This window comes from Amphiprion ocellaris, chromosome 10, assembly GCF_022539595.1.
Source record: "Amphiprion ocellaris isolate individual 3 ecotype Okinawa chromosome 10, ASM2253959v1, whole genome shotgun sequence".
Taxonomy (NCBI): domain Eukaryota; kingdom Metazoa; phylum Chordata; class Actinopteri; family Pomacentridae; genus Amphiprion; species Amphiprion ocellaris.
In genome coordinates, this window is record NC_072775.1 from 23868006 (window position 1) to 24123284 (window position 255279).

At 39.1% G+C, this 255279-nt stretch overlaps 4 protein-coding genes and 3 long non-coding RNA genes across 8 annotated transcripts; 2 read left to right on the forward strand and 5 right to left on the reverse strand.

Moving 5' to 3' along the window:
* The first annotated feature begins 28978 nt into the window (after positions 1–28978).
* On the forward strand, positions 28979–45910 carry cnpy1 (canopy FGF signaling regulator 1). Its single transcript, XM_023267582.3, has 6 exons — positions 28979–29137; positions 30727–30829; positions 31430–31545; positions 41212–41424; positions 44238–44334; positions 45725–45910. The coding sequence occupies exons 2-6, from the start codon at positions 30736–30738 to the stop codon at positions 45763–45765; spliced, it is 561 nt and encodes a 186-aa protein (XP_023123350.1). The 5' UTR covers positions 28979–29137; positions 30727–30735; the 3' UTR covers positions 45766–45910.
* An 18016-nt stretch (positions 45911–63926) lies between these two features.
* On the reverse strand, positions 63927–68073 carry en2b (engrailed homeobox 2b). Its single transcript, XM_023267580.3, has 2 exons — positions 67177–68073; positions 63927–64247 (listed from the first exon to the last, which is right to left on the reverse strand). Exons 1-2 carry the CDS (start codon positions 67670–67672, stop codon positions 63931–63933), a joined length of 813 nt encoding a protein of 270 aa, XP_023123348.1. The 5' UTR covers positions 67673–68073; the 3' UTR covers positions 63927–63930.
* Positions 68074–86663: 18590 nt separating this feature from the next.
* On the forward strand, positions 86664–111590 carry paxip1 (PAX interacting (with transcription-activation domain) protein 1). The gene is made up of 23 exons (XM_055014645.1): positions 86664–86842; positions 89811–89945; positions 90352–90395; positions 90548–90611; positions 91048–91158; positions 91356–91431; positions 92356–92883; positions 94185–94297; positions 95643–96453; positions 97746–97840; positions 97994–98089; positions 98640–98777; positions 101077–101198; positions 102220–102404; positions 103136–103179; positions 104332–104399; positions 104532–104634; positions 106065–106233; positions 106350–106450; positions 106831–106965; positions 107238–107313; positions 109072–109131; positions 111292–111590. The coding sequence occupies exons 1-23, from the start codon at positions 86762–86764 to the stop codon at positions 111306–111308; spliced, it is 3372 nt and encodes a 1123-aa protein (XP_054870620.1). The 5' UTR covers positions 86664–86761; the 3' UTR covers positions 111309–111590.
* A 2076-nt stretch (positions 111591–113666) lies between these two features.
* Positions 113667–120310, reverse strand: LOC129349881 (uncharacterized). Its single transcript, XR_008603062.1, has 4 exons — positions 120179–120310; positions 119391–119548; positions 118232–118536; positions 113667–113765 (listed from the first exon to the last, which is right to left on the reverse strand). It is a non-coding gene; the product is annotated as an uncharacterized LOC129349881 (long non-coding RNA).
* Positions 120311–128665: 8355 nt separating this feature from the next.
* On the reverse strand, positions 128666–132610 carry LOC111566819 (uncharacterized). Its single transcript, XR_002746020.2, has 4 exons — positions 132460–132610; positions 131376–131476; positions 130662–130711; positions 128666–129555 (listed from the first exon to the last, which is right to left on the reverse strand). It is a non-coding gene; the product is annotated as an uncharacterized LOC111566819 (long non-coding RNA).
* Positions 132611–139305: 6695 nt separating this feature from the next.
* LOC111566812 (sickle tail protein-like) lies at positions 139306–241673 on the reverse strand. 2 transcript variants are annotated; one of them, XM_035946948.2, is made up of 25 exons: positions 240818–241673; positions 207028–207227; positions 197256–197454; positions 195665–195863; positions 191998–192091; positions 178020–178284; positions 174993–175266; positions 173160–173477; positions 171794–171898; positions 171598–171635; positions 171332–171501; positions 170783–170958; positions 164480–164613; positions 163928–164075; positions 163511–163829; positions 162222–162338; positions 160199–160493; positions 158663–158758; positions 157491–157689; positions 155817–155910; positions 155125–155325; positions 154379–154471; positions 148915–150957; positions 148229–148357; positions 139306–143156 (listed from the first exon to the last, which is right to left on the reverse strand). In XM_035946948.2, exons 1-25 carry the CDS (start codon positions 241095–241097, stop codon positions 143130–143132), a joined length of 6213 nt encoding a protein of 2070 aa, XP_035802841.2. In that variant the 5' UTR covers positions 241098–241673; the 3' UTR covers positions 139306–143129. The 2 variants fall into 2 exon arrangements, with proteins under 2 accessions (XP_035802841.2, XP_054870619.1); XM_055014644.1 differs by lacking the exon at positions 148915–150957.
* A 10164-nt stretch (positions 241674–251837) lies between these two features.
* LOC111587617 (uncharacterized) lies at positions 251838–254846 on the reverse strand. The gene is made up of 5 exons (XR_008603063.1): positions 253761–254846; positions 253472–253577; positions 253200–253344; positions 252948–253073; positions 251838–252484 (listed from the first exon to the last, which is right to left on the reverse strand). It is a non-coding gene; the product is annotated as an uncharacterized LOC111587617 (long non-coding RNA).
* Positions 254847–255279: the final 433 nt, after the last annotated feature.

Sequence of the window (255279 nt, forward strand, 5' to 3'; positions counted from 1 at the left end):
TGCTCCACACTCAGCTGCAAACCGAAGGTCCTGGTTTGTTGAAGCCATCGGAAGTATAATTGTCCTTTTAATATCTGGCATGTATTTTCCTCATTGTCTCCAAATCCACTGCCTCTCCTGTCATGTCTTTCCAATCGCTGACCAGTTAAAAGCTTTTCGACACCCCCATGCCCCAAGAGAAGTTTGTGGTGTAGGGGACTGTAGAGTCAGGTTCATACAGTACTACTCAGTCATGTCAGAGTCTGGCTTTATGCCTCATTTTAGAGATTTTTTACTGTTTGCATTCCTTCATCGTGATATTGTGATTGACATTATGAATGAATTCTCACGTATCCAAGAATATATGATCCCTCCCCCAGGATGCCTTGTATGCAGGAGCTGCTACAGGCTGGACAGGTGGCCAGCTTACTGAGAGGCTCACACAGATGGATGGGTTCACATCACAGCCATAATCATATACCGCTGAGCTCTTTAGAGTCTCTAAACCATATGAGCTGCATGTCCTTGGACTGGAGGAGAAATATGGTGTCTGTAAAACTGTAAAGAGGGTCAGTTATTACTGCCCATGTTGTTTTAATGACAAGACCATTTTGAAGGCACAGAGATTTCATTTGTCTGTCAGGAACAGTGTTCATGGAGAGCAAAGAGAACTGCAAATTAACCAGTCGGCCTAAAAGACTAATTTTCCTTTTTTGCAGCCTGCACTGATGTCATACTCAGTCCTGACAGTGAATATAATCCAGCTAGTGTGTTAACATGACCATTTTTCAGGTGGATTATTAATTCAGAAGGCTGGAGTGAAAGATTTGATGCAGACCAAAGGAGTTTATTTCACAAGCAGCAAACAGATACAGAAATGTACAACATTGCCACCATGAAATGCACACCATGGACACATTGTGGACCACAGGCAGCCTGACAGCAGCAGAGCCTGATGGAAGCTGGCAGCCTTTAAAACCTGCCACTGGTATTGACCTTAACCACTACCACAGGGAAGAAAAGTCTCACCTTCACATTACAACAAAACTACAAAACAATAACATGACATGCATAGAATAATAAACAATAACACTTCAAAATAAGTACCAATTATATGATATGAAGTTACTTCATTGTTTACCACATAGAAATGACCAGTCTGAACTGACAGCAGGTGAAGGTGAAGTTAAACAAAGGCAGTACTCCTTATCATGAATATTGTACATACTAACAACATTTCAACTTTAAACCTCGGAAAACAATGAAACAAATGACATCCTTACAATGACAAATAAAATGGACACAGCTCAGTCAGCAAAAATGCACATTTAAACTCAGTATTCTCCCACATCATATGGGTGCAGCTAGACTGAAATTCCCACCAATAAACTAGGTAGAGTAAATATTATTTTTTGACCTTTTTCTTCAGTGATTTTAGCCTAAGGCTAACAATGCTGAAAATGTGATGTTATATTTGGTAAACAAACAAGTCAAACTAAAATGTGACAGAGTTTCAGTCAGTTTAACTGGTAGACAGCGTTCTGCTAACAATGTAAATACTCATCAAATACTAAATGAATAATGCATCTAGCCTAGTTGTGTACACTTATTTCAGTTTGTTTCTACAAGCATAGATTTGCATTAGTATGTATTTAAACCCCTTTTTACACTGTAGATTAAATTTCACTTGGAAATAATTTACATTACAACTTATTAGTCTACAACCAATAACTCAAAAGTAATTTGTATGTTTGTGTGCATATTTATGTTTAGTGGAAGAACAGACAACTACTGTACAGACTGTCTCAGTCCTTAGTGCTGGAGCTAGCCAAGCTCGTTAACCAGGTTACTTTCAAAAACATATGAACTAGTAAGGGCTGCACAGTGACTTGGTGGTTAGCACTTGTGCCTTGCAGCTTGAAGACCCACAGTGTGTATCCTGGCCTTCCTGCGATCTTTCTGCATGGAGTTTGCATGTTCTCCCTGCACATGCGTGAGCTTTCTTTGGGTACTCCGGCTTCCTCCTCCAGAAACATGCTGAAGTTAATTTGTATCTACTGTACATAGTGCTTAACTGAACTGGAGAGGCCTGTATGTCTGGACATGGGCTCTGGCGGGTCTTCTGTTCTTTTCTTTCCTAATCTTCCCATGAATGTGGAAATGCAAAGACTGCAGTACTTGTGTTTTACAAAGATCTGAGCTTCTTAAACATTTTAACCTTGAACACAGGCATTATGGATGCCACTATTCCTATTCTTGCATCCATTTCAGCTGTCCATGTACCTGCAAGACTTGGAAGGCACTTTTGACCCACTTGTCAAGATTTCATCAGCCATCCTTACAAACTGAACCGACCACATTTGAATATCTCTTATGTAATTGTAATCAAAGTTTGACTTTAAAAGACTATTTTGAACATATATCACAGCATCTGCAAAACAGTGGAACAGTAGTTTGTACGTTTCAGAGGTGTTTATACGAAACAAATACTTGTGTTTTGTTTGGAACACACAAAGCAGAAATCATAAGGACTGTTCAGTGAACAACTTAAAACCTAAAATGCTTGAAAAACAGGGTTCATCTACAGGTCCTTCTGTTCAAAGAAATGATTGTGATAGTATCCACATTGATAGCATTCATCCTGAGCCATCACATGATTTCAGTACAGAGGACTTGGGTGACACCTGTTTTGATGGTCAGGTTTTAAAAGACTTGCCATGTAGTGCTATACCTGACATTCCAACTGAAGAGACTCCAGAAAAACTGGAAAATGAGAGACTGTCATTTTTAACAGAAGTAAAGATGGCCTGCACTGTTCACAAAGGATGAGGCTTGTAACCTTCTAAATAAAATATGTTAGTTGTGGCCTGTAAAGTAAAAGATATAAAGCCCCTATCATAAGAAATCTACTAAAAACTGAGCCAAGTTTATTCAATGTGCATGTTTTGGCCATTGGTAACATAACAATCTGACATACATGGTTGTAATGCAATCTTATTTCTGTGTTGTTATTTTTGTTGTTATCATTGCTGAATTTCTCAGGATTGCAACTGTTCCACTTCAGATAAGATTCCTGGCTTCCTTGGACATGCACCACAACAACCTGATTGAGCTCATCAGAAGCAAGGGAGGATTGTCAGAGAGAAGACCCAGAAGATAATCAAAGTTATTGATCAGGTATGCACTTGTGTATGTTCAATATACATTCCCCTCCAAAAGTACTGTGACAGTGAGGCCAATCATTTATTTTTGTGCAGATTGAAAACATTTGGGTTTGACATCAAACGATGAATATGAGACAAGAGATCAATATTTCAGCTATTATTTCTGGGTATCCAATCCCCTAACTGAGAAAACTATTTGGGGATATACACTGTCCATCCAAAAAAAAGTTGCACACCCTAATATTGTGTTGAACCATCTTTAGCTTTGAGAACAACACGCATTCGTCTGGCATTGCTTCGATAAGCTTCTGCAATGTCACAGCATTTATTTCTGTCCAGAGTTGCAGTAATTTTCTGCCAAGATCTTGCATTGATGGTGGTAGAGTTGGCTCACTGGGCAAAGTCTTCTCCAGCACATCCCAGTGATTCTCAGTGGGGCTGACGTCTGGACTCTGTGGAGGCCAATCCATGTGTGAAAATGATGTCTCATGCTCCCAGAACCAATCATTCTCAATGTGAGCCCCATGAATCCTGGCATCGTCATCTTGGAACATGTCCATGCCATCAGGGAAGAAAAACTCTATTCACGGAAAGACGTGGTATTTTTTACTATACTTAGGTAGTCATTCTTTGGAACATAACATTGCTGGACCTGACCAACAGCAGCAACCCCAGATCAAAACCCTAACCACCACTAGGGCTGGACCCAAATATCCAAATATTTGGTCATTGTGGTGGTATCCGAATATTAATTTTGAGATCCGAATATAGTTCGTGTTAGTAAACAGAAGACAAAAGCCGAAGACAGATGTATCCATGCTAATGCTATGCTAATGCTGTTGGACACCAAATACTAAACACAGCAAGTCACTCCCCATCATCCCAACATAGACTGTATGCATCCTGAGCACACGCACGCACACACACACACACACACACACACACACACACACACACACACACACACAATGTGGCAATCACTGGCAATGAAAATTTAATTTGCACTCATCTGCTGTCTGTCACAATTGGCACCTCCAAAGCGACCTCCCCCTGGTAATCTGAGGGGCTTTCATTATTTTCTGCCATGAAGTACACACTCACACACAGCGTACATAAAAGATTAATCAGCCATATGCATTGTTTACCTGAAGGATCCAAATCAGGCGAAGCCAGAAATCTCACAAAGTTAGAAATTGATATGGGGGATGGTAGCAACAGAGCAGTATGAAGAGATAAAAAAAGCAGACAGAGGTAAAGGGAGATAGAGAGATGAAGATAACATTGTTCAAGGTTCAGTTCTGACACAGAGCAGGCAGCCAGTGGACGTCCCAGGGCAATAAGGCATCATCCTGTATGAGCATGTCAAAGGAAAACACATTGATTCTGTTTTCGACTATGTTTAATCCTTACACAGGCCACTAGCATACACAGCAGCATTTCATAAACAAGATTATTTTTCCTTTGTGGGAGCAGAAAGACTGAAGTCAAAACAACTGGACACCAAAGCTCTGGAAGCAATCAGAAAAAGCAATGATGGTGCTCTGCTCTACACCTTTGCTGATCAGTATTTGAACTGAAACTGAATGGAACCTAAAAAAGTATCTGATTAACCCTCAAATGAATACCTGAAGTTATTAGTGACCCAGGACAACCCCTGTTTCATTCATTCATTTTATTTACAGTTACACATTCAACACCATGGTATTCCTCAAACTATTTGTTTTTAAAATGTGCTGCTGTCAAGGTTGTTTTAACGAAAGAGCCTGTGATCCTGAGTTCGGGGAACAGAAACCTTGATGTTTCAGATGCGAATCTCTCTCACGGCAGAAATGTAGCAAAAGTCATTTTCACATATTCTCCATCATATTCATCTTGTTCTGTATCTTCAGCAAGTCTTAAAAATTCTTTCATCAAATTTGCCCCCGCCATGTTTCTCCTCGGCCGGGATTCCTTCTGCGCCTGCACACGACATTCCTACTGCACACATTTTTCTGCACATATTTCCTTTGCTTTTTTAAAAAATTTATTTATCTTCATATTTCTACTTTTATTAGCCTTTTCTTTTAAGGATTCATTTTTTGATTAATATTGCTTTATATTGTCACATTATTTTTTTAAATTTTATTTTATTTATAAGCACATTTCTTCTTATTTTTTTAAGTATTTTATTTATTTGTCTTTATATTTCCACTTTTATGTTATTATTCTTTCAGAGATTTATTTTTGTAATTTGGCACTCTCACTACTCCATACAGGAGTAGCTCAATGTGCTTCACATCGAAACAAACAAAAAAAATCCCAAGAATTACAACATGCAATTTAAAATAAAATAAAACTTGATTATAAATACAATTAAAAAACTAGAAAATATGAATGCAGCAAAAAGAATAATTTGCATTCAAATTATTAACAGTACAAACAATGCAGATAAAAGATTAATATGTCAGTGTTTTAAAAGAGCTCACTCACGAGTTATGAAAAGAGGAAAGTTTTTAACCTGGATTTGTAAATATGAATATTTGCTGACCTAAGTTCCCCTAGTAAAAGCTAAATGCTGCTTCACCATGTTTGATTTGAAATCTGGGCTCTACTATCTGACCTGAGTCTGTAGAGCTCAGTGCCCTACTGGGTTTAAATTCCATTAACATATCATTAATGTATTCTGGACTTAAACCATTCAGTGACTTAAAGACTAGTAGTGGAACTTCAAAATCTATTCTATGGCTGACTGGAAGCCAGTGTAAAGACTGTAGAACTGGACTGATGTGTTCTGATGTCTTTGTTCTGGTCAACACTCCGGCTACAGCTGTTTAATGCTCCTTTGGAAGAGTCCAGTCACAAGTCTATTGGAAATGAAAGCATGAATAAGCTTCTACTGGTCTTTTGTGGACATGATTCCCTCAGCTCTGGATATGTTCTTCAGCTGGTAGAAGATTGACTTGATACGACTACTGAAAGTCAGATCCGAGTCTATCAGCACACCAAGGTTTCAGACCTGGTCTTTGGTTTCTAGGGATAGTGACTCAAGGTATTTACTAACAACAGTCCTTTTCTCTTTGTTGCCAAGAACAATTTTGTTAGCTAAGATTTTACCAAGTAAAAAGCACTACTCTCCACATCTGGTCTTCAGTCAGACACAAGCACAGCAGACAGGACGCGCTGAGCTCATGTTGAGTCTGACAGTTACTATTGATTGAGGGAGCAGCCAGTGAAAGAAGCCTGGCCAGGTGTATCGATCTGTCTCTGAGCCATTGTCAGAGCTCATCTTCTGGTCTAATGATAACGCTCTGAATTGAAATGCTTCCTGACCTTGAGCAGTCACAGCTAATGATACAAACATTAGAACGATACGCTGAGACAATAGTTCTTCATGAGATAAATGTCACATCTTTATCACATCTGAGGTTTCTTTTTACAACATTGGCCTTCATTTACAGCTAATTGTCCTGCAAGGCTAAACAGAGGAGACAAGCCATCAAACCAGGTAAACATCATGTTTGAAATTTCAAATACGTCTTTTCATGTTACTCTGTAGAACAGGGTGCAGTCACTTTGCTTTGTTATGTTACATTACTAATTCTGTTCAAATGTATTGCCTGTAGTGCTGCACAGTGGCGCGGTGGTTAGCACTGTTGTCTTGCATCTAGAAGATCCCCGGTTGGCGTGTCGGTCTGGGCCTGGGCTCTTTCTGTGTGGAGTTTGCTCTGTGCATGTGTGGGTTTTCTCCAGGTACTACAGCTGAAGTGTGAATGTGAGTGTGATTGTTTGTCTCTCTGTGTAGCCCTGTGATAGACTGGTGACCTGTCCATGTGTCCCCTGCCTTCACTCTAAGTCAGCTGGGATAGACTCCAGCCCCCCGGTGACCCCAATGAGGATTAAGCGATGTATAGATCATGGATGAATTAATAGATGTATTGCCTGTTGCTAGCAGATATTCAACACTAGAGGGAAGCACAACTCTGAGATAGTGACAATTTGAAGGTTGTAAACCACACTATTGGTAAATATATGTGTGTGTGTGTGTGTGTGTGTGTGTGTGTGTGTGTGTGTGTGTGTGTGTGTGTGTGTGTGTGTGTGTGTGTGTGTGTGTGTGCGCGCGCACGTGCATGGTTGTGCACGTGGTGTGGCAAAAAGTGTCTTCTCTTGCACTTTTAACCATTACTGATGTTGATGTCACTGTGCAGACACATCTCAATACACCTCAGCATCACACAGGATTTTCAAATGCTCCTAAGTTTCTTTTTAAATTACACAAAAGGATTGTCTCACAGCATGAGTAGCTTTTTTTCCAGCTGTAAATGTCTCTTATGTTTCCTTTGTTCAGTGCATTATGACAATGTGCACTAAAGAGCATGAAGTGTTACATCACATTCCTTTCTTTCCTTCCCTCCATTTCCTTTTGAAAGATAACCCATTTTGATACTTTCAACAAATTAATATTTTTTTCAGTCTGAATGTGCTCTGACCCAATCCTAGCCTGGAATAAGTGCCTAGTATTCTTCTGTAGTGGTCTTCACAGGTCAACTCGATTCTGAGGAACCAACCAAAAGATGACCCAGGTAGGATGAGTAGAATTTGGCCAGACAGAGGTCCTGGTTCAGGTTCCACAGAACTGAGGTGTCTCATTGAGACCAAATTAACTATTAATTCTAAGCAAATTTGAATGTATAATTCTTCTACTTCTTCTGTTCTTATTATTATAATATGTATTAATGCTAGTAGTAATAGTACTAGTATTTTTTTTAATATACACTTTTTCAGGTCGACCATATTTTGGATTGAGTTTGTTATTTTCCAGTCTTCTAGGGCCATAGAGGTGCAGTGAAGCCCAGGTCTGGAAGGGAGGGGAGGGGCCCACTATTTGCAGTTTAGGAGATCAGATTCGATCACATTTTGGAGTGCTGCCTTGTTCTGAGAAGGTAATGAGAAAGTGAGAGAAAATAGAAATGTGTCACCAAAAGGAACGTGTATTTTGTGCATGTGTGTGTGTGTGTGCGTGTGTGTGTGTGTGTGTGCGTGTGTGTGTAGGCCTTTGTCTGATGGTTTCATTGGTCTCTCATTGAAGTGTCCTTCATATGCCTTTCCAAACAAACATACACAAATGCACATGCACACACACACCCACACAACAAACATTCAGAGACCTGCTGTGGTCCTAGGAGACACCCATAGAGTAGCAGCTGCTCTGTCGGCACACACACACACACACACACACACACACACACACACACACACACACACACACACACACACACACACACACACACACACACACACACACACACACACACACACACACACACACACACACGCACACACACACACACGCCTACCATGCTTGTTTGCTATTTGTAAAGGTTGATAAACATTGATACGCATCCCTTCACACAACTGGTATTGTGTGATATGAGCCTCGAGGATTTGATTTTTGTGTGTGTGTGGTTTTTTTTAATCAGGGCTGGTATATGTGGGATGATGTGATAAATGGATGGGTAGTTGTACGGCTCATTCTGCAAGGGACAATGCAACTACTAGGGACATAAAGATAAAGAGACATGAAAAAATGACCCACATGCAGTGAAAATCTCATATTGATAATAAATATTTTGACATAGTTTCTGCTTCTTGGCTCAGTGTTGTTACTATGAGTTTATGTTTGTCAGTCTCAAACTAAACCATTAGACCTTGTCACTGATATGTTGAGGTAATCGTCACTACAAACTCTTAAATTTGGAAAATAATTTTTTACCTTCACACCGACTATGACATGATTTAACGTTTCAGGAGTGTTAAAGCCAACATCCAGCACCCATCTGGAAGGTTCTGGCTCCAAATGGAAAAGCTTCGGACTTCATTGACTTGACTCTATCGTAGCCTAAAGAATGACATCACACCTGGCAATGGCCCACAGTTTATCCTCACACTAAGACCAGTATTGCCCTTTTAACGTCCATGAATGAGCAAAAGTCTGACTCCTCAGGACTACAAAAGTAGTGCAATAACAACAACTATGCATCTATGTGTGCACCCACATTGGAGTATAACCAAGGGTTACTAATGCACACAGTAAACAGAATGATAGTCGTGATGAGATTAAAAATCTACCTACCAACATGGCTCCATTTTTCTGTGCAACCTCATCTCTGCTGTTTTACTTATAAGACTTAAAATAGAAAGTTTAAGTATATTTTCATAATTATTTTTCACTGGGGGACACAGAGGGGCTTGGTGGTTAGCAGTTTTGCCTTGCAGCTAGATGATGCCCGGTTTGCTTCCTGGCTTTTCCAGGATCTTTCTGCAAGGACTTTGCCTGTTCTCCCTGTGTTTCTCCAGGGTACTCCAGCTTCCTCCCACAGTTGAAAAACATGCTCAGATTAATTGGTAACTCTAAATTGTCCATAGGTGTGAATGTGAGTGTGTTTGTCTTTGTGTGTAGTCCTACGATAGACTGGTGACCTGTCCAGGGTGTCCCCTGTCTTCACCCCAAGTCAACTGGGATAGACTCCAGCCCTCCGTGACCCTACTGAGGATTTAGTGGTGTATAGATAATGGATGGATGGATGTTTTCATTGGAGTATAATCACCTGAAAATAAGAATCGTTGTGTTTTGTTACCTTTAAATAGACCTTTTATGTCTGCATTGTTGGAAATCCCACGTTAGATGCAATGAGAATGAGTCTAATGTGTCGGTTGTCTTTTTTGTCAAAGTTCGAAGTAACAGCAGAACGAAGATGATGGAAATAAGACAAAATTTATTTTAATTGAAATCAAGGTAACTAGTCTGTTTATCTGAAAATAGTACTCACCATTTGGCCTAGAAGATTGCAGACACACACACACACACACACACACACACACACATTAGTTTTTCTTCCTTTGTGATGACCCTGATTAACATAATTTATTACCTAGCCCTTTACCCTGATATAAACCTAATACTAATCTGAACCCTGAAACAGCCGTTTCACAGACTGTCCCAAAGTGAGGACATGCTAGATTGTCCTTACTTTCCAAAAATGTCCACATTCCCAAGGTCTCAAATCCAAATTAGCCCTTACAAAGATGGACGGACACACACACACACACACACTCACACACACACACACACACACACACACACACACTCACACACACACACACACACACACACACACCTCGACAGATGTTTAGTATGGTATAGCAGTTCATGAAAAGATTAGCAGAAGTGTTGAGCACCTGCAGTATTGAAAGCAGACTGATGACCGTGACAGGATACTGTCCCCAGGCCATATGCAGCACACTACATCCTCACACACGCACACACACACACACACACACACACACAGGCCTCAGTACAAGGTTCCGGTGTTGAAATGAAGGAGTGTGTCGGATTGTTGCGACAGGCAGTGAATGAAGATGTTGGGCCGCTCAGCCATGGTACAGCTTCTGCCGCTGACAGACACACACACACACACACACACACACACACGCGCATGCACACACACACCAGACACACTGCAGATTGCAGAATTCTGACTGGAATGCCTTGCACAGCGTATGTAGAATGTACAGGCGGAATGTGAACAAACCGTGGTATGTACAGCAATTGCATTTATCTGTAGGTAGTTTATTGAGTGGAAAATTCGTCTTTGAGCTTTGACACTGATGGCAAGACTTGCATGATTTGGTCTGGCCAAGAGTTTTTATTCTCACTGAGAGGCAGCGGATCCTGAGCCCCTCATCAGCTTTCTACACATTTCATTTCTGGTCTTTGTATTTCTGTTCACTTCCATTCTGTACTACATTTTAATTTTATATGATTTTCTTACATGGGTTGATCATTTCTTTTTGATAGTTAAGTCCCTCTACATTGGCTATGAATGTTGGTTATGTTCCTCACAGATATATAGACATTGGATATGATTGCCAAGAAACAACGGATGCCTGGTTGACTTGCTTTAAATCACCACTCAGTTGCATGTCCTCATTCAGACCACAAAATGCAGACTGACGATATGTTGAATAATCAGTATCCTGTGTATGTGTTGTAGTTTTTAAGGGAATCTAGTGGTTGTTGTGGTTGTCAACATCTTGGCAGAGCCTGACTCCTCCCAGCTCTCAGTAATCCAAAAATTAGCAAAGAAGTAGAGCATAAGTGGAGCTGAGACAGGCCATGTAAACGTCTATGGGCCATGGACTGATGGCTCCCACCGATCATTGCAAGTGGCCAGAAATATGCAGAACTTTGAGCACTAATACAACTTAAATGTATGAGATCCATGAAAGCCCCACTTAGCATTCATCATGAACATTGAAAGTAGATGCACCACCGTTCAAAAGTTTGGGATCACAAATATCCTTAATTTTTGAAACAAAAGCATTTTTTTTCAATGAAGATAGCATTAAATGAATCAGACACACAGTCTAGATGTTGTTATTGTGGTAAATGACTATTCTAGCTGGAAATGGCTGATTTTTTAATGGTATCTCTACATAGGGGTACAGAGTCCCATTTCCAGCAACCATCACTCCTGTGATCTAATGCTACATTGTGTTAGCTAATTATGTCAGCACATGAATAAAAATGTGAGTTTTTATGGAAAACATGAAATTGCTGGGTGACCCCAAACTTTTGAATAGTAGTGTGCAAGTATACAATAAACAGTGACATAGACATACTGTATCTGAGCAATTTGCTTTAAGGCTGCTGACTTGTGGGTGGTGGTAAAAGGTTACAAATTCTTTGAAATGAACTCAAACATCAAACATTACACGTAACAAGTTATGTATTGGAAAGAAAAATGTTAAATGTAAAATATGAAGAATCGCCACAAAATATAACAAGTAATGCGTTCAACGGCCTTTCAGCCTTGTCTGATGTAAATGCTTTGGAAACAACATTTAAACACCAAATGTAATTTGCCAGCATGTAAACATGAAGCAGTATAAGTTTTCAGTGGAGCCAGGAACATTCATGAGAAATGCATACTGATCAGGGCTTTGTAGCATGTTGCATTCAGTGCTGTAATCCATTATATTCTATTCCAGTCAGGAGAAGCAAAACCAGATTAATATCACTGGGGCAGATTTAAAATGTCTTGTTGTAGAGTTTGACAACAGGAACAGTGCCAAGTCATCTAGTGTGTAATCCCATATACCAACAAAGAGGAGGCAGGCTGAGGGTTCAGTTAATTGGCATTTTGTGTAAAGCAAACGCTAGCAGCATCCCCAAGGACACACTGTAAACAGTAAATTATGTGCACATTAAAAACCAACAACTCTGTGCATACAGTAAATAACACATGGTTGTATGCCACGTTACTGTAATAAGATCAAGGTGAAGTAGTTTCCTACAGCATTAGAGTACTTGGTAAACTATAGAAAACTGTTTAAAACGCAGGGTGTGGTGTATCAGAAGATTTTATAGTTGAACAGGTTTTCAGAAACAACAGACCACACCCAGAGCACTGCACTACAAGTAAACACATCCGCCACAAACTTTACTGATTCCATGAGGAATTTGACCTAGAGGTCCAATAGATGCTTTAGTTAGAAACATATAGACTGGGAGAAGATTAATATAACACTGAACAGAGAGGAATAAGCTTTTAGACAGTGTATATAGTAATACTGAATACATTTTACAGCAGTAACCTATTGCCAGTCCCCCTTTTATTTACAGAATTCAATTAATTGTAAATTAATGGCATAGGCATAATACTATATACACTACCGTTCAAACGTTTGGGGTCATATAGAAATGTCCTTATTTTTGAAAGGAAAGCATTTTTTTTCAATGAAGATAACATTAAATGAATCAGAAATACAGTCTCGACATTGTTATTGTGGTAAATGTTTATTCTAGCTGGAAACAGCTGATTTTTATTGGAATATCTACATAGGAGTACAGAGGAACATTTCCAGCAACCATCACTCCTGTGTTCTAATGCTACATTGTGTTAGCTAATGGTGTTGAAAGGCTAATTGATGATTAGAAAACCCTTGTACAGTTATGTTAGTACATGAATAAAAGTGTGAGTTTTTATGGAAAACATTAAATTGTATATATATATATATATATATATATATATATATATATATATATATATATATATATATATATATATATATATATATGTATGTATGTATGTATGAGACGCCAAACCTTTGAACAGTAGTTTATGTTATTACTCCGCCAAGGACCGTGGCACAGTTATGTAATGACTGGTGTACGTTTGTCTGTCTGTTATTCTGTTAATCTGTCTTTCTCTGTGCAACATTACTCAAAAAGGGAACAACATATGTGGACGAAATTTTCAGGGAAGGTCAGAAATGACACAAGGACCAACTGATTAGATTTTGGCAGTGATGCAGCTTATAGTCTGGTGCAGCTAATTTGTAGTGTGTAATTCAACATATCACAAGCTAGCACGTAAGAGTCCTGTGCATGTAAAAACAGAGAAGGAGGGGGCCCAGTACATGGCAGTGTAGCATCCTACATGGAAAAGCTCAGTAAGGCATCCACCACACTTCAATGTGCAGTCTGTCCTTTACAGTAAAACTATAACCATGTATCACTGGAACAAGATTTGATAAAACCAGCAAATAAAAGAGAGCACGTCTGCCAGTGAGTCTAATATTCTCTGAAAAGACAGGAACACTTAATGGTAGGCAGACACCCTTAAGTATGTGTAGTAAAAAGCTGGCTCTGGATCAAGAATGACAGGCAATCTTCTTTAACGCTATGAATCCTAAATTACAGCCTTGCTACTGAACGTCAAGGTTAATTCCCTCACCCAGTGTAATGAAATGATTCCACATGACACCTCCAATTGGTGCCTTTGGAGGCATGCCCACCAGAGGAGCTCCCTGTCACACAGGCTTTAAAACAGACATGAAATGGAAGCGAAAATGGCAAGAAGACATTCACCAGGAAAATGACGTTTTTGTTGTAAAAATCTCTGAAGCTCTTGTGTTTGATTGACTGAAAAACAAACATTCCACAAAAAAGAAGCGTGAAATACAAATCTCTACTTTAAATGTATTTCATATATTTTTATCAGAGCACTGTAAAGGTGCACATAGCGTGCACAACAGAATTGTAACATTTAGAGGGAGTGACACAAGAAATCTGGTAGCAAGCCAGCTGTCAAGTGGCAACCAGTTTGCCATTTCCCAGCTCCCCCTCTCTCCATGCTCCACCAGATCAAATACCCTCCTTACCCCACCCAACCCTCACCATCCTCCAGACACAATCTAAATACTCTCCCTTCCCCTGACACCGCCTCTCCCTTCAGTCCCACCACCATCAATCCCACCCCTTCCACCTTCCACCCATCACCCCGCATCTTTTGTGTTTAAAGCCATCAGACAGATAATGTCACAGGAAGCCAGCCTCAGTGAGAGAGTTCACATATTTACTCGTGACCAGGCTAAGGCACGACACATCTTATCCTTGTTTTATGAAACCTCGATAAGAAATCAGAAAACAAAGATCATGTAAAAGTCTGTTTCTTTTTAGTTTGTACGGAACATAGTGGCTGAGACAGTGAAGAATGACACACCTGCTCACAGATGATCTGAAATCATGATGTGCTTGCATCATCCATTTGCATGGATATAAATAACCAGGACGTTTCCATTTTTAATTCATTCAGTTTATTTCAAATTTTATAAATTGAGGCTACTACAAACAAACATAAAAATAATTAACCTATTTAAATAACGGAACTATTGTAGAAGAAAAACAAAAAACGCAATATCAATTTAGGAAAATAATGACTTTTAATTACATTATTAGAGAATACAGAGAATACAGAAATGTAGTACTAATTGATATTTTATAATAATAAGGCCTATTTCTTTAGGATATATATCCTAAAGAAATTATATTTATATATATATATATATATATATATATATATATATATATATATATATATATATATATAAATAAAAATAATTTCATGTTTTCCATGAAAACACATTTTTTTTGTGTGTGTACTAACATAATTGCACAAGGGTTTTCTAATCATCAGTTAGCCTTTCAACACCATTAGCTAACACAATGTAGCATTAGAACACAGGAGTGATGGTTGCTGGAAATGTTCCTCTGTACCCCTATGGAGATATTCTATTAAAAATCAGCCATTTCCAGCTAGAATAGTCATTTATCACATTAACATTATCTAGACTGTATTTCTGAAGATGAACACTTTTTTGTTTACAACATAATTCTGTATGTATTCTTTTTTTTATTTTGATGTCTTAATTAATCTACAGTGTAGTCTAATGTAATGTAAATTCTGCAAAGAATCTCCCACTCTAAAATAAGAACATTCTGGAGCCATTTAAAAAATTTACTCTGACGCACTTCTATTTCTAAGAGTTTAGGCATTGAGTTATAAAACTAAATTATTTAGAATAATCACCACACATTTTTAGAATGTTTTCAGAGAACATTAGCCAACCTACAGAAAAAAAACTTTCTGGGGAAAAAAAAAAACTTCAAGCTGGAAACAATACTAGAACTTTGCATGGTAATATTTTCAACATATTTTAAGAATGAAAACAATTGTAGCTGGGGTGCTGATATCTGTCTCTTCACTAAACATAGTGAGGTGAAACTGACACGAGTCCTTGTTCCAGTTCAGAGTGGTCTGCAAAGGTAGCACAGAATGTAACTTGTTTAGCTATATGTCTCGCAAAATCTTATTCCAGATGTGTGGCTTCATGTGTGTGTGCAGGTGGTTGCAGCTGTCAGTCTTCTGTCTTACTTGTATCTAACAGAAAAGGAATGTTTCAGGTCTGATCATTGCAAATGCCATGTGGCCATCCAAAGCCTTGATTAGACGTTCATGTGGATGCACACAAAGACAACACGGACCCATAGTTGTTTTGACCGTGCTACTTTTCAAGTTTGCTAGAATTTGCTTGGAAGACACCGTTCCCTATATTATTATTATAATTATTATTATTATTATATACATAGTAGGTCAGCATGTGCGTATTCCAAGCATGCAGGCTACTGGTCTGGTAGTGTAGTGGTCCATGTGGGCAGATAATAAAGTTTACATTAATTGGATCATAATGAATCCTCAGGTATCTCTGGATGTGAAAAGTATTACACTAGTCTAACAGGGCATAACATGCTCTAACCCATAATGTAAGTAAATTCTAATTGTCTGTCTTCATTTTCTTTTTATCTTTAAGTTCATTTAAAAAACAAAAGACAAAACTCATACATTGCCTCTCATGGCTCCCCCTGGTGGTGATGACAGAGTGAAGAAACGACAGTGTCAGTTTCCAGTTATCTACTGAGCACAGTGCTCACTCTGAAACTGATAGGTTTGTAATTGATGCTTTGTAATATCCCTGGCAAAATAAATACAAATCAGTAATCTGTTAACATCTGCCACTAGACAAACTGAGTGTCCTCTCTGTCATAGAGGGTAGAAACAATTATCTTGTCACCCTGGAACCTGACAATACACCACTGAAGAGGTCAATAATCCATTCAGGAAGGCAGAGTTTATCAGAGCCGCCTTTAGTTAGACTGATGAGCTTTGATATTAGCTGTCACAGCAGATCACAGATACACAAGGAACATGCTGCTGTCAAGGTCACACTCCTGCAGTGGGTGTTCATGGGATACTAACATTAATTATCAGTTCAAAAACAGCTTAACAAGTCAAACATTTATCTTTTTGAGTTCAGTATTAAGATGCTAACACACAACCAGCAGTAGAATCTTATAATGGATACTGGCTTACTGCTTACAGGTTCAGTATCAGTATATTTGCACATTTCCAGACATGTTAATTAACTATGTCTACTTTATATGTTGACAGAAAATATAATCTAGTTGCCAGTTTGTTTCTTACAAAAAGTGCAGTATTATTTTACTGAAATAGGAATCTAATTTCTCAGAGACTGGTGCTAGAGAAGAGGTCATTGCATCAACACTATCAATATCATTCATCCCCTGGGGAGAATTACTGATCAGTAAAGACTCTAATATTCTCCAAAAAGGGCAAAGGACACAAACGTGTTGAGTATACACTACTGTTCAAAAGTTTGGGGTCATTTCGAAATGTCCTGATTTTTGAAAGAAAAGCATTTTTTTTCCAATGAAGACAACATTAAATTAATCAGAAATACAATCTAGACATTGTTAATGTGGTAAATGACTATTCTAGCTGGAAACGGCTGATTTTTAATGGAATATCTCCATAGAGGTACAGAGGCTCATTTCCAGCAACCATCACTCCTGTGTTCTAATGCTACATTGTGTTAGCTAATGGTGTTGAAAGGCTAATTGATGATTAGAAAACCCTTGTGCAATTATGCTAGCACATGAATAAAAGTGTGAGTTTTCATGGAAGACAAGAAATTGTCTGGGTGGCTTCAAACCTTTGAATGGTGGTGTATATACACTGTAATTCTGCACAGCTCAGTCCCCACACAGCTGCAGTCAGGACACATGTAGACCAGATCATAAACTTTGAGGGTGGATGTGGAACCTTGTGTAGATGCACATTCATGAGCAGATAAGGTTTGATTCAGTTTCAAGTTGGATATTTCACGTATGCAAGAGATAAACTCAGACGTTCAACTCAAACACTTGTGGTCAGTACACATGAAGCTTAAATGTGGAATATACACCGATCAGCCACAACGTTGTGATCGCAGTCAGGTGAAGTGAATAACGTATAATACGTATAATACGTATATACGAATAATGTTTGACATGTACCACCCACCTAAACATTGCAGGTCAACAACCCCACAGCCCCCTATGATAACAGGAGTCCTTGGTGCCAGTTGCCACCTTCTGCAAGACAATGCACCCTGACACACCACAAAGACTGCTCAGATGTGGCCCGGGCTCTTATCCAGGTTGTTTTCTCCTGACTAGGACCCTTGCTTGTGTTTTATCTAGTCTTAGATGTACGTCGCTTTGGATAGAAGTGTCTGCTGAATGAAATTGTAACATTTAGTCACTGACAGCTCTTGGATAGTTTTTCTTTTGCTCCTCCAGTGTTTGCTGCAAAGTCATTTGAAGGTGTCTCCTATTGCTGGGAAAGTTAACGAACGCTGCTTGCAATAAACAGGCTGTTTGCCACACTCCCTCCTGACAGGTGTGCATTCTGCTTTACCTTTTGAAGCATCAATACCTGATACTGATAGAGGTGCATCACTGATTAGTGGACCACATATTTTCGTTGCACCTTCCCAAAGTGTTACACATTACTGATGTGTCTGTATTTTGGTTAATAACTTAATAATTACTGTCACTTGAATGTAAACATATGTTTGTGCACTCCCAGAAGCAACTGATTTGTCCATTTTTATGGTGTAACAATTAATGGCATTGCACTAATAACTAAAAATGTTGTATAATTATATTAATGAAACATTAATGTTTACAGGTGGAATGACAGTTGCAGTGGAAAAAAACAATTCTTCAGTCAGTCAACACTGGACCAGAGCTGGACTGTACTGACCCAGCTCCTCTGACTTTGTGCATTCAGTGTGTGGAAGTCATCTCTGCAATACATTTCAGAGTATACATGTCTGCATCTACCGTGTGGCATTTGTGCTTAGCACAGAGAAGAACATAGCCAAGCGGCAGACTGAACATGTCTAAATATACTGTCAGTTTAAATTCTGCTATTTCAAATAGACTCCCTGCAGGACACGATGAAGTCAATCCAATCCAGAGCTCCTTCCTCTCTTCACCTCTGCCTCTGCCTCCCTCTCTCCTTTGGGATAAGGCCATTTACACTAACAGATGAATGATAAATATGCTGAAGAGAAGCAGACCATCTCTATATTCATCGACACACTTATTGATCAAGGTGTCATAGAGCCACAGACACTTACTGCTTTTTCTGTTTTTGTTGTTTTTTTATTTTGTTTGTTTGGATTTGTATGTGTGTGTGTGCGTGTATGCATACGTGCACCCACAAGCATATGTTCATGTTTCTTCCTGAGTGTTAAAGGCTTCTTACAATATCAAAACATGGATACCTGGATTATTTTCTTTTACCTCTGAATTCATCTTTTACACGTTTCTGTATATGGTAGAGGCTGCAACTCACCCATGCTGTAACTCAGCTGGTCTCGAATAATTGAGGCACTGTAAATATTTAGGTGAGGTAAGTAACAACCCAAAAATAGAAATATTTTCTAATATATTATCCACTTTAAGTTGGCTGTATACATAGACAGCCTTAGAGCAAGCCAAGATATTCTGTGGGGAAGTCATGATGTGATGCAGTCCAGTCCTTTGTTAGTTAAAAAGAGATTTCATCATAAATGATGACATTTTTAATGTGTCTTGAAAGCAGACTATCTAAAGCAGGGGTGTCAAACTCATTTTAGTTAAAGGGCCACATACAGCCCAGTTTGATCTCAAGTGGGCAGTAAAATCATAACATACTAACTTATAAATAACGACAACTCCAAATTTTCCTCTTTGATTTAGTGCAAAAAAGTACAATTCTGAAAATGTTCACATTGAATGAATTATCTTTTTTAGAAAACATTATGAACAACCTGAAATTTCTTAAGAAAAATAAGTGCAATTTCAACAATATTATGCCTCAGTTTAACATTTACACATTAGAACATACAGATCACAGTGTGTCTACAAAGGCACAAAACATTTAGTCTCAGGTATCTGGAACTGAACAATAAGGTAGATGTAGAAAGTATGTTAAATTTACAGTTTTACAGATTTACAATTTGCAGTTAATGTCTTCTCTGTGATTTTTACACTTTGCAAAGTCATCCCATGGACCAGACTGGACCCTCTGGCAGGTAGCTTTTGGCCAGCGGACCATATGTTTGACACATCCGATCTAAAGCCATGCTACTAGTTCTGTGAATGGACCTTTGAGCTAAATGGTACATTTCAAGTCAAGTGTTTACTGTACATTATCAATATCGACATACAAATCCTTGAGTGGAACATAAAATTATAGACAGTGTTTTTGAGATGGAAAAGTTGGTGTATGAATAATGTAAAATGTGTCAATGTGCCATGAATAACTGATGATATTTCATGAAGCATGATTCATGACTATAAGTCCATTGAAGTTTTATGCTCAACTGGAGGAACAAAAAAAACCTCCAATCTGTGGAGAGGGATGAAACTGTAGCATTCATCACATTACAGAAACATCATTATTCCCTCAAATTTGTTGTATTTCACTTCAGCTTTGATTGAAATTTCTTCTACTACATCATCTGATTGTAGATTTTTTTTCTGTAGTGATTTAATTATATCTCACTTATAAATTTCCACCCCAGCTAATCTCCATGATCCAATTACTAATATTTACATGAGGGGCATGGCGAGAAATGTGTAATAATTTGTAATTTAATTTTCTTTTGCTGATTTTTCTTGAAATTCTGTTGAAATTGAAGCTACACTTGGATGGAAAGCCAGCTGAGTCCACAACAAAAGAAAGCAACTGGTAGGGCATTTGATTTTTTTATGGGTGGGACCTAAAAATTTGTCATTTTTTAATGCTATTTAATGTGACAACATTTTAATATGGAAAAGTTAAATATTTATATGTGAATGACCATTTAATGACATGCTTGTTTAGTTTATGTTTTATAGAGAACGCTTAAAATTTGGTTCAGCTGGTATAAATTATTTGTGATCTAACAGTATAGCCTGTTGCTAACAAGAATAACAAAGTATGCGAAGTCATTTGGTCTTACCCCATTACTAAACCTTACAGTTTATACACAAAGGTCTTAGTCAACTCGTACTTCAAAACAAAACAATGACATATTGACAGTTGCATCAGGACCATGGACAGCACTACACAGCTAACAAACAAGACTACAACAGCATGCAGCTCAGGGGACATTTTATTCTTCTTCCTAGTGCACCCTATTTTCAACCTTTACACTGGAGCTCGAAAACTATTCAGGAAACTATTCAGCAAAGCAGCCAAAGTAAAAATTATACAATACATATGATTGTAGTTTACTTACTACAGAAAGTAATGAGAGATCCAAAGAGCTGAACGGAAAACTATCCAGGAAAGTCTGCCTGGCTTCATATACGTCGAGGTCATGTGTAATCAAATTGTTCTTCAACATGGGTGCTGGAAGAAGGACTGTTAACTAGAAATGTCTGATACTGGCTTTTTTGCCAAAAACCGATATGTCGATATTGTCCAACTCTCAATTTCCGATTCCGATATCAACCGATACCGATATATGTGGGCTTGGAAATACTTCCAAACCACAGACATATTGTTAGTCAGGCACAGCAAGCTTGTTACTGCAGCCACACTTGCAGGGCTTAAAGTGAAAAATAATACTAAACCTGAACTTTTTTCCTTTTGGGTGGGGGTCGGGGTACAATCTAGCTAATTAATAAGAAATGAAGATAACTGCATTCAGAAACTCAGAATGCAGATTATAGAAATACTAAAAAGGTCAGTAGGTGGTGGTCGGTACTCCATCTGACTACAACATGGTGCAAATATATTGTGTAGCATCCCATCAGTAATAGACATGGAAAAGGACATTGATTTACCTTTTAACAATATGTGCACCATTTGCACTACTTACTCTGAAATATAGCTATGCAAACAATTACAGAGCAAAAAATAAATAAAAATATAGTTTATTACAGCAAGCTATAATTCAGTTCAAATAATAAAAACATTAAAGTGCTCATTTCTTAAATGCTGCTGCTATGTTGTGTATTTATGGGACCAGCATGCTCATCTGACACAGATAGTTTTGACAAAACATTTTTATCTTCAATTAATTTTTTACACAGATTAACGAGTGGCTAAGATCTGGTGAAAGACAAGTCGTGTTCTGCAATTAATGAGCACACACGTGTTTATAAATCACAAACCCGGTCAGTCTGATGTCGGTACCTCAGCGGTGGATGCTGCTCCCGGTAAACGAGTTGTGAGTTTCAGAGGACAGCAGCTCTGTGGGTCTGACTCGTGGCATGGCAGCACTTTTTGCCATTAGTTGCGTACACGAGTTTTTTGAGCACATGGTACAGAAGCAAGCACCAGGCTCCTTCATTTTTTTGCACCAGCAACCGAAGGGCTTGGCGTCTCTATTAAACTCTTCCAACCACGCAAGGCGCCATTTATTTTTATTTACTCTGCCAAGGAATGCGATGGATGTGACGATCAGCGTACGTTTGTTTTTCCATCTATTTGTCTGTGCACAACATTACTCAAAAAAGCAGAATAACGGATTTGTATGAAATTTTCAGGGAAGGTCAGAAATGACACAAGGACTAAGTGATTAGATTTTGGCAGTGATGCAGCTTATAATCTGAATCCATGGATTTGTTAAAGATTTCTGTATCACTGCGTCACTATAACCATGACAACAATGGACTCACCCGCAGCTGGATTGCAACTTCATTCTAAGACCCGCCCCCACTCTACTTCCCATTGGCTAATGATTTTAGTTTGGTTGAGCGCAAAAGCTGCGTTCTTCTCATTCCATTGCTAGACGAACTCGACTGGCAATGTAGTCCTATCTTGTTTTCTTTGAGCCAAATGCTGGCGCAGCACATCGGAAACCCGGCACAGTTGTTTACACGCTTCAGGACGCAGTTTGATGACATGATCATTTGTGCGCCTGTAAATGCCGGCAATATCCAGGCATTATTTTATCGGTTTTCATGATAGGCAAAAAAACCGATAACGATATTGACCGATAATGCATTTTTATGCCAATATCGGGCCGATCATATCGGTGGGCCGATATTATTGGACGTCCCTACTGTTAACCAATGCACAACTGGCATCTGATCCTGAAGTAGCTGCTGATGGCAAAAATGGTACTCTAGGTTGGGGGTGGATGAGACAGGAAAAGATGGTTGTTGTTGTGGTGGCAGCACTTATCCACACTGCAGATGCTACCTAGGTGTTAATTTCTTCATGCTGTTCCACTACTGGAATCTACAAAACTGCTGGTTGTGGCATATTCTGAGGTGAGCAGATCTCCTGTGGCCTTCATTTTACTTTCTGACCTAAAGTAAAATGGAGAAAATGATGATGATAAGCAGTTATAATGGTTGCTCTGTTCACTATCTTCCCTTAAGCACAAAGTTAAGCTCAGGGTGATGGAAATGTCATAAACCAATGTATCTGACAATCTGAATTAGTGACCTGATGATTACAGCACTAAAGGGAAAGTCACAGGATCACCAAGGTGACTATAATTCATCCTGATGTCCCTCCACACCCAAACACCTCCTAACCTGCCTCCAGCTCCAGCAAGATGGCAACCTTCTCTCTCCCCCTCCTTTCCTGTTCCTCTGTGGGTGTAAGTGTGGTAGCATATATGGAATGTGTACAGGTGCAGGCCATTGGTTAATTACCTAAGTGTGCACACCTGCAGCATGGAGTGGTCTACCTATCAACTCTTCACTCTGCTCCATAAAAAGCTTGGCGTAGACCAAAACACTACAGCAGACCATTGAAAAACACTCAGTTAGTCTAACCCAGTATTCTTTGAATTCCTGTTTTTGCTCAGTGGATGACATTTGGTCTAGGAGCATTTCCAAGACCGTCTCTGTAACCCTTGTCCTTACCAGGAATCATCAGGAAACCATCACATTCCTCCTCATTGATCACTCCAGTCCTCCCCTCGTCCTGGGATACTCTTGGCTACAAATCCATAACCCTCACATCGACTGGGTGAAGAATGAAGTGGTCTCCTGGAGTTTGGACTACCACCCTTGTTACCTCTGTTGTGCCTTAATTCCTGCTGCACCCACGTCGGCATCATCGGTACCTAACCCTAAACCTGAGAAGTGAGAGTTCCACACCTCTATGGCAACCTTCCTTGGATACATCATCTCCGTGGAGCAGAACGGATCAATCCCGCAAAGCTTTCCTCAGTTAAGGACTGTCCCATACCCTAAAACCATAAGCAGCTGCAACACTTTGCAAATTTCTGCTGCCGGTTCATCCGTAACTACAGTAAGGTAGTTATTCCCCTGACAGCACTGATCTCCACCTCCAGTACTTTTCAGTGGAGTCCTGAGGTTGGTTTGTTTCTGTACCCATCCTCACTCAACCAGATCCTCACCATCAATTCATTTTGGAAGTGGATGCTTCTGACACCGGACCGGGTGCTGTTCTGTCACAGCAATCTCGCCAAGCTGTCAAACTAGCGTTGGAGGAATGGTAGAATTGGCTGGAGGAAGCAGAGCAACCTTTCAATGTCTGGACAGATCACAAAAACCAAGAGTACATCCAGACTTTGAAACGGTCGAACACCCGCCAAGCGTGCCAGACTGTATTTTATGGATGGGTCCATTTCTCACTCATATACTGGCCTGGATCATGGAACATCAAGCCAGACACCCTTTCCCATCAATTCTCTTTAGAGGATTCCCAATCTGAATGAATAACACGCAGTTAGTCAAACTCAGCCAATTTGAATTATTGTTTTTTGTTGTTTGTGCCACAAACTGTGATTTCCCGCTGTACAGTCCATGACCACCCCTGCTTGTTCCACTTGCCTGCTCTGCTTGCCAGTCCTGCCTGCCCACTCTGAATCCCAATACCCCAGGATTCATACCACCACCATCTACCTTGGTTCTGCCGGATCGTTGTGCCATTACTACAAATGGCCTGCACCGATCACTGAAGCCATCCCAGCTGTGACCCCACGTCTACCACGCCACACGCCACTCTTCTTCCACATTCCTTTGGCTCCTCTTACCTGGTTGCTAGCTAAGTAGCGCTTTTTCTCTCTTTCTTCTTTTCTCTCATCCTCGCTTCTCTTGTTGCTTTTCCCCAGCTTTGACTAGTCTTGCTTTTGGTTATACCAAGCTACTTTTCACACCACTGCATGGCATGCTGTACTGAGATCTTTTTTTTTTTAATCTACCTGTGAAATCAAGGTCTTGATGTTATAGTTGACATTCAATTAGTAGCAGGAAAACCAGGTCAGATCTCCCTGTGAAGACACCACCTGGCTCACTGTCTCACACACATATACACACACAGGTGGGAAAGAGTTACAACGTGGTGCTTGATTAAGCTCAGCTTGGAGCTGAGCTGTTATATTTGGAGGTGTGGACAGAGTTCTTCAGTAAGATCCATCCATGATATTCCAATAAAATACAATCCACTTACAGTATATAATGCTCTACATGTCCATGGTGGTGAATTATTATCATGTCTGGGTAGATTCTCAGTCATCCAGGTTATGATAATTCAAAGAGCTTCAGCAGAAAGCAACTGGATTTTTCTTTCGGTTACTTAAGACATTTCACCTCTCATATCCAAGACGCTTCTTCAGTTCTAACTGACTTATGGAGAGTTTCAGACATTTATTGTCATTCCAGCTCACATGGCTAATGGCCCATAGATGACCCAGGACCCACATGCCTTAAGGCGTGAATCTTGTGAAACCTTGTGGTCCAACAGTAATAACAGTCGTGCAACTGACAGTGTACAGAACAAAGATATGAATCTGCCATGTCAGGAGTGACTCAAGATGTTAACAATGGCAAAACCTTCTGGGGAGAGACCTTATCACTGTGTTATAGGTGTCTGATAAGTGATGTTGTAGACCCCCTACTCTGTTTAGAGATGGCTGTTCCAGTTAAACATAAGTGGCTTCCTTCACTGTTCACTCTCAAACCATCTGCCCTCTCCATCCAAAACGTGGACATTGCGGTCCTCATGGAACGTCCTTCATCCTTCAGATGCAGGTGAACTGCTGAGGAGCTGCTCTCCTGCATTGAATCATGTACTTGTAAAGCTGTTGTTTCGTCTCCCCTATATACGTCTGTGCACTCTTTGCTGCATTGGACTGCATATACAATTTTAGTCCGCTTGAGGTGAATCAGTTTTTATCTTAGAGTGTTTGGTTTCTGGTACAGCAACGTAAAAGCTAACCAGTAGTAAAAACAAACAAAAAGGATTAGCTACTAACGAATTGCTACATTAGCCTACTGTAGTGCTAGCTATCATGAATTCTTTGCTACTGTAGGCTAAGCAACAGTGATGCTTCATGATTTGACAATATTCTTACCTCAGGAATGCAAACATCAGTGACAAAAAAGTTATAAGAAATTTGCAACTTTTGTATTATGCCCATAGATTTGACATTAATTGGCAACAATCAACCTCTTTTTTAAAAATCCAAAATATTTTATGTATGTGTTATCTAACATTTATGTTGTAGTTAAATTCGGAGTAATATCAAAATTTTAAAATAAAGTTAAAGTAATGCAGTAGTAACAAGTTTGTATTCACCAAAATTACACAAGAACCAATTGATTAGATTTTGGCAGTGATGCAGGTTATAGTCTCTATCCACGGATTTGTTAAAGATTTCTGTATCATTGCGAGATAGCATCACTGTAACTATGACTACAAATGAACACTATGTCAGCTGCCTGCTGACCATCACATGATCGTGATCCTACTACAAATTGACCGCTGTGGACCACAAATGTTTTTTAAAGATTTCATTGATCAGAAATCATACAACGACTGAGCAGCCTTGGCGGAGTACTGTGATCTCTGAGTGCTCTTCTTTGACCTATTGTGGACATTTAGGGATAATTATTTTTTGTATTAATTTGCAACTGTTTTGTCATGTAGGCCCAATTAAAATACACGTTAGATTTGCACATTCAGCAAAGCTGTTCCGGAAGTCACTCGCGTCGTTTGCGATGACTCAGACCTGCGCAGATTCGATCACCAGCAATCGACACACAATGCAGCTGATTAGATTTCTGCCCAACTTGATCCTGACTTGATCTGATGTCATGCAACCATAACATTGTGAGATCAAGATGACTACAGGTTTTGGAGCCAGATGCCACAATTGCTCTCCAGTGACTGCACAGCCTCAGGGGATGATGGGAAATGTCTGGCTCTCACCTGATCCAACAGATGATCGATTTAGATGATGAACAGTGTGACTTTTGATAGAACATTTTCAGTTTAGTTGATTTACAGAGATTTTAATTTCATTTGTCTGATTTAGAAGTTTTATTGTACATGTGTGGTTGATGTTTATCAGAAAGAGAGGCAGAATACATCCAGATTACACATCAGAAACTGCACACAGTAGGTGGTTTGAGTATATGAACAATGAGTTGATTTCATTCTTTTTAGTATTTAGCAACACCAACATTTCTAGTAAGGGATTTTAGGATTGCACAGACATTTTAGTTCTGACAATATGAATATCTGACAGATCAGAAAGAAAAACTGTTGTCCTTGAATTCTTACTATTGTATTTGCCTTCATATCAGTGTTTTCTTTGTTTGGTCTTCTGATTTATGGGTCATTCCAGAATTGGAGGAAATTTGGGCTTTTGAAAAATAAGCCCTGTCTTTCACAATTTTCTGCTACATATTCATCAATAATAGATAAAAACTATCAAAGACTTGATTTGCTCAGCTTACACATCAGTGGTACATTTTTCATTCCATGCTTTATTTGTTGTTTGCTAACCCTACTCTAATCACAGTAACAGGGTTGCTAATCCATGCTAATGTTAGCTTTTTCCCAGGACTAGAAGCTAGATATTTAGCTGATTGTTACTGCTGACCAAGAGGACAAACTCACTGATGGAAAAAAGTAAAGAAAAAAGTCAAAAGAATTTGTCTTTTCCTGATAATATGCATAACAGGGCTGCATGAGGTAGAGTGAGACATTCAGTCAAGGCTGACAATGTTAATAAAATATGAAAAATAGAAGAGAGGACATAGCTTTGCTCTACCCATTCTTTTGGAAAACTGATGATGTTAATTCCAGGGTATCATGGGATTCACTGTTCTCTTCTTCTACCAGCTAAAAAGGTTATGCTAACATGTTGTGAGGCACACGTTCCATGCAGAATAATTATTATTTAAAATATTATGTTGATTAAATTTCCCCCCGCAATCACAAGAGACATCAATGAAAAAAAAATACCAAAAAAAGATTTAAATTTTAACTGTTCTATTTGAGATTCAATTTGGTTATTAAGGGGACAAGAGAAAAATGACATTTTAGGGTGAGCTCCAGACATATTTGGTATTTTAAAAAATATTTTCAAACCTTTTCTTCTAGTTTATTATTATTTATGATTTATTATTATTTATGATTAGTATTTTTATTATTTTTTATTTGGCCTCAGGACAAGTAAATTTACACAACTGCTTGTTTTAGTAATTTGTTCATGGATTATTTGAAATCTGATGCATGGGACATGAAATGTCCTCCAGTTCTGGAATGGCCCTTATGTACAACGACAAACTAATCTGATGCTGATTTACAGGAGAATTAATGTAATAATTAACAAAACTGAACCATGAAAAATATTAGAGACTGTGCATAAACTCATACTCTTGTCGGAGAACATTTTTTATAAATCAGTTTGTTTCTGAGCTCCAGGCTGAAGGCAGCTGGGAACTGTTCCTCTTGACAGCAGGCTTTAACTCCTCTCCCTGCTGCTGCAGCTATCTGCTCTCACCTAGAACCAGTCCTACGTCTGCAGACAGCGTAGCTCTGTGATTGGTCTGTGCACTCCGACTCTGCAACCTGATTGGCTGTCTCGCTAAACGTGGCTGCAGCACAGCCGGGCACGTAAAGATCCAGAAAGGAGCTGGCTGTCCCTTCAATGTTAAAGCAGAAGTAATATTTTACGTTGATGTAATGAAGCAGTGCACTAATATTGTAGAAGAACAATTCAAACTCACTGTGGATTACTTTCTACATGTACGCTGTTCTACCAGTTTCTGTGTTATGTTCAAATATAGCAAGATATTAGCCGATATATATTTTACTTTGACATTTACGACCGGAACTTCCCTGTAGTGAGTGAAAGCTGCCACTTGATAGATCAGGTGAGAGAGTTGAGCAGCGATAAGCATGTACAGTCAAAATAGTTGATGACAGCTCACCATTTTAGTCAGAACAGCGCTGTCATTTGAGGCCGAACGTCTCCACATCCGTTGTTAGCCGGCTTTAGCTTGCTATCCTCCGCAGGTAAGTAAAGCTGTCTGCGAGCCGATCAGCTGTTCCTCGCTAGTGCTCGTTTGGACCGTACCCCGCTGCGAAATGTGGGAATTTAATTTATTACTAGTGTTATGACCAGCCATCACAGCGGCATAGACATGATGAAACAACTGACACAATTTAACTTGACTCAAACTACTATTCGGCATGTACCCAGTCCATCAAGCTGCTCAGGTTTAAGTACAACTCAGTCTAATTCATACCTGTCATTCGTAACTGAACGAATGAAGCGACTCGGTGAGAGGAAGAGGTAATATGTAAAAACTGACATTTTATGAAAATAATGCGCTTTTTATTTCCCACTAGTAGTTTAGTAGGGAAAGTGTCCTTGACAACCTGAAACCGTTTCCACAGGTGCTGGGCTCTCCACCCTCATCAATGGCACCTCCAAAAACATTTCATTGCAGTGGCCAGATGGGCAACTGAGAACTTGAAAGTGGCAACAACAGCTAGAAGCCATGACACAATTACAGGAATTCTGTTATGCTGTTGCACTCTAGAGGCTCGTTGAAAACTATGTTACACACTTTGTTTTCTTATTCTACCGTTAATGCTAGTAGTACTACATAATTCAAATTGGCCTAGAACATGTGTGTCAAGCATATGGCCCGTGGGCCAAAAGCGGCCTGCCAGAGGGTCCAGTCTGGCCCCTGGGATGGTTTGTAAAGTGTAAAAATCACTAAGAAGACATTAACTGCAAATTGTTAATTTGTAAAACTTTAAAATACTTTCTAGAATTACTATATACACAGCACTTTGCCAGAAATGTAGCACTGAAAATAAGGATTTTTTTCAAAATAATTATCTTTTTTTTTTTTTTTTAAAGGGATCATGTACAATATTAAACATAAATGTTTCCATTTGATGTATTGCACCAGAGTCAGCTTTAAACTAATTTCCATGTGCAGTATCTTGGCAGGTCATAATAAAGACATCACAACATTAAAATTTCACAAGAAAGTACATGACACAGTGAAACAAAACATTACACACACACACACACACACACACACACACACACACACACACACACACACACACACACACACACACTCTTAAAAGCACACACATACACACACTCACACACAAATGCCAATTTAAAAGACATTAATGGTTGCAGTTCTGAGTGTCCTTAAGCAGGTTTTTCAGTTTGTTTTTAAAACTGCCGGTAGAAGTACAGTTCTTAATGTCATCAGGCAGGGCATTCCACTGAGTTGTAGCTTTTACAGAAAAAGCTGACTGCCCAAAGGTGTTGCGTTGAAAAGGCATTCAACAGTCAGTGGTGGAAGATATCCTTGTGGATTTTATGGATTGGATAATGCTATGAATAATTATCTAAATAAACATCTAAATGAAATCAATGTTTTGCCGTGATCACCCTTTGTTTTTCACGCAGCTCTAATTCTCCTTGGTACGCCTGCATATAGTTTCTCAAGGTACATGGCAGGTAGATTCTTCAGCATCTTGGAGAATCTGCCACAGATCTTAGACTTTAGATTCCTGAGAATAAGCACCTGTCTCATCAGACTGTCAGCATAATTGTCTCTCTGTCCTGTTAGGTTATCAACATGACCTCATGGATTATTCAGACGACTATGATGGTGCTGTCTGTCTTCATTGGCAGCAGCCAGGGGAAAAGGGATCAGGTGCTTTACTGTTCTGGTAGGTCACAGAGCTCTCACTGAAGCTCTTTATTTGATGAAATACTGCTGATGCTTTTGCTGTAATAAACAAACAATTCAACTACAATGCCTTCTGCTGCATAGTAACAAAGCATCCAGCCCGATCATGTTACCTAGAGGAGAAAAAGAAAGATGAAACCTGCCAAACAGAACCGTTGGAAAGTTGAAACAGGTCGACGCTGTTTGTAGTTCTTTGCAGATCTTTACAGTTTTCTGGAAAAGAAAGTCATTGTTGACCTTTAAAATCTGCAAACCTGTACGTTTTTCATTCTGTGTATTAAAAAGTACATCCAGTTGTGGCATCTCCATGGCCAAGTGGTTAGGGGCATGCCACATGGATGAAAATTAGTACAGCAACCGAGTGCATGTTACTCCACCCTTCTGTTTCTCCATATTTTCAATCTGTATCTATAGTAAAAAAAAAATGGTGTCCGTCAGTGTCATCTGATAGTGTATTGTAGATGTCTGCAGCCTTTTGGATGACTTATCAAATCATATATTTACTGATGTTTAGTAAATTGCTAACCGTGAGCTGCAGCTTTTCTTATTGCCATCACTGAGGTTTAACTTTGTTTTCCAGCTTGCAAGGCGATTGTGGATGAGTTGAATTACTCAATCAGTCTGGTCGACCCAAAGAAAACCATTAATGTCGGCAGCTTTAGACTCAACCCTGATGGGACCGTTAAAGACAAAAAGGTAAAGTACACTCATTTAAGATGCTATTGCCTTACCGTTGACCTGTCTTACTTAGTTTTAGTCCACATGAACTCACGAGTGACAATGATTTGCTACAGCCATGCAGAGGCTGGCTAGCTCAAAGAGTACACTCAGCCTGTGCAACACCAATTTTGAATATTGTGTTTTTTATCATCTGTTTTTATCGAGTTTTACAGTGTTATGGAAGTCTTGTGGAAATGTACATTATGCAAGTACCTATGTGGAGTAAGAGTCTCAATCAATTAAATTTTATTTATATAGTGCGAATTCACGACCTATGTCATCTCATAGTGCTTGGCGTAGTAAGATACAGACCCTACGAATTATACACAGAGAACCCAACAATCCAACGTTGCCTTTGGATTCACTATGAGCAAACAGTCAGCGACGGTGGGAAGGAACAAAAATAGATAAATAAATAAAACAGAGAGAGGAAAAAAAAAGTTCAAACAGAACCAGGCTCAGGGAAGGTGACCATCTGCCTCACTGGTTGGGGTGAGAGTGGAGATGAGCGGGGAGGGGCATACATAGCAGGAGGGGTTGGGGTGGTGATAGCAGGATAGCAGATGGAGAACAGACAAGCAATACAAACAGAACAGTGAACATTTTGGAGGTCGATGAGGCCAGCCTCTGCAGATCAGAGACGTGTAGCTCCAGATCCAGAGACACCTGCAGAGAGAACAAACACAGGACCTCAGGGGAACACAGACTTAGTGACATGAAATGGTGACATATAACTGTATGGAGGAGAGAGAGAGTGGAGAGGAGCCCAGTGCATCATGGGAATACCCCAGCAGTATAAACCTATAGCAGCATAACTAAGGGACGGGTCAGGTGATACCGAGCAGCCCTGACTATAAGCTTTATCAGAGAGAAACGTTTTAAGCCTAATCTTATAAATAGAGAGGATGTCTGCCTCCTGAACCCAAACTGGGAGCTGATTCCACAGCAGAGGAGCTGATAACTGAACTCTCTCTGGAATAATGTTCTTTGGACAGATGAGTCTAAAACTGAATTAATTGGACACCACAACAGAGGAAATGTTTGGCGTAAACCAAATACAGCATTCCAGGAATAAAACCGCATACCAACTGTGAAGCATGGAGGTGGAAGTGTCATGGTTTGGGGATGCTTTGTAGCAGGACCTGGCCAACTCACCATCATAGAATCCATGAATTCTGCTGTGTATCAGAGGGTGCTTGAGGAACGTGAGACCATCGGTAAAAAAAAATTAAAGCTGAAGCGGAAATGGATCCTGCAGCATGAATATGACCCAAAACATACCAGTAAATTACACCAAGAAATAGATGAAAACTAAGAAATGGAGAGTCCTGGAATGGCTGAATCAATGCTCAGATCCGAATCTTATTGAGATTCTGCAGGGTGACTGTACATGCAAGAAACCCCTCAAACATGTCACAGCTGAAAGAATTCTGCGTTGAGGAGTGGGACAAACTGTCCTCAGACCGATGTCAGAGCCTGGTAGGTGCCATCTAGAGTAACTATCTGGTTAGATAATGTGGTTCTGAGGTGTTTAGGGCCAAATACAACAATCTCAGTTTTATCCAAATTTAAATGAAGAAAATGGCAGGTCATCGAGGTCCTGTATGTCCTTCAGACATGCCTGGAGTTTGACCAACTGATTGGTTTCATTTGGCTATATGGATAAATATAACTGGGTGTCATCTGCAGAACAATGAAAATTTATGCAGTGTTTTCTAATAGCATTGCCTATGAAGCATGTCCAAGGTTCACTTAATTCTAATAACATGTTCCAGTCTCTGGGACCAAGATGGGGAGATGAAGCTGAGGGAAAAAGTGTATCACCTGACATCCTAAACTAGCTGGAGGACCTAGCGTGGAACTAGCTGAAGGACCAGATTCCAGAAATTGACGATGCCATTAAGAGAATATAAGCATTCATTTCAGTGTTATCTGTTGAACTAATAGAACATGTTGGCTAATTAGTGTTGTAACAAATTGGTTGACATTAGTTTACTGTATCAAATGCCGCACTGAGATCCAGCAGAACAAGTATAGAAACCAGTCCACTGTCTGAAGTTGGAAGATCATTGGTGACCTTCACTATTGCTGTCTCTGCACTATGATGCATTCTAAATCCTTACTGCAACTCGTCGAAGCAAGGTTCTATAACATTTTCCCATGTCATTTATTACTTAATTTCAGATGCAAGCAGCTCTTTTGAAATGGGCGTTTATTCTTCACAATCTTTGGAGCAACTTCATCCTTAAACACCTGCCAGACTCATGCCATGACAACTGCAATGTGCATGACCAGCAGGAGTATTTTCAGAACAGAATTTACAACGATTACTGTTCAGATGTGAAAGAAAAAATATACACAAATAAGCAATACCTTGTTGCACTGCCTGTCATGAAAGAATTTCCTTCTTAAAGTCCTTTGAAGTCCATGAAAAGTCTCTCAAACATGTTCAGTTTGGCTCAGGAAGCGAGCCTGTTCTTCCGTATATGATGTCCGTCGCTCAAATCTGTAGCAGAACCAAAAACATGCAACTTTAGTTCCTACATGGAAACCTAACCCTTTTTCAGTGTTTTGAACTTATTGTACAATTCCATAAATTATTTAGTAACTTATTTAACTTGTTGAATTATAACCATATGAAATTATTTATTACATTAACTTAAACCTTAAATAACATTTACAAAGCTAATGTTATGTTAAGCTAGTTACAGCATACAACAGAAGTTGACTAGTAGTAGTGTATTTCCTCTTACAAACAATCAAAAACAAATTCAGATCACATTGAAAATACGGGCAACAAAGTAGAAACTTAAAGCAACAAAAGTGAATGTACCTGTGATCAGTGACAGAAAAGTTATAAACCTGGTAATCTAAAAGCATGTTAGACGAACTAGTATGCACTAGAGAAACCAGATCTCTCTTTAGCTACCTAACTAAGAACCAGTTTGTGCTTCACATTTATTATATTTCCATATACCACCACTCAAAAGTTTGGGGTCACCCAGACAATTTCATGTTTTCTATGAAAACTCACTTTTATTCATGTGTGAATATAATTGCACAAGGGTTTTCTAATGCTCAATTAGCCAACACAATTAGCACAATTATCACCATTAGCTAACACAATGTAGCACTAGAACACAGGAGTGATGGTTGCTGGATATGGACCTCTGCACCACTATGTAGATATTCCATTAAAAATCCGCCATTTCCAGCTAGAATAGTCATTTACCACATTAACAATGTCTACACTGTATTTCTGATTCATTTAATGTTATCTTCATTTTGAAAAACTGCTTTTCTTTCAAAAATAAGGACATTTCTAATTGGCCCCAAACTTTTGAACAGTAGTGTATTTTGGAGTAGAAGCTATATGAAATTGAAATACTCAAGTAAAAAAACTACAGAAGAGCAGCATAGCTCAGGATAAGCAATGTGGGCCTAATGTGCAGCATTAGTATAGTGCCCCTTGACAAAACAGAGCTATATGTTTTAGTAAACTAGAAGTTACATTTATATTGACCTGTGGTGATCAGTATTCCAGGGAGTACCCCTCCATCTGTGCTGTACAAAATTCTGAAGGAAACTAATGTCAAATGTACAGCATTGAATATTAATTCATAAAGAACTTATGTTCTTTATGCCTCTGTAAAAGTATCCATATCAATATTGTTCTTTAACACAAGGATGGCCCATGGTTGTGCAGTTTTGGAAATTGAAACCTTACTCCTTGATTTTTCCCTAAAATGTGTTAAAAATGTTTCACAAACAGCCTGATTTTTTGTTTGTTTTTTTTTTTTTTTTTTTTTTTTTACATGATAGTCCATCATTTTATTTGAAAACTTATTGCCTGACTACACCCAAGATCAGTGTGTTTGGTGAAAACAGTTTGGGGTTGTTATCATTCTTCTCACCAAACCAGGATGGCATGGTTCCTCCAGAGATGAGCTCCTCCTCTGCCCCCGGCTGACACTAACCTCCACCTGTTGCTTTGTTTGGTCAATCAAATGTTACTGAGCCACAGAAGAAGCCAAACCTTGATCCCATGCCCTCGCGGCTCCCTCCTTTTCAGCAGCTTTTGACCTAGTGTGAATCGAAGAGGGAGGGATGTCACAGCTTAGATGCCATCAGTGAGAAGGATTTGCAGGTTTTAAGTCTCTGCTCTTTGGCCTCCTCACAGTAGGACTTCCTGGGGGCATGGGGCTGCTCTGTGGCACAAAAGTTAAACCTGCCTGCTGCAACAATGACACATTTAAGGCCTCCAAAGACATTGAACTTAGTTGGAGTGGTGAGTTGATCTCATAGTGACCAGTGGGAAGTCATGCATTGAGAATGAGAGGATGCACAATGGCATGCTCAAACAGTGACACATAATATCATGGCCCAGAAATGTGAGTGAGGTGACATGGAGTCTTTTTTTTTAACCCAGACATTTTGCATTTTCTTTCTCTCTGGGTTCTTAAAGGAATAGTTGAACATCCTAACAACTGCCTGTTTGAGTTTGACATAAGAAGCTTTGTGTGAAATACCAAATGAAAACATATGTTGCCTAGCTTCATATAAAGATGGGAAGAATGAGGAAATGATTCAGTTACCAGCATGCTTCTTTAATCTACATACTGAAGCATAACTACAATAAAGACAGATTTTGAGGTAAAGCATGTCCTGACATTGTTACTCAATGGGAAGCCCATCAGGGAACCTTTCCTCATAACTGTGGTTTGGAATCTAAATTAAAAGTATGAACCTGTGTACACCCTCCAGTGTTCAAAAATACACCACAGGGTAGCACACATGTTGTTTGTGATTGATGTAAAGAAATAAAATTAAGCAGAGTGTTGATTTGCTCTGTAGCAGAATGATAATGAGGTGCAGCCAAACATCTCCTCTCCAGATCTGACACAGTACGGTGGAGATAGGTTGGGCTATGTGAAACTAGTGCTGCTCAACCTAACAAAAATACCTCACTCTGATAACAAACCTTCAAAAAAATTGCACACTGTTGTTCATCAGGGAAAAAAGTTCTACCACTTGATCTAAATCCATAAATTTCTATTTATAGTTCTGTTTGTGATCAGATTAAAAAAAAACAAAAAAAAACAAGACAACTTGTTAATCAGTGACCTTTAGAGAAGTTGGTAGTTGCATTTTTGAACATCCAATTTTAGAGAGGATCACATTTGAGATCCTGAGGCCCAGCAACAGGGGTGTGATCTGTCATTTGCCTCCCACTCAGAATAGTTCCTGAATGTGACTCCCCTGAATCTTCATTTTGATGGAGCCAACCCAGCAGATTACCTCTGCTTCAAGTCTTGCTAAACTAAACTGACCGTGTCCGGTTTCTAAGTTAATCTAGAGAGCCATGACTACGGCCAGACTAGCCTCTGTTCCACCAGCTTGAAATCTTACATTTAGCATTTCTTTCATCAGTCAGAAAACAATGTGTTTTTTGGGGGGTTACTTTCTATATTCTATAATACCCAGTATGCATGGACATCCAGTGCTTATGGGAAATATTGTTCATCAAAAGAATAAAAACCTAAATCCTGAATCAACAACAAAGTTAGATAAAATATAAGCATAATTTAAAAAGGTAATGACATTGTGAATGAGTTTTCTTTCTTTCTTGCTCTATACGACCTCGTGGAAAAGGAAAGCTCACTCACGAAAAAATATTTTTCACAAGATGTTGCACGATTGATTTTAAGCACTGTGCCAGGCCTCAACTGTTCTCCATCTTCCCCACATTGTAAACATTAAGGCTGTCATTTGTTGGTGGTCTATGGTAGCAGCTGGTTGCATCTTTCATACTCAAAATTGCCGGCTAGTTGCACACGGCTTCAGTATTTCTCTCTTGTCACATTGAAGTGATATTATTACCATCAAACGTTACTTGGGCTGACCTTTCAAACTGGAATAGTATTTATACTGGCTGACCCAGGACTAAGACAGCACCATCATCAGAGACATGCACTACTGTTCAAAAGTTTGAGGTCACCCAGACAATTTCATATTTTCCTTTAAAGCTCACACTTTTATTCAAGTGCTAACATAATTGCACAAGGGCTTTCTAATCATCAATGAGTCTTTCAACACCATTAGCTAACACAATGTAGCATTAGAACACAGGAGTGATGGTTGCTGGAAATGTTCCTCTGTATCCCCATGTAGATATTCTATTAAAAATCAGCTGTTTCCAGCTAGAATAGTCATTTACCACATTAATAATGTCTAGACTGTATTTCAGATTAATTTAATGTTATCTTCATTGCAAAAAACTTTTTTTCTTTCAAAAATAAGGACATTTCTAAGGGACCCAAACTTTTGAATGTTAGTGTAATACACCCAGACCATTGTCTGTTTGACTGACGATCAACAATGAAGTACAGGGCAATCAGATCACAAGCAAACAGACTAAGAAACAGCTTTATTCATAGAGCTCTCTGGACTGAGCACCCTCCCTTCTACCCGCAACTTCAACAAAACTGCAGAACACCTGCAAGGACCGATATTTTTACCACACACACTCTACCTCCACTTTTACCACAGACATCTTATCATCAGGCACACATACCTTGCCACTTTAATCAGTGTATAAATTACCATTATAGAATTTTGTAATCTGTATTTAAAGTCACTTTTGTATGTAGCAAAACATGCTGCTCTTTCCCTTACCTGCTCTTCATTTTTTTTTATTACCTGTGCTATCAAGTACTATTCTTGATGTCACCACAAAGTATATGACAATAAAGCTTTACAATCACTAGTATAATCTCTCAACACATACATTCTTATTCAGTAATCTATGTTTACAATGTCAAAATGATATTTTAGCTCCTCATTCTGTTTGCCACTTTGATGACAATATTATTATTAATTTATGGGTCTTTATCGTGCTATATCACCATTGGGCAATGAAACTGAAAGGCTTCTGTCCACAGTGGTGCAATAATGGCTCCCTGTCCAATGGGAATTGAATGGAGTATAGCATCCCTGAGAAGCCTATTCTTTGGCCCAACCGGTAGCACCCCACCACCAACACAACCCCCACCCCCCCACCCCATTCTTCAGACAACACTGTGATTGACAGCTCCCTTTCACGATGCTCCGACTGGCAAGGAAGGGGTTTAATTCCAAACCATTTTGTAGCATGACATGATAATGACTCAGACCCAAGCCCATGGGTGGAGATAGACCAACATGTCGAGCAGGGGGAGATGAGTCCATTTCTTAATTTTTTTGGCCTTTTAGTGGGGTTTGGATGAGACTGAGCATTTAGTTTGAGATTAAATTTTAAACTTCTATAATAATGTATCACAAGAAAAGACATGACTGCTTGATGACAATGAGAATATGGCTAGGGCAAACAATCACAATTTTTATTACTGGTTAATCTCCTTTGTATTTTTCATAATGAATCTATTAATTTGGCCAATAAGGCCTCTAAAAATGCAAAAAAAAAGAAAAAAAAAAACACGCTATACAATACCCCAGATTCCAAGGTGACGTCCTCAAATGTCCTATATTGTCTGAGCAAAAATCCCAAATATCCCATTTTTGTGTTTACTGTCAGAGTATTTTACTGGGCAACCAAAGTGCTGCCATCATTAGAGGTTTATAAATGCCCAGCATGGTATGACGTATTTAAAATTAGCTTCAGCTCAGCTAGTAGCAACATGTAAATGCTACTTTATATATGCTAAAAATAATAACACTATCTGTAATATATAATGCTAATCCTGAACAAAGTCATTTTTTATTTGAGGAATGTTTATATTTAATTCTTATTTTCCATTATGCAGGACCTTTATTTATAGTTAAATATTTTTTCGGGAAGGGAAATATTATATATCAAGAACTGGGAGTTTGTGTGTTTGTGTGTGGGAGATCCAGTTCTTGATATATATATATATATATATATATATATATATATATATATATATATATATATATATATATATATATATATATATATATATATATATATATATATATATATATATATATATATATATATATATATATATATGACAAACAATTATTTGAACAAAAAACTAATTCCTAAATAATTGGATCTAACAATGTCCTAGACCAGACAAAATCACTTATTTTACTAATTCAGTGGATGAAATGCCCACTGGTGTCAAAGCCATCACAAGCAAAATTTGATTGATAAGTGAACCTCATCGTCATTGGCCGACATGACCTACATCCCCTTTTGCTTGGCCCCTCCAACCTTTGGCCCTGTGTTGTAACACGTCCTGTTGACTGGCCAACTTCCTTCCCTTCTCCTCAGTGTTGTCAAGCTCAAGAAGTCTTCTGCTGAGTGAGTCCAAAGTTACACAGGTGGGTTCACCTTTAACGGCAGAGGTATTAGTAATTGGTTTGATTCATTGTTACTACCAAGAAGCAGAGGACGAGGCAGAAAAACGGGGCGCAGAGGAAGGATTTGCTGGAAAACAGATGGCAGAGAGGCCCTTTGTCATTTTGTGACATCTCAAAGTGTGTGTGTGTGGGTGTGTGTGTGTGTACATTTAATGTAATCAGTAGGTTTGGCCCAGAAGAAAACACAGCCAGTTCTGAAAAGAAACAAAAGAGGTCAGGGAATATTCTATCTACATTGTCACAAAATTCAGTTGATCCACTCCCCCCTCTTCCTCTTTAAGCCGTACACTGTCCCAACACCCCCCACCCCCAAACTCTCTCCCTAACCCCAACCTCCAGCCTGCCACCTTTTGACCAAAGAAGACAAGGAAGATTTCCTCCTTTGATCATTGGAGGATAGAGGGGGATGAATGGGCCAAAAGACGGAGCGGAGGCAGCGCAGGGGGATACTAAGGAGATGAGCTGTTTACCCTGCACTTGGCTTCTGTTGAGGCCTCCTGCTCCTGCCATCTCCTCCACCTACCCCACCCTTTTCAGGAAACCAACCCCTCCTTTTGGTTGTTTGAGGTGGAAAGAGCACCGACCCACCTCCTCCACTTCACCCTTTTCACTTGCCCCGTTCTCGCCCCCTCACCCCTTGGGCATCACCCCTGTCACCCAATATCCTTCTGGGGACGGTGGGAGCAGAGTGCTGCACCTGTTTTGACCCGTCTAGACACCACCACATCGCAGTAGGATGGGATGGGGGGTGGTGAGGAGGCAGCGTTGGAGCCACGGATGTTGGATGGAGAGGTGGGGAGGGTATTCATGCGGGCTAAAAGTCAGAGTTCGGAGGGTGAGGTTTATTAGTGCGGATGGAGAAAACCCAGCGGAAACAAGAGGTCAGCGTGCTGACCCACACAGATTCCTGTGGTGTAACACAGCTGACACCGGGCCGACCCAGACACTGAGGAGGTCTGACACCGCCGACGGGTTCTTTAGGGTTTTGTTTTCCTCACTGTAACCTGTGTAGCGTTGTTGGGTCCATCCAGGTGCCATCTTTGGAAGAATATTTTAGGTCTTTGTTTTTTTACTCCATATTTTCAATTTCCGCTGCATGTTTCCCCAAGTTATAGCAATGTGCATATCAAGATAGTATAGGAAACGTAAGAGTAATGTCACATGACACCAGAGCCGAGGACGGCTTTACGCTAAGCCACCAAACAGCTCAACTTGTGCGCTCCATGTTTTCCTCCTCTCTCTGGATTGTGTGGCCAGGTCCCGTTCGCTCGCTCAGAGACTCACCTCAGTGAGCTCTTGGATGGGGTGTGCAACAGCATGAGTGACTACGCCCTCCATGTGGACCCAGACACCCAGCACAAACAGTACATAAGGTTTGCTCCCAGAAGCAGCACAGACACCAGCAGTTTCCCGGACTTTAAAAACTTCCAGTTTGACGGGCCCGAGGCATCCAACGTCCTGAAATTCGCAGTGAGTACAAAACTGCATCACTAAAATACCAAATGTTATCTGTAATTAATACCGTGGACTAGTTTAGGGACATACACAGGTTGCAGGAATTTACAGACTACTTTAAAATACCGACATGCTTGTGTGAAAAGTTCTTCTCAGCTTCTGGCTGTGTTCCATTAAGTTCTTACTAAATTGGTTTGCAGCTTTACAACAGGAAGAATTTCTAGAATGACTTCCAAATATTACAGTCTGGTAAGGGCAAACTATTTGTCCCCTGTCAATCCTTTGTAGGTAGGTTTTTTATATAGTATTTTTACAGACATTTTATACACATTGTATATACATGCAGTGAATGTAACCTCACATAACTTGTTATATATATAGTTAATTGTCACTAACAATGTTTTTCAGTTTAAGGTACATTGTGGTCACTTTTCCCATTTTTCCTCATCAATATTCACCTTCTGAGACCCAGGCCTTGATAAGGCTGTCTGAGCATTTCTTTTCTTTTTCTTACTGTAAAATCGTGATACTTGCTGTCTATATAGTCTATATTGTTCTAACAGCAAGTGCTACATACATATAAAATTTTTCGACTGCTTTTTTCTTCTAGTCACTAAACTTAATTATAGAACATAATTATTACAATTATGAATGGCTAAATTTATTATTAATAATAACTGTCCACATGTTCACTGATAAAGCGTTGTAACAACAGAAAGTTGGACAAATACTACAATCCTATTTTTTACTTTCAAGTCTCTTTATGGTCTGTAGGTTTAGTGCCCTCTTTATTTACCAGCACCATGTCTCAGCACTTTTTGGAGAATTTTTTTGAGAGTTTCAAATCATTTAAAAGTACTTACTTAATCTATAAGTCTATGAATGGGATGGCCCCACCGCCCCTTTTATCAAAAAGAGAAATGGCATTACTAATACAAGATCAGCCACCAGGGGTGACTATGAAGTAAAATTTAAAAGTCCTCCTGTGCACTGATGCCTTATCTATTAAAGGTTGCACAAACTGGAATACTTTACCTCTAGCTATCAGAGAAAAACCTTTGTCAGATTTAAGAGACAGTATGAGGCATGGCTGTTTTACAATCAAACTTGTTAGCATTGAGAAAATCAGACACTTTACAAACAGGCACTTCAACGATAAGCACTTTATGACAGGCTCTGCCTAGAAAGCACTTTACTAAAACAATAGCACCTTAGGGTAGGTTTAACCCAGCCAGAATTAATTTATCTTCATTGTATTTGTTTTACTATATTGTTTTAATACGTCTGTAACCCTGTATGTTTTTCTTTCACGTGTGGGACAACAGATGGAAATTAGCCTTGTGCTAAATCCGGCTTATTTACAGCAACCTTGTGTAAATTTATGAGATCGTGCATTCATTAATATGCACTACCTCATCCAATTAAATAGAGAAATTAAATGAAATGCACAATGTAGCAGTACCCATCCTGAAATTCCCATCAAATTTCAGGTCAGATGTGCAACCATGTCACCTCTTTTACTCTTCAGTTGAAACGTCATGTATTGGTGAGTTAGTTTGTCAGTGGGTTGAATCAACAGTTCCACCTGCAGTCAGTAGGCGTAAATATTTTGTACTGCAGAAGGACCGGTTTGTGCAACCACTCTGAATTTAGTGATGTGTGAATTCACAATTAGCAAACGCTTTATTGTAAGTAGGCTACATATGAACTTGTAGTAGCTGCTAGCATTAGCACATCACTCAAAGTTGCATCATGTGACTAAAGCGTCGGCAGGGATTTTTATGAATGGAACAAACATCAGAATTTCTTGAATGCAACTTCAATTTTTGCAGCTTCAAATTGATATTGTTGGCCATGTGAAGTTAACAACAGAGAACAGTTTTACTTATTGTGTATTGGTTATGTATGATCAAAAAACAATAACGTTAGTAGAACACAATTTCTTTCTGGATCCAGGATCCCTTGCAAAAGAGTTATTAGACTTGACTTTTTTAGATGAAAGTAAAATAGATAAATAAAAATCCTGCTTGGATTAGGATAGAATAGTAAATTTGATAAAGCTTTTCTATGCAGGATGAAAGTGAGATAAGTGAACTAGATTATTGTTTAACCTCGCACTCCTTAAAAATTCGAATGATTTGTTATTCTACAAACAGACAACACGGAAAATTGCATATCCCAAGGAAAATGAAATCATCATGTGCTACATGCACAATGGCCACTCCCTGTGCTTTGTTTAACATCCAGAATTCAAAATCCTTTAGCTGCTGCTGCACCCAAAGGTGACAGTTAAATTTATGGTTTTACGTTTTGCTTGTCAGGATGCAGATTATATGAGGAGGTCCATGTCAGAAATGGAAATCTGAATTCTCTCATGAAGTAGAAATAAACTGGTATTGCGGGTTTCCATTAAGCTCCCACTGAATCTGAAGAGCTGTGGCTTCACCGTGTGACCACAGAGTTGTCAAAATGGCTGAAGGGATACATGACGACTGACCTACAAATGGTGTACCCTCCACTGTGCCGAAAGACGTGACAAACACAGCTTTTGTTTGTGTGTGTGTGTGTGTGTGTGTGTGTGTGTGTGTGTGTGTGTGTGTGTGTGTGTGTGTGTGTGTGTGTGTGTGTGTGTGTGTGTGTGTGTGTGTGTGTGTGTGTGTGTGTGTGTGTGTTGTGTGTGTGTGTGTGTGTGTGTGTGTGTGTGTGTGTGTGTGTGTGTGTGTGTGTGTGTGTGTGTGTGTGTGTGTGTTGTGTATGCATGGTTGAGCCGCCTCAGCACCAGTCCCCCCATACCAAGCCTTTCTTCTGCACTTGTGTTTTTGTGTCAGTGTGAAACTGTGGTGGAGGAGCTGGAGGATGACATCATCTCCATGTTCAGCCAGGACATGGAGAATGTGCACGAGGAGTTATGCAACAGAATCTCAGGTAGCAGTACTTTCTGACATGTTCCATAGCAGACGCACACACGCACACACACACACACACACACACACACACACACACACACACACACACACACACACACACACACACACACACACACACACACACACACACAACAGAACTAGAAAAGTCCAGAAAGAAATTAGCTGAATGAATGAATCCAGACATTGTTTGGCAATAGTAGCCCCTCTAAACACCAAAATCCAGCCGTGGGTTTTAAAAATATTGTTTTTTTGGTATAAATTGCCAATATGATACAATTTACCAGCCAGAAACAATGAAAACAGAAAGAATCGCCAGATTTTCAACTGTCCGACACTGTCAGCTACTCGTCTGTGACTTGCTGTTCTGTTGAAAATCTAAACTCAGAATTGTGAATCAAATTATTCTGTATACACTACCGTTCAAAACTTTGTGGTCATTTAGAAATGTCCTAATTTTTGAAAGAAAAGCATTTTTATTTAATGAAGATGACATTAAATTAATCAGAAATACAATTAAGACATTGTTAATGTGATAAATGACTATTCTAGCTGGAAACAGTTGAGTTTTAATGGAATATCTACATAGAGGTACAGAGGAACATTTCCAGCAACCATCACTCCTGTGTTCTAATGCTACATTGTGTTAGCTAATGGTGTGGAAAGACTAATTGATGATTAGAAAAGCCTTGTGCAATTATGTTAGCACAAGAATAAAATTGTGAGTTTTTATAGAAAATATGAAATTGCCTGGGTGCCATAGTTTTGAATGGTAGTGCAAATAGTAGACATAATAGTAGAATATAATAATATTAGTCATCATTTTATTCAGTGTTGGTAACACCTGTGGGCACATGCAAATATTTAGTAAATACGGACCACAGGTTTTTATATTTTTGTAAAACTTCTGCTTTAGCTTTTGTCTTTTCTGAGAAATAAAATGGTAACTGTGTCATACTGCAGAAAAAAAACCATATCTGCATTGTTTGTACTTCTAGTCATGGTTGTTGTTTCCATAGCGGTGCAGAACTTTATATTGCAGTGCAGTATAAATAAATGAGCCCACATTGAGGACGAGTGTGACAGGAGTAAATAGTTCTAAGCGTTAACAACAATAGTTAAATATTTCATTTTCTGATTTAAAAGGAAAAATGTTAAAAAGCTAACGTATCCCATCAGTAACCTGCAGCATACAAGGTGCTCCAGGGTCAGTTAGTGACATTTTACTCACAGTCTGTCCCATTTTCACACATGCTGAAGACGAACTGTTTAAACAACAAACTAAATGGTAATTTTTTTTTGTCATAGATGATTAAATGTGGTGCTACATTTTCATTTATCTGCAAGTCAGTAACCTTAACACTGATGTTTTGTTCTGTTTTTCATTTCAGACTACTGTAAAGACGGCAATCGCATCAGCCAAGAGTTATAGTGTTGTTTCATACTTTCAGCGGATGAAGGTGGGACCAGCTTTGTTGCAGAGATTATGAAAAATGGGACTTAAATAAAAATATTTTTTGATAAATAATTTAGAATTGTTTTAAATAAAGAAAAGAAGAAATCTTGGAAAACTAAAATGCGCTTATTCGTTTTTGTTTCAGCCTCAGATCATTGGACTGTTGTCAGCTGCTGCTTTCTACTGGTTTTCTGAATGCTGACAGTTCTTGCTTAGTCTGACTGACAGTTTTAACTTCATTTTATTTATCCTTTACTTAGAAAGGAAGTTCCCATTGAGACACAACATCCAGGGAGTCTTGGTTAGAGATCAAAAACAAAGCACAATAAAGAAGCAATGATTGTGTTTGTCAGTAGACAGTGGGATTTGAGCTACAGAGAAAAATAGAAACACACAGTACTACAACACCTGGGCAGTTTATCAAGCAAAAATCTCCAAACATTTAGTTTTTCACAGTAATCTAAATATCTTTGAGGCAGAAGCTGTTGGTTTAACCTTTTTTTCTTGGGCTGTGGGAAATTGTATTTTCACTTTCTGATATTTTACACACAGCTGCATTGGAACAAATCCACGCATTAGGTGATGATAGAACTGATCATTTTCAGAATGTTCTTGATGATGTTTGTTTTGCTTACATTGGTTTGTCTTCTTGTATTTTTCTGTAGTGACGTAGGCCTTGGTTATGCAAGGTCAGAGCATCATTTTTAGATCACAAATTGGAATTTCTTTGTCACTCTAGATACATACAGACACGAAATGGGAAGAAAGCTAAAAGTTGAGTGGCTTCAGAATTGTGCCGTGCTATTGTCTGGATGGGAACATGCAGCACTCCAATAGGCAAGTGTCTTCTCATACAAACCAGCAGGTGTATGGGCCTGTGCAAACACTAAAGCCTCCGTCGTCTGATTGGACCAGACCTAGCAGCAGCTGGTTGATGATTGGTCAGAACACTGTGTATTGATATGCTAAAGGATGCATGTCCGCAGGGGAAGCATGTTGGGTTGCAGAGAGTGCATTGTACTGAAGCTCCTCTATGTAGACTCAAATATCACTTAAAATGTTTCTGCTTCACTGAGTTTAATAAGTTGGAAGGCTGTAGCAAGAAAATTGACATTAGGTCAAGCATGTTTTTGTATTTTGACACTCGTAAAGCCTACTTAGCAAAGAAATTAGGCTTATGGGATGCTGGACAACTGGATCTGACCTTTTGTAACTCTTTCATCTCCAGAATGAAAATCTGATGACAAGAAGGCTGTTACACAGGCAGCAGTTGAAAGGAAGCTGCAATAATGACCAACAAGACTGTATTTACCACATAACTGGAACAAACCCGCTCATCTATCCTTTTGTCTTCAGTCTGTAAAAACTTTTTTCTGACTCCCTTTCACACTTTTATTCATGTACCAACATAATTGCACAAGGGTTTTTAATCATCAATTAGCCTTTCAACACGATTAGCTAACACAATGTAGCATTAGAACACAGGAGTGATGGTTGCTGGGAATGTTCCTCTGTACTCCTATGTAGGTATTCCATTAAAAATCAGCCATTTCCAGTTAGAATAGTCATTGATCACATTAACAGTGTCTGCACTGAATTTCTGATTCGTTTAACCCTTTTAAAACCGCAGGGATCACCGGTGACACCGCGGCACATGTGTATTTCAAATTACTGTAACTCCTCGCTACTTCTTGTGAAACGGGGCTTTCTGGTGCTATTACATGCATTACGGTAATGACTGAGTGCCGTGTGGGGAGAGGGGGGAAATGAGGAAATGAGTATTATAGTTCTAAAAGGATTAATGTTATCTTCATTTGAAAAAATGCTTCTGTTTCAAAAAAAAGGATATTTCTAAATCACCCCAAACTTTTGGACAGTAGTGCAGATGAAGATTTTCACACACTTTCTGCTGCTGCTGCTTCTTTTCTGCCAAAGTGAGAACCAAGGCAGACATATCCTTTCAGTGCCAGTTGGTTGGTTCTAACTACCAGGCCAAATGTCATGAAACTTTGTGGAACATGGCCAGAAAGAAGGAGCCACTTCAATTTTGGTTTGGATCAAGATCTTGAAGGTTAAGCCTGTACAGCACAGTCTCTGTCCTTAGACCACTGACTCAGATAAGGAAGATCCAACCAACCTTTTACATAAGAAAAAGTTTAAAAAAAAAACCTCAAGAGAAAAAAAATGAGCCTTTTCTAGCATACAGTTCAGCAAAGATAAAGATAAATCCAAAATTCATTAAAAAACATTTCTGATAATCAGTGCACATATTTAACTAGAAAAGCACTGTGAGAGCACAGTACTCCGCCAAGGCTCTTCATTCCCTCATATGACATTATCAGAAATGTAGCATGTTTTTTTTTTAGAAATGCAGCATTTGTTTTTAGTTATTGATGATCACAAATCACAGCGACATAGAATGTGGCCATGTAATATAGATGTACCCAAAAACAAAATGACCTTGCACTGAGCACAGGTGTATGTTACGTATGGCTACGTCATGTACGGATACCGAATCGCGTGAACTAAATATGTAGCGGGCGGCGGAAATTGATCTGACTTGGAAACACCCCCACAATTTAATCAGTTGTTCCTTGTATCATTTCTGACAGATAAGTCCCGATAAGTCCGCAGCGCTTGATCTGGATTGCAATCATGTGATCGTCAGTAGGTAGCTGACGTCGTGTTCACTTGTTTTCATAGTTACAGTGATGCTGCGCCGCTGTCTCACAATGATACAGAGATCTTTAAAAATCTGTGGATCCAGACTAGAAGCTACATCACTGCCAACTCTAATCACTTGGTCCTTGTGTCATTTCTGACCTTCCCTGAAAATTTCATCCAAATCCATTTGTCTGTTGCCAACAGACAAACCAACAGCGATCATCACATAATTTAATATGTATGAGTAACAAGTCATCCAGATAGCTCAACTGGTTGAGTGGGCGACCCATGAACATGAGCTATAGTCCCTGACGCAGTAGCCTGGGTTTGATTCCAGCACACGACCCTTTGCTGCAGGTCTTCCCCCACCATTCTTCTCCTCGACTTTCCTGTCTGTCTCTTAACCTATCAAATACATTTTTAAAAATATATTTGAGTAATTAGAAGGGCACTGAGAGAATGCAGATGGCCACCAAGGCTAATAGTCCACTCTTCTATGTCATGCAATTTTACATTCTAAACCACACTTTCCACTAAGTTTCATGAAAATTGGCCTAGTTGTTTTGTAATGTTGATGACAGATGAATAATAATGAAAATGTAGCTTCCTTGGGGGAGATAATCAAGTGTTACCTACTAATAATATGCTACTATAATATGCAACTGTTTCACTTTTATGTCTAAGGTTTTATGTATGGTGTTAAAGAGATATCTACTGAAGTTAGCATGCTAACCAACTCACCTCTTAGTAGACTGCAGTAATGTTCTTTTCACTAACACAAAATGTAGGAAACAACTGAGCCTTGCAGAAGAGATTATGCAGACATCACCATTTGAGAAATAATGAAGAATTTTGGCTTTAGCCGTGTAGATATAAAAATTATGAAGACAGGTCACCCATGACCACTGACCTTAAAAACTGACAGCAGTGTAATGTCCATTCACTTACAGGCATGCAGTTGAAGAAATCTTTGTGAAAACATAACATAAACTCTGTATCTCTTTCACACAGTCGCTCTAACTCCTGCTGTAAGCTGCTTCTAAAACCAAAGGTCAGCATTACATCATTAATACATTCTAACAACTAGAAAAGCACTCAGAGAGCACAGTACTCTGCCCATAGACTGTATAATAAAGATTGACGTAGCAACTGGCTCCAAAAATGAAGCCTACCTGGAAGTGTCAAAAACTTGCAGTACTACTCCTTCCAACAGAGGCAGGCTCCCAGAAGCTCTGGCTCCATAGACTCCAACTCTACACTCTTTATTATACAGTCTATGACTCTGCCAAAACTGCTCATTCCTTGTATCATTTCCAACAGCTGAAATCTGTAAAAAAAAAAAAAAAAAAATTGTGGATCCATGACTAGAAGCCGCATCACTGCCAAAATCTATTCCGTCGGTCCGTGTGTCATTTCTGACCTTCCCTGAAAATTTTATCCAAATCTGTTAGTCTGTTTTTGAGTAATGTTGCTAACAGACAGACCAACCCATGCCGATCGTCACATAACTCCACCGAGGCGCCACCTCCTTGGCGGAGTAGAAATAGTCCAAAATCTTTACATTTTTCAGCACACATCAAACTCCTAGTCACTCCGGGATGAGGGGAACACCTTCTCTGGCCTCCCACAGAAAAGAACCAGCACAACTCAACACAACTTCTCTAAATTGTACAAGAAGGGCCAAAGTCGTCTCCACCTGCTGAGGAGACTGAGGTCTTTTGGAGTGTGCAGGACTCTGCTCCAGACATTTTCTGTGGTAGCATCTGCTATCTTCTATGCAGTGGTCTGCTGGGGAGGAGGGAGCATGGAAAGGGACAGAAAGAGACTGAACAGACTGGTCAGGAGGTCCGGTTCTGTCCTGGACTGTTCCCTGGACTCCATAGAGGAGGTGGGTGAGAGGAGGATGTTGGCAAAGCTCACATCCATCATGGACAATCCCTCTCACCCACTGCATGACACTGTGGGGTCTTTAAGCAGCTCCTTCAGCAGCAGACTGAGACATCCACCCTGCAAGAAAGAGCACTATCACAGGTCCTTCATTCCATCTGCTATAAGACTTTACAACATCAGCATCACTGGCTGATGTTAACATAACCTGGACTCATATCATTATCACCCCAAACCATAAAATTTGCACACCAATTCTTGCCCTGCTACATCTTTGCACTTTTTAAATGTATTTTTTCAAGCCACTTTATATTGGTGTTGTTTACAGTGTGTCAATACTGTGCTATTTAATTCTCATTTATCATCCCTGTACATATTGTAAATATTATTACTACTATTTTATTATTTTATTACTATTACTAGGTTTATTGCTATATAAGCTGCTGTAACAATGTGAATTTCCCCTTCTGTATCATTGCGAGATAGCGCCACTGTAACTATGACAAGTGAACACTCCGCGAGCTGCCTGCTGATGATCACATGATTGCAGTCCTACTACAAATCGACTGCTGCGGACCATGAAATTTCTTAAAGATTTCATCCATCGGAAATCATACAGCGACTGAGCAGCCTTGGCAGAGTACTGCACTCTGAGTATGTTATGTTCCGATACAGAGTCAGATGCAGACAACGAAGACACGGCAACAGAGAATTTAAACACAAAATATTTATTTACAAATATAATATATTTACAGGAAGTGTGGATGCAGAGCAGGGCACTAAAGAACTCAAGAGGGATGCCTTAAAGACTGGAGGAGAACAAACAAGAATACCAAACGTCACAAGCAAACAGGAGGAAACTACCATACACTCACTAATCTGAGCACGGTAACACAATGTCAGGAAAGTTCTAAACTATGAATCTCAAGAAAAAAAACTCTAAATAACCAAAACGGCGGGCTTAGAAAGGTACAAAACACACTTGGCAATTCAGAAAATCAAATAGCCAAAGAACGCACAATATAAGACGGAATTAAACTACGAAAATATAGATTCACCAACACGTCAAAATAATCAACCCAATGATAATTCTACAGAACAAAGCTAAGACTGGATACCGGTATTGAGCAGGGAATAGACTGCTGAGGTTGTGTGTGACTGCAGATGTAGCTGAGCTGAAACAGGTGCTGCAGGGATGAGTCCAAATTTGAGATCTTTGGTTCCACCCGCCGTATACACACTCCTTGGAACTCTGTCATGGATGCCATTTTTGTCCAGTCTCTTCCTTAATGTTGAGTCATGAACACTGACCTTAACTGAGGCAAAGGAGGCCTGCAGTTCTTTAGATGTTGTCCTGGATTCCTTTGTGACCTCCTGGATGAGTCGTCGCTGTGCTCTTGAGGTAATTTTGGTTGACCAGCCACTCCTGGGAAGGTTCACCACTGTTCTGTGTTCTCTCCATTTGTGGATGATGGCTCTCACCGTGGTTCTCTGGAGTCCTAAAGCTTTAGAAATGGCTTTGTAATCCTTTCAAGATTGATGGATACCAATTACCTTATTTCTCATCTGTTCTTGAATTTGTTTGGATGGCAGTATTTTGTTGCAGCATAACAAGGGGGGAATTACTTTTTCATATAGGCCCATGTAGAGTTGGATAGCTTTTCCCTCTTAAAACATTCAATCATTGTTTAAAAACTGTGTTTTGTATTTACTTGGGTTATCTTTGTCTAATATTTAAATTTGTTTGATGGTCTTAGACATTTAAGTGGGGGAAATATTTAAAATAAAATAAAAATTAGAATTCATAGCACTGCATTCTTTTTTGATTGATTATAAGAGCAAATACCCTATAATTAAATGCAATAATAATGCTGTTATTGAAAAGTGATCCAATTTTGAATCATTTGACATTCATGTGATATTGCAGAGGGATGTATTCACCTCTGTTGTACACTGTAGGTTAGTGTATGTGTACGATCACAATGAGCATCAGCCATTACATTGTGGAAAAAAACTACCCTTAGTGCACACAGGTTAACTCATAGCCTTCTATACACCTGGTCTCATCTGGTCATTTTAAGGTATTTGAATTCACTTTGCAGTCTGTAGTGAGAGGGAAGCAAGTGGCTGGTTGTTGGTTTCTATCCAGTGATTCTAAGACATGCACCACTGTAAGCTGAGACTGTGTCTGTTCTGCACCTTACAAAGCAATTGCTGCTTATTTAATGATTACCACAGCATTATCCAAAATTCAGTGAGCAAACTATTTGGCACTAACAGAACTCTGCAGAGCACTGTTATTCTACCTTGTCTTTCATAACACTTCCTTCTATTTATTCCTTCAATCCCTTGTTTCTGCACCAGCAGCAGTAAGTCTCTACCTCCCCTCCTTCCCTGCATCCCTGCTGTTTTGTTTTCTTCACTTCCCAGGGGCTGAAGTCACAGTAGGACCCATACAAGCTCATTGTGTAGCTGCCTGTCTGGAAATGTCAAGGAGCTCAGCTTCCACCCCTGACAGATCAAGGGTTACCAAAGTGCTAAATGACTACAGAATGACAGACTTGGTAAGTGCTCATTTACCATAGATTGTCAACTTTTAGTCGTCCCAAATGCAGCTTCAATGAGGGTGGATAGACTCCTGCTGATAAGACAAATGGAAGAACATATATAGCTTTATTTTACCTGAACTAAATTAAACAATGTTTACATATAGTTAAAGGGAAATTGTAATTTAGGGTTTTGTCCTTCTTTTCTCTCTGATATTCCTAGCTGAGACTGGTAATACTAAGATATTACTTAAGTTTAATTCAGACGGATTTACTGGCATGACCATATACAATGTCAGGATTCCCAATGCACTGCATGAATGCTGACATTCATTTACAAGACACTAGCAGAATTGTAACAGAGGGATAAAAATGAATAAAACATTACACTAAAAAGAGGAAACACAAGCAGTCAGATGACTGGACACAAATTGGCAGATTAGTCAAATGTATAAAAACTAAGAATCATAAAATGACTTCCCACACTGTCTGTTGTAAACATCTGGAGTTCAGACTGAATTGTTAGAGTCTTTACAACTTGTCTTATCACCTGATTCCTCATGTTTCTTGCCTCTTTTTGCTTCTTTCGAGAGGCACTGTCTTGTCAGATCCCTGAAATAATTTTGCTAATATTATGTTATCACATCTAATAGAATTGATTTACAAAACTACGATGATCAGATTAAGCAGTGATAATAAATTTATTTATATCCTGAAGCCTACAGCAGTGGTTGTATTCCAAACTTTTAAACTAGTGTCATACTTGCCCGTAATTTGTGGAAATGATTAATGGCTATCATCTTGCATCTTCCTTTATATTTGATTGTGACTTCAAGTCTTTGTTTGCTATTCCGACTCAGGGTTGATTTGAAAATACTTTAGAAAAAAATATCTTTCCTTTCCTAAAAAATAGAGTTTAGTAAAACAATCTGCTGAGCTGATACATCTTAAAATGTTAGCAGTGAATTTTAATGTGGTTTTAAAAACTGCGGTAACTATGGTGTGTTTCAGCAACTTAGAGCAAAAAAAAGGCAAATATCAATTGCAGATCTGTGATGGAGTGCAAACCTTAACTCCATTACTTTCTGCCTCGCTACATGAAGAGCTGACTTTGTCCTGCACTGATACAGAACACTGGCCTGGGTCAAAAATACTGAGACTCACAATTATTCAGTATAGAAGTCATTTCTGTGAATCTGGGATGTCAGCTAATGAAATTTTCCCTGCCTCCAGAAGAAGCTCTGTTTCTAAGAAATACTTGCATGCATAATTCCTAATGAAAATATTGATTCTAGAGTGGAGTGCTGCTTTTCAGAAATATGCTGCCATGATGGACAAATTTATCACTGTAGTAGAAGACGATATGTCACAATTAAGGCTATCACAACCTTTAGGATATATACTGAGCTCACAATGTCTTGAGGGGATTAGTACAAAGCTATGACTACTTGATAATTCTGCAACTGTTGTTTTTTCTGTAACTCAGCTCACTTGTTTTATAGAAAAGCTATTTGAGACAAAGTGTGATTTTGTATTATTGTATCCTTACTCTTATAGCCTAAAGTTTGGTCACTGGGCTGCAGCATTAACTTGTATTCTAACAAGATTAAAATATATTTGTCCTGGAGATTAGCATAGTTAAGTCTCCCTTTTTTCGCCTTCTGGGGCGGCTGCAGCATGCTTTGATCAGTGTTGCGCAGCAAGGCCCAGGCTTGGCCTGGCCATCCCAGGCCTGGGTGTGAAATTGGTCTGATGTCATCCCCCATTCTCCACCTTCACCAGCTTTATGTGGCCATAATTATATTTCCGCCACAAAGCCCCTATCCCCTTCACTCTGTTTTCCATATTCCAAGTTTGATTAGGAAGCGTTTAGAGAACTATGGCTAAATTACTCAGCGGGGGGGAAGGGGGATGGGCCATCTTTTGTCTGACGGAGACAGAGGAGACATCAATACTTTGTGATATGTACTTTTCTTTTTTCTGGCCCGTCTGCCCTTTGCCTCTGTCTGTTGAAGAGGTTAAGTTTATGACAAGAGAATTCATGAACTTTGGTTAAATAAGATGTTTTTTGGGTTTTTTTTTTTTTAGGTTTTCCCTCTTGAACAACCATACCTGTTGCTGAATTATGACCATAGACAGGTTTAGTAACAATTGGTTGGTGTCTTAACAATCAAACAAGACTTTACAAATAGTCCCTCAAAATATTGAGCATGGAATTTAATTTCTAAAATTTGGGATCAGCATGTGAGATAAACTGATCTAAAAGCATACTGTTTTCCACCTGTTTAATGTGCTGAAGAAGACGATGAGGTTCAGCTGAAACTGTTCAGGGAAGAAGGTGGTGAATGGATGTACACTTGAGATTATTTTCTCATCTTGAACAGCTTGAAAGAAAAGTCATGACATCACCTCAGGGATCTTCACGGGGTTTAGAACAAAAAGACAAGCATACACCTGCCTTTTGATAGTTACTTAGCAAACAGCAAAACTACATGAGATAATAACTGAACACCTATCCATAGCTCAGTAAATTAGGTTATAGCATCCATTGATCGACCACAGCATTAAAACCACCAACAGATAAGGTCTACAGCACTGATTCTGTCATCACAATACAATGCTCTGTTGGGACATTTAGTATCCTTTCATTCATGTGGACGTTGCTTTGACACAAACTAGCTACCTTAACATTGTTGCAGACCAAGCACACCTCTTATCTCCATGGCAACAGTGTCCCCAAGCGGGACAATGCACCCTTTTAACTCCACAAAAGCAGCTCGAGGAACATGAGAAAGAACCTGAGGCACTGACCCACTCCTCAAATCATAATCTGTGCCAGCATCCACAGGATGCACCTCGGAACTGCTTGACCATCCAACATGCACGTCAGACAGACTGTACATCCAGCGCAACCCAGCTATCTACAGGACTGCAGGCCATGCCAGTATGTATACACTACTGTTCAAAAGTTTGGGGTTATCAAGGAAATTTCATGTCTTCCATGAAAACTCACACTTTCATTCATGTGCTAACATAATTGCACAAGGGTTTTCTAATCATCAATGAGCCTTTAAACACCATTAGCTAACACAATGTAGCATTAGAACACAGGAGTGATGGTTGCTGGAAAAGTTCCTCTGTACCCCTATGGAGATATTCCATTAAAAATCTGCCGTTTCCAGCTAGAACAGTCATTTATCACATTAACTATATCTAGACTGTATTTCTGATTCATTGAATGTTATCTTCATTGAAAATAAAAAGGTTTTATTTAAAAAATAAGAACATTTCTAAGTGACCCCAGGCATTTGAATGGTAGTGTACACTGTTTAAAGTAGAAAGGGGGCACTCACCTCTGAAGAGGTTGCAAGTAAGTTGCAACATGTACCATGTTGGAGCTCGTAATCCAAATGGTTTTATTATGCTTTGTTAAAAGTTGTATTCTTGGTATTCTGAATGTAGCAACCAGCCTTGAGATTTCAAATATGATTTAATTTTAACACAGTAGAACTGATGTGAAATGTTTCATCAGAGTCATCATGGAAAAGTGGCACTCCTTTTATTTATTCCAGAACTTTTCCCCTGAACTCAACAATTGGAAACAAAGAGGAAAAACATGTCCATTTCGCACCAGTACTTGGCTGTGGTGTTGTCACCTGCTGCTTTTTGCATGGACACCCAAAACATTTTTTCCCTTCATCCAGGTTCTCTGGCCAGTATACCCTGAGCTCTCCCCTCCTCCACCACCCTTCACCCCCAACCCCTCCGACTGACAGCCTTAGACTGTGTATAGAAACCCAGCTCACAGCTTTTTTTTCCCCTTTTCCTCGCCCAAGTCAAGAGTAGCTCAGCTCATCAAGTCAGCGACCGTTGGGCGGTACTTCCACATACAAACCAGCTAAGAAAAGAAATGCAGATGAGGGCTTCTGCAACCATTCAAAGAGTCCAGGTCACTGCTGCTGCCACTGCCAATACACGAGTCCCAGACAACTCTCTGGCTTTTTGCTGATGAATCTCCTTCAGCTCTCCATATTTCTTTCTTCCTCCCTATATAATATCCTCCATCCTTACTCCATCATGTTCAGATGTTCAGGTAAACAGCATACAGACATGAACTGACGTGTGTCGAGTTGTAAGAGTTTAGCAATGCTGTCAGTAGACTTAGTTACTTGGCTGCTGAAGCAGTTATGTTTTATCATGAACCAGTCCTTACTGTGTATGTTTTAACCTGCAATGATCTGTATTTCCTGTTGAGAACTTTTCTGCTGCGGCTTAGCCAAGCTCATCAGGACAAAGCAGTAAAGATGTTAATGGAAGTAATGAATGGGTGATATGTGTTTCCAAACTTCCTCTGTGTTTTTTCGACTTTTTCTACAAATGATGAATGAACACTCAGAGCTATCTGTGTTTTGCCAGTTGTTCGTGTCATTTGTACAACGCAGAAACACTCAGTTTGTATGGATGCTACATGTCTTGGCCTGTTGATCACAGCCTGAAATCAATTCATGCTGTTTATTAATGACTGGCAACAACACCCTTTTACCAGCCGTGTCTCCAAAAACATGTTCCCATGATCCGATGCAACTAAAGGACACTCAGCTATGTTTTGAAAGGAACTTATTTTCTCTCTGTTAGGTAATAACTTGACATAGTTGGAATAGTAAGTCTACATTAAGAGGTTGCCGGTGGCATCAGTCAGATGTGGGACTTTTAATCAGTAGACTATGTTTGTGTCCCATGTAGGACAATTGTTCTTCACCTAAACCTGGGTAGGCAGTGTTTTTTGGCATCACTGGGCAAAAAAAATACATAATAACCTTTCAGCATACTGTAATTAATGTGGTCTGAGAAGCATTTGGATTTCTGCACCTCTGTTTGGCTCTGTTTACTGGCTTTTGAAGACATTGCTTTGACGCAAGATTTAATCACGTCTTTTAACCCACAGAGAGTGAAATGGTAAAAAGAGCAGCAAAGGAAGCATTGAGAGTTGGATGTAGTTAGGTGAAGGACTCAGGAGAGTGAGATTTGAATTCTGTGCCAAATTATGAAATTTTCTCCCCCCTTTTCCAGATGTCTGCACACCCCAGCTTTAAGTAACATATTCACTTGCATTTGGTTATGTTCAGAGAAAAAGCATGGTCTGAGTTCAAATATACACTTTCACTACATATTTGAAGCTTCTCCTACATTTTTTGGGTTACCAGGGTGACATGTTCTGCACCATGTAATATGATTGGCTGGCTGAAAAGGGGCAATGGTAGGAAACCAATGCAATAAATTGCAAATAAATTGGAAATTTTATTTGTGCTATGTCACAAATGTAGAACTAAGTAGGTTTGCCTCAAAATGTGATTGAGAATGGAGTTTAATTTTGCAGACAGGGCTCCTTATTTTCTTAGATCATTTCCCACTGGCTTCTGCTGTTCTTATTCCAAAGTGGATTTCATATTGTGTTAGTCCAACTAATGATGACTCAAAAAACTTATACAAAATATCCTAAATTGCAAATTAACTACATGTAATCTTGTAAATATAAAAGAGAATTCATGTTGATGCAGACCTATAGTTATTCTGAGGGTCTAAAAGCAACAATGGCCTACTGATAGTTCAGAGCTGTCCCACAAAAGAGCTCTGGATGAGAAATTCCCAGGAATTTAATCTCTACAGTGGTAAAGCCAAGTGCAGAAAGGCAAAACGGTTTTCAGTACTCTAAGGTGGTTTTTGTAAAGTCCTGGAAATTAAACAGCTGTGGAAACTGACTCCAGGGCCACTGCAGAAACCACTCATTCATCAGATTATTTAAGCTCTTAACTACCAAGGTCAACTGGTTCCACATGTTCAGCTGTTTGGGTTGCAGCTATGTATCTGTTCCTACTGTTCTCCTCTTCACACATTTTAAGTACAGTGAATTTGAAATGCTGAGCTCAGCTGCTCAGATCTGATGCTGTCATCCTGGATCTTGTCACATGTGGCCACGATCCGAATTCTGAAAATGATTGCATGTTTTCTGTATGTATAATGCAACTGCTCATGACTTCTAACAATATGTGTCATAGCAAGGCTTTTATTTTAATTCCATTTTCTCAAATTTCTCTCTAATCTGAGTGTGGTTTACTATTTTGTCAGCATGTAGAGAGCTCCACATGGATGGTTTCAAATATGTAATTGTTTTTTTTATTTACACTGCCGTTCAAAAGTTTGGGGTCACCCAGGTAAATTTCATGTTTTCTATGAAAGCTCACACTTTTATTTATGTGCTAACATAGTTGCACAAGGGTTTTCTAATCATCAATTAGCCTTTCAATACCATTAGCTAACACAATGTAGCATTAGAACACAGGAGTGATGGTTGCTGGAAATGTTCCTCTGTACCCCTATGGAGATATTCCTTTAACCGTTAGATGCATAAGTGGGTCAAAAATGACCCTCTTGCAAAATCGTTGTAATGAAAAGTTTTTATCATTTCATATTCCAGTTATTCCTCAAAGAAACATGTTTTTGACATCATTTCATTTCAATTTTTAAGTACCTTTTATACTTCTAAAGAAATTGTAATATTTGTATTACTACCTCAAGCTCTTTATCACTGATAATATCATACAAGGGAAACTTGGAGGGACGGAGAGCAGCAACAGCTGGAGGAAAAGAGTGGAAAAATGTCAACAAAGTGGGCGCTGGCATTCTTCTATTGCTGCTCTGTGTAATATTCTTCTTTTTCATTTATCAAAATGTTCAAAATCTGTTATAAAGTGACAAATAAACATATTTCAAACGTGAAATTATTCTTGTGTGGACAAAAACATAATACAAACAATTATATAAATTGTTATTCTTAACCAAAATGACAAAAGACACAGTTATTCTTATAGGGGTCATTTTTGACCCACTTATGAAAGAGTGTAGGGTCCAATCATTTGTTCATCTAATTGATAATAAATGAGCGTTTCCAGCTAGAATAGTAATTTATCACATTAACAATGTTTAGACTGCATTTCTGATTCATCTAATGTTGTCTTCATTGAAAAAAATGCTTTACTTTCAGAAATAAGCACATTTCAAAGTGACCCTAAACAGTAGTGTATATATAAACCTCACATGATTGAATCTTCCTGTAACAGTAAACCTTATTTTTTTTCATATTTAATGCACACTTTCTGTAAAAAGTAAGTACTTGATGCATTTTAAAGAAGTCAATAAAGTGAAATTTCTTGTCATGATTGTATTTGTTATGGACAGGGATTTTTAGCTGATTGGCATCAGAGAAGCTGCAGCAGTATAAATGTAGTTGAATAATCCCGTCTAAATAATGACCTGTTTTAGTGTCACTTTTCAAACTGGGTGGTGGGGGGGAAGAGATGCATTTGGACCCACTTCTATGTACTTCAAGGGCCTATAATGTAAAATTATTCATAGTATGAAGGTACACTTTTGCTTCTTTAAATTAAGTTATTGTAGATATAAGTAGCGAAGAGATCAGGGGGAGTTTGTTTTTCATATTTATTGAATTTTCTATGGGGGAAACGGGGGGAACACTGATCCCATAATGAAACAGAGTCTCTCCACTGGTCCCTATCACAGACCAAATGTCTTTTCCATTTAGACTCTCTGATCCACAGATCTAGCTGGGTGTTCAGACCACCTCCTTCTCTTTGGTGTGTGAGCTCTCTCACTGTAATGTGGATCACAATCAGGATATTCCAATAAAACACTCACAGCAAAATTCTAGATATTTCTGCCAAGTGAAGTTTTTCGTGTTTGTAGAACGTTTTCTTCCCTGGTGTGTGTTTCATGCTGACCTAATGAAATAATCTGAAAGTCAGTTCAGCATCGTTGTCGTTTATTTACCATCACACCATTAAGATATAAATTATTTACATACTGTATATAAAAGAGGATTTCAGCGGCGAGGGAAGAAACAACTTAATATTTTATCTTAAAAGTCCTAATTTGAAAAAAAAAAATCCCTTTTGCGGCATAGAAAACACAAGTGCTCTTTCTTTATAACACTGTAAATATTTCCAGCTTGTATTTACAGAACTTTAAGGCAGAAGCTTGTCCAGGTTTTTGACTGAATGCGAGACTTAGAACTGATAACACAAACTGAAACAATATTAATAATGATAGGAACATTCACAGCATCGTAAGACCACGATTTGGTTTGGATCTACACACAGCGGACCCGCAGAGATGATGCACTCAAACAGAAGGGAAAAAAAAAGTTATTGCAAGAAAAATAAGTTATGTAAACACTCCAGAGCCCCATTTCCACATGGCTATAGATGCTGCATGTATTATAAATAACAATATAACGGTCTTCCGTAACAACAAATAAAACCATTTCCTTGAACATTCGTGGATGTACGTGTACCCTGTAGGTCCAGGATTTGGCCGAAAGGTGTGAAGGTCAATAAGAAAGATATAGCTATTGGCACATTTTAATGTACTGTAAATTGAAATAGAAATTTTGATAGAAAATAAAAAACAAAGACGTATTTTGTGTCTCTAAAATCAGAAAATGTATTCTAATCCACACCAATTGTGTCCGTGTGAGTCCGATGCTAAATCTTTTGAGGATCAATTTTGCATCAAACAGACAGCTTCTATAACAGGGGTGTCAAACATACGGACCGCGGGCCAAAACCGGCCCGCCAGAGGGTCCAATCCGGCTCGCGGAATCACTTTGCAAAGCATAAAAATTACAGAGGTGAAAATGAATCCCTACTGTGAAAATATTTAAAGGCATTGAGTATTGTGCAATATAATATGAGTCAGCAGCTTCAGTATGACAGAGTTTGGTTTGGTTGAACCCTATTGTTGATGCACTGCCACAACTTTTATGCATTTTTTATGTATACATTTTCTACTTTTGCAAAGCAGGGGGATAGCTAAACCTTCTTCTTTAATAGGTCCCACTTTAGTTTGTGTGCTGTGATGTGTCACGATTACTGCACAGATGTAGAAATGAATGGGAATTTAAAATAATTTCTAGATCTTGACAAGTTGTAAAATACTATATTTTTCAGTTCCAGATACATGTGACTAAATGTTTATGCCTTTGTAGAAACTGTGATCTGTAAATTGTGATGCACAAATGACAAAATGAGGTTTAATATTGTTTAAATTTCACCTTTTTTTGCTTAAGGAACTTCAGAATGTTCATAATGTTTTGTAAAAAGATAGTTCATTAAACGTGAGCATTTTCAGAATGTACTTTTTTTGCACTAAAACAAGGGGAAATATTTGGAGTTATGATTTTACTGCGCACTTGAGATCAAATTGGGCTGAATATGGCCCTGAACTGAAATGAGTTTGACACCCCTGTTCTATAAAGTAGACCTTTAATTCCAGATAGAAAAGGTGTCCATACAGTCCCACATGGCGGGGCGCACTGAGCAGGCTGTGGAGGCCTGCTGCCTCAGCACAGGTAAACATTCACTGCAGTACGCAGACAGAACACAGCCAGAAAACAGCCGACAACAGCCGATATAGTCAGAAACAGAGAACACACAGTTTAGGCTATTCTTCTCAATTCACAGTTCTCAGAATGCAGCAGAAAAAAAAATCTTTGGATTGAGCATATAGGCTGGTGTGCAGACTGACGGTGGCACAGAGCTGCAGGGACGGAGACCCGCTCAGCCCTCCTAGATGCTGTTCAGCACAGTTCTTCCCTTCTCTCTGCGCTGTAACAGGAGAATTCTCAAAGTTCTTTTCTGAAAAACTGAAAAATACCTTTCTGTCCTATCATGGGCAGAGCTCTCTGCCCGTTAAGTTATCTCTGAGCAGTTTGTTCTTCTCTGACCTGGGCTTGTTCTGACCCCACTAATCCTGCCTTCTGTGAAAGTCAGAATATTCTTGATTCGGGAAAACAGACAAATACTCCGACTGTGGAAACTGGCTCCAATTTACCACGTTTCTGACGTCATTCAAAAAACTGATGGTTATTCAAGATGGCGGGGTATTGGGTTTAATAATTCAAAACATTCATTTCAATTATCTTAGCCTGATATTTAACCTCCATTCTTCTAAATTCTTCAATCCGATTTTCTCTCAATTCGATCAAAATTTTATTGGACGTCCAGATAGGCGATCGATAAACAGGCGCTGCAGTCTCCGACGCAGCGGTCACGGGTTCGAATCCAGCTCACGACACTCCCCCGCTCTTCTACCCACGTTTCCTGTCTTTCTCTCCACTGCCCTACATAATAAAACGGCCAAAAAACCTTCATAAAGCATTTTATTTTGTTTACACACGCTACCGTTCAAAAGTTTGGGGTTATCCAGACACTTTTTTTCATGTGTTAACATAATTGCACAAGGGTTTTCTAATCACCTATTAGCCTTTCAACACGATTAGGTAACAGTGTAGCATTAGAAGACAGGAGTGATGGTTGCTGGAAATGGGCCTCTGTACCCCTATGTTGAATTTCCCTTCTTGGATTAATAAAGTTATTGTATTGTATTGCACTGTATGTAGATATTCCATTAAAAAAATCTGCCGTTTCCAGCTAGAATAGTCATTTACCACATTAACAATGTCTAGACTGTATTTCTGTTTCATTTAATGTTATCTTCATTGAAAAAAAACGTATTCTCTTTCAAAAATAGGGACATTTCTAAGTGACCCCTAACTTTTGAACGGTAGTGTACGTGTAGGTCATCCCAAATGAGTCGTTTTGTCGCCAGTTTATCACAGTGACTTCTGAAGTCTGCCTGATGTCGTCTGAAGTGATCTTTGACCTGTGAACGCACAGAGGTCGCGGTTTGAAGGGGAAGAACACCTTGGAAATTTCCGCCTTATGTCTGTGACTTGAACGTAGCACATTCTGGGAGTTGGATCGGACCGTCAGACCTGCAGCCCTGTGGACACACGGCGGTCTGCGTTCTCACACGCCTCACACACACACAGAAGACAAACACAACGCACACCATCGTCTCTGGTTGAGTTTTAAATAGCCTATGAATGCTGGTGCTCGAGTGATTTTATTGCATGGTTCAGAACCCCTAGCTCCCTCCCTCCCTCCCTCCCTCCCTCCCCGCGGCTCGGCTAGTCGCTGTCCGACTTGTCGTCCTTCGCCGTGGAGTGGTTGTACAGTCCCTGCGCCATGAGATGCAGCGCCAGAGAGTTTTTATTCCCCGTGGCTTTCTTGATTTTGGCCCGCTTGTTCTGAAACCAGATTTTGATTTGAGACTCGTTGAGGCCAAGGTCCCGGGCCAGGCTCTGCCTCCGCTGCTCAGTCAGGTACCGGTTGTTCTGGAACTCCGTTTTCAACCGGTGGAGCTGCTCCGCGGTGAAGGCTGTCCGGGGCCGCTTGTCCTCTTTAGTCGGGATCGGCGCTTTCTTTGGTTTGCGGGATCTGGGCCCTTTGGGTGGGTGGAAGCAAAATGACAGCTATTGGTTAGGAACAGTACTTCTGAAATTTGTCACATTTTCACGAGTGGGGAGCAAGAATGGACCTGGGTAATAAAAGTGGTTCTGTTGGTGAACGGAACGCGTCTCTAGGTTTGCACCCTAAAGTTTTCATGCGCCAGGTTGTCAAGATCACATTTAGTTTCAATGTTAGAGGGTTCAGATTAGTAGTTTTAGGTCCAAAATATTTAAAAATATTTTTAGAAATATTTTCTTTTAATGCGTGACCTGCAGACAGTCCCTGAACCACGGTCACAAATGAATATTAAAGAATATTGAGAAAGAATTTCGTAGAGATCCACAAACAAACACACACACGCACAAAACACACACATACATATAAACACACACAATCGTTCAAAAGTTTCGGATCACTAATAAATGTCCTTAATTTTTAAAGAAAGGCATTTTTTTGCCAACGAAGATAACATTAAACGAATGTGGTAATTAACTATTCTAGCTGGAAACGGCAGATTTTTAATGGAATATCTACATAGGGGTACAGAGGAACATTTCCAGCAACCATCATACCTGTGTTCTCTTGTGATCCTTATAGTTATCCCCAATAACCACTTGGGGAAACATCTTAAAGATTGTATTCAACATTACAAAAGTAACGTTGTGCGAAAAATCTGTGTAAAAATGCATGTTAGAAGAGCATTTCCTATTTCAGTGACAGAAGCATTGCACAAATATTGGCCAAACTGATAGCACATTGTGTCAGCTAATCGTGTTGAAAGGCTAATTGGTGATTAGAAAACCCTTGTGCAGTTATGTTTACACATGAATAGAAGTGTGAGTTTTCATGGAAAACATGAAATTGTGTGGATGACCCCATACTTTTGAACAGTAGTGTGTATATATATGGTTATTTAGTTGTATATCTTAACAATCTTTCATTCTAGTATAAATGTAACGACAGTGAATTTAGATCATAAAGTTTGTAATCATGGGTTTCCCTCTCACTGACAGTAAACTCATCACCACAGCCCACTAGATGCTCACATGGCTGCCTGTGGACATGCTGGATATGATATATGAACTTAAGCTTGGAAGCACTTGTTTGGGTTTAATACTTGGAACAGGAGCTTTCAGGACATGTCATTCTGAGAGGATCTATTCTCAGAGACACTTCCAGGACAGGACTTTTGAACCCAAGCCCAACTGGAGCCAAACGGAGGGAGATTCTACGTGAACTATATGTACTGCATGGTCTCTGCAAGCAGACTGGAGTGAGGACGGGAGGAGGAGGGCGCAGATGGGGGTGGGGTTGGGATATGATGGAGGATGGGGGACTTCGGCGCCTCTTTCCCTCCCTGTTACCATAGGAACTCCATTTTTTTAAAAAAAGTTGTTTCCTAAAAAGAGCAGCAACCGCTTTTGTTGCTGGTGTAACTTTCAGTCTAGTCGTTTCTGTCAAGATGAAATCAAATGCACGAGAAAAGATGGAGAAATCCGTTTGCCGTGAGACGAAAAAACACAAATCAATCATTCTACTAGAAGAGGCGCTGATCAGCCCAACAACACTAAGGGCTGCGTTTGGTTTGACAACAATGCACAATAAATATTATTATACATGTCATAAGGTTGAACTGAATCTCATTGCGTTGGATAACTGATTCATTTGGAAGTTATTTTGTGTTTAATAGGTCGAGGAGCTGCAGGCTCCATGACCCCTCTGAAGGCCCTTTGTGGTCATTTCCATAAGCTCGGGCCTCGATGGAAACTTTTTTTTGTGTTTCGATACAACAATAAAAAAAAAAAAAAACAAAACATAATTTCTGCCTGTTTTTGCTCCGTTTGGAGCTCCTCCAAATGCCGCCTCGATAAATCGCAACATCTTTTTCCTCTTCGGGGCTGCTGGTGAGATTTAACAGCTGAATATGTCTCTAGATCGTGACAAAGAAGAAGTCCAAGTGCACCATGTGTTCAGTTAGAAAACAACCCCAGCCTGCAGCAAACCCTTAACTTTGGGATCCTAATAAAATAATTATAATAACAATAGTAATGCTAATAATAATAACAAGCATATTTAATCTAATGCTGGCATTAAACAGCACAGGTCAAATCAGAGCTGCGGCAGCACAGAAAACGCGTCCTGGTAGTTTGGATAGAAAAAAGCATTTCAAACTTTGTTAAAATTACTTGTTTAAAATAAAATGCTTATTGGCGGGTGAAAAGGCATCGGAGCGGTGTTGTTCAGCAATTCGCATCGAATCCATCTTTTTTGGGGGGCCTTCACTTTTCACACACCCCCCCACCCCATTGTCAAAAAAATATGCTAATGAAATATCAACAAAGACGACGTGGAACAATAGCGTTAAACTTCATTTTTACCTCACTTCGACACATTTTCAACATAACTTGTGACTCCTATTTAGTTTCAACTGTTTCATTTCAACGGAAAAATTCACATCGAATTCCTTTCCGGATGAAACGAAACAAAACAAAACGAAAAACAGTCGAATTACTTTCTAATGTGCGTTTAAAGTAGTTGTTTAATGTAAATAAAATAGGCTAGAATGTATTCTAAGTTTTTTTAACTCCTTAAATTATTCTGTGAAATAAGCAAATTAATATAACATTAGTTATGATCAGACAATAATTGGTTTGTCATTTTTTAAGTGATGTGTCTATTTAGTTGAATTGGGGGTGGCACAGCTCACAAAATAAACTGTTTCTCTTGAACTAGAATTACTTTACATGCGTCTTAAACTACAAAAATAATGCAATCAGAGCGTTTTCCTCTCAGAGAGAAGAAGCGGGTTAATTTTCTGTAATTCAGACTTTTTAACTGACGCAGAAATTCAGGATCCGAGCTGGGATGCTGCTTATTTCTTCTTTCATTTAGCTGAAAGTAACGGATGGATGTGTTCTACCAACCTGCTGACGGCCGGTCTGAGTAGCGGGTACAATAAACCCAGGCTGGCCACAGCATCGGCTTGGCTGCTGGGGCCGTGCTGGCCTCCGGGCTGCGGCAGCGCTCCCCGCCGTCCCCCCGCTCCTTCACTGCCACACCACCGGCTATCAGGTCAGGCCTCCCGGCCTCAGTGTCCAGATGCTGGTCGTCGGACGTCCCCGAGTCCTCCTTCTCTCCTCCTGCTCCACCCAGCTGAGGGCTGCCAGCTTTGGAAGCCTTTCTGCCTGTCAGCTCCTCTCCTCGTCGGATCACTCCCAGACTGTCTCCCTCCCGAACCAAAGTCCTTCCATCCTTCCTCTTTCGGCCGAAGTCTGGTCTCAAAATGTTGTCGATGTAGAAGTTTGTGATCCTGTGGGATTGCTGGTTGCCAGGTGGCTGGAGGAGAGGCAGGATGACCGGGTTGGACTCCTCTCCGGAGTCCTCTGGGCGCTCTGCGTCTCGGCGAGCATTTCCTTCCATAATGATGAAACCTGATTACTCTCAGCACCTGCGTCCTTCTGCAAAGTAGTAATTCCAATTTCCCGGTGCGTCTTGTTCACTTTACCAATAAATAATTTCTTTACATATGACTAAAAAACAAAAACAGCGATGAGAACAACGAACTCCGTTTTGGCAGAGTAGTTTATAGCTATTGTTTTGCTGTGAAAACGCGCCTCTGCTGATATTGACAAAGAAGATTCATGCTTCAGTTTCTGGTAGGAGCCTCCTCCTCATGACTGGACTTGATACTCGATTTTTTTAATTTAGAACTTGTAAAACGAGTTTTTAAAAAACAGTGTATTTAATTTTTCCGGCTCCCTGCACACAAATATTGATGCTTCCAGCAGCACTAAAGTGCCCTAATAAAGACGCCACTCAAATACTTTCAGCTCGGATTTTTGGTTCTCTTTTCTGATTGGCTGACTGCCGCTGTGATGACGTTGCACCACGGGTCTGTCAGACACGTGCCTCGGACCAATAGAGGTGCAAAGTTGGTGTCATGTGAGTTTTCCGGAATTCCCAGGAGGAGCAGGTCAATCCAATCCACTCAGTCAACTCACGATGCGTTCAGGGTACAGCGGACTTTTCTCATAACTACAACTTTTAAAGGCGCGGATTGACGTTTTAAAAGGCGGTTAGAAAAAGTAATGTCAGCTGTTGGGTAATAAATAGTGAAGAGAGCCTCAGTTGGGCTAAACACTTGATGTGTGACTGTATGATTCCATTTAAATGTTTGAAAAAGTTTTAACAACATTACTGGTCAAAGTAAAGATGAACAAACAAAACAAACAGCTCTTACAAGCATCCTGTTAGATCTATCTGATCTTTATGCATGTGAAATAATGAGCAAACTGTAGGCAACAGGGTGAGTTGTCACCTGAGTGGAAAAATATTTTGTATTTTCAATCATCATGTAACTATGTTGTGTCAGAGAGGGGCTATGGTGATTTTATCTTCAGCATCATTCACAGACACTTCAGCTTTGGAGTGTTTGACAGAATCTTTTGAGCTAATAAGGCCTTTTTAATCAGATATGGGGATCCTAATTTCTTCAAGTACACAAGTTCTCTGAATTAAACTTTGAATCATAAAACTATACCAGACAACATTTGAAGAATCTTGGTAAATTATGGACTGCATAAATGGAGACAAATCATGTTGATGCTGTAATATCTGAAATAAGAGGGGACTGATGTTCTCCCTGAGCTGCTATATCACTCTGAGCAACAACATCTCTAATATTGTCTCTGTATCCCAGCTTTTGGTGACACTTTCCCTGAAGATGTGAAGCAGGCTTTGTGCGACTCTGGAAGCTGCCGTCTCCTACATTGTGTCAGTGCCCAGATGTGAGATGAGCTCTGAGACAAAGCAGAGGTCAGCTGGGAGCATCAGCTTTTGCTATCTGTCTGTTTTAGTCCTTTGTATAGATGAAGGAGAATATCAGAATATGGTCCTCTGGATTGTAAGACACTGATCACAGTCTTCTGCACAGTAATGTAATGCTATCTGTTTTAAAGGCCCATTGGGAATAATATAAGCATTTGTCAGCCATCTTCCTGCTGCTTTTTCACACAGCTCTAATTTAATAAAAAGTTGTTATCTAGTGATCTTTGCTATTTGGACTTGAGTGTGACAATATGTTCTATGCTGTAAATCACTTAAAGTTCAACTGCTGCCTTGAAAATATGAGTTAGCTGAACGTAGGTCGAATTTTTTTTCAACAGCGTCTCAGTGACACATTGGCATGTGAAACTAGGTGAACTAACAGAATCATCCATACATTATCTATACACCGCTTAATCCTCATTTGGGTCACAGAGGGGCTGGAGTCTCTCCCAGCTGACTTATGGTGAAGACAGTAGACACCCTGGACAGGTCAGCAGTCTATCACAGAGCTACATATAGAGACACACAATCACACTCACACCTAATTACAATTTAGAATAATCAGTTAACCTCAGTATGTTTTTGGACTGTGGGAGGAAGCTGGAGTACCCAGAGAAAACCTGCATATGCACAGGGAGAACATGCAAACTCCATGCAGAAAGATCCCAGGCTGGGACCTGAACTGGGATCTTCTAGCTGCAAGGTGACAGTGCTAACCACCAAGCCACTATGCAGCCCATAGCTGAACCAGTTAAACAGATTTTGAAATGAAGCACCTCTCAGTAATCACACACAGTCCTGCTTTCCTTTCTTATTTTTTCAATTTAAGTCGGCTGTAACACAGTGAAATCGCCAGTGTACAGATAACACTCAAAGAGTTAATTTCAACACTAAGTCAGTGAACATATGGTCCCAACCCACAAAGTGTTAAAGATGCACTGAAGATATTTGTTGAATTTTCAGTTAATTTAACTCTGATAAGAGTTAATGTTTTATGCCAAACTACACTGAGTAGTGTTGATCAAGCTTTACACTATTTTTCAATTGAATTCAATTTAATGAATCTCAATTAGAAGATAAATAACACTCTTTGTGTCATTTACACTTAACACTAACGCTTTTTCAGTGTTAGAATTAACTCCTCAAACAACCTGTTTAAGCCTTTGATGCACAACAAGGGTCAAAAGTGACTCAATTTCAATGGAAAATGGGTATCTCCTGACCCACGTTGTGGTGTGAGTGATTGGACCCTACACTTTTCCATAAGTGGTTTTAAAATGACCCGTATTAGAATCAATATGTTTTTATGCGATTTTTGTCATTTTGGTTAAGAATAATAATTTGTATTAGTGTTTGTATTATATTTTTGTCCACACAAGGATGATTTCATGTTTGAAATATGTTTATTTTTCACTGTATAACAGAATTTGAACATTGTGATAATTGAAAAAGAAGACCATTATGCAGGACAGCAGTAGAAGAATGTGAACGTCCATTTTGTTGGCGTTTCTCCACTCTTTTCCTCCTGCTGTTGCTGCTCTCCATCCCTCTAAGTTTGTGCATTGCATCACTTCCTGTAGGATATTAGAGCTTGGAGTAGCAATACAAATATTAAAATTTCTTTAAAAGTATAAAAGGTCACGTAAAATTTTATGTGGAATCATATCAAAAACATGTTTTTTGAGGAATAGCTGGAATATGAAATGATAAAAACTTTTCATTATAAAGATATTGCACGAAAACAAATCCTGTTTATTAAAACGAAAACATTCACCTTCAAGGTTACTTCAGTTCAAAAATATTCATATTCTTAAGGTTTCAAATGTAACAGCCTCCTTGACATGTGCAATAAAGTAAACTGAACTCTCAGTTTAAAAGCTTTAAAACATTCCTGAAAGACATGGCACATTTAAAATGGTAAAATGTGAGCAAATCTTCGAAATAAGCCTTAAGTGAACTTCAATCTACAACTCATTTTAGTTCGTCCACATACAGCTTAATTTGATCTAATTAATCTAATTAATTTTGACCAGTAAAATCACAGCATATAAAAAAAACACAACTCCAATTTTTTTCCCTTTGTTTTAGTGCAAAGAGCTGCATTCTGAAAATGTTCACATTTAATGAACTATCTTTCAAAGATAAGATAAGAAAGCTTTATTGTCATTATACACAGTGTACCATGTAATTCCGGGTGACTTTCTCCCTTTTAAACATACAAGATAAATAAGTTAAGAAAATAAAATAAGAATAAAAAAATAACTAAACAGCTGAGTAAAACACACAAATAAAAATCTTTACAACAATGTACAAAAAAATCAGCAAGTGGCAGCACATAATAAAAGAAAAGTGACACAGAGGCAGATGGATAACGTCATGAAAAATAATTTTTTCAGTTTCAGCAACATTATGCCTCAGTTTATCATTTATACATTACAACTAAGATCACAGTGTATCTACAAAGGAACAAAACATACATTCTCAGGTATCTGGAACTAAACAATGTAATATTTTACTTATGATCAAAACAACTTGTCACAATTTGCAGTACTGTCTTCTCTGTAATTTTTACACTTTAGGTCCTGATTGAACCTTCTAGTGGGCCAGTTTTGTCCTGCGGGCCGTATGTTTGACACCCCTACAAGTTCCAGTCATTTTCAACCTTGACATGAAGTACTGTTAGATATGAGTGTTTAAATCATTTCATATGTAAGGCAACATGTGAGACTGAGTCCAGTTGAATCTAATACTAACATTCCTGATAAGGAAACAATCAGGGTTTAATACATTTAAAATGCAGCATAGGAAGTTTTTGCGGGTTCTTGGAGCTACAAAGGAAGAGTATCGGGACAATTTTAACTCCGATTCTTTAAGAACTTAATTCAGTTGGAGATTTAATGAACTGATTAAAATCTCCAGTCAGACTACTCATATTTATAGGTCGTAAAATTATCTGAAAATAAAAAAATAAAAATGATATTTTCAATGAATTTGCTTCACACAGCATCTGTATTTCGTTCAATCAACAAGAAAAGATGAGCTAATACCAATAAAATGAAGTTTCACGTTTTATATTGTAGCTTGTTTTGAATTGTGACAGTGCATGGACCGACTTAAATGGTAGATTGTGCTTTAATAGTGAGCCTTTAAGGAGTGACTTTAAACAGCAGTCTGTTGATGTGTGGACTGCATGGGGCACAACTTGCTGCCATCGTATTGGCCTTGGATTAATCACTCTTTTAAAATGCATTTTTGGGACAGTTCCAGTTAACTTGGGTGCCAGCGCCAAGATACGGACCCTGCGAGCAGCCGCAGAGACGCATCGTTCTTTACGGAGCAAACTGAGTCCAGGTTGGAGCTGGAAAACCCTCTTTAGATGTCGGTTCCCGGTGGCTGGATGACTGCTGTCTGAATGAAGAGAAGCAGCCTCATAGGCACTGGACATGCGGGGAAAATGCGAGCTGCTACACCAGGACAGACGCACGCCAAATGTTCCGGACTGATGCGTGTATCAGCATTTGGTATCATGTTTGTGGCTGAGAATCTGGTGTTACAGCTATACCTAAAGACAGCCCAGAGCACCTGGGGGGACAGCGGGAGACAGTCTAACACACAGGATGAGGACTTTAGAATTTGTATTCACTCGAGATCAGGGGTGTCAAACTCATTTTAGTTCAGGGGCCACATACAGCCCAGTAAAATCAAAGCAGAATAACCTAGAAATAACACTAACACTTTTGACAAAGCATTGGGAGCATTCTGAAATTTCTTTAAAAAAAAAATAAGTTAAATTTCAACAATGTTTTGCCTCAGTTCAACATTTACACATCAAAACTAACAGGTCACAGTTTATAGGCAAAAACATTTAGTGTCAGATATCTGGAACTGAACAATATAGGCTAGTATTTTATTTTATGGTCAGACCAACTTGTCAAGGTCAAGAAATGGTTTAAAATTAGTGGTTTTACAAATTTACAATTTGCAGTTGCTGTCTTCTCTGTTATTTTTACACTTTGTAAAGTCATCCTGAGGACCAGATTGGACCCTCTGTCGGGCCGGTTTTGCCCCGCGGGCCGTATGTGTCACACCCCTGCGCTAGGATTTGTATTCACTCTAAAAAAAAAAAAAAAAAAAAGTCCATAGAACAACTGCGGCTGATCAGGACACTGCTGCTAGACTCCTCACCAAGACTAAAAAAGTCCATTACCTCACTCCAGATTTGAGGTCTTTGCACTGACTTCCGGTCTCTCAGAGGACAGACTTTAAAAAAACGTTTGTTAGCTTCTAAAGCTCTGAATGGTTTAGGGCCCAAGTATATGAGTGACTTCTTTTTATCACATCCTCAGGTCCTCTGGTACAGGTCTGCTCTGTGTTCCCAGAGTTAGAACCAAAAAAGGAGAAGCAGCTTTCAGTTTTAATGCTCCACATATCTGGAACAAACTTCCAGAAAACTGCAGGTCTGATGAAACTCTCAGCTCCTTTAAATCAAGGTTAATGACTTGTTTATTTACCGTTGCCTTAGATTATTGACTGCCTTAATCCCAGCACTGCACTGTAACTTTTAAAGTCATTTTATTTGATCTTTCTTTTTAGCTTAGTTTTAATTTCTTTGTTTTTATCCTAGTAAAATTTCATGTTAGTTTCATTGCTTATATGTTGCTTTATTTCTATGATTTTTACGCATGCTTTTAAATCCTCGGTGTGATTCACTTCTTTGCCATTGTAAAGCACTTTGAATTGCTTTGAGTATGAATTGTGCTACAAAAAAAAAACTTGCGAAGATATAAGAAGGCACGTGATTAATTTCATGCACTACAATGAAATTTTGCCTTTTTTTTACGGAGGAGCATCTGACTTGAAAGGAACTCTAAAGACACGTTGGCTTCTTTTTCACATTCACGTACAATTAATAGCCTGAGTAAAGAACTAAAACCAGGGGGAAGGGCAACAAGATGGGATTATCAAACATTACCATTCAACCAAAAACAGGCCATCTATTCTCTTTTGATTGATATTTATTTAGGGAAAAATGCTGTATGACGGCAACGCACCGCAGCTGACATCAGGAGATCAGAATGAGGTTTACTTTGCTGAATAAACCTGTGAGAACTCAACAATATGATACAAGTATCTCATGACACATATTGTGTTGGTTGATTCCTCTTCAGGAGACACGGCGTTGTGGGCAGCGGTATTGAGACACAGCCAATAACACAATAGAAACATATATTTTTAAAATCCCCACTAAGAAATGTTATCATTAACACGGCCTAATGTAACGAAGACGCTCATTCTGAAGAACTGCTCAAGTGGTCGTTCTCCTCCGTGACTTTGTATCCGTGGAGTCACACATCCAGCTCAAACAAATCTGTAGATTTAGTGTGATAACAGCCTGTGTCAGTCAGCTGTATATGAAAATTAGTATCTTATTCTGCAAAGTAACCAGATACCAAAGCGTTTTTCACTTAAATGTGACGTGATTTCAATTGTAACCCTGTAAAACCCACTGTTGCAAAAATATAACATCAGTTTTATTTTATTTATTTATTTTTAATGCATTTTTTTTTTCTATATTTGGGTCTTACATGGTTATAGGGTCTTTTCTCTCTCTCCCTGCCTGTCTGTCAGTAGGCTTCCAAACAGGTACAAGTTTATGGGGCATCTCAACTACCCAAGCCAGGATAACTAAGCGGAAGCACAGGTTTTCACTGTCCAGTGGTGATATTCTAGCAGGCAGGGGGACATGAAGCCTACGCTAAAATTATACAGGCTTCAGTCAGGGTAAATGCAACTAATAGATCTGTCTATTCAGCAAATCTAATTCATATTGCTGCCTCTGTTTTCCGCAATGCGGCTTTTCATGTTGGCTTTTTTCATGCGTTTTCAGCGCATATTTGTCATCTGAACCAGACCCGGGAACAGTACAGGCTGGTGATGGATGAGGCCTTCAGCTGAACGGTGCAGCTGTGATAGAAATGAAGCTAGAAAAAAAACAAAAAAAAACCAGAAAGCTGCCTTGTGAAACCAAAGTGACACAGAATTTGCTTTGAAATGAAAAGCTGACATCATTCAATAACAATGAATTAACAGTCCCTGTTTTTTTTGACTGTTAATACAGATAATTAACATATAAAGATAATTGAAGAGCTAATGCAAAATTATTAGTTTAGTTCCATTCGAGCGTGAATGTATTCGCCTGTTTAAAAACGAGCTGAAACTGAAATAATGAATGAAATCTTCACATTTTGATGAGTCCATTTTGCTCCTTTTCTTATATAAATATCACATCATCAATAGCGTTAGTAAGTCTGTTGTACTGCTAATTTAAATTCCTGTGTTAAAACCCGTGCACAGGCTACAGTGAACCTATTAAGGATCAAATATATTTATTTTCTGTCTATTTTACTTGAAACCCCCAGGGCAGTGTCATGTTTTTTTGTATTTTTTTTACTTTTACTTTTCCCCTGCGGGCAACTCAGCCCAGCTTTCTGCTGCCTCATCCAATCCAGGAGGCATGTTGTAATTCTGCTAAGCAACATCAAGAAGTCAAACCATCACTCACGATCTGTGAAATAAACACATAAACTGTAACCCGAGGGAATCCTTTTGGGAGCATTGGTAGAAACGCTGGATTATTGTGACGTGGACGTGTTTGACGGTTATCCTTTCATAATCCGCTCTATTGTTTCTGACGGAAACGCAGCTAAACGCCCCTCAATCCAGCTCACTTAACGTGTTTAGACCTTAAAACACGTTTGTTCAAATGGCTCTACCATGCCAAAATGAAATGTCTTCTAAACCCTTGTAAACCTGAGTATCTCAAATTTAAAAGCAAGTCATGAAAAAGAATGTTGCACAGACTGTATCTCCCTCAGCCTCCTCAATGAATTAAACACCCATATATATATATATATATATATATATATATATATATATATATATATATATATATATATATATATATATATGGTCTGGGTATGTTTTCTTGTCAGAGAGTTAACCTGGATTCCTTTTCAGCCTCCTCAGTTAGGCTAAACTCCTGATATGTGGCTGCACTATTCCATTTTAATGTTTTAAAAAGTTTTCACTTTTAACCATGTTAATAGCTTATATACAAAACACAGCTTTTATCAGAGCATTGTGACTTAAATTCAGTCTTTTTCTCCATAGTTTGGGCATGGAATAATGACTTTTTGAGACAAGAGAGTAGAACAGTATTGTGATCATTATATAAATATGCCGTGTCTTTATGTTAGACCCCAGAGAGGGGTTATGGTGATCTTCTCTTCAGCATCAGGATTGGACAATAAATTATTTTGATGCTGTGATATGTGGACTGGTGGGAGACTGATGTTCTCCCTGAGCTGCTATATCACTCTGAACAACAACAGACACTCTCTAATATTGTCTCTGTATCCCAGCTTTTGGTGACACTTTCCCTGAAGATGTGAAGCAGGCTTTGTGCGACTCTGGAAGCTGCCGTCTCCTACATTGTGTCAGTGCCCAGATGTGAGATGAGCTCTGAGACAAAGCAGAGGTCAGCTGGGAGCATCAGCTTCCTGTTCACTTTACAAAATGTCCCAGAGGGGGAGGAGGGACGAAGGGGGGTTTGAGGCTAGGGGACACTTCCTCTTAGTCTGTTTATGCAGGGATGGGGTAATTAATGCAGGGACACACAATAATGACAAATACTTTGACTCCAACCAATCAGTGGGGGGAAATGAAAATGCTGGTTGAAGTATAACCTCCATTTGATGATGATCACTTGGGAAACAATCACCAAGAGAAATAGAAATCTTAAGTTTCAGTCAAGCCTGCAGAGTGGTTTATGATTTCACTGATTCCTTTAAGAGAAGGAATCAGTGAAAATCAAGCAGCTGTCACAGATTGTGTTTTGATTTTGTATTCAGCCTTTAAGTCATATTTTTTGAAAAATAGAACAACGGGTCATGAGGTAGATCATTACTATATAAAAACTTCCTAAAACAAATATAGAATAAACAAGACTGTACACAGCCAACATCATGTCATCTTCCCAAATGCTCATTCTTTGCTCCCAAGCCTGTAAAGGTTAACATAACAAAGGACATAGTGACTGACCAACAACAAAAAGGACAAGACAGAAAGTCTAAATCAGCAAGTGTGTCTGCCAAAAACAAAATCCTTTCAGGTCAACAATGTTCTTTACAACATTTAAATGTTTGATGGTGTTGCATGTTGGGGTCATGGTATAACTGCCAGTGACAGCAACAGGATTCATATATAATTAATTTTTAGGGGTAAATATCTTAAAGAACAAACAAAGAAGTATTAGAACTGCATTCAATAAAATGTGCAGTTACAGTACTTCAAAACTGCAATAATTCAAATGTCTTAAGCATTGTAATGGATCTTCTCGGTGATCGCTCTTTTGGGCACGTACATTTCACACACAAGACAGCCTAGTGTTCTGTTTTTACTTCTTACTTCACTATCTATCTATCTATCTATCTATCTATCTATCTATCTATCTATCTATCTATCTATCTATCTATCTATCTATCTATCTATCTATCTATCTATCTAACTACCTAAGCAAAATTAAGACTGAGGTAAATCTGTATTTTATAAAACTAAATAGATATAATAAACACAAATTTCCAACTTCACATTAATATTATAAAATAAAATAAATTCAGGTGTCTTTAGCTTCATCTGTATTCTGGTTACAGTCCAGAATACAAGCATTTTTAACTGAACTTCAAACCTTTCCAACTTCTTTGCATTCTCGGCACACATCAGGGTGGTATAATACTCATCTGGAGTTACTGTCCTATCAGAGTAGCATAAATATACATGAATAAATCTACAACTCCAGGCCTCAAACACTCAGAATCCTACCTGGCCACACTTGCACTCCACTCTCGGTTCTTCCAGCACCACTTGGCTCTGTGTCTTCCTCTCCAGGCCTCTGACAGCATGTTCAAAGGGCCATAGCAGGCTTGTTGCTCTCAGTTACTGTTCTAATCCTCCTGATCGCTGTGCCGTGGATAAACCTGGTGTGAAAACAGCCAACAGGCCAGACTGATGGGCCTCCCGGGCTCCAGCGGAGCTTGGCATCCTGGAACGTTACTCTGTCCTGCATGAATTCACAGCAGTGCTGGCTGACAAAGGAAGGTTTTGCTCCATTGCTTTTTTAATTTTAAAAAGACTCCCTAACTTTTTCTTCTGTAGAAGAAAAGGGTGCAGCACACACTGGGCTCTGTGGCAAGAGACAAACCAGGGTGTTGTTTTTGAAGCACAGGAAATGATTTTTAAAGGCAGCTGCATGCTAAACTGCAGACCACAACAAGCACAACTGTCTATTGTTTGGGCATAATGTGTCCTATAGCAACTGGAAAAGGTGCTGTATGATTTGTGTAGGGTAGAAAATTAATAATTTTTTGGACTGTTAAAATAACAGTGGTTTAAGGAAGTTAAGTTTCATGAAATAGCTTGAAAAAAAAGAGTATTAGTAATATTTATACACTGGTGTACAGATGATGAAAACCTGGAAAAGTTGTTTCATTCTGATGTGTTTAAGTTGGGCAAGTTCATCTCGAAAGCCAAAAAAGGCTATAAAAAAGGATGATGATGATTTATACACATTTAAATCATCATCATCATCATGGGCTGCACAGTGGCTTGATGGTTAGCATTTTTGCCTTGCTAGAAGTTTGCGTCCCATTATGTATACACCGCTTAATCCTCACTAAGGTTGCAGGGGCCTGGAGTCTATCCCAGCTGACTTAGGGTGAAGGCAGGAGGCACCCTGGACAGCAGGGCTACATATAGAGTCAAACAATCACACCCACCTACGGACAGTTTAGAGTTATCAGTTAACCTCAGCATGTTTTTGGACTGTGGGAGGAAACCGGAGAACCTGGAGAAAACCTTCGCATGCACATGGAGAACATGCAAACTCCATGCAGAAAGATTCTGGGAAGGCGGGAACGCAAACCGGAGATCTTCTAGCTGCAAGGCAAAAGTGCTAACCACCAAGCCACTGTGCAGCCCTGAAAAATAAAAAAATATTATTTATATTTTTAAAGCATTAATTTACAACATTTCTTTTATACCTGCCTAAAACCTTTGCACAGTACTGTATGTTAGCATGAAGTTTTACCAGTAACATGACCTTGACCTGATGTAGAACGACCATCTCCTTTCACTTTCCATTATCTTCTCTTCCACCACCATTTTGTCATCTTTCAACTAACCATTAAGCAAAGGCTATTATTATTCCAGCTAAATATCATACTTTAAAATGCCCTAATTAAAACTGCGTTGCTCTGTCTCTTTAATCTGATGGTGCTGATTGAATCTGGGTGGCAGTAAGTACCACTGTCTGAAAAACCCTGGGGAAGTTTTCTATTAGACAATCTCTGGCTTCTTTGCCTCCACTCTAGCTCTTGGAGGTCATTCTTTCTTTTTCAATTAACACCCTGGTATTAAAATGTACTGTTGCTCCATAATGGTCTGATGACAACATTTAATCTGTAGAGAATACAGTGACAGTGTGTAGAGGAGGTCTTGACTGACTCGAGTCTCTTTTGCAACAAATAGGAGCTTTCCATTTACCTCACACACATATGTCTCAGCCTATTATCATCCTTTTACTTGTGGTGCCAAGGACTTGCATTTTTCTCCACACGTTTATTAAATGCTGTAATATGCTATTTTAGCATTTTTAGACTGGTTCCATTTACCAGAAAAGGGCTTACTTTGAAAAAGTGTTAAGCATTTCTCTTCAACAATGTTCCAATGACTGTCCTGAAGGATTTGGGTATGCAGAATCCATTTTTGGAATATACCGGATGGATTTTTGTGTTGTTTGTGAGTTATAATTAAATATTCAAAATAGCGGCTGTGCAAATGATAAGACTTTATTACAATGATAATGATCCAAGAACCACCCAATAATTCAACAATTTTTGAGTAAAATTATTCACATCCAAACAAAAAAACCCACATATTTCCTGGCCTTGAAATAGCTATGGGTTCATACTTCGACTGAAAGCTCAACACAATGGCAAAAATTGATATGCCGAGCTGACTGGGTACTTGCTTTACAACGTAAGACAACGGTGTGTAGTGTGTCAAGGTCATGACCTGGAGCTTGAATAATTGGAAAACAACCAACACTAGTGAGTTCTGGAGACACATCAATAGCACTGTTGACCTGGTTGAAGTTTGTCCATCCCTTCTCAGCAGTCTTGTTCTTGCCGTCCGAGGAAAAGCGCTTTGTCTTTCGCTGCAGCTTTACGTGCTTGATTGCAGTTTTTCGTACATGACACCACTCTTTTTCAGCTACTCTTTTAGGCTTTGCAATTCCCTCAGTCACACCAGCAGGCATGATGTCTTCCATGACATCAGGAACATCAAGAGTCATTTCCTGTGAGGGTTCCACAGCATATAAACCTATATCAACTTCTGGGTCTCTTTGCCATGCCACAACTAGAGTAGCATAAAAAATTGTTTTTGCCGTCAAAGTTGGAGTCAATGATATCAATATCATCACATGTGAAATGCACAAACCACTATACAAAAATGTATAGTGTGTAGTGAACGTATGTAAAATTAATAGCTTATTTCCTGTTTTCTTCATTCAGTTAATTGTTTCTATTAATTGTGCTTTTACCCTGGTGTTGTCCTATTTTGATCCAGTACTTTTTCAGCTAAGCTTAGGAACTGACAAGCAAGACAAAACAAAGTATCTCACATTGTTCTTTGTTGGTAAAGATCAATACTTCAGTCATACATGGCACCTCCCCTGACTTGCTGTAAGAAACACATTACTGTATTCATAACTGCTTTTATTCCACATGTTACAAGACAAAATACATTTTTCCAGTATATATTTTTAGCATTGATATATTGCACTTGCAAAACAGAATGAACTCAGCCTGATGTACTGTCATATAATGCTCAGCAGAAATGAGTACACCTGACGATAAATGTGAAATTGCCTTACTTCTAAGATGAACAGTTGACTATTTATTACCTGGAGCTGAAATATTCCTCTTCTGTCAAGCTTTTGTAGACTAGGAAGCATCTTGTCAGTCAGTATTTTGATATATCCACAGATATTTATTTCACACATGCATATATAAATGTAATCTCCCCAACACCGCTCAAGTATCTCCTCATGATAAGACTCCCACCTCTGTGCCTCAGCATTATATGTTCACTGTGGTAGTCATGCTGGAACCCATTTGAGCGGAACAAATTTGTCTTATTAGTTATGTGATGACCGGCATTGGTTTCTCTGTCTGTCCGTTTGCAACATTACTCAAAAACAATTTTCTGATGGTTTTATTGTTTTTACCTCTATGTACAGCACTTTGACTGAAAGTGCTTTATAAATATATTTATTGTTGTTATTAAAAATGGACCAACGGATTTGGATGAAATTTTCAGGGAAGGTCAGAAATGACACAAGGACCAAGTGATTAGATTTTGGCAGTGATGCGGCTTATAGTCTGGATTGGATTTTTTAAGGAATCCTGTATCATTGCAAGATAGCAGCACGTCCTCACTGTAACTATGACTACAAATGAACACTACATCAGGTACCTGCTGATGATGACATGATTGTGATCCTACTACAAATCCACCACCTACGGACGACAATTTTTTTTAAAGATTTCGGGCGCTCGTATAGCTCAACGCGTTGAGCGGGCGACCCATGTACAGGGCCTGGTCCCCGATGCAGCTGGCCCGGGTTCGATTCCCGCTCGCGGCCCTTTGCTGCATGTCTTCCCCTGACTCTTCTCCCATTTCCTGTCTCTCTCTCACTGCACCTATCCAATAAAGCCGATAAAAGGCCAAAAAAAATAACTTTAAAAGATTTCATCCCTCGGAAATCATACAATGACTGAGGAGCCTTGGTGGAGTACTGCGCTCTGAGTGCATTTCTTGCTATTGTCTGTATTAATTTGGCATAGTATTTCATGTCCATAAACTTTTGCATGAACGCAGTATTCCACACTCAAGCATGCTGTCATTGTCATTGCCATTAGATACATGTTTTTCTCTACTAAAAATCAAAACAGTTCATCCAGACGAAGAGAAGTAAAATGATCAGACCAGAAAAGTCATCAAACCTGCTGAAGACACAATTCTCATACCTGTAAAAGAACACACCACATGGGCAAACGTTCCTTAATCAATGTGTTACAATGTGTCAGATCCATGCCTAAAGAAAGATGTCGAAATCTAATACGTCTGTGGTCACCAGGTGATCAGCTTGAACATTAATGTAGCTGTCAAATGGCTCATCCAATCACTGTTCTTATGTGTCTCAATTTGCTCAGAGTAGGGGAAGGATGGTGTCATAGGTTGACGGTAAGGACCAAAACTAACCTGCTGCATAATGGCAGGTGGTGTGTCTAAAGTAATTTGTACATTTCATAGCAACAAGGTCAAGAGCCGACCATCTAGATCGTAAATGTAGCTGTCTGAAAGCTCCTCCAATTACTGCTCTCAATTGGTTGCAGCTCAGATTGTCAAGGTCTCTTAGCGGTGATGCATCCATGATTCACCGTGCAATATGTGTGTCTGCAGGCATACAGACCTACCTGTGTGTATGCACATGACAGTGGCCTTGTCACTTACTAATGAATGAAGTAATTAACTACCAGAGGAATGAAAGGCAGGAGAAATGACATCTTAGAAAATCTGAATTATACATCCCTCAGCGAATGTAGAAGCTGTCAGGTGGTGGTTGTGACAGGATGTGACAGAAAACAGACACAACATCAGACACCACTATTGATTGACATGGTCTTTACTGTACACTGTGCTCAATCATACAGTGATCTTGATTTGCTGGTACAGGACACACAAATTAGCAACATGACACAGCAGCAAAACATAAAATTGACACAAGTACCTTCAAAATCAACAATTAATGTGTCTTGCAAACTGTATGGGCATCAAAACAAATTTTTTTTTCTCTGTACCATACAGCTCCACTGTTGTACAAAAAATGTTACAAGCACATCCATCGTTACAACATTTTATAAAAACAAAGATATAATTTATAAAATGTATTGTGGATCGATTTCTATTGCGCTGTTCTATAAGAGACCTGATGTCCTCCTTTTCTCCTGTCCACTTATAGTGAATTTCCAGATTATAGCATTACTCAGCGTACCATAATTTCAATTCTATTCAATTTTATTTATATGGTGCATATTCACAACATGTCATCTTATAGCACTTCACGTAGCTAGGGAAAGACCTTAAACAAGGAACAGAAGACCCAACAGTCTAAAGTCGCCTTTGGATTCCCTAGAGAAAGCAGTCAGTGACAGTGGGAGGGAACCAAAAAACCTCTTTAATGGGAAGAAGAAAACAACTCTGACAGAACCAGACTCAGGGAAGGCGGCCATCTGCCTTGACCGGTTGGGGAGAACAAAATTTTAGAATTAGATTGCTCAAACCAGCCATGTGTTTCTTCTAAAGTATCCAACAGATATAAGTACACGCCTATGAAATATCACTTAAACATCAATTGATGTAAATTTGTGTCACCTCTCAATAATTGCATTATTTCTAAGTTCAAAAGTACAGCATTTCTTCTTATGAACAATCAACAAAAATTACTGTAGAAAGACTGAACTGAAAGTACAGGCCCCAGAGTAGAAACTCAATGCAACAAAAGTAAACACACCTGTGGTTATTGTCACAGTTAAAAAAAAAAAAACAAGAAAAGCACTCAAAGAGCGCAGTGCTCCACCAAGTCTGTTCATTCCCTGACCTTGCGCTGAACACAGGCATGTGTTATGCATGTGTACATTATGTACAGATACCGAATCACATAACCTAAATATGTAGCGGGTGGCGGGAATTGATGGGACTCGAAAACACCCCCACAATTTAATCAATTGTTCCTCGTATCATTTCTGATAAGTCAGCAGCGGTGGATTTGTAGTAGGATAGCAATCATGTGATCGTCAGCAGGAAGCTGACGTAGTGTTCACTTGTTATCATAGTTACAGTGACATCGTGCCGCTATCAGACGCTGTGCTACAATCTCAATGGATCCAGATTATAAGCTGCATCACTGCCAAAATCTAATCACTTGGTCCATGTGTCATTTCTGACCTTCCCTGAAAATTTCATCCTAATCCGTCAGTCCGTTTTTGAGTAATGTTGCTAATAGCGGCATTCACGTACTTTGATCGTCGCATAACTCCGCTGCCTTCCTTGGCAGAGGAATAAACAAACAAATAAAAGAAATACCTTGCAGTGAGCACAGGCGTATTATGCATTTGTACGTTATTTACGGATATCGCACTGCTTGACCGAAATATGTAGTTGCCTGAATTGATGCAACAGCTGATGCAGCGTTCACTTGTCGTCATAGTTACAGTGACTCCGTGCCAGCCGCTATCTTTCAATGGCAAATCCTTAACAAATCTGTGGATCCAGACTATAAGCTGAATCATTACCAAATTGTAATCACTTGGTCCTTGTGACATTTCCGACCAAATTCATCCAAATCCATTAGTCCGTTTTTGAGTAATGTTGTTCACAGATGGAGGGAAGGAAGGATTTATGTACGCCGATCGTCCTATAACTCCTTCGCGTTCCTTGGCAGAGTAAAGAAAACATGAACATGACTACTGAGGCAAAATTAGTACCGCTGTGATTTCACATTAGCCTAATTTTGTGAACATGATTCTAAAATGACCTGTGAACACCAGAACTCTCTCAGTTTGCAACTTTCTTTATGTCTATCTATGTCTGCAACTTGGTTTCACAAGGAAAAGAATTGCGGCAAGAATTAGAAAATTTGACTGAGATGCCACAAAGATGAAAAGAGTAACAGGAAAATTTGTGACCAACTACAAATCTGTTGAAAATTTGCTGCACCAGTAATCAGGAGGTATAGAATGAGCTATAGCGACACAGATCAAATTGGCTGTCCTCCTAAAATGGTGCTATGGAAACACTTTCACAATCTAGTTTTTGGAAAGAGATGGCAATCGCTTTAGACTTGGTACAGGAGTTATCAGTGGAAGTAAGAGTTTCTGTAAGAGCTCAGAGCGTCAAGAATGTTGCATAACATCAGTCAACGTCAACGTCACTGGTCAGGACTACCACAGTGAATGCATAGTCCTAACAGTGAAGCACTGAGACGGCAGTGTGATAATATGGGGCTGCATGAATGCAAAAGGTGTTGGAAAGATGGAATTTTAGAATACACCATGAATGTCAAAATGCAAAAGAGGAAGACAACTATGGAAAGCACATTTCCATAATGAAAATTATGACCAGGTATGTTGCCTGGCTTGAACACCTTAAGGGATATTTTTTAAAGAAGTAGAGCAAGACCTACCCTTTAAGCAAAGATTAGTTGAAAAAAAAGATCTCTTAAGAATAGGAAAAACATGCATACAACATATGCAAATTTGTGCAACACTGGTATCCTCCCTGCTGAGAGGAATTGGGTGTGTTATCAAAAATAAAGGTGGTCACTTGAAGTATTACAAAAATGAAATAAAATAATTCTCAGTAGTGAAGGGTCTACTGACTTTTGTTGCATTGAATTCCTTCTGTAGAGCCTGCATTTTAACACAGTAAAATTACACTATTTTAAATTTTCTTAACAGTTACTCTACTGTTCAACATAGAAGTAATGCAATGACTGATACAATTTTGAGTCATTTAACATTTAAGTAATGTTGCACTGGGGTGTACTCCCTTTAGTTGTCTACTGTATCAGAATCAGAATCAGCTTTAATGGCCAAGTACACACACAACATACAAGGAATTTGGATTCGGCTGTTGGTGTCACCAAAAAAGTTATAAAATAACTATTTAAAGAAGAAGAGAGAAAAAAATAGTAGTAATAAAAATAAATTAAGATGGAAAAAAGCATATACAGATATTTACACATATGAAAAGAATATATAATCACAGTGGTGCAAAATGATAATTGCTATAGTGACAATACAGTGCAAAAAGCATAGATGTAGTGATAAAACAACAGTATTATTGTCAGTATTCATTTATAAGTGAAATAAACCTTTTTATATTAGTTGCTACTTTCTCAGCTTAGTCCTATATTATCTGTATATTTTTAGTGGTTACCATTACATCACGTTGCTTCTTACGGAGCAGCATCTAACAGTGAATGCTTCCAAATGCTGACAGACGACAGTCTGTGGAAACAGCGGCTTTTACCCTTTTTTCTGAATTCCACTGTTTGGTGCCGTTCTCTCCAAATGACATGCAACACCAACATGTCCTCACCTCACTGTCTGCCTCAGATAATCTGCTTCCACGTTTAGAGAAAAACATCAACATTTATACTACAGGGGGGTTATATGTGTCTGGGAAAAAATATTTTAAATTTTTTGTTCTTGTGAATATATCAGTTAAAATTTTTTTTGATAAACTATTTTTAGACATCGTAATACTATGCTTCACAAGACAGTAGAGGAGTAGAAAAGACAAAACAAACGAATTCTCAGCTGGTAATATTTCACCGACCCCCTCAGTACTTCCAAAATGCTGTAGTCCAAGGCGCGCTCAGCGATTTGGCGCTAGAGTGTCTCTGGTATCCAGATCAGCTGTAGCAGCTCACACACTCTCCTCTGTTAGCTTCTGACTTGCTCATTGGATATATTCCTATGAGATTAATGGACAATCATGTCTGAAGAGGAAAAGAAGGTTTCCGATGAACTTTTCAAAGATGTCAAATTCTACGTGGTTGGGGACATTGACCAAAAGGTGAGATTGTGGACGTTAGCTTTGTATAGCTAAGTTGGTAGCATGCTAACTTGCTAGATCCTTTCAGTCTAAATGAGGTATCGCAGGAGAGGCTACCCAGCTAAGCTAACTGGATGACACAGTAAACAGTAAACTTACTATTTAGATAACGTTTGAACTGTCGCGGCTACCCCTCTGGCCTGTCTTCTAAACGCATGTGAGCATGTCTGTGATGTTTGTTGACTGAATATGAAGTGCAGAAGCTAGTTAGCCCTGCAGTTCCACACAGCTCTTTAGCATTTGCTGTGAGTTTCGTAGGTTAGCTGCTAGCTTCTAGCCTGCGGTTTATCTGTCCAGAGACTTGTAAAGCTGCTGCTAAAACTGGCATTTGGTAGCATGCTTTATGTACAGCCGTGCTTATCGGCCTCAGTGCTGTTACATCGCTGTTCTAATGCTTGGTGAAACACCGCACAGGATTATCTTATGTTATTTTACATCAACCTGTGACAGCCAACATCTTGCTCAATTGGGCGCCCATTACTGCGCATGTGTCACCGCTGTTTGACTCATTGGCACTGGAGACCTGTGGCACAGAGCTGTACTTCCTGCCAAATAGTGCGCCATGGACGCACCTCTCTTTGAGCTTGTTTGTGTTGAGCGGAAACAACGTGTTAGCTGCTGGATAACATTCAATAATATCAATTTAACTCTGTAAAATGCAGAAATGCAATGTTGTTGTGAAGTAATACGCCCCTGTCTGAGAGTGTCACTCAGAGCAAGTTGAACGAGAAGAGAAGGACAACATGGAAACAAAAATAATACAGCATCTTAATTCATAGAGCATCCTAACCCTCCTGTTGTCCTCATTTATGGGCACCAAAAAAATATTGTTTCCTTGTCTGAAAAAAATCAAAAAATTCAGCAAAAAAAATCCCCAAATTTCTGAAAATTTGCAAAACCTTCAGGAAGAAAATTCCAATAATTCCTTAAAAGTTTCCCTTAAAAGTGCCATCCATCCATTATCTATACACCGCTTAATCCTCACTGGGGGGGTGGGGGGGGGGGAGGCTGGAGGCTAGAGTCTATCCCAGCTGACTCAGGTGAAGGCAGGGGACACCCTAGACAGGTCGCCAGTCTGTCGCAGGGCTACATACAGAGACAAACAAGCACTCTCACATTCACACCTACGGGCAATTTAGAATGATCAATTAAACTCAGCATATTTTTGGACTGTGGGAGGAAGCCGGAGTACCCGGAGAAAACCCACGCATGCACAGGGAGAACATGCAAATTCCATGCAGAAAGATCCCGGGAAAGCCGGGACGCGAACCAGGGATCTTCTCGCTGCAAGGCGAAAGTGCTAACCACTACACTACTGTGCAGCCCCCTTAAAAGTTTTATTTTAAAAAAAAAAAAAATCCCCCAAATTTGGCAAGAAAATATTCTCAAAAAATGAGTAAAAAATCTTCCAAAAAATCCTAAAAATATCTGAAGTGATTACAGATATATCAGAAAAAACTTCTAATATTTTCTTTAAGAACATTCACATAAATATCAACCAAAATCCAACGAATTTCGTTGATTATTTTGTGAATGTTCTTAAGAAACATTTTTAACATTTATATTTTTTCAACCAAAAAATGTTCAAAGATTTCCCAAAAATGTTTAAAATGTGGACATCAGACATTTCACTGTGAAAATATAAATTTTTTTTCCACATTTTCAAACTTTAAAACGGGTCAAATTTGACCCGCAGGACGACACGACGGTTAACTGAAAATGCAAGCTTTGTTTTTTCAACTTGACCTGAGCGAAGTCTGTGTTTTAATTTTGTGAGAACTACACATTTTTCATTTATTATTGAACCATATAATTTCCAGGGTGCTTAAAAAACATTTTAGGGCTGCACAACTTCATAATGTGCCCTTGCACAATAGTCACATCGTAAAGTGCAATGTGAAGTAAGGCAAACTAACTCAAACACATCCTACTTCAACTGTATTTTCTGCTGCATACAAAAAGAAAACTCACATGCCAAAAGAAGTGCTGCTTCAGTTGTATAGAAATATTTTGGCTAATTAAAAGATGATGTTGACCCAAATACAGGTGCTCTGTCTGCAGTGTCTTCACTACATGAGGCAACATGCTTGACCATTTAACTCAGCAGTCCAAAGCTCTGTATGATTAGTGCAAAGCCAGATCTGAAGGCCAAAGCAAAAAGGTATTTTGGGGGTCTTTATGCATTATATCCCTAACTCTGACAATAGCAGATCTGAAATGGTACTGCATCTCTTTACCCTTTTATGTTTCTTTGCTAAGGTACTATATGTAGGTTTCTAATGGACTTAATCTGGGTTTTCAGTGAGATTGATTGAAACAGTGTCATAGAGAAGGTGAAAATGTTGATGGCAGGGCAAAGAAATTACATAAACAAATATCAGATTGTAATTGGAATTTTGCTGAACTGAATATTTGACAAATGCTTTGTTTAAGTGATGTAGCCTTTAAAATGACTTGAATACAAACAGGGGAGAGGCTCTATATTCCTGTCTGATATACATGTAGTTACTACTCACAAATAGGTCTTCAAGCTAATGATCATTTTCATTGTGGATTAATCTGTTGATTCTTTTCTGGATTAATTATTTGGTCTATAAAATGTCAAAAAAGGGTGACAAAATGTCCATGAGTGTTTTCGAAAGCCCAAGATGGCATCCTCAAATGTTTTGTTTGATCACAGAAGTCTTTTATTTATTTATTTATTTTTTAGTCTGAAGCAGGATTCATTCATTCATTCATTCATTCATTCATTCATTCATTCATTCATTCATTCATTCATTCATTCAATCATTTCATTTTCAGACTTTCAGGCCAAGGGCAGTCGGACTTACTTAAATATTTTATGAACTTTGCAGTCGCTTAGTCATGCACTCTGATTTAATTGGTGTGTTTGTTATGTTTTTGATGTTTGGACTGAAATCTCCCCCAGGTTGTACAGCTGCTGAAAGCAGGGAAAGGTAAAGAGGTGTCCTACAATGCTTTGGCCACTCACATCATTGCAGAGGATGGGGACAACCCCGAAGTGGGCGAATCAAGAGAAGTTTTTGACCTGCCTGTTGTCAAGGTAAGGGTTATGCATGAATATCTTCCTGAGCCCTGGTTAGGTTTTATTTAAGCCATTTTAAGTGGTGACCTTGATAGTTAAGTAGTTACTGGCTGTTTTCTAAAACTTTTTCCTTTTTAACTGGATGAAAACTGGTCTTACATTCAGGACTAATTAGCACACAGGTATAAAACTTTTTCTGCCTCAAGACTGAAGATAGATGGTTAACAAACAAGGTTATTTTCCAATATGTCAACCTCTTTCTTCAACGCATGAAATTGAAACGTGCTCATTTGGTTAATCGCATCACTCTCAGTCAAGCCATGCTCGTGATTTAAAGGCACCTTGTCATTGTGTAACTGAGAAGAAGATGTGACTATGTAGCATTAATGCTACATTAGCTCATGACTCTCCTTGTGTTTTCCAGCCGTCCTGGGTGATCCTGTCAGTCCGATGTGGAGACCTGTTACCGTATCCTTCTTATATCAAGTTCAAACTGGAGTTAAAAAAATTAGAATGTTTATAAGAGACTAATGTTTGGAATTTTAGAAGTTAAAAAAGACTTTTCTAGAAGATTCACTGGTACACAACATTTTATTTTTCTATAACCATGAACACTACAGTGTTACTGGATTCTCCCCAGAATCAGGACAGATATTCTTTGGAGTGACAGCTTGCCTTCCAAGGGTAAGTGTGTGTGTGTGTGTGTGTGTGTGTGTGTGTGTGTGTGTGTGTGTGTGTGTGTGTGTGTGTGTGTGTGTGTGTGTGTGTGTGTGTGTGTGTGTGTGTGTGTGTGTGTGTGTGTGTGTGTGTGTGTGTGTGTGTGTGTGTGTGTGTGTGTGTGTGTGTGTGTGTGTGTGTGCACGTATGTGTGTGAGAGAGAACCTAGTAAGCTGAATTATTCAGCAGTAAATATGTGAATTGTTTCTGAACAGACAAGCTACTTTCTATGTTGTTGTACTGATCCTGCATTATTTTGAAAAAGATTCAGGTTATGGAACCCATCAGATTCAGGTTCTGGCCTTGACAGTATTATTTTTGAGAGATTGTGACTTATTCAGAAACTGAAGCACGTCATTGTGTATATATTTCTGTATGTGTGTGTGTGTTTGTTTGTATGCAGCTTCCAGATGATCTCAACACTTTGTGGGCTTACATAACTTTCTATGGAGGAGAATGTCAGCTTAACCTCAACAAGAAGGTCACCCATTTAGTGGTTAAGGAACCAAAAGGGGTAAGTGCATGCTCTGAGTGTAATCCTGTCTACACAAGTTTCATTGTGCATATTATTGCCAAGAATTCATTGAATTTTTCTACTTTACCATCTTTGCTTGTTAGCCGAATTCATGATGTAAACAGTACTTTGCAGGTGAACATTATACATGAAAATTATACAGTGTGTGTTTTTGGTCATATATTTTTTGTCCCCAGGCCAAGTTTGAGTGTGCCCTGAAACACCCCAACATCAAGATTGTCACCCTGGACTGGATAACAGATTCTGTTAAAGGTAACGTCATGTCAAAATGATGTATTCCTTAATTCATATTACTTTTGCTTTACATAGTAGCTGGTCTTTTGCTGATGTAGTTTCTCTCTAGGTGCGATTAAACTATTAGTTGATTGACAGTAAATTAATCAGCTATATTAGTTAACTGTAATCATCCATCCATTATCTATACACCTCTTAATCTTCATTAGGGCCATGGGGGAGCTGGAGCGTGTCCCAGCTGACTCAGGGTGAAGACAGGGGACATCCTGAACAGGTCACCAGTCTATCACAGAGCTACACACAGAGACAAACAATCACACTCATATTCACACCTATGGACAATTTAGGATCACCAATTAACCTCAGCATGTTTTTGGACTGCTGGCGACCTGTCCAGGTTGTCCCCTGCCTTCGCCCTAAGTCAGCTGGGATATGCTCCAGCGCCCCCTTGACCCTAATGAAGATTAAGTGGTGTATAGATAATGAATGGATGGATGTTTTTGGACTCTGAGAACATGCAAACTCCATGCAGAAAGATCCAGAGATCTTCTAGCTGCAAGGCAACAGTGCTAACCACCGAGCCACTGTGCAGCCCTAATTGTAATCAATTAATGGTAATTGACTTCTCAAATTTTAGAGATCTGTTACTTACATTTGTCACAATTTGATATTAAACTGAATATCTTTGGGTTTTGGACTGTTGGCCAAACAAAAGAAGATATTTGAAGGTGTCACCTTGGCCTATGTCTTTTTCATTATGAAACAATAATCCTAGGGACTAGGGCTGCAGTTAATGATCAATTTCATTTTTGTCTATAATGATTGAATCTAGTTATCTAGGAAAGTTACCAATTGAAGTTGGTGTAGCTAAAAAATGTATATGATGAGATATAAATCAATAAATGGATGCACAGTATTTGTCCCTTTTTTCACATTTTAAAGACAAAAGCAGGAAGGATGAGGCACTCTATCACCCTAGACTCATATATGTGGAGCCTGAAGAAGAGGAGGAGAGTGAAGCAGAGTCATATGACCGGCACTTTCAATCAGACGGAAGCTACAGCCCCCGGCGATCCCGGCTGTCCAGTGGTGGCTCTTCTGGTGAGGAGTCCAGCCCCCGCAGACGACCAGGACCCAAGAGACTGAACTCTGTCTCCCCGACCTCTCCCCGGAAACCCGAGCGCCGCAGTGAGCGCATGTTTGATGACTCTGATGATGACTCCCCCACAGAAAAGGAGGGCACCAACCTCAACTGGACACCAGCTGAAGTCGTCCCACCGACCCCCCCAATTCCAACTGGCACAGCTAGACGGCGGGTTGGGCCACCTGGCAGCAAAGACCCCGTGTCATCCACAGCCAGTGGGCTGATCAACCTGTGTGCAACTGCACCCCCTGTACCTGGCAGTGGAGGAGCCATGCCAGTAGAGGCTCGGTCTGCCACTGCTGCCATCAGTCACTCCACACAGCAAGGTCAGTATGCTAAGACACTTCATAAACCTCCTACTCCTAGATCCATAGATCCAGCGATTCACTGGATGTTTCTCAGGTTTGACTTCAGTTTGAGTGAGCATATCCTGGCCTTAAGGAGGAAAGCTTGTGGTAATGTGCTCCCTCTAAAAAGTGGATAATTACATTATTGAGGAGTTGCACATTGTAACTCTTTTCCTCTTTAGAAACCACAGTCACAGATGTATTCAGTTTCTACTTGTGGCTCTGTGCTTTCAATATAGTCTTTCTGAAGTATTTGTTTTTGATTGTGCATAAGAGAAAATACTTTACTTGGCAACTTAGAAATAGTGTAATTATAAGATAAGATGCTTTATTGATCCTTGGAAGGAAATTATTTGTAACAGCAGCATGTTAACATAGACAACCGAGACAACAGAGGAGGTGGAGTGAGGGGATGTGGGACATAGCTGATGGAGGTCACCAGAGCTGGTGGGGGAGGGAAGAAGGGCAAGCTTGAGAGGACGAAGGGAGAAGTTTGGGTTGAAGGAGGAGGGTGGGAGGAGATGGTCGACCTGGTCTCTCCAGTTTGAGCGTGTACAGTATGCAACATTATGAGAGATGATACAGTTTTGAGTCATTTTGCATTTAGGTGTTCTAGGACATTTCGGTTCTATACTGAACCTTTTTCTAAGGTGTTGTCATATTACACTAATCTCAACTGAAAACTCTGTAAATAAGGAGAATAGTGCAGCTACGTTAATGCACAGTGTAACTTATGACAGAGACACCTTTTCAGATTCTTTCACAAATTTCAAAACTATTTTTTGGCTTTTTAACTTTATGCGTAAAGATAAAGTTGGGAACAAGTGAAATGGACCATTGCTTAAGACAAGTGTTACTAAATACTGGTATTTGTAACACTGATGGACACGCACACATTAGGTAAAATGTAGGTAGATAGTCTCCAGCAGTGGTTGTGCTGTGAGGTTGTTCCTTTTGATGCTGTGTTTCTTAGCAATATCCTTCTAGACCTTCCATCTTAAACTCTATTTAATACCCTGCATCATGATAACTAGTGAGACTGTCTAATCGACTCTTGTAAAATGAACACGTCTCCTTACTGCATTACGTTATGTTTTTGAAGCAACACAGAATGTACCCTTCAAGTTTGGACTTTATTAGAAAGATTTTCTGTGCACTTAATCCTAGTTTTGAAAGTGGATGATTGTTATTTACTGTTAATGCTGGGATCACATCTACCTGACAGATGTTCTTAAAGCAGTTTTCTATTGATCAAAGTTGCTCCTCTTTCTGCTGTTTAGGCGGGCCAGTTCCAGAGGGCATCCCTGGGTGGACCCCGGCTGTTAGAACGCTTCGCAACATCACCAACAACTCTGACATGCAGCCAACCAATCGGCCTGCCAATGTAGCGCATGTAAGAAGCCCCGACGGTTGTCTACACATATTCATAGTTGCAATACTTGGACTCTGTTTTTTCTGCCTGCTGCCACTGATTAGCATCACTAATCTCCTTCTAATGCAATTGAATATTGACTATAGATGCCAAGTATTTATGTTTCACAAAACATTTGTCCCAGATAATTTTTTTCTTTTTCACGCCTTACTTTGGCAGTATTAAGACATGTAGTGAGATATGTAAATGCTGTTGAAGGAAATACCAATGTAACACACTGCCCTTCCAGTGATTTTGCATGTTTAATCCAAACATCCACTATCAGCTCACATCTTCTGTCTCAGTCATTTTTTTCAAAATGTGCATTGCATTTTAGATTATGTAATATTTTCCAGAAGACTCTAAACTTAAACATTTAATGTTCAGATAATACAACTGCTTTAAAGGTTAGAGCTGTTCCTTATAGAACATGCTTTTATAACCCACAATAATCATGATTTTGCTTCTAAATTAGGAATTCTTCCCAATATCATTTGGCATGACAGATGTCCCACTTAAACGTGGTTCTGATTGGACAGACAGTGGAGGGGCCATGTACAACTGTGAACGCCTGTGCATCATTCCATTCCCAGTTTATTTAGTCTCCACTGAAATGCGAAAATAGTTGTGGCTGCATCCTCATGTTCCCTACCTAAAAATATTATTTTCTTTTCTGACGTGATTTCCTTCTTACTGCTGTTTATTAACTGAACTTTCCATCATCATCAAATGAGAATACACCTATATGTTTTGTTTTTGTGGTACTGTGTAGCTGAAACTGTCCCCCTCTTTAAGGTCAACAGAATAGCTTGTGTGCACCACTCAGTACAACAATCAAAATTATGAAACATTTTTACTACATGTGTGTCTGACAAGTATTTGTATTCTTTGCTGAGTTTAACAGTGTATACATGTAGTGCATATTCAAACTATTATGCCTTCCAAGGAACAACAGCATAACGGGATGGTTATACCAAAATCACAAAGTGAAACTGAAACAGCTGTGCAGGAGAACAAAACTAGCACGGGGCAGGCAGCCTAAAATGTGAGGTTACTGAAACAGACTTGTGTAAAATCCTGCGCCATGAGAAGAGTTAGCAGTGTGACAAAGAATGACATAGTGGTCATTCTGCATCAGCCAGAGCCCTCACAACAGACAGGTGTTTTAAATGTGCTGTCCAAGCTCTTCTGTAGAAGCAAAAGAGACTACTCATTCTTTTAGAAAGCATATTTTCTGCAACTGCATTTTTCACAAGTGCCTAATGTCTTTGCACAGTACCACTTTCTCTAAATTTAAACATGTTTTCTTTGTTGTTCTTTCTTGCAGATCATCCAGAATCTGGCAGCCAATCAGACAAAACCACTTGAGCAGCAGACCAATCAGAGCCATCCTCAGACCCCGAACAGCACCAACTCTCTTCTGTTTAATCAGTCCAAACTGGCCGGCCAGCCTCTCACAGCAGAGCAGCAGCAACAGTTACTGCAACAGCAACACCAGGTTTCCCAGCAACAACATCAGCAATTACCACAGCAACCACAGCATCCCATGATGCAGCTTCAACAGCAGCAGCATCAGATGATGCAGTTACAACATCAACAACAGCAACAGTCACAGGGTGCTCAACAACAAGGGTTCCCACAGTTGCCTCAACAGCAGCAACAGTTTCTGCAGCAACAGCAACAATTGCACCAACAACAGATGTTTTCCCAGCAGCAGCAACAGCATGCATTCTCCCAGCAGCAGTTGCGACCCCAGCAGCTCTTGCGGCCAGGTCTGCAGCAGCTGCAGCAGCAACAGGCACTGCAGCAACAGCTTCAACAGTTTCAGCAGCAGCAGCGTATGCAGATGTTACAACAACAACAGCAACAGCAGCAGAATCAACAGCAGATGCACCAACAGCACTTACAACAGCAGCATTTCCTGCAACAGCAGCAACACATGCAGCAAATGCAGAAGCAGCACATGCAAAATCAACAGCAGCAGCAGGCTCTGCAGCATCAGAGTCAGCAAGCCCTGCAGCAGCAGCAACAACATCAGCAGCAGCAGCAGCAGCAGCAGACAACGATTACGCTGCAGCCTCAGCTCCAGCAGCCTCCTCACATCTCCCAGCTGTTTGGACATGAGCTGGGACAAGAAAGTGAGTAGAACGAGAATCAGAGTGGAGGGTGATCAGGTTCACTTCAGGCTGTAATGCTTTATGTTGGTGTAATTGATGGGTTTGTAGTGAAACATGTAATCGGCTTGGATCAAAGTGCTACACTGACCACTAGTACCACTATCATAGAAGAGCACAGAAGTTCAGTAGAACTTCAGAGTTTCCTAAATGCAATTCTCCTGACTGATACGGATTATGTTTTACAATGTTTCTAAAGTTTGGCTTAGCTCTAATAGTCAGTAGGTAGATGATTGAAAATGTGATGAAGCTTTACCACGAGACCACAAAAGTGTGAGTGTCACACATAAAGACACTACAGGTCATCCAGACATGTGGAGACTTTAAAGAAGAATTAGTAAAACCATTGGAGACAACAGTTTTAACCTACTACTAACTTTCTTAGTTGGTCGAACCAGCACACAATTTGGTCGTAATGCAACCCCCTGCATCTTGTTCTGTTGCTACAGCGTGGTATTAATCAATCTGGCATGCCAATGAATATTTGCCTTTGCATATCATAGTTTTGAATTAATGTTAAGCTCGACAATGACTCAGACTTGTTTTTCAAGAAAAATATTTTATTCTGAAAATATCTTTTTTTTTTTTTAGCCATGCTTTTTCCTGAGTTTCTCAACTGGGCACAAGGCTAAATGCTGCACTTTTCAACCACTGCGTATCAGTTCAAACTACAATCTACTACTGGTCCTTAAAAAGTAGAAGATACCAGTTATATATTTCTTAATTGCTTAAATTACTACTTCTGACACAACCTGGCCAGTCGTTGCTTCCAAGCACAGACATGAAGATGGGTGTTTAAGGTGCGTCGTCCTCCATTGGTTTAAAATTTTGCTGGTTTGAAACCCAGAAATGTGGCTTATCCAAATATGAGCCAAGGCTGGCTACTGTAGCAACGTTTTAATTACAGGGCAGTTATCATAATCATGCAGTAACTTTATTAAATTTTGACACCCTCATGTAGGGGTCTTGCAGATATACATCTTGATCCAAAAACAGAACTGTGTGTCTGAAGAGAAGTCCCAATTTATTCTTTAAAGCCAGCTGACAATCAAAGACTTCAGCTCTTCTTAATGGAAGAGTAATGTCCAAGCACACTCAGAAGTTCAGAATTTAGTGATTGAGATCATAATAATTTGGTTAAAAATGACTGGCTTCATATTACTAAAGAGAAGCTGACTCTTCGAAAGGGAGCCAGGGTTGTTTTTTTTTTTTCACACCATAGTTCGGACAGAGCATAAACCCTGTTTTAATCGTAGTTCCACAGGATGGCTTTCTGCTGGGCTGTGTGTTTGCTGTTGCTGACTACCCAGAACAGATGGCTGACAAACAACTCCTGGCCACATGGAAGAGGGTAAGACGGACATTCAGTCACAGCAAAAGCATAAAGATGCTTGTTTCCTTTTGAAACTGGCTGGGATAAATAAACAGCAAGACAGCATCAGAGTTGGTGGCAAAATAATCAAAATATTTAGGTCAATGTGTGTTTACTAAACTGATCCTACAGGTCATCCAGGCATGTGGAGGCGCTATTGACCCCATTCTGACCAGCCGCTGCACACACCTGCTCTGTGAGAGTCAAGTCAGCAGCACGTACGTACAGGTAAGGATTCATGCCATCAGAAGTAGCGATCCATACTGAGACCTGGTATTTATTCTTAATGATCAGGGGATCACAAAGGTTTGACATGACCAGTTCTGCTATCGGTATTAGAAAAATTAGAAAAATACATTTCCTGTTAATGCTACATACATGTTGTCTTGCACATTTTATCCTAGCAACTGGATTTCTAATTCTTCTGTGATACATTTTTGGAATTCCCAATCCGCAGTAGATGCCTTCTTTTTGTCAGAGCCTGTATGTGCAAGGGGAGGGTCCAACTACATTTGTTTTCTCTTAAAAAAAAGCAGTGAGGTTGCTGTTAAAGTACCAGATTAATAAGCAGTATCCGTTTGAGTACTACTACCATTAAAGTCTAAATGATACCCACCCTAATTAAACTGTGCAAAGTACTCTACGGCTGTAAATCATGCATTGTGATGCAGTAGGAGGAGCAGAAGGAGGAGTCTGGATGCACAGTGAGATGAATGTAGAGCACTTATGCTCCTTGATTTAGTTTACTTTAACAAAAAAAAATCCTTTCCTCTGTCAGGCACTGAGAGAAGGGAAGCGCTGTGTGACCGCTCACTGGCTGAACACTGTGCTGAAGAGGAAGAGGATGGTTCCGCCTCATCGGACGCTACATCTACCCTTCGCCTTCCCTCCTGGATCCAAACCCTGCTCTCATCATGTAGGTTCACACTCCACAAACAGCTGCTACATTTGTTCACACACTGATTAGAAAATTGGGGGTCCATCCCTGACACCAAGCTGCCCCTGTGTGGCCCGTAGGCAAGGTCCCTAACCCAGTCTACTCCAAGGGCACCTTAGTGTGACTGACCCTGTGCTCTTACCCCAGCTTCCAGCTAGGATGTACAAAAAAGAGAATATTCCCCTACTGGATTAATGGAGCAAATAAAAAAAGGTTTTACAAAATATCTGTATTAGTGTAGGCCTTTAACTCCTTCATATGTGGCAGCTATGGCAGTATTTTTCATACTTAGTATTCATATCATGTGTGTTATTACAAGTTTTTGTCACCAAATTGATGAACTCCTAGAGAAATAATCAGGTAAGCATCATATGTTGTCAGTATAATCTAAAGGCCTTCACAATGCATTTGATATTTCATTGAATTGAATGTCAACAGTATCACAGCAACTTTTGATGTTTTACCATCAAAAAGGACTTCGCTGAAAATCAAATATATATATATACGTTTTCAGATTTGCTGGATGCAGAAAGTCCTGGTACTTGTGTATAAAATGTACCTTGTGTGTTCTACACATGATATACAGGCTACATGGTTCCTATGGTTGCTACATGTTCTCTAACGTCACATGGTAGACACAGGGAGTGATATAAAACATGAAATATGTCATGCCCACTGCTACACATTTCAGGCAGGACATAGAAACATACTAATTCACTCAGTTCCCGATGGTCATGAGTTGTTACAACCAGCATCCCACCAGCACCTCGACATGCACGAAGGTGCAAGCATTGCCTTCATTGTGGCTTGCAACTTTAATTTATTATTATTGTTTTCCCATCTGAGACTCTGACTTCACTGTCTTGGACTGCATTACTGCACCCGGTGATGGTAGACCTTGTTCTGCTGTGCGGGAGATCCACTGTGAGCTGAGGAGTCACTCCAACCAGAACCTGTAGCAGGTGCAATACTGGTGTCGCTACACCAAGCTCACTGAGACCACAGAGCAAAACAAGGATGCCATGAAGTAAGCCCATGATTAGATAACAGACTACTGTCTCCACCTGCAGTCCAAGAATCCTGGAGTCCATCTGTGGAATGACGGACTTGCTGGAGAGGCAGCAGAATATATTACTTAATTACTTAAAAACTTTCAGTGGAGAGACATAGTCAGGTCCATAAAAATTTGAACATTGACACAATTTCCTGCATGTCGGCTCTGTACACCACCACAATGGATTTGAAATGAAACAATCAAGATGTGCTTTAAGTGCACACTTTCAGCTTTAATTTGAAAGTATTTACATCCAAATCAGGTGAACGATGTAGTAATTACGAACATTTTATATGTGCCCTCCACCTTTTTAAGGGATCTAAAGTAATTGGACAAACTAACTTCATCATAAATCAAATTGGAAGGTGAACCTCCGCCCTAGTCTGTAGTCTTTTGCAGCCTCTAACAGGTTTTCTTCCAGGAGAGACCTGTATTTAGCTCCATCCATCTTTCCATCAACTCTGACCAGCTTCCCTGTCCCTGCTGAAGCAGAGCATCCCCACAACATGGAGCATTGCAGTTTGCCACAAGCCATGTGGGAGACACAGCAAACATGTGGAAGGAGGTGCTCTGGTCAGATGAGACCAAAATTGAACTATGTGTGGTGGAAACCTAACACTGAACATCAACCTGAACACAGCATTCCCACCGTGAAACATGGTGGTGGCAGCATCATGCTGTTGGGATGCTTTTCTTCAGCAGGGACAGGGAAGCAGGTCAGATTCGATGGGAAGATGGATAGAGCTGAATACAGGGCCGTCCTGGAAGAAAACCTGTCTTGAACACCATGCGTTGGTTTCCTTCCACTTCACAATTATGTGCTACTTTGTGTTGGTCTGGCACATAAAATACATTTAAGTTTGTGCTTGTAACGTGACAAAATGTGGAAAAATTCAAGGGGTATGAATGCTTTTGCAAGGCACTTTATACTTCTGACAGTAGCTGAAACACAGGAAGAAAAGATAGGCCTGTGTAACTGCTTTTTTTCTGTGTTTTAGTCCTGTTGTGGAATGAAGTTGTGTAACTAGGTTTAGGGTCTTTCTCCACAATAAGTTACAAACCTACTACCTCTGTGTTTGCTGAATATATGAGTGTATTCAAAACCAGCAAAGTGGACAAAATCTACACACTTTGGTGATTACCAGCGTCTTATTTTTCATCATTGTATTTGTATACCTATCATCCAATTACTCTCACATTTTCTCTGTTGCCGTCTCCCCTCAGATCATATCAGTGACTGGTTTTGTGGATGCTGACAGGGATGACCTGAAGCTGATGGCTTACCTGGCTGGTGCCAGATACACTGGATATCTGTGTCGCAGTAACACTGTCCTCATCTGTAAAGAGTAAGACTGGGGGGATGAATGAGTGCCTGCAGAGAGAATCATTAGTAGCCGTGTTACATATCCAGTGTAATGCACCAATATACAGTCGTCCTTCGCCATATTACGGTTCACTTTTTGCGGCCTCAATGTATCGTGGATTTTTAAATTGTATACGTCTAATTTTGTATTGCCGATTTCTCGCGGGATTTTGCAGTATATAAATATTTTTGTATATTTATTATTTAAATAATTTTGGTAGTAAAACATGCATTTTCTAGCCTACAAAATTGAAAACGATATAAAACATGTAAAAAATAATAATAAAAACAATATTAAATCGAAACAAAATGTCTTGCGTACAGCACAGGGTGCTGATTGGTGCAGTGACCGTAGAATCTGTCTCATCTGTCTCACAAAAATGTAATTTATTTCAAGCCCTACGATGTCGATCAAACTTTCTGTGCCTTCTAAGGCTTCTGACACCAAACCCAAGTGCCAGAGGAAGATGCTTACCATCACAGAAAATTAGAAAATTACATATGTTAAAGAGTGAAACTGAAATAGCTACTCTCAAATGCCACTTAAACACACCGTTACAGGAAGACAAGACTGTCGTTTGTGTGCCTCATCTTTAATGTAACTGCATGCAGGACAGACTTGTGCTGCATTGGAAGTGATGCAGAATTTTTATAAGCTTCAACCTAGTAAGATTGCTGGAACAAGTTTTACAGGAAAGAGAGCAGGGTTCTCATATAGACACATTCACACCCATCAGATCAGTTAACAGGAGATCATGTCTGAAAGGGACTTTGATTATGAACTTGTGTTAGTGCTGTAGATCATACAGTCTTATAGTGACCCACTGTCAGAATCTCATACTGTGTACTGTACATCTAAAAAGAGTAATGTGAAATGTCTGTGTCACATGTGAGTTGAGAAGATTTTGAGCTTCACTTCTGAAAAGTTTCTGCCACCCATATAAGCCTATGCAGAACCAGGTACATTGTTGGTGATAATAGCTGTCTTGGTGATCTCTCTTCAGACCCAGTGGACTGAAATATGAGAAAGCCAAGGAGTGGAAGATCCCTTGTGTGAATGCCCAGTGGTTATGCGATATACTATTGGGCAACTTTGAGGCACTGAGACAAATTCAGCACAGCAGATATTCCATCTACACACATCCTGAACCACTGGTGCCTAACCCTCAGCTGGTCCAGAACTTGCTGGGTAAGTTCTTGATAATGGGACCAGTAGTTTATCATGGGTTGGGTTGGTAAAATATATCTAAGAAAGAAAATATCTGGGATATTACACAATAAACCATCCGGTTATTACACACAGTGTTCTGTGGTTTTTTTTTTAACTTCATACCTTACTGTGGAATATCCCACCTGCAAAGAAAGCAATGTGTGGTTGTTTATGATGTGTACATCTCTGTGTACATCTATCTACATGGCAGGAGGAATGTAAAGGCCGTAGGCTTGATAATGTACACTACCATTCAAAAGTTTGGGATCACTTAGAAATGTCCTTATTTTTGAAAGAAAAGCAGCTTTTTTCAACGAAGATAACATTAAATGAATCAGAAATACAGTCTAGACATTGTTAATGTGGTAAATGACTATTCTAGCTGGAAACGGCTGATTTTTAATGGAATATCTACATAGAGGTACAGAGGAACATTTCCAGCAACCATCACTCCTGTCTTCTAATGCTACATTGTGTTAGCTAATGGTGTTGAAAGGCTAATTGATGATTAGAAAACCCTTGTGCAATTATGTTGGTACATGAATAAAAGTGTGAGTTTTCATGGAAAACATGAAATTGTCTGAGTGATCCCAAACTTTTGAGCGGTAGTGTATATAAAAGTCAAAAATGTATCAGTTGGAATTGTTGTGTTATGGTGTAATGTGTGTGTCTGAAAGTGTCTTGACTTTGGCTTCTGTTTTTCTCTGTAGCTGCTTGGAGAACACCAATCAAAGTATCGCCTGAAGCTTTGGCGGTGAGTTTTCGTGCCACATTATTTTTCATACTTGTTTTCTATTTGGTGTGTCAAAAAACAGCTCAGTCATTAGTCAGCTTGCTCTGTTGTATCATCCTTATGTACATGAGCAGCCTCACACAGCTCCATCTGAAAGATACAGTATACAACAGAAGTGAGTACACCCCTGTGCAATATCACTTAAATGTCAAAGGATTCAGAATTCTATCACTCAATAATTTAATTACTTCTAAGTTGAAATGTGGGGTATTTACTCTCATATACAACGAAAAGCGGTTGTTTAGATTTACAGTAAAAATACAGGTCCCATCATAGTAACTCATTTTCTGAGAGTCAGATTTTTAACTTTTTCAATACTTCAGATGTCCACCTTTATTTTTGATGACGGTCTCAATCCTCCTCGGCATTAAGGATGCCAGTGTTGCACTAATTTGTGGAGAATCGTTCAGCTATTCTTCAGAGACTACAGCTTTGGAGCTAATTATTAGACTGCTGTGACCACCATTTTCTGCTTCTTCCCTGAACTTTTTTAAATAATCAATGTTAAAAGTCAGCTGTGCAGACTTTGTAAAGAAAACAGGTGGTCTAATATTTATTTCCACGGCTGTATTTTTTTCAGTTGCTCTTTGCTGGAGGAGTTGAGTTGTTCCACCTTTCTCTTTGAAACTGATTTTGGCAATATGTTTTGGATTATTTTATTGCTGCAGTATTCCTCCTGTGCCAGGCTTCTGTACACTGGGAGTCATCTTGTCTGGCTACTTATCTACAGTCATTCATGGTGCATCTGTAAATGTAATGTCACTAGGGCTGAAATGATTCTTCGAGTAATTGACTAAACCAAAATTCCTTATACTTCACTGACTGAAAAAAATACGTCATGCCAGTGCACCTGCTTTAACAACTTTACCAACTTTGTGATTAGCTCTGAGAGACCAGTACCCTTTCAATACTGACCTCACATCTCTATTTTGTAAGTCATATGTTTAGTTTGAATATTTTTTCAATTATGGTAAGTGTTGGGTTAGCACCAGGCTTTAAATCTTTATTTGCCTTCATGTTATCCAAAAATAGAGGACAAAATCCTCCAAAGTTGCATCCACATTCCTTATTAGCTTTGCTTATGTGTATCTGTTTTATTAACTTCCCATTTAGAGTCTCCAACTGCTCCAGAAGCAGAAGATCACTGACTCCACCAACCCACCTGCAAACAAGAAGGCCAGGTCAGTACAGCAGATCTGTGTTCACCCTGCCCTTCACTGAAGAATGGACAGAGTTAACCCACACATCTGTCTAGATAACTGTTTTCTCATGATCATTTGAGTAAAAGCAGAATTTTGCATGTGTGTGTGCAGACTGGAAGAGATCCAGTCTCCCAGTAAGAAGCTTCCTCCAGAGTCCACCCCACGGGTGATGTTCACAGGCTTTGAGCCCATGCAAGTACAGCAGTACACAAAGGTAAAGTCTGCCTGAACACTCACTACATGTATTATTAGATGACCTTTCTTCTCACTTGCGTCCATTTCGGCTTCAGATTGTATGACAATGACCAGCCATCAAGCAGAATGCTAATGTTATACTCCTCAAACAAGAAAAGCACTCAGAGAACGCAGTACTCCACCAAGGATGTTCATTCCCCCATATGGCATTGTCAGAAATGCAGCAAATTTATTCTTTTTTTTTTTTTTTTTTAAGAAATGCAGCATTTATTTATTAGTTATTGATGATCAAAAATCAGGGGAAACATAAAATGTGGCCATTTAGTATAAATGTACCCACAAGCAAAATAACCTTGCGCTGAGCACAGACATGTGTTACGCATGTGTACGTTATGTACGGATGCCGAATCACGTGACCTAAATATGTAGCAGATGCCGTGAAATGAGGTTACTCGGAAACACCCCCACAATTTAATCAGTTGTTCCTTGTATCATTTCCAACAGATAAAGGCGGGGATATGCTTTCTTGTAAATCCACTCCAAAGACCGTGTGAGACTTTATAGTCTATGTGGCATCTGCTCCCAAACTGCAGGGGGCAGTGTATCACAAATACACGTCTACCTAGTCTACTCTAGTACTAAACTAGAATAGAAGAAGTTTGCCATTGTTTACTGCACTTACAACATGCCATTTTACTGAACAGTTGCATTTCAGCAGTTAATTTTAGTTTCACACCATGAATTGTTCATAACCCGGTTGTCATGGTGATCTCTGTGATGAATTGTATAAATGCCTGTATTTCTGAACTTCTCCTGCTAGGAGCTCCTGTTCTTCTGCCAGCTTTCCGTGTGTCTCTGTCTGCGTAGTTAGAAAAAGTTGAAGGTGGGTGACGCGGAAATTTTCCGCTTGAGAAGGGCCGTGTGAGAGGGCGTGGCTGCTAAAATAAGTAATTTGTTCGTACAGAGCCGCACGGACCTTGCGGACGTGGCAAGCATAAAACGAACTTAAGTCGCAATAAGTCTGCAGCGGTGGATTTGTAGTAGGATCGCAATCATGTGATCGTCAGCAGGCAGCTGATGTAGTGTTCACTTGTTGTCATAGTTACAGTGATGCTGTACTACTATCTCGCAATGATACAGAAATCTGTAGCAATCCGTGGATCCAGACAATAAGCCGCATCACTGGCAAAATCTAATCACTTGGTCCATGTGTCATTTCTGACCTTCCCTTGAAATTTCATCTAAATTCGTCAGTCCATTTTTGAGTCATGTTGCCAACAGACAAACACACAAACCAACGCCAGTTGTCACATAACTCCGCAGTTCCTTGGCAGAGTAACAATCAAGTACTAAAATAAGGTCACTAGTAACTGTTTTTTTAGTGTCAACATTCACTTCTCCATTCTGTTGTGTTTCATGCGTGTGTCTTCATCTACTCCTTTCTTGCAGAGATTACATGCTTTAGGTGGTGAAGTAGCCGACAGCAGCCTGAAAGCCACTCACCTGGTGGCCAGTAAGGTGACTCGCACTGTCAAGTTTCTCACTGCCATGTCTGTGGTGAAACACATCATCAGCCCAGAGTGGCTGGAGGAGAGCTGGAGAAGCCAGAAGTTTGTGGGTATGTGTTTGTGGTTTCATATCATTACTAAACCTGCTTGACTGTTTTTTCATTCAGTATGCAATTTCCTTACTGCTGGAAACATAAACTAATGTGTTTGTCTGTGCGTGTTGCAGATGAGCAGAGTTACACTCTGAGGGATGCAGAGGCAGAGGTGTTGTTTGGCTTCAGTCTGGAGGAGTCACTAAAGAGAGCTCACAGTGCACCACTCTTCAAGGTTAAACAACACATTTCACCCTCACACCAGTATTCATGAAAGGAAAAACTTAAAAAAAAAAACTTAATTTTAAAGTTTTCATCACAGTCCTTTGAGAGATATATATATATATATATATATATATATATATATATATATATATATATATATATATATATATATATATATATATATATATATCTCAAAGGACTGTGATGAAAACTTTAAAATTTTCATTAAGATGTTACTGGAATGTCTACAAATCAAATGACTGAATTTGACTAAAACTAGAACACAGCTTTCACACAGCTCGGACGATGTTGCATTAACTGGGAGTAGTTCTGATTAATGTACTGTGTCCTGATTGTCTGTCTGTGTATTTCATGTGATGGTTGATGTAGGGGAAGTACTTCTACCTCACTCCGGGGATCTGCCCCAGCCTCAGCACCATGAAGTCCATCCTGGAGAGTGCTGGTGGAAAGCTGCTCGCTAAACAGCCCTCATACAGAAAGATAATGGAACATAAACAGAACAAGGTGCTTAAATGAAGCTGGAATTCTTTCATTTCCCTGTGCACTCAGGGAAAATGTATAGTTCATGTCCTGAAACACCAACTGTTTCTGGAAAAGATGAAACAAATGACTGTCCTAAATACATTCTTGTCCAAAAATCCAAAAGTCAATAACAAGCATTATTTTTCATTAAAATAAAGCGCAAGCAGATGCTAGAATATCTCTGACAATGGTCTAGCATGTTTTTAGTACTAACTAAATATTCTTTTTTATTTTTTAATTATTTGTTTTTACAGAATCTTCCAGATATCATCCTAATTTCATGTGACAATGACCTCCATCTATGTAGAGAATACTTCTTGAAAAATATTGGTAAGACCTACACAAACACACACATATTTTTATTGGAAATCATGCATGTTTATGTCTTATTGTACTTTGAGAAGCATAGAACAAATTAAGTAAAAAAGAAATCTATTTAGAAACCAAAATGTATTCTAAACTTTCGACTCATCGAAGTAGCCACCTTTGGCAGATATAACAGCTGAACACACTCATGGCATTCTTTCCACAATAGAAATCAAATATTCTTCAGAAAGTTCTTGTGCGGCACTTGTAGGTTGCTTTGCTTTCATTCTTCTGTCCAGTTCATCCCAAACCAGCTCCATGGGGTTTAAGTCTGGAGACTGTGCTGGTCAGTCCATGTTTTCAAGCTGACCATCCTGCTCTTTTTTCCTGAAGTAGTTGTGGCATAGCTTGGACTTACAATTTGGGTCATTATCTTGCTGTAGGATGAACCCCTGATCAACTAGGAACATACCAGAGGGTACTGCATGGTGCTGCAGAATGCTGAGTTGGCTGTTTTGGTTCAGGGTTCCTCTCACTCTGTACAACATTTCCTCCTCCATGTTTGACAGTTGATGTCACACACTGAGGAACCATTCTTTCTCCTACTCCGCGGCGTACAAAAATTCTGCGTGATGAATCAGATTTCAAATTTTGATTCATCAGTCCATAATACCTTCTTCCAGTCTTCAGTAGTCCATTGGTGGTGGTTCATGACCCAGGCATGCCTCGTTTTCTTATTCTGACATCTTACCAATGGCTTTCTTGGTGCAGCTCTACCTGTCAAACCTGCAACTCAAAGTCTTCTCTTCACAGTTGAAACTGAGACTTCTTACTACAACCACTATTAAGCTGTGCTTGTAGCTGTTGTCCTGTGAGCCGCCTATCACCAAGCTGTTGACTCTCAGAAACTTGTCTTCTGATTCTGTGGCTTTGGGTCTTCCAGACCTCTTCCTGTTACAGTTTCCCCCAGTTTCTGAGTGCCTTTTGATGGTGAAGAAAACTGTACTCACTGACACCTTGACTTTCTTTACAATTTCTCTGTAGGAAAGACCTACATTTTAAGTGTTATCATGGTCTGTCTGTCGTCTATTGCTAATTGCCTTTTCCTCATCATTTTTATAGCACCACACTACTTCCTGCTGTACAATATTCAAATAATGCTCTAGAGGGTATGGTGCCATGGTGTGTTCCAGCACTACTTTTATGAAGAGGGGGGTTGTAAGTAACCAAGAAAAGTTGGGACATCTGTAGGATTTGGTAGCACCAACTTTCAAGACTTGATCAACCTCCATTGCTGCAGAACAGCTTTAAGTTGTTAACCCATTTCTTGTTCCCTGAAAAAGGCCTTTTTGTATTATTCTAAAATGTACATTATTTTCAGTTTTAGGTAACCTTACCATTTTAGTTTTGTAACATCTGGCAGTTTACCATTTACCTTTGTACCATTTCAAGCTATTCATTCGACTTGAACTACTTGAATTTCATTTTAAAAACGCTGGAAAAATTGGCGTTCAAAAACTTTTGACCGATAGTGTGTGTATATTGTACTAACAGCTGTAAATCTTATCCAAATGATCAGTATCAAGGCTGATGATGCCTATTTTAACACAGCGGTCAGCATAAAATTCAACCATGGGTCATTTGTGTCTTCAGTAAAGTCATCTAAAACTCCACAGGACCTCTGTAAACAGCCAGTAAAAAGATAACAACCTCTTCCGTTAGAACTTGTGCTGAAGTGTTTGTAGTGTGTCTCAGATGTTGTCTGATGTCTCTGTTGTCCAGATGTCCACAACGCGGAGTTCATCCTGACTGGAGTTCTCACCCAGAAGCTCGACTATGACTCATATCCTTTACAGCCAATGACAGCTCAGAGCAAAAAACTTGTTGTAGGTCAGTAACTGTGGCTCACTACATAATTTTTGCCTGTCCCCTTTAGTGTGATAACACATAAAGAAACAGGCAGTCATCTGCTGCATTGCTCCTGAATTAAAACATCACTCTGAGGGAGTATCAGTTGCAGGGAAATATGTACAATATGCAGCAGAAGTGAGTGCGGCCCTGTGCAGTATCATTTAAATATCAAATGATTACTTACAATATGTCTATTACTTCTAAGTTGGCAAATAGAGAATTTCCTCATATGATCAATCAAAAACTTACACTTTAGAGAGCTTATATTAAAAATATAGCACAGTAAAAATAAAAACAGTGGAACAAAAGGAAATACACCTGTGATCACTGTAACGCAAATTAATAAGCCTGTGTTCATTAAACAATATTAGGTATACATGAGATTTCTAATCAGTCTAACTGCATGAATATAGTTATACAATGACGTGAACACCAGAGCGTTCTGTTTTGGACAGATGGGCTGTGTCTATCTGCATGTCTGCATCATGGCTCCTCGTGGAAATAAATTGTCGGAGGAACTGAAATATCTGTTTATGAGACTTTGCAAAGATGGAAAAGGAATCAGGAAGATTGGTGACAAACCAGAACTCTTCAGAAATACAGCGGTAATCGGGAGGCATACGAGTCATAGTACCACTAATCAGAGCCACAGTGGTTCTAAAATGACGCCACAATTTGTGTGTAACTTAATTGTAAACAATGGCAAAATATTTCTCCACAAATTAGTGCAACACTGGTATCCTCCGTACTCAGGAGGATTGATTCTGTCATCAGAAGATATAGGTAGACATACAAAGTATTGAAATATGACGTGAATCTCAAGTGAGGAAAGGTGTACTTCTTCCTACAGTGGGGTAAATGTAACATAGTAAGTCTGATCTGATAGTGTTTAATTTTAGGTCAGAGCAAATACTTCAGTGTTCAACTCTGAAGTAAGGCAGTTTCTGTAAGGTGATATAATTAATTCATCCATCCATTATCTATACATCGCTTAATCCTCATTAGGTTGGTTGGGGGGCTGGAGTCTATCCCAGCTGACTTAGGGTGAAGCCAGGGGACACCCTGGACAGATCACCAGTCTATCACAGGGCTACATATACAGACAAATAATCACACACACATTCACACCCTTAGAATTACCAATTAGCCTCAGCATGTTTTTGGACTGTGAGAGGAAGCCGGATAACCCAGAGAAAACCCACACATGCACAGGGAGAACATGGAAACTTCACACAGAAAGATCCTGGGAAGGCCAGGACATGAACCAGGGATCTTCTAGCTTCAAGCCGAAAGTGCTAACCACCAAGCCACTGTGCAGCCCATGATATAATTCAGAATAATTTAAAATTAATGGTATGACACATGTATATTTTACATGTACACTACCTTTCAGAGGTTTGGGATCACTCAGAAATATCCTTATTTTTGAAAGAAAAGCATTTGTTTTCAATGAAGATAACATTAAATGAATCAGAAATCCAGTCTAGATATAGTTAATGTGATAAATGACTATTCTAGCTGGAAACGGCTGATTTTTAATGGAATATCTCCATAGGGGTACAGAGGAACATTTCCAGCAACCATCACTCCTGTGTTCTAATGCTACATTGTGTTAGCTAATGGTGTTGAAAGGCTAATTAATGATTAGAAAACCCTTCTGCAGTTATGTTAGTACATGAATAAAAGCGTGAGCTTTCATGGAAAACATGAAATTGCCTGGGTGACCCCAAGCTTTTGAATGGTAGTGTATGTCTCTGTAATGCTTTCAAATGAATAATAGTTGCTCAGAAGTGTTAGTGACACAGGACAAAGGAGAGATCAGCCGTTAAATTCTGCCATCTCCCCGAGCCGGCCCGTTAGATACCCTCTGTATGAGTCCATGGCATGTTGCTGGTGTGTTGGCCACCTCATTTAAATTGGTATGGGTTGACTAAATGTTAGAAGACAGCAGCACATGTGAAGTCAAGATGGTGCTATCCTGCATTAGTTCCAGAACCTAAAGCGTTATTGTTCTATGATTTGTAGTGAACAGTTGTAGCTGTGTTGTTACTGTGATACCAGTGAAAAAACTAAGTTTCCTTAACAGTCACACTTATAAGTTCACTTGATTGAGTCACACTGATGACATGAAGAAGAAGAAGAGATGAGAAAGCCTCCTGTGTACAGTCCAGCCACACTGACTTTTCTATGTTTTTATTTTTGTGCATAGATCTCCAGTCATTTTGTAGCTTTTTGTTACCTGTTTGAAATAAATAAATGGATGTTATTTTTGTGAAATGATTGCTTAAATTATGGAGGATCAAACCCTTTTCCTGTTGAAATAGGATGTGTAAAGGCTTCAGCTCTACATGCTGCTTTTTAAATAAAAACTACATTTGTTTGTGCTAAAACAGTTGTTTGCTTTCTTATCAAGTAAAATGGGTTAACACCAATGTTCCCTGTAATTTTTCATGAGTCTGAGCAAACACACAAACTCCCTGAGCGTCCCTTGGACCACTGTGAGCAACATCAGACGTGTGCACTGTGGTCACACCAGCATCACATCCATTCAAGTTACATGGTTCATTAAAAGAATCAAATTACAGCATTTACATTTCTGTTAAAACACTTTGTCAACAGGAGCCAGTTGAAGGCTGCAGTGATTTTAGTGACACTACAATGTAGAAGAGTGAAGTTATTGAATATTTGTCTCTCTTTACTGTTGCAGCGGTTTTGCAAATTGCAGACGGACCCTGTTCACTCCATAGACACCAGTGTTATATCTGTAGCTTGAAAGACAGTTACTTTTGATAAAACTGGGCTTGTAGCACATTGTCTGCCTTGCAACAATGGGAAAGAGGCACCGTTTATGTTTTGACAACCTATATCTAATGAGTTATTGATGCTGGAAGCCCGAATCTGTGAATATCTTTCCAACTTTACTGAACTTGGGGCCACTACCACCTAAGGAGTGATATATTTAATTTTGAAAAAAGCATTTAGCCATACTTAAAGCTTTAAGTGCTTTATTAACACGGAACTAAAAATTTTGTATTGTTTTATTATCACAGGTTCTGTCTGAAAAGAGGTGGCATCATTTTAAACAGTGAAATCAAACTAATAAAATGTAATGACCAACCAGTGAGCAATACTGGATTCTGCAAAAACATAAACAACTTTTTTAAAAAAAATCTAAATCTTATCTTAACACAGTTAATGTATTAACTTATTTTTGTGTGTATGCATGTATTTATTGATTTATTTAGTACTGTTAACATATCAGAGTTCTGAGTGAATTTTTCTTAAGATAGGCAAAGGCCATTTATTGATTACATATAGGCTGTTAAATGTTTATTAAAAACTAAAAAGCATTTTTAAAAAAACAACTTAGCCATTTATTGAGTCACTAAAATACTGTAGAGTACAGACCACATCAGCATGATTATAAGCATCCTCTGGTAACAACCAGATACTGATGTCTCTCACCATATGGACTTCAGGAGATGATTAGATGATGATAAACTGTGACCTACTGGTTGGGTTCTCTCTGTTCTCATGTTTCTTACATGTTTGTCCCCTGACAGCCAGGTCCTAATGTTTTCTGAGCAACACACCATACTATGACGTTTTTACAATGATGGTTCTACTATGAAACCAGTTTGACATGTTCAGGTGTTCTTTGTGTGAAAACTCAGAGATTTCAGGTATCAGAAGGTGGTTTTCAACCTTCTTTGTTAACTTTCTGCTTCAACTTTAAACTAAATTTCCTTCACTAACCCAGCCCTCTGGACTTCCAGTAAGCTGTGTTCCTATTGGCTGTCCAGGTGGCTGCTCGGTGTTATTAGGAACACCTGAGCAGCTCAGTGTCTTCCTGCTTTATTTAGCTGCAGACAAACATTTCCTCTGCTTCTCTTCACCACTGAACTGGGTTTGGCTCTGTTGCTTTAGTTTGTTCTTTAGGCGTTGGCTTGCAGCTTCCAGCAGTAAAATAGGCTTTAATGTGTTTCTTGGTGTGTTTTAGGGCTTTGTACTGGATAGTTGTCTTGGTAAATGTGGTTCTTTAGCCACAGTTAGCACATGGTGCTAATGTTTGCAGTGATTAGTGGATTTGGTGCAGCTGAGTTGTGTCTTTATCTTGGCTGTAGTGAGTCTTCAGAGGTTTTTGGTCAGACACATTCTGTGTTCTTGTTTGAGAACCGATGTTGGTTGTCCAGAAGGTAAGAGATCCTGTCCTGATTCTCTGTTCTCAGAGGTTCTCTGGTAGGCTGCAGGAGACTTTAGCGTTTGGGTTGTGCTAGTTTGGTTTTTGTATGGTTTCATTTGGACGACTATCTTGAGGCCCCTCCATGTGGTTTAGTGAGGTTTTCTGGAACAGTTCTACAAAGCAACCTGCAGCAGAAGAGACTTTGAGAGTTTTTAGGAAGTTCTGGAGACCAGACTTTAGAGCAGCAGAAACATCTGTCAGCAGGTTGAGCAGGAGAAGGTGAGCTTCAGAGTAGAAATGAAACGGAAACCTTCTTGACTCGTGTGGTGAGGTCCTGTACCAAGAGTTTGAGCAGGTTGTGAAGAGTCTGTAGTTCTTTTGTCTGAAAGCACAAGAAGAGTCGACTCATTAAAGGAGAAAACAGGAGATATTGTTGGTTCTTCTGTCGCTCTGCAGTTTCCAGTTTCCTTAGACTGAATATCAAGTTTATATTTTAAATGATTTACCATGTGAGCCCAAGAACACTTCAATAAACTCCCTCCATCCTCTGGACACAACAGATTTTATTACCATGTTAAATCTTTTTTTTGTTTGTTTTTGAGTTTTAATCCCAGTTTTAGCATAGTTTTTTCTCTTTGCTTGTTTAGTTTTGTTATCTGTGTAAAAGGTGCTAAACAAATAAAGCTGAATTGATAAACTGAATAAATGACTAACTCATGATTGTGACAACAGAAGTATTTTCATTGTGATTTAAGGGTTTATTTCATTTTTAAGGTTGGGATTAAAATCTTGTCAGGAAAAAAAAAGATTAAAGAAATAAATGACAGTAAAAAAGCAAATCAAAGGGAAAAAACATTTAATAAAACTTTAAAAAAGAAAATTAAACATTAAATACAATTACATGATATTAAACAGACAAAATATTTAATTAGATAATTAAACGGAAGATACAAAGCATGTAATTATGAAATTAAACAAAAATTTTTAAACAAAAATATTAAACATTAAAGATGAAATATTTTAGATAATTAAACATTTAAAAAATGCAATTAAACAAGAATATTACACATTTAGAAAAATACAAAACATTTAATTAGATTATTAAACCTTTAAAAGTAAAAGTCAAAACATTTAATAAAAAAATTTAATGTTTAATTAGAAAATTAAATCTTAAAGACAATAAAACTTTAAATAGGAATTAAACATAAAATACAATGAAGCATTAAAAAAGAAAATTAAACATTAAAAGGTGGTAAAACTTTTAAAATGAAAAACCTTAAAGATTTAATCGAAAAATTAAACATTGGGAAAGAAAAAGAAATTTTTCAAACAAGCCGATAAAACATTTGAAAAAAAAAATTAAACATTAAAAAGACAAAACATTTCGAAATCAGATCAGACATTAGAACAGAATAAAAGGTGAGAAAAGAGCAAAACTAAACATTTAAGAAGAATCAAACTAAAGATAAAACCTTTGAAAGGGCACCAATTAAACTTTAGAAGATCAAATTAAACAGAAGAAACAATAAAATGATCAAAAGAGCAAAAACAGATAAAGGTCTGAAAGCGTTTTCTAGTCTGAAATGAAAATATCAAGTTTCTTCAAACATTTACTCTTTCTATGTTCTTGGTTTGATTGTGGACAGATTTACTAAGAACTAATTTCAGAAAACTGCTTTCCAGATAAAGTCTACTAGTAGTTGAAGGCATCGATCAAACTAATGTTACCTTCTGATCGCCACAAACTTTACTGTTCAGTGAAGAGAATCAAAGTTTGTTCAGGATTTCTAAAAAACCCACAGGTGAAGGTCTGAGAAGAACTCAGACTGATGGTCTAAATGTGAAATCAAGACTCATGGTCACAAGTTTTAAGGCTTCTGTTAACCAGAAAGTTCAAACGAACAGAGAAGTACTGAGAAACTTTTAAGATTTCAGTCCTCAGACTGTCTGAAAGTTAAATCTAACAGAGAAGTACTGAGAAACTTATAAAACTTCAGCCCTGAGACTGTCTGAAGGTTCAAACTAACAGAGAACTACTCAGGAACTTAGAAGATATCAGTCCTTGGACTGTCTGAAAGTTCAATCTAACAGAGAACTACTGTGGGACTTAGAAAATTTCAGCCCTCAGACTGTGTGAAAGCTCAGGTCCTGAGGACTCGGGAGGTGTGGAGGCTTTGGAAAGTCCTGGAACTGAGGGTTCCACCCTCCAGCACAAAGGCTGAAGTCCAACCTCCTGAGAAAAACGGTTGAGTCGAGACTCGAGTTAAAAAAAAAACCCCGAAAAGACAAAAAATAGATGATAAATGCGCAAAAAAAAGAGAAATTAGTATCTGAGCGAGTAGCTCAGGGGATAAGTAGACAGACTACCAACTGGAAGGTCACAGGTTCAAGACCCACCACTGGCAATTTTCTTTCTTTGTCTTTGTCAGGATTTTCAAAAAATTTAAGAAGTGTCTGGTCTTGAACCAGCGACCTGCAGCTCCACAGGCAAATCCTTAACTCACTGAGCTACAGATCAGATGAAAAGAAATAAATTCGTCGTCCCTTTGGCATCGTAGTTCCTGAAGTGACCACATGGGTGGAGCCAAGGCGGAGTCTGGGTGGAGTCAGGGCGGGGAGTAGGCGGGGAGGTGGGTGGTGGCCTCCCCCCTCTACTCCCCCGCCTCCCCCCACCTCCCACCACACCTTCCCCCGCCCCACGAGTTTTTCGAGTCTCCACGAGTTCTTCGAGTCTCCAAGGGTTTTCCCGAGTTTCTGGTGTTTCCACCAGGTCGGAGGCAGAACAAGTTGTCATGAAGAGGTGTTGAAGTCGGCCAGGATGGAATGACTTTTTACAGCGACTAGAAGGAAGACGACTAGAAGAGCAGGTCTTTAACCACCATCCATAAAATCCATGGAGTCGGCTCCAGAGAAATGAAAGAAGGTCAACTTTTATCAACCTCCATCCAGATGTTCAACTTGATATCTTTACTTTGACATTTTTAGCACCACAAACCTTTAGTATCACACTTTATTATCATTTATTAGGACTTTAATGGAATCCACCAGCAGATTTAGTTTTTGTTGAAAAACTTTATTCTTGTCATCGTGGGACTGCAGTATTTAAAACTCTTCCTTCTATTTGACCTCATGTTTATTAGTTTTAGTGGAGAAAGTTTGAATTGTCAATTAGTCTCTTAAAAACTAAATAATAAATTGTATTAGTCAAGAGGTTTAAATTTCTTACTTTGTCATATTTTAAATATGACAAAAAAATATAAAAATAAAGCATCTTGAGACAATTTGACCTGTAACTGGCATTATATAAATAAAATTGAACTAAATTTGTATGTATCTTGTAATGGAGTAATTCAGCCATATATGTTGGAAAACACATTTTCTTTGTCCATTAATCTGTTGATTGTTTTCTCCAGTAATTCATTTCTTGTTTTGGTTTATAAAATGTCAAGCCCAAATATATTCAGTTTACGGTCATAAAAACCAAAAAGATTTACATTCATGATGCAGGAATCAGGCAGTTTTTCCACTTTTTATCTTAGTTTAGTGAGAAAGATAGTTGATAATGTGTGAATTGTTGCAGCTTGTGAGCCGTAGAAGGTTTTAATCTTTGGGGCCGAGTGTCAGAAAACATTTAGAAACCAACATCAACAAAACACTCAACAAAGATTTGAACATCATTAAAGGGAAATCCAACTTTTGCATGACAATGTCAAATTAAAGGACATTTATTTCCAACGTAAATGTGTGATATTCATCCTCTGGAGCTTTCTCTTCACATCGTCTTCCACCTGGACTGGTTTGGTCGGGAGCCTGTGCAACAAACATTTGAAAAACTGCACTTTAACATCAATGAATGACACTGAAGTTTAATCTCTACATAAATGAGACTGAGTCTGGATGTGCTGCTCTGTCATTAACTCCTAAGTTTAGGGAAAGTTCAAACAAAAGAGGACAGTTCAGATAAGACTTGAGAATGAGCTTATTTTGAACAAACATCTCAGACTTTCTGAGCTTCAGCACCTATAGCAAGATATTTTAACAACAAGCAACTCAAGAGATCCAGAAGTTGGAGAGAGTTAGCTTTAGCTGAGCCAAAGAACATGTGGGACGCTAACCTAGCAAACATTTCAGACTTTTCTCTGTGAATTCTGAGAAATAATTTACTATTTAATGACAGCTACACATCTTAACTCAGTCTCATTAAAACAGACTCTAATTCAGTATCATCCATCCATATTAAAGTGCAGTTACCCAAAATGTTTGCTGCATGAGCTCCAACAAAACCTGTCCAGGTAGAAGGCCACTTTGACAAACAGGAAGTGGAAGATTCCAAGCAGATTTATAGAAGGGGGAACCGGACTGTACTAAGTGTGGTCTACTATAGAGGGGTGTTTTGTGGGTTTTTAAGGCTGATAATGATTATTAGTGAGACATTTGGAGTAGATATTCATTTGCAGTAAATGAAAGTATTTAAATTCTTGGAGTTAAACTTACAAGAACACAAACTTTAACAGAAAACTTTGGTGATACATTTTTGTTTTGTTTCCAGATGTTAAGTTAAAGGAGTTTTATTCGTGACGTATAACCAATCAAATCACTCCAGAAGACAGAGCACCCACAGGTAGATAAAGGTTCAGAGCCAAAGTTGCGCCATTTTTAAATTTATTTATTACCGTAAATCAGTAAAAAATAAAATACTGATAATCAGTAAATCAGTCAGCCCACAATTACTACAATTCTACAATGTATGTCTCTTTCCTTTGACTTGTTATTTGTACAATCTACGATGTAAATGATGGCGTTTTTTCATCCCAAAGGTTATACTATGATGTTTTCTAAGAGACATACCATGCTACTCTGTTTGTTTTGCCACTAGGCCGCTGCACTCCTCCTCTGTTGTTTTCTGGATTGTACTCAGCTGCATGCCTTCGTCCACCCGGCCTCCGTTGACTCGTCCCGCCTGCCGTCTCTGGAGCTGAAGCTGGATTGGAACAGACCAAAGTACAGTCCAATCACGATGCCAGCTGCCTCTCAAAAGGCTCCTTCATCTGGCAGGTGGCGGCACTTCTTCTGAGGGGAAGCTGAGCTGGCCCGGCAGAACTTTGGAGATGTGTTCCAGTGGTTGGTGGATGTGTGGGGAGATAGAGAGGGACCTTTGAATTGTTCAGAAAGGAAAACAGGAAAACCATTGGTAGTTTTAGTTTAGGGTGCTACTGTGGTGTGTTTTTGGGCTTGAAGAGGTGAACAGGAAGAGTTTTTTTTTGTATTGATTATCTTTTACTTTGTTCCTGGTTGGAATGCCCATCAATGTCAACATGAAGTTCACTTTTAGTTCTGTTTATTTATTTTTATTTTACTAACACCCATTTGTTTTTAATCCCCTCACATGTTGTGTTGTTGTAAACTTACTCTTTCAAATAAATTCTCATCTAACCCTCTGGAAACCAGCGTTTGGACTGTTTTTGTGTTGCTCCTCACCAACTGACAGCTGTGGACTAAAGGCTATACTGTGACGTTTTTAGAGCGACATGCTATACTATGATGTTTGTTGGGCGACACGCTATACTATAGGTTTTTTAATTGACACATTACTGTGACTTTTTTTTGTTTTTGTTTTTTTTTAGCAACATATAAGAATTCGAACAGTTTTAAAAGTTACTCTACTTTTACTATTTTGACAATATACTGCACTATGACATTTTTTGAACCACATATCATACATGACAATTTTAGGCAACATCCTATCATTTTGTGCTGTTTGAACCACATAATAATCTATGTTTTGTTTTTTTTTCTTGCCAACATGCTGTACTATGAACTGCAGGCCATACTATGTTATTCTTGAGTAAAGCATACTATACTTTGACATTTTCTGAACTACATCCTATACTATGGTGTTATACACAGAGTACTTTGGTTACATGTTGATTTATAATCTAGATTTTTTTCTGTTTTGTTTTTTGATGGGATTACCACAGACCTGACCGTGAACACAATCGACACCCACCTGAGGGAGACGCTGCCTAAGATCTCAAGGCTGCTTGGTCGTGGTCTTTCTGGCACGTACTCTTCCAAGATGAGCCGGGAAGTTTAACACTGATGGAATGACACAGGTCTAAGCCGACAAACTTCCAATTCCTCCTCAACCCATAGTCTCTGGGAAACCTACATGGAGTAAGAAAAGTAGACAGAGAAGTAATTAAGTCTGTACACAACACATTAAAAAGAAATCATGCTAATAAATTAAGTACAAAGAACCGAATTCGCCAATATACTGGAGACCAGAGCTATTTAATTTGATAAGTATAACCTTGTTTAGTAACATTTCAATTATTTGAGAGCAGTCCTAAAGAACTGCCTGTAATCCCAATCATAAAATGGGTTTCGAGGAAGAACATAGATGGTAATCTGGATATACATGAGTTAGGCTTTATAACTACTATTGGTAGTATTGGTGGTAGTAATAGCAATGTGACTACTACTAGTAGTAGTGGTAGTACAGTAACTACTGCTGCTGATACTGGCACTGCTACTACAACTTGTAATACTATTACAAACGCTGATACTACTTCTATGACTCTAACAGCTGTTTATACTACTACTGCTGCTTGTACTTTTAGTAATACTACTACTGCTTGTACAACTATACTACAGCTACTATTAATCGTCTGGTATTTGGTTGTCAAGCTGCTAGCTCGCCTTAGCGTTTTGCTAGTGGCTAACTAGTTAGCTCTCATAGACTGGAAGCTCTCAACAAGATTTAATAATGAAAAAAGAGCCAAAAACTATTCTTACCTATGAAAAGTCATTCCAAGTTTCCTTGTCTCAATCGTACGATGCAGTGTGTAATTGTATGCAGCACAGTGAGACGGCATACTTGTTTCCGTTTTCAAGCCGTCTACATCAACGGAATGCACTGAAACTTTGCCCCCACTAGCTTAGCCTCGCAGTAGCACGCAGCTCAAAGGGGCGTGTCCTATCTACTCATTCATATCTATGACAACAACGATGGCTGCACATAAGTACGTCTGACGTTGATTAGCTGCGTAAATACCATTATATACAGTCTATGGTAAATACGTATGTGAATTGCATCATTGGCTGCAGCAGCCAGTCACCGGTCACTCACTGACTCACATTGAAAAATAGCACAGAATGAATTGTTACGTGTTTATTTTATTTACAGTTTAGGTTGGATTTTTTATTTTTTTTGCACAGCAGATTTTCTGTGCACGGAGACCGTGTCAGCAGTGCGCAATTGCGCACATGCGCAGCTTAGAAGGAACAGTGGTTAACACCTCCCAAAATATTAGATTTTCAGGCAGTGTTGGTTTCTTGAAAAACACTGACCATGAGCAGAAGTGTTTAGAAGCAGAAATAGATATTTATTCACAGGTCAAACAATCCACTCACATTTATGCTGTAAGAACAAAAGCTCCGTGTCGTACGCTCTCACTTTGGAGGTTTTGAAAGCCTTCTTGAAGGTATTCCTCCCAGGTTTAAGCAGATAATTCCTGATAGATTTGATTTAATTAACTGTTAATGAGGGTCTGGGGTAGTTACTGGTGAAGTTCTAATTGCTGGCTGTCAGACAGATAGCCTCGGGTCATGTATGTGTTTGGGGGGCGGGGGAGGAGGTAGTGTCGCCTGCAGTGCTGCCCTCAAAAACGACAGCAGACTGAATTAGACAGCCTGAGCCAAGGTCATGTGCTACATATTCTATGTGTACCATCGCCACTGTTAAATGGTATTTACACGAATGGTGGATGTTCCGTTCAATCAGTTAGTCTCTGTGTTTAATGAGAGTCCATGAAGAACCAGAACTTTAAATGTCCTGACATTTGAGCTTTGTTTTTTTTAGTTCATTTAGAAAAATACAATAAAATACAAAAACCTTTCATGCCCTAAACATCATCACATCTTAGCAATCTGGATTCTATGAAGCTGAGCTGAGTTTAGATAGAAGCTGCTACCAACTGAAAAGATTTATTTTTTTGTGAGTAAGAATTTGGCAGTTGGAATAATATGAACGACCTGGAATTTCTTAAGAAAAATAAATTCAATTTCAATGACATTATGCCTCATTTTATCATTTATACATTACACCTTACAGATCATAGTGGATCTACAAATGAACAAAACATTTAGTCAGGTATCTGGAACTGAACGATGTATTTTACTTTAAGATCAAATGACAAAAGTCTGACAAAAAAAACAAAAACATGACAGAATATTACATAAATGAGATGCAAAATGACAAAAATGAGACACAAAACAAAAACGAGAAACAAAATGCCAAAAAATGAGACAATTGACATGAAACAAAAAAGAGGCAAAAAATTAGACCAAAAGTTACAAAGGGAAAAAGAAATGGACAAATAGCAAAACCGAAAAATTACATAAATGACACAAACGAGACAAAGAAAGCGAGAAACCAAACAACAACAAAAAAATAGACAACACAAGCGGGACAAAAACACAAAACGACAAAAGACACACAAAACAAAGCGAAACAAAATGACAAAAATAAGACAAAAAACACAAGCAAGACAAAAAGGAAACAAAACAATAAAAATAAGAAACAAAATGTCAAGAACCTGAGGCAAAAGTCTGACAAAAAAAAAAACAAAGCAAAAACAAAACTGAATATTACAAAAATGAGACACAAAATGACAAGAACAATGAACAATATAGTATTTTACTTTATGATCAAAAGAACTTTTCAAGGTCTTTTAAAGGTTATTTTAAAGTTATATGCAGTTAACATCTTCTCTGTAATTTTTACACATTACAGAGATTGGACCCTCTGGCGGACCAGCTTTGGCCTGCAGGCCTCATGTTTGACACCCCTGATTTAGAGATGGGAATCTACCATTCACAAGTTTGGGGTCATCGAGACAATTTCATGTTTCACCTGAAAACTCACACTTTTATTCATGTGCTAACATAATTGCACAAGTGTTTTCTAATTATCAATTAGCCTTTAACACCATTAGCTAACACAATGTAGCATTAGAACACAGGAGTGATGGTTGCTGGAAATGTTCCTCTGTACCTCTATGTAGATGTTCCATTCAAAATCTGCCGTTTCCAGCTAGAATAGTCATTTACCACATTAACAATGATCAAGGATCCGTCCCATGTAGCTCTCACTCTCCGTAATTATGGTTGTAAGAGCTAATTTGAGAATTATTTGTTGTACAAAATATTTATTTAGAACATTGTTTATTTACTTAGATATGTAAATTCATAATTCCATGTCAGTGTCTCTGTTGGATGTTGCATTGTCAAATGAATTTCCTGCATTTTTTCCTCGAAAAACATTTTATTAAAAATTTTTTCAAATGTTTCTCAAGGAAAAATTATTCAGTCCTCACTTAAAACTGTATTTAAGTAACTGGACTGGCACTATAATGGCATTCCAAAAACTAAGAGTATTATGTATATCTTGAACACTGGGGAAAACATCAACATGAAATTGACATTACTTCTGCCAGGAAATGTCTTTAACTTTGTACATTCCTGAGAAGAATCCAGGCTTTCATCCATTGGCTGTCCTCGCCAAATAACTGTTTTATGTGTAAACTTAGACCACTGTTGGTCCAGCAGCCTTGTAGAGCTTCATAATACTAATGGAACAGTCATTTTATATCTAGTTCTAGGCTGTCTTATATATAAGAGAAGAAATGCAGTCCTATTTATGTATTATTACATTATCGGCTACAGTTATTACATTTTCAAATGATTTTTTTTTAATGCTAGGCCATTAACGTAATAAGCAACCAAGAACATAATTACGTATTATATTACTGGCAAAATTTTATTACTTTATTGGCTAAAAAACTTGATGACATTATTGGCAAGTTATTATGTTATTTATGGAGTCACAGGAATGCCACAATAAAATAAAATAAATAAATAAATGTGGAAATATAAAGAGAAATGAATGAATAAATAAATGTGGAAATATAAAGAGAAACAAATAAATAAATAAATGTGGAAATATAAAGAGAAATAAATAAATAAATGTGGAAATATAAAGAGAAAAAAAAAATAAATAAATGTGGAAATATGAGAAATAAATAAATAAGTAAATGAACAAACAAACAAACAAATAAATAAATAAATAAATAAATAAATAAATAAAAAGGAAAATTTTGTCTTTGCTTTTCCCTTTTCGCTTTTTTCCTTTTATTTTTCCATTTTATCATTGTCTTTTCCGCTTTGCATTTGCTTTTTCATTTTGTCATTCCTCAGTCCACCAAGTAAAAGCAAAGACAAAAGTCTTTGCTTTTAATTGGTGGACAGAGCTGTCAATCAAATGGCTCTGGGCGGGGCTTTCTGTCCAGGGTGGGTAGTCATACCCATAGATATGAATCAGTAGATAGGACACGCCCCTTTGAGCTGCTTGCCTACAGCGAGGCTAAGCTAGTGGGGGCAAAGTTTCAGTGCATTCCGCTGATGTAGACGGCGTGGAAACGGAAACAAGAAGTATGCCGTCTCACTGTGCTGCATACAATTGCACACTGCGTCGTAAGATTGAGACAAGTAAACCTGGAATGACTTTTCATAGGTAAGAATAGTTTTTGGCTCTTTTTTCAGTATTAAATCTTGTTGAGAGCTTCCAGTCAATGAGAGCTAACTAGTTATCCACTAGCAAAACACTAACACGAGCCAGCAGCTTGACAACTAAATACCAGACAATTAATAGTGGCTGTAGTATAGTTGTACAAGCAGTAGTAGTAATACTAAAAGTACAAGCAGCAGTAGTAGTATAAACAGCTGTTTGAGTTGTAGAAATAGTATCAGCATTTGTAATAGTATTACAAGTTGTAGTAGCAGTGCCAGTATCAGCAGCAGTAGTTAGTGTACTACCACTACTACTAGTAGTAGTCGCATTACTATTACTACCACCAATACTATCAATAGTAGTTATAAAGCCTAACTCATGTATATCCAGATTACCATCTATGTTCTTCCTCCAAACCGATTGTATGATTGGGATTACAGGCAATTCTTTTGGACTTTTTGCTGCAAATGATGAGTGGGTGCTCTGCAGTGATCATTTTAAACCTGTGAGTTTGACAGGGCTGGGCAGGTTTGTCGGCTCAGACCTGGTGTCATTCCATCAGTGTTAAACTTCCTGGCTCATCTTGGAAGAGTACGTGCCAGAAAGACCATGACCAAGCAGCCTTGAGATCTTAGGCAGCGTCTCCCTGAGGTGGGTGTCGACGGTGTTCACGGTCAGGTCTGTGGTAATCCCGTCAAAAAACAAAACAGAAAAAAATCTAGATTATAAATCAACATGTAACCAAAGTACTCTGTGTATAACGCCGTAGTATAGGATGTAGTTCAGAAAATGTCAAAGAATAGTATGCTTTACTCAAGAATAACATAGTATGGCCTGTAGTTCATAGTACAGCATGTTGGCAAAAAAAACCCCCCATAGATTACTATGTGGTTCAAAAAGCGCAAATTGATAGGATGTTGCCTAAAATTGTCATGTATGATATGTGGTTCAAAAAATGTCACAGTGCAGTATATTGTCAAAATAGTATGTAATTCAAGAAAACATCAGAGTATATGTCATCTAAAAAATGCTATAGAATAATAACTCATTTTAAAACTGTTCAAATTCTTATATGTTGCTAAAAAACAACCAAAGAAACTAAAACAAAAAAAAGTCATAGTAATATGTCAATTAAAAAAGCCTATAGTATAGCGTGTCGCCCAACGAACGTCATAGTATTGCATGTCGTCCAAAAAACATCATAGCATGTTGCTCTAAAAACGTCATAGAAAAGCCTTTAGTCCACAAAATGTTTTGTCCCGGCTGTCTGAAGTAGGTGAGGAGCAACACCAAAACAGTCCAAACGCTGGTTTCCAGAGGGTTAGACGAGAATTTATTTGAAAGAGTAAGTTTACAACAACACAACATGTGAGGGGGTTAAAAACAAATGGGTGTTAGTAAAATAAAAATAAATAAACAGAACTAAAAGTGAACTTCATGTTGACATTGAAGGGCATTCCAACCAGGAACAAAGTAAAAGATAATCAATACGAAAAAAAAAACTCTTCCTGTTCACCTCTTAAAACCCAAAAACACACCGCAGTAGCACCCTAAACTAAAACTACCAATGGGTTCCCTGTTTTCCTTTCTGAACAATTCAAAGGTCCCTCTCTATCTCCCTACACATCCACCAACCACTGGAACACATCTCCAAAGTTCTGCTGGGCCAGCTCAGCTTCCTCTCAGAAACTGTACTTTGGTCTGTTCCAGTCCAGCTTCAGCTCCAGAGACAAATTTATTCTTTTTAAATGTTTTACCACCTTTTAATGGTTAATTTTCTTTTTTAATGCTTCATTGTATTTTCTGTTTAATTCCTATTTAAAGTTTTATTGTCTTTAAGATTAAATTTTCTAATTAAACATTTAATTTTTTAATTCAATATTTTGTCTTTTTAAAGGTTTAATAATCTAATTAAATGTTTTGTATTTTTTAAAATGTTTAATATTCTTGTTTAATTGTAGTTTTTAAATGTTTAACTATCTAAAATATTTCATCTTTAATGTTTAATATTTTTGTTTAAATAATTTAGTTTTATTTCATAATTACATGTTTTGTATCTTCTGTTTAATTATCTAATTAAATATTTTGTGTTTAATATAATTTAATTGTATTTAATGTTTAATTTTCTTTCTAAAAGTTTTATTGTATTAAATGCTTTTTTCCTTTGATTTAATTGCTTTTTTTAATGTAGTTTATTTCTTTAATAATTTTTTTCTGTCAAGATTTTAACCCCAACCTTAAAAATGAAACAAACCCTTAAATCACAATGAAAATACTTCTGTTGTCACAATCATGAGTTAATCAATTATTCAGTTTATCAACTCAACTTTATTTGTTTAGCCCCTTTCACACAGATGACAAAACTAAACAAGCAAAGAGAAAAAACTATGCTAAAACTATGATTAAAACTCAGTAACATTTTAAAAAAAACAAGATTTAACATGGTAATAAAATATGTTGTGTCCAGGGGATGGAGGGAGTTTATTGAAGTCTTCTTGGGCTCACATGGTAAATCATTTAAAATATAAACTTGATATTCAGTCTATGGAAACTGGAAACTGCAGAGTGACAGAAGAACCAACAATATCTCCTGTTTTCTCCTTTAATGAGTCGACTCTTCTTGTGCTTTCAGACCAAAGAACTACAGACTCTTCACAACCTGCTCAAACTCTTGGTACAGGACCTCACCACACGGGTCAAGAAGGTTTTCATCTCATTTCTACTCTGAAGCTCACCTTCTCCTGCTCAAACTGCTGACAAATGTTTCTGTTGCTCTAAAGTCTGCTCTCCAGAACTTCCTAAAAACTCTCAAAGTCTCTTCTGCTGCAGGTTGCTTTGTAGAACTGTTGCAGAAAACCTCACTAAACCACATGGAGGGGCCTCAAGATAGTCGTCCAAATGAAACCATACAAAAACCAAACTAGTACAACCCAAATGCTAAAGTCTCCTGCAGCCTACCAGAGAACCTCTGAGAACAGAGAATCAGGACAGGAACTCTTACCTTCTGGACAACCAACACTGGTTCTCAAACAAGAATACAGAATGTCTGACCAAAAACCTCTAAAGACTCACTACAGCCAAGATAAAGACACAACTCAGCTGCACCAAATCCACTAATCACTGCAAACATTAGCACCATGTGCTAACTGTGGCTAAAGAACCACATTTACCAAGACAACTATCCAGTACAAAGCCCTAAAACACACCAAGAAACACATTAAAGTCTGTTTTACTGCCGGAAGCTGCAAGCCAACGCCTAAAGAACAAACTAAAGCAATGGAGCCAAACCCGGTTCAGTGGTGAAGACAAGCAGAGGAAATGTTTGTCTGCAGCTAAATAAAGCAGGAAGACACTGAGCTGCTCAGGTGTTCCTGGTAACACCAAGCAGCCACCTGGACAGCCAATAGGAACGCAGCTTACTGGAAGTCCAGAGGGCTGGGTTAGTGAAGTAAATTTAGTTTAAAGTTGAAGCAGAAAGTTAACAAAGAAAGTTGAAAACCACCTTCTGATACATGAAATCTCTGAGTTTCCACACAAAGAACACCTGAACATGTCAAACTGGTTTCATAGTAGAACCATCATTGTAAAAACGTCATAGTATGGTGTGTTGCTCAAAAAACATTATGACCCGGCTGTCTCGGGTCGCTGAAGAGCAACACAAAAACAGGACAAATGCTGGTTTCCAGGGGGTTAGGAGGCTATTTATTTGAAAGAGTAAGTTTACAACACAACATGTGAGCAGAAAAATCACAAAGTCTGTCTTTAGTTCAGCTGAAAATATTAGTTTTTGTCTTTTTTATTGACCAAACTTTTCAGGAAGTAGATGAAGAATAATTAAAGCTCTCAGTAGAAGTCCAACTTATTTTGGATCCTTGTGGAGAGTTTAATCTTAGAGTTTGTACAGCTGTTGAGTTTTTAGAGTCACATGGATCATTTTGACATTTAAAAACGGAGTCCTGAAATTAAGTTACAGTTGTGGATTTCTGTCATTTAGTCTGGACTAAACAAATAACAGCAGCATAAATCTCAAACGTCATTATGAAGAGTGGATTGAGGTTTCTCACTTGATAATGATCAAAACATGAAATTTAGGTTGGTTTAAAGGAATATTCCACCTTAAATCTTTGAATGTTGACCTAGAAAGTTGGTTTCAGGAAGTATTCCACCTACAAGGTCCTCACACATCCACCTTAAAGGAACATTCCACCAAAAATCCTTGGACATGCACCTAAAACGTTGGTTTAACCGAGTATTCCATCCAAAATCCTCAAAGTGACCTGAGGGGCTGGTTAAAAGGAATATTCCACCTAAAACCTCAAATATAGACCCGAAAGGGTGGTTTAGAAAAAAAATCCTTCAATGTAGACCAAAAAAGTCAGTATGGAGGAACACTGAAAAAAATTTGGAGTGCCATTTACTTAAAAAAAGCTTGGAAACAAATTCCACACAGAAATTCTTTTTGATTTTTACTCAGCAAATATTCAAGTAAAGTTTACTTGCCAGCAAGAATTATATTTTATTAAAAATACTCAAGTAAACATTACTTGAGATTTATTTTCTCAGAGAGAAAAGGTACTCACTCTTTGATAGTAAATTTTACTCAAAACTACCTTTGCATCTACTCCCGGCCAGCAGGCAGATGGGTCCCCTCACATAAAGAGCTGGGTTCTGCTCGAGGTTTGTTTCCCTGTTAAAAGGGTGTTTTCCTTGCCACTGTCGCCTTTTGGCTTGCTCTGGGGGTCAGGCATATGGGTTCTGTAAAGCCTCTCGAGACAATTTGACTGTAATTGGCGCTATATAAATAAAATTGAATTGAACTGAATTGAAAACCCATCTAAAAATACTTGATTTTCAGGAGTATTTAACTAGTTTTTCCTTACTTTATTTGACCAAGTAATATTTAAGTAATATTTACATATTTAAGCTACCACCTACACCACTATTCTAATATGAATGTGTTGTATTTTTAACATGGCCTACTTTTAATTAAATGAAATTATCTTAACACATGTTCTACAAATATGAAATGAAAACATACTTTCAAACAAGAACATCTTTATTACATGTTCCAGCAGTGATTAGTGTGGTTACAAATACCAGACAAAATATTCTAAATCAGTGTAGATTTTTTTTGAACATTCACAATAATGCAAACAATTACAGGTTAAAGACCCAATAAAATGTTCTGAAGTGTAACTGTTAAGCATAACAGTGAAATCTTTCAACAAGTGTCATGTACTGCTTCCACACATCAGACAAACAGCTATATGCTTGAACAGCATATGCAGACCTGTGGAAACACTCACAGTAGAAGTTTTTTTTTGCAAAGACCGAACCTTGGGCGACATTTTCAGAACATCCAGCTCAAGAAACAGCTTCTGAAATACTTCAAATGTGTATTTCAGTTTCGGTGGGTAACTCAAGTTCATGGCGTAGATTAAGCCCATGAGCAGAAGGCAAGCCTTTGCCACAGTTTTGCAGTCATCCAGAACCTGTTTTCCTTCGACGATGACTGACACAGGGGCAGGATTGTGGCCTTCCTGTGGTGCATTTCCACTGATGACAAGGATCTTGAGGACATGATGAGCAGAGTCTTCTTCACCTACATTTTTATTTATTATATTCATTTATTTGATCAGGGACCATGTAATTATCATAGAACACATAGGACTGATGCATTACATATAGCGTGTGTAGCATAGAGCTAATTTGCAACTCCTGTCCCTGGTTGGGCTTTTAAGTAAAAGTAGTCAAAGGATCAACAACACAAACAAAAACAGCACAGACAGCATTAAAAACCTATAACCCCCACCCACACACACACACACACACACACACACAAACACGCACAATGACACAATCCACAATGACACAATCCACAGTCATAGGTAGATGTCATAGGTGAGTACATTCTTGTTTTTCTTTCAGCCAATGCTTAACTTTTGCTGTAAAAGTTTTAAAATCTGCTATCCTATTAATTTCATTAGGTAATGTATTCCAGATGTGACAACCTTTGATTGAAAAGGCTGTCTGTCCAAATGTAGTTCTGCGGTAAGCTATTTTGCAATTGTTGTTGGTGGAGCTTCTGGTGACCCTGCAGCCGGCCTGTCCTTGGATGAACCCACAGAGTGGCTGTGGCGCTGATTTATTGAGGCATTTAAAGACTAATTTGACATAGCAAAGATCTATAAAGCATCCTGTGAAAAACATGCGTTTTAGTGCTCAGGAGTCAATATTATATACATTTTTTCTCTCAAGTTCCTTAATATCCAAGAGATGATACATGATGTTAAAACAGTCAGTTCATACAGCCTATACATACCGAGATCATGGCATTGGTTAAATGCTGGGTAATTATTTGGGTAACTATTGATTTTAATTGATTTACTTGTCAGAATAAAATTAACAAATTACTTTTCACATCTTTGTCTAGGTTAACCCAGGTTTGCGCTTTAGATTTTCAGCGTACACTTGGCTCACTGAGGCAACCATCATTTTTTTCCAACAAGATTGTCCAAAAAATACAGAAGGTTGTTTTACGTACTATTTTTAATACTTTCAGAATCCTCAAAAACATTTGCTTTTCAAACATTTCAGATTCAGAACCAGTTGAAAAATTGGGACAAGGGCTGAACGATATAGACAAAATTTCATATCTCGATATGTATGCCAGATATCTCGATATCAATACGATAGGGTTGATCTTACCTTGTGTAAGCTGTTGAGACCAAATTCTTGAGTCAGTGTCCTTCAATATTCTGTGAAATATATCGAGAAATTATATTAATTATGACCACAATACAAAATCTAAAATTGAAGAACACTATAATAAATGCTTTTAGTCTTGATGGTAAATTTTATCCTCACACAAAAAACAACACACACGTAAAATAAATCTTAAACAGAAATACACAGCAAGCTTTGTTGTGTTGACGTAATGTAAGTAATTCTGCAATCTCAGAAACAATATCAAGCTTATGTGGGAAATCCAAGATTGTGTCATCAAATGAGTATTTAAAATTCAAGACTGCAGTGAGAAACTGAACATCACTGGTATCTGATTGCGTGCACATTAGTCTAAACTACAAAACTGTTTGATAATATTTGATAATGTTTTTTTTAAAAACAAAACACTCAAAATCAACTCATTTTTTTTACTACTAACAATTATTCATCTGTGTCTTAACTTTAAACTAACCTAAACAAAACTACAACCTTCAAAATAAAAACTTGAGGGTACATTTTTTTTAAATGTTTTTTTTCTTCACTGTTTTCCGACTCACTGGACATTGTTTTGGAAATCCATTATCCAACTATTTTAAATCATCAATAATTAACAAAACTGAACAAAAGGCAAAACTGCCATTTACAGATTCAAATCACATATTGCAAATGACAATATCAGTATTATTGTAATGTTACCTTCACAGTCAGGCGTCTTTGTTGGTGCAAGCTGCTGCTATTACACACTGAGAGGACACTGCTTCTTAGACTCTTTGGCTGCAGTAACTTAATGTTGATGTCTGGAATAAACAACAACATTGTAGTGGCATATCATTAAAATATCATGTGTTACAATATGTGAAATTAAAACAAATGTTTATTTGGATATACTTGGATCATCACTGATGACACAGAAAGTTCCTGTAAAATATTTTTAACATTAAAATGACCACAGATGTGGTAAAGTAAACTAACCTTGCTCCAAAATTACTAATCCTTCCAGACAGGTTTAAGTTACTACTGATATATTTTCAGGGCCTGAAGAGGGTGTGCTTGTTGCTGCAAACAACAACAAACAATAGTGTTTCCCATACATTCATTTAGCAGTGGCGGGCGGCCATTGTCGGGTACTCACGAGCATATGCTCGCGAATACTAAGGCAGCGCCTCTCAAATAGTGGGGCGCGCCCCCGCGTGTGACCCCGGGGAACATGCTTTGTTTATTTGCCGTACTATGGTGCCGGGATTTTTTGCACGGAGCATGTGCACGCACAGCACAGAGCTAAGACGAGTGAATAAGACGAAGCTTATGTAGCGCTTGGCTTCACTGTGACTACGGTGGGAGACGAGGAGAGATCGGTGTGTATTGTGTCTATGTTGGCAGCGGAGCAGACAGCATGAAGCCAAATAAATAAATTAACCCTTTATTTATGAGCGTGTCGGCGCCGACACAGCACAGGCCAATGCAAGCAGAGACTCCCTGCAGTGTTAGAGGCAAGCATGCCACCACTGCTGAAAAAAATCCGAGGGGAAACACTGAACAAACAACATATATCGTTAATGAAGCCTTACAGGTTCAGTAAAAATAAAAATCTCCTGTTCTGCAACCGAAAACACGTCCACAAAAAGTAGCCGCGTGCCACTAAACCAAGTTTGCCGTTGATAGCTAGCTAGCTAGCTGGCTAAACGTAAGCTAATGCTAACGGTGAGTGTTCCATATTCCAGCACTGACTTAAACAGATGAGCAAAGGTGACATAAAAAGTCAGTTAAGCATATAACCTACCCATATGGCTCCACATCGATGAACTTTCTTGTTAAACGACTGTCCATGCTGTCTTACACTGTCCTCCCGTGAAAACCTGGCGCCCTCAAACTTTGCCTTGTCATGTCTGAGCGCAAACGATCCTCTGACGCATGCGCCGAGTGCATGGCCAGGTTCACTGCTATTACCCAAGTACATTTTACTATCTGGTATCAGGTTGTAAAATCAATACATTAGTTATGTAAATATTACTTGGTGTCAATGATCAAATTTACATATAAATGTGAGGATACAAAGTTACAGACAATCATCAAGTAAGACATTACATAAAGGGTGAGATTTTAAAGTAAAAGAAGTGAAATAATAAATCCTTGTAAAATTTAAATGAATATCTGAGGTAATAATTACAGGGCCAAAAAATAATTTTTTTCTGTGAATATTCCACCTGAAATGTAGACCTGAGAAGTTGGTTTGGAAGAATATACCATCCTAAACATCCATACATGCAGACTAAAAGAGGTTTGGAAGAAAATTCCACCTAAAATCTTTCAATGTAGACCAAAAAATCTTGGTGTAAAGGAGTATTCCACCTTAAATGTAGACCTAAAGGATGGTTTGGAGTAATATTCTACACTAAAATCTTCCAATGTAGACCTAAAAGGTTTATCTGATGGTATATTCTACCCAACATCCTGGAATATTTACCTAAAAGGTTGGTTTAATGGTATATTCCCAGAAGAACCCTTGAACGTTTGGCTTAATGGTATATTCCACCCAAAATACCAAGAAGTCACTGTAAAGGAAATGTAGACCTAAAAGGATTGTTTAAAGGAATATTTCAATGATTATTTTCATCATTTAATAATCTGTTATCAGTCAGAAACCTGGCAAACTTATTTTCATCAGTTTTTTTAGTGGAAGTCACAAATAAAGGAGCTCTTGGTTTTTCCTGGCGTTAGTGAGTCAAAAGCTGCTGTTTCAACACAGACACGTTCACATGCATCCACAAACCTCTCAGCACTCAAACACCCACAGACAGGAGGCCGGCTGGACCGAGGCTCGGCGGCGTCCTCAGACCCACGAGTCGGGGAGTCGCTGAACTTGTTGGTCCGGTTTGAAGGCCTCCGTGTGGTCCAGTAGAAGTCCACGTAGTCAGTGTTGGCTTTGAACCACAGCGACTGGCCACCATCAGGTGGACCGGCTCGTCCTCGTAGGGCTCCTCCTGTAGCCTTGAGGGAACCACAGGAACATTCAGTAGCTGTTGGAGTTCTTCCTGTCAGGCTCGTGGTGGAACGGCTCTGAAGAATCTTGTACTTGTCTTATCTGGAACAATCGAACAGCCTAAACTGTTAACAGTGGTGTAAAGAAGCAAACACAGGCATAGATTAGGACTCAAACTTCCTGGCTCATCTTGGAAGAGTACGAGCATCATTGACAAGGATGCAGCAACTCAGTTTTATTGAGTTTCATTATTTTCATGAAAATTTACACTTTTACTGTTTCTTTATAGACGACCCACTGTGACCCAGTGCACACTTATTCACCCTACTTGTGTTTGTATCTAAATAAATAATATTTATCTGCTTGTATCCCTGCTTTCATGCTGTTAGCATTTATATGTCAATTGTGTATATGTCTAAGTATTTTAAATTATTTTTGTCATGCTTAATGATTCAGTTCAATGTACCTGTTTCTTGTAAATGGCAATAAACTCTATTCTGTTCTATTCTGTCTCCATGTATATAACAGCCTATAGCTGTAGAGAGAGATAGATAAATAAATATAAATTATTGTTTGATTACCTTAACAATTAAATCTTTTGATCTAAAAAGATATTTTCTATATATGTATTTTTTTTATCTTTCTCTTTTTTGTTCATATAGCTATATATCTAATTATTTACAATGTAAATTTTACATTTATATATGTAATGACTGAATGTAGAAAGACTTTCCGTTTTTTTAATCAAATGTTCTGTATTAATAGCACATGTTTTGACATTGACAATAAAGTAAAACACATGAAAACTGGTTGAGAAAAAAGCAAATTATCATTTATTTTCAATGTACATAGATTGCTTTTAATCCTCCAAAATGGCCGCCACATAGGCACTTAGCTGGCAGCTACAGCGTACTAGCATATCTAGTCTTCTATATATATGTCTATGGGTAGGACTACCCACCCTGGACAGAAAACCCCGCCCAGAGCCATTTGATTGACAGCTCCGTCCACCAATTAAAAGCAAAGGCTTTTGTCTTTGCTTTTATATGGTGGACTGAGGAATGACAAAATGAAAAAGCAAATACAAAACGGAAAAGACAATGATAAAATGGAAAAATAAAAGGAAAAAAGGGAAAAGCAAAGACAAAATTTTCCTTTTTATTTATTTATTTATTATTTATTTCTCTTTATATTTCCAGATTTATTTATTTATTTCTCTTTATATTTCCACATTTATTTATTTATTTCTCTTTATATTTCCACATTTATTTATTTATCTATTTCTCTTTATATTTCCACATTTATTTCCTTTTTTATTTATTTTTTTATTTATATTTTATTGTGGCACTCCTGTGACTCCATAGTTATTGGCTTCATTACATTTAAAATAGCCAAAATGATGACGTTACTGGCCATTATTATGTTATTGGTTGCTACACACCTCCTGTGGCTGTGGCTCCGCTGGCAGAGTGTGTTGTCCAGTAATTGCAAAGTTGGTGGTTCAATCCCCGACCCCTCCATATGCTGAAGCGTCCTTGGGCGAAACACTGAACCTTAAGTTGCTCCCGATGGCACCTCTGTCACCATTAGTGTGTGGATGAGAATCACATTTTTCCTTGTACTTGCTCTCAAGACTGTGACACCAACAGAGCTGAAACTGTCCTACACGCCATAAGAATACATTTACAACACATTCAATTAACAGTCAGAGCTTCTTCTGCCTTAATGATGGAACAGTTATATTGATGAGCCTGTTCACTCAGACATTCACTTGGCTGCCAGCTTTTCTTCCTGTTATAACTGCAACAGCTCTGCTGATTTCAGTAATTCTTCAGTATTTCTTGTGCTGTTAATCACTGCTAGGGATTGCTCCTGGATCTTCTGTCGACAATAAATCCTGCTGCCTCTGAATGCTGACTCGTCCTGGTGATTTTTTAAAGATCTTTAAAGAAGCTTTTTGGACATTTGAACACAGTCAAGTCTTTGACTTCGGCCCATGCTTTGGGACTTAGTTTCAATGTCAACCTTTTGTGTAGAACTGTACAGAACATAAAAACAGCTGAACCACCTTCAACGCCCTCCTTCCTTCCTGCTGCCCATGTGCCATGTGACATCATCAGATAAATGAAGAAATCCACCTAAGCAAGAACATCGCTGAACACAGTGAACACACACACACACACACACATACACACACACACTGTATTTGGGCAATCCTAATTAATTCCAATTAGAAATGCAAATAAGGAGCCACATCTTTGATTAAGCAGCAGTCAGGCTCCTTGTTGGTTTGTGATGTCCTCCTCTGACGCAGCCCAGTTGTGGGGAGAAGGAAGGAAGAAAAAAGTATCGGGACACAGAAAATGTTGTAATTAATGTAGAAATGCTTTACGTGAGATATTTCTAATTAGTCCCCAGTCCCTCCCTCTGTTGCATCAGACACACTTTTGGCCTGCCAACTTTCCCCTGTTCCACGAGATGCAGAGGAATTACAGACTAATTACACAGAGACGGGCGCTGGGATTCATCTGGCCCGGCAAATTAACATATGAGCTAATTAGCATATGATGGAACTAATGACTAATAATTTAGCCAATTACAGGACTGGGTTATCTCATTACACTTTGGAAAAATGATGCTTGGAGGAGAATGTATTGTTTCAGTCACAGACAAAGAAGTGATCAGGAGAAGACTGGTTTTTATCTTTATGTATTCATGTTTACTGTGCAAACACTGAGTAGCTCTGCTGGACCAGATGGAGGGCCGGTGCCTTGCTTAGGGGCTCCTCAGCAGATATGGATGTAAGGCTGAATGTCAAAATCAAGTTCTTTTTCAGCTAAACATGTTGAGACACACATCATATGAAACTGCTTCTGTATCTCCACATACAGTCAAAAACGATTACCAGGCATGATACAATTTCTGATCTGTATTTTGAATGAATCTCTTTATAGTCTCTTACAGGAAAAGGTTGTTATCCATGAATGTGGATGAACAACACCAACAACTCCACAAAGTTAACAGCTTCTTATTTCCAGCTCTCACAATCAGTCAAACTGACATCACAGAAACTGATCTCAGTAGAACTACCACGTGGTATTTAGTTTAGCCCCAATGGTACAAGTGCACTTGAGTAAATCTTTAAAGCTAATATAAGCATGCTGGTCAAAACAAATGGCTGAATGAAAAATGAAAGGTCTTATTTTTACCTACGTTTTGACACCAGAATTATCTTCTACCCATAAGTCTTTCTGTGTCAAAACAGTTTTCTAATATAGTCATATTTTAACACTTGCAAAAGTAGCTTTGGGCCGTGAAACAACATTGGTATTCACATGTTCAAATTATATTCCCAGATTGACTTTATGGCACCAGATAAGCTTCACATGCGCATGATGACCAGTTAGGAAAACAATATAGAGGTATTGATGATTTATGACATCATGATTAGCAAAAGGTGGAAATTTAAGTTGCAAAACACACCCTTTTATATAGAGGCCTTTACATACAAGCAGAGTGCTCACTCATTCAACATTAACGTGGTTTTAATTCTCTGAGCAAATAGAGGCTTCCCTTTTACATTTAGTCAAAATGTGACAATATTAGAAAACAGATAAGCCATCAGACATACCAATGCTCATTTCTGTGACTCTATGTCATTAATCAAGTGAACTTTATTTATATATTACATTTTAAAACAACCAATGTTGACTGAAGTTCTTCACAGTTCAAAGCAGAAACAGAATCTGTGAGGAAATATACAGATAAACAATGACGTATATCAAGGTATCAACGCTCAACTTCAATTAAAAGCCAGAGAGTAAATATATGTCTTCAGTGGGCACTTGAAGGTATCAAGAGTCCGAGCAGTTCTAATTTGAACAGGTAAGTGGTTCCACAGACAGAAGTGCAGCCACAGAAAAGACCCGGTCGCCTCTGTTTCTCAGCCTGGATCTGGGAACTTTAAGTATTATCTGACTGGCCGACCTCGGTGCTAAAACTGGAGCATGGGCATGTAAAAGTTCAAGTAAATAAGAAGGTGCCAACCAATTTAACACCTTAAAAACTAGCAACAAAATCTTAAAAACACTTCTGAACCAGACAGGAAGCCAGTGGAGTGAGGTTTTGTCCCTGTTAGAAACTGGGGTAGAACAGGTAAGATAATACTCGTCTAGCCTAGATGTGATGAATGCATGCATGACTCTCTCAAAGTCACTGTGGGACAGATAGGGCTTCACTTTGGCCAGCAGCCTCAACTGGAAGAAGCTAGTTTTGACAACAGAACTGCTGTTTGTCAAATTTAAAAGCACAGTCAAAAAACACATCCAGATTTTTTATACACGGTCGATTATAGACATCCAGAGAGCCAAAAGCACTGACACAGTCAACTAATTGGTCTCAATGGCTAAAAACAACAATCTCTGTCTTGGTTTCATTGAGACAAAGAAAGTTAATATCCAACAATGATTTCAGATCCGCTAGACAGTTTAGCAATGGCTGCAATTAACCTGCAGTTTTGGGTCTAGTGGGGAAGTAAATCTGCAAAACAATGGAAGGAAATGTTACATTTGTTAAAACATTAACATTAAACTGCTACAGCTTTACTGTTCAAACTATGATGAATCCCTTTGAAATTGATGCTAAAGATTAGTGAAACAACAACATTTAGCAGATGAAAAAAAAACATTTTGGCTTTAGATTGTAACACCAGGAGTGAATGTGAAATCGATTTGGTTGAAAATTTCCTGCGTCTATTTTCTGTACTGTGTTGAGGGCTCAAAATGCTGGAAAAAGTCACGTGAATTAAAAAGTGCAAATTTTGTCCCCACTCAGTGTGCTTCAAGAGCCTGTAACAGGAACATATTTGGAGTATGAAGGTAAAAATTGGAGCAATGAGCAGTTAAAAAAAATCTATTGCAGAACTGCAAATTGAGTGTTTCTCAATCTCACCTCTTATTTGAAAAGATCTCTTCAGCTCTGGTGCAGAGTCTCAGGTATTTAGGCTCCTGTGGGGTTGTTGGCAATTAGAGAGTCACTGAGGTCTCACTGCAGCTACGAACCATCATGTGAGTTTTTACACTCACTGCGGTCACAAAGTGAGTGATATTGTGTGTGCAGTTTTACAGTCTTTGTTAAAGGATTTAAGTCTAAAATGTCCATCCATCCATGGGAGTCTATCCCAGCTGACTTAGGGTGAAGGCAGGGGACACCCTGGACAGGTCACCAGTCTATCACAGGGCCACATATAGAGACAAACAATCACACTCACATTCACACCTATGAACAAGTTAGAGTTACCAGTTAACCTCAGCACGTTTTTGGACTGTGGAAGATAGCTGGACAACCTGGAGAAAACCCACGCATGCACAGGGAGAACATGCAAACTCATGCAGAAAGATCCAGAGAAGGATGGGACGCTAACTGAGGCAAAAGTGCTAACCACCAAGCTGCTGTGCAGCCCTGGTCCAAAATGCGACTGTTAATATTTGTAAAATACTGTTGTGTATAATGACGGTTGTGTGCTCTACACTAAATGTGAAATATTGATCACATCAAGCTTTTCCAGGGCTGGTGTATCTCTACTGCCATCCACTGGCAAAACACAGCACTGTACAGTTAAAATAAAAGAAGACAGCAGCAGAGGAGGAGGTTTCAACACCGTGGAAGCCCTTTATTAGCTCTCCAACCTCGCAGGAGGCTGGAGTCTATGAGAGCCAACAGCTTACAAAATCAGAGAACATATCATTATTATTATTATTTACAGAAGAGTTAACTCTACAAGTTTTCAAAGTGACAGAGGAACTGTGAAAGGCATGCACAGGTTCAGACTTTGGCATAAAAACAACAACGGAAATAAACAATTTGCATATAAGTGAAGGCTTATTTTAACTGTGCATTTATGTTTAAATTCTAAACATTCAGAATATTTTTTGTATACACGGATCACAGTAAAAGGTCCACACAGTGTGTATTAAAAATTAAACCAAACACTTTTCCGTTGCTTTTGAACTCATATTGGTGTCTTACAGGAAAAAACAAAACAAACAGACTATGAGACATCTTATGAGATTTTATCTTACGTAGTTTTATCCAGAGTCAGATGAGAAGATGAATCACTCAATCTCGGTTTGTGTCTCTGTGGTCCAGTAGCTCTTTGCAGACTTCATCCACACAAAATGAATTGAAGCAGCTTTTGCCTTCCTATTTGTCATATCTGAACAAACTGTGAAGCCAAAACGTTTGTAAAATCGTCTGTCAAAAATTGCAGTGAACAATAACTACTTTCATTAAATCTTACTGCAATTTGTAAGTATAATCTTGATCCTTGAAGGTGGTGTGTTTGCACAAGTTATAGAAAAAATTACTGACATGATAAATTTGCTAAACATTGATGATAAACCTCTGATTTCAGTCTGGATAATGGAACAGGGACAAGCTCAGGGTGGATGTAGGATTTTGACACCAAAGAACCCTGGTTTCTACAGAACTATCCTTCACAGTGCTGTTGCTACAAACGGATGGTGCATTTTAAGATTGAATCTTGTAAAACAGATGATATGCTTTGTCGGTGATCTTTCTGCAGATTTATTTTGATAAAAAAGTTTGATCATCATGTTTATTTAAAAAAAGAGAGAGATGATTAACAATGTCTAGACTGTAGTTCTGATTCATTTAATGTTATCTTTGTCGAAAAGAACTGCTTTCGTTGCAAAAATAAGGTCATTTATAAGTGATCGGTATCACCTTATGTTACTTACATTATTTTTAAGTTGAACAGTATAGAATTCACTCTCATGAACAATCAAAAGTACTTTTATAAGACTTTATGGAATAATCAGGCCCAAAAGTAAAAAGTCAATGTAACAAAAGTGAGTACACTTGTGATCACTGATAGACAGTTAGATCATTTATAATCACTGAAACCACTCCTGTGATTTCCACTTACCCTAACTGCATGAACATGACCTGTGGACACTAGAACAGAAGAGAAATATGCCAGCATGAGACTATTCAAAGCGTTCTGCCAAAATCACACAGTTTATAAAGAAAAACTATGACCTGGACAAGTAGGGTACCTGGTTTGAATCCATTTGAATATCTTTGAGGTATTTTAAAGAGAAAGGTTGAGTAAGACTTCCCCTCCAGCAAAGACCAGCTGAAAAAACAATCTCAAGAATAGCAGAACTTCTCGACTGAAATTTGATTCTCATGCTGAGGAGGAATGAGTCATCAAAAATAGCGGTGGACATGCAAAATTAGAAAAAATAAACAATTCAAAACTCATGAATGAAATCTTTACTGACTTTTGTTGCATTGAGTACCTAATGTGGAGCGTGAATTATTTACTATAGTCAATTTAAACTATTAGTTCTTGTTTACATAAGTGTAAATACCCTACTGTTCAACTTAGAAGTAATCTAATTACTGTAATGTGATTCAATATTGAATTAATGGACTGAGCACTGTTACCCATCCTCTCATCTGTCTCAGTCTTTTTCTCATAATGGTGTAGCACTCTTTTATCCTTGATGGCTTTAGCCTGATAGACCATCATAAGATGTCCGCGATCATCAACTATCTTGGCAGTGTAAAAAAAAAAAAAAAAAAACACAACATGAAACTCCAGGTTCTTTCTCTTTGGCAAGAGTCATGTCAAACAGTTCACTACAAATGGCAGTAAGCACACAATAACCGACAACTTCTGCACTAGGCAAACATTTTAGGCTCTTAAGGTGATTAGATTTGTATCCATCCTTTGTTTACTGCACTTTATGTAATGGATAAATACACACTAATAATGGTTTCATTTCTAAAAGCATCCTCACTTCATTGCTAGTGCCTAAATTATTTGCACAGTGCAGTATGTTAACAGAAAAAAACTACATGTCTAATACATTATTTCTATACTATACTTTAACTACATAAAAAATTCTACTTTGACAGATGTACAGAACAGATTCTTTAGACAGTGTGCAGTCTGTATAGGATTGTCTTTGGGTAAACTCTTTATACTGAAAATAACAACCTCTTGTAGAACTCTGTTTTTAAATAGAAATATATTCAACATTGTTAAATGAAACCATGCATACTAGATCTCAAATGCCAAGTATCCAAAACCAGCTCTTCTACTGCATCTTACGGGCATGGCGATGTGTGTACCAATTGAAGCTAAAAGCATGTCCAACTAAATCCCAAATATATTGTTACTGATGGCATTCTAGTCATCAATTAGCCTTTCAACACCATTAGCTAACACAATGTAGCATTAGAACACAGGAGTGATGGTTGCTGGAAATGTTCCTCTGTACCCCTGTGTAGATATTCCATTAAAAATCAGCTGTTTCCAGCTAGAATAGTCATTTACCACATTTACAATGTCTAGACTGTATTTCTGATTCATTTAATGTTATCTTCACTGGGGAAAAAAAATGGTTTTCTTTCAAAAATAAGGATATTTCTAAGTGACCCCAAATTTTTGAATGGTAGTGTACCATTTTCACTTCATAACATTGTTTCAAAATTTCACATGTATTAGTGTGGATGGACCCAAAGTGTTTCTATTTGTTTTTTATTCTAATGTCCTGCTGACTGCCTCTGGCTGAGAGGCTTTGGTGTCAGCCTTGAAATAGCACAGATTTTTTTCAATATGCTTCATAACTCAGGACACCTTGGATGCTTTCCAATTATTAGTGCAACTCGACCACCTTTAACCAGAGCAGTCACAGTCACAGTGGTGACCAAGTGGCTAAAATATGTCATGAGCGGAAGATTTTACAGAAACATAACTTAAACTCTCTGGACAACAAATTATGTCTCAGGATCAGTGATTTTGAATGGGTGATATAGTCATTTTTGCGATATCGTACTTTCAGACAGTAACATCAGCCTCATGGATGAACTGGTCGGGTTCCAGGCATTAATGTAGTTTCAACTTCAAAGAATATCAGACTTGACCTTACAATCCCTTCTAAACCAATCCAAATGTTTCAAAAGGTAAACAACACACGATATTGCTGTAGGAACACAGTGCAATTTTACTTTTTTCTCTCATGCACAAAAGCTGAATATACCACACCCATGTCTCTCTGAATTTACATATTTTTTCAGGAGATGAAAACAGCAGACATCATTCTGCGTCCTTTGAGGCTGTCGCCACAGCGCGCAGCACTCGGACAGCTTGGCTTCCGGGGCGTTTCTTGCCGCGGACTGGAGAGCCGGGGTTGGACGCTGACATCTGGACACTCCTGGCCCCATGACTCACCATGGTGGGCAGGAGGGAGGCAGACGGGGAGGGAGGGGAAGAGGAGGAGGAGGTAGGCGACAGGGAGGATGAGGCGGAGGAGGAGGAGGGTGAGGATGAAGAGTAGGAAGATGAAGAGTAGTAGCTGTGTTGGGGGGTGGTGGTGAGGACGAGGCGATGCTGGCGCTTGCTGCTGCTGCTGCCAGGCCCACGGTGGGCCGAGCTGACGTTAGCGGGAGATGGCGACAAGACGTGGCTAGATGAGGGGAGGAGACGACTCAGATTCAGAGAGGGGACAAAAGACTTGTGAGGATGTTGACTGGAAGAAAGCAAAGGCGAAGGGGAGCCAGGTGGGGAGACTGATGGAGAGACTGAGGAGGAATTTTTCACCGTCGAGGAAGAGGAGAGGGGACACAAGAAAGCCTGGTGCCTGGAGCGCTGGGAGGAGGAAGGAGAAGATGAACGGGAAGGACACTGGGAGACATTTAAAATAGGACACGGGGTGTGTTTCCCACAGGAGGAGGAGGAAGAAGCTGAAGGTGAAGAAGCAGTGGAGGAGGAAGAGGACAGGTTTTGGATGCTATCGGTGGTGTCTGAGCAGTGAGGAGTGGACAGAGATGGGTGTTTCCCAGAGCTATGGCACAATGATGGGATCTTAGAGGCACGCAAAGCAACGACACAATGGTTACTATCCCCAGCTGCTCTACTGCTTCTGCTGTCAGCCTGCAAACAGACACCACGGAATACGGCAAGTCAGCGGCAGCAACGCACAGCCCACATGACAGGAGAACAGCACTCAGTCTCAGCACTCATATCTGTTATCTCTACGGCTTTGGCCAGCTAATCCTTTTCCACAGGCTATGCATGATGAGTTTAATTGCATACAGTAAGAACCTGTTCTCACCACAAAGTGACATTGACTTATGAAATAGATTGTTGACATACTGACCACCAGTGCCATCAGTCAATCACCTGACATTAACATGATACATTTAAGGATCATAAAGGCCTACAATAAACTTAGAACTATTTTATATAATGTGTCTGTAAGCAAAGGTTTTGCTAACTGGTTCCATTTTGTATCCAGTAAACTCTGATGTTTTTATATTATATTCCTGGGATGTTATTTGTGATGTAAAACTAGTGATGCATTGAGTAAAAGAAGTATTTTACTGATAGAGCTGAGTTGGAGCTAGTTTATTACTTCGCTAAAGAATGCGGTGGAGTTATGTGATGATTGGCATTGGTTTGTTTATCTCTCTGTTGGCAATATTACTCAAAAATGGAAAAACAGATTTGGATGAAATTTTCAGGGAAGGTCAGAAATGAAACAAAGACTAAGTAATTCGATTTTGGCAGTCATGAGACTTATAGTCTGGATCCACAGATTTTTAAAAGATTTCTGAATCATTGCAAGATAACGGCATCACTGTAACTATGACAACAGGTGAGCACTACATCAGCCGCCTGCTGTCGGAAATCATACAATGACTGAGCAGCCTTTACAGAGTACGATGCTCTCTGAGTGATTTTCTTGTTCTGTATGCTGTTAATAGTTCATTAGTGAAGCTGGTTGAGAAAAGACTGTGCAAAGCTGTTATCACAGCAAAATGTGGCTATTTGAGCACCTCATCTCTATTGTCCAATCTTCCACTCTTCATACATTTATATGACACCATTGCATGTCAGAAACTTTGTGTATTTTTTTCTTCCCTAGTTTGTGTTTCGTTCTCTCTGCAGATATTCCTGGATCTAGAGCTACACACGTGGACAAAATTGTTGGTACCCCTCGGTTAATGAAAGAAAAACCCACAATGGTCACAGAAATCACTTGAATCTGACAAAAGTAATAATAAATAAAAATTCTATGAAAATTAACCAATGAAAATCAGACATTGCTTTTGAACCATGGTTCAACAGAATTATTTTTAAAAAATAAACTCATGAAACAGGCCTGGACAAAATGATGGTACCCCTAGAAAAGACTGAAAATAATGTGACCATAGGGACACGTTCAATCAAGGTGTGTCCTCTAATTAGCATCACAGGTGTCTACAAACTTGTAATCAGTCAGTCTGCCTGTTTATAGGGTTACAGTAGTCACTGTGCTGTTTGGTGACATGGTGTGTACCACACTAAACATGGACCAGAGGAAGCCAAGGAGAGAGTTGTCTCAGGAGATTAGAAAGAAAATTATAGACAAGCATGTTAAAGGTAAAGGCTATAAGACCATCTCCAAGCAGCTTGATGTTCCTGTGACTACAGTTGCACATATTATTCAGAAATTTAAGATCCATGGGACTGTAGCCAACCTCCCTGGACGTGGCTGCAGGACGAAAATTGATGACAAATGGAAGAGACGGATAATATGAATGGTAACAAAACAGCCCAGAACAACCTCTAAAGACATTAAAGGTGAACTCCAAGGTCAAGGTACATCAGTGTCAGATCACACCATCCATCGTTGTTTGAGTCAAAGTGGACTTGATGGGAGACGACCAAGAAGGACACCATTGTTGAAAACTAATCATAAAAAAGTCAGACTGGAATTTGCCAAACTGCATGTTGACAAGCCACAAAGCTTCTGGGAGAATGTCCTATGGACAGACCAGACAAAACTGGAACTTCTTGGCAAGACACATCAGCTCTATGTTCACAGACGCAAAAGTGAAGCATATCAAGAAAAGAACACTGTCCCTACTGTGAAACATGGAGGAGGCTCTGTTATGTTCTGGGGCTGCTTTGCTGCATCTGGTACAGGGTGTCTGGAATCTGTGCAGGGTACAATGAAATCTCATGACTATCAAGGTATTCTAGAGAGAAATGTGCTGCCCAGTGTCAGAAAGCTTGGTCTCAGTCGCAGGTCATGGGTCTTTCAACAGGATAATGACCCAAAACACAGCTAAAAACAGCCAAGAATGGCTAAGAGGAAAACATTGGACTATTCTGAAGTGGCCTCTATGAGCCCTGATCTAAATCCTATTGAACATCTGTGGAAGGAGCTGAAACATGGCGTCTGGAGAAGGAACCCTTCAAACCTGAGACAACTGGAGCAGTCTGCTCATGAGGAGTGGACCAGAATACGTGCTGAGAGGTGCAGAAGTCTCACTGACAGTTACAGAAATGGTTTGATTGCAGTGATTGCCTCAAAAGGTTGTGCAACAAAATATTAAGAGTACCATCATTTTTGTCCAGGCCTGATTCATGGGTTTATTTTTTTTTTAAATAATTCTGTTAAACCACGGTTCAAAAGCAATGTCTGATTTTCACTGGTTAATTTTCATAGAATTTTTATTTATTATTACTTTTGTCAGATTCAAATTATTTCTGTGACCATTGTACAGTGTCTGCTTTTTGGATGTCTAAAATGTACATTTGTTTTTTTCCATCCCATTTAAAACTGAAGTATCTTTCTTTTTCTGGCTAAATGTAATTCTGAATGAATTTCAAATTACACCTATTAAACTGCCCAAAGACATAGTAGTAACATGCATGACTGACGAAATTCAGTGCTATTTTTCTCAAAATAATCAGTTCAGAAAAAGTTAATGTACAAATTTTTGGTGCAAATAATATTTCCACAACTCACTGCCAGATGAAGAACGACTGTACACAGAGAAGCACATGCAGGGCAAGATCCACTCTCTGTGTTCATTTTTAAAACATCTGCTATTGATTTCTGATAAGCAGGCTATTGCAAAATCTGTTAAATACAGGGAGTGAACCTTGAAAAAAAAGAGCACAAACACAGGCAGACAGACAGAGCTTGAGGAGGACCCATGTTGCCACAAGAAAAATACAAACATTCACAATAACCCATTTTAAAACTCAGCAGAACACAAACAGTAAAATTACTAAAATATTATCATGCATTCTTTTAGTGTTGTTTGATTGTTGCTAAAATACAAAGCAGAGATCAGATGGTATCTACCTATCTTACATGCAAGATATCTATTTATGGATACGTAGTATTCCAGCTATGTACCCATAAATGAGGTCATGTCTTGATGTAGTAGTACCTGCCAATCATGGAATGTAGAAACTTAGAGGCTATTATCCAGCTTACAGAGGTCATTTGTCACAAGCTGCTATGCATAATCAAACTAAAGATATTGTTTTATATTTTACATATATAACTAATTTTAAACTCGCTTTTCTATTATAAATATCATAAAATCTACAGTCTATGCTTCAAATCTAGCTAAACAGGAATTTTAAAAGTAAAGAAAATTCCACTGATAACTGCCATCATGATGAACATATAGAAGAGTGAAGTGTTCCAGAGATATCATAGCAATCTCTCCCTCTTCTGTCACAGACTGGCTGTTTCTCTTTGACTCTCTTTGAAGAACCTAGGACTACCTGGAACTCCTCCACATCCCTTTTAATTATATTTGGTTCAGTTGCATGATTTGCAGCTGTTTATCCATTTCCCAAATTTGAATTTTGACACATTCCTGTACATTGGCAAACAAACTTTACATAGATGTGTCCAATATTATCTCTAACTGTCTAGTTAATAAAAGTTAATTTAACCTTCTGACCAATCAGACTACTCTTCAGGGAACAAGTGTAATGCTTTTAAGGTACTGCAAACAAACTACCCTGATTTAAATTTGTATATGACTTCATAATGAGCAGTATCCTCCTAGAGTTTCAGATGAAGAGGTCCTTTAAAGTGGAAAAAGTATATTTCATATATTTCTACAGAGCAGACTTGTGTTTAGGTGATCATTTTCATAGTGATGACAACTTATGGAAGGTTTAAGCTTTCTCTCTTTTAGTTACCACTAACTAGCTAAATATACTGATAATTTCAAAAAATGTTACAGGTTGTTGAACCTGACAAGAAGAGAAATCCTGATAGCATTTGGTGGAATATACACTACCGTTCAAAAGTTTGGCATCACCCAGGCAATTTCATGTGTTCAATGAAAACTCACACTTTTATTCATATGCTAACATAATTGCACAAGGGTTTTCTAATCATCAATTAGCCTTTCAACACCATTAGCTAACACAATGTAGCATTAGAACACAGGAGTGATGGTTGCTGGAAATATTCCTCTGTACTCATATATAGATATTCCTTTAAAAATAAGCTGTTTCCAGCTAGAATAGTCATTTACCACATTACCAATGTCTGGACTGTATTTCTGATTAATTTAATGTTGTCTTCATTTTCAAAAAAAAAAAAAAATCTGCTTTTCTTTCAAAATAAGGACATTTCTAAGTGACCCCAAACTTTTGAATGGTAGTGTAAGAAATCCCTTTCAGCCTATGCTGTTTCACATGTGCTGACCTCAGCTCTCCTCAGAGTTCATTTACCTGGCTGGGCTGCTTAGGGATGGCCTGCTGCTGGCTCTTAGGTGTCTTGTCTGGTGAGCCAGAGGAGGATGAGTGGCGAGACTTGGCGTTAAATCGCTGAGCAGATGAGCTGGAGCTGCTGCTGGAGGTCTGCAAGAACATGCATACACAATGCTAATTAGCTAGCACAGTCTATCTGGGACTATGATATCACTGCAGCAGCCAAAAGCTTCAGATTCAAGCAGAAAATGAAGATCAAATGATGACACCAGACATTGTACTTCAAGTGTTTAAACATCGGTGCACATAGAGGGAAAATGTAGACTATAGATGAGTACTGAGGTATGTCAGTCATCATGGGTATAAACAGTACAGTACTGTTTAAAAGATACTTTATGATATCTGTGACCATGTTGGAGTTTCAACTGACATCATCAAAGAAGTGATTGGTTAAACCAATGTGTGAGCTGCATATCTCTTAACCATAAAAATTCTCACTTTATCCAGAGGCATTCATAAACTAATATGGAGACAAGAAGAAAGATGTGGAATATAGAGAAAACATGCACACAAAATGTTCACTGGCTATGAAAGAGAGATACATAGAAGACACAGCATGTAGAGAGACACGCTGTCAGAGTCGAGAGCCCACCACCAGCCCTGCACTGCTGAACCAAGTCAGTTCTGTGGGCAGAGGAACATCAGACCTGTTTCTTGGTTGTGGTTTTCCCTCGGTCATGTGGAAGCTGTGGTTTGGCTCTCTTACTCTGAGGCGAACTTGGGCCCTTGTGGATCTGCGTGGCTGGCCTTTTGGACGGGCTTCTCTCCCTTTCTGGTTTGACTTTGCCTTTAAACTGAGGTGTGTCAGTGGAGTCAAAGGAAGGATTAGGGGTCTGAGGAGGTGAAGACACAGTGGATGAGGGTGAAGAGGGGGAAGTTATACTGTCCACACTGATTTCCAACTGTTTAATGGACTCTTCTAGGCTGCTAATAGAGTCAAATGTATTCTTACAGAGCTCCTCTACCCGGGTTTGTGACATAGACTGTCTGGTTTCAGCAGGAAACAAGGCCTTGATGTCGCTGTCACAGTTATTGCCTTTGCCCAAGTCGAATTGTTTGGTCTTGTTGATCTCAAAACTCTTGGATTCTGCTGTCTGCTTCTTGTTTTCCTTGATGGACCTGCTGTCCAATACCTTCTCCTCCTCTTCATCATACACAACAACTTCAAGAGTCTTCTTCCCCGTTTTGTGTGTCCCTGTTCGAATAGCCTGACTAATTGCAGCCAGTTTGTTTTTGGGGAACCTGAATTTAAATTTTCTTTTGCTTTCTTCCTTTCTAAGCGAGTCTGGTTTACCCTGGTCTTTGATTTCAGGAAGTGAGACATTATTTGCTAAAGATCTTTCATGCTGCATTTGTGGAGAATTCTGATCACTTTTTGAGGTGTCTTGAAGGCCTAACTCTGTATTAATTTCAATCACAGAAATGTTTCTCACATCCTTCTCCTCTTCCTCCTGCTTTGTTTCCTCTTCAACCACAATACACTCTGGAGGCAGAATCCCATCAAGATCTTCCTCACTTTCAAAGATGGTAGACAGACGCTTGTAGGCTGACTGAATGTCCATCGGCTCATTCAAAATAACAATAATAGGTTTTGTGCCAGAATCATCACTGTCCAGAAAACCATGGTTTTCATATCCCACATGAGAAGGGTCACCAGAACTGTCCTTGGCTACAGTCTGTATGTTAGAACCATTCATTTTGGCCAGATCTTCTTCTTTGGACTGGGTCTTATTTCTGTTCTTGGAGATTCTATGGCTGAATTTACCAATCCGAGGCGGGGGAGGAGGTGGTCCCTCATCATCCAGAATAGTGGGGCTCAGAGTACCTCCATCCTCTGCACACAGTGATTGGTCTTTGGATATCTGCGCTGCCTCTTGGTTCTGCTCATTGTTGCTGCAGCTGTTAGTCGAACTAGGTGAAAGGGAGGACGGTTTTAGGAAAGGAATAGAAGTTTCAAAATCCTGATCTGAACTCAGGGACTTGATCTGATGTAATGTTGGTGACGGCTCTGTATGTTCTGGGGTGTTTTCTTTTTGTAAAGTCACAACTACCATCACATTAGACTTCTTCTCAGCTGGTACTTCTTTGACAACTTTTTCATTTGTCTGTTTGGGACTTGTGACGGTTCCCTGAATGTCTTCCTTTTGCAGAGTAACAACTGTTGTAAACTTGACCTTCTTTTCCACTGCTGTTGGGGAGAACACCTGTCCAACCACTGCGTTAACACTCTGTTTTGAGGTGTTTGAAGTAAGATCATTTTCTTTACGTGAAGCTGGTAGTGTAAACACTTCCATTTTGTCTGCTTTCTTTTGGGTTGTTGTAGGCGCCTCCTCATTCTTCTGGACAGTCTGAACATCACGTATAGTGACAGGTGGGGACACCACCACCTTCTTTGTGGTTGGATACTTTATGGAAGGCACTTTACTAACCACTTTCTTCTCCTTCACTTCTTTCTTCTTATCAAGACTTAAAGTGTTTTTCCCACCTTGACCGTGTTCTTTCAGTTCAGCTACTGCTGCAACTTTTAGAGTGGATCCATTTGTAATGCCCAACTTAAGAGCTGACTGGTGTTCACTTGTTAACATTTTCTGAGTGGCCACTTGTGAGGTTTTGGTTGTCCTGGCGTTTCCTTTGGACTGTTGCTTATTTCCACCTGGTGAATGATTCTTATTTGACAGATCTGTCATCACCTATAATTATAAAAGGTCATATTAAACACTTCATCAACTCTTAATTATGAAGAAAAAAAAGTGTAGCCTTTTATATTCTATTATAACTAAAGAAAAAAAGTATTTTTCCATATATTCATTATGCAATTTGATGTAAAGTGTCTTTTCATACAACAGTATTTGAGGAAATCCTAAATTAAAACATAAACTTATGTATTTGATATACTAAATGTGGATGTGAAATATTTCTTTTATATGGTATGTATACTGAAAAAAGAGATCAGATTTTTGAGTTTAAACAATCAATGAGTCAAGATGATGCATATGCATCCTGTTAAGTAGTAATTATAGATCTGCACATAAGTTGATAATTTCCTGGACACTCTGGCCCTTAATAAGTTTTAAAAAATGCTTTAGAGGATTTTCAGATCTAAAACACTACTGTGTTAAAAGAATGACTTGTGTTGTTTCAGGAACCAGGGATGAAATTACATTCACAAGTAAACTTCACTGGTTAAATTTACGAAAAATCAAAAGCTGGAATCCATCCATCCATCCATCCATTATCTATACACCGCTTAATCCTCATTAGGGTCGCGGGGGGGGCTGGAGCCTATCCCAGCTGACTCGGGCGAAGGCAGGGGACACCCTAGACAGGTCACCAGTCTGTCACAGGGCTACATACAAAGACAAACAAGCACTCTCACATTCACACCTACGGGCAATTTAGAATAATCAATTAACCTCAGCATATTTTTGGACGGTGGGAGGAAGCCGGAGTACCCGGAGAGAACCCACACATGCACAGGGAGAACATGCAAACTCCATGCAGAAAGATCCCGGGAAAGCCGGGACGCGAACCAGGGATCTTCTTGCTGCAAGGCGAAAGTGCTAACCACTACACCACTGTGCAGCCCCAAGCTGGAATCCCTTATTTACAAATGCATTCAGACCCTTTGCTGTGGCTCTCTAAAGTGTGCCAAACAGCATTTAAAGGAATCTGTGAACATGAGGAAAATCTTCTCTAAAATGATAAAAACTCAACAAGTGTGCAAAAAGTAAAGCGATTAAATACCTTCTGTAGTGACTATCCATGGAATGTACACTACCGTTCAAAAGTTAGGGGTCACTTAGAAATGTTCTTATTTTTGAAAGAAAATCTTTTTTTTTTCAATGAAGACAACATGAAATTGTTTGGGTGACCTGAAACTTGTGAATGGTAGTGTATGTATGCTTGTGAACATGTTAATTTAAGGTTGTATTATAGTGTAATCGAATCCAGTTAAAAGGGAATAGAAGACTTCAGAGGTGAAAGAGGATGGACAGAAGAAGTGCTGCTGGGGCCTGAAGTACACCAGGATGTTCTGAAGGAGCCCAATATTAAAAAGAGAAGAAAAAAACAAGTGGACACACATTGGTGGGTGATGCCATCCACACCACACAGTGCAATACACACCTATTGTAGAATCAGAAAGAGACTGAAAACAAGCCCAAGACATAAGTGGTTCAAAAATGGTAAAATATTTCAAAGAGATGAACCCAAGTTTTATATGTCTTTGTCTTGTAAAATATTCAAAACAATATAGCGGAAACTATGTGGAAATAGAAGTTCTAAATGAAATATGTTTGAAAAGGATTTGAACATTTTGTCTATTTAATGCCAATACAACGGTTTGCTGATAAAAGCTGAATAGTTTTAAAAGTATTAAAGCTATAAAAAACATTTTAATACACACAAATGTCCTTGAGGGACTGAATCATGTGATATCTAAATAGTGCATGTAGCTTCTAGTATGCAGAAGTAGTTAAATGTCAAAAAATGTACAGAGGTCAGAAGAATAATAAAGAGTTTGGAGGATCTCAAGAGTTAAACAGTGACTCAGCTTTTGCACAATCATGTGGCATCTGCCTTACTGGATATGTTTCCTTCTGAACAGAGCAGGGCATTATTTCTGAATGATGACACTATATACATCATGAAGCTCCTCACTGTTACACCATCACAGTTTGTGTCTCTTTAACAGGATTAATTAGTTTGGGAACACATGCCTTGAAACCAGTAAAATCATTATTAGTTAGAACAGATCAACAGAACAGTAATTAGTATAAAAGCTGCAAATTTAGCAGATGTGAGTCAGAAGCGTAAAACATGTTCACTGCAAACCAAAAATTGTTCATTAAAAAGACCACTGATTTAGTTCAGCTAGCACTGGTTACAGCAGAACACTAATTTGGGCTCACTGCACAGTACCAGTCAAAAGTTTGGACACACTTTCTCATTCAATGCTTTTTATTTATTTGTATTATTTTTAATATTCCTGTCAAATATACTGCTGGCTCAATACTGATTTACACATTGCTTCAGTGCTAGTAAAAGAGCTGTGTTGACCTGTGAAGATAAGAGGGTCACGGACATCATGTCCCCCTGTGTGAATGGAATGAGCCAAAGATGAATTGAACCAGGTCAGCAGAGGGCAAACTGCAGCTGCTTACACTCCAACACATCAACACTCATTGCTGACACACATACATACATGTATGCATGCACACTCCACGCTCTCACACACTCACTTAGTGCTGAAGGCCACTCCAAGTCATAAGAACATCAAGTGAGAGCAAAAGCTGCTGTGATTAAGAACCGATAAAATAATCATGATAAAATAATCAAGACTGGAGATGGTGCGTCAGCTAGAAGCTGTGATAATATATGACTGAGACAGAAACATGAATCATAACAGGGAGGGACTCTTGTACAGTATCCAGGACCATCTGATTGAAGGGTGGTGTGCCAAGAGGCTATGGACGTGCCTCTGCACCAACGAAGAGAGGGCTGAGTTAAATGCATTTCCTGTACATCAGCTTTTGATCAATAAGATTGTAACCCATTTCATAAATACTCTGTATACTGTGAATTTTAGCCATTCCTGGGAAGACGCCCACAGATTAACATTTTGTTGACAGTAGTCCTCGGAACAGTAATGGTCCTTGATATCAAGCTATTTTGGCATTGCAGAATAAACAACTTGAACTGCGAGAAGTTGCTTCTCTTCTATCTCAAAAAAAGAACACAACAGATTAACACTGAAGTTTAACACTTTTTTGTTTACAACATATTTCCAACAATTCCCAATGTATTCTTTCATAGTTTTGATGTCTTCAGTATTAATCTACACTGTATAAAATAAATAAAAACCATTGAATGAGAAGGTGTGTCCAAACTTTTGGCTGGTAGTGTAGATTAAAGCCAACATCTCTTTTGGACAGAGCATGTTAGAAAATGATCCTGTTCAGTTCACAACACACTTGTTGAGTAAACATCCTAATGAAAGCTGGCATACTTTCATTCGGATGCACATTTTTAGGTTTACATGAAAAGATCTGTAGTGGATATTGAGGTGTTAATGATTAGTATTGTTGGTTTTTAAATGTCTTTCTGTTTTACCTGAGGCTCCATCTCTTTGCTTTGGAGCTCGGAGACAGAGAGTTTAGCCACGTCTCTGCCCCCTACATCCCTCCCAGTGCATTTCTGAAACACCTGGGTGAGAAGGGCAGAGGATCCATGTTGAAGGTTAAGGAGACAGGGATAAGCTCAGAGGTAGAAGGGTGCAGTAGGTAATAAACACCTTCTATTTAGACTTCAAAGTGTTGTATAAAACTTAACTCAGGGGTTCAGTTTGTGAGTAAGAATGGCAGCCAGATGGAGTTGTGTTGTCAACCGCATGGACTAATCCTACACTAAATGTGGTTTTCCTACTGTTAGTAGTGTTTTCATTGCTTAAGCCAAACAAAGGAAACACTATGCTGAGTATTCATTACATTTCTCTTGATTCTGTGCTGTGTAAAATGAAAGTATTACATTGTTCTACATGACAGAGACCTTCATTCCCCATGAAACAAACTACACAGAAAGATTTAATGAGAAATCTGATGCGGCATTCAAATTTAATAAAATGCAACCAAAGCCAAATGTTTGCTGAGAGTTGTTCCAACTTCATCAGTGACGATATTTGGTTTTCCTCTGCTCTTATTAACGTGTCGTGTAGTGCAACTACAACCTGTGTAATTTCCTGTAATGATAATTGACCAAAATAAAAGTAAAGAACAAGGTCCGACCCAGCAGATCGGTTGACCTGGTGTTTTCCCTGATTCCGTATTTGATCTGCTTAAACAACAGTTTCTTCAACATACCTGCAGCTCTCTCATGAATTTGTTGTGCCCCTCCTCTTCCTCCTCCTCCTCCTCCTCCTCGCTGTGTGCTAGGGCTGTAGGAGGGGTGGAGGTGGAACTGGCTACAGGTGCAGGGACACACATCTGGGGTTTAGGTTTGACCTCTGGGGGTTGTCTTGGAGGTTTGGGCTGAGGTGGCTCTTTCTCTTTGTCACCCTTCTCCTTTTACAGAAGCATAAAGTGAAAACAAAGCATAGAATAAACACCGATCAGCCACAACATTGTTAGTCACCGATAGGTAAAGTGAAAAACATTGATCATGCTGTTACAATGCAATGCTCTGCTTGGAAACCTCGGGTTCTGGCATTCAAGGATATTACTTTGACATGTACCCCAAACCTAAACTTTATTCCACATCAAGCAAAATTCATTTGTGACTTTAACTTTATGTTCTGTTTAATTATTTTTTCTTGAATAAAAATAAAAATGAAAATCCTTCAGAGTCAAAGGTCCTTAATTAATTTCGCTAATACTAATTTCATTCTGTGTCTATAGTCATAAATGGACTGCAAAGGGCTCAAAATGTGTGACGCTATAAAATACAAATTGAAGCCTTTTCCTTACTTTGACATGACACCCCTCTGATGCTGTTATCTGTAAATGTATTTACTATACTATTCATATTTATGTGTTTGCCCCCAAAGTCAACATACCTGAGCTCCAGACTCATGGTCTCTAGACTTCATGGCAGTAATGATCACATCTACGGACCTTCCCGTGGTAAAACCAGAACTGACAGCATGAGACCTGGGCAAAGGATAATAAAAATAGAGGTTGGGCAGGTGAGGGAGACGAGCTACAGATCTGTAGTAGATCTATAGGAGCTATGTGGTGAGCACAGAGCAACCTCAATGAGTGAACACTGTGTTATAATGTGGTGGGGCTGAGTGAGAGAAAGAGCAAGTTAATAAGAACGTTTTAAAAACCGAAATGGAGATGATGTGGGTATGTCCCCAACTGTCGGTGTGTCAAAGAGAAAGACACACAAAAAAGTGTCAGTAATGTATTATAGGTTTATTCCAACCCGCTGTATTCCCATTACTGTATCGATTATGTCTCTCTGTGGGTCATGCTAAATTTACAATTCCAACCTTGATTGCACAGATTCAAGAAAAAAAACATACACAACAGCTAGCTTTTAGTTATGACACTATTTAGTAACTTGTAACAGACTTCTTGCTCAAGTTCAGTCCGGCTCTAGCACCGAAAATTCGATTCACTTTTATTTATATAGTGCCATTTTGCAACATATGTCATCTCATATCACTTAACAGAGTAGGGTGAAGACCTTACATATTTTAAACAGAGAACCCAGCAATACAAAGCTGTCTTTGAATTCTCTTAAAACAAGCAGTTGGCAACAGTGGGAAGGAACCAAAAAATAAAGAGCAAACCATATAACAAGTAGGGGAAAAAAAACTCAGAAAGAACCAGGCACATGGCATGGAAGGCAGCCATCTGTCTCGACTGCTTAGGATGAGGTTGGGGATGAGGGAAGTGGGGGACAGGTTGGGGTGGGAATAACATTCCACTCATCTTGTATTTAAAAGAGAAAGGTAGAGCAACACAACACATATGGCAAAGAGCAGCTGAAGAGAAACTGTCCTTGAATAATTGCAGAACATCTGTCCACAAATTGGTGCAACAAGGCTGTCCTCAAAGCAGAGAAATATACCTGTGTGGAGTCTGTCATCAAAAATAAACCTGGACATATGACATAATAAAAAACATAAAAAAGGAAAAGATTTGAATCTCAGTGTTTGGGGTTGGCTGTGGCTCATGTGGCAGAGTGAGTTGTCGACTAACTGTAAGGTTGGTGGTTGGATCCCCGGCCCCTCCACATGTCATAGTGTCCTCGGGCGACACACTGAACCATAAGTTGCTCCCGATGGCAGACAGCACTGCCGCCATTGGTGTGAGAATGTGTGCGTGTGTGTGTGTGTGTGTGAATAGGACAGGGTGTAAAGTACCATTGAGGTTAAAAGGCTCTATATAAGTGCAAACCATTTACCATTGAAATTTATTGTGATTCATTTCTACTGTGGTAAGTATATTTTCAACAAAGTAAATCCTAACAGTTTTCATGTCATATATGAGAAAAACCTATTGTTAAATCAGATGTAATACAGTTACTGTAAGGTGATACTAAGTGGAATCATTTGACATACACTACCATTCAAAAGTTTAGCGTATCTGTTGTATACTGTTCCTATGGTGGGACTGCTGTGAATGAAGAAGAATGAGCCTGAAGAATAGTCAACATTGTCCTTCAAGCTTGTAAACTGGTACACTAAATAAAGCATTAGAAGTAACTGTGATCAACTCACCTCCGTGGAGGAGGAGGAGGAGGAGGTGACTTGCTGGCCCTGTCTGGACTCTGCTTCATCTCCTTCTCCACACTGGAGCGGCGGGGTTTCTCCATTTGTGGCCGGCTGCTGCGCTCTGGGTCCGGTGCTGAACGAACAGCTGATCTAGCAGGTGATGGAAGAGGTTCCACAGTGGCTGCAGGAAGCTGTGACACTACTGCTGGAGTTAAACACATCACACCAGAATGCTGTCATTTAATGACTGAGAATTCCTTGACAAATTAAAGATAATAATATTTAAGGTCTGTATTTGCACATGGGGATGAGTCATTTTGCAGACTGACTGGTATTATTTCCAATTTTCAACTTTTGTTTTTTGTTCCCTTCAACTGTCAGTATTATGTTTGTGCTGTTAAACACAGAACCTCATAATTTGCACATGGACGACTGAGTTGACCGATAGGAATGTTAAAAGTTCGCTGGATTATCACCACGGCATTTTATGATATAAATTGCTTGCTGTCTTAAAGGTATATTGAACAAGTGTTGACAGGATTGTGATTTTTTCATGATAAATGAATGTTAATGAAAAATCTTTGTGATCTTTTGGTAATCACAATATATTTACTACACTCCTATATGACAAATTCTAAAATTACATAAAAGTTTACATATAACATAAAACCAAACCAAACAAAACAAGCAAACAAAAAAAATGACCGGTGAACATGGACTTTAATTTCACTTTAGGTAAATCTGCAGTTTGAACATAAATGTGCAAACAGTGGAAACAGTGAAGCACAATGTTGACATCAGTAACACAGCAGGAACAAGGAAAATTAGACTGACCATGAATATACTGCCACAGTGCATGCAGGGAAAGCTGCTACTACACTTGTCTGCATATAACTGTAATTTCATGATCAGCACTTAGCCAATTAATTGAACACTGATAACAGAACTCCCATTTTCTCATTCCTCTTCCTTTCAAAATATGAGCACATATGAATTTGACTTATCAAGCTGCTTTCACAGAACTAAAATAACTGGATAATATTAATCAGATTGATGTTAGCCTGATAATCTCATGTTTGCATGAAGTATGTTAAACTGGGATTTTTGAAGGGGCAAGAAATATGATAGATTAGCACATATTATACATTTTATTTTCTTTCTTCAAACTGAAATCATACCTGAGTCTGGGGGTTTCATCTGGCTGGAGTCCACCTCATCACTCAGCTTGAGAGATGTGTCTTCCTGTGTATTACAGAGAAGCACCTGTGGCTCTGCTGAGGTAACAGCACAACAACAACACAGGCACACAGATGTGTTAACACGGGCTCCAACAAATAGGCAATACTACTGAAGGTTTTTTGATGATATTAAAACATCAAGAACAACATGAATAAAATTACAGTTAAGTTAAAGATAACAAATGTCACTAATAGAGAAACATAATTGCAGTACTTGTGTATTTTGTGTAGTGACCCTTAATCTTTTGCAGCTAATGTGGTGCAGACACACTTTTGCAAGGCGTATTTATAATACTGTAGTTCTGTGCCCATTTCAAACATTGAGTTTTAATTTCAACTAAAACTTCACAAGCAGAGTTTTGATGCAATATGATACACATTACGGTAAGCGATCATATATGTACGCTACCGTTCAAAAGTGTAGGGTCACCCAGGCAATTTCATGTGTAAAAACTCACACTTTTATTCATGTGTAACATAACTGCACAAGGGTTTTCTAATCATCATTAAGCCTTCCAACACCATTAGCTAACACAATGTAGCATTAGAACGTGCTGGTGCTGATGCACCCCGGCAATGCCAGCAGCAACAGGGACACGGAGTTCCATAAAACCCTCTGTAGCACAGTTTGGAAAAGCACAGGTGGGGCTGTTGAATGAGGAACGACCAGCTCTGACATTCCTCGGACAGTAAGGCAACTGTTTTAGTATTTTCAAACTGTTTCAAGTCCTTTAGCATTCTTTATTTGGATCCTCATTAACTGCTACTAAGATACCAACGTAACATCCATCCAATATCTATACACCGCTTTATCCTCATTAGGGTCACAGGGCGGCTGGAGTCTATCCCAGTTGATTTAGGGTGAAGACAGGGGATTGGTTGCCAGTTCATTGCAGGGCTACACAGACAGACAGACAACCAAGCACACACACTCTCACACCTACAGACAATTTAGAATCACCAATTAACTCAGCATGTCTTTGGACCCACGCTGCACAGGGAGAACATGCAGACTCCACACAGAAACATCCCAGGCTAGGACGCAAACTGGCGATCTTTCAGCTGAAAAATCTTCTTGATTTCCAACAGCAGGGCTTAAAGCTGAGTGTGAAGTTCTTGTTTTTTATTCTTTGGTAAGAATTTTGCCCATGTGGCAGTTTGTGGGAGTCAGTTTTGCTCATGCTTGTATCTTATGAGAGGTACCTCCTCATGAACTAGCAGGATTCATCAAGCAGAAAAAAATCAGTTCAGTATTATTTATATGGCATCAATACAAAACATAAGTCATCCTAGGGCACTTCGCATTGTATTATGCAGTGAAACCCAACAAATGCAATAATTCCCTTTGAGCAAGCTCAGGGTACAGTGTGAAGACGAACTCTCTTTTAACAGCAAGACACCCTTTCTGACAGAGTTTTCTGAATCCAACCAACTTCACAAAAAGAGTGACAAGTGACAGGGATTGTGCAGGTCTACCTTGCAGCGTCATGTCCAGAGGTGTTTCCTGGTCTAACTCTGAAGCATTGAGAGTTGATTGTCTTGAGGCAGAATCAGCATAGCTCTCTGCTGCATCTGATACATCTGGATCAGGTATGGACTTCAAAAGGCTGCCGTGGGCCTCTTGGAGGACGTGGTCAGGGTTTGTGCTGGTGTTTAGGGGTGGAGGCTGGCTAGAATCAGACTTGGGTAGCTGGTTGACTTGGCTGGTGCTAGACTGGATCATATCGCTGGTTTCACTCTGACAGCCCTCTGGAGTTTGTCTCTCTGTATTCTATGGAGGACACAGAGTGAGGACAGGGGTCATTTGTTTTAAACTAGGCCTGACACTGAGGGAAATCTCTGGTATCAAGATTTCATATCACATATAATGCAATTTAATATAATCAAACCTTGAAACGAACAATAAAGCCTACAAGTGTGTGAAAATTCTTCCATAGGAAAGTTGAATCAGAATGTGCTGATGCCATTCAGAAACAATTTGCAAACAAACTCATTTGAAAGCACAAAGTCTCTTGATTCAAACTATGTGAACCATTTAAACAGCACAGCAACAATAACTTTTTATTTCTTAGTACAAGTGCTGACACAGGAAAACTGCCATGTGCACTACCGTTCAAAAGTTTTGGGTCAATTAGAAACATCCTTATTTTTGATAGCAAAGCATTTTTTTCAATGCAGATAACATTAAATGAATCAGAAATACAGTCTAGACATTGTTAATGTGGTAAATGACTATTCTAGCTGGAAACAGCTGATTTTTAATGGAATATCTCCAAAGGGGTACAGAGAAATATTTCCAGCAACCATCACTCCTGTGTTCTAATGCTACATTGTGTTAGCTAATGGTGTTGAAAGGCTAATTGATGATTAGAAAACCCTTGTGCAATTATGTTAGAACATGAATAAAAGTGTGAGTTTTCATGGAAAACATGAAATTGTGTGTGTGACCCCAACGTTTGAATGGTAGTGTATAGGAAAACATTTAAGACATTTCTGGTTTTGCTAATTGTGCCAGCCCAATTCTATAGAACACAACATGTACAGATTTGACTAGAACTACTTTCAACTGATTAAACAGTCTCTATTTCTACTGTCTGCAGTCTGCTCTATGAGTCCCCCTCCTGTGTATATCTAATGAATGATGGAACAGCACAGTAATTATCACGTCATTTCTAACTAACCAATCTAAAGCTACCTTTGTATATCAGCTAAAAACAGTTTTTATTAAATTTAGTTTTAACTGACCCTTATAACCTTAATTATTTGTTCTTATTATTGTTTCACCTTTATCTTAAACTTTTGTCATTCTTCTATGTTATGTTCTGATACTATTACTGAAATTGTATCATTGTTTCAAATCATTTGTAACACTTTGTGCTATTTGTTCCATATAATGGTATAAGTAAGTAAGTAAGTAAGTAAATAAATAAATAAATTAATTAATTAATTATTTTTTAAAAATGATCCATTCAACTATTAAATAATTTTTAAAGTATCCTCACATAACTAAAACATTTGCATTGTACCAACTATAAGTATGAGCACGACAAAACCTTACAAATTTAAAACCAATATACTATAAAGAAACAAACCAAACAAACACAAGTGAAAAGGGGATTTTAGGGGAGACATATAATATGGGTGGAAGTAATATAAACACATCTAAGAAAAGGTTCATATTTCTGGGTTAAAATCACTGAAAACAAAGAGCCTAGCAGATGTGCCAAGCATGAACCCTGCAACATGTTGGGTTAATGAGACACATAGTACCTGCAAATAGTGATGGCACACTGCTGCAATTCTATTCAATTCAATTTATTTTATATAGCGCCAATTACAGTCAAATTGTCTCAAGACGCTTTACAGAACCCAGATGCCTGATCTGCTGCAGTGCATGATTTCTGGAGATTTAACTGCCTAAATAGCACAAGAGTGACAGACAATAATACAGAGTGAGTGAGTATAGCTCTGACATCAGGATGTGTGTTGTATGTCTTACCATGGTTTTATCGCTGTGGCTCTGCTGTGTTGGCACAGGTTGGTCCAGTCCATCAGACTGATGAGATCCCGTTCTCCTCTGCAGGGCAGGGCTGCCCTCTCTGCTGTGAGAATTCACCTTCACAACATGACAACATTTGATACATTTTAAATATAATTACAAAACAACATTCAAATGCACCAAAAATTGTTTAAAGGTGGTCAAAATTTCTCATCTCTTATACGGGACAGATTAAAAAAAAAAAGTCTGATTTGATAAGAGCAACAACAGAAGAGTCGAGGAGGAATCTCCAACTCTGAAGATGATCAGTTTGCTCTGATCCAGCTAAGATCTCATTGGTCAGTTTTACATGGAGAAAAGTGCTATGTCAACAGCCTTCCAGGATCAATCCGTTATTTTTGGTGGAGGGAGGAACAGACTAACTGTGAACATTTATTTAACATTTACTAAATGTTCAGCTCCAAAGTAGCCGACGCCATGTCAAAGAAGTCATTGGTATGGCTGGATTTTGTTTAAATGTATGAAAAATAAGTTGAGTGTAAACTTTGCAAGCAGTCATTAGTATAACACAACTGAAGAACCGGCATTGAAGATCGTGTAAAAACAATAGGCTAGCTTGACTGCATTATATTTCCCATCGGGGGGGCTGGAATCTGCAGCCAACTCAGGGTGAAGGCAGGGTTCACCCTGGACAGGTCACCAGTCTATCACAGGGCTACATATAGAGACAAACAAACACACTCACATTCACACCTAAAGACAATTTAGAATCACCAATTAACCTCAGCTTGTCTTTGAACTGTTGAAAGAAGCTGGAGAACCTGGTGAGAACCCACGCTGCACAAGGAGAACATGCAAACTCCACACAGAATTCAGCTGGTGTATCCAGCGTAAACCTTTTTCTTTTGTTGTCATTCTCAAGACTGCTGACATTCACACTGGCTGGACAAAGAAAACACACCTTTGACAGTGACTATAATTACCACTACAAGAACTACAACTTGGTCATCTAGTCTCCTAGGGTGGTTGTGAATCTGCTTTGATAATGCAAATTATTATTTATTTAGTTAGCTTTACTGTTTTCAGTATATACACTATCGTTCGTATTCAGTAGTGTATTTGTGATTATGGATTTTTTTTCTTTTTGACACATATAGTACATCACTGTAATTACACTCATGGAAGCTAACTGATAACCCTGGTACTGATGGCTCATGTCTAGAATTGTTCATCACAGACCACTGACAGAAACACATGTTTACATGGTCACTTCACTTTCTGTGCAGTACCTTAGTCATAGTGGGCGAGTCTCGTCCATGGGTGGGTGTCAGGGGGGTACTGGGGTAGTGAAGGGAAGGCTGTGCCACTGGGGCTGCTGTGCTTTTCATTCTGTGGGCCATGATGGGGGAGACGGAGCCTGACAAGCCAGCCTCAGTGTGGCTCCCAGAGACAATGGCGGTGGACATTGGGGACCTGATGGAAGATCGAGGCTGAGGTTTGGGGGAGCTCTGAGGGCTCTGGGTCTTTGGAAGTCCCTGGTCCGTTTCTTGAACATTTACAGGCCCCACCTTGGCTGATCTGGCAGGAAAGGTTGACTCTGACACACACCTGTTGAAAGCAGGGAGGACAAAAATGGCCACCCACACATCATGATTATTTTGCTGCAGAACATGAGTATTTTACCTGTGAATTAAGTAACTGAGTACCTGCGGAGTGAACTGAGGATTTCAGTCAGGGCTTTGACTCTCTTTAACATGGAGTCCATCTTATGAGGCTCCTCCTTCAAAAAACGCACCGCCTCCACCTCCAGCCTCAGCACTGAGCGCATCTTCACCTGCAGCTCTGGAAACACACCTGAAAGACAACCAATGGCATGTTTAAACTTCCTAATTTATGTCAGTGCAGATAATTATTTTGCAATAATTCTTAGGAAACTTGCATGGTGCATAATTAGTCTGAAGTACAGCTAGACAGTCAAGTGAGTTCACTGTATTTCTGATATTTTAATTCTCTTACTGACCTTCATTTACTTTCATTGAAGTTTTCAATTTATGTGCCTTATAAATACATCACAATTATCTCTCCCTTTTCTGACACCTCCATCCATAATCCTTTGTAGCACATTTCCCTATGTGATGATTCCATCACATGCACTTTTCAAAGCACTGATCCGGTGCATTTTGTTATATCTTTTAATTAGCCAGTACAGTGACATGATTTGTTTCAGTCCAGTCTTCAAACATCCTTAATCCACCAACCTTTAAGCTTAGCCAGAGCCTCTCCAACCCTCCGCAGGTTGACTGCTCCCTCCTCCACGTCTCCCAGAGTGATGGACTGGCTGGGAATGGAGGCCGAGCTCCTTTGCAAATGGTCCACATAGTCCTCAAGTTCACTGAGAGGAGAAAAACACATCAAACATGTTGTATTAGCAGCTGATGCAGGCAGAAAAATCAACTGTGTGACAGCCTGCTGCAGACATAAGATGGCAGCAGAGAGTCGATTTGGGGAGTTCACAGTCCCCTCAGTGGTCCTCAGATTTAGATAATGAAGGTTCATAACCAGTGATAAAGTGATTCTAATGCTGTAAATGAATGAGGGTGGGGGTTCTTGGTCACAGCCATGTTTAGGTGGGTGGTAAATGTCAAAGTAACATCTATAAAGTAACATTACTCAAAATTTCCCAGCAAAACATTGAATTGTAACCAGATGGTCAGTGCTGTACACTTCACCTGTCACTAGAGTTAATGCTGTTGTTCTCCTGCATCTGAAAGTAGCTATGTAATGAAGTGTGTTGAAGTGACTGTTTTGTTTTGACGTGGGATTTTCCTGCCTGTTGACCCCTTTCTGAGCAAACCGGTCTGACAACATCTGTGAATCTATGACTCAGGCTGTGCTGTGTGTTTGTGGTATTTTAAGAACCAGTTCTGTCTTTAGCCCTCCCGACAGAGAACCCTTTCTGATGGCATTTCATACTGGTTTTCATTATTTCTTTGCTTTTGGACTTTGATACTTTGATTTAGATACTTTTCAGACTACTATAAAATGAATTGTTCAAACAATAACAGTGCAATAATTGTACATAAATATAACAGTAACATAATTACAGTTTGCTTTCATTAATAAATAAATAGGTTGTGATTCATCTACAGTTAAACTGATGGAAAAAAAAAATCGCATTACTCTTTAGCCTGAAGCATCCACTGAGACTTAAGACTTGGATTTGCAATGTACCTGCTCAAATGAAAATAAGTGAAGCGTAATACATCATTAAATAGCTCCTGAAAGGCTGTAGAATGAACACAGACTAATACTAGCTGATAGATAGCAGTGCAGAAGAAGGTGCATATTTCCTACAAGATTCTGATCAGAAGCATGTTTAGTTGCTGTGTCACCTACAGCAGTGTGCGAGTGTTTACTGATGATACAGGTTAATACAACTGTCACACTGCTACACTGTCTGACTTCCAACAGCAGGCAGACACATGCCCCGCCAAGAGCATGGGAAAGGACAGAAAGGAGGAAAACACTTTCTCAACATAAATCAAGTTCTCCCTGCCAGGTCACTGCCTTTACCTCGATTTGATATCAGCAGTATTGCTTAACTGGATGGAAGCTGTTTTGTTTTTGTTAGTTTTTTTTTAAGTTGTGTAGCTAAAGAATCTGAAAATAGAATAGAGTCCAGTATGGACATGCACAACTGCTTGCTCACAGGAAAACAATAAAAAGTAGGGCAACCTGTAATAACTGCATTTAAGTCACTTTCTAATAATTCAAAGAGCTACTCCACTACTCTTATTGTGAATGCCAGCAAAGCCTTTTGACGGATTGTTTTTTTTGTTTCATCGTTTTTTTTTTTCCCCGCAACCTCAATGAGGATTAAGTGGTGTATAGATAATGGATGGATGTTTCTGCTGACATCATTTTATCACAATTTGTCCTTGTTACAATGATAGAAATGGCTGCATGCATTGATCAAACAGGAACATTATAGCTATCATAAATTGACCTACACTACCGTTCAAAAGTTTGGGGTCACCAAGAAATGTCCTTGTTTTTGAAAGAAAAGCATTTCTTTTTTTCAGTGAAGATAACATTAAACGAATCAGAAATACAGTCTAGACATTGCTACTGTGGTAAATGACTATTCTAGCTGGAAACGGCTGATTTTTAATGGAATATCTCCATAGAGGTACAGAGGAACATTTCCAGCAACCATCACTCCTGTGTTCTAATGCTACATTGTGTTAGCTAATGGTGTTGAAAGGCTCATTGATGATTAGAAAACCCTTGTGCAATTATGTTAGCACATGAATAAAAGTGTGAGTTTTCATGGAAAACATGAAATTGCCTGGGTGACCCCAAACTTTTGAACGGTAGTGTACAAAAGATATCACCGTAAGAGGACACTACGGATAAAATCCAAGCTGTCTTCACACCTCTGTGCTTATCAAAGCATGCCAGGGTCATTCGATTTCATTGTGGACATGTAGATGCCTTAAGATCTGGATTTGAAGCAAATGTTGAAAACGGATTTGCAAATCACTTCTTGTGCCCTTTATATGGAATTAGACAACACCCTGCACGCATATATTTAGTTTGAGAAATGCATAATGAAACACAAGGTATAATCCAGCTGTGGTTTGGACTAATGCTGCTCACTCTCAAAACATTTTACTCACTGCATAACCACAGCACTTAGAATTTACGGTGAGCTTCAAACTACATTACAGCCTAGGTGGGCATTTTAGTATACATGCAGTGACAGTAATCATATTTTCTTGGGCAAAGTCTTTACTGATGGTAAGTACCAATTCAATTCAATTTAGTTTTATTTATGTTACGAGGTTAGCAGGAGAACCCAAGCGCAGACTCACAGAAACTGACAGACAGCTGAATGAAGGCTATAGATTTATTTAATCCAAAAACTAAACCAATACGTAAATGGAGAACTGAACTGAGAGGACAGCATTAAACCAAACAACTCAAAGCTCGACAATAAACACTACGAATACCAAAATGGAAGTCAACCAAAACTAAACTGAATTTGCAAAACTAAATTAAGGAGGAGTACTCACTAGATGGGGGAACTGAACACAGAGGGGAAAACAGGCTGAGGTAATCCAGGCAAGGCCAGACAGAGGGAGCCAAAGGAACAGGTCAAAATAGATGCAGAAAATCAAGGAGGACGAAAGAAAGAGGGAGAAAGTGGGAGAAGGAACAGGAGCAGAATCCTAACAATTTACATAAGTACCATTTAACAACACAAGTGATCTGAAAGCACTTCACATAGTCATGTGAAGACAAAACAAGATTAAATTGTACAGAGAAACGCAAACCTACCAAAGATGCTAAAAGATGCTACATTCAAACAGTCCACATTATACAGACTTTGTAGCCTGTTGAGCCTGAATAAGATAAGATAAACATTTTATATCTATCACCAGGGAAATTCACAATAATATTGTTAATCAACATAAAGCAGGATTAGCTGCACAAACTTTATATTATCTGTTTTGTCAAACAGAGCAGCCCTCAATGTTAAACTCCTGCTGATACTTTTCTTAAACTACTCATTCATCTTTTCAGGACTTTAAAGGCATAGGTTGGTTTGTACAGTAATCCTTGTTTTGGTTGGGATCTGTTGGAACCTGCACAGTCACCAGTTACAGCCCTGAATCAATTACGTAATTGCATGAATATGCGTAAGTCAGATAATACAGTAAGTCAGATAACGACTTTCTAAACACCTGAACATTTTTATTGGGGTTCTCTATTTAAGGTAAATGGTGCTTGCTTCCCTGGTAAAAAAACAAAAAAATTTGGAAAACAAATGGCAAATTAGAACTATGTAGGCAGGAGAAAGAATATCAATACAGCTGGAAATTAAGAGCCATGATTTTTCTTTTGCCCAGTATCTATATCTGGGACGGATGTGTCACTGATCACTGATCGGACAGAAAAAAAATCAGGACAGCATAACCTCCTTACATGATGAATCAGTTAAGATAAACGTAATATCTTACTGAACCATTAGCATAGCAATTTGGAAGTAAGATGAAAAAAATATATACTGAGAGGAACTTTGTGGGAAAATACACAGAGATCTGAAATCCAGTGGAGCAGAAGCTCTTCATGTCTTTTCTTTGCCAAGAAACGCAGCAGAGTATGTGATGATCGCCGTTGGTTTGTCAGTCTGTTTGTCTGTCTGTTAGCAACATCATTCAAAAATGGAAAAAACCTGAAATTTTCTGGGAAGGTCAGAAATGGCACAAGGACCAATGGATTTGATTTTAGCAGTGATGCAGCTTACGGTCTGAATCCACGAATTTGTTAAAGATTTCTGTATCATTTTAAGATAGCGGCACGGCATCACTGTAACTATGACAACAAGTGAACACTACGTCAGCTGCCTGCTGATGATCACATGATCGCGATCCTACTACAAACCGACCGCTGCGGACTTATTGGACTTATCCGTCGGAAATGATACAAGGAACAATTGATTAAATTGTAGGGGTGTTTCCCCCTGCTACATGGTTAGGTCACATGATTCAGTATCCATATATAACGTACACATGCATAACACATGCCTGTGTTCAGCGCAAAAAATGCTGCATTTCTGACAATGCCATATGGGGGAACTAACAACCTTGGCAGAGTACTGCGCTTTCTCAGTGCTTTTCTAGTTCAGTTCTGGGATACAAAGTAACTGACACTTGCACTGAAAGACATTTGCTAAAGCTCTGTTTTCCAAAAGTGCACGAATGAAGCTAATGTTTGTTCAGTGTGTTGGTATTTTGCTAATCATGTGTGTGATTTGGATTGGTGTGTGTGTGAAGATAATCGTGTCACACTCATCCTAAGACTCCTACTTGTGATGCTTGATAAATGCCAGGCCTCTGTTAGCAGTCATCTATGTTATGAAGTCAATGTGTAGCACGCTAACATAAGAATGAGTTCCGATGTATCTGGAAACCTGTCATGCCAGATCAAATCACTGCCCTTCCTCCGCCTCTATTTTTAACAATATGTTTCTTCATATTCTCTCTCTGCCTACAGATGTTACTGTGCTGTGTCTTGCATGCCACCAATGATCTGACTTCAGCTGCAGTGACACCATTAGGGGCGTGATGTCAGAGTTAGTTCGCCAAATGCTGAAAAGGCTCCGTCAGAACTCATGAGAAGTCATGCCCACAAATGAAGAGTTTAATCTAAACTTTAAGCAAAATAAGACAGCTGACATCTTGCATGCCTGGCATTTGAGAGAATAACTGCTAAAGAACAAGTCTGATATAAGGACACTAAAAGATACTTTACATGACACTTAGCAGAAAGGGTGGGTCTGTAACCCCAGGAGAGATGCTGGGTCTTTGTGGGGACAAATATTTGGTCAGGACTGTGGTGGAGAAGTTTAGTGGGGTAGGAGGAAGCTTGCTGAAGCTTTGGGAATGATGAGGTGGACTTAAAAACTGTTGCTGAAGTGCATACACTGCATGTGTAGGAGTTATGAAGCTTGCAAATCCAAGAATGATACATAAAGGGAGTTTTTTTCCCCTGAGTTTGTCCTTAGGGCACTGCTTCTCCCCAGACTTAGTGCAGGTTTACCAGGTTACTTGTGTTGCCTGGAAGACGGTGTTGCCTTCAAGGATGAAGTCACTGTAACAAAAGTAAGTGTAGCCTTACTGCAGTTTTATATACTGCAGCACAATACCAATCAAATGTTTGGACACACCTTCTCATTCAGTGTTTTTTATTTATTTTAATTAGTCCTGCAAGACTGTTGGACAACCATTCCAGTTACCATTACCTCTCTATGGCTATAAAAGCCAACTGCAGCAGTAAAGAGGCGACAGTAAGTTGACCACAGGCAAAGCAGTTAAAGAGGTCACATGTTTGTGCTCTGCTTGTTCAACAGGCACTTAAAAAATGCTCCCTTTCTGGCACATTTTGTAGTACTTAGGGTCAATGCACATTGTCCTTGTCATCTCGATTAAAATACAACCTCAAGTCACTTTTTTTTCTGTTGGCTGTAATGTGTGTCTGTGTTTTTTTTTTTTATTACTCATGCTGTAGGAACAATCGGTTTACATACTGTGGAGACCTTATTCATTTGCAGCATGTTCCAGCCTTCTGGAAACCCAACAGGTAATGAACCACAGTTTAAGGCAATCTCATGTAAGTTTCGCTGAACAAAAGTGTTTGATAGTGATTAAGAATGTAATGTAGTGTGGCACAGTTGAGCCACAATTGCCCTGTTAGGGAAGGCACAGAATTCACATAAATACCAGGACCCAAGGTTTCCCAGCAGAACATTATGCAGAACATTATACAGTGATCACTGCCAATCACTTCACCTGTCAGTGGTTTTAATGTTGTGGCTCAGTGTATATTAAATTTGCCATCATGAGCTACTGGTCATACTAGACTAAGACAACAGAACCTCTGCATCTCCAAAGATGAGCACGTCCGTAAATTCTTGATATTTTCTTCAATTATGTTACTTTTTCTCTCAAAAAGAAGTATTCAAAATCAAATATTCCCAAGTAAATTCAAAGTCTTACCTGAGCTGTTTGAGTATTCTCTCCTCAGTAGCTAGGTAGTGGATCCTCTCCTCCTCCATCTCAGCTCTCTGTCTATACGATGCTTCCTCAGATTGAACCAGCCAGTCACACATCAGCACCACCAGCTCCTGGCCTGCCATCCGCACCATTGAACTCACACTCTCCTGGTTTGACAGCTGGAACACATGGAATGACTCCGGAGTCAGAATTTTTATTTTTATTTCTTTTTAAATATTCCAATAAGTTCATTAACTAGCTTTGGATTGTGTCTGACTGCTGTTTGCTGCTGAGCAGGTAGTATACAATGAGTTTATCAGAGCTTTTTCTCTAATAATAAATACTTAATGAGAAATTTAGCCAAGATTTAAGGAAAACACAAATTATATCACTGTAGCTCACATGTATACAAGGTATGATCTCCTTTCCACATGAACCACTAATCAAATTTCACCTACAGTTAGGTCATTTTGCAGCTATTTCAGCTATTAGCGTTACTGAAGTTGTTATGATTTATGTTGAATTGACTGTAATTAGCACACAGATCACTACCTGTAACTGTCTAAGTTGGTTAAGTTGCTGCCGTAGTTCACACACATTCCTCTTCACAGACACCAAGTGCTGCTGCAAGCCACTCTGAGAGGGAGGGGCTTGAAGAGCCAGAGGGGTGGGACTGAAGCTGTCAATCAATGAAGCAGGGTTGTGGGGCTCAGATGGCACCCCTGGAAGTCAAGGAAGATGATTTTATGTCATCAGCATGTTCAGAGTATATTAAGTATATTCGAAGTGTCAGGGGTAAATTAAAAAAACAATCTCACCAAGTCTGTCGTTGATAAGTTTGCGTTCAGCATTTTCACTGGAAAGACACAGGTAGATAGACAGTAAATTTAGCCATCATTGCTCTAAATAGGGACAAAGTTCAATTATATTTTATGGGACTTTCATGATTCAATTCACTGACATACTACTAAATTACTGCTGGTGTTCAAATAGCTGGTAGCAGATAGAACAGACCTGACAGCATCCTTGACTCCTGAAACATCTGGTCCCATGGACAGAGCATGATGGACCAGCCCTGCTAGACTGGCTATCTGCTCCTCCATGGCTTTCATTCTGTCACTGAAAAATAGGAACACATATATTCATCACATCCATCAACATCCATTTATCCATTATCTATACGTCGCTTAATCCACATTAGGGTCACGGGGAGGCTAAAGTCTATCCCAGCTGACTTCGGGTGAAGGCAGGTCACCAGTTTATCACAGGGCTACCTATAGAGGCAAACAATCACACTCGCATTCACACCTAAGGACAGTTTAGACTTACCAACTAACCCTTCAGCATGTTTTTGGACTGGGGCAGGAAGGCGGAGAACCTGGTGAAAACCCACGCATGTACAGGGAGCACTTGCAAACTCCGTGCAGAAAGATCCCGGGAAGACTAGGACGCGAACTGGGGATTTTCTAGATGCAAGGCGAAAGTGCTAACCACCAAGCCACTGTGCAGTCCCCATCAGATAACATTTACACCAATCAGGCACAACATTACAACCACCTCCTAATATACTGTGCAGGTCCCCGTCATGCTGCCAAAACAGCTATAACTCACTAGAGCATGGGCACAGGGCTCTGTGGGTTGGGAGATGGAGCCTCCGTGGATCTGCCTTGTTTTGGCGCATCTGATGTTTGATCAGATTTGGATCTGGGCAGTCTGGAGGTCGGGTAAAAGTTTTGACTCCTAGGTTATGTGTTGTAGTGGGGCACGTTGTCCTGCTAGGGGAGGTGACTGCTGTCAGGGAGTGCTGTGCTTTGCCTGTAGGCATGTTTAAGTAGGTGGTATGTGTCAAAGTCGCATGCATATTTATGCCAGGATTCAAGGTTTCCCAGCAGAACACTGCTTATAACCAGATGATGGATGTTAAGCCACTAAAGACATTCAGAATTTAATGTAGCACCTTCATGTATGAATGCTCACCCTGGGCATGTTTCTGTAGCAACTGAGCCAGCAGTCTTACTATGTTGGACCTAGTAACATTTTAAAACTATTTTTGACAGAGCACAAGTCTGAACCCAACAGTCACATTAATGAATAGACTCACAAAAGCGGTGGTACTTTGAGTTGTGTTAAAATGATCAACACAAGATATTAAGAGCAGCTTACTTCTAGCTGTTTAGAACTATTCTCTGAGTTTTTTCAATACCTCACTGTTTAAGAAATCAGACATAAACTCAAATATCATTAGAAAGATGCAAGAAATAGAACACAATGGGACTAATCAACATTGTTAGCTTTGTACTCATCAACCCGAATTCAGGGGGATTGTGTAGCTCAGACTAAGTGTTCCAATTAGGTAAGATGATTATGGATGTAATCTCACCTCTGGGTATTGCTGGTGGCCACATGACCCTGAACCAATCTCTCAGGTTGTCCCAGAGGACTGTCCAGAAAAACTGATGAGGTGGACGATGAGGAGCCGCTCACTCTGCTCCTGTTTAAAACTTCCACTGTGGCCCCGTTACTGTCTCGCCGCAGAGGCCGATGAATTGGCGACATCCTCTCTGGAGACACCATGCCCACCCCTCCAATGATGTGCCCGTCAATCATCCTGACCTCACCACCTCTGTGAGGGGAAGGGGAAGAGGTTTTGGTTCCCAGTGGTGGAAGCTGGCTGTCTCCAAACTTCCTGTTCTTTTGCCTGGATGGTAGAAAAGCGGATGGAATAATTGATGGATTCATACAGTGCTGCTTACATGAACACTGTCTTCATAACCAGAGTTTTGTGAGTCTCCAATTGGATCCCACATGGTTGCATGTCTTTATTCCTACAGTCATCAGTCATTGAATTGTTCCTCCTCTTTGGTCAAAGATAGTTTGTTTTGCCATCACCAAGGGCTATATGTACCAAGCCTACAGCAAATTGTCACCAGGGACACAAGGATGTGACATTCCAATATTTAGCATACAAATATTTACTAAGACTACAAACATAACAAGCTGAAATACATCTCATCTGCATGAAGAGACACTTAGATGTGATGTAATCTGCATATTGCAGATTTCTGGTAAGTGATGGAGCATAGAAAAAAGCCATAAAGTAACTACAATCCCAAACATCTGAGATTGTATTCCAGCAGAACTCCAAAGTTATGAATATACTACATATCAGACCCCACTGGTAAATAATCTCAACTACAGCAGTAGCGAGGTGACAAAGAACATGTTTACTGTCAGTTTTTGTCTCTCACTATGTTTTTTTGCTCTTCAATCACAATGATTTTCCCAGACATGAAAATTACTGCTGTGGTTTCCATTCCTCCACCCATATTTTGTGCCCCATCTATCATTCTATGTGATGTAATGTCAGTCACAGCCACTTGAGACAAGTGACACAAACACAACTGATTTTGTAGTAATCACCAGTAACATTGCCACAACAATCACGATTCTGGAATGATGATAAATTAAGGAGTGAAAGGTTGTGTTATAGGCATCCGCAACAAAATATATTAAAATATAGATTCTTTGTGTTTTCATGCTTGTTTTATCTGCTGCCCACCTGGATTTAGTCCATTTTTACCTAAGTCTGTACCAGGAAACTACATCCATCCATCCATCCATCCATTATCTATACACCGCTTAATCCTCATTAGGGTCGCGGGGGGTGCTGGAGCCTATCCCAGCTGACTCGGGCGAAGGCAGGGGACACCCTAGACAGGTCGCCAGTCTGTCGCAGGGCCACATACAAAGACAAACAAGCACTCTCACATTCACACCTACGGGCAATTTAGAATAATCAATTAACCTCAGCATATTTTTGGACTGTGGGAGGAAGCCGGAGTACCCGGAGAAAACCCACGCATGCACAGGGAGAACATGCAAACTCCATGCAGGAAGATCCCGGGAAAGCCAGGATGCGAACCAGGGATCTTCTCGCTGCAAGGCGAAAGTGCTAACCACTACACCACTGTGCAGCCCCAGGAAACTACAAAAAAAAAAAAAGCAGAGGTGCCCATCCTAGTTCACAACTCTACCATCTGCACATAACAGCACATAGTAAATTGAGATGACAAATTTTAGCAAGGGGAATGCCAAGTTGTCTTCAAGAAGTCCAACTGCAACTTGAGTGCGTTAAAATTTCCTTGGCTGTGTTACATATTGCAAAGGGAGACATGTCCATGTGTCTAAACTAGGTGTAAATCAGTGTGTGCACCTGTGCAGGGAGCGGGTCTGGTGTTCCATGCTCTCTCCGTAGCCCAACAAGGGTTTAATGGAAGCACGGTACTGTTGCAGCCCTCCTGGGACCCCTAAGACCCCACCATCCACCATGTCTGCAGTGAGGGAGGGAGGAGCGCTGCATTGGGAGGACGCAATGCTAAGGCGACCCCCTACTCCATCCTGTAGAGACGAGCAGTAGGAGTCTTGGTAATATCCACCTTCAGCACGCACCACCAGGGCCATGCTCTTGCTGCTGCCAACGTCCTCATCTACACATACACATAGACACAGTATGAGAACACAATCAAGGAATTTGAGTTGTATACTTACAGTGCTAGTGAAAAAATGTGGGCACACTGTCTCATTCAATGGTTTTTATTTATTTGTATTATTTTCTACATTGTAAATTAATACTGAAGGCATCAAAACTATGAAAGAACACATGGAATTATGTTTTAAACCACCACTCCCCCAGCCCACCTCATTTCAACCAGTCAAGGCAGGTGACTACCCTGTCTGAGCCTGGTTCTGTTGCAGATTTTCTTTGTCCTTCCAAGTAAAGGGGATCCTTTTCGTTCCTTCACGCTATCTCCAAGAACTTGCTTAAGGGGATTTCAAAAGAAACTTCAGGTTTTGTGTAAAATTTGTAAGAGCCTCATCTCACTATGCGAAGTGCAGAAGCTTTCACTTTTGGCCGTTGCCAAATTAGCATACTTGACTGCAGAAAATTTCCACTTGAGCTTCCCAAGGACTGTTGCTTTGGTATTGTTGCTGTTGTGCTTTCTCCGTAGCCCAACAAAGACTATTCAAAGGAACTTTGGTACACTTTTGAAATCACTGAGTGTCTTGTTCATAGTTTAAGAAACTGATTCCTGTGGACAACAATATAATGGTAAAGAAGTATCTACAAGAAGTGTTAAAACAAATCTGACCAACAGAAGCTCACCCCCACCTAAAGGATCTGATGCCAACATCCTAGTGCCAGATGCCACAGGACATCCCCAGAGGTTGTGTGTCTATGCTAGGGTGGGTCAGAGCTGTGTCAGTGGCACAACAAGGACCTCCGCAGTATTAGGAATGGCAAGAATCACACTCTTTCACACTCTTTTTTCTGTCTGATTACCACTGAGGGCAACACAAAACACTAAAGGTAAATAAATAGACAAAAACAAAAATTTCCACCGAAGAAATGAACCAAAGTATTTTGTTACAAAAATTTGCTAAACTATTCACCTGATCTAAGCAGTTGGATGATGGGCTGACAGAGACACATTTTTCTTAACAAGGCTGTACTATACTTCTGGAGTGACCTCACCAAGATACCACACCAGCGCAGTTGGGGAAATAACCTCTGCACCAGAAGAAAGTTTGTTCTGATACACCACCACATTCTACTTTATATGCCAAACAGAGCCCTGACATTTCAGTTCCAGATCCCTAAACAAATCCTGAGTTCCTCTCTGTGTCCTTCTCTCCCACAGAGCCTGAAGCAGCTGGCTGACATACTTCTTCCTTTCCTCACTTAAAGGGCCCAAATCAAAGCATATATCTGAGTCTCATTAATTGGCAGAATCATCAGGAGAAAAAGAACAAAGTCCTAGCTGCATATCCGTTTGCCACATTTTGTAACAGTAATTTCCTTGAACAGCTATCACTGGTCTCACATTTAAATATTCCACATGGTGTACTTACATTCAGAATAAAACCTGTATGTTGTCTACATTTGCAAGTATGTATATTTTAAAAAAAAATCTCCCTCTCACCCTGCTTCCAGTGCTTTCTTTCCCCTGCCACATTTAGTTCTAGATTAAGCTTATCAGTGTTCGGTCAGCCTTCAGAGTAATATTCCACAATCTATGTGTGGGGCATTGAATGATTGGGTTTCTAATAGTTAATCCAGTGCTCTGGTTGGTCTGTCTTGTCTTGGGTAGACCCTCTGAATTGTTTCTGGTGCTGACTCATGTTCTATAGTCACTGTGATGGCTGACAGAAGCTTCCATGTTATCTAAAGTTTTGTTAAAACCTGCTAATATTTCTTCTGAAGGGACTTTGTCAGCGGATGTGGGTGATTGCATCCATGGATTAACTGTTTAGCTTTGCTGCAATTGTCTTTTTCAGCTGCATGCAGTTATCAATGCAGCTGCTATGTTAGCATCTAGCTCTTTAACACCGGTCTCTTGTGTTGTGGTCAGTTCAACATATTGCTGTTCAACAGTGTTCCCATTCTGTTGGAGTTTCTCCAGTTCCAGCTGTGGTAGTAGCTTCTACCTACTGATGTTAGAGCACTAAGTTCTGCTTCTGCTTCTTAGTCTGAGTGGAGGTGGGTCTTCTTCTTATTTGTTAATCCACAGTTCCCACTAGGGCTGAAATGATTCCTCAAGTAATTCGATTACTAAAATGCCTCGAGACAAAATTCTCTGCTTTGCGGCTTCGTTTAATCCACTGTATACTACTATAAATGTACAACACAACACAGATGTCCGCCCCTGTTCCACCAGGACAGTTATTTCTGTTCCACAGCACGCTTATTTCTGCTTTTGATGTTGTAACGCACATTGCAAGTGTGGAATCCGACTGCTTGATTAATTGCCAGAATAGTAATAGCACAATGTCCTGTATCAACAAAGAATGTTCAGTGGAAACCACAGACTTTGTTTGTTGTGTAACTTAGGTGAAGATGAGAATGAGGTTGATTTTATGTTTTACTGTTCTGTATATGAAGATAAGGGAGGTACTTTTCAGTAAGATGTCCTCTGTTTATTTTGATTATTTTTGGATGGACCATGAAAAACTTGAGTTAAGTTTCAGAAGGGGAACCTTTTTCCTGGCAGAATTTCTTTGCCAGGCCTGGGATAAAGGACAACTTATTTTGTTTGAGAAATGAGCAGCAGAATAATGTGTTTTGGATGTATTGTTGCAATTGGTGCCTTGTAAATCCATGAGGGTTGGGCATGCTTGTGTGCATGACATGAAAATAAAGAAATCGATCAATCATGTACTGAAAAAATAGCAGGTATCTCACCCGGCTTTACGTCTCTCCTCTCCAGGATAGCACTGCTGCTGGTGCACAGGGTGCTGGATCGCCCTGCCCCTACCAGGCGTTCCCGCGGTAACGTGGCACTGTCTGGGCCCTTCACTCCACTGCCACCTCGTATGCCCCCTCCACCAAAGGCCATCCTTGAGGGGGAGGAGGGCATGGAACGCACCATGGGTGGGGACATGGAGCCCTGCAGGCTGTGCAGAGTGTGGACTGGGCTGTGATTGCCGTACAATACCTCTTTGGAGATCTGCAAAAACAGAAAACCTTTATCTAAAACTACATCATTAACACCACCATTGATAAGATGCAACTCACTAACCCAGACGCTAAAGTAAGTTTGAAAATGACAACAGTTTAACCATTCTAAATCTCATGAAAGAAATATACTTTCCATGCATTTAGGGTTCACCTAAGAGGTAATATGAAGTCATAGTGTTATTGTCAGCAAATCGTGGCTTGACATGGTTACGCTTCTAAGGAACATCATCACAAGAGAAGATACAGAATTTGCTATAAAGAAAAGAAATCTGTCTAGTTGTAGTCAGGTTGATTAGCATCTATAAACCACTTCTAAGGAGGGAAAACTGAGGCGGGCTAAGACATAGTATTTAATGGAGGATGATGGAAAAAGTCCTATTTGCTTATAAATCCCAGCTGAGATTTAGTGGCACTACCAGAAAGGTGTGTGTAAGGAGCCCAGTATGAGACAGAATGATACTGCAGTGCATCAAACACAGTGAAATATGCTGCTGGGAAAATTAATGTATGAAGTATTTCGCCTACTCTGGAGGTGGACAACTACACTGAATCATGACCAAAGCCTGAGAAGCAGCACTCCATCTTCCATCTTTCAGAGGCATGTTTCACCCTCTGGTTTGTGTCTTTGTGGAGAAGATTTCATACAGCAGCAGTATAATTGGCAAAAACACACCTCAAACCTTTGCAAGAACCACTTGAAGAGCAATCACCTGACCTCAGCCCCACTGAACATTTATGGGGCACTTGAGGACTGAGAAAGCGGATCACACATGGTCTATCAGGTTTGATTGATCTTCCCTCAATCTGTGGCATGCTTTTGTGCCAATCGCTACCACACAACCCCAAAGCGGAAAATGTACACCCCCACACTGAACAGTTGGCAGGCTGTTTTTCATCAAATGTTGTTTTTTTTTTTGTCTTCAAACATAGCTCAGTATGAATTTCACCTGTCCACACTGGTAGTTTCTAAAACAGTTCTGGCTAATAAAATGCCTCTTTGCTGCAGAAGTTGTATTTACTTCTTTTCATCTCAAAAAACAGAAAACATGTTATTCAATTCAGAACACTAAAACCCATGTTCGAAGTCACACAACAAGTGTAATATGCTACATTCCAGCACTAGCAAACTCTAACAACTTTTCATTGTCCACTTAGACACACTGGTAGAATTGTTTGTAATAGTGTAACTGGTCCAGGTCCTTCACATTTGGAACTTTCTAAGGTTTTGGTTGTGTGGAGTCTTTCTGCCAACGATGTTGGTCTGTCTGTTTCTGCCTTGTCTTCCCACCAATATTTCATTTAACAAGCATTTTTTTTTTTTACTCTTTGTGCAACACAAAGGAATATCACTGCACAAACTGTAAATATGTGACTTAGCAGCACTATTTTTTTCTCACATCAAATAAATATTTTGAGGTAGGATAGATTTCAGTGAGTGCTTGGAAAATACAAATTTTATTCATATTTAATTTAGTGGGAATAAGTACATTATAGCAGTTCTCCTAAGTAAACAAATACAAAGAAATATATAGACATATACACTACCAGTCAAAAGTTTGGACACACATTCTCATTTAATGGTTTTTCTTTATTTTCATCGAGAGAAAGCCAAGAGTGTGCAAAGCAGTACTCAAAGCAAAGGGTGGCTATTTTGAAGAATCTAAAATATAAAACATGTTTTGACTTATTTCACACTTTTTTGTTTAGTACATAATTCCATATGTGTTCATTCAGTTTTGATGCCTTCAGTGAGAATCTACAATGTAAACTGTCATGAAAATAAAGAAAATGAGAAGGTGTGTCCAAACTTTTTACAGGTAGTGTGTGTCTACATATAGACACTTAAACATGCCTGTCAACAACAAGACACCACCTGAGCCTCGGGCTCTTCAGATTCACTCATGTTCCAAAGTCACAATAACTGGCAGCTTGTTACCTGTGGATATTCCTCCTGATTCCTGTTGCCTGTCGACTTGATAGAGATTCACTGCCTCAGTCTGGTTCATAGTAAAGACACCCTTATTTTTTTTTTTTAAATGATTATTTGCACTTTTATTTAGATGCTTTTTCCTGCTACAGAATACAACGTACAAATGAGTTCATCGAAGAACATTTTAGTGATTCACACATGACATTAACACAATTACCACATTGAGTCAAACTTTTCTTGATGTCAGAAGCTTATTTATCACAGCAAGGCATAAATTGATCATAATGAGGTTATTGAAAAGGTCGGCCGTTTTGTTATATGAGTGTACATAAAGAATTTTTTAGTCCAGAATGGTCCAATAATTGCCTTTCTTTCTATTGTCAATGGGAGTGAAATCCTCTTGATGTTGTTATCAATATTTTGCCCCCCATTTCATGCAGGGTCACAAGACAGTCAGGGTTTGCTTGTAAACTTTCCTAGCTTAGTGATACCAAGTCCTGGTTAGTCTGTCTCTTAAAATGTATACAAGCTTTTGTAAGATTAAGATCAATATCTTGTTGTCTGACTTTGACATTTGCACTGTAGTATTTTGTCCTGCCTTGGCTTCCATAACCACATCCGTGTGTGAACTTACCCCTGTGACCCCTAGTAGTCTCCCTTGGGAGAAGTTGGTCTATCGTGTACCTTAGTTATATTGCTTCCTTTCCCCGTCAGCTGTGATTGTGATTCAGTGTACATCGCGTATTTTTTTAAAAATAGTTTGAACATTCTGTCTGCCGTGTCTTTGTCATCTGCGGTTGAGTCTCTGACCCGCTTGTGACAACAGCAGACAAAGGAAAGCAACTTGTCATTTTGAATTATCTTTACACTCAAGTTGCCAACTCAGTGGAATGTTACAAACATGGTTGGACAATTGTCTAAGGGGGAAAAAAACCTTTAGTTACAAAAACATGGTTGCTTTTATTCACAAAACTTTGACACATGCTGCAAAAGCAGAAAAATAAATATAAAGATGTAATTCACGGTACACACGCTTTATTAATTATTTATTTACCTTCATGTAACCAGGAAGTCCCATTAAGATTAGAGATCTCTTTTACAAGAGAGACCTGTTCTATAGTCACCTGCTTGGTGTTCAGCCACAAAGACTTACATAACTCATAAACCACCGCTTCCCAGAAAACACTCGAAACAAGCCTCAAACTTTCACACAGTTTAATTAGCAGCGTAACATAACCAACTAGAAAAGCACTCAGAGACCACCAAGTCTGCTCAGCCGTTGCATCATTTCCGATGGCTGAAATCCTTAAAAAATGTGTGGATCCAGACTATAAGTTGCATTACAGCCAAAATTTAATCAATTGGTCCTTTTGTCATTTCTGACCTTCCCTGAAAATTTCTTGCAAATCTGTGGACGGACGGGCAGACGATCGTCACATAACTCCACTGAGGCTTCGCTTCTTTGGTGGAGTAATAACCAGCTGAACATTTATCTGTTGCCTAAGCACACCTGTGTCTCACCGCTGTGACATTTTGATGTTGATTTTCCTAAAAATGGATTAAGACATCAGATATCAACCTAGCCCTGTGATTGTCTTTTTTTTTTAACCTTTTTCCCTGCCTTCCTTGTTTATTTAATGTGTTCCATGATTTCTGTGTCTGTGTTATTTTTCCTTATATTACTTAATAATTATCTTTGTGCCTGCTTCAGTGTTGAATCATTTACTTTTCTGGACTGTGTAAAACCTTATGTTTTCTGTTTGCCCGGACTCCTGTACAGGCTGGCCTCATACCACAAGAGTTTTAAAATCCTTACGGATTTCAAAATCAGATTTCATCACACACTGAAGATGACACTTCACAGACAGCCTTCTCTCTAATGCACTGCACACAACAGGATATTCAGATTATCATGCCAAGGGGAACAGAGCACCACCTCACGTAATCTCACAGGGAAGCAGACTAAAACATTATGAAGATTATGGTGCAACAAAATGCTCTAACAATAATAATACTTTGCAGTGAGAAAAAATACAGAAGCACAAGGCTAAATGACTCTGGGTGAGTAAAAGGATGAGGATAAGCAAGCAGCAGTTTGTCTTTTTTGACAGTTTTAGCAAGAACCGGAGGTGACCTTTAAAGTAACTAGTTTATATATCTGTCTTGGTTTTTACCTTGGAAATATCAAACATGTTTGATATTAATTAGGGTGATCCAATCCACTGACTCTACAAGCACTTTGGAAGGTTAAAGACTGAACACCATCACAATGGCAAATAATCTGGGGCCAGCATCAGTTCAGACCAAGATCGCAGACTAGATTTCTCCTTGGTAAGGTGAAACAGGGTAAATCCATCTAGAACTCCTGTGGTGCGAGCCTGGATTTAATCTAAATCACCTTTACCTTAAAGTTTGCTCACATTTTTTACAACCTGCCTCTGCCTGCTGGGTCTTGTATTTAGGTCTTCTTTTGAATTTATATTTAACAAGAACAGAAACATCAGATGATGACAGATTTAAGAAAAACACTGTCTTTTATTTGAAGCAGCTAGGTGACCATTTGCAAATTTATTATGATGTGCATTCTTTACCATGTGCTGTCCACAATCAATGACAGAAGCTACATCACATTCACATCACAAACCCTGAGGTCTTTTTTGAAGTACTGTAACTATAAACACAAATGTTTCCTCCTAAAAACATGCATCAACTATGAGACAGAGAGGTAACTAATGACTGTAAATCCATGCAACAATTAAAACACAATACATGGCAGCCATAAATATTCAGAAAATTTGACAGCCTAACACAGCAGATGGTTTGTTACACAGAACTATTTTAGAAGTCGTGTATGGAAACTAGGCAAGGGCAGGGACTTTAACCCCTTGATGCTTGAATTTATTTACACTTAAATAAAAAACCTTTTTTTGTGTGTTTTTGCTTTCCAGCTGATGCTAAAATGAGTGGAAATTGTTAATTTATCTATTACATATCGAAGAGATCTATAATAATATTAACAGATATAGAATAATTAAATCCCACTCCAACCGGTCCTATGAGAAACCAGTGCTTGCATAAGGTTCCAAGGTACGTATTGAATATGCACAAACCGGCATTGGGGGAATGGACACACTATCTCGGTTTCAGTCTGAATGAAAGTAGTATGATGCAAATTCACGACAATAGGCATCAATGGGTTAAAAAAATACCTAACCTGTGACTGGATAGGCCATCTGTCTATCATCATGTACCACAAGCTGATTTCAACCAATCAGATCATTAAACAGTGGACTGTTATCACACCTAAAACATACTTGTAGCTGGCAACAGCTGGATGCTGACTGGTTAAAACTACTGTAGTTCGCTCACAAGCTTGGAGCCTGGCAAGGTGGATTCTCATGTGATCTTGTGAGAAACCAAGTGCTTTTACAAGGCAGTTGCCTTGTAAAGCAACTGCCTTGTTGTATTAAGGCAGGGCAGGTCCCTAAAACAACATGCTAATTCAAATTTAGTGCAGTGCTTAATATAAAGTCCGCTACTGAGTAAAGAATGAATGTTAATACACTACCATTCAAAAGTTTGGGATCACTTAGAAATTACCTTAATTTTGAAAAATAAGCAGTTTTTTGCAATGAAGATAACATTAAATTAATCAGAAATACAGTCTAGACATTGTTAATGTTCTAAATGACTATTCTAGTTGGAAACAGCTGATTTTTAATGGAATATCTCCATAGGGGTACAGAGGAACATTTCCAGCAACCATCACTCCTGTGTTCTAATGCTACATTGTGTTAGCTAATGGTGTTGAAAGGCTAATTGATGATTAGAAAACCTTTGTGCAATTATGTTAACACATGAATAAAAGTTTGAGTTTTCATGGAAAACCTGAAATTGTCTGCGTGACCTCAAACTTTTGAATGGTAGTGTATGTTAGTGAAAGGAGTGATTTCTGAAACAACCGAATAGAATAATGTACTGCTTTTTAAGTGACTTTGAGTGAGTGAATTTAAACTGTCAGAGTTTATAAATGATATGCCATTACAAGGTAGACAGCACTACACTGCCATCACAAAAAACAGACATTGGATGGCAGTTCAAACTGAAGGTTTCCTCTTTACAGCTTCTATCACTTGCAGTACAGCCTGCACTGCTCTAACAGTTTCTTACTGCATCACCACTAGCTGCTCTTAGAAAACAGGGCATGGGAAGTAAACAGTGTAATGATGGAAGAATAAAGTCAACCCATTTTTGCAATAGAATTCTTTGGATTAACTGCAAATACCAAAACAATGGCTTTCACCATGATGAGCTCAAACACCTTTTCTCCATTTAGGTAAACCAACAAATGCACAAGCTTTGGTCCTGATGCAGGCTTAACCAGCGGTGAAATCAACAAAATGATCATTTCAGTCTGACTAAAGAAGGTGCCACTCATTTTCAATCACACAGACACACTTCCCTATGAATTCATTATAGAGGTTCACACAAAGAGCACGCTCTTCAGGTTTATTTTGGTTGCATGCTGATCTGTTTCCCATATAAAATCTGCTCTGTTTGTGAAGCTCCTGTTCCAAATGGCACAAAACACAGCTTTGTCGAGTTAAGCTGCGCAGGTTGTGACTTACCTCTGTATGAACACAGTCAATATTCCTGTTGCTGTGCAGATGAGAGGTGCACAGCAGGCAGTACGGCTGAGTGAGATATAGCATTCAGATCCACCTCTTTATTATAAAAGGGCGTGAATCTCTAAACCTGCACAGAGCCAACATGTCAAAACACATAAACTGCCAGGAGTCTGAAAATCTAACATGAAATAAGGCCTGCAGTGTAACGTCCAGACCAGTTACACAAGGAAAACAGGATGTCAATCAAATGATTGTTTCAACACAAATTCCCCACAACAAAATCTCCTCCCTACTGGGAAACAGCCCTGATTCGCCTCAACTCTGAGGCAGCATCGTCTCTCTCAGCCAGAAAACTCTCTGTAAGCACTATACAAGTTCAACGGACAAAAAAACTGTCACAGACGTTGTTGTAGATATGTACACACTCGTATTTCCTTTACTTCCACTGACTTACTGCTACACCCCCGCTGCCTATAGGGAGAGAAAGTATTTAACACAACATCGACTACCACAGACAAAAGGAGGAACTGAAGGCAGAGGGTGCTACTCCGATAAAATATCTATCTATCCATCCATCATCTATATACCGCTTAATCTTCATTAGGGTCATGGGGGGGCTGGAGTCTAGCCCAGCTGATTTAGGGTGAAGGCAGGGGACACCTGGACAGGTCACCAGTCTATCACAGGGCTACATATAGAGACAAACAATCACACTCACATTCACACCTATGGACAATGTAGAGTTACCAGTTAACCTCAGCATGTTTTTAGAATGTGGGAGGAAGCCAGAGAACCCGGAGAAAACCCACACATGCACAGGGAGAACATGCAAACTCCATGTAGAAAGATCTCGCGAACAGGGGATCTGCAGACCTCAGATCAAATAAATAATAAAAAGGACTTCTACTTAGAGGCTTTACCTTTTAACACACTACATCTATTTTCTGAGGAAACTAAGATCCTTGAACATGTGCAGCAGAATGTTGGAAGTCTTATACCAGTCAGCTGTGTCCAGTGCCTTGTTCTTCACAGTGGTCTGCTGGGGGAGCAGCATCACAACCGGCCATATGAACAGACTGAACAAACTGATCAGGAAAGCCAGCTCTGTGGTTGGCTGCCAACTGGACTATTTTGAAGCTGTGGTGGAAAAGAGGACATTGAATAAACCATTGTCCATCCTGGATAACCCTGACCACCTGCTTCACCCCCTGCTAGACAGGCAGCAGAGCAGCTTTTCCAACAGGCTGGTCCACATCTGCAGCCACACGAGCAGAGACGGAAAATCTTTCCTGCCACAAGCAATAACTCTGCTCAGTGCATCACCCCTCGCTGGCAGAGAGCTCTCAGCCCTCTCTGCCTTGTAGTACCTTTCTCTAGTTCTGTAATTTGAAATTGCATACTTGTTGACATTCTTGTACTCTTGGACACTATTTGCACTATAAAACACTTTAACATATGCTACCATTCAAAAGTTTAGGGTCACTCAGACAATTTCATGTTTTTTATGAAGACTCACACTTTTATTCATGTGCTAACATAATAGCACAAGGGTTATTCAATCATCAATTAGCCTTTCAACATGATTAGCTAACACAATGTAGCATTAAAACACAGGAATGATGGTTGCTGGAAATATTCCTCTGCACCACTATGTAGGTATTCCATTAAAAATCTGCTGTTTCCAGCTAGAATAGTCATTTACCACATTAACAATGTCTAGACCAGTGTTTCTTAACCTGGGTTCAATCGAACCCTAGGGGTTCGGCGAGTCAGTCTCAGGGGTTCGACGGAGGTCAAGACACAGAGCCGACTCATATGATTCGTGATGACACGCCCTGCTTGGCCATCACTGGCTGCAGGTGATCACGCTACATTGCTTGGTCAATCTGTGCTGCAGGGAATTTGGTGCGCTCAGTAACCAACTTGTGACTGTCGTGATGGTACGTGTGATTTCTTTCTTAATATTTGAATCCATACTAACTATGTTGAGCAAAAAAAGAAAGTGGTCGGACGAATATGTACAACATGGATTCACATGTATAACAGAACGTGATGGGAGTCAGCGTCCTATCTGCATGATTTGCAATGCCAAGTTAAGCAATTCTGGTCTAGCACCGGCAAAACTAAAGGAACACTTCCTTAAGCTGCATGGAGATGGGGAATACAAGAACACAAGTGATGTTAATGCACGGTTCATTTTGTGCACCAGTAAAACATATAACTATGTCTTGAATTTGAAAAAAATCATATTTTATTTTTCAATAAAGAAGGGTTCGGTGAATGTGCATATGAAAGTGGTGGGGTTCAGTACCTCCAACAAGGTTAAGAACCACTGGTCTAGACTGTATTTCTGATTCATTGAATGTTATTGTCACTGAAAAAAAAAGATTTTCCTGCAAAAATAAGGTCATTTCTAAGTGACCCCAAACTTTTGAACTGTAGTGTAAATGTGAAAACAGTATTTAATTATTTACATTCTAAGTTAAACAGTATGGAATTTGATCTTATGAACAATCAAAAGTAGATACTTTTATAAGACTTTATGGGGACAAAACAGGCCCCAAAGTAGAAAATCAATGTAACAAATGCTTTTCTTTCAAAAATAAGGGTATTTCTAAGTGACACCAAACTTTTGAACAGTAGTTTATTTATTTTATTTATTGTTTCTTTATTTGGTAGGCACATTAATGAACGCCTATTTATACAGCAATGGACGTAAATATGCCAGATTATAGCAATATCCTTTACATAGGATATTTTGCTTTTTATGTTATTCTTATTGTTTATTTTTTATTAACTGCTCATTTTTGCTGATTTATCTGTATTTATGGTGGTGGGAACTGTACTCTTCCTACTGTATCAACCAAATTTCCACTCAGGCTTTAATAAAGTATTTGTATTTGTATTTCTCTATAACCTAAACTGCACTTTCAAGTAAGAAACTTAATTCAAAAGATTTCAGCAACAGTCAGTGTGTTAGTACCAATGTGTAAAAAAATTCTCATGTTTGAATTGCAGAGAATCTGTATCTTAACACAACTGGTAAATAACTTCCAAAATAAAACTTGTCTAATCTTTGAACTTCTAGATGCACCCTAACCCTAACAGAGACATGTTGAGGAATCCACCATATCTGTTTTCTCTCTGTATATGGAAACATGGGGTAATCAACGGAGGACATTCCACAGACTAACTGGACTGATGCTCACATCACACACACTATGTCAGTGTAAATATGCATAGAAGAGATAAACAGTTGGCAGTGGACAGTAAGGAAGACAGTTCACTGTCACACTCATGGGAGCAGAACAGCATCTTAGTTTTAGAGAAAATCAGACCTTTCTATAAACAGAAAGCTCCCATAAGCCCAGCAATTGGCAACACAACAGCAGTTTATAATTGAGAAGTTTATCAACAGCAGAACAGGATGCAGGAGAGAGTTATCAGGACAGAAACATGATGTGTGTGCTCAGTTTCACTGACCCCCTACAGCCTCTCCTCCACACTATGACTCCTGTTGTGGAGGATTCCATGCAAATGTCGCTCCAAACCAAATAGCATTAAGAGGCAGTGGATTATAAGATCCATCAAAACTGAGTGAGCATCAATGAAGACTTACTAACTCCTTGTAAGTGTAGTGCCTGTTTTGTGTCCAGAATGGGTTAAGCTCCACACACAAATATGAGTTGTTGTGATCTAGGAAGGTCACCCCAGTAATCGACAAATTAAATTAAATCAATTAAATTAAACAAAGTGGCTTTTGTGCAAATGCATAAAAGAGATATTGGCAGCAACATGTTTGAAGGCAGAAGCTATGAACTAATGTCTAACTAGAAGTGCATGTTCTTCCAGCGGCAGGAACCTTTGCTGTAGCTGTAACACTTAAAGAATCCTGGAAGTCCTGCAAAGTCCACCTGAACTGAGCTTTGCTTGCACTGATTACTACTCCGCCAAGGAACGCAGCAGAGTTATGTGACAATTGGCGGAGTACTGCACTCCCTGAGTGCTTTTCTTGTTGGGCCCGTAACACAGAATACCTCAAAATGTTGTCTGAATTCTGAAGGGGAAATAATGTGTCTCGCCAGCAACATTTCCAACATGACTCTGATTGGCTCAAGGGCAGACAGTAATTATGGGTCAAAACAGGGTGACACATTAGTTGCTGACTGACTAAGAGGCGACTGCATCATTTATGGGACACAGCATGTTTATAGTGGCCTTGTTGAACCTGTATCTCCTCATATCACTCATACACACCGTCAGACAGCCAACCGCTGTCTGTCAAGAGGTATCATGTGTACATATATAAATATATACTAACACCATCTGCCTTATGTTGAGCCCATGCTGTTGTGTGTAACATTGCTTGGGTAATACTTGTTCATGTCAGTTGCTTGCTCTTCTCCTGCCACATGACATCAGCGTTTACTTCTACTACTTAGATCGTCAAATTCACTGAGACATATTAAACACCTAACCATTATTGTGCCTTTAATCCTGAAGAAGCATTTAAATTCAAAGGACCCATCAGAGTGGAAATTTTTCCTTCGCTCACTCAGATCTACTTCTTGTAATGAAATTAGGATGTCTTTGCTTTTTCTTGCTCTAAGTGTACATTTCCGGAACAGAGCAGTTCTGGTGAGTTAGTGGACCTGTGTTTTGAGAGTTAGGTAACAGTTATTGTATGTTTCCCCATTTCACTGAAAATACTCAAATAACTGAGCTCTTGGTGTCTGTGCAGCTGGAAGTTAAGTTGCTCACGACACGAGGCTAAGGCTATCACTAAGAGGCTAACTGTAACTAAAAAATAAATAATAACTCTAAATGTTTTCTGTTCTGGGCTTTAATAGAGAATGAAAGTGACAGAACAGAGAGAGATTAACAAAACAGCAGAACAGCAGAAAAGAGGATACAGTTATTGATCTCATTGATCTCACAGTGTGTGTCACAGGGTGTAGTAATCCTCATTAACAAAGAAGCATAGTTATGAATGACAGATTCCCCCACTAGTACATGCTGTTAGAATGGCATATTTAATGTATGTCAGTTCTAATTTTGGTTATACTGCTTTCTTTATTATCAACAACCCACACTGGCCCTGAGAAACTCATATCAGTCGATCCCCAGTATTTATATTTGTTAACAAATCTGTTAATGCATTCTAATCTGGCACAAGGACCAAGTGATTAGATTTGATGTGGCTTATAGTCTGAATCCACTGATTTGTTAAAGATTTCTGTATCATTGCGAGATAGCGGCACGGCATCACTAACTATGACTACAAGTGAACACTACGTCAGCTGCCTGCTGATGATCACATCGTTGCGATCCTACTACAAATCCACCACTGCAGATTAATCGGGACTTATCCGTTGGAAATGATACAAGGAACAATTGATTAAATTGTGGGAGTCAATACCCGCCGCCTGTTACATATTTAGGTCGCACGATTCGGTATCCGTACATAATGTACACATGCATAACACATGCCTGTGCTCAGTGCAAGGTCATTTTGTTTGTGGGAGACACGGAGACTTACTTATTAGTCTCAAAAACAATAAGGAGGCACGTACATGGATACTGGTAATCTACAGTATTTGCTTACTTAGTCAGTAGCTGCAATGGCCAATCAACACACTTCATATAACCAATCAAAGAAGCAGAGTAATCAGCCACTGTCCTGCCTCCTAAGTTTTACAAGTCAACATGATGAGTGAGTTTCAGGTAGCTAGGAGCGTGTGAAGATACTAAAGTAAGCACTTAACATAACCCCATTCTACAGCACAGAAATCTCCTTCACAAGGATGTCTTTTCCACTCATAGACAAATTGGGCCTTTTTTGTTTAACAGGAACATCAACAGAAATGTAGAAATGGCAGTTTATAGTTCTACAGGGCAGTGCTGTACATACTGAAGCATTGAGGGCACTCGATTACTCATTGTTGCTCAGGAACACTTGGACGTGTTGACAGAAGGCGGTGGTGGGGATTATACCACCAACCACTGTAATTAATCTGTTTAGACATGATTTATAAACCTTTTGATAATAGTGTTTCTAAGCTCAGTTTGTTCTTGTCCTTGGTGTGTCCCTTATTGTTTGACAAGATCCAAGTCCAAAAAAAGTATTCAGTGGTTAATCTACTGCTGTTCTTGGATTCCACATCAGTGTAGGATACATTGTCCTACTCCTAAATTAATGAGGCTGTCACATGATGTCAATTGTCTCTGCTGACCTGGGCATTTACAGGTACTGTAATGAACAGCCTTGGTGGAATACTGTGCTCTCTGAGTGCTTTTCTAGTTTATTTAGGTGCAGATGTGGTATCAATGGCAACCACTAATATTCTGACATTATTTTTTGAAATAAAATTGAATTGGTGGTTGATTTTTTTATCAGCCAGTAACAGCTGATGCAACACAGTGATCAAATTCTGGTTCTTATTCATCTAACAAAAAAAATCGAATTGAAATCATTCAGACTATGGAAAGAAATAACTTGTCTCACCTGCTGCTTTTATTGTTACTAGAGTGGAAATTATTATAAATCTGCCTGAATAAACAGCATAGGTAAAGTTTGGAAACATCTACTCAATCGAGGGTAAAAAGGGTAAAAAAAAAAAAAAGAAGAAGAAAAAACTATGTCAAATATTTTAGATTTTTCAAAATATAGTAAAGAGTGGCAGTATACTCAGTTCAATCTTACACAAATACACTCTCTCAGGCACACAGCCATCGCCTGCAATCATGCCAGCACTTACTAATTAATAGTCATCTTGTTTATTGAGGGGCAAAAGCATTCCAGCTCAGCTTAACATGTTTGGAAAATTAAAAAAAGGTAATCATCTCATCTGTGAGTAGTCGGTATATTTTGGGTATATTAGTGTTTCGAAGTAGCTGGATTAGTTTGATTTGCCAAACTGATGTATACGGTTTGTAATGTTGCATTCCTATATGAATTGAAAATATTCCTTTTATAAAACTGCATGTTGGACACTGCATTCCTTAAAGTCTCATTGAAACATTATCAGTCATGACTGAAACACATTTGAAATCGGTCAATTTTCCACCAACACTACAGGATGCAAAGAAAACCAAGAAAAATAAGGAAAAAGAAAACCATGAAGCAGACTTCTGGCTCACTCACCCTGCCCTCTGTGGCGGTAGGTCGTCCATAACGGTTGAACACGTGTGCTGGATCCTTATGATAAGCCTTCAGAAAGGATTGAGGTGTGATGTTTCTACAAATGGAACATACAAGGTGGCAGTTCAATACAGGTGTCACTGTGACAAGTCTGAATTGTTGAACATGATGCTGCTCATACGAGGCTTACCATTGGATATTGGTGAAGGAAACTAAAGGGCTCGTCAGCAAAGAGTCAGTGGCTAACAAGAAACTGATAGTGTATTCTTACATTTTTTTTGCCAACAGATACAATTGTGGACCTATGAGTGTCACAGCCACAGCTTAAGGCTGTGGGCTGTGGTAGTGCTCTCTCCTCCTCCAGCCCTGTTCTCTCTCTCTCTCTCTCTCTCCTAGGTGTGTTCATAGTGAAGCTGGCAGCAGGTGTGCTGCATTGTAATCAGCAGACGAGCTGCAGGTGGAGCTGAGTGACTGGTCTCTGAACGTCTCTATAAAAGCAGATGGCACCCGTCATTCGAAGCTGGACCGTCGTCTAATCTCCAGTTAGAGCTGGGAGTAGAACTGTCTTTGCCACCAGCCTAGAATTGCTAGTAATTCTGTTTTCTGTGTTTAGAAAGCTGATTCCTGCCTGCTGAGTTGCCTGGGTTCCTTCATCTGCTGGTTTTCTGCCTTCTTCTCCGGAGGATTTCCACCTGTCGCCAGCTTAACCTGGGAACATCAACGTACACCTGGAAAGAGGACGTTCTCTGGAAACACCTGCCACGACCGGGTTCTATTGATACCAACTTACCAGGCACATGGCGAACACCGGGAGAGTTCTAGATGAAGTCAAACCAGAAGGCCTGTTCTCAGCTCATCAGCTAAGTCTCCAAGCCTTAGTATCACCAGACTCTTTGTATGTCGAATTAAAAAATCTGTGTTCCGTATTTAACTTAATATATTTTATGCTTTGCATAGGATAGCTTTAGTCTGGGGTTTCAGTTCATAATTACTGGTAGTCTAGGCTGGGTTAGTTTTGTATTTTCAGTTGTTTCCCTACCTTGGTATTACCATACGTGGGTTAACCTTAGTTTTAGTTTCTATGTTTATGTAGTTATTCCTCCGTACCTCTAGATGGGTTTGTTTCTTAGTTCTAGTAGTAGTTTAGTTCTTCTTTGTCTAAGGTTCTAGTTTCGGTTCCTGTATTGAGTTTCTTGTTGTGAATAAAAATGTTTTTAAAACGTTTACGCTGGTGTTGTTTCATTTCCTGCTCCTGAGCCTTTTGAACCTGCCGTAACAATGAATCTGGATGTGCTTTGAAAACTAATCTCCTATTTAGGTTTTCAGCTGGGTGCAGTACAGTATGTTTGAAAAGCAAGTTGCCTCTGGTCATTTCATCCAGTTAAAACTCAAATTCAGGATATCCGTAATTACTTTTTGACTGGGTAAAATTTCAGTTCAAACGTCTACAACATCATTTTGACCAGTGAAAACTTAAATGAATGCACCTAAGAAGACAATATAAATATTAAGTGGATTTTAAAAATAAATAAATTAGAATTATGACTAGTCAGAAATAAACTGTAGACAGATGAAAATGGAATTACAATGTTTCATAATTCAATTCAAAGATATCCTCAATTCACATTGTTGGGTATCTGCAGCTGAATTGTGGATGTCTGTGGTGAGGAACCCCTCATACATGAATGGTAACTGTGACATCATTTGTCCTAAGATGAATGATGATGTAGATATCTGACATAATAAGTGTGGATAGAGAGAACGGCATAGTGTGGATATCTTAAGTGTTAATGAGCAAGAATTGAATATATCAGATCTCTGCATCGTACGATAAAAGGCTTGATGCCTACTGAAATCAGACGGATCAGATATGTTCTCTATAAAGGATCAAACTAGTCTTTGTAGAAACAGCCCCACCAACTAACAGCATTTTTTACATTCACAGTGTCTCTCCACAGGGACAGAGAAATAGATCTCTTTAGTTAATCTGCAGAACTTTAAGAAATTCGGAACAAGTAGTCATTATCAAAATGTGATCATATCTAGGAAGTTTGTCAATTACAAAAACTTCCTTTACTAAGATGGGATTTCAAAAGTGCTAAACATCAGTGAGGGTGCACTCTTTTGATGTCACATTACTTTTCAAGTAATCATCTGTTGTTGGTTTAGCACCACTGGTGATGTAGCCTACAAAGCTAATGCGTTGTGTCCCAATCTAAAGTTAGAACATTGCCTATTACTAAGCTGTAAGAACTAATTTTTTGTATAAAATGGAGAAGCTGTTTCCAAATGGGGGTGGGAGTTTTCATTTATATTCATGGGTAAAAATTGGGTTTCCAGCATGTCAGTATCACATACAAGATAAAACAAGGCAGACTTTGCTGCACTGGAATAAACAAAAACTCACAAAACCAGAGGATTTCTTTTCAGAGTTGGCTTTTTAACTCACTTGGGGAACATTTTGGATGGAGAACGTTGCAGATGCTACCAATACGGGCTGTCTGACAACCTTGGTACTCTAATTGGATAACTTTATCTGTATCTGGTTAAAAATGCAAATAATTTCTGCAATATTGGTAAAAAAAAAAATACTATCATTTTTGAATTCTAAAAAGCCAAAATGAGACTTTTTCATCCTTAGTGGAACTGAATGTAAGAATAATGTAATACCACAATAAATCTGTCAATCAACCTGCTTCTATGTGAATATGAACGTGGTATGTCCAAACTTTATGAATGAGTACAAAGGACAGAAGAGAGTTAAATTTGTCTGCATATACACTACCAATCAAAAGTTTGGACACACCTTCTCATTTGATGTTTTTTATTTTTTTGTTTTTACTACTTTATACGTTGTCGATACATACTGAAGACACTAATACTATGATCAAGATATATGGAATTATGTACTAAACAAAAAAGTGTGAAATAAGTCCAAGCATGTTTTATATTTTAGATTCTTCAAAATAGTCACCCTTTGCTCATGTGAACCCCACACCATTACTCAAAAACGGATTTGGGTGAAATTTTTAGGGAAGGTTAGAAATGACACAAGGACCACCTTATTACATTTTGGCAGTGATGCGACTTATAGTCTGGAGCCACAGATTTGTTAAGGATTTCCCATTAAGGTAGTGGCACGGCGTCACTGTAACTATGACAACAAGTGAACGCTACCTCAGCTGCCTGCTGACGATCACATGATTGCGATCCTGCTACAAATTCACTGCTGTGGACTTATCAGAAATGATATAAGAAATTGATTTAATTGTGGGGGTGTTTCTGAGTCCCATCAATTCCCACTGCCTGAGACATATTTAGGTCATGTGATTTGGTAACCATACAAAACACATGCCTTTGCTCAGCGCAAGGTCAGGGAATGAACAGTCTTGGCGGAGTGCTTTTCTTGTTCCATATGTGTTCATTCAAAGTTTTGATGCATTCAGTGAGAATCTACCATGTAAATAGTCCTGAAAATAAAGAAAAACCATTAAATGAGAAGGTGTGTCCAAACTTTTGAACGGTAGTGTATATGTATATTTATATGTGATGCATATGTGTTAATCTGTCAGTCATTCTGTCCTACATTATTGTAATTTTGGAAACACACACATTCATATATTTGAGTGCAATAGTTTAGCTGCTCAGTACTGCAACAACAGGCCCTCACCTGACATCCTCCAGGTTGTAGTAGATGTTGCGACAAGTGTCTTTGATGTAGATGGCCATGTTAGGAGACTGCAGCATCTTTAAGGTGAGCTGATGGGGGAAGGCGGTGACAAACAGAGCCCGCAGAGTGTCCTGAGTGCTGATTTCAGCAGGCATCCTAACCTGCTTTGTCTCCTCTCCGTACTGCAGGTACAACACACCTGGCAAAGCACACACAGTGAGTATATGATGTCCAACATGACTACACAGTGTGAAGGTACTGACACATGCACCACGTCTGACATATGAGAGCTAGACTACAAGCATCTGACCACTTCTTATGCTAATAAACTGATCCAGCACTGCACTGTGCACAAAATATGTTTGTTTTTTCTATCAAGAGATACTCTCATACTCAGGGGCCACTAGAAATGTTTCATACTTGAAAATGACACTGTTATTTGAATAAAGTTTAAAGACAAAGTACAGTGCTCATAACTCAGTGTCCTCTGTGATATACTACCATCATCCATTATCTTAATCCAGCACAATACACTTGCTGGCCTCCCAGTGAGGTAAGGAGAAAACAGCATTAAATAAAACCTTGAATAATGAAAGTGTAATATAAAAACTAAAGTCGCAACCATCACAAAGACGTGATTTGATCGAAGAATCTTTTTTCTATTGCTATTTAAACATTCACACTTGTGTTATTGAGTTATTCAGGCTGATTACACCTGCTTTTAGCTTGAAGTTGAACAGAGTCAAGCCGAGTTCTCTGAGGACACTCAGAGAGATTAAGAGAAAAGAAACAAGAAACACACAAAAAACCTGTGTGGATATATTAGTTCCGTTTAGTTTTCTGTTAAAGTACATACATCTGACAGCTAATTTATATGGTGAGCTCTCTGATAGCAGCCTGCATTCTGAGTTGTCATATCAGTAGAAGTAAGTAAAAGCAATTTTGGTAATGATGGCACAGTTCCAACAACTTTTTTGGTGTGTTTTATGGTTGTAAATTTGGAGGTGTAAAATAAACCATGTTAAGATATGAAGACATATTATTCTTACATTCTTTAAGCTCCCCCATGACTAATTAGCCTCCCACATTTGCAAGTGAGTAAAAATTAGTCAGGTGCTATGTAACAACTAAGTAACCAATAGTCATCCAGCTTAAGCTGTCAATCACAGACGGAGATAACGTCTTCCTGTGGGGGTGGAAACAACATCTCCTCATTGGTTTTCAGAGCAAAGCAGTCGGTTTAAAACAGTTTTAATGCCAGGGGTCATACAATTACAGTGAAATAAAAATAAATAAATAAATAATTGCACTATTTTGAGCTGAAAAACCACATGACAGTTGGTCCTGATATTTGGGATTGATTCACTTCCTGAACAGAGGAACAACATAAACCTTAAAAGTGACCAACCACAATTGTCAAAAGGTTTCTTGTAAAAAAAGTTTTTAAAAAAATAAAGCCATATTGCACTGGAAGTAAAAACTGACAAAGAAACTTCACATATTTCAATCTGCGATAGTGGGCAACTGCCCTCTACACCAAAGGAAACTGTGCGATGCATGCTTGCATGTACGTGTGAATGTTTCTACCTACCAAGCGATCTCTCTCTTGTTTCACTGTTCGAGCGACTCACGGGTAAACTTGCTCTGGCTTTACAGCCCCTTGTAAAGGGGACCGACGGGGGCAGCACATCCCCATCGGACATGGTCTCTGAAGCTAGAGGGTCCTGCTCTTCCACCAAGTCCGACACATCTGTGCAAGGAGGACTTTTAGAAGGTCGGGGACTCCTCACCTGGATGCAGTGAAGACAGAGAAAACACTGAGGTTATATGGAACGAGGGAGTAATATTTCTGCTAAAAGTAGAATTTATATCAACGTTAGGACACTGATTGATGCATTCTTAGGGAAATACGTCAGAGTCAATATTGTCTCTGAATTCTGCACACAGGTTCTTCAATCTCATGGCTCAGTTCTTGCTCTGATATGCATTATCAAAGCATAGTGGATGGTGGTTTTGCAAGACTTGGCCAGTGTTTACTAATGATCACTTCAAATTTCATTTCACCTCCACCCATTTTCTATTTCTGCTTGATCCTGAGCAGGGTTGTGGATGTAGGGTGTAAGGCAGCATACACCCTGGATGGGTCAAAAGTCCATTAGTGTGACTCACTGGATGCAGGTTGTGGGTCTAAGCCTGCCATTGGCTGATTTCAGCCAGAATTCTCCCTCCCTTACACTATCTCTGTGTTACTGTTTTCTCCACCCCAGAAAACAACAACCGTAACCTCAAGGCAGTGACCTACCACATTGAAAGAGAAGCTGAAACTGGCAGTTTTGCCAAGGATTTAGATTGTGGACAGACTTGCCTTTGCAACAGTGGCATTTGCATTAATCTCCAAATTCATATAAATATACAGTACTAAATAAATTTATTAGACCACCACCCAGTTGAAGATGCTTGCCACCGCTGCCCAAAATAACAGAATTGCTGATTACCAAAATATTTTTTTATGTTTCTGTAATGGCTAATCTGCCAGTATGTGCAAGCTCTTTAATCAAAATTATATCTTTAATGCTAAACTATAATTACTGTTGCTATCCATGAATTTTCAAATTTAGTTTTTCAGAAAAGCAGAAAAAACTCTTAAAGCACATTATTATTTTTTGATTGAGATGCCAAATTGCAGTTATTTGCTGGCATTCCTGAGCAGAAAATAATAATTTTAGTGGTTGTATGTTATTCTTGATTAATTTCTGACTTCTCAGAGAATTCCAGTGCGGTGGCTCAAATTTGGGTATAAAAACGTGAATTCAGTTTGAAATTCCTCATTCCTGTTCAAAATGGCAAAGTGTAGGGAACTCACTGATAAAGATAGAGTTTGAATTAAAGCACTTCATGATGCTGGACGGTCTTTGAGACAAATAGGTCAAGACATAAAGTATTCTCACAGTGTGGTCAAGTATGCCTTGGACTCCATTGCAGAGACTGGTACTTACAAAATGCACAAAAGACGAGGCTGAAAACGAAAGGTACCTGATGTTGATGTCAGAAACCTCAAGATTTGAAGTACTAGAGATAGAAGGAAGACCACTGCTTATCTTCAGGCAGAGATGAATGCTTCTAGATCAGTATCTGAAAAAGTCTCTAGCATGACCATAAGTAGACAACAGAATGCTTAAAGGGAAGACTAGCTGCTAAGAAGCCATTATTGAGGCCTGCAAACATCCAAATGCGAAACTTTTCCAGGGAGCACAAATACTGGACTGTAGATGACTGGAAGAAGGGTACTAAGGTACAAACTGGTTTAAAATAGCTTTTTTTTCTCAGAAGGATCCCCACATTCCCCACCAATAATGCGTCCTTCCAAGTTCACTTCCCCATTTTAAGCCATAATCAGGCACCTAATAGTAGCTTCCATGATAGTGGAAGTGGATGTAATGATGAGCAGTAGACTGATTATCACTTTAACAATCACTAAAACAAACAAAAACATGAAAAGTTCACACACACTCAGTGTTGTGCATTCCTGTTAAACACATTTTGTTCCTACCTAAAACATTGACTCTTAAGACTGCTAATTTACAGACCTGAGGGAAGTTGACGAGCCAGATTTCTTTACCCCACATTGTAGTCTCAGAAGAAGGACTGATGATGGTTTTTAGTGCAGTCACGTGGACCTGTCCTCATGTCACAGACCAGCGGTACAACACTGCCTTGTTCAGTAGTAGAAAGTAATCATCTTGATAACTCAATGATAACTTCATTTTGAAAAGGCAAAGCAAACATTGTTACTCTTAAAGAAACGAACCCTCATTTTTGACTAGTTAAATGATTCATTTGAGTCCAGTAACCAACCCATTTATCAAATCTGAATCCTTCCTAATCCCCATCTTTGATGTCCATCATTTGCAAGTAACTAAAGTTAAACATAAGTGCCAATCAGAGATTCTGTTCAGATTAATATGAAACTGAACTAAAACCCCCGAGGATCCTCCTGAGAACAGCTCCAGCACCAGCATTGCTTGAATTGAGAGCTCGCAGCAGGAATGGAAGCTCTAACCTAAAGGTACTTGAAGGTTCCTAAATGCCATTGGACATGAACCAGAAAAGGCAAAAGTAACCTTTGGACTAAGCAGGTTAGTCAAAGGAGTAGCAACAGCGGCAAAGTTCTTGCAGAAGATTGTTCTGGACCAGAAGTTTACTTATCCACTGAGGATCATTAACCCCAGTCTCAGACTGGATGAAATCCTGTGTTTACCATCACAAGAGTACTCGCTCATCACAGAACCAGTTCTGCATGGATCAAGTTTTAAAAATGTGCATCCACCTGCACCAGTGATGCTCCATACTGGAAGCAACCCAATAGTCACAATTATCTCCAAGTGAAATCCAAAATTGCAACAACCCATTAACATGGGGGATGGGTAAAAAGCCATGACCTATCTTGTGACACCATTACCCACTTCAAAGTGCTTTATATTTTTTTGCGCACTTGAGACATGTACAAACATGAGATCAAATCAGCAGCAAAGCTTTTGACAGAATCACAAACTATGTTGCTACTCAATGTACTGACATTTATTTTCCCTTGAGGTTGCTGAGCAAAAAAAAAACCAAAGTATCATTCACAGTCTCTAGTTTATGCTGGGCTTTTTGTTCTTAAATCATTTATCTAGCCAAGAGAAAGCCAGTGTGCAGCTTCATCCTCAGTTCCTTTCAGCAAGGATAGTGTCAAACAGAGGCATTTAAGGTGCTCCAACCACACAGCAGTCCGGTGAATGGTCAGAGATTTTGGATGCCTCATCTGTTCACATATCCAAAGAAACTAGGATGTTGCACATTCTACGTCAGACAGTTGTCGGGACAGGCAGAAGTGAATTAGCAGCCACACGGCTAGCTCAGGCACCAGGGTTAAACAAGCCCTGTGCCAGCTGGCCAATTCTATCAACACACATCGTTTGAATCTGATGTCAAACTTTTTTCAAATTTTCAATTTTACCAGTAATTGGGTTTACAATCTCCTTGTCCTCCCCATTTAGTGTTCTTGAAAACGCATCAGTCAGCTGACGCATCACACGTGCTCCTGCAGCTGCAACAATTTGTCGAGCTTGCAGCAATCAAAAGCTTATAACTTTTGCCATGCTTTTCAAACATGAAAGCCACTGACATCATTCTCTCTATCTCTGATGTCACCAAATTTCCCTGAGATGACTTGACCTTGGACAATGTACACAAAACAAAAAGAGTTTGTCCCCTTTTATGAGTCTTACATTCTTACCAATTTCAATGACACTAAATATCCTATTTGATTCATTACTAGGCAGATGGTAAATTTGTGAAGACTAGAAAAGAGTGTTCTATAGTTCAAGAAAAATCCTTTTACCTTGGGCTTATTTGTATTATAACAGAAAACTATAGTCAAAAAAATTACAAAAAAGTCTTATTAGAGCCAGGGATTTTTGGAGCCTTCAGTATTATTGCACTTCAAAGCGCTGCCACACTGGCATCAATTTTCAGTCTATGATGCCTAAACACAAGCAATTTGCTAAACAAAAGCTTTACAAAACATTGAAGTACAGAGTCAGCAGGAATCCTTAAACTGCATCTACAGCTGATCTGAGCCTAGTTTCCGTATACAAGGCAAATGCCCAAATGCTGAGCACCTGCAGCACATTACATGCTGACAGACATGTAGACACAGACACAGCAAGGAGCCTGTGGTCAACAAAAGTTAAAGTAAACAGCTCCTGTATACATAACACAGAGTAACACAGGGTTTAATGGCTCTTATCAAGGTTGTTTTCTCCTAACTAGATGCTTGCTTGTGTTGTGTCTACTCTCAGCTATACATCACTTTGGATAAAAGCATCTGCTAAATCCAATTGTAGAATTGTAGCAGAGTAGCAGTCATACTCAAGTGAGGGTTAAATTGACACTATTTCGGTTCAGAAATATGTCTAAAGCACTACATTGAAAATTGTCAAGTACTAAAAACTCCATAAATCATTAAATGTCTTGTCAGATTCAGAATCCCATTGAGTAAATCAGCATTTTGTTATCCAGCCTTCCATCCTTTGATGAAAGAAAGCCTGCTTCCTGCACACACCTGTGATCCTGAAACAAAACCCAAAGCTTCAAATAACTCTATCAGTGTTATATATTTGCTGTTTTATCAAGTTTTTTAAAGAGTCTCTCCAAAAACATCAGTATAAAAAAGATGAACTATTTATCCCCTCTGTGTGACATTGTTAAAAAAAAAAAAAAAGTCTGACTCATATACAGTGTGTGGTGTAAAGAGTCATAATGTCAACTATTAGGTCTAGTGACAGCAGGTCAAGAGGTGAAAAAGGCTGTCATGGTCCCTATCCAAAAAATGAAACAGTCCACTGCAGGGTCATCTGCACTGTTAAGTCTCTGTGGTTCACACACTAAAGACAGTGTAAATTCTAATTCTTATTCTTGTTGTACAATGTGAGTGTAGCTCATAGACTGTATAAACAAAGCCACTGTGACATCAACTGTTGGTTTCCTAGAAGACAGCATATTTATAAAAGAGGACAAACCTGGAAAGCAGTGAGGAGCATGAATGACTGTGAGCCTGAGGACACACTGCACATCACCTTTACCTGCTGCTGCTGTGTTTACTGACACTGCTGCTACCAACGTTAGTGTCCATAAGTCCAGGTAAACTCTACAGGCAAGTGTTAAAAGTCATCTGAGTCACAAAAGCTTGTACTCTTGTCCACATCTGGAATATTACATGTAAAAGGAGTAACTTACATTACTGTACCTGAAGTTACTGTATGTAAATTGTTTCAAACTTGAGGTCAAACCTGTTCTAACATGGTGTTTTAAAGTTGTTCTGCAAGTCTCAGGTTACATTTTCATGCTTAGTGAGTGTTAACGGTGACAGTGCTTCAAAATTGGGTTCGTCATCTTCCTGGATTAGTTTTCTGTTAGCTATAACCAAAGTTTCCTGTTGATCAGGCGTAATGGATCAATAATGCTATTAGTTTTTAAACTGTTGCGGTTTCGAACTGCTTTCAAGTCATGATCAGCAGATAGAAATTAATGCTAATTATACACCACAGAACACTGTTGCTGATGAATATGTGTTCTCCCAGTTCAATGAATGAAGCTCAGTTCACTTGTGTGAGATTATATTACCATTCTTTAGTTCAGCATCAGTGTCAGACTGTGGCCTGTTTTTAGAAGTTTGTTCATTTCGCTGACAACATGTATGTTTTGGAGCCAGCGCCTGGAGGCACATAGCGCATGGGAGCATATGCACGTGAGTGAAAAAAAATGTGAATGAGGTGTAGAAACTGTGTGTGTGTATTGTATGTATATATGTATTTATATATGTATGTATGTATATAAAATATAAAATATGTATAAAACAGACTGCCAGCCTGTAAAAATATAGTTTAATACACACAATCTCTGAGTTACTGTAGATAGTTTCCATCCATCCATCATCTATCCAACACTTAATCCTCATTAGGGTCACAGGGAGCTGATGTTTTTGGACTGAGTCGCATGTACGGGGAGAAAACGCAAACTCCACACAGAAAGATTCCAGCCCAGCACATGAACCAGGGATCCTCTAGCTGTGGGGCAACAGTGCTAACCACAGAGCCACCATGCAGCCTGGTTCGGATGACTTATCACTTTCTATTTAAGGTGGCCAAAGTGAATCAAATCTAAAACTCACAGCATTCCTTTACAATGCTGCATTTGGACACTTGCAGTGAACCTAAGACCCAATAAGTCCAACCCAAAAGCTTTTGCTCCGCTGGGCCTGTCTTTGAATACCATTCATGACAGCACAGTCATTCAGTGTGTGCTGTAGTGATAATTGCTGCTACAGCTGTCTCTTGGACAAGGCCCATCACAATCATTACATACATGGTCAGCTCTAATGACTGCAATTATCTGAGCTGACCATGATCATTTTGTAAAACTGTTTGACTGCTTTCTATCACTTGTATAAAAACAGCTGTGTGAAACCAACAGAAATGTCACATTTCAATCATTATTTCCACATAATTTTTTAGGTTAGGTTTTTGTCTGGAACTTCAAAGATTGGGCAATGTTTCAGAGCTTCATTAGCTTAGAAGACTGTAATGGATTACACTGTGAGACAAGTCAAGAACTGCTATCAGGAACTGTGAACTGCCAACAAGTCCAGAGCTGAGTAAATAACAACTCACCGACCATCTCCAAGTTAATCTAGCTCATGCGTACACAGTCAAAAACACTCTAAGAAGATATCAAAGCACTACCAGCTTGCTGTTTCCAATGTCATTATTGGAAGACAAGACATGATGTGGAAAAGCAAGAAAATTTTTAGAAAAAAACTGCATTTTTTTTAAGCTAAAATACTCGTTAGGCTGCAGAGGAGCTGCAGGAAAGTTCAGCTGATAAAGAAACAGTGGAGCATCAGTCACCATGCAGCAGTGATGCACAAACAAGGTCTACAGCCATCAGAAGAAAATCACCTCATCACAAACAAAGGACATCTGGATCAACCAGTGATCAATAAGCAGAAGTATATTTGGAGGAAAATGGAGCAGCATTTGATAAAAGAGAAACTTCCCAGTGATTTACATGGGGGTTTAAATCTTCAGCTTTGGGGACTGTGTGTCATCAGGTGGTACAAGAAACACTAGAGAAACGGAGGGAACACGGATTCCACCAAATACTGATCAAATCTCTACGCATATTACACACTGATGCAGAGAAATTCTGTAGACAGCTATAAACCTTTTAAAAAACAGAAATAAAATAGAAAATAGTAAAATAGCAATGTTTTATAGGACTAATAATAAGCCTTAGAAAACAGTCTATAACAATGAATGCATGAACGGGTTAAGATAAGTCCTGTATGGTGTGTCACAGTCAAAGAGAGAGCAAGATCCTAACTGGTTATTACTCCACCAAGGAATGCAGCGGAGTTATGTGATGATTGGCGTTGGTTTATGTCTGTCTGTCTGTCTGTCTGTCTGTTAGCAACATTACTCAAAAATGGATTAATGGTTTGGATGAAATTTTCAGGGAAGGTCAGACATGACACAAGTAGCAAGTGATTAGATTTTGACAGTGATGCGGCTTTGTTAAAGATTTCTTTATCATTGCAAGATAATAGCACGGCGTCACTGTAACTATGACTACAAATGAACACTACATAAGCTGCCTGCTGACGATCACATGATTGCGATCCAACTACAAATCGACCGCTGTGGACCACAAATTGTTGAAAGATTTCATCCCTCGGACATGATACAACAACTGAGCAGCTTTGGTGGAGTATTGCGCTCTCTGAGTGTTTTTCTTGTTTTCTCCTGTTGTCACTGACTGACTGCACATACATACCACACACACAGACACACACAGACACACACACACAGACACACACACACACAAACAAACACACACAGCTGTTGAAAGAGATGCACACCAAAAGGGCTGCTGGTTGGCTTGTTCATTTTCGGAGCTCTGTCGCATTTCTAGCAGTCAAACAGAAACCAATCTGTGGAAATGTTCAGCTTACCTGGAGGGAGAGGCTCAGTGAGGAGGTTTACCTCAGAGTGGGAACTTTCAGCAAGCTCTAGCTAACTGGAGTTTGACGGTACAGTTGAGTTCTGGTGGGCACCGTCACTCTCACGGTTTCCTCTGTGTCCAGACAGGCTGGTTTGTATCTGCCGCATGCTTTTCCGTGACAGAATCAGGTGCACACTGACAAACTCCACCTCTTTAACTGCCTCTGTCACTGTCTGCTGGTGCACTATTTCAACACACTCCACCTCAGCAATGCTGGCTTTACCAGTCTGACGAGCACATCAGTCCAGCCTGTCAGCTTTCTAACAACATGCAGAGAGCTGGGAAGGACTCTCCACCACATTCACACACATTGCTCCAATAATACGAGAACATAGTAGCACATAAATGGAATAGCAGAGTGACCTACATTCAGATCCACAAATATTTGGACACTGACACAATTTTCAGTGTTTCAGCTCTGTACACAACCACAATGGATTTGAAATGAAACAATCAAGATGTGCTGTAAGTGCAGGCTTCCAGCTTTTAATTTTAGCTTTTTTTAGCTTTAATTTGAGGATATTTACATCCAAATCAAGTGAATGGTGTGGGAATTACAACACCTTTTATATGTGCCCTCCACCTTTTTAAGGAACCTAAAGAAATTGGACAAACAAACATAATCGTAAATCAAAAAGTCACTTTTAATATTTGGTTGCAAATCCTTTCTGGTCAATGACATCCTGAAGTCTGGAACCCATAAACATCACCAGACGCTGGGTTTGATCCCTGGTGATGCTCTGCCAGACCTCGACTGCTGCTCTCTTCACTTCCTGTTTGTTCTTTGGGCATTTTCCCTTCAGTTTTGTCTTCAGTGAGTGAAATGCAGCTCATCTTATTTTTAATGCCAAAAGACTGAAAAGGAATTCTTTAAAGCTGCCCTAAACACAGTGGAGCCATTTTAGCTTTGTTCATATTATGTGCTTTAACCACCAGCTCAAATGCAAAGATTAAAATATCAGCATTGCAAGTAAAAGAGAGAACAAGTTTGAAAACATATTGTCTGTCATTGTACCTAAATGTCCACCAGAGGGCTACATAAAAACAAGCTGCTTTGAAACAAACAGTTTTCTAGGGTTCACAAATAAAAAACACTGTGTAACTATTATTGTAATCTATATGGAAGATTTGACATAAAAAAATAAAGTGAAATGCAATAGGGTTAAAGGTAAAGCCTACATTTATAGGGTCTTTCATAATTGGATGAGTTATGTTTAATTAATGAAGCTGTTTGCATCTATGACATCTAGGCTAAGACTGACTGCAGGGTCTGTAGTAACAGTACTAATGATTTTACATTATGCTTCAACAAATGTTTCTTTTTTTTCAGGTTTGCGATTGTATTTTTTTATTTTACTTTTTTTGATTAAAAATAGTTTCTAATTATTGTGCTTTTTTTCTATATCAAACCAGACAGTCTTTGACTAATCTTAACCAAATGTTGCTGACTAAACATGGAATGGCCATGGCTCAGGTGCTACAGCAGGTTGTCCAGTAATTGAAATTCCTTTTTTTCGCATATAAAAACTGACATAATGGAGGCCATTATATGTCTTGTCAGTTTTTTCTCTGGCCAAAACTAAAACAATCCAAACACGGGTTTCCTTCTTCATTACTTATAGCAGGGCTTATACTTTTGATCGTTAAGGTGCAGCCAAAGCTGTATCTATTAGAAATATGCCATGGACAGAGGTCAGCAACAGCCTGCTCTACGTACTCTTAGTCGTGAAATGGTAAATAAGCACAGTTGTAAATCTCACCTGGTCCCTCATGCAGTCCTGGTGTCCCATGATAATGGCAGCATGGTGAGGATATTTATGCCTTAGGTGGTCCAGGAACACCTCCTTCTTCCGTTCCACATCAGACTGCTGCATCGTCAGGCTGTCCAGCTGGCTGTCTCTGCCACTGGCACCAGCAGTGGAGGCGTAGCTTCGAGGCAAGGTGCTGGGAGAGCATGGAGCTGAAACAGAGGAGGAAAAATAGGGCTTACTGAGAGGAGTATTGTTTATGTGATGCTTCTTCTACAGCAGAAATTCCGAAGAAGAGGGAGTTTCTTGGATCTTATTAGATGGATGAGAGATGAAAAGGGTGAAGAAACAAGTTGTAAGAATGGAGAAAAATAGAGGGATGAAAGAGAAGGGGATACAGGATAGGACAAGAACAGACAGGGGCAGATAGGACAGAAAAACGCATATGACAGGATGACCTCTTACACTGCACCATCCTTTCTGTTTGACAAGACAAAACCCAATATGATGTGAAGCTGTGAATTCTTCTGTCTCAAAAAGTCACTTCAGTTGAAGCAGCTTATGCATTGACAACACTAATCTGTGTTTATATTTATATAAATTATATAAAACACAGTTTGGTTTTTTTTACTGTGCAATGAAACAAAACACATGAAAAATGGAAATTAAACATACCCTGCAAAAATCTGTATATGCTTGTTTTTTTTTTTTTCTTACATATTTATGTCCAGATACACTTTGGACACATCCTCTCATTTAATGGTTTTTCTTTATTTGATGACAATTTTCATTGTAGGCATCAAAACTATGAATGAACACATATGGAATTATGTAGTAAACAAAAATGTGAAATAAGGCAAAACATGTTTTCTATTTTAGATTCTTTAAAATAGGCACCCTTTGCTTTGATTACTGCTTTGCACATTCTTGGCATTCTCTGGATGAGCTTTATGAGGTAGTCATGTGTGTGTGTGTTATTTCGAGCGTACAGATCAGTTGCTGTGCAGCGTCCATGTTGTTACTGTGTATTGGTGTGCAGATAAGTGATGTAATAATGGAACAATATGCAGCTATGCAGATGATGAGAACAACAGTTGCAGAAAGAATTACAATAAAATACAACACTATCTATTTAGCTACAGATGGCACATGTCCACATACAGACTGAGAGAGATTGTAACTGATACAAAAACAGCGGAATTACAGGAGCCTATGTAGGCTAAGAATGAGAAGCTTGAAGAATAGTGGTCTCGTGAGGATTAGATTTGATTCTAGCCAAGTTGAAATTTGCCTGCACATGCGTGAACTGACTTAATGTTAACAGCCACAGGCAGTTTGTTCCGTTAATGTTAACACAGACGTACTAACACTGACAAATACTGGTGTCTTTTTTACTAAAAGAGGATATACATATTCGTAGATCGAACAATGACTGCAGAGATGGCGATGACTTAACACCTTTTGTATTACATGCTCCAGTATTGAAGGATATTTAATTAATTAGTGTAGCTTTAAGATAGAACAATAATTATTGTGTTAGCATACAATAAAGTACAATGAAAAGCTTTAGAAAAGAGCAGTAACATCTTCAAATCACATGTAATCCTGACTGGCAACCAGTGAAAAGCAGCAGGGATTAGTGTCAGGTGGCCACTTCTTTTATAAGATGTTGAAAGCCTGGAAGCAGTGTTTTACATCCACCACCATGACAGAAATACATTCTCTTCAGTTCATGCTATAATGGGGAAATTTGTGGTTAAACAAAGAAACTTTTATTTTTTTTTAACAAGAGCCTGTTGATGTCATAGCAAGATTTTCCATTTTTTTATAGTGTATTTTTCTGGCTGACTGACAGTCCGTACAGACATTTTCTTCTTGTTTTTTTCTTTTTTTAAAATAACAATATGTCACTTTATGTTGCTGTTATGCAAAACCTTGTAATCATTTCACAAATGTAACATACCCCAAGTTGTTTCAATATAACCTGGTGGGTTGGTATACTGATCAGCCGTGGCATTAAAATCCCTGCCATTATTGTGCACCGAACCACTCTGAACCATCAGACCATGGACTTGGGACCTCAGGACGTGTCCTATGGTTTCTTGCACTGAGATATTGGCGGCAGAACCTTTGAGTCCTGTGGGTTACTTTGTGTTGCATCAATAGATTAGATTTGATCCAGCGCATCACATGGATGCTGGATGTAATTTGGATCTGGGGAGTTTGGAGGCCTGATCAACATCTTGGGCTCATATTCCTCTAGCCTCCTACATAGTTATTTATTGACACAAATAAGATTATACCAGAGGCCCACCGGTAAGCTGAACAAAAAGCAAAACCATCATTTAGATTTTTGGAGAGAAACTAAGAAAAGAAGGAATAAGGGCCACTAATGGCCAGTCCATTATTTCAACCACATACATAAACCATTCATACCTCTCACAAATTAACAGAAAATGGATGATGACATCACAGAATCTACTACTAAGTATGACTACAGTTTAAATGCCATCAATCCAACCCTTGTCTTCTTTTCAGCTCACTGCTATAGCTGAGGTGACTGATGCCATCAATAGAACTGTGTAGCATTTCACATCAGCATCTCAAACCTGCAGGCTCTAGCATAAACACATATATACACACAAACACTGTGAAGAAATGACACCCTGAATTCACAGCAGAAGTGTCACATCGGTGGTGCAGAAACACTGCACAAGTAACCATCCATACACAGCACATTGACTCTTACCTCAGTTATAAATTCAAATGCACTCTGAATGTGCAATGCTGTTCTGTAGAAGTTAACAGAGTAGAAGAATTGGGAAGCAGACTGTCCTCTTGCTCGATGGCTGTTTCACTTTGGTTTACACTCCGTATCCTGTTACTTTGGTGTAGTTGGTGGGCTTCCTAACCTCCTTTTCAGCAGGAGCTGAATGCAGCTGTCAGCTAGGAATACCAAATATATTAGTCTATTAAATGAACAAAATATATTTTCAAGCAATAATAAAATAACAGTTGTGAGAAATATACCAGAAAAAATAAGTTTTACATGCCTTTATTTATCCAGTTATTATCATGATTCGTTCATCAAAAATGATGGAACAATAGAGACTTTGTGACTTATTGAACTGAGAAGAAGAATGTGAAAATTGATGAAGAAACAAGTGAAGATATTATGTTGCTGGAGTATTATCTGCCTTTCTAATGTTATTTATTCGATATGCACAACTATGTAACAAACATAACAAGAAAAGCACTCAGAGAGCACAGTACTCCACCAAGGCTGTTCATTCCCCCATATGGCATTGTCAGAAATGCAGCATTTTTTTTTTTTTTTTAAGAAATGCAGCATTTGTTTATTAGTTATTAATGATCAGAAATCATTGCAACATAGAATGTGACCATTTAATATAAATGTACCCACAAACAAAATGACCTTACACTAAGTACAGATGTGTGTTATGCATATGTACATTATGTACGGATACCGAATCACGTGACCTAAATATGTAGCAGACAGCAGGATTTGATGGGACTCGGAAACACCCCCACAATTTAATCAATTGTTCCTTATATCATTTCTGATGGATAGGTCCGTAAGTCCATGATTTATAGTGGGATCGCAATCATGTGATCATCAGCAAGCAGCTGATGTAGTGTTCACTTGTAGTCATAGTTACAGTGATGCCGTGTATCTTGCAATGATACAGAAATCTTTAACAAATTTGTGGATCCAGACTATAAGCTGCATCACTTGGTTCTTGTGTCATTTCTGACCTTTCCTGAAAAATTCATTCAAGTCCATTAGTCTGTTTTTGAGTAATGTTGCTAACAGACAGACAACCCCCCACCGATCATCACATAACTCCTTTTGTTGTTCCGTTCCTTGGCGGAGTAATTATAAAGCTCTAGATCCACTCTTGCTTTTGATATATCATCATATCGCATCATATCATATAGACATTAACATATCTAGTTATCAACATGTCTATACAATGACAAGTTTATAAGTAATTCAACTCTAAGTGTGTCTGTAGGGCTACACCAAAGTCTGGATAGGATCAAGCTGAGTGCATAGGTTAGAGAGATATTGTGGAACAAGGGAAAAACATTGTAGTCAGTTCTGAAGTTAACTAATAGCCAGGTGTGATGTAATCACATCTGATCTGTCTTGTTAAGACAAAGCAGAACAGAGCAGCATTTAAGATTAGGTGAAGTCCGCCCACTGTCTTTTTAGGTACATTAGTGAGGAGGGTCAGTTCAAGCAACAAAAAATTAATGTACACTACTGTTCAAAAGTATGGGGTCTATTAGAAATGTCCTTATTTCTGAAGATGAAGATAATATTAAGTGAATCAGAAATACAGTCTAGACATTATTAATGTGGTAAATGACTATTCTAGCTGGAAACGGCTGATTTTCAATGGTATATCTACAAAGGAGTACAGAGGAACATTTTCAGCAACCATCACTCCTGTGTGCTGATGGTACATTGTGTTAGCTAATGGTGTTGAAAGGCTAATTGATGATTAGAAAAACCCTTGTGCAATTATGTTAGCACATGAGTAAAAGTGTGAGTTTTCATGGAAAACATGAAATTATATGGGTGACCTCAAACTTGAACTGTAGTGTACACATATAATGCTCTGTATCTAGCGCTGACAAGAAGGCTCATACTCGATATACTGAAATATATTCTTTAAGTCAGAGAAAAAGAGGCATCAAGAATTTGTGACAACTTCTCACTAAGTTGAAATGACTTGTGGGACATCCAAGTCTTTTATGCTTTCAACCAGTGACCTAACAGGGTAAGGTCATCAGCATATTATAGTAGCATATAGAGTATTTTGTTTGAGCATTATGTGGCTAAGGGACAGTACACACACAGTGAAGAGCTATAGACCAAGTGCTGAGCCCTGAGGAACTCTATATACAGTGTTGACATTTTTAAAGGTGAAGATACCAAGAGACACCAGGAAATGTCATCCTTTCAGACACGATGCCAAGCAGTTAGATACTGTCCCAGAAAGTCCTCATCAGTTCTCAAGTCCTTCAGTCAAGATGTTACGCCAACTGTATGAAATGCTGCACTCATATGATGGAGTTTGACCCACAAAATGAACTTGCTGTTTTGATTCTTCTGGCATAAACACAATACAAAGAATATTTTTTTCGTACATTCTTATGATACACAAACTGCACTATCATTTGCATGTATAACATTTTTGTGTGAAATGTGCTAACGTATTTTCACAGAAGGTTTACAGATTAACATGGATTCCATGGTGATTTGGAAAACCTTATTGTATGGAAAAAATGTTGACAGTAAATTTGAAAAACATTTTGCAGAGGAAATTTAAAACCTATCATCTCTTTTTTCTTAACTCGTTTCTTGTAGTGTACAGATGTAGGTGGAGACACACACTTCATCATCTTGACATTTAAAGCTGTCCTGGAGCTGTGGCTGTGCTGTCCAGAATGAGGACACTTTGTGACTGGCTGGATGGAAAATTACTTTTTAAGATAGCTCTAAGGTTTTATTTTATTGTGTGTGGTGGTGACGAAACACTGATAATAAGATTAGCCATATAATTCAAATAAGCATTACTGAGATATGAATCTCAGTAATGAAATCCTGTATTTTTCATATAGTAAATCTAAACTGTTAGTTTTTGATTTTACATGACAGCAAATAACTTATTGTTGTCACTTTTGTTATATAAAGTACAGTATATGTGAACATTTTATGTAATATACACTACTGTTCAAACGTTTGGGTTCACATGAAAAAGTCCTTATTTTTGAAAGAAAAGCATTTTTTGATTGAAGACATTAAATTATTTAGAAATGCAGTCCAGACATTGTTAATGTGGTAAATGACTATTCTAGCTGGAAACGGATGATTTTTAATGGAATATCTCCATAGGGGTACAGAGGAACATTTCCAGCAACCATCACTCCTGTGTTCTAATGCTACATTGTGTTAGCTAATGGTGTTGAAAGGCTAATTGATGATTAGAAAACCATTGTGCAGTTATGTTAGCACATGAATACAAGTGTGAGTTTTCACGGAAAACATGAAATTGCCTGGGTGACCCCAAACTTTTGAACAGTAGTGTATGACAGGATTCCAGCTATATCATCTAGTCATAAAAATCCATGTCATAAAAACTATGAGTGAGCGAACAAAGCAGAATAAAATGTAACAGTATTCACTTGTTGACTAATGAATGAACATAGAGTTGATTGAGCAAAATCTGGTCATTTGTTCTGAAAGTGAGATCATCATCAACTGTCAACACTGGCCAACAGCGACATGTCTTTCATCATTTTGTGCACGTTCCACCTTAGTAGCAAACAAAACTTTTGAATTCACATTTTAATAACATTCAAACCAGAGGAGCTGGTTCAGCAGCTCTATCACTGACTGCTGCCAAGACAAACTGTATGACTGCAGTCCTGAGATGACAGCTGTCACTGTGGCTGTAGCCATTGTGATTCTGGCTGCAACATATGAATTTTTAATGGTTGTAACATTAATTACATACAGCATCATTGCTTCTGTATCTGCAGAATGTTTCCCAAAACTGGCACTGTGTTATAATTGGACAGCACCAACACACCAACTCAGGTCAGGACAACACATTGCAAGGGAATGCAAAACTTATACAAAAGTAGTCTTTGAATGCATAATTTTTAATTTACCCTACTTTCCCTCCTGACTGCTTATTCATTTACCCATTTCTCATTTTTCACTTACAAAAATGAATAAGAGTGGGGTGTAGAGCAGCATGACAAATAGTATGTAAAAAGCAGTTGAGACCCTTGTTCAAGTTGCCTTACTAAAACATGGGACTTAGGAATTGTATGATTCTTTGTGTTTCCTACACCCAGTTGAACTAAATTTGTTGGCTTTCTGACACAAACTTGTTTCTTCAGCACAGTCCACAGATTCTTGATGGAATTTAAGTCATAACTTTAGGTTGACCAGTCTAAAACCTTAATTCTAACCTGATTTACCCATTTCTTCACCATTTTTGATGTATGTTTTGGATCATTGTCTTGTTGGAACACCCAACTACCTCCAAGACCCAACCTTCCTGCTGATGATTTTAGGTTTTGCTGAAGAACATAAAGGTACGGTAATCCTCCTACTTCGTTTTTCAATTTGTTTTGTGTAAAGCACCAATTCCACCGGCACCAAAATGTACCCAGAGCAGAATACCACCACCAAGATGTTTTACAGTAGACATGCTGTTCTTGGAGTGAAAGGCTTCACCTTCCTCCTAAGGCCTTTTCTTTATCTTTGTCTTTAAGATATGCAGCAAATGTCAGCCAAACCTTTACGTGCCATTCCTAGAGGAAGGTCTTCCTTCTTGTATGGTGGCCTCTCAGCTCATGGCAATGGAAAGCATGTGTGACTGTTGACACTGGCACCAATGTTCCAGCAGCTTCCAAATCATTGCAGACCTGCTTTTTTGGTGTTTCTTGGTTGACTTTTCATCATCCTGACAAATTGTCCCTCAGCAGCAGGTGATAGTTTGTGTTTTCTTCCTGATCGTAGGAGTGACACTACTGTATCATGCACTTCATATTCATAAAGAACAGTTGGCACAGTTGATTTTGGGATCTGTAGCTGCATTGAAATGGCTCCAAGTGATTTTCCTAACTTGTTCAAGTCAATGACATTTCAGACCTGTGCCAAGCTCCTCAGACTTCCCCACTGTAGTCTTGGTGGCTAAGTCTGAGTGTGTCAAATGGGGGCTTACTGTATTTAAATTGGCTCTGGGAATCATCAGCTACAGTCAATTGTAATAACTCACAAGAAGCTAAGAGGTAATTTCACTCATAAAATTTGTACACAGCTATCTGCGTCACTAAATTGATACCTTGAAGGGCTGCATGTATATTTTTGACCCAGCAGATATTGTCATATTTCCAGAAGACTTATAATAAATCTATGAAAGAACCAAAATGCATGATTGTTTCTTGTGACGAAGACAAACATTTCAATGATTCCACCATAGAAATTTAAGAATTATAGGAGTCATTGGAAACTAAAGACTGTCATGATATACATGGTCTCTACAAGTTTATGTAAACTTGTGCTGTTGTGTTGGATCATTGCAGGGATTTTTGCAGGATGAACTGTGCATCCTGTTATTTTATGAACGCCTGTAACCTAGTTTTGGATCCTGCACCAATATTTTGTAAGCATGATCAGGTTAATGCATTACGTGCTTAAGTTAATGCTGACACATAGCTTCATTTTAAACCAATAAGATTCATTGCATTTTCCAATACAGCTGCCTTTCTTTTTTTTTGCGTTAAACATTCCCACAGCATCCGCTCTACAGTGACACACAGCCCACAACATATGCTGTCAGAGTATAAACTTAATCCATACAGAGCATCTCTCACCACACTCATTTCCAAATGAGATTTAAGCTGCACCCAGTTTAGTGGTATATTAGCACCGTTTCTCGTACTGCAGACATGACTCACACAGCATGTATTTAGACAGGAAACCCATTTTTGTTTTGTAATAAAACATATTTCAGATATAGTTTAATGAATTATTTTATAAATGAATATTTTGAAAACTGCATTAATATTTTTCAATGAGCGATATATCATATGACTTTGTCTAATGTGAAAGTTACCATTCATGGTGATGGATCCACAAATAATTATCACTGACGGTGCAGCTGCTCTCTCTTTTTTGGCCTCTTTGAATGATTTTTTTTCCAGGTTTTTGCTGGGTCTGGATTACTTGCTCCTTGTGGATCCTCCAGCTGGGACGTCTGCATTTACTGAGGATCTGTGTAAAAACTGAAAATTCTTTCCTTTTCTTTTTAATGCATGTGTTTGTGGCTGCAACCCCCTGTTGGATGCCTTGATGGTGCTTTGTTCCACTGCTTAAATTGCAGGTTATTTAGTTCTGGTACCATAATAATGCTATGATGTCAGCTTTATATTTATTGGATGTTATTTTTATTTTATCCTCTTTGATGGTTGATTTTCACAAGGCAACACTGATGAAGGCAGCTGTATACTTATATCAGTCACAACATTAAATCCAGCTGCCTGCTACTGTGTAGGTCAGTGGTCACAAACCTTTTTCAAGCCAAGATCACTTTTCATGTCAGACAACAATCAACAATCTACCATCCATTTTAGATTTACTTTACAGCTTTTAGATTCTAAAATTTAGAAATACAGAAATCAATTCCTGACTCATGTTCTATTGTTTTACTGTCAAAAACATTCTGATCATAGTAAGAATGATACACCCCAGCACAAGACAAATCAACCTGGACCGCTGCCCTTTTTAAGTGCATCATAGTCACAGTCAGTGTGATGGTTGTGCATGCAGCCCATCAGTTAATGCACTGTAGTTGGGCTCATAGTTGAAGACACCTGATCTCACACAGTCAGCAAGGAGTCTGTCAGTCAGATGGGTCCTGTGCTTTGATTTTATTATTTTCATGTGTGAAAACGCCACCTCAGTGATACATGGAGCCAAAATAGGAATTGACCTTTACAGCACAGAAGGAGAGAAGGGGAAACGTTTCTCTGTTTACAAGACCCCAAGAGTGTCTGTCATTAGCCCTTGCCTGCAATTCAGTGTCATTTTGCAGTTTAATGATTTCCATGTCCCTCCCTTTGATAAGGAAAACATCTCCTGAAGCTTAGCAGTGACTGCCTCGAAGTCTTTGGGAATGAATGGGTTGCTAATGAATCTCACAATGTCAAATTCAGCCCTCACTTTATCCAGATGGACACAGAATTGTTCAGGGTTGGCTTCTCTGACATTATTTGAAAGTCTCTTCAGGTTTGGGAAGTGTGTGAGTTTTCCATTTCTCAGCTGAGAAATCCACAGACTGAGTTTGTCCTTAAATGTGCCGACAGCGCTGATCATGTGCGTTACATCTCTGTCTTTACCCTGCAACTCTGTGTTGAGCTCGTTCATTTTGGCTGTCAGGTCTGTCAGGAATCCCAGATCATGCAGCCTCGCATCATCTGACAGTTCTTCATGATGCTCTTAACGTGATTCCGGAAATAAGAGGATCTCAGGCAACAGGTCAATAAAACACTGCAGGACTTTTCCGCGACTTAACCAACACACTTCAACAAGCAGAAGCAAATCACCATAAACTATGTCAACCTCACCCAGCAATGACTTGAATAAGTGGTGCTACAGTCCCTTTGCTCATATTGAATTCATCAGCGTCATTACATGAGAAAAGTTCACAAATTTACTAGCAAGAGCTTGCTGGTGGATAACACAGTGGTAATTGACAGTGGGAAATCAGGATCTTTGTGGCACAGTGCAATAAACCCATCATGTGTGCCAACCATTGTTGGTGCCCCATCTGTTGAAATAGCAACCAATTTATGAATGGGAATATTGCTGTTGTGCACATACCGTATGAACTTGGTGAAAATGTCCTCACCCCTTTTCCTCCTTTAGTGGTAAAAGAGTCAGGAAGGCTTCCTCCCACAGTCCAAAAATATGCTGAGGTTAATTGATTATTCTAAATTGCCCATAGGTGTGAATGTGAGAGTGATTGTTTGTCTCTATATGTAGCCCTGTGACAGACTGGTGACCTGTCTAGGGTGTCCCCTGCCTTCGCCTGAGTCAGCTGAGATAGGCTCCAGCCCCCCTGCGACCCTAGTGAGGATTAAGTGGTGTATAGATAATGGATGGATGGATGGATTTTACATTACATATTTTTTCTATTATTATTATTTTTTTATTATATTTTTTAAGATCAGCTTTTAACTGGGCAAAGATCTACCTGTTGATCATGATCAATGGGTTGACGACCACTGATGTCGGTCCTCCTCATGCCACCAAAACATCTCTGACCTGTCAATACCTAGACTCAAAGACCACTGAATGCATCCAGTACGTATCATAGGTGCTAAGTGATAAAGTGACATCTACATTGATGCAGGACCCAGGGCTTCCCAGCAGAACATTGCCCAGAGCATCATACTGCCTCTGCCGGCCTGCTTTCTTCCCATACTGCATCCTGCTGCTGTCTCCCACTCACCCGGCCGTCCTCATAGCATAAAAGAAAACGTGATTCATCTGACTGGATCAATTTCATCCATTACTCTATGCTCCAGTTCTGATGCTCACATGTTTGTTGTATTTGCTTTCAGTGGTGAATAGAGGTCAGCAGGGACAGTGGCTGGTCTGCAGCTACACAGTTGGATATGCAGCAAGCTGTGGTGCTCTGTGTGTTCTGACACCTTTCTAACATCTACTAACCAATGCACTGAGATGCTCTGACCCAGACACCTAGCCATCACAATTTGGTCTTTGTCAAAGTTGCTCAGCTCCTTAAACTGATCATTTTCCCAGTTTCAAACGCATCGACTTTACTAACTGAATGTTTACTTGCTAACAGATGTCACTGTAATGAGGTAATCAGTGTTATTAACCTTACCGGGCTGACTGATCGGTGTGTAAAATCCACAGTTAGTAACATTACGAATAAGCTGCTGTGGGGAGATGGAGGAATGTGAGCAGACCTCTCTGATAATCCTTTAAATATACCTCCTCTTCCTCATGTCATGTCTGAGAGTGTAAAATCCTTCTTAAACATGCCTCCTACCCATGAGAACATTTTCATTTCATCAGTGAAGTGGAGTGGATTAAAGTGAAGCTTCAGAACTGCACCAAATACTCTCCCATCAGGCCCTGCAACATGGAGCGAGCTGTGTAAATAAAGGCCGGACCTAATAATACCTGTATCTGTAGGTTTGTTCAGTATCATGCTCACAGCCACAGGGAGCAGACTGAGAAGTTATTATTCCCACAACACAAGCTGCTAAAAATAGACAAAACTGGAAAAAAAGGGTTACAAAAATTTACAGATGGTTTCAGTTCAGTCAAAATAATCATCTCAAATCACTGAACTTTTTCTTTATTAGAACAGGCCACCATGTTTCTGGAACCTAAACTTCAAAAGAGTAATAATGCTGGGGACATCACAGATGGCTGCTGTACGACCATCAGATATTTTGGCAGAAGCAAAGGAATATTGCGACCACTAACTGATACACACTCCAAGAATTTAGATGTCACATTTGACTCCAATGTTTGCCTCACTCCATTAGCTACTACCAGGATTTGAATTTAGAATCTAGCATAAAATGAGGGTCTGTGTTATCAGGCTCTGCAGTGAAGCCTACCATGAAACAATTGCTGAAATTAATAATAATAATGAATTAATTAATAATTAATGCATTATTATTGTTAGAATAATGAATTAATAATTAAAATTTAATGAATTATTAAACTGTGAACAGTGAAGCAATTGAATACTAATGGGTCACTCCAGAATAGGACATTTTATAACCCACCCATCAAAGTTCAAATAACCTATGTACCAAATAGCAAAACATGCATTTGTTGTGTATATATATATATATATATATATATATATATATATATATATATATATATATTATATATATATATATATATATATATATATATACATATACGTGTGTGTGTGTGTGTATTTATATATACACACACACACACATCAATATATGTACATATATATATATATATCTTTTTTTTTTTAAATATATATTTTTTTTAAAATACCAAACAAGTCTGGAGGTATATATATATATATATATATATATATATATATTTTTTTTTTTTTTTTTTTTTTTAAATATATATTTTTTTTTAAAATACCAAACAAGTCTGGAGTTCCCCCTAAAATGCCATTGTCTCTTGTCTCACCCCCCTGATGACTAAATTGAATCTCAAATAATACACTGAAAATTAAACCAAAACCTCCTGTTTTTGGTATTGTTTTTTTCATTGATATTTCTTGTAATTGTGGGAACATTTTTAAATCAATATAATATTTCAAATGATAATTATTGTACATGGAACACGTGTCCCACAACATGCGTGGAACCCTGTTAGCATCACCTTGTTAGCTGGTAGAAGAAGAAGAAAACAGTAAATCACATGAAATGCTGGAATTAACACCATCAAACAAGTTTTCCAAAAGAACAAGTAGAGCAAAGCTATGTCCTCTCTTCTATTTTTCATATTTTCATAACATTGTCAGCCTTGACTGAATGACTCACTCCCTCATGCAACCCTGATATGCAAATTATCAGGATAAGACAAGTTCTTTTTAATTTTTTCGTTACTTTTTTCCATCAGTAAGTTTGTCCTCTTGGTCAGCAGTAACAGCTAGCTAAATATCTAGCTTCTATTCCTGAGAAAAAGCTAAAGCAAACAACAAATAAAACATGGAATAAAAATGGTACCTCTGATGTGTAAGCTGAGCCAATCAAGCCTTTGATAGTTTATTACTTATTATTGATGAATATGGAGCAGAAAATTGTAAAAGAGAAGGTTTATTTTTAAAAATTTAAGCCCAAATGTCCTCCAGTTCTGGTATGACCCTTAAAGTAAGTATTTAAATAAGGTGACAGTACAATATTTTTTAGTAGTTTCAAGACACATTTTGTACCACACTTTTATATCCCATCCATCCATCCATCCATCCATCCATCATGTACTTCAAGCATCAGATGTTTGAATTTCAAGCAGTAATCACTTCAAGTTGACAGCTAGATAGGCTAGAAATGCAGCCTTCTGAACAACTAACTGGAGGAGGTGTTTTACACCAGGGAGCTGTACAAACTTACATTGTAGACAGCTGTGATTCAAGGATAACCTGCTGTAACTGGTGAATGAGGACAAACCTACTATCTCACTCCCCAACTTTGATCTTACTGCCTTTTGTCCACCAGTGAGTGTAAGTTGCCTTGTGTAATGAGTTTGTTATAGTAAGTATAACTTTCGCAGCTGTAAAGTGTTACAAATATGCAACTTAACAGTCAGAATACTGCTGATGTTTTGCAAGATTCTAAAACTGTTCATTTTAAATACGTGGACTTATTTTAATCATTTAAATTTGGTTGGGGGATTAATAACAGTTTTCTGTCATGGGAGAGACCGCTTTACACAAACTTTCACAATATTTTCTATTAGGTTTATCAAAAATATAATCTGTTTGTAAATTAGTTATATAATGGCCATTTTTTGAATACAAGGTTGTGTGGTAATATTAGGACACAAAGCTGTCATATTGCTGGATCATCTGATGCTGCTATCCATGAGTAAACATGTCTTTACAAAGATGGTTCAGGTTCCCACTGGTCTTATGTCCATCCTTGTGTGTTGTGGCCCAAATAGTTCTCTTCCACTTCTCGGTTCCCCTCAGTAGTGGTTTCTTTGCAGTATCATCACTATGATTGGCAGATTTACACTGCCTACTCCCAATATCTAAAGGCTGAGATGTGTCTGCTAAACTCTGTGAAGCATTGATGTAAGCTGTAAACTGAGGCGCAGTTAATCCAAGATTATGAAGCTGCTGCCTTTAATGAACTGCTCCTCTGCAGCAGATGGAACTCGTAGTCTTTTTTCATGGGGTGGGCCTCCTGAGTCAATTTCATCACAGAGTTTGATGCTTTTTGCAACTGCTTTGAAGTAACTTTTAAAATTTTTGAAATGTTCCGGATTGACTGACACAGCGTTAAAAATAATTATATGGGGATGTATTGGTGGGGGTGTGATGCTTCAGGGATGGATAATACAGTTTGATCCATGAGTTTGAAGAATTTTACAAATTACAACAACTATGTTATCCCTTGTTTCAATAATCACATGCAACACAGTGAAATTATCCTATTCATACTACAAAATATTCCACTGAGAATGTGTGCATTTACACTACCGTTCAAAAGTTTGGGGTCACTTAGAAATGTCCTTATTTTTGAAAGAAAAGCATTCTTTGAATGAAGATAATATTAAATGAATCAGAAATCCAGTCCCGACATTGTTAATATGGCAAATGACTATTCTAGCTGGAAACGGCTGATTTTTAATGTAATATCTCCAAAGGAGTACAGAGGAACATTTCCAGCAACCATCACTCCTGTGTTCTAATGCTACATTGTGTTAGCTAATGGTGTTGAAAGGCTAATTGATGATTAGAAAACCCTTGTGGAATTATGTTAGAACATGAATAAAAGTGTGAGTTTTCATAGAAAACATGAAATTGTCTGGGTGACCCCACACCTGTGAATGGTAGTGTTTTTGATTGGCCATTTCATTGCATTGCTGGGTCACATTTAGCTGATTGAGTTTATGTCAGTGAAAACACAGGATCAGTGACAACAGAATAGGTTAGGAAACGCAGTTCTTAGCAAAATTCCCACTGCTTGTACTTGTGGGTAACAGTGACCTTTAATAAAGAAAACCAACCACCCCCAGCATTGGTGCTTGTATTTCTTGTACTTATTGCAGACTTCTCATGCACATGTTGCATATCAGTCAGTGTGTTTTGCTGGAAGGTCAGGCAATGAGCATGTTAGTCTGCATGCAGACACTGCAGCCTTGCATGTCCTCAGCTTCATCGTCAACGGAAATCTGTATCTCTTCAGTGCATCCACTTTCACACTGCTAAAGGTCGATGTGACTGTCTGTTTCCGCTCTTAATCCTGTTTATTCCCAAGAATATGTTTGTTACAGCACCTAGAATATACTGAAACAGCTGTAGCTTATGAAGCAGGCTGTCAGAAACTATTTTACTACCTCCCAACATGTTTCAGCTCCCTTACAGTCATGATCACAGTGACATACAGTATAAATAATTCTAACACTTTAATACATATGGGTCATTCCAGAATTGGAGGACATTTGGGCTTCATTATTTTTGAAAAATAAACCTTCTCTTTTACAATTCTCTGCTCCATATTCATCAATAATAGGTAATAAAATATCAGAGGCTTGATTGGCTCAGCTTACACATCAATGGTACCATTTTTATTCCATGTCTTATTTGTTGTTTTCTAACCCTACTCTAATCACAGTAACAGGGTTGCTAAACCATGCTAATGTTAGCTTTTTCTCAGGTATAGAAGCTAGGTATGAGTTTTGCTCGACCCAGTCTTCTGGAAAACCGTTTGATGATGTCAATTCCAGGATATCATGTGATTTATTGTTTTCTTCTTCTTCTACCACCTAAAAAGATTATGCTAACAGGGTCGTGTGCATATTGTGGGACACACACTCCATGCATAATTATTATTATTTAAAATATTCTCTTGATTTTAAAAAAATGTCTCACAATTACAGGGGACATCTATGGAAAAAAGACCAAAAAAAGGAGATTTAAATTTCATTTTAAATGTTTTATTTGAGATTCAATTTGGTCATCAGAGGGGTGGAACAAGAGAAAAATGGCATTTTAGGGGGAATTCCAGATTTATTTGGTGTTTTAAAAAATATTTTTAAACATTCTTTTCTCCTAGTTTTTTTCCCCGATTTTGTCTCAGGAAAAATAAATTTACACAACAACTGCATCTTTTAGTATTTTGTACGTGAATTTTTTAAAATTTGATGGGTGGGTCATAAAATGTCCTCCAATTCTGGAATAACCCATATTATTGGTGTGTACAAGCACATCAGATTTGTTTGCATTAATGTTTCCGTGGAAGTACAAATGTAACTGCTCATAATGCTATTACAAGACGCAACCACTGCAGATAATCAAATAATCACAGCGATTGTGAGGAACAGACAGAGAAAAGACTAAGTAGAAGTGACATAGGGTTTGTGAGTTTACTTCTTGGCAATCATTATTTCTTGTCTGCCTCCTTATTTTACTCCATTCCCTCTCTCTGCTGCTCTCTCTCTCCTTCTATCAGCTCCCTCTCTCTAGCTCTCTCTCGTTGACAAAGTAGATCTGATTGATCTAGTTCAGTGGAGGCCTGGAGGCGCTTCACTGTGCTGGGTGTCTTCTGTGTGAAAATTTGACTCACAACGTGGACAGATAGCCAGCCAGCCAATTAGCCAGTTAACAATGTAACATTCAATTAGCCAGTGAGCCAGCCATAGCTTGTAACGAGGTTCCGTATTTGGTACATGATGTAAAAATAATGCTGTATATATGGTCCCCCTACATTTAAAACAGAAGTGTCATTTTACTCATTTTTCTACTGTAAATAAATTGCATAGAAAGAGCTACAGCCTCTCAGTACCTTACAACTATCCCAGCCCCACGGATTTCTACTTTGACTGTCTTGTCCTCAAAAATATTTAATTTAATTTGTTGTAAAAAGAAATTTTGCTGAAATACTTGATGATTGTAGCTTTTACCCAATGATACTCAAACAGGAGGAGGCGGAGTGTTTGGTGTGGACTATTTTCAGCAGCGGATTCATCCACATTTGATGCTCTAGTGACAATTTGGGGCAGCATTATGGTAGAGCCTAATTCTGACCCTAACGGTGTATGAGGGATTGACTCAACGCATACTACAGCTCATAGTAAGGAAGGAACATGACAGTCAGTGCAACAACATAGCTCACTTATGTGTTTTTATAGTTTAATAAATCTCAACTGTGGCATAGAAAAAATACTAAAGCACTCAGAGAGTGCAGTACTCCACCTGGGCTGTTCGTTAGTAAATGGCCACAATCTATGTTGCCATTTAATAGACATATGTCCACAAACAAAATGATACTGATACTGAATTGTTTGACCTAAATATGTAGTGAGCGGAGGGAATTGGCGGGACTCAGAAACACCCCCACAATTTTATCAATTGTTCCTTGTATCATTTCCGACGGATAAGTCCCGATAAGTCCGCAGTGGTCGATTTGTAGTAAGATAGCAATCATGTGATCGTCAGCAGGCAGCTGACGGAGCGTTCACTTGTTGTCATGGTTACAGTGACCATGCCGTAATCAGTGATACAGAAATTTTTGAAAAGTTTGTGTATCCAGACTATAAGCCACATTGCTGCCAAAATATAATCACTTGGTTCGTGTATCATTTCTTACCTTACCTGAAAATTTCATCTAAATCCATTAATCTGTTTTTGAGTAATATTGCTAACAGACAGACAGACAAACCAATGCCGATCGTCACATAACTCCGCCGAGGCTCTGTCTCCGTGGTGGAGTAATAAGATACAACATGCTGTGGATGCACATACAATACTAATACCAACACAAACATTCATTGTTGGCTTTGTTCTCTATTAGTAGGGAGGAAAAAAGGGGAAATTAAAGAATATTATCAATTTTGAAGTTCTATTCGCATCAAGGGGCATGAAGTGTTATGCAGCGCTTGCAATCAACACTGGATATTCTAAATGTTGAAAAACAGGAGCAGAAATGGAGCTTAGAGGTAGAGTAAGCCATTCTAATCCAATACAGTTTTTGTCAAATTCAGTAAATATCTCCTTACAGTTCACTTGCTGTCAGCTAAAAAGTGTGAGCTAAAAAACTCTGGTTGTTCCAAAGATGTTAAGTGTGGTAAAGTTCAGTTCAAAAAGGACCCAAATGCAAGACCCATCAGGCAGGGTGCAAAAGCAGACGTGAGCTTTGTTATCAAGGGAGTGTTGAGGACTGTGCCCCGAAGTGAGATTCTGGGTTAGTGAGATAAATTGAGCTTAAAATGTGAGTTTTTAGTCTTACAAAGATGGCTCTCTTTTAACCCTGCTAGATCACCATGGCAAGTGATGCTAGAGATAACCTGGTCCAGAGCAGGTTGTGTTCAGAGTTTCGGATTTAAATTCTCATATTCCACATTCTCAGCTGAGGGAATATGTTATTTATGCAAAACTGTTGAGTTGAACATTAGTAATTGTACTGAATGAAGCTGTGCAGTGACAGTATTGCACACTGCGCAGATCGTGTTGCAACGAGATCCCAACATGTATTGAGGCAGATGATGCAGATAAGTTAATGAAATAAATCAGGAGCATCTTGTCTCAGGGTGATTCTGAAAAACTAGTCCATGCATTTGTAACTTCTAGGTTGGACTATGGCATTTTCTTGTTTTCAGGACCTCATATTTAGTCTCTTCAAAACCTCCAGCTGATACAAAATGCTGCAGCCAGACAGGAAGTAGTGAAAGAGTTCATATTTCTCCTGTACTTTAGTCTAAGCTGGGGATCAAGGTACATGTAAAAATTATTCAGGTAAGTAAGGTAATGTTAATCCTTCAATATTAGATTAGGTTCCACCTAAACTAACAAACGGTGCATGTAAACCATGTCATAGACACAGAACAGACCTAATACCTGTGGGAACAGGAAATAGACTTTTATTTAATTGAGAATTGTTCTGCAGTGTTTCTGGGTTTCTCCTGACTGACGATCTAGTTCATGTTGCATCCTTATTCCACTACACTTATGAAAAAGAGTTAAGCAGGAGAGATACATAGACATTGTTTAGAATGTATTCTGTTTGGAGGCTTTTGTGTTCAGACGATCACGCTCAGAGGATGAGATTCCCTCCCATCAGACCACAGCACGGTATCCTGAAAGAAGCTTTTGTGTCTGCTTTTACATCTGTCCAGCAAGACTGTGGATTATAACTGGCACGTGGCTTGTTTTTTTATGAAAATGTGTCCTCCCTGACATGTTCTTAATGGCATGGCAGAGTAGAAAAATTGCAATTGGACAAAGGAAAACTAACCGATGTGTGTTATTTGACACTGATAATGACAATGAGGGTAATACATGTTGTGAGAGTCTTTGTATTTGGAATTATACATTGCGTGCTAAAAGTGCGTTTCTCATTCGTGCAGTGACAGAAATTTGTCGCCCTGCTTCCTTCATGTCCTTTTAATCTGCCTGCAGTGGTTGGTTGGTACTAGGAATGCAATACGAAGCTGCTCACATTTTCTGTTAATGTCAATAAATCAGTATTCATATCTGTGTTTGAATGCTGGACGTAGCTGTTTCTCATACCAGTGGTGGAAAAATGATGAGACATATTTTGTATAGAAATTCCATTTAAACTGGGTTGAACTAAAGGCTATAGAATTGTTGAAGTCAGTATCCAAGTATTAAAAACAGAAACTATGAGTCAGAATTGTATTCGGTCATATTCCATGATTTAAAAACTGGAGGCTATGTTTATAATGAAAGGAGGCTAAGATTAAAGCAAAGTTGATAGTATGATTAATAAACTGAGAAAGCTACAGTATTGACAAAAAAAAAATTACTATAATACCTCATTGGGCCCTATTGAAATTAAAACTAGAAAAGCACTCAGAGAGTCCAGTACTCCACCAAGGCTGTTCATTCCAGCATATGGCATTGTCAGAAATGCAGCATTTGTTTATTAGTTATTGATGATCAGAAATCACGGCAACATAGAATGTGGTCATTTAATATAGATGTATCCACAAACAAATGACCTTGCGCTAAGTACAGGCGTGTCTTATGCATGTGTACGTTATGTATGGATACCGAATCACGTGACCTAAATATGTAGCGGGCGCCAGGGATTGATGGGAGTCGGAAACACCCCCACAATTTAATCAATTGTTCCTTGTATTATTTCCAACAGATAAGTCCCAATTAGTCCGCAGCAGTGGATTTGTAGTAGGATCGCAATCATGTGATCATCAGCAGGCAGCTGGTGTAGTGTTCACTTGTAGTCATAGTTAGAGTGACGCCATGTCGCTATCTCGCAATGATACAGAAATCTTTAACGAATCCGTGGATCCACACTATAAGCTGTATCACTGTCAAAATCTAATCACTTGTGTCATTTCTGACCTTCCCTGAAAATTTCATCCCAATCCGTCACTCCGTTTTTGAGCAATGTTACTAACAAACAAACCAATGCCGATTGTCACATTACTCCACTGAGGCTCCTCCTCCTAGGTGGAGTAACAATGATTCAGGTCTTTCCTATTTCCTTCATCTGTTAAGTTAGGCACAGTCAGACTTTAATAGGCGATCATAGGTAATAGGAAATCTGACTATTGTTCCACAAGTGTTATTGTGGAGCAATAGTCAGATCTCATTCTAACCAACCACTCGGTTGAAAACTGTTAAAAGGTATTGACAATGAACCTCATTGAATGTCAGTATTGAATATCCACCTAGCTGCGTCAAAAGACCTGCTGCCCTGTTGACAAACCTTGCTAATGCTGCACAGACAATGATTACCTGCATACTATGATACAGAAATAAACTGATGATTATGAGAAAACATCTTCAGTTATAAGGAGGGTCTTTTTAAAGATGATTTCTGAATGGATTTCTGGATGCTGAAGTTCTCTAAAATTCCCACTGGTTGTTCTGTGCTTTGATATGACTGGCTATGAAGACACTGTGTCAGAGTCAGAAGAGTAGGAGAAGTAAAGGAAATCCTTTGTTTAAACTGAATCTTTTCAAAGTAGTTACTTACTGGAGGTCAGCCACCAGTGACACACTTCCAATTATAGTACAATTACAATTAAAGGGCAAAGTGAGACATACTTGGTAGTGATGAGTGCTTTGCCTCAGTTGGGTACTGTTGACACAAATTATTCACTGAATGATAAAATGGAAAAAATTGTATTTTCACTCTGGTTTTTACCTCATCCTGAGCACAGCCCTGCAGTCACAGAGCAGTGATGCAATATGAGGTGAAGCCCTTCAGCACAGCAGACTCTCTGTGGTTTAGGTTTGCTAATTAATTAGTTTCAATTAGTGTCAGTGTCATGCTGTTCTGATCGCATTTAAAATGTCTTATTAACATTATCAGAAGAAGCTAATGCCTTTAATATTAAGCTATACAGGAATGCAAAATAATAAGTGCCTAATCTTGCTTTTTTATTTATTTATTTATTTATTTCTACATATTTGGACAATTAAACATTTATTCCTCTCTGAAACAGTGCTCATTAATGAAGGGGATCTTGTCACACAACACATAGCATTAATATGTTATTGTCATGGATTCTACTAGAACCTCTAGCTCCCCCCTAAAGCCCCTTACCCCTCCGGCTATTCCCACATGCCCCTATACTTAGTCCTCCCACTGCAGTCTCCGCCAGCACACACTCCTACTGCACCACCTGTCAGCCTATCAGAACGTCTACCTGTTCGCTGCCATACACCTGGCACTCATCAGCTCATTTGCACTCTGTATATATACCAGTCAGTTTACTACACTCTTTGCCAGATATTTGTTTGTGCTCCTGCCTGCTTTGTATCTTATCTGTTTGTATGTTTTGCCTGTTTTTATGTCTGTTTTTGTTTCTTTGTTTTTGCTCTGTGTTATGTGACGATCATCATTTGTCTGTCTGTGGGCAACATTACTCAAAGACAGATTAATGGATTTCAATGACATTTTCAGGGAAGATCAGAAATGATTAGATTTCGGATTTCGGCAGTGATGCGGGTTATAGTTTGGATCCACAGATTTATTAAAGATTTCTGTATCACTGCGAGTTAGCGGCACTGTAACTATGACTACAAGTGAACACTACGTCAGCTGCCTGCTGATGATCACATGATTGTGATCCTACTACAAATCGACCGCTGCAGACTTCTCTGGACTTATCTGTTGGAAATGATACAATTAATTAATTAAATTGTGGGGATGTTTCCGAGTCCCATCATTTCCCGCCACCTGCTACATATTTAGGTCACACGATTCGTTATCTGTACAAAACGTACACATGCATAATACATGCCTGTGCTCAGCGCAAGGTCATTTTGTTTGTGGGTACATACATATTAAATGACCACGTTCTGATTTCTGATCATCAATAACTAATAAACAAATGCTGCATTTCTAAAAAAAAAAATTAAAATAAAAAAATGCTACATATCTGACAATGCCAAATGAGGGAATGAACAGCCTTGGCAAAGTACTGCACTCTCTGAGAGTTTTTCTAATTTTACCTGTGCCTGCTACTTTGTTTTTTGGATCTTTGTCTGAGGATTCTGTACTTCTGCCTGGTTGGATTGATTACTGGTTTGAACTTTGGAATGAACTGTATTACCCTCTGCCTAATCCTCCAAGTAAAGATGTGATTAATGACTAGATGTGATTAATGACTGTCTGATGATTCTGCATGTGGATCCTACCAGGACTGTGATAGTTGTAGTCATTTTTATAATTTGAATTAAAAAAAAAGACAAATCAGTGACTGCATTGGTTGGCACTGAATGTTCGCATTTAATGTAGATCATCAGGCACATAAACACAAAAGGGCACTCAGTGACAGAAGTGTGTACAGAAACGCTCACTAGATATTTTCTTGTTTTTGGACCATTCCCTGTAAACCCTAGAGATGGTTATGCATGGAAAATCCCAGTAGATCAGCAATTTCTGAAATATTTTGACCATCCTCTCTGGCACCAACATCTATGCCACCTTCAAAGGTACTTAAATCCCCTTTCTTCCCCATTCTGACGCTCAATTTCAACTTCATCAAGTTGTCTTGACCACGTCTACATGCCTAAATGCATTGAGTAGTGGCCATGTGATTGACTGATTAGCTATTTGTGTGAACATGCAATTGAACATGTGTACCTAATAAAGTGGCTGGTGACTATGTGAAATGTTAAAAAAAAAAAAAAAAACAAGGACAAATTAAAAATGTAAAAATGTCAGATCTGTTGTGTGCCAAATTATAAAGTCCAAAATTTAAAAACAGGTGTGGTGTATTTTACGCCCTCATTAGACAATGAAAGTAGAGACAAAAGATAATTCATGGTTGTTGCTCTTGGACACCAAAATGTGGAAAAAATAAGTCCATCACACTATGTGCTAAAATATTGTATGTTCTTATAAAAGCTGCCATTTCTCGAAATAGTCAAACACTTGGAACAGATATGTAAATGTCATCCACACCTTTCACCATTTTTCTGATGCTCCTCCAGAAAAATAACAAACCAAATCTGTGTAACCTGCATGTTAATCCCTGATGAAACACCTTATTTCACAGCACTACCTACATCACATTGTGACATACTCACAACATTGCATTGCTGCAGATTAAGAAAGGAAAAAGTTACAAGGAAAGAAAAGAGAAAGAAGAAGAAAGGAGATAGCTAAGGCTGAGGTCCGTTTGCTGCTGCTAGTATTCACTGTGAAAATGCTATTACAGCCTGTTATAGCCTGGTGGCTGTGACTTTGCTGCTTGGTGTCTGTGTGTCTTGACAAGGACACAGTGCCTGGCAGCGACAGCTGGATAGAGACAGATAGCCATGGGAAATATCATTTCAGCTTGTTAAACACACACACAGTTGGGTTTTCTTTTTTTTTTTTTAAGTTATTTTTTTGGCCTTTTTGTGGGCTTTATTAGATAGGCGCAATGAGAGAGAGAGACAGGAAACAGGGGAGAAGAGTCGGGGGAAGACATGCAGCAAAGGGCCGCGAGCGGGAATCGAACCCGGGCCAGCTGCGTCAGGGACCAGCCTCTGTACATGGGTCACCCACTCAACGCGTTGAGCTATACGGGCACCCACAGTTGGGTTTTCATCACATAAGAGGGTATTACATTGGCTTGCACTGATCTTCTGGAGACTTCCTCCACTTCTCACCACATTACAGAAGCACAGCTGACAGTATCTACCTGCATTGTCTGGTATCGGAACTGCAACATCTCTGACCACAATAACTTACAACAACAAAAAAAGATCAGAACTTCTGTCACCTCCATACAACCTTATTTATGCTTGGTACCTGCACTTGCAAGGCCCTGAGCATCTTGAAGGAACTGACTGAACCCAGTTCCAGGAAGCCATCCTAACTTGACAACAGTTTCTTCCCTTAAGCTGTGAGGATCCACAGCAGCTTGCACAGACAGTCCAACACCTCCAATCCCCTCACATAAACTGTAGCACCCAGGACAAACACCTCAAATCACTTTCAAGACTGGAACACTCAGACAGCAATGACTGCACACACCACATGTCTTTGACCCTCTGTTGCAATCCACAGCTCTCTGTGGAATGTATGAGTTGCATTATTTAATGTGCAATTACTACTGAATAGGTTGTTTCTGAAAACAGTCTTGACTTTCCCTTAAGGTGGTGTGGTCTTTATGCCTGTTACGTTTTCTAGTTTTTATTATTTGGTTTGTTACACATGTACTTAAATGCAGATCCAGTAAAGTACTGTGGTCCAAGAGCAAAACATTGAATTTTCCTCCATGTTGCTATACACATAGTATATAACAGAGGTGAGTACATGCCCTGTGAAATATCTGTCATGGTCTTAGGCTTTGGTTTCTAGTTTTGTTTTGTTTTTGTTATTTACGTCTTTGTGTTTGAATCTCTTTGTCTATGTGTAGGTTAATACTTCCTGTTTTATTTTGAAATTGCCTTTCCTTGTGTGTCACTTGTGTTCCTCTTTTCCCTCACCTTTGATTGACTTGATTAGTTTCTCCTGTGAGTCGTCTCACCAAGTGTTTAAATAGTCTTGGTATTTCTTGCTTCAGTTGATGTCAGTGCTTTTGTTACCTTTCTAGATTTTTCGTTAATTTTTGTCAGCTCTCCATGCTTTTGACTCATGTGGACTGTGATTTGTTTTATATCAGCGTTTTCATTAAAACTCACCTTTTGTTTCTTAAATAATTGCCGTTGGTGTTTGCATTTGGGTCTTTACTCATTGATTAATGGCAAAATCACTTATATGTCAAATGATTACATACTGATTCCCTCTCAGTAATTACTAGTAAAATGACAAGTAGAATATTTTCTCTTCGAAAAAGATTACAAAAGCTACTATGGTGAATGCATAATCCTTGCAATTAAACATGTTAGTGGGAGTGTGGTGATATGGGGCTGCATGGGTGAAAAACGTGTTGGAAATGGCATTCATAGATGATACCATGAATACATGTGGATGCACTGAAACACTCACAAGATGACTCCCACTCTGTAGAGGCTTGGCAGAAGAGGAATAGTCCAGCATGATGATTCTAAGCCCACTGCCAAAATCAAAGTTTCTACAGAAGAACAAATAAAAACTACGACATGGACAGGTATGTCATCTGCCTTAAATCCATTGGAACAAAGTTGGAAAGTAGAGCAATACAACTGCACCAGCAAAAAGAAATTGAAAAGAAAATTTAACTGAAGAATGCTAAAACATCTCTCTAGAAATTTCTTCAACATTGTTATCCTCCGTGCCAAGAAGGATCAATGCTGTCATGAAAATTCCAACTGGACATATGGAATATTGACAAAAGACAAGACTCAGTCTCCAGTAAGGAACTGTATTGAGTTCCTACTGTGAGACCTGAATTTTTATAGCTGGAGATAATGCATCAGCTGGCCTTCTGTGTACCCTCACATTAGCAGGAGGAAGATGAAACTGGAAACTGGACTCATCTGACCATAGAATCTTCTTCTAATTCCCAGTGTGGACGGTCCCAATGGTAGCGTTTTCCATGATCGTCAGTGCCATGCCATGTCTCCCTACTGTCAATGGTGAGAGTGTGTGTCCGTGTGTGTGTGTGTCCGTGTGTGTGTGTGTGTGTGTGTGTGTGTGTGTGTGTGTGTGTGTGTGTGTGTGTGTGTGTGTGTGTGTGTGGGCGTGCTTGTGTGTGTAGTCGTGTGTGTGTATATGGAGGGAGGGGAGGATGGATTTTCTTGTTTTTAATGTTTTTAAATGTGTTGCATTTTAATTGTATGAGAAGTGCTATATAAATAAAGTTTGATTGATTGATTGGTCAATCACAAATTAGCCCACCCTCGATCATACCTTACTCTGTTTTATTCTAAATGAAACAATAACTTGCCAAATGAATCATCATGTAGTCTAAAAGAGACGGAAATAGAAATGGACTCTACAAAGTCATTAGGAAAAAGTTTACCAAGGTAACAACTTAAGGGAAAAGTAGGATCTTTCATCATAGATGTCTGTACAATCAGAAGCCAAGGAGTCATTTCCTGCTGCTTTAGACTGCATATATAAGGCACTTTTTTTCTCATTTATGCTACTTTTACTTTTATCCAACCTTGAAAGATTCAAATGCGTAGATCTTACTCTCCTCCTCAGCTCTGGCAAACCTATCATTGCTGGTTGACATAAAACATCACTAACACTGTAACAACACAGGAACGTTGCCACAGAAACCACATCGACAAGTCCAGTTTACTGCAAAATACAGAGATGTACCTGATGCTGATAGGATTAGTCAGCATTAGGTTGATTGCAATAGTCTTTAATTTATATGTACATGTGCCACACTTTAGCTTTAATGTTCATATTCCAATGCATATTCCAAGGCTGTGGTGGACCCATTGAAAACAGGTCTGTTTTTCTTCTTCTTTCTCTACTAAGCCCATTGGTGGGCAAATTTGTAAAACCACAGGTTACAGTTTATAGGTCATCACACCATACTCTCATGCCTTTCTCTGCCACCGTCTCTGACTCTCACTCCCTCCCGCCCTCCTCCCTTTAGCTTTTGAAGTGTTGAGCACAGAGAGATTATCTTCACTTTATTGTCAAAGAAGGGAATGTGATGATACGAGTGAAAATGTAACTAATCAGCAGCGGGCTGTAATCCACAGAGACTAGAAGGACAATACTGATGGAATCCAACTCTCCGCTCAGGAATGTATGACAGGACTGAAAAAGCGGCAACACTGGCCAGAGGAAATCTGATTAAATACTGTACACGCTATACTGGAACTCAAACAGTGCTTTGTCTCGCAGATTTTTAAAAAAAAAATTTTAAAAAATTACTTTCTCTTAACAATAACCACTGACCCTACTTATTATTATTTTTATATAGGACTCCAAATGATTGAGACATTTCCTGGTAAAAGGTTCAGAAAACTTTTACAAATATCAAAACAAAAAAAGTAAAAATTCAAATATAATTAACTTCTTGAAGACATAAATCAGACCTACTCATCCCTTAGGTGGTGCAACAGCACAAATGAAGTAGTTATCATAACACATGTCTCACTGTGGTTGTAAGGGTCATGGGTGTAAAGTTTCTTCTGTGGTGCCATGTCATGATACCAGGCTGAGCACCAATAATGGCTGATTCCAGGCAAAACCGGTCCAGCAGAAAAAGTTAAATCCCTACCCGCTTGACTTGTTGACAGTGTAAGCCTCAGACTGTTATATGACCTTTCTCTTACTGTGCTTCTAAGTGTAATATGTCAGGTTTTATGTTGAAGAGAGCAAAGGACTACTCGGAGGCTACTCAAGAGGACATCAATAGAGCAGAAAATCGGTGCTTTTATTTTCTGAATTTAATCAATGGGCATCAAGGCCTGCAATAGTTTTTTTCTGGGCCTGATTTTTATGCAGAATTTTTACTGACACTGAATTATAGAATTATCTTAGCACCACTACTTTGATCACAAAATGACAGCTGACATGTTTGATAGAGCATGTAATTTATTTACATCTGTAACTATTATGTTGGGGAAAAATGTGGAGGAAAAAAAAAGTTTACCTGCCAACTTCCACTAAACAGAGCAGTGGAATAGTCAAAACATTTTCCTTTGACCTCAATGAAAACTGTGTGCTTTAGCAGATGCTTTTATCCAAAGCACCTGAGAGTAAGATACAAGGAAGGCAGGCAGCACTAAGGACCTTGCCCAAGGGTTCTCACTGGACAACTCACCCTGACTGGGATTTAAACCATCAATCTCCTGTGCTAAAGTCAGAGGTGCTAAAGACTGAGCTATCCAAGTGCATAAAGTTTAACTCCTGGACTATCTCTGCATGATGGAGTTCATTCTACTTCAAGTGGAAAATTATGTGTTGCTGAGTCCATCAAAGCCACCTTTGAAGTGTTCACGTCATGACAGTTCATTTGTTGTTGAAGTTGAGTCTTAGCGGATTTATTTACACTCAAACATTGTCCACTGTCTTATGTGATGTGTTCTTTTTATTATGCGTAGATTTTTTAAATTTTATTTGAATTGCAACATTTGCAGCCATAAAATTGTTCAGTCTTGCCATCTATGTTCTTCCTCACTGTCTAAAACCCTTTCCTAGCACATATCATTGCACCAAGCACTGAAAGTTATATATGAAGTATTGTTTTTATATTGTGGTTTCTTATGTTTACCAGTTTGACTAAAAATTACTTTGCTCTGGGAATTTAAGTGACTCTTTCTAATATGCAAAGTTGTCTCATGAAAGTTAAATATTTACACTTAACTGTAAGTTACACGCAACATTTGGATATTTATTTCATCCATATAATATATTCATCTGTTCATTTTTCCTGTTCAAACTTGTTGAAATCGATGCAGTTATTAATGTGCAATAAACATACGTCGAAGGCTCTTGCTACGTCTGTGTTTGTCGTCCATATCGGTAATGAATTTTAATAATAGCATGTTGTACCGTTTTGTAATTAAAGCAAAGAAATAATGATGGAGATTCTGGAAGAATTCAGATTAAAGTTTATATTCTGCCACTTACTGATTTTTCTTATCCTCAGCTATTTTGTGTTACCAAGTCAGTTCCCAGTTCAGTTCCACCACTCTCTGGGGCACTAAGAAGCCTTTGACACTGACCTCTAACAACAAACAAGCAATTGCAACAACAGTGACAAGTTTTTGTGCCTCTCCTTCCCTTCCTTCCTCCCTCTTTCCAGCTGACAAACAGTAGCGTGAGCTAGATAAAAAATAATGAGGTCTCTTCCCAGAACAGAGGAAGCTGACTCCAGCACAGATAGTTTTTGACTTGACAAGAGAACTTTTTGTCCTTCATCATTGAAATTGGCTGTGATTACAATGGCTTGCTCACTGATCCTCACCCTCAGGCAGCTGAAAGGGCTGGGGGTATTGGTGGAGGGAGACTTGAGGTTTTGATGTCACTGAAAACGTAGCATTCAGCAACCTCATCAAGCCCTGAAGATCTGCTGTATTATGGTAATGTGGGGCAGTAAAAGCCACACGAATAAAGGACCTTTATTTTTAAGTAAGTTGTTTTGGCTGTTGTTGACATCATTGTACATTCCTGACCAGAACACTGAAATAAAAGGATGTGTCCTAAGAGTCCATTTGTACATAAAGCATAAACAAGCAAGCTCCCAACTTAGGAGAACCGTGCTTTCTAAACCACGTATTTAGAAATTAAATCTAAAGTAAGAGCAGCAGAAACGGCAGATGCAATCATCCATGGCAGTAATAACTGTACAGTGTGAAAATAAACTCAATTGCAAGTTGTTAGATGATCATTTCTTTGCATTACAATAAGCAGTTACCTACACTACCATTCAAAATTTACTTAGAAATGTGGTAAATGACTATTTCAGCTGGAAATGGCTGATTTTTAATGGAATATCTACATAGGGGTACAGAGGCCCATTTCCAGCAACCATCACTCCTGTGTTCTAATGCTACATTGTGTTAGCTAATGGTATTGAAAGGCTAATTGATGACTAGAAATTGTGCTATTTTGTTAGCACATGAATAAAAGTGTGAGTTTTTGTGGAAAACATGAATGAAATTGTCTGTGTGACCCCAAACGTTTGAACGGTAGTGTATATGTTTACTCATTTTCAGAGAAACAAAATCCTCGGGTATTTTTGGGTCAAAACTGACCACTGCATTCAGCTTATCATATGTGTGTGTTACACAAGTAGGACCTAAAATAGGGACCACCAGCCCTTATAAGGAATAGGGTTCCAGTCTGAGGAAGATCCTTTAGCAATATATGGAATGTGGATGCCCAGTTTCTCACATGAAGAAGAATTCTTTATGCTGCACTTGTCAAATCATTCGAAGCAGGCCACTGTAAACTGAGTTAACTGTCATACTATTAAAAAGCTGTCACTTTAGTACCTGTCTCTGAGAGAGATGCTGGACAAACTCCCTCCTACCTCCATTCTTATACAATAGATCAATTTATCAATGACTCAGGGAGGTGTTAGTTTTATTTTACGGCCATAAAAGTCATAAAAGTTTTACAACAACAGCAGAAGTTCTCAAATTCTAATTAAGTACAGTTTTAATTCTCATGTTTTGTTTCTCCTCAATAAATCAACTGAGGAGCTGATTCAATTCGATTAACAGTGTGTGTGAAAGGAGTTGGAATGGAGAGGTTAAATGTTTAAATTCTACATCGCATTCTATTAAAAGCATGAGTCTGCCACTGACTCTGAGTAATACTGAACAACAACAACAACCAAAAAAAACCACAGAAGTCTTTTCTATTTATTCATTCCTGGATTCCTGTCAAAGCTGCACATGTAGTACTGAATTAACGTAAGACTTAGTCATGTAGCTTCATTATAAAGTGTTCCAGAAATGTCCTCAGACAGACAATAATAGTCTATGCACACAGAACACACTCACTCACACTGCTCACATTGCTGTTGGCTCTTTGACTCATCTGAAGCCTGTATCTGTAAAAAGCTACATTATCTGACTACATCAAGGAGAGCAGGATTATTTTCTGTGAATAACAATGAGGTAAAGCCTAAACTGCTACTGTACATCTCAGTATTTCTTTTGTTAGAGCGCACATGACCTTGAAAAGAAATTATGTTTGTATATTATATGGTTTTAGTTATTGTTCCTATTCCTTTATCAATAAATATAGTACTGTTCAAAGTTTCTACAACCTGTAATATTTGATTTGATATATTAGATAGTGGTGATGGGTGAACGTGCTTTTGTTAAGCAAACATAAATAAAGCTTTTCTGACGTTTTTTCTGTTTATTAGTGTGTACTATAGAGCATATTTGCAGTTTGTATTAATTTCCAAGTTAATACAAAATGATTCATTTCAAATTTTAATATCAGCTTAGAAATTTGAGTGAAAAGTTGAATCAGTGAAAAATATCCATGAATACCAGAATCTCTCAGTATCTACTGGCTGCCTTTCACTTTATTGACAGCAGAACTCAAGCAGCATGGATTCTACCAGTTTGGTGAGCAACCAGCAGATCACTGAAGTCCTGGAAGTTGCGAGGTGGGGCCTCCATGGATTGAACTTGTTTGTCCAGTACATTGTACAGATGCACAATTGGACTGAGATCTGGGGACTCTGAAGTCAAGCCAACACCTCAAACTCATTGTTGTGCTCCTCAAACCATTCCTGAACAGTTTTTGCTTTGTGGCACGATGCATTATCCTGATGAAAGAGGCCACAGCCATCAGGGTTTCCATGAAAGGATGTACATGGTCTGCAGCAGTGCTTAGGTAGGTGGTATGTGTCAAATTAACATCCACATGGATGGCTGGACCCCAGGTTTCCCAGCAGAACATTACCCAAAGCATCACATTGCCTCCACTGTCTTGCCTTCTTCCCATAGGGCATCCTGGTACCATGTATTACCAGGTAAATGACGCACCCGGCCATCCATGTTATGTAAAAGAAAACATGATTCATCAGACCAGGCCACCTTATTCCATTGTCTGTGGTCCAGTTCTGACGCTCACGTGTCCATTATTGGTCTGTCGGTGGTGCACAGGGATCAGCATGGACACTCTGACTGGTCTGTAGCTATGCAGCCCCATACACAACAAACTGTGTTCTGTGTATTCTGACACCGTTCTATCAGAACCATCATTAACTTCTTCAGCAATCTGAGCAACAGTAGCTCGTCTTTTGGATCAGACCACATGGGTCATCCTTCCTCCCCACATGCATCACTGAGCCTTGGCTGTCCATGACCCTGTCGTCAGTTCACCACTGTTCCTTCCATGGACCACTTCTGATAGATACTGACCACTGCAGACCAGAAACACCCCACAAGAGCTGCAGTTTTGGAGATTCTCTGATGCAATCATCTGGCCATCTGATAATTTGGTCCTTGTCAAACTGTCTCAAATCCTTACACTTGCCCATTTTTCCTGCTCTCCAGCAAACATTGCTTTTGTTCCCTGCTGACGATATTGAATAAAGTTATTTTTCTTTGGTACCGTATGGTCCATGTGGTGTTTTTTATGTGCTGGAGTGAAATAAACAGTCAATGCCATGATTGAACATTATCACCTTGAGATCGCTGTGTACTGAAAACAGTCTCAAAAACACAGACTGAACTTTAACTATCTCATACATGTTTGTGCGTGCATGAGTGTCCACTGGATGCTTGAGCTAAGTGTTTCCCCAGCTCTTTTCAGCTCTTCTATCTTTACACACCAGTTCCGCTGTTCTTGGACTATGCTGCATCTCTGAAGCTGCAATTCACTTTTAAATGTATATGAATGCCAGTGATTGTGAACATCCATCCATTATCTGTAAACCACTTAGTCCTCATTAGGGTTGTGGGGGGGCTGGAGTCTATCCCAGCTGACTTAGGGTGAAGACAGGGGACACCCTGGACAGGTCACCAGTCTATCACAGGGCTACATAGAGAGACAAACAATCACACTCACATTCACACCTATTTTCCGACAATAATCATTCAAATCTACTGTCAGTTAATGACAGCAACTATGCTGGGAGATCAGCTATACATCAGCTATGAAATGGTTTCAAGCCATTTTTCATTTTCCTATTTTCAAGGTCTTTTTAAGCAGCTGCTACAATTCTCTGCTGAGCCAGGTTTTAGTGAAGAATTCTGTCATTGTCTCTATTTCTGAAACATATCCGGAGCATTCCTCTAGTGGCTGAAAACAGCATTTGACCTTGAGGGTGTTGTTGATGCTGGGATATTAAGTGGGACTGTTCAAATGCTCTTGACTCAACAGATTCCCACTGACACATTTTCACATTGCCTCTGTACGACTCTACACCAAACACTCGCAGGAGCAGTTCTCCTCTGGGGAACTGGGAGCCACTAAAATAGCGGAGAATGCTTTTGAATGGTTACAAAGGAACTACAGGTGCAATGTGTTGCTCTCAAAAATCCATCTTTTAACTGTAGCATCAACTAATGTGTTCTCAAATTGCATCTCATCATAAGGTTATGGTATGGTTTGTTGCCTTGGATGTTTTCTTCCAGTATTAAAGCATACTGTTGAACTGACTTGTGCTTATTTAAGGAGTTGGGGGGAGGCAACTTACCTTTGTTGGAGCTATTTCTTGTACACTCGCTGGGCTTGTCCTCCACGGCAGGACGTGGCGTCTTTCCATTTAATCTTTGTCCTAATCGAGCCGAGGAAGTTTGGGTCTGGCTTTGGGTGGGAATAGGTCTCTGGACCAGGTTCCCCTCACTGCCTGCCCTCATCAGTCTCTCTCCAATCCGCAGCATGCATGAGCGATTACCCTGCAGCTCCTTTCTCAAGTTGGGGCTTTGAGACCCTGCTGATCCAGGTCGACCCAGATGGGAGGAGGACTTGGACATCTTCCCTGCTGGGGTGAGCAGAGCGCTGGTTAGATATTCCAGGGTTAGCTTCCTTCTCTAGAGCCTGTTTTATTCTGCCTAACTTTCTTATTTCTGCTTGATCTTCTTCTGTCTCTTGTTTCCTGGCTGCCTCTCCTCTGTGTCGAATTTCTTCCTCTACAGAGGAGAGCTGAAGATGGAATTATTTTGCATGTGTCATGTTTTGTCATCCAAATGTCTTGAGCTTGTTTTTTGTAACATTAAGAGTTTTTGTCCTTCCAGATGTCTTCCTCTTCTTCTGTCTCCTTCCTTCCTGTGTCTGGATGTTCTGCTGAAGTGCTGAAGATGTCTTACTTTGTCAGGCTGTCTTTTCAGGTTTGCGTCACCCTCTTCATCTCCTGGGATTTCTGTCTCAGTGCACACCACCGTTTTTCAGTCTTGTATCACTCTTTTTGTTTTGTTGCATCCTTCTCCTTCATCCCTTGGTATCTGTATACCCCAGGACTGTTCCTGTGTGATCAGTGCAGAAAGCAGTGACTGTTCACAGAGTGCAAAGTCGGTTCACTCTGTTTTTCCCTCTTTTTCTCTTGCTGTCTCTCTGCCTCTGCTCCCTCTGCGAGTCTAAACTCCTCTGGGAGAACTGTCTCTCTCTCTCTCTCTCTCTCTCTCTCTCTCTCTCTCTCTCTCTCTCTCTCTCTCTCTCTCTCTCTCTCTCTCTCTCTCTCTCTCTCTCTCTCTCTCTCTCTCTCTCTCTCTCTCTCTCTCTCTCTCTCTCTCTCTCTCCCTGCTACCTCCTACTCTCTCTCCCTTCTCCCCACAGTGAAATCTATCGTTTCCTTTTTAAATTCCTCTCTTTGCTCGCTTTTCTCTTTTCCTTACACTCTCTTGACTCAGCTGTGTTTGCTGTTGGCTTAGCTGTTGTCACTTTACACCACGTTAATCTGTGTTTATGTCTCAATTCTCACATTAGCTCAAACTAGAATATATATACACATATACACACATATATATACACACACACACACACACACACACACACACACACACACACACACACACACACACACACACACACACACACACACACACACATATATATATACTCTGCCAAGGAGGCGGAGCCTTGGTAGAGTCATGTGATGATTGGCATTGGTTTGTCTGTCTGTTAGCAACATAACTCAAAAATGGAATGATGGATTTGGATGAAACCAACCAGCAGGCGTTATCAATTTGACGCAAATACTGCTGAAATAAGTATGTTAAATAAGTAAATATCATTTGTATTTGTCAGCCAATCCTAAACATGAGTTGTTCTTATTAGCTGTCAATCACAATATGTGATCTGATATGTCTAGCAGAAAGGGGAAAAGATTTATACACTTTGAAGAAACCAAATGCTAGATATGTTCAAAATGTTTCTTAAATTTAGCAACAAATTAGATTAAGACTAGACAATGTCTCTCTTATGTACTGTTTTGGGAAATCTGCATTTGTGTGATCTAGCTTATGTTCAGCCTGCCACAATGATAACATTATTAATTCATCTAGAACAGAGTCAGAGTCCAGATAATTTTATTTATTGTCTTAGATTTGTGGTTTTATTTTTTGATGCTCTTTATTTGAGACATTTCTTACAATAATTCTAGAATTCCAATATTTGGATATTCCTAAGAATTAAGGATCTACTTATCATCTTAAAATTAAAAGACTAACTACATCAGATAATAATTTGTCCAAAAAGGTAATTATTGCAACAGGTGTACCTCTTACTCAGATATATTATACTAACACAATATTCATAGCATGTGGACCAGCTGGACCAGAGGTAGTCTCTGATTTACCTTTCGCTGTCTGAGCTCTGCATGCCTTCATTTCTTTCTCTTTCTCTGAACTCTTCCTCCTCCATCTCCTCTCTGGGATGTTCTTCCTCCTCTCTTCTTTTAGGCTGGGAAAAGCTGCTGGTGGTTCCTTCCTCTTCATTCTTTACTGTCTCCTACAAGAATCACACTGACTGAACTATGTTTTTTCCTTTGATAATTTTCATTATTAACTATGATACAATCTGATGTGTACAATTTAAACCTTTAAAGAGATACTTAACATGTAAACGTTTTTTCAGCTGTAAACTAAATGATATGACTGTACTGTGACGAAACACATCAATGTTGGTGTTATTATGACCTTAACACCAAAATTATAAAAACCAGCATTAAACAAGCAGGATGTAGTTTTCAAACAGTGCATGAAAACCTGGTGTGACTGGGGGTTTAGTTACACTTTAATGTCATGTAAAGTCTTAGTGAATGTGTGATTTGTTTTGACTTACAGTCTGTTGTCAGAACCACAGGTTGTAATTATCAAAAAAAAAAAGGAGAAAAACTTCCACAGACGATCCCCACCATCCTTCTGTGGCTGTTCTCTAACATTAGCTAGCTACATAATTAAAAATTAGCAAGGCCCAGACTCAGTGGAAACCGTGGTTCGTCTCGCAAGCAAACACTTTATGTGAATTTAGACACTATTAGCATTTAATACATTGTGAACAGTTATATTAGCATGTAGTCTAACCCAGTCTAACTAGTGTCTTACTGCCACACCGAAGTCCAGCTGTCATCCACATGAGTGAGGTCTAAGATCAGCCCCCTCAGGGGGGTCGTGTTGCCTCGTATCTGTAGGAGCATAGACCAGGGGTGGGCAATTAATTTTCATATGGGGCCACATGAGAAACTTTGACGGTTGTTAAGGGCCGGACCAATACACTTACAGCTCTGCTCAATATATATCTCAATAAAAACAGTAAATGAAACATTACAATGATACAATGAAAATGTGGAACACAGAACACAACTATTTAATGAAAGACTTTGTTTTTTCATTTAAACTATGATTGCTGCCTATTGAGTTGTAGATATTTTTGATGGTGTGACTTCCTTCAGTGTGGGCATGTGGATGAGAATGTTGCCCTCCAACTGGCTTGACAGAAATTTCAGCTTTCTCATAAAAGCAGTCACCAGGCTGTACATTTCATGTGCAAAGAGGCCCTTGCCTTGCAGCTTGGTATTTAGTTCATTCATTAGTGCAGTCACATCAACAGCAAAAAGCAAGGTCTGATATCCAGTCTGCATCTGAGAGCTTGGTGATGTCCCTGCCTTTCTTCTCACAAAACTCTTGAATCTCTGCTCTCAGATCACAAACTCGTTTAAGCACCTTGTCCAGGCTGATCCATCTGACAGCTGTCTGGTAACCAAGGTCACCATGTTCACTATCATCTCCTCCAAAAAGACAACAAACTGTCTGTAATTCAATGCTCTTGTCCTGATGAAGTTAACTACTTCAGTATCGCTCGGCACAATCTATAAAATCCACGAGGATATCTTCCACCACTGACTGTTCAATACCTTTTCGATGCACCACCTTTGGACAGTCAGCTTTTTCTGTAAAAGCTACAACTCAGTGGATCGGCAGTTTTAAAAGCAAACTGAAAAACTTGCTTAAGAACACTCAGAACTCCAACCATTAACGTCGTTTTAATTAGTATTTGTGTGTGACTGTGTGTACATGTGTGCTTTTAAGAGTGTGTGTATGTTTTGTTTCACTGTCATGTATTTTAGTCCAGCAATGTCCTTTTAATTGGCATTTGTGTGTGAGTGTGTGTACTTTTAAGAGTGTGTGGGTGTATAATGTTTTGTTTCACTGTCATGTACTTTTTTGTAACATTTTAATGTTTTGATGTTTTTATTGTGACCTGCCAAGGGACTGCAGATGGAAATTAACTTAAAGCTATCTCTAGTGCAATACATCAAATGGAAACATTTATGTTTAATATTGTACATGGTACCTTTTTAAATAAACTGATAACAATAATAATAATAATAATAATAATAATAATAATAATAATAATAATAATATAACACAACATCAGTCACGTGGTTGATTTTTAGCACTGACTTACACAGCACCTCCTGATGTATAATACAATGCAAAAATATCAGTTTCTGTTCTGGGTTTATTTCAGTCACTTTATCTTGCATCCGTTTCAAAAGTCCAACATATTTCCCTGTCAAATTTGGACAGCCATCAGTTGTAACACCAACCAAACTCTCCCATTTTAGTCCCAGCTTGTTCATGCATGTATTTACCTCAGTGAACCGTCGTGGTTCCCTTCATTGGCTGCACAGCTGACAGCTCCTCCGTCACCTCTAAGGTTTTTGTTAGTCCACGTATAAAGATGAGTAACTGGGCTGTGTCACGGACATCACAGCTCTCGTCCAGAGCCAAGGAGAAAACGTCAAAATTGTCCACTTTGTTGTGCAGCTCAAGCTCCAGATTTTCGGCGATGCTCTCCACCCGCCTCGTTACGGTTCGCCTGGAAAGGGTCACATTAACGAACGCTCCTTTCTTCTCCGGGCATATCAGCGCTGCAGAGTTCACCAGACATTCTTTTATAAACTCTCCATCAGAGAATGACTTACTGACATGTGTGAGCTTTGGTTAAAAAAAAATAAAAAATAAAAAATCCTTGCTGCTTTAGCAGTTTAGCAGCGAACTTTCAGACGTCCTCCCCGCTCTGCATCAGTCAAATGTTTGTACGAAAAAAACGGTACCTTAGCAGATCTTTCAAAATAAAAGCAGTGCAGGCGTATCGCTTGCATGCATTGTGATGATATATATTTGCATTGACTTTTAATATTTTCCAATGACCTCATATGGGCCAGTCAGGGTCATACGGCGGGCCGGATGTGGCCCGCGGGCCGTACGATGCCCAGGTCTGGCATAGACTGTACCGGACGTTACGTCTACATGGTGCATTCGAAAGCACTCGGACATCGGAGTTTCACTCGTTATTCGTCCTTCCTGGACTTTCGCTCTTTACGGCCGGCCACAACCTTTCATATACATATTTTTGAATTAGATTGTTCAGAACTGGGGTGGCAGCTGGGGTGGCAAGGCATCTTCTAGGGGTGGCAGTTGCCACCCTATGCCACCCCAGTGGATCCGCCCCTGTGTCAAAGAACATAAAACTGATTAAGTGCATATGATTGGAGATGTACGTAACCCAAATAAATGAGAGCACTGCCATACAACTTTAACAGGAAGACCATAAGTAACTACATATGACTGTGCCCTTAGGCTATGACTAATAATAAAGACACTAAGACACAAACACACCTATCAATCATTCATTGTAGGGAGGGATTCCTTTCTCTTTCGGGTTATCAGAGACTGATGATTAACTGAAGAATCGTATGGCGAGAAGATGTGGACGAGCCTGTCCACCAGCGAGAGAGAGCCAAGTCTAAACCATGTCTCCATGGCATTAAAATGAACAAGACATTGAAGAAAACAAGGGTGGTCTAATCATTTCTTCCACTGCTATATATCTATGACAGGGGTCACTAACTGGCAGACCACAGTCCAGATCTGGACCCAGACACACTCTTATACAGACTGGACTGGCAGTCAGTAAATTGTAATGCGATTTTAAATTTGATGGGTCGCTTCAATTTCACCGTGGCATCTTTTCCAGTGTTTCCAGCATTGGTTTATCAGCTCACGAACACACAGACCAATTACGTACGAGTTCAGCCATACCATGTGACTCTATTTAGCCAATAAAGTCTTTACATTGAGAGGCAAGGGACAGGCAAAAATTTGGAGTCACAGGAGTGCCGCAATAAAATATAAAACTGTTAAAAGTAATCAGGAAATAAATGTGTAAATATAGAGAGAAATAAATAAAAGAACAAATAAATAAATAAATCTGTTCAAAGATAAGGAAATAAATATGTAAATATAAAGAGAAATAAATAAAAGAATAAATAAATATGTAGATAGCAAGGTAAATTTTGTCTTTGCTTTTCCCTTTGTTTTTTCCTTTTGTTTTCCATTTTGTCATTGGTTTTTCCTTTTGTTATTACCTTTTCCTTTAGTCATTGCCATCAAGTAAAAGCAAAAGCTTTTGCTTTTGCTTTTGCTTTTGCTTTTTGATTGACTCAAATGGATTTGGGCGGAGTTTGTGTCCACTATATTTCTGTGTGTATTGACCAGAGAAGATGCTAATATTTAGCATCCAGTAAATATTAGCTTTAGTGTGAATTAGCGATGCATTTGCCTTTGCGTTTACTTGATGGACTAAGGAAAAAGCAGTGACAAAATGGAAAAACAAAAGGAAAAAACAACAGGAAAAGGGAAAAGCAAAGACAAAATGTACCTTTATATTTCCATATTTATTTATTTATTTGTCTTTATATTTACATATTTATTTCCTTATTTTTAACAGATTTATTCTTTTATTTATTCCTCTCTATATTTACATATTTATTTCCCTATTTTTTTTTTTTAACAGATTTATATTTTATTGTGGCACTCCTGTGACTCCATACAAAAAGAGGATGAACAAAAAAGGAAAATAAAAAAAGCGACACCAAGAGGACAATAGCATACTGACCATGTCTGGCTCAACATACAGCTATGAGGGTGTTTTCTCAACTGTGAACAGAATCAAAACTGTATATCATTCCAGATTCATCAAGGAGCACCTCCAGATGTGTTTGAGAATGACCCTGACAGCATTCAGGCCACAATTCAAAATACTGGCAGGGAAAGCTGCAGCGCAGTTCTCCCATTAAGCAATTCAGTTCAATTCAATTTTATTTATATAGTGCCAATTGCAGTCAAATTGTCTCGAGACGCTTTACAGAACCCATATGCCTGACCCCCAGAGCAAGCCAAAAGGCGACAGTGGCAAGGAAAACACCCTTTTAACAGGGAAAAAAACCTTGAGCAGAACCCGGCTCTAATGTGGGGGGACCCATCTGCCTGCTGGCCGGGCAGGTTGAGAGGGACAGAAGAGGTAGAGAGGTAGAGATAGAGGGATAGAGATAGAGGGGAAGAGGCAGAGGGATAGAGATGGAGGGGTAGAGGGATAGAGGTAGAGGGTTACAGGTAGAGGGTTACAGTTGGCGGGAGAACAACCACACATCTGAAGCATCCAGCTCTGGGACCAGGGACACTTGGAGAAAGGACACAGGGAGAAATAGAGTGAGTGTAATGCAATAATGGTATATATAGTAAATACAAAGGTAGTTAGAGAAGGGCTCAGTGCATCAAGAGAGGTCCCCCAGCAGCCTAGGCCTATAGCAGCATAACTAGGGGCAAACTAAAGGGACGTCAAGAGGGGAAGTCAGTTGTGCAAATGAAAAAAGCAGCAGGGGATATAAGGGGAGTGAGAGACGACAGGGAAAAAATGTGAAAGTGTTCAATTGTTTAAATTTTTTGATTTAGGTATTGTTAAAGATGTATATAAGTTGGTTCAGTCATTATTTTTTTCAAGTTCTGCACTTTGTTTGAAGATATACAGTTATATCAATTTTGTAAAAATTCATATTTGTTGTTAAAATGTTTTTGAATCGTACTGAATTTATTTGATTTGGAGATCAGTTACTGATTACATGCAGACGCAAATAAAAGTAGTGGATTACATCAACATATATCACACTAATTCAAGTTAGATTTTATGATGTTCTGGACCTTTGCTTTAATAAAATTTATCTGACTGGACCTCTTTGAATTTTAATTGAATACCCCTGCTATAGAGTAAGACCTGGCAGGGTGAAAGATAATCATCAACAACTAGAGGCTTTTTAGGCACCAGCATCTGCACCTGTAATGTAGAGAGAAATCACAGTTAAACCTTCTATAACTGATGTAAAGAGTGAAATCACTGAATGAAAGCTCTTTACAGTGGTTTATTTCATTCACTCACTTTAAACATCTACCTTGGAATTCTAGAAGTTGAAGCACACTCTTTAGATCTTCTTTTAGAGTGCTCCATGCACATCTGATTTGCTGATCTGGTATCTACACAGCAAGTTAATGGTTGATGTGACATTTCATTATGAACCATGGTAACTTCTTAACCTAAGGAGGACCATCTGTGGTTGAAGCCATATAAAATAAAAGAAATTGGAAAAGGCAGTAATATGCCACATTTCTTTCTTGAAAACAACAAAAAAAAATATTTTTCTCAGTAGATACTTTTGGATACTAGCTCCAGTATATCTGTTGTTGTTGTTGCTGCTGTTGTTGTTGATGGTGATGATTGACCAGTTTTATTTGCATTTTTTCTTGGGTACAGCTTTTGGCTTCTCAGACCACATCTGAATTTATTAACCCTACTGAAGTTGTTTAAGGAGAGACCACCAATTTATGGTGGATTTAATTAAATGATGGATGTATGACACACCATCTATGGTTCAAATTAAAGGAGAACATACACTGGGCCTTTGTGCAAATTCATTGAAGGCAATAAGCACATAGATTAGCTTTACATTTATATTTATCTCATTCTTTTCGTTGGAGGTGGAATGTTGCAATTTCGTTATTTTCATTACTTTCCAGTAAACAGTCACGGAAATGCTTAACTATGTACTTTAGCTTGTCTAGACTGCTAGTGGTTCTTTCAGATCAAGATATAACAAAGCATTTAATGAGCTCATGAAACTTGTGTTTTTATACATTAAAAATGAACTCTGCATCAGCAACATTAAAAAGCCTCTTAAAGATCCAGTGTGTAGGATTTAGTGTCATCTGGTGGTGAGGTTGCAGACTGCAACCTTCTGAGTACCACTGGCCTCATTAATTGCTTCCAAACATGTAAGAGAACCTAGAGTTGCTGGAAATAACCAGAGGCCCTCTCTAGAGTGCAACATGGCAAATTTAGCAGCAGAAGACCTGTGCCCACTGTAGATATGAAGATATGTCAATGGAAGCGAACACAAACACAATAGTTCTTATTTTTATTGCATTAGACATGAGTACTTATGAAAAGCACATTCCATTTTGCCAAACGATCTTGTTAAACCCTAAACATTCAAGTAAAAAAACTAAAATCTTGTTACTTTACCTTTGCTGAAATACTGTTTGAAAGGTATGTTTTACATCTATTGATACTACTTGTCTTCGTACTCCTGTGTGCCCTGGACCACAATATTGCCCATTCTGTAGTACATAATGGTCTGGTTGCACTTGATAGGATTAAAAGTGCTCTGGCTTGTCTATTCTTCTTTATACCCATAATAATGGGGCAGGGATAAGGTGCAGCTTCAGTTTTCCCTTAAAAGAGTGATAAGTCAAATTGTGCAACAACAAACAACGAGCTGTGCTGCCTTGCTGCAAGATCAAAATTCTCTGTAAAACTGGTCATTTTCACTGTGGTAGGTCGTTGTTGTCGTTTCCTGTAGTAAAGTGGATTTTGACAACAGTAGCATGCATTCTGCTAGAGCTGCTGGACAGTCTTCAGCTCCATTGGTGTTAGATCTGTCAGCTGCTTAACCATCAAATCCTCGTCTCCACTGAACTTGGGATCTCAGGATCAGCCCTCTGCTGGTTCATGTCCCACCTCTCAGGGAGATACTTCAGAGTATCTTGGAGGGGAGAAGTGTCCGAACTGCAAAGCCTATCTACAGGGGTTCCCCTATGTTCAGTGCTTAGTCCCCTCCTCTTTTCAATATACACTACTGGTCAAATGTTTTAGAACGCCCCATTTTTTCCTGTTTTTAATTGAAATTCAAGTAGTTCAAGTCCAATGAATAGCTTGAAATGGTACAAAGGTAAGTGGTGAACTGCCAGAGGTTTTTTAAAAAAAGGTAAGGTTACCCAAAACTGAAAAAATAATGTACATTTCAGAAATATAGACAAAATGCCTTTTTCAAGGAACAGGAAATGGATTAAAAACTTAAAGCTGTTCTGCAGCAATGGAGGTTGATCAAGTCTTGAAAGTTAGTGCTACTAATTCTTACATGTGTCCCAACTTTTCTTGATGACTTACAACCCCCTCTGTCTGCATAAAAGTCGTGTTGGAACACAGTGTGGTACCATACCCTCCAGAGCATGATTTGAACTGTATTGTACAGCAGAAAGTAGTGTGTTGCTATAAAAATGGTGAGGAAAAGGCGACTAACAATAGAAGTGAGACAGACCATCATAACACTTAAAAATGTAGGTCTTTCCTACAGAGAAATTGTGAAGAAAGTCAAGGTGTCAGTGAGTACAGTTTTCTTTACCATCAAAAGGCACTCAGAAACTGGGGGAAACTGTAACAGGAAGAGGTCTGGAAGAACCAAAGCCACAGAATCAGAAGACAAGTTTCTGAGGGTCCTTTTCTGAGGTATAGAGGTCGTAGCAAGCGAGTCTCAGTTTCAACTGTGAAGAGAAGACTTGGAGTTGCAGAATTGACAGGTGGAGCAAGAAAGCCATTGTTAAGGCATCAGAATAAGAAAAAGAGGCTTGCTTGGGCCCTGAAACACCACCAGTGGACTACTGAAGGAGGTATTATGGACTGATGAATCAAAATTTGAAATATCTGGTTCATCATGCAGGACTTTTGTATGCCGTTTAGTAGGCCAAAGGATGATTCCTCAGTGTGTGACATCAACTGTCAAACATGGAGGAGGAAGCATGATGGTCTGAGGCTGTTTTGCTGGATCCAGGATCAGTGACTTGTACAGAGTGAGAGGAACCCTGAACCAAAACAGCCAACTCAGCATTCTGCAGCACCATGCAGTACCCTCTGTTATGTTCCTAGTTGATCAGGGGTTCATCCTACAGCAAGATAATGACCCAAATTGTAAGTCCAAGCTATGCCACAACTACTTCAGGAAAAAAGAGCAGGATGGTCAGCTTGAAAACATGGACTGACCAGCACAGTCTCCAGACTTAAAAAGAGGCTCTGAGGACCTTCAGTGATTCACACACGTTGGATGATATTTGGAGCATTTTATGAAACGTGGCCCAATCGCCATCTTGTTTCTTAAACATCTGACACCAAGTTATACAGAAATTATTTACCATTTTTAGTCCTTAATGTGCAGCAAAAAAAAGTCTAATTTTACTGTCAAACATTTACTATCTTGTGTATTTACTCCAAGTTATTACACACCCAGCAGTATGTTCAAATGCTGTGTAGTTTTAAGATGGAGTCCAGGTGTTTTTGAGAAACCTGTGGTTTGAAACCATGTTTTTCAGACTAATATAATTTTCTAAACATAAAACACATTCTCCAAAAATAAGCATAAATGGAAGGGTTCATTATGTTACACTTTTAAACAAAAAGATACAGTTCTATTGTGTTGTTTTGTTTTTTATTTGAAGATTTCTCTTTTTGCAGTATGATCAAGTCAAGCATGTGGTACCAGTGTGGAGGAAAAAAAAACTTCCTGTTGTTGGGAAGTACAAAAAAAAACCTCCAATTGGGGTGAGGAAAAAAAAAACCTCCCATCTGGGAAGTAAAAAAAAAACAGCTGTGGTTGGGTTGAGGGTAGAGAGGAGGAAGAGAACATGAAGACTGTGGAGGTCGCTGAGGCCAATAACAGCAGATAAGAAACATGCAGCTCCAGATCCAGAGAAACCTGCAGAGGACAAAACACCAAGTCAGTGACATACAAAGGTGGCGTCTAACTGTATGAAGAGATATAGAGGAGAGGAGAGGTGCTCAGTGCATCATGGGAAATCCTCCAGCAGCCTGGGTTGGAATATTAACATTTTGAGAAAAACCGACTGAGTCTAACGATGAGCTAAATGCAGTTGAAGCTGTCATTCACAGCATCTACATGGATATTTAAGTCATCTGTTATAATGACTCTGTCTGTATTGAGACTAAATCAGTGAAGAACTCCGAAAATTCAGACAGAAACTCTGAGGGACAGGCAGATGGGAAATGAACAACAAACAGAACTTACAGACATTACAAAGCTTACCTGCACCAACAGACTCATTTTAGTGTTCAAAGTCACCTTTTCGTTTGGTGTAATAAGAAAAATATCAGGATATCAATTACTTTATCTGTAAAAGCAATGAATTTGGGGAGTTTACCATTGGAGAAATCTGGAGCTGCTCTTCTTCTTCTTCTTCTTGTCCATTTGGGGCTGGTCTTCATCTTCTTCATCTTCCTGGCCTGGTTCTGCTGTCCTGGGGCTCCTCCAACCATCTCCTTATCTTCTTTAGTTTTGAAGTCACAGTGATGGAAGAAACAAATCACAGATGTGTGTGTGTGAGATTCAGATTCAGTAGCAGTCTGGAACAATTCACTATCACAAGGTACATTGTATTTACATTGATACCAACCTGCTGCTCAGCTGGTTCTTTCTGTTCATGTTCTCTCTGCGACTGTGTGGGTTTCCTCTGGGTGCTCCGACTTCCTTCTGGGCTGTTCCTTGTCTGGTTTGTTGATCTGATCTTTCATTAGATTGAGGATCTTGGAGAGAGAGCTCTAAAGACAGCAAAAAGAGAGAAAACTTTTATTGACTCGAGATAAATAATTACATTTGAGCTGATTTACTGCATATGCTCATTTTAACATAAAATATCTAATTAGCCAGTTTATTTCATGAACTTACCTTGTGTTAACTGAATGGTCTTGCGATGGTCATGCACTGGTCCTGGATCTGCCTCCCATCATCTCTGTTCCATCCTGTCTGAATCTGCTTGGTGTCATTGAAGCACCTAGTTTTTTTTTGTTTTTAAAACAAACAAACAAACAAACAACAAACAGATACAGATACATTTTTCTATTGATTCTGACAAAAATAACTACGTTTTCTCAGACTGTGATATGCTACATACTAAACCCCTGTGTAACCATGCAGTGTCTGTTGGGTCATTCTTTCTCAAGCACATTTAAATTACCAGTGCATCCAGTAAAGTCTCAGTAAAGTTGTTCTTTTTTCTCCTCACAGGCTGGTCGTCATCTCTGGCTTCATCTCTGTTGGGACTCGGTCACTCGTCTTCAAGTCGTCTTTTGGGTTCATCCTTGTCTTGGTCTTGGGTCCCGGGGTCATCAGTCTGAAAGAAATCAAAAAGAAAAACGCAGCAGAATCTTCTCCAAGTGTTACTATTGTTGAGATTTCAAAATATTAGATATACGAATGCAAAATCAAAATCCCAAACTCACCTTTTCATACAGCAGCATTCACAGGGATCCGTACGTACCTTTTTTTCTGGAAACTTCCCTCTGGCAGCGAGACCTTCACCCTCACACTACATTTATTATCTTAAATAAGACATTTGACCCCCCTTTTAAATCCCAGTGTGACTCTCCTGAACTGTGATCTTGTCACTGTGGACTCCACTGTGGGTCCAGGGTGGGATACAGACATACATGTTACTCCTGTGTAACATGCCGTCTGCATCCTGTTCACCTTCTGACAGAGTGGAGCTTCACTGTAAGGGGGGGACCACTGGAGGTATCCCACAATCCCTCCCAGATCCACCCACACCTCTAACAGGAAACCCTGACCAGAGTTCCACCGTCAAGAACCGAGCTCCGATAGAATCACACAAAATACAATCCAAGAAAATCCATTCAAATAAAGTTGGAATAGATCTGATCAGACATAATCACAACAGACTGATTCAAATAAAATCTGATCAGATCACATCCAGAAAATCACACGTAGCTACAATGTTGAAAATAAAACTAGGTAAATTTAATGAAATGGAAGATTTGCGAACCTTCTTAAATGGAGACTGGCCAGCAGGAGGTCCAGCAGCCCTCTTAGGTAGGGCAGGAGGCTTCTGGGGAGAGAAACTCACACATTGGTTAGTAAAACATGGTGAGAGGGGTCCTCCTGCATGTTTGTCAGGAGGTCGCTGACCAGAAAAAGTTGGAGGGGAAGGAGAGTGGAGGCAGCCTCCGAAGGAAGATTTAGTTCTCATCCTCCGAAATCCTGCAACTCCAGCGCTTGGTCAGTGGCAGTGGAGGAGGATCCGGGGGAGGAGAACAAGGAAAGGAGGAGCGGGGAGGAGATAGGACAGAGGGTGGAAGGAGGGAGAAAAAGAAGAGTGAGAAGAGGAGGAGGAGGGAGAGGAAAGAGGAAGGAGTGAGGGAGGAATGGGAGAGAAAGAAGAATGAGAGGGGGAGGAGAGAGGAAAGAGTGAGGGACGATTTTGTTCTCATCCCTCCGAAATCCCTGCGACTCCAGTGCCTGGTCAGTGGCAGTGGAGGAGGATCTGGGGAGGAGAACAAGGGAGCTGGAGGAGACTGGAGAGAGAGGGGGAGGAATGGGAGAAAAAGGAAGAGCTGTGAGGGGGAGGAGGAGGGGGAGAGAAGGGATAAGGAGGAGGAGAGGGGGAGGAGGAGGAAGAGACTGAGGGGAAGAGGAGGGAGAGGAGGGATAAGGAGGAGGAGGAGGGAGGAGGAGGAGAA

What these genes read in the sequence shown, in the direction of transcription:
- en2b (XM_023267580.3), bottom strand. Translation starts at nt 67,672, where the DNA reads ATGGAAGGAAATGCTCGCCGAGACGCAGAGCGCCCAGAGGACTCCGGA. An exon ending in CTCAGACCGGCCGTCAGCAG is followed by an intron (nt 64,248 to 67,176) that starts GTTGGTAGAACA and finishes ACCCACCCAAAG; the next exon opens with GGCCCAGATCCCGCAAACCA.
- cnpy1 (XM_023267582.3), top strand. Translation starts at nt 30,736, where the DNA reads ATGACCTCATGGATTATTCAGACGACTATGATGGTGCTGTCTGTCTTC. An exon ending in TCAGGTGCTTTACTGTTCTG is followed by an intron (nt 30,830 to 31,429) that starts GTAGGTCACAGA and finishes TTTGTTTTCCAG; the next exon opens with CTTGCAAGGCGATTGTGGAT. An exon ending in CCAACGTCCTGAAATTCGCA is followed by an intron (nt 41,425 to 44,237) that starts GTGAGTACAAAA and finishes TTTTTGTGTCAG; the next exon opens with TGTGAAACTGTGGTGGAGGA.
- paxip1 (XM_055014645.1), top strand. Translation starts at nt 86,762, where the DNA reads ATGTCTGAAGAGGAAAAGAAGGTTTCCGATGAACTTTTCAAAGATGTC. An exon ending in GATAACAGATTCTGTTAAAG is followed by an intron (nt 91,432 to 92,355) that starts GTAACGTCATGT and finishes CACATTTTAAAG; the next exon opens with ACAAAAGCAGGAAGGATGAG. An exon ending in ACATGAGCTGGGACAAGAAA is followed by an intron (nt 96,454 to 97,745) that starts GTGAGTAGAACG and finishes TTTTAATCGTAG; the next exon opens with TTCCACAGGATGGCTTTCTG.
- LOC111566812 (XM_035946948.2), bottom strand. Translation starts at nt 241,097, where the DNA reads ATGTCCAAGTCCTCCTCCCATCTGGGTCGACCTGGATCAGCAGGGTCT. An exon ending in AAGAAATAGCTCCAACAAAG is followed by an intron (nt 207,228 to 240,817) that starts GTAAGTTGCCTC and finishes CCTCTGTTTCAG; the next exon opens with CTCCATGCTCTCCCAGCACC. An exon ending in AATTCATGAGAGAGCTGCAG is followed by an intron (nt 154,472 to 155,124) that starts GTATGTTGAAGA and finishes CTTCTCACCCAG; the next exon opens with GTGTTTCAGAAATGCACTGG.